This window comes from Homo sapiens, chromosome 10, assembly GCF_000001405.40.
Source record: "Homo sapiens chromosome 10, GRCh38.p14 Primary Assembly".
NCBI lineage: Eukaryota > Metazoa > Chordata > Mammalia > Primates > Hominidae > Homo > Homo sapiens.
This window is the reverse complement of record NC_000010.11, coordinates 122,716,766-122,929,987: the sequence shown is the minus strand read 5'-3', so window position 1 is coordinate 122,929,987 and position 213,222 is coordinate 122,716,766. Positions and strand designations below refer to the sequence as shown.

Below are 213,222 nucleotides of genomic sequence, written 5' to 3'. Positions count from 1 at the left end.
ATCCACCCACCTCAGCCCCCAAAAGTGCTGGGGTTACAGGCGTGAACCACTGCGCCCGGCCCCTAAAAGTATTTCTATTTCAAGTGGCTAATTTAGTTTGGCTTCCCAGTGTGAGGTAGAAAACTTGTGAAATTAAAGTATCATAGTCTGGCTGGACATGGTGGCTCACGCTTATAATCTTAACACTTTGGGAGGCTGAGGCAGAAAGATCACTTGAGGCAGGGAGTTTGAGTCCAGCCTGGGTAAACATAGTGAGGCCCTGTCTTTACAGAAAAAAAGGTGTTAGAGTTAAGGAGCCATGCAGGGTCATTTATTAAGGGTCAGTATTTTTCATAGTTGTCAAAACATTTGATTAACAGGGAAATTAGTGTCCTTCTTTGAAACTGGAAAACAGTATTTTACTAGGATGTTTGCATATTGACATTCACAAATGTTCAACTGTTTTCAAACTTAAAGATGCATTATGCAAGTCTTTGTAGTGAATGTGTTTATAGAAGTTAATACGTTTAATTTCTTGATTTAAGACTTAAAAAGCCATTTTAGGTTCATAGCAAAATTGAGAGAAGTTACAGAGATTTCTCATATATTCCCTATCCTTACGTGTGCATAACCTCCTCTACTATCAACATCCTCACTAGAGTGGTACATTTGTTACAATTGACGAGCCTACATTGACATCTTTATCACCTGAAGTCTATAGTTCATATTAGGATTCACTCTTGGTGTTGTACAGTCTATGGATTTGGACAAATGTATAATGACATGTATCCACCATTATCGTATCATATAGACTAGTTTCACTGCCCTAAAAATCCTCTATGCTCCACTTATTCATCCCTCTGGCAGCCACTGCTCTCTTTACCATCTCCATGTTTTTCCTGTTTCCTGAATTCCATATAGTTGGAATCATGGTCTGTAGCCTTTTCAGTTTGGCCTTTTACTTAGCAATATGCATTTAAGTTTCCTCCATGTCTTCTCATGGCTTTTTTCTTTTTGTTTTGTTTTGACATAAAAATAGTTGGTTATAAACCAGAATTATAATTCTTCGTAGTCCATATAAATAATGATATAAAGCTAGGCATCACAGGACTTCTTGTATACCAGGATCATTTTCACCTAAGATAAATTATTAAACAGTTTCTATTTAATTGTGACTTATCCTTAAAAACAAAACATCTATCAAGCTCAGTACATTCAGTATCAGATATTAAGTAATGTGGAGAAAATGACTCAATGTAGCCAACATACAGTTATCACTGAGTGCATTTGCCATTCCCTCTGTCCCATGCAATGTCAGAATTCAGATTCCTGACCTTTAAAACTAAGGATTCTTCTGTGTTAAGATAGTATTTCTCCATTTAAAAAAACCCCATGTCTCATTTGCTGGCTCTGGGTCTCTTAGGCCTCTTGAACCTGGTACCATCTCCACAGGAGTCTATAGGGGTTTGGCACAACAGACCACCATCATATATGCAGTCCGTCATTGACTGGAGCATCCTTATGTGGTGCATAACTAGTTTTGAAACAATACCATGGGAAGACTTTGAAAGCTGCTTCTCCTGGTGCCAGGGAATCACTGAAGAACTACGCATGATGTTTAAGAAAGAGAGTGACATCATCGGCTCTGGGCCTTGGAAAGAAAACTGGAGTGGAAGTCTCCTCATCATCCTGATACAGGTGAAATCCCAAATGGGGGCTTAGCTTGGGAGGGTTCTTGGCTTCAGCTGAAAGAATTCACACACTGGGGCCTGTTGTGGGGTGGGGGTAGGGGGGAGGGATAGCATTAGGAGATATACCTAATGCTAAATGATGAGTTAATGGGTGCAGCACACCAACATGGCACATGTATACATATGTAAATAACCTGCATGTTGTGCACATGTACCCTAAAACTTAAAGTATAATAAAAAATTCAAGAGTGAGCCAACAGTGAAAGACAGCACATTTATGGGAGCAACAATGTACAGTGAAATGGCTGCTCCATAGACCCAGCAGAGCTATCCCATAGGCAGAGTGGCACTTGTGGACTGCTGGCTAGCTATATTAATGCCTGTGCCTAATTATATGCTAAGTAAGGGGTGAGTTATTCTTGAACTTTCTGAAGAAGTGGCAGCCGACTCTGGTGGATGAAGTCAGTCCAGGGCAGGGCGTGGTTGGCCTGAGCTTGAGCATCCCTCTCTGCTCCCAGGCTGGGAATCAGGAAGCTCTGGCTCTTGCAGCCCATGTGTAAGTCCTAGGTATTTTATTTGTAGCTATTATAAATCAGATTACTTTCTTGATTTCTTTTTCAGACTGTTTACTATTGGCATATAGAAATGCCACTGATTTTTGTATGTTGATATTGTATCCTAAAACTTAACTTGTTTTTCAGTTCTAGTAGTTTTTTGGTGATGTCTTTAGGTTTTTTCCAAATATAAGATCGTATCATCTGCAAACAAGGATAATTTCATTTCTTCCTCTCCAACTTGAATGCCCTTTATTTCTTTCTCTTGTCTGATTACTCTAGTTAGGACTTATAGTACCTATTCTAGTACCTCTTCAATAGTACTTCTATTCAATTATTGTTGAATAACAGTAGTGATAGTAGGCACCCTTGTTGTGTTCCAGATCTTAGAGGAAAGGCATTCTGTTTTTCCCCATTCAGTATGATAACTAGCTGTGGGTCTGTCATATTTGGCTTTTATTGTGTCAAAGTATTTTCCTTCTATACTCAGTTTTTTAAAGTGTTTTTATCATGAAGGAATGTTGAATTTTATCAAATGCCTTTTCAGCATCAATTGAAATGATTATATGATTTTTGTCTTTTATTTTGTTGATATGATGTATCACATTGATTGATTTAAGTGCATGGAGCCATCCTTGTATTCGTAGGATAAATCCCACTTGGTCATGATGAATAATCTTTTTAATGTGTTGTTGAAGTCAGTTTGCTAGTATTTCGTTGAGAATTTTTGCATCAATATTCATCAGTGATACTGGCCTGTAGTTTGTTCGTTCTCTTTCTCTTTCTTTCCTTCTTTCCTTCTTTCTTTCTTTCTTTCTTTCTTTCTTTCTTTCTTTCTTTCTTTCTTTCTTTCTTTCTTTCTTTCTTTCTTTCTGTGTCTTTGTCTGGTTTTGGTATCAGGGTATTACTGGCCTCATAGAAAGAGTTTGGAAGTATTCCTTCCTCCTTTATCTTTTGAAATAGTTCAAGTAAGATTGGTATTAGTTCTTCTTTAAATGTTTGGTAAAATTCAGCAGTGAAACCATCATATCCTGGAATTTGTTTTGCTAGGAGACCTTTTAGTACAGCTTTGATCTCATTACTTTTACCAGTCTGTTCAGACATTTTCAGGTTTTGGATTTCTTTCAAGTTTAATCTTGGTAGGTTGTATGTGTCTAGGAATTTATCCATTTCTTCTAGGCTTTCCAATTTATTGGTGTATATTTGCTCATAGTAGCCCCTAATAATCCTTTGAATTTTTGCAGTGCCAGTTGTAATATTTCCTTTTTCATATCTGATTTTATTTATCTGTTCTTCTCTCTTTTTTTCGGTTAATCTGGCTAAAGTTTTGGTGATTTTGTTTATCTTTTAAAAAAACCAGCTTTTCATTTTGTTGATTTTTTTTGTTTTCCTCATTTCAAGTTCATTAATTTTTGCTCTTATCTTAATTATTTCTTTTCTTCTAATTTTGGGTTTGGTTTACTCTTGCTTGTCTAATTCTTTAACTTGCATGGTTAGGTTGTCTATTTGAAGATTTTCTACTTTTTTGATGTAGGCTTAAAGATATACGCTTTCCTCTTAGTACTGCTTTTACTATATTCCATAGGCTTTAATATGTTGTGTTTTCATTATTTGTTTGAAGAAAATTTTCACTTTCCTTCTTAATCTCTTCATTGACCCACTGGTCATTTAGAAGCATATTGTTTAATTTCCATGTGTTTGTATAGTTTCCCAAAATCCCCTTGTTATTGACTTATAGTTTTATTCCATTGTGGTCAGAGAAGTTACTTTGATATTATTTCAAGTGTTTTGAATTTTTAAAGACTTGCTTTGTAGTATAACATAAGGTCTATCCTTGAGAATTATCTATGTGTTGAGGAGAAGAATGTATATTCTGAAGCCATTGGATGAAATGTTTTGTAAATATCTATTATGTCCATTTGGTCTATAGTGCAGATTAAGTCCAATGTTCATTGATTTTTTTTTTTTTTTTTTGGTCTGGGTGATCTGTTCAGTGCTGAAACTGGGATGTTGAAGTCTCTAGCTATTATTCCGTATTGGGGTCTATCTCTCTCTTTACCTCTAATAATATTTGCTTTGTATATCTCAGTGGTCCAGTGTGAGGTGCATTTACAGTAGTTATAGCCTCTTGCTGAATGTATCCATGTATAATTATATAATGACCTTCTTTGTCTCTTTTTATAGTTTTTGTCTTGAAATATATTTTTTGCATCAATCTATTCTGCTCTTTTTTGTTTCCATTTGCATGGAATATCTTTTTCCATCCCTGTATTTTCAGTCTATGTTGTGTCTTTATAGGTGAAGTGTGTTTCATGTAGGCAACAGATCATTTGGTCTTGTTTTTGTTTTTGTTTTTGTTTTTTAATCCATCAGCCACTCTATGTTTTTTGATTGGAGAGTTTAGTCCATTTACATTCAATGTTATTATTGGTAAGTAAGGACTTACTCCTGCCATTTTATTTGTTTTTGGGTTGTTTTGTGGTCTTCTCTTCCTTCTTTTCTTACTAATGTCTTCATTTTAATGAAGGTGATTTTCTCTGGTGGCACATTTTAATTCTTTGCTTTTTATTTTTTGTGTATCTGTTGTGTGTTCTTTGATTTGAGGTTACCATGAGGCTTTCAAATAATATAATATCTCGTTATTTTAAACTGATGTCAACACTGATTGCATAAACAAAGAGAAAACTAATAAAACTCTACACTTTAACATTGTTCCCTGCTTTTAAATTTTTTGTTGTTTCTATTTTTATCTTATTGTACTGCCTGTCTTGAAAACTTGTTGTAATTATTATTTTTGATCAGTTCATATTTTAGCATTTCTACTCTAGATATGAGTAGTTTACATGTCACAGTTATGGTGTTGTAATATTCTGTGTTTTTCTATGTATTCACTATTGCCAGTGAGTTTTGTACTTTCACATGACTTTTTATTGCTCATTAATGTTCTTTTCTTTCAGACTGAAGAACTCCCTTTAGCATTTTTTATAGGACAGGTTTCATGTTTAAATTTCTCAGCTTTTTTTCTTGTCTGGGAAAGTCTTTCTCCTTCATGTTTGAAGGATATTTTTGCTTGATATACTATTCTGGAATAAAAGTTTTTTTTTCCTTCAGCATTTTAAATACACTGTCTCCTGGCCTGTAATATTTTTACGGAGAAGCTTGCTGCCAGATATACTGGAAGTCCATTGTATGTTGTTTCTTTTCTTTTGCTGCTTTTTAGGATCCTTTCTTTATCCTTGACCTTTGGGAATTTGATTATTAAATTCCTTGAGGTAGTCTTATTTGTGTTAAATATGCTTGATGTTCTGTAACCTTCTTCTACTTGAATATTGATATCTTTCTCTAGGTTTGGGAAGTTCTTTTTTATTATCCCTTTGAATACACTTTCTATCCCTGTCTGTCTACCTGTTCTTTAAGGCCAATAACTCTTGGATTTTCCCTTTTGAAGCTATTTTCAAGATTTTGTAGGCATGCTTCATTCTTTTTGCTTTTGTCTCCTCTCTCTTTGTATTTTCAAACAGCCTGTCTTTAAGCTCACTAATTCTTTATTTTGCTTGATCAATTCTGTTGTTAAGAAACTCTGATGCATTCTTCAGTATGTCAATTGAATTTTTCAACTACAGAATTTCTTCTTGATTCTTTAAAATAATTTCAATCTCTTTGCTAAATTTATCAATAGGATTCTGAATTCCTTCTCTGTGTTATATTGAATTTCATTGTATTTCCTCAAAACAGCTATTTTGGATTCTCTGTCTGAAAGTCACATATCTCTGTCTCTCCATGATTGATTCCTTGTGCCTTACTTAGTTCATTTGCTGAGGTCATGTTTTCCTGGATGGTCTTGATGCTTGTGGATGTTTGTTTGTGTCTGAGTATTCAAGAGTTAGGTATTGATTGTAGTCTTCACAGTCTGGTCTTGTTTGTGTCTGTCCTTCTTGGGAAGGCTTTCTAGATGCTTGAAGGCAAGTGCCTATTGTGATCTAAGTTTTTGGTCACTGCAACCGTATCTGCATTAGGAGATACCCCAAGCGCATTAAGGCTATGGCTCTTGCAGACTCATAGAGGTACTGCCTTGGTGGTCTTTGACAAGATCCAGAAGAATGAAATGGATTACCAGGTAGAGACTCTTAGTCTCTTTCCCTACTTCCACCCAAACAAATGGAGTCTCTCTCTCTCTCTGCTGAGCTGTCTGGAGTTGGGATGAAGTGACACAAGCACCCCCGTGGCCACCAGCAGTGGGACTGTGCTCAGTAAGAACTAAAGCCAGCATAGTATTGGATCTCACCCAAGGCCCACAGTAGCCACTGTCTGGCTACTGTCCATGTTTGCTCAAGACCCTAGGGCTCTACCAACAGGTGGTAAAGCCAGCCAGGATGGCATCCTTCTTTTCAGAGCAACAACTTCCCCCAAGTCCTCAGCAGGTTCAGAGATGCTGTCTGGGAGCCAGGGCCTAGAGTCAGAAATCTTAGGAATTTACTTGGTATTCTATTCTACTGCAGCTGATCTGGCACCCAAGCCACGAAACAAATATCTCTTCTTTTCATAAGCAGAGGAATCTCTCTCTATGGCCACCACTGCCCTAGGCCAATGGTAGTCAGTCAGACTACTGCCAATGTTCATTCAAGGCCCAAGGGCTCCTAAGTCATCTTGTAGTGACTGCTGCCAGGCCTGGGACTCTCTCTACAGAGCAGCAGGCTCCCCTCTGGCCCAGGGCAGGCACAGAAATGCCATCCAAGAGGCAAGCCCTAGAACTGGGGACCCCAAGATCCCACTTAATGCTCTACCCCACTGTGGCCGAGCTCGTACCTAAGCTGCAAGACAAAGTCCCCCTACTCTTCTTTCTCCTTTTCTCAAGCAGAAGGAGTCCATCCCCATAGCCACCACAGCTGGGAATGTGCTGGGTCACACCTGAAGCCAGCATGTCTCTTGAGTTTCACCCAAGGCCCATGGCAAGTACTGCTTTGGTACCACGGGCTCTTTAGTCAGTAAGTGATGAATTTTTCTGGGACTAGGTCCTATCCGTCAAAGCAGCAGACTCCTTTGTGGCCCAGATTGTGTCTAGAAATGTCATCTTGGAGTTAGGGCCTGGATTGGGTGCCTCAGGACTCTCCCTGGTACCTTATCCTATTGTGGCTGAGCTAGTATCCAACATGCAAGACAAAGTCCTCTACACTCTTCCCTCTCCTCTACTCAAACAAAGGGAAGGAGTCTCTCCCAGAGCTGTGAGCTGTGCTGCCTGGGGTTGGGGGAGGCATGGTGCAAGCAGATCACCCCAGCTGGTATCTTACTGGGTCACATGCCCCCCAAGACCACTGGCTGCAAACCCAGCACAGCACCAGGACTTGCCCAGGAATTGCAGTCATTGTGGTTTAGACACCCATTCAAGTTTATTTAGGACCCAGAGCACTTTAGCCTGCAGTGTCCAGGCTTGCCAGAACCCAGGTTCCAATCACTGGGAGGGGTGATTCCCCTCTGGCTGTGGCTGGTCTAAATGCTCCCTCCATGGGCACCGGCTGAACTCTGCCTGGTGTTGCTTCCTGCTGTGACAGAGAAGCACTGAGTTTCAATGCAAAGTCCCACAATCACTGCACTCTCCCTCCCACCAAGTGCACAGATTTTTTTTCTCCATACCATGTAGCCACTGCAAGGGGATAGGGGAGGGAGTGGTGTTGGCAATTCAAGACTGTCTTTCCCATCCTCTTCGGTGCCTCTTTCAGTGATATGAAGTTAAAAACAGGTACTGTGATTACTCACCTGATTTTTGGTTTTTCTTAAGGTGCTTTTTTGGTGTAGCTATTTACTCAGTTTAGTGTTCCTGTTGGGAGGATGATTGATGGAGGCTTCTATTCTGCCATCTTTCTCTGTTTCCTCCTCCTGGATCAGTGTCCTTTAAAAACTAAAATCCACGCAGTGTTCTTTGTATGTATTTACCATAAGATTCATAATAAATGGAGATTTTTGTTGTTTCTTACATTTATTAATATAGTATAATGAACATGCTTGTACATACATCTTTGGACACTATTATAGTTGTTTCCTAAAGCTAAGTGTTTAGAAATAAAATTATCTGGTTAAATTCCCTGTGCTTTTTATATTTTATATGTATTGCAGTATCACCATGAATGAACCTGATACTAACTTAATCTCCCACCAATAATATTTAAGAGTAATTTTTTTCCACACTGGGGCCAGCAGAGGAATCAAAAAGTTCTAAAATCTCTGGCAGGGACCTTTTGAATGACAGTATTTTGACTAAAAAAAAAAATGTATTTTACGTTCAGCCTCCATCAACATCAACTCTGCCAATCAGGAGACAATTAAAAAGGCCAGAGGCATGAGCCTCCTTACAAGCTCCATCTTCGCCAGGGGCTGCGCAGCCTTAAGGACCGACAGCTTTTATAGGCTCTCTGTTTCATCAGCTGTCTGGACACCTCCAGGGAAACGTCAGTTCCATCCATACAAGAGGTAGATTTGTGTGAGAGCAGCTGTGTGACTGTTTTTTGTTGTTGTTGTTTTTTAATTTTATTATTATTATACTTTAAGTTTTAGGGTACATGTGCACAATGTGCAGGTTTGTTACATATGTATACATGTGCCATGTTGGTGTGCTGCACGCATTAACTCGTCATTTGGCATTAGGTATATCTCCTAATGCTATCCCTCCCCTCTCACCCCACCCCACAACAGTCCCCGGTGTGTGATGTTCCCCTTCCTGTGTCCATATATTCTCATTGTTCAATTCCCACCTATGAGTGAGAACATGTGGTGTTTGGTTTTTTGTCCTTGCGATAGTTTGCTGAGAATGACAGTTGCCAGTTTCATCCATGTCTCTACAAAGGACATGAACTCATCCTTTTTTATGACTGCATAGTATTCCATGGTGTATATGTGCCATATTTTCTTAATCCAGTCTATGGTTGTTGGACATTTAGGTTGGTTCCAAGTCCTTGCTATTGTGAATAGTGCCACAATAAACATACGTGTGCATGTGTCTTTATACCAGCATGATTTATAATCCTTCGAGTATATACCCAGTAATGGGATGGCTGGGTCAAATGATATTTCTAGTTCTAGATCCCTGAGGAATCGCCACACTGTCTTCCACAATGGTTGAACTAGTTTACAGTCCCACCAACAGTGTAAAAGTGTTCCTATTTCTCCACATCCTCTCCAGCACCTGTTGTTTCCTGACTTTTTAATGATTGCCATTCTAACTGGTGTGAGATGGTATCTCATTGTGGTTTTGATTTGCATTTCTCTGATGGCCAGTAACGATGAGCATTTTTTCATGTGTTTTTTAGCTGCATAAATATCTTCTTTTGAGAAGTGTCTGTTCATATCCTTTGCCTACTTTTTGATGGGGTTGTTTGTTTTTTTCTTGTAAATTTGTTTGAGTTCATTATAGATTCCGGATATTAGCCCTTTGTCAGATGAGTAGGTTGCAAAAATTTTCTCCCATTCTGTAGGTTGCCTGTTCACTCTGATGGTGGTTTCTTTTGCTGTGCAGAAGCTGTTTAGTTTAATTAGATCCCATTTGTCAATTTTGGCTTTTGTTGCCATTGCTTTTGGTGTTTTAGACATGAAGTCCTTGCCCATGCCTGTGTCCTAAATGGTATTGCCTAGGTTTTTTTCTAGGGTTTTTATGATTTTAGGTCTAACATTTAAGTCTTTAATCCATCTTGAATTAATTTTTGTATAAGGTATAAGGAAGGGATCCAGTTTCAGCTTTCTACATATGGCTAGCCAGTTTTCCCAGCACCATTTATTAAATAGGGAATCCTTTCCCCATTTCTTCTTTTTGTCAGGTTTGTCAAACATCAGATAGTTGTAGATATGCGGCATTATTTCTGAGGGCTCTGTTCTGTTCCATTGGTCTATATCTCTGTTTTGGTACCAGTACCATGCTGTTTTGGTTACTGTAGCCTTGTAGTATAGTTTGAAGTCAGGTAGCATGATGCCTCCAGCTTTGTTCTTTTGGCTTAGGATTGACTTGGAAATGCGGGCTCTTTTTTGGTTCCATATGAACTTTAAAGTAGTTTTTTCCAATTCTGTAAAGAAAGTCATTGGTAGCTTGATGGGGATGGCATTGAATCTATAAATTACCTTGGGCAGTATGGCCATTTTCACGATATTGATTCTTCCTACCCATGAGCATGGAATGTTCTTCCATTTGTTTGTATCCTCTTTTATTTAAAGCACTCCTCAGCAAATGTAAAAGAACAGAAATTATAACAAACTGTCTCTCAGACCACAGTGCAATCAAACTAGAACTCAGGATTAAGAAACTCACTCAAAACCGCTCAACTACATGGAAACTGAACAACCTGCTCCTGAATGACTACTGGGTACATAACGAAATGAAGGCAGAAATAAAGAGGTTCTTTGAAACCAACCAGAACAAAGACGCAACATACAAGAATCTCTGGGACACATTCAAAGCAGTGTGTAGAGGGAAATTTATAGCACTAAATGCCCACAAGAGAAAGCAGGAAAGATCTAAAATTGACACCCTAACATCACAATTAAAAGAACTAGAAAAGCAAGAGCAAACACATTCAAAGCTAGCAGAAGGAGAGAAATAACTAAGATCAGAGCAGAACTGAAGGAAATAGAGACAGAAAAAACCCTTCAAAAAATTAATGAATCCAGGAGCTGTTTTTTTGAAAAGATCAACAAAATTGATAGACCGCTAGCAAGACTAATAAAGAAGAAAAGAGAGAAGAATCAAATAGACTCAATAAAAAATGATAAAGGAGTTATCACCACTGATCCCACAGAAATACAAACTACCATCAGAGAATACTATAAACACCTCTACGCAAATAAACTAGAAAATCTAGAAGAAATGGATAAATTCCTCGACACATACACTCTCCCAAGACTAAACCAGGAAGAAGTTGAATCTCTGAATAGACCAATAACAGGCTCTGAAATTGAGGCTATAATCAATAGCTTACCAACCAAAAAAAGTCCAGGACCAGATGGATTCACAGCTGAATTCTACCAGAGGTACAAGGAGGAGCTGGTACCATTCCTTCTGAAACTGTTCCAATCAATAGAAAAAGAGGGAATCCTCCCTAACTCATTTTATGAGGCCTGCATCATTCTGATACCAAAGCCTGGCAGAGACACAACCAAAAAAGAGAATTTTAGACCAATATCCTTGATGAACATTGATGCAAAAATCTTCAATAAAATACTGGCACACTGAATCCAGCAGCACATCAAATAGCTTATCCACCATGATCAAGTGGGCTTCATCCCTAGGATGCAAGGCTGGTTCAACATACGCAAATCAATAAATGTAATCCAGCATATAAACAGAACCAAAGACAAAAACCACACGATTATCTCCATAGATGCAGAAAAGGCCTTTGACAAAATTCAACAACACTTCATGCTAAAAACTCAATAAATTAGGTATTGATGGGACGTATCTCAAAATAATAAGAGCTATCTATGACAAACCCACAGCCAATATCATACTGAATGTGCAAAAACTGGAAGCATTCCCTTTGAAAACTGGCACAAGAGAGGGATGCCCTCTCTCACCACTCCTATTCAACATAGTGTTGGAAGTTCTGGCCAGGGCAATCAGGCAGGAGAAGTAAATAAAGGGTATTCAGTTAGGAAAAGGGGAAGTCTAATTGTCCCTGTTTGCAGAGGACATGATTGTGTATCTAGAAAACCCCATTGTCTCAGCCCAAAATCTCCTTAAGCTGATAAGCAACTTCAACAAAGTCTCAGGATTCAAAATCAATGTGCAAAAATCACATTCTTATACACCAATAACAAACAGAGAGCCAAATCATGAGTGAACTCCCATTCACAATTGCTTCAAAGAGAATAAAATACCTAGGAATCCAACTTACAAGGGATGTGAAGGACCTCTTCAAGGAGAACTACAAACCACTGCTCAGTGACTGGTTTTTTATCAGCAGTCCCCACAGTGAGGGTTCTCTCTCCCCAACTCCTTTCTGGAAGGGTTGCCCCCCAGTGGAAGATCTTCGTGGGGATCTCTAGCAGCTGGCACCCAGGAGTCAATGAGAAACTTGCTGTGGAGATGACAGGAAGCTGGACCTTTACACTGTTCCTGCAAATCATGAACTGGCATTTGAGGCCTTTGACATTTGAGGCCTCAGTGACATCTGAGGCCTTAGGGGCTCTGGCCTGGGAAGGGAAGCCTGTGGGAGGCCAGAGGATCAGTAGGGCAAGGTGGGGGTGTGGCACCTGGGCACACTCTGGGTCCAGCTGGGTCACTGTCCTGCCGAACACCTATCAACTCCAATGGAGATGACACTAGGTTCAAGAGGCCAAAGAAGAGACTCAGCCAGAAAATGAGACATGGGATTTTATTAGGGGCTACATACAGGGGACAGAGTTCAGCATGGGCTGGACAGAATAATTGCATGGCTCAGTGGAGATGGGCTGGGAAGGAAAATCGCAGCTGCTGGCAAAGAGCATGCAGTTTATATGGCATTTTCACTTAACACCCTCCCCCTAACAGTCTCCACCTGGCAACCTTCACTTAACCCAAAACTCAGGGCCTTGGACTCCTGGTTGGCCTGCAATTCCATGGGATGGGATGGGGGCTCAGATGTTCCCGACAGACAAGAAATGAATCTCAGGGCTGACCACTCCTAGATTCGCCATCTCTGAACATACATTCAGTTGCATCTGCCACACAGGGTCATTCTCAGGGTATGCTTCAATTATTGATGTCAGGTGTGTTTACCTTACAGTCACTCAGATGCCCTGCCAGACAACTGAGGGGTGGAAAGAGGGGGCAGAGCATTGTGAGGAAAAGGGACAGCAGATCCAGGTTCCCCTGCAAGGATTTCTAACAGGTTATGTCTGGAGAGGCTGCAGCAGTTAGCTTAGTCCCTTGGGCACTGTGTTTTGCGGCCAAGAGAAGGAAATCCTGGTGTCCATGAAGAGACTAGGAATGGCAAATGTGTGTGTACTAGGGAGGGTGGGGGCTGCCCTCTTTTCATTTTCATTCATTTATTCATTTATTTAGCAAATATTATGTAACGTTCTAGGTCCTGAGCAATACAGAATTGAACATGAGAGACACAGTCCTGCCCTCATGGAACTTGAATTCTAGGCGGGGAATTAAACAAAAATAAATGAAGAATTCAAATAGTGAGAGGAGCTCTGACTGCAATGAAACAGGGTGACCCGTTTTATTAATAGACAGTGGCTCCCTTGGGGTGGGGAGGACATATGAGGGTGGGAGGGAAGGTGTCTTGAGAGATGAAATCTGAGCAAAGACAGAAAGATAAGAGGGAGGCATTCATGTGTGATCTGAGCTTGGGGGTTGCATTTTAGGCAAAAGAGAGGGCAAGTGCAAAGGCCCTGAGGCAGGGACCAGATGGGCACACCTACAATAGTAGAGATGAAAGAACAGCTTGGCTGGACATGAGTGGGAGGAGCGAGCTGGGAGGGAAGGATAGAGAGGAGCAGGTAAAGGTCAGATGTGGAAAGGACCTGTAGGGCAAATGAAGAGTCTGAGTTTCACTCTAAGTTCAGGTGGAATATTTTGAGTGGACAATGCCAGAACTGGCTACTTTTTGAAGAAACTCTGTACAGCTCTGTGGAGGTCTGATGCTGGTATAGGCTGCGTCTCCTGGGGTGAAACCTTCTGGCTACCGCCAACTCCTCTTTATTGTTCTGACTGTACTGCAGCCCAGGATGCCTCCCTGGGGAGGCATGCTGTGACCCAGGGGATCCATTCCTTGTTGGGCCCACACCTATTGCTGCAGGGGAAAAGCAGCACCTGAGATGCTGGGATGTGGTGCTCAGGAGGAGCTTAGACACTCTCCAAGGCCCCTGCCCAGCTCTGCTCCATTCCTGTCTGCTCAGGCTGGCTGCGGATGAGGTGGGACTGGGTGTCCTGGGGTGAGTGAGCAGGGTGCAGGCATTTGAGAGGGGACCCTTCTGGTTACTAAGTGCTGCTCACTCACAGCTGTGTCCATTAACGCCCACCCCCACCCTGGGCTCTCCCTCTGAACCCCTCTCTCTCTTCCATGGCCAGGATCTCAAACATCCCTGATCCATCCCCACTGAGCACAAGAGTTTCGTGACCACACTCTGTTGTGGGGTAGGTTGCCTGATAAATGATCCAGGCTTCCGGGTTCAGTCAGGAGGGAAGCCACCTTCAGGCCCTTGGCAACTTTCTGTGGATCATGGGGTGCTGTGAGGTCACCTGGCCTCATCTCACTGCCTCTTCCCTGTCACCTGTGCTAGTCCCCACTTCACATCAAGGACACAGAGGCTCAGATGGGTCAAGGGACTTCCCCTAGTGAAGGCCGAATTGGGATGGGAACCGAGTCCATAGGGCTCCAAAGCCCATGTGTGGTGTTCTGCCCTCCTGCTAATGGGGGCATCCTGAAGACCCTTGTCCCACCTGCCTCCCTCATGGCCCCTGCGATGCCTGCACCAGGCATAGTTGCCCATATAGGGAGGCCCTGGCACAGGCCTTCTGGATCCAGGCACTGGGCTGCCCACTGGGTGGGGTAAGAGAGGACTCGTGGGTGCTCTGTCAGCTCAGAGCTTGCTGGTGACAAGAGTAAATCGGTGTCAAAGGATGGAAACAGTGCCCAGAAACTCGAGGGTGAGAGATCACTTCCAGGACGAGGGTCTCAGGGCAGCCTCCAGGGAGTTGCTCGGCTCCAACGGCAGCCCCTCCAGAGCTGCTAGGCCTGCCTGCCTCTGGCCTGTTTCCCCAGCACTAAGGTTGGGGGAATCCTGAATATTCCCAAGACTCCCACACACTCTGCCCAGATCCCTGGAGTTCAGCCAGCAGGCAGCCCCCCAGATGCTTATTTCCACCCTTGTTCACCCATCACCTGGAAGCCACAGCTGTTTCTTTCATTTGCTATTCCTGTTTTCCTGTTTACCCCTTTAGTAGGTAACCAACTGTTACTAGTTAATAATTATTATTTATTATTTTTATTTTTTGGAGACAGAGTCTTACTCTGTTACTCAGACTGGAGTGCAGTGGTGAGACCACGGCTCACTGAAGCCTCCACCCCAGGGCTCAGATTATCCACCTCAATGCCTGCGGAGCTGGGACTACAGGTGTGGGACACCACATCCAGCTAATTTTTTTATTTTTATTTTTGGTGGAGACGGGGCCTCACTGTGTTACCCAGGCTAGAATAATTCTTTATATTGTCTACATGTGATGTTCACAAGCAAGGGTTTAGTTCATGAGAGGAGTATACATGACGGTTATGCCTTTCTCGTGCTCGAAAGCAGTTCCAGGAGGCTTAGGGGAAGGAGCCGGAACAGAAGGCAACTGGGAGCAGAAGAAGCGAGGGAGGGCTTCCTGCTACCTGTTGCTGTCCTTGACCTAAGGAAAGAAACTGAAACAAAATTAACATAGAGAGGTTATTTGGCCCAAGGTTGAGGACCGTGGCCGGGACGCACTTCCAGGTTGCTTTGGGAAGTGCTCTGCTTGGCCTGTTAGTAGTAGGTTCTTAAAGGCAAAGGGGGCAGGCACAGTGGTTCATGCCTGTAATCCCAGCACTTTGGGAGGCCGAGGTGGGTGGATCATTTGAGGTCAGGAGTCTGAGACCAGCCTGGCCAACATGGTGAAACCCTGTCTCTACTAAAAATACAGAATTTAGCCGGGCATGGTGGCACATGCCTATAACCCCAGCTACTCAGGAGGCTGAGGCAGGAGAATAGCTTGAACCCAGGAGGTGGAGGTTGCAGTGAGCCAAGGTCACGCCACCGCACACCAGCCTGGGGGACAGAGCAAGACTGTGTCTCAAAAAAAAAAAAAAAAAGGCAAAGGTGATCAGGAGTGGCTAATACAGGAATTCTCACTGGTTTACAGAGATGACATTGGTTAGTGATTGGTTCTACAGGGTTGGATTATAAGGTATGAGTTTTGGTGTCCAGCGTATGGATTTTTATGGCTTCTTGGCATCAGTTAGTCCAGAGCCCATATAGCAAGTGGCTTCAGGAGGTAATTATTTAGCTCAAGGGGGCAGTGAGACATGACTGCTGTTTCATTTCAGTTCCTCTCTGGGAATGATAATTAAAGGGGGCTCACATTCCTCATGTTTACCTGCTATCCTCAGATAAAATTTCTTTGCTTTCTCACTGTGGTCCAGAAAGTCTGGGCTTTGGTGGAAGTCCCTATTATAGTTGAAGCTGGATCAACGCACATCAGTGTTATCGTGATCCACAAAGGAGGCACCTGCTCTGACGATCTGGGGGTGGCAGCAGGAGAAATCTGGTTTTCCAAATGTGCCCCTTGAGGCCACTGAGCTCAGGACTTCTTTTACACAGATCAGATGACTTTAATGCAAGGGAGGTCCTGCCTGGCTCCTCTCACTGTCTTAGATGAATGGACCATTATCCGTGGTGGAGGAACTAGGTGCCAGCGACCACAGCTCTCAGGAGAGCCGAACGAGCTACTCCAGCTGGGTGAGGTCAGCTGGGACTGACATTGGAAATGTCCTAATATCAATGTGTGTTTTCCTTGTAGGGTGGGAGATGTGCTGGACACTTTGATTTTCTAACTTTCTTTTACCGCAATGTAATATTACCAGCTAGTGACCCCAAATCCCAAAGTAGGTAATACACATATTTAAATAAGCGATGTTTATAACTAACAAAAATACTGGAGGCAGAGGATTATTTCCAATATTGCACATTTATTCAGAAGTACAGAAAATAACACTGTACATTATATAATAGTATGTAAACACTCTAGAACTTGACTTGAATAATAAAACATTCTATTAAGAAAGAAATATTGCTCATGAAGATTTTTGTGCCCAGCTTTCCCAAGTCAGAGGCCCTCATTTATGTCACAACAGCAAGGTGGCAGGGAATCAGAACTGGCATGCATTCTACAACCTTCACAGCACTGGAGAGATGGACAAGACTCCATGGTGGTGGCTTTGGCCTGGCTGTTCGTGGCCCAACACACCTTGTCTGGGTTGTGATTTTTTACAGCCACAGCATCAGGGTCCTTTGCAGCTCTTAAGAAAAGACACACAAAGCTCAGGCTTAGAATTTTTCTTCTCAGTCCATTTGTTAGAATTGTTGGGGGTATCTGGGAAGTTTAGTGCTGAAGCCAATCAAACATGAACACCAGCCCTACATTAAGGCTCTCTCCCTTGTCTCAAATTCCTCTTGAATCCCTTCCTCTCCTACGACTGCTATAAATGTAAACTCAGGTTACAAAAGTAAGGGTAAGTGAATTGCAAGCAATCACCCAGCTGGTGACTGCAGGCCCCCGAGATGCAGGAATGATGGGAAGGTGCTGCATTCAGCTGTGCCCCAGGCTCCGGGATGTGTCTCTGTGAACCCCTTAGAATGGACTGTGTCTGACAACCAACCTCTCTGGTACTTGAAGAGTCTTCTCCCCAAACTGTAATTGTCTTTTGTTCAACCTACATTCCCTTTTCTTTCTGCTGTCTCCCAGGATATTCACACATGTCAGCTGTCCCAGAGTCCTAAAGATCCACCTCTTTGTTCTCAAGGCCACCAGAAATAAATGAAGGAACACTCTGAGAGCTCCCAACTCAGGCAAGAGGAGATCAATCCAGCCCATCCTCCGCATGAGCACAAGGCAGAGGCTCATTAATGCAGTCTCCCTACGGAGTCTTCAGCCTACGGTGCCCAGGGGAGGTACTGGCCAAGGTGCTGAACAGAGTGGGGCACTGGCCAAGGTGCTGAACAAAGGGAGGCTTGGCCAAGGTGCTGAATTAAACACCTGATGGTAAACTCATTGAGGTCCAGTGACAGCCAAGCACCACTGACACTCACAGCCTTAAACTGAGAACATTCTACAAACCCCCGGCAGAAGGGTAAAAGATTTTACACTCAGCTGCCATTTCTGCCTTTTCAAAACTGCTTCTTGTTCTTGTCCTCACTCACTCAGGGGTATGGCCACAGCAGAAAGGAATGACCTTGCTCAAATAGGGAGTCCAGGTATCCCATTTGAGGAGGTGTAATTCATTTTCCCCCACATGACTCACTTTAGTGCCTTAGCTACTTTGAAGTAAAGACAGAACACAACACTTAGGAGCACCATCGCGGCAACCAGTAAGCTGCTTCCGATGCCGATCATGATCTTCGTCCTGAGATCAAACATCTTTGCCATGCCTAAGGAGAAAGTGCAGGGAAGCAGAACGTGGCCTTCCTCCCCACACAGCCACTAAACAACCTTCCGTTAGTAGAGGAAGAGTGAACCCCAGACACATGTAAACTGCAAGCAAATCTTTCCAGAGAGTCCTAGGATCCTAAGCTGGTCCAGGGGCAGACAAAAGGACTTATTTATGGGTAAAAATGGACTTAAATGCAAACTCCAGAGGGAAGGAAATCATAATGACAGACAGTGGGAAGAATCTTTCCCTCTCACAGGCATGATGTGCAGCTGGAAATGACCACAGGCCTGCCTTGGAGCTGATGACTTCACTCCCCACCACCTGGGCCCTGAAATATGTTCACTCAGAGGGTCAGAAGTCACCCCTCACTGTATATTAGGTTTAAAATTATTTTATGAAACTAAGAGAATTAGTTTAAAAAGTATTGTCCAACAATACTGAGAATATGAAAATCTATTTTGTAAGTGATAAGTATTTTGGGAAAAACAGTTTTCAATTTTCCCACCAACAACTGGGTTATCTCAGGGTTTAAGGAGATTCCTGACACTTCCAGCCAAACCTTTGCCAGGGCTCAGAAATGGGACGTGGTCTGCAGAGACCAGGAGCCAGCTTATTCAGGAGCCCCTGTCCCTCATTCTGTCTTCCTAGTAGACCATAGGCCTACCTCTGCCATTTTTCCTAGTAAATACTAAATTCTCCCAGGAAACCCAATTTGTTTGGAATAAGTAATTTGCTTAATCTAACACTGTGAAACTGAGGAACAGTGAGCCAGGAGAGAAGAATAACCAATCTGATAGCTAAGCATACTTACTACAGTTCAACCATCCAGAGCTAGATGAAGGCCAATTGTAACAATAAAATTAAGGGAAAAAAACCTCTAGGGCATCGGATATTTGGAACTTCTCAAACCTGTAATCTGAGAAAGAGGGACCTAATTATCCCTGCTAGGAGTAATTAAGATCCAAGGTTGAACAGCTCAGCTCACTTTTGGAAGCTCAGGCTCAGCCAGAGCTGGTAGAATGGGCCTATTCTGACATTCATGCCACAGGCTGTGTGACATCAGCTCTCGGGACACCAGCTGTCTTTCATGGAGTTCTGAATTCTATTCCATAGGTATATTTTTGCTTTTGTGAAATATAAATACTATTTTGAATCACTTAATTCTAAGTCTTTCACCTTTTCAGGTCTTATTTCCCTTCCATTAATTTTTGGAGTTTGACTGCTAATCAAAATCAAGTTTGAGATTTCAATTTAGCAAATAAAAGAAAAAGAAATGTGGGAAGGGTAAAATAACCTCACATTTAAATTTCAATTATAGAAGACTGGTTAGACTTTAGATTTTAGTTGCACAATGAAATAATATGGAGCCGTTTACTAGGATTCAAGCACACTTCCATTGACATGGGAAGATTTTAATGCTTTATAGTTAAAAAAAGTACAAAAATGAAAGTTGAACAGGATATCTGTTCTAGTCTGGTTTGTATGATTTTAAGGTACTTATATCCAGCCAGTGTAGTAAAATTAAATGAAGAGACACCAGGTTCAAGGAAGATTGTGTAGACATGTTTCTCCCTGCTAAGCATAACTATTATTCCTGGAAATAACACAAATCAAACAAAGGAGAACTCTGAAATTGGAAAGGAGAAAGCAAACTACTAGGGACCCCAGGCCTGGGTAAGCTCCATAGCAGTAGAACAGGGGAGGTAGACAGGCCTGGTGTTTTCCAATGCTCAATCTAGCTTATTCCATTCCCGGATTTAATGTGAGTCCTGCTGACAACCCCAGGCTTTCCCAGCAGCAGTGGCAAGTTGGGTGGATTGTGAACCCCATTGGCAATAAGCCTGCAGGGGAAGTGCTCATCTTCCTTGCTAGTCATGAGACTCCCCTCCTCAGACCCTGCAGGGATCTGACCACATTCAGTGACCTAGCCCAGGAAGCACTCTGTTCCCATGTGCTAGAGACCCCCCTGGACTCCAGGTGGCTCCAGCTTGGGGACCCTCCTTCTGTCCCTCAGGCAGCACTTTCGGGGACCTAGAAGCCCCAGTGACACCAGATAAATGAAGTAGACCAAAATATCACCACGAAACCTCTGAAAATTAAATTGGAATTGGAATCTAATCCCACAAAAGTAAGCCAGGATCTGCATGCTAAACCTAGTCAGTGACTAACTAATAAAATAAAATATTTAAATAGGACCTAGAGTCTCCTAGCATAAAGTCAAAATGTCCATGATTCAATGAAAATGGTATTACGGGTATTATCGCCCGTAATACCAATAACCAGAAAAGTCACGCCCGAATGAGAAGAGACAATGAATTGATGTCCTGAGCATGGAATAAGTTTGGTGTGGTCAAGGAACAAGAAAAAGGCCATTTGACTGGAGATGCATAAAAGCGAAGATGGCAGGAGAGGACTTGGAAAAAATTGGCCAAGGATACCAACATGCAGGGCTTCGAGCTCTAGTATAATCTTAGATTTTTTTTCTGCCTGTTACAGAACATCCTTGGAAGATGTTGATTGGGATTTTAGTAAGAAACTCATGCAACCTGGCTGGGGAGGCTGTGCTTTTAAACATAGACCAGTGGTTACAGAAGAGAAAACTGAGGTCAAGTAAGGTCAAATACTTTCTCCAAAGTTACATAACAAGTAAGTGACTAAGGTGGAAGGAGAATTCAGGTTTCTTTACCTAGTGTTTTTTCCTATAAGCCATCTTGAGCATGTATCTTCTGAGGGTATTTGGAGAGATGATCTCAGAATGGGCAGAAAACTAAAATCCTAGGCTTCCTTGCTTGATGAAGGCATGGGACTGTCTTTCAGTATGAGGAAGTAGGGACATGGGAAAAGGAAGGGGCAACTGGGCAGATGCTAACATTTGCTTTACCTTGAGAGGCAGCCATGGAGGAAGAGTTGCTTCACCTTTCCATAGATTTCAAATGTGAAAGAGAATCAATTCTAAATAAGAAGGTTCTACACCAAAACCCAAATGGGCATGGGGAACAGGAGAGATGAAAATAGGGAGAAGGAAAGGGGTCCTGGATTTCAAGCCCATCCTCACCATCTATTGATACCAAGACTAATAAAGCAATTCACCTCCCTAAGCCTGCTGCTGCTTTTCTGAAGTGAAGGGATAATGAATGGTGTGAGGTTTGACAATGATGGCGGTGGCAGCCTTTAGTGTCTCAGAGGTTTCTACAAGGACACATGTGTCACAGTTTGGAAAATTGTGATGCCAATGTGAGTAATTAACTCTTCTGCTGTGGCTCTTCTCCAGCCACAGGTGTGTTCTGCCCACAGGCTGGATCCAGGCAAAAGGTGTGAAAGTGAGGACAAGATTTTGAGGGAATCTTTACCAATGGGTCTCTGCTAGAAAAAGTCTGCAAATGACTGTTTAATTGGAATCATCACTTGGTTTCATCAGGTTTTAAGATTTCTGACTCCTCAACAAGTCAAAGAGCTTTACTACTTCTCTTCTGGATCCCACAGTTCTCATTTAAACAGCAACTTTCAGGAGCATCTCCTGAACACACAGGTTGCACAGACACCGACTCTGAGTTTTTGGAATCTTGAGTCTACTTCTTCTGAGACTTATCCATTTATTGAAGCAGCGTTTCTCTAACTTGCGTGTGCGTAAGAATCATCTAGAGAGCTTGTTAAATCACAGATTCTGGGCCTAACCATAGAGATCCGATTCATTGGTTTGGTGGGGGGAGCCCATGAACTTGCCTTTCTAAGCATCTCCCAGGGGAGACAGAGGCACAGGTTGAGGGGGACTGTGTTAGAGCCTGTGTTGGTCAGGGTTCTCTAACAGGACAGAACTAATAGGATAGATGAATACATAAAGGGGAGTTCATTAGGAGAATTGACTCACACAATCACCAGGTGAAGTCCCACAATAGGCGATCTGCAAGGTGAGAAGCCAGGAAGCCAGTCTGAGTCCCAAAACCTCAAATGTAGGGAAGCCAATAGTGCAGACTTCAGACTCCAGTCTGTATCGAAGGTCCAAGAGTCCAAAATCTGAAGAACTTGGAGTATGATGTTGGAAGGCAGAAAGCATCCCACACAGGAAAAAGATGTAGGCTGGAAGACTCAGCCAGTCTAGTCCTTCCAAGTTCCTCTGCCTGCTTTTATTCTGGATGCTATGGCAGCTGATTACATGGTGCACACCCAGATTGAGGGTAGGTCTGCTTCTCCCAGTCCACTGACTCAACTGTTAATCTCTTTTGGCAACACCTTCACAGACATGCCCAGGAACAATATTTTGCATCCTTTAATCGAATCAAGTTGACACTCAATATTAACCATCACAGAGCCCAAAACAGGGACTCCATGTTCAGCCTGTTGAATAATAGCCCTGGAATCTCCTGCAATGGTTCTTCAGGGACCACACCTCATTCTGCTCTGATTCCTTAGATCTGGGTTAGGGCTGTGGAACCTTCATGTTTAACAAGTCCCCCAGGTGATTCTGACAAAGAAGACTGTCTGGGGAGTGCGTGCTGGGAGTCTCTGGCCTCATTTCTGAAATTTAAGGCTGTCAGGCAGTTGGTCAGAGGCTACATGTACAGGGTTCTGCATTCACAGCACCTACATTCCATTATGACCAATAACTTCTGCAAGTGGGTTCATGAGGAGAGCTCCAGTCTGTTTTTTTTTTCCTTTAACGTTTATTTTTTTAATAATTTCTCAAAGTTTTTTTATTATTTTTTATTTTTAAAAAATGATGAGTTCATGTCCTTTGTAGGGACATGGATGAAATTGGAAATCATCATTCTCAGTAAACTATCGCAAGAACAAAAAACCAAACACCGCATATTCTCACTCATAGGTGGGAATTGAACAATGAGAACACATGGACACAGGAAGGGGAACATCACACTCTGGGGACTGTTGTGAGGTGGGGGGAGGGGGGAGGGATAGCATTAGGAGATACACCTAATGCTAAATGACGAGTTAATGGGTGCAGCACACCAGCATGGCACATGTATACATATGTAACTAACCTGCACATTGTGCACATGTACCCTAAAACTTAAAGTATAATAATAATAAAATAAAATTAAAAAATAATTTCTGAAAGTTTTCATCACATGGTTTATCTTTTTATTAACAAAGTATTTTAATTTTTCTCAATAGGTTTTTGGGGAACAGGTGGTGTTTGGTTACATGGGTAAGTTCTTTAGTGGTGATTTCTGAGATTTTGGTGCAGCCATCACCCAAGTAGTGTACACTGTACCCAATGTGTAGTCTTTTATCCCTCATCCCCCTACCACCCTTCTCCCTGCGTCCCCAAACTCCATTGTATCATTCTTATGCCTTGGTGCCCTCATGGCTTAGCTCCCACTTATAAGTGAGAATATAAGATGTTTGGTTTTCCATTCCTGGGTTACTTCACTAAGAATTATGGTCTCCACCTCCATCCAGGTTGCTGCCAATGCCATTATTTCGTTCCTTTTTATGGGTGAGTAGTATGAATAAACCACATTTTCTTTATCCACTCGTTGACTGAAGGGCATTTGGGCTCATTCCATATTTTTGCAATTGTGAACTGGGTACTGTAAACATGCATGTGCAAGTATCTTTTTCATATATTCCTCTGGGTAGATACCTAGTAGTGGGATTGCTGGATCAAATGGTGGATCTGCTTTTCATTATTTAAGGAATCTCTATACTGTTTTCCATCCCACCAGCAGGGTAGAAGCATTCCCCTTTTCACCACATCCATGCCAACATCTATTATTTTTCAATTTTTTCATTATGGTCATTCTTGTAGGAGTAAGGTGTAATCACATTGTGATTTTGATTTGCATTTCCCTGATAATTAGTGATGTTGAGCATTTTTTCATATGTTTGTTGGCCATTTGTATATCTTCTTTTGAGAATTGTCTGTTCATGTCCCTAGCCCACTTTTTGATGGGATTATGTTTTTTTTCTTTTGTTTCAGTTCCTTGTAGATTCTGGATATTAGTGCTTTGATGGATGCATAGTTTGCAAATACTTTTTCCCACGCTGTGGGTTGCGTGTTTACTCTGCTGATAATTTCTTTTGCTATGCAGCAACTTTTTAGTTTAAGTCCTATTCTATTTATCTTTGTTTTTGTTACATTTGCTTTTGGGTTCTTGGTCTTGAAGTCTTTGCCTAAGCCAATGTCTAGAAGGGTTTTTCCGATATTATCTTCTAGAATTTTTATGGTTTCAAATCTTAAAGTTTTTGATCCATCTTGAGTTGATTAGTTGATTTTTATATAGAGTGAGAGATAAGAATTCAGTCTCATTCTTCTACATGTGGCTTGCCAATGATCCCAGCATCATTTGTTGAATAGGGTGTCCTTTCCCCACTTGAAATTTTTGTTTGCTTTGTTGAAGATGAGTTGGCTATAAGTATTTGGCTTTATTTCTGGGTTCTCTATTCTGTTCCATTGGTTTATGTGACTATTTTTGTACCAGTATCATATTATACCAGTACCATATTTTGGTGACTATGGCTTTATAGAAGTTTGAAGTTGGGTAATGTGATGCCTCCAGATTTGTTCTTTTTGCTTAGTCTTGCTTTGGCTATGTGGGCTCTTTTTTTGGTTCCTTATTAATTTTAGGATTGTTTTTGCTAATTCTGTGAAGAATGGTGATGGTATTTTGATGGGAATTGCATTAAATTTGTAGACTGCTTTTGGCAGTATGGTCATTTACACAATATTGATTCTACCCATCTATGAGCATGGAATGGGTTTCCATTTGTTTATGTTGTTTATTATTTCTTTCAGCAGTGTTTTGTAGTTTTCCTTGTAGAGGTCTTTCACTTTCTTGGTCATGTATATTCCTAAGTATGTGTGTATGTATGTGTGTGTGTGTGTGCGTGTGTGTGTGTATATATATACGTATATATATACATATATATACACATATATATACACACGTATATATATACACATATATGCGTATATATACGTATATATATACACGTGTGTATATATGTACATATATATGTGTATATATACGTATATATATATACGTGTATATATATATGTGTGTGTATATATATATATACACACACACACACATATATATATTTCCAGCTATTGTAAAAGGTGTCGAGTTCTTGATTTCATTTTTGGCTTGGCCACTGTTGGTGTATAGCAGTGTTACTAATTTGTGTACATTGATTTTGTATCCTGAAACTTTATTAATTCATTTATCTGATATAGGAGCTTTTTGGATGAATCTTTAGGGTTTTCTAGGTATGCAATCATATCATCAGCACACAACAACAGTTTGACTTCCTCTTTACCGGTTAGTATGCCCTTAATTTATTTCTCTTGTCTGCTTGCTCTGGCTAGGACTTCCAGTACTATGTTGAATAAAAGTGGTGAAAGTAGGCATCCTTGTCTTGTTCCAGTTCTCAAAGGGAATACTTTCAACTTTTCCCCGTTCAGTATAATGTTGGCTGTGGGTTTGTCATAGATGGCTTTTACTACCTTAAGGTGTTTCCCTTCTATGCCAATTTTGCTGAGGGTTTTAATCATAAAGGGATGCTGGATTTTTGTCAAATGCTTTTTCTCCATCTATTGAGATGATCACGTGATTTGCAACAGACGACGTGGTGAGTGATTATCCATTCTGCCATTCTGTATCTTTTAAGTGGTGCATTTAGGCCATTTACCTTGATTTTACATTTTGTTTTTAATTCTGTTTATGTGGTGTATCACATTTATTGACTTTTTATGTTAAACCATCCCTGCATCCTTGGTATGAAACTCATCTGATCATGGTAGATTATGTTTGATATGCTGTTGGATTTGGTTCGCTAGTATTTTGTTGAATATTTTTGCATCTATGTTCATCAGGGTTATTGGTCTGTAGTTTTCTTTTACTGTTATGTTCTTTCCTGGTTTTGGTATTAGGGTGATACTGGCTTCATAGAATGATTTAGGGAGGATTCCCTCTCTCTCTACCTTTTGCAATCGTTTCAATAAAATTGGTACCAATTCTTCATTGAATGTCTGATAGAATTCAGCTCTGAATCCATCTGTTCCTGGACCTTTTTCTGTTGGCAATTTTTAAATTAAAATTTCAATCTCACCACTTGCTATTGGTCTGCTCAGAGTTTCTATTTCTTCCTGGTTTAATCTAGGAGGGTTGTATATTTCTAGGAATTTATCCATCCCCACTAGGTTTTCTAGTTCGTGCACATGAAGGTGTTTATAGTAGCCTTGAATGCTCTTTTGTATTTCTGTGGTATTTGTTGTAATATCCCGTTTTGTTTCTACTTGAGCTTACTTGGGTCTTCTCTCTTCTTTTCTTGGCACTCTAGCTAATGGTCTATCAATTTTGTTTATGTTTTCAAAGAACCAACTTTTTGTTTCACTTACCTTTTTTGATTGTTTTTTGTTTGTTTCAATTTCATTTAATTCTGCTCTGATCTTTGTTATTTGTTTTCTTCTGCTGGATTTGGGTTTGATTTGTTCTTGTTTCTCTAGTTCTTGAGGTGTGGCCTTAGATTGTCTATTTGGGCTCTTTCAGACTTTTTGATATAGGCATTTAATGCTATGAACTTTCCTCTTAGCACTGCTTTTGCTGTACCCCAGAAGTGTTGACAGGTTGTGTCACTATTATCATTCAGATCAAAGCATTTTTAAATTTCCATCCTGATTTCACTGTTGACCCAAAGATTGTTCAGGAGCAGATTATTTAATTTCTATGTATTTGCATGGTTTTGTGGATTCCTTTTGGAGTTGATTTCCAACTTTATTCCACTGTGGTCTGAAAGAGTACTTGACATAATTTCGATTTTCTTAAATTTATTGAGGCTTGTTTTGTGGCCTGTTATCTGGTCTGTCTTGGAGAATGTTCCATGTGCTGATGAACAGAATGTATATTCTGAAGTTGTTGGGTAGAATGTTCTGTAAATATCTGTTAAGTCCATTTGTTCTAGGGTATAGTTTAAGTCCATTGTTTCTTTGTTGACTTTCTGTCTTGATGACCTGTTTAGTGCTGTCAGTAGGGTGTTGAAATCTTCTACTATTATTGTGTTGCTGTCTATCTCATTTTTTAGGTCTAGTAATAATCGTTTTATAAGTTTGGGACTTCCAGTGTTAGGCACATATATATTTAGGATTGTGATATTTACCTGTTGGACTAATCCTTTTATTATATAATGTCTCTGTTTGTCTTTTATAACTGTTGTTGCTTTAAAGCCTGTTTTGTCTGATGTAAGAATAGCTACTCTGGCTTGCTTTTGGTGTCCACTTGCATGGAACATCTTTCTCCATCCCTTTACCTCAAGGTTATGTGAGTCCTTATGTGTTAGGTGAGTCTCTTGAAGACATAAGATACTTGGTTGATGAATTCTCATCCCTTCTGCCATTCTGTATCTTTTACATGGAACATTTAGGCCATTTACATTCAATGTTAGTATTGAGATGTGAGGTAGTAGTCTATTCATCATGCTAGTTGTTACCCGAATACCTTTTTTTTCACTGTGTAATTGCTTTATAGGCCCTGTGAGATTTTATGCTTTAAGGAGGTTCTATTTTGGTGCATTTCGAGGTTTTGTTTCAAGATTTAGAACTCCTTTTAGCAGTTTTTGTAGTGCTGGCTTGGCAGTGGCAAATTCTCTCAGCATTTGTTTGTCTGAAAAAGACCTTATCTTTCCCTCATTTATGAAGCTTAGTTTTGCTGGATACAAAATTCTTTGCTGATAGTTGTCTTGTTTAAGGAGACTAAAGGTAGAACCCCAATCCCTTGCAGGGTTTCTGCTGAGAAATCTGCTGTTAATGGGTTTTCTTTTATAGGTTACCTGATGCTTTTGCCTCGTAGCTCTTAAGCTTCTTTCCTTCTTGACTTTAGATAACGTGATGACTATATGCCTAGGTGATAGTCTTTTCGTGATGACTTTCCTGGGTGTTCTTTGAGCTTTTTGTATTTGGATGTCTAGATCTCCAGCAAGGCCAATGAAATTTTTCTTGATTATTCCCTCAAATAAGTTTTCCAAACTTTTAGATTTCTCTTCTTCCTTGGGAGCACAAATTATTCTTAGGTTTGGTCATTTAACATAATCCCAAACTTCTTGGAGGTTTTGTTCATTTTTTAAAAGAATTCGTTCTTCTCTGTTTTTGTCAAACTGGGTTAATTTGAAAGCCTTTTCTTTGAGCTCTGAAGTTCTTTCTTCTACTTGTTCGATTTTATTATTGAAACTTTACAGTGTATTTTGCATTTCTCTAAGTGTGTCTTTCATTTGCAGAAGTTATGATTGTTTTAATTTATGCTATTTCTTTGGGGATTCTTTTTGGTCCATATCCTATATTATTATTATTTTTTAATTTCTTTAAGTTGGTTTTCACCTTTCTCTGGTGCCCCTTTGAGTCGTTTAATAATCAACCTTCTGAATTCTTTTTCTGGCAATTCAGATTTCTTCTTGGTTTGGACCCATTGCTGGTGGGCTAGTGTGATCTTCTGGGAGTGTTAAAGAACCTTGCTTTGTCATATTACCAGAATTGTTTTTCTGTTTCCTTCTCATTTAGGTAGACTATGTCAGAGGAAAAATCTGGGGCTCAAGCGCTGCTGTTCAGATTCTTTTGTCCCCTGGGGTGATCCCTTGAGGTAGTACTCTCCTCCTTCTCCTAGAGAGGCGGCTTCCTGAGAGCTGAACTGGAGTGATTGTTATTGCTCATCTGGGTCTAGCCACACAACATGAAACCCCGGTAGGGCTCCAGGCTGGTACTGGGGAGTGTTCTACTCTGGTTTTCTTTCCAAGGCCCAGAGCTGACCATGTCACTCTCCTGCTTAAACCACTTACTTCTTGGTGCCAGCAAATCTCTAGAGTGCAGCCATCAAGATTTTCCCAAGCTGGACCCAGGCAACCTTTTCAAGCCTTGCCCCAGGTGCTGCCCAATGTGCATCTTATGCTTCAGTCAATTTAAACTGTTTTACATCTCCAAAAAGAGCTCTAGGTATTGTTTCTCCATGTTTCATCTGTCCAGCTGCTTGCTCATGTACTTACTGGGGAAGGGAGGGACCAACGGTTACCTCATGAAAGTTGCATCTGAGCTGAGCTTTAGTGTGACAAGGGTAGGGAATTAGGGGAGGAGGAGTCACCTCTGCTGGAGCCAAGAGCCCAAGGAGACATGGGGAAAAAGGGCGAGTGAAACAGCAGGCCATGCGGTAATGATGATGAGACTGGAAAGCCAGGCAGGAGCTCAGTGATGAAGAGCCTCAAATTATAGTCTCTACAGTTGGGACAGATCTTATCAGCCATACTTTAAGATGAGTTATATGGCAGCAGCATGCAAACTCAATCTCTGCCCTGTATCAAGTAGACTGAAAATCCAGTGGTGAAAGCCTCAGTATGACACTTGTGGGGAAGAGGAAGATAGAATCATACTCAAGGGGGAGGCAATGCAGAAATTAAAATCATACACTGTGTCTTGATTTAATTTCTTGATCACCCACACATCCTTTTCAGCCATTTCAAACTGCAGTGGTTACCTTGACACTTTTGAAGGTGCATTTGTCAGTCCTAACTTCCCAGCATCCAGACTTGGCTTATTGGGTGTGGCACACACAAATAGAGAAAAGTTATAAGAAAAAAAGACTGAATAAAAATTTTTAAGTGCTGTGCTCTACTTTGCCTAGTTGAGCAAATTCAGGCAGAGTTTTCTTAGGACTAATAATTTTAGCAAAGCAATTACATATAAATATGTATAGCACTTATATAAACACAAGAAAATCAACATCTATGAATTTCTAATATAAATAAAATATAATTTAGGTCTTCATTAACCTGTAAAAATCAAGAAATTGAAGATCAGGAATTAAAACTCATTGGAATTATTTTTAGTACTACAACCATGACTATTTTAATTATTTTATAAAATATAGCTTATGTGTTCTAGTTATAATTATATTGGAGCATTTTGTGAATCAAAAAACAGACTGCAACTATCAGACACTAAAGAGTTCATTCATCCTTAACTGAGACACATTTCTCCCAAATGCTGAAGGAACTGCTTCCTCATGGCTACATATGTTATAAGAAAATTAGGATGCCATCCTGGCTAACACAGTGAAACCCCATCTGTACTAAAAATACAAAAAATTAGGCGGGTGTGGTGGCACGTGCCTGTAGTCCCAGTTACTCAGGAGGCTGAGGCAGGAGAATCGCTTGAACCCGGAAGGCGGAGGTTGCAGTGAGCCAAGATCACACCACTGCATTCCAGCCTGGACAACAGAGCGAGACTCAGTCTCAAAAAAAAAAAAAAAAAATTAGGATGAGTCTGATAAAAATAACATACACTTTCTCACATCACTGAGGTCCGAGTGAGAGTCATAAATGAACAAACATTATATGTTAGTTCTCATGTAAAAGAAGTAAATTCACCAAAATACTAAATGAGAGTAAGACATCCTTTTACACAAAAATAAATATCTTCACAAAGATGCGAACAGTAAACACTAGGGATTCCAAAAGGGGGAGGATGGGAGAGAGGGGAGGGTTGAAAAAACTACCTATCAGGTCCTATGTTCACTACTTGGGTGATGGGATCACTAGAAGCCAGTCTCAGTATCATGTAGTATACCCATGTAACAAACCTGCATATGTACCCCCTGAATCTAAAAAACCCCAAAACGTAACAAATATTAGATAAAAAGACAATGTTTCTATTTATTTCAGACAAGTAGTTTCCAGGGTGGATGCATTTATTTTTTGGATGCAAATATATCACTCTTCAACACACACAAAACAGTTACAATCTCTGAAAATGAAGTCTGCCAGAGAGAACTGCAATCTCCTTGATTCATATACCTTAATCCTTCAGTGGGGAGCCTCGGCATTTCACACTTTAAATGTGTCAGGAAAGGGTTTGGAAAGAAGAATCTACATCAGCTCAAAAAAATTAAAAAAACCCAACAACAAACAAAACAGACTTCCTTACACTTTCTGGGTTTATTGAGATAAAATGAGATCAGTTCTCCCATTTTACATCATACACTAAATCCAAAGTAACAATCCTAACAAGGAATAGACCAGTTCTGATAATCACTTTCTTATCTACTGTTACAATGTGACAGAATGTACAATTAATGGCCCCAATGTGAACTGATTTTACACATGCCAAACATCACATCTAATTTTTTATCTGAAATAAACAATATAAAATTCAAGTTGGTGATCTAAAATAAAGGTTCCAGGTTAAGTACCCAGTTTTCTAAGAGTCAATTAGGAAAAAAAAATCAAATACTCTAAGCATTCCTTTTATATCCCTGAAACTATAAAATAAGGTCTTCATATAAATTAAAACAGTACTTCAATCAAACATATACTATATCAACTAATGAATTATATTAGAACTCCTTAAACATTTAGAACATATAACACAGAAGTACATATACACTTATGAGTGAAAAATATTACTAGCAAAAATAAAATACTGTATCATGTTAAGTCTTAGTATACAGTACAAGTGTAGTAATAATGAACACTGAGGTCACTTCAGTAAGTAAGATGATGATCCTTAAAAGGACATTAAATCCTTGCTTTTTATAAATATTTTTGGGTTTTGGCTTTGTAATAAATATGTAACAAATATCTGCAGTACACTGTTTATGTTGAGAGCTCATCTTTCTCCATTTGAAAGTCCTTCTCCAGAGTCATAATGTCTTAGAGGCAGCCTACTGGGCGGGGAGTTGGGATTTTGCAGCAAATCAATCAACAAAGCAATCTTATCATCAATGTGCTCCTGGAGTTTATATATTCGCTGATCAATGTAGTCTATAAGTTTCTTTTCTATCAGTTCCATATTTTTAGAAAGAATCTATTCCAAGTAGGAGCAAACAGGCTGCTCTTCCATTCTGGAAATACATTTTAAAAATATATCAATTTTCTTTAATATTTTAACAAAACAACTGAACTATACAACAAGCAGCCAACATATATTGCTGAAATGTGTCTTTATAAACTGTGCTGTCTTCTTACAGTGTATTTCCAGGTTCTAATATACATCCACAACAGATGACCGCAGTCATGAACACATACTTATTTCTTTAAACATTTACTAAATATACAATTGAAATGGGAATATAAAAGTGAAGATGATTCCTTAAAGACCAAGTCCTTAGAAAGGGTCTTTTTGATATGGAGCTCCAAATCAAAACTGATCTTGCCGAATTTATTTTAAGGTCAACATGTATATTTTCCAAGTACTTCCCCAAGCAACCCTACAATTTAAACAGTTTTGTCTTCTTTCTTTCATACAAACCTTACTAAAGTACTAGAAAGTTCTTTGCTAACCTAATGTGAAACTGAGGAAGAATTTAACTGGAATGGGCAAATTAAAGATTAAAAAAAAAAAGCACACCAGTTTCTAAAACAAAACTCATATTGCACTCTAGGGCAGTGATTCTTAGAGTATGGTTCATAGAACACTATAGAATCCTTTTAAAGGTTCCAGGAGGACAAAGTGTTTTTGTAGTAACAAGGAGGTAATATATGCCTTTTTCACCCTCATTCTCTCATGAATGCACTGTGGTATTTTCCAGAGGCTAAACAACCTGTTATTGATATAATGATTAATCAAATGTGTGACAGTATATTTTTGTGTTTTCTAGAATTTCCTAAGGTACTAGGTTTAGGGTATAAATATTTGCTTTTTAAAAGATAATTCAGTTTGTTTTGAGTAGTTATACTGTGCTTTTATGCTATATTGGACTATATGTACTATAATGCAGAAGCAGACATGAGCAAGTTAATACAGATTTGTGTAAATTTAATACAATGTCATTCTTTTCACTGATTTTTTGAAAACAAGATTGTTTTTAATAAAAGCTACTGTTTATATGTATATGCAAATAATTACTATTTAAAAATAAATACAAATTTTAATATAGTCTATATAAACAGATATTCTTTGAGTTCTTCATTTTTGAGATTAGAGATCCTGAGATGAAAACATTTGAGAACTACAACTCTAGAAATTGCCAAGCAGGTTAAAAATTATTAAATTAAAAAAATTGAAATACAAAATTATAGATTCACCAAAAGTTGCAAAGATACTGTGGAGAGTTATCCAGTACCCTTCACCAATGATCTCAATGGTTACATCTTACATAGCTATGGTACAATATTAAAACTAGGAATTGACATTGGTACAATGTATGCATATAGTTCTACTTCACATGTGTAGATTCATGTAACTACCATTACAATCAAGACAGAGAACTATTCCTTAGCCACAAAGATTATCCTTGTGCTAACCCTTTACCATCACAGTCACCCCTCTTTTCCCTATCATCCTTATTCCACGGCAGCCATGATGTTCTCCATTTCTATTTTATTTTGAGAATGTCATATATGTTGGATACTATAGTATGTAATCTTTTGATTTGTTTTCCACTTGTCATAGTTCACTTGAGATTCATCCAAGTTGTTGGATGTTTCAATAGTTCACATTTTTTTATGAGTGTATTCCATGTTCTTACATTCACACAGAAATCTCATGTATGTAATTGTTCATAGCAGCTTTAACGTAAAGCCCAAAACTGGAAATAAGTAAAATGCCCTATATTAGCTGTGTGTTAAAGGGTGATACATCCATAAGTTTCCATTTCTGTGGGATACCATGCTAAGGAGTATGATTGCTGGCTTGTATGGTAAGTGTATGTTTAGTTTTTTGAGAAACTGGCACTGTTTTCCAGAGTGGCTGTACATTTTACATTCTCACTAGCAATGTATGAAAGATCTAGTTTCTCTGCATCTTTGCTAGCATTGGGCATTCTCAGATTTTTTTTCTTTCATAATGGAGATTGTATTGGTTGTGTTGAGGATCACTACACAGACATTTCAATTTCTGCACATCTCAAATGTACGTACTGAAAACCTAAAAAGCCATGCATCGTCATTCTTTTTTGAAGTTATTTCAGTGACTTTTTAGCTTAAAATTTAGAGACAAAATTTCCTTGAGGATATTAAGTGCCCATATTGTTAAATGTTGTAAGCTGTTATAAAGTCCCACCAATTCACAATTTAATATTATATATATAACATAGTCAGATTTTCAGTCTTTCACAACACATTAACAAAGTTATTAAGAAAACTGGACTACTACATGACCAAAGACACTACAGAGTACACATGATTCTGACAGGGACAGGCAAGATCGAGGAGTAGTTTTTAGTAAACAATTCTGCTAAAAAACATAGGAATAGAAGTTAAAATGATCAAGACATATTAAATACACAACTGTGATTCAAATTGTCAATTATGCCTTGTATTATAAGATACAACCTACACCCTCATGGAATGTTAAGCTAACACTCAAAAAAGTCAAATCTTCCCATAATTCAATATCCCACTATTTTCTGGTTTTACCAAAAATACAACCAGAAAGTGATTTCTCCTCTTAAAAAGAGCATTTAGGCCAGGCACAGTGGTTCATGCTTGTAATCCCAGCACTTTGGGAGGCTGAGGCAGGGGGGTCACTTGAGCTCAGGAGTTCGAGACCAGCCTGGCCAACATGATGAAACCCCATCTCTACTAAAAATACAAAAACTAGCTGGATGTGGTGGCAGGTGTCTGTAATCCCAGCTACAAGAATCCCTTGAACCTGAGAGGCAGAAGTTGCAGGGAGCCGAGATTGCCCCACTGCACTCCAACCTGGGCCAACACAGTGAGACTCTGTCTCAAAAAAAAAAAAAAAAAAAAAAAAAGAGCATTTACACTTTAAAAAGTGGGATAAGGTGGTATTCCCTCCTTTTCAATGTTTCCTAGAGCTACTAAAAAAAGTGTAGTTACAAACTAGTAACTTGAAAAAAAAAAAGTGTAGTTACAAACTAGTAACAAGAAGGGAGACAGGGACCACTGATAAGACATGGTACCGGACATGAATCAGACGTGGCTTCTTTCTTTCCTGCTTCATCAGATGCTGGACTCTTCTCATTTTCGGTCTGTCTGTTTTCTGCAGGTAAATCTTTAAATCTTTAGTTTCTTGTTTATCCACTTTGAATCTGCTTTCCCTTTGCTCCCCTTTTCCCTTTTATTTGCACTTTTTTTGTCTGAGGATGATTCTTCCTTGCTGCCTCTTTTGGTTTTGTTTTCACTTTTGCTGGAGCAGGTTTATCTGACAACCTCATGGGCCTCCTCTTGGGCCCTTCCTTCACTGCCCCTTCAGCTGGGCTGAGCTTCCTCTGGTGCCTGAGGGCTGAAGTGCACCATGAGCCTTCATGAAGCTGGGCTGCTGGACTGCCTGCACACTGCCACTTGTCCTGCCACCTGAGCTTTTATTTTAGCTGTTCAAATAGGTGTGCTGCGATATCTCATCACGGTCTTATTTTGAATTTCCTAATGGATAGTAATGTTGAATATCTTTTCATGTTCATATGCTGTTTGCATATTCTCTTTGGTGAAATATCTCCTGTCTCGCCCATGTTCTAAATTGATTTTTTTTTAACTGTTGAGTTTTGAGAGTTCTTAATATATCCTAGGTATGAGTCATCTGTCATACCTAGGTTTGCAAATAATATATTCTCCCATCTGTAGCTTGTATTTTCATCCTCTTAACTGAGTCAGAGGGCAGAATTTTTTATCTTTAATGAAGTCAAATTTATTAATTTTATTTTATCGATTGTACTTTTGGTGTCATGTTTAAGTACTTTTCTGCAATTCTTAGTTGCTAAAGATTTTCTCCAGTTTCCATCCAAAAGATCATTTAAATCTATGACCCATGTTGAGTTAATTTTTGTGTTGGATGTGAAGTTTAGGTGAAAGAATTTGGATATCTAATTGCTCTAGCACCATTTTTGGAAAGTGCTATCCTTTCTGCACCACCCCCCCACTCCTTTTTTTTGTAACAGACTCTCACTCTGTTGCTGAGGCTGAAGGGCAGTGGTACGATCTCAGCTCACCACAGCCTCGACTTCTTGGGCTCAAGTGATCCTCCCACCTCAGCTTCCCAAATAGCTGGGACTACAGGCATGCGCCGCCATGCCTGGCTAATTTTCATATTTTTTTGTAGAGACAGGGCTTTGCCATGTTGCCCAGAGTAGTCTTGAAATGCTAGGCTCAAGTGATCTGCCCGCCTTGGCCTCCCAAAGTGCTGGGATTATAGGTGTGAGCCACCACCCCTGGCCAGTTTTGCACCTTTATCAAAAATCAATTGAGCATATTTGTGAGGGTCTATTTCTGGCCCTCTATTATGTTCCATTGATTTATATTTCAATCCCCACATAATACTAAACAGTATTGGATACTCTACACTGGGAAGAGTGATTCCCAATCATTTAATTCTTTTTTTGAAAGTTGTTTTAGGCTGAGCGTTTAATCCCAGTACTTTGGGAGGCCAAGGCAGGCGGATTACTTGAGGCCAGGAATTCAAGACCAGCCTGGCCAACATGGTGAAACCCCATCTCTACAAAAAATGCAAAAAATAGTCAGGCGTTGTGGCGGGCGCCTATAGTCCCAGCTACTCGGGAGGCTAAGGCATGAGAATTGCTTGAACCCAGGAGGTGGAGGTTGCAGGAAGCCGAGATTGCACCATTGCACTCCAGTCTGGGTGACAGAGCAAGACTCCATCTCAAAAAAAAAAAAAAAAAGAAAAGAAAAAAGAAAAACAAGTTGTTTTAGCCATTCTACTACTTTTGCCTTCTCATATAATTTTAAAAAGCCTTGTTTTTGTCTACAAAAAGTCTTGGTGGGATTTTGATACAAATTACATTAAGCCTGCATATCAATAGGGAGAACTAACAATTTTACTATGTTGAGTCACCAAGCCATAAACAGGGTATGTCCCTCAATTAGATCTTCTCCGATTTCTTTCATCAGCATTTTACAATTTTCAGCATATATATCCTGTACATGTTTTGTTAGATTCATACCTAAGTATTTAGTTTTCTTTGGAGCAACTATAAATAGTATAGTGAGTGTGTCTCTTTTAAGTTGAAAAGCTTACTTTTATTCTTACAATTTTCTACTAGGAAGCCAACATTTAATTTAATAATTCATTGTTGACAGGTGAGTTATAAAAAGAAATTGTTTTTAATTTTGGTTTCCACACATCATCATTTGTACAGTTAAGCCTCAGTATTTGTGGGAGACTGGTTCCAGGACCTCCCTCCCCAAACCCACCCTTGTGGATACCAAAATCTGCAGATGCTTAAGTCCCTTATATAAGATGACAATACTTAATAAAAGTAAATTCTATGTAAATACTTGTTATACTGTATTACTTAGACAATAAGGACAGGAAAAAAGTCTACATGTTCAGCACAGACACAATTATTTTTTCTCTATTTCTGATCCACAGTGGGTTTAATCCATGATGCAAAAGCCATGGATATGGAGGGCCAACTGAATATAGATAAGCAACTAATTTTGATCTTTCATCCTGTGACTTTTGCTGAACTCATTTATCAGTTCTAAACCTTTTTTAAAAAAATATTCCTTGGGATATTCTACATAGACCATCTTGTCATCTGTAAATAAGGACAGTTTTCTTTCATTGCAATCTATATTTAATTTTTGTTGTCTTACTGCAGTGGCTATAACTTCCAGTACTATGTTGAGTAAGAGTGGTGACGGCTGGGTACGGTGGCTCATGACTGTAATTCCAGCAATTTGGGAGGCTGAGGCAGGTGGATCACGAGGTCAGGAGATCAAGACCATCCTGCCTAACATGGTGAAACCCTGTCTCTACTAAAAATACAAAAAAATTAGCCAGGCATGGTGGCGGGCACCTGTAGTCCCAGCTACTCAGGAGACTGAGGCAGGAAAATGGCATGAACCCAGGAGGCAGAGCTTGCAGTGAGCCGAGATCATGCCATCGCACTCCAGCCTGGGCGACAGAGCAAGACTCTGTCTCAAAAAAAAAACAAAAACAAAAACAAAAACAAAATAAACCCAGTGGTGGGAAAGGACATCCTTGCCTTATTTTTCACTTAGGAGGGACGCATTCAGTCTTTCACCATTAAGTATTATGTTAGCTATAGGTTTCTTGTAGATATCCTTTATGAAGTTGAGGCAGCTCCTCTCAATTTCTAGTTTTCTGAGTTTCTTTCATCATAGATTGGTGTTAGAATTTTAAAAATACTTTTCTGTGTTAATTTATATAGTCATATGAATTTTCTTCTAGTCCGCTGAAATGGTAGATTACATTAACTTTCGAAATGGCTGAAATGGAGTGTTTTACAAATGTCAAATAGATCCTGATGACTGATAGTGTGCTATTCAGTTCTATATCTTTCCTATAATTTTGTCTAACAGTTCTATCAATAACTGAGCGTGGGGTGTTAGGTATTCAACTATAATTATGGTTATGTCCATTGATCCTTTTGTATCTATCAGTTTTCTGCTTCATGTAGTTTGAACCTCTGTTTACTGCATACCCATTTAGGATCACTATGTCATTGTCTTTTTATTATTATGTAATGTCCCTCTTTTTATCTAGTGAATTTCTTTGCTCTGAAGCCTGCTTCACCTGATACTAATATACGACTTCTGCTTTTTAAAAAATTAATGTTTTCATGGCATATCTTCCTACTTTTGACCTACCTACGTCATTATATTTGAAAAGTGTGTTTTGTCAACTGCATATAGTTGGGTTGTATTTTATAACCCATTCTATACATTTCTTTTAATTGGTGAATCTAGCCATTTATATTTATAGTAATTATTAAAATATAATTATCTTAGATACTTCCTCTACATATATTAAGTACCACATCATATGGTGTTATAACTTTTACTTCAACCATCAAATATGATTTAAGAGACTTATGAGAAGGATAGCCTGTCATATTTACCTCTGTTTTTATCCATTCCATTGATCTTTCTTCCTTTCTGAAGTTCTAAGCATTCTTTTGTCATCATTTCCTTGGATAACTTGCTTTATCCATTCTTTAAGGGTAGGCCTGCCAGTGCAAAATAATCTGTTTTCATTTATTTGAGACTGTCTTTACTTGCTGTTTGTTCCTAACGGATATTTTTGCTGGATATACAATTTGTGACTCACAGTTCTTTTACAGCACTTGAAAAATGTGCCTCTTCTTATTGGCCACCATAATTTCAGATGAGAAATCAGCTGTCAACAAACTTGGTATTTCTCTATGAGAATATGTTGTTTCTCTCCAGCTTTCTTTTAGAATTTATTTTTTATTTTTTCATTTTCAAAAAATTATGATATGACTTGGCATAGACGTATTTGAATTTATCCTGTGTAGGACTTACTCAGCTTCTTGAATCTGTGAGTTCACGCCTTTCCCCATTTCAGCTTTGGGGAAACTTCAACCATTATTTCTTCAGATATTTTTTCAGCTCCAAACTCTCCCTTCCTCTCCTTATAACACCCCAGCTAGAAAATTAAAGTATCGTCTGATTTTGTGGGGCAGTGGTGACATCACCCTGGTAGAACTGAAGTACTGCTTGTTTCAGCTGAGCAGGGGCTGGAAGTTTAGCTTCTACTCGGCTCTGTTGATACCACCCAGTAGCAGAATTGGAATGCTGCCCACTTCTTCTGACTGAGAGATGGAAGAACAGCTCACCATTTAGCTTGCTGATACCACCCCAGTAGAGAAACCAGAGTACAACTGCCTCATTCAACAGGGCAGGCAGGAGGGCAGTATTTCCATTGGTGTTTGACTGGAGTAGACAAGTATTATTGAAAGGTTTTGTTTTGTTAGGACTCCCTTTTCCTGGTCCTTTGGTTAGAAGGAATAGGCTTTTCTTGAAGCTCTTAATTTTTGTCCCCACTGGTTGTCCCAGGTTGCAGACTTCTTTGGCACCCCATCCAAGATATATGGAAGGCAGAAAAACTCAACATTGCATTGCTCCTCAAATCCCACAGTCCCTAAGAGTCTGACTTCTTTCTACCTTTAACAGTCCTTGTATGTTTCTTCGTTGTGCTATGTCCAAGGATTTTTATTTGTAAAATGAGGATCTGAGAGGAATGGCAATGTTCTATCTCAGCTGGACCCAGAAGTGTCCCAAGCAGTTTTTGAATCCCTGTATACTGTATAGTCTTTTGATTTTTTTTTTGCCATTACACATAACAACTAGTTATCATTGATACAGACTATCAACAATTGAAGACTATGCCATCTCATATAACAAGTAATTATCATTGATGTAGACCGCCAATTATTGAACACTAATGTTATCTTTCTATATCCTAAGAACCACCTTTATTTAAATAAATTAAATTCTTAAAACTTTAACACTGTTGGAAACCTTAAACAAATCTCAACCAATACAAATATCTAACTTTACACATTGAAAAAAAAAATCAAAAGATTTAACCAGTAAGGCAAAATAGTTAAGCCAGGTCTCTGACTGAGTCCTGAATTCTAGCCTAGTGCAATATTTCAGCACGCTATATCTATGTAAAGAATGGGGAACATACTAAATACTCAGCCATTCCTCAATCAAATCAGGACTGTCACAAACTTGGAATTATGAGACCAGGGTATAAGGGCCTATATGCTATAAATAATTAGAATGTTAATACATTTTTTGATGACTTCAAAATTAGCCTAGGTCAAATGTGATTTACAAAGAAAATCTGTTATGATGGCTCATTTGGTACCATCAGGAAAAAAAATATACATATTATGGTTCCCACAGCTGCTCTCCATTCGTATGGATCACTTTCAACTTCAACCATTAGCTATGCTTGTAACTCACAAAATGCCTGGCAAGTGTGCAACACCTCCAGTTACAGGCACAGGCACTTCTTTCAAAACAATCTATTCTCTGTAGAATAGTTATTACCTACGAGTATATTAATAGTAAGCTGTAAAAAAAAAAAAAGCTGCTAGAATTTTCTATTGAAACAGATTTTAGGCAGTACTCATTGAGACAAATCTGCTTCTTTTTCTCTTCATCTAATTCTCCCACCTACCAAATCAAAACTACATCTGTGTTAAAACAATACTTACCCAACACCAAGAATGCCTTCATCAGGCTTGGTGGTGTTTTCCTGTCACTCGGCCTTACGTCCCACAAGGAGATAGTTAACTTGACTACATAAATTCTGGAGAAAAGGCAGCAACTCAGAGTTAGGTATATTTGAGTTGTCATTTGCTTTCTTTGGTAAGAAAGGGGATGTTGCATTTTTAAGATCATTTTCAAGAAGGGAATGGTTTTGTGGCACAATTTTACACTCATCAAGCTTTGTAGAATTCTCTCCACTAGATGCCTGTGTGCTTTTATCAATGTACGCTTGTAAGTTTTCAGTCACGTTTCCAGATGTCAATCCAGTTCTAAAAGGGAAAGGTGTGGAGGATGACTTGTCTAAGGCTCCTAAGGCAGATGAGCATTGTAGTCCAGTCATTTGCTTGTATCCAGCATTGCCCAACACCAACTGAAGCTGCTCTTCAATAGGAATACAATTCTAAACAAGATAAATAAGTAAATGTTAATATTAGTAATCTTGTCAGCTACCTTTTAGAGTAATTAACAGCTAACTTTTGGAGTATGAGTCAGGCACTGTGCACTATTTCATCTAATCCACAAAACATCCTTATGAAGTAGGGTAATATTACTATCACTTTATATTAAATTAAATTGAGGAGACCAAGGCTAAAGGTGGCCTGGCCAAAGTAACACACCCAGTAAGTGGCAGAACTGCAACATGAACTCAGGCCACTTAACCCCACAGTTGGGGCTTTTAATCATTTAACTGTAGTTTTTTCTAAAAATATATTAAAATAAATATAGAATGGTTAGTAAAATGGCATTGGCGTATTTCAATGTTTCCACTACAAAGACTTCTTTAATTTGCAGTAATAAAATGCAGTACTCTCAACTGAGTCACAAGAATTGACAATTTTCTTAGAAGTTTCTGCTTAGCAGTGCTAATCATAATACCAAAAAATTTGAGGAGCCTAAATACTCACTAATCTAGCAGTGATTAAATAAGTACAAAATACTCATAAAGTGACATAGTATATAGTCATTAAAAATGACATAGGGATATACTTCTTGCTTAGAATGTGGCCCATCTCATGTTAGAGGAAAATGACTATAGAGCAGCATAAAGGAACATGAAAAATATTTATGCAGAATTGTGTCAATATATATGAACATGTAAAGAACTATATATGTGTGTATACATAACTTCATATATTGCATACATGTAATTTCATATAAGTGACATTTCTGAAAAATCAAGTGTTTTATCTCTGAATATCTTATGGGATTTATGAAATAAGTTTTACTTATAAAACATTCATATATCATTTTGAAAAAACAAGAAAAAGTTATTTTTATTTGGAAGGGGAAAAAGTAAACAGTATAAATCATAATGGAATATATTTTGAGAAAATGGGGTGCACCATTCTTTCATTCAGATAATATTAAATGACAACAGTATACTACACACTTTGATATGGAATTCCTACTCAATATTCTAAATTGTGAAGCAAAAACAAAGCCAGCAATCTAAACTTCAAACACAAGGAAATAAGAACCTTTATATTTATCAAGATATCACACAGATGACCATTTCAGACTTACATGACTCAGAGTACTAAACTTTAGTAAAACTTTCAAGAAAGCAAGTAATCTCAATTCAGAAGTAAAGCTGAGGGGCTGAGACTTCCAACACAGGTCCCCAGGTGCTTCCTTTCTCCAGGACAGACCCTGCCTAGACAATGTGTATGGTTACACCATTACACAGGAGTTGTTTTAGTCATGAAACATCCCCATTTTATGCTCAGATAGTTACAAAGCTTATATGACATTTTCTAGGGAGACAATATATAGATGTCTGGTTTGTTAACTCCATAAATAAGAACTTTCTTACTAGGAAGTAAGTCTTTTATTAGCATGTTTAAAGGAAGAATTAACTTTATTTCTTCTCCAGGGTGTTCCCCAAATGTCTCCAGATGTAATGATTTAGAGTGTGTGCTGGGGGGAACAGGGGGTGGGAATTGGTTACAACACAATCTACTGACTGGAAGGAACTTGCTTCTATATGCGTAGAAAACTCTAGACAGATAGAGTTTATATTCGTAATACACTATGCATAAGACTCATCTGGAGATGCTTGTTTAAAATACTGATTCCTGGATCCCACTCCCTAGGATTCAGGGCACTGGTGAGGGCCAAGAATCTGCATTTTATAAACATTTCAAGAGATTCTTGAAGTTCCTTATCTCTTTCTTGAAATAAACCCATGTTACCCTGGGTACCTCCACATTCCAAAAACCCATTTACTATCAAATCCCTGAAAATCTGATTTCCACCTCATCACTATTCAAACTGACCCCCCGAAGATCTCCAAGGAGTCCTTAATTGATAATCCAAAGGGCACATTTATCGTACATATATTCCATACCATAAACAAGAAAGACCAGGTGTCTATTGCATAAAGCTTATTTTAATGAGATAAACAGACCAATACATAAACAACAGTAAAAATAGTCAAGAGGGCTCCGAAGAAAACATGATATAGATTTGGAGGGAAAGCCTACTTAAAACTGGGTGGTTAGGGAAGATCTCATTAAGGCTGTAACATTTAAGCCAAAATCTGATAGGACAAAGTCAGTTATGCCAAGATTTAGGGAAAGAAAACAGTTGTAAGTGTAAAGGTCCTGAGGTAGAAACACATTTGGATATTTATAGAATGCATACATCAGAATGTCTGGAGCAAGCTGCCCAAGGAAACATGGCAGGAGATGAGGTTGAGGAGGCAAGAAGGGCCTACACCTTAGAGATCAGGGTCAGGAATCAAGATTAATTCTAAGTGTGATGGGAAGCAGTGAGAAAGTCTTATACAGGATGAGAACTTTGAGGCCATTCTGAGTGCACTGTGGAGAATGGATTTTAGCAGAGCTGGAGGACCAGTTAGGAACCTCCTGAGGTATCCAGGTGAGATCACGGTGTGGGAGGAAGAAAAGTACACATTTCCATCTTTTTTGGAACTCTTCCGTCTTTTCCATAACTTCAGCTCTCCTTGTTCTCTTAACTCAGCCCACATGGTAATAGCGGCACTACATTAATATCTGTAGGCCACACATCTACAAGGAGTTCTTTACTTGCGTTATTTATTTTAAATTTTTACATCAATCCTGTGATTGTTACAGTGTTACCACTTAGATTTAGATTTTGCACATGAAGAATTTGTGTTAAAAAAAAAAAATGAATCAACTTGCCCAAAGGATGCAGAACTAAGAGGAGACAGGACAAGAGCTTGAGGTAATTTTACCTGACATCAAATCCTTTCTCTTGCTACTCTATCCCTCTGCTACCTTCTACATTTCTGGTTCCTTTTTCCTCTCCCTGTATCTGTACAAATGCAGCTATTCTCCAAGGATCTTTCTTCCTTGCTTCAGTCCCTCTCTTCACCACACTCCATCAGCTACTGTGGATACACCTCTAAACTTCCCTTCCAGCCACTTAAGGTTCATTCCATTTCTCCTAATCCTCTGTTTTCAGATGTTTGCAACATCCTCCCAGGGAATGTTTTATTCACAGCTAAAACTCAATATTCCAAAAACTAAACTTTTCTTCCCCCCAAGCATCCTCCTTCCTTGGGTTGAATTTAGATTATTTGTATTGCCATCCTTAAAGCCTCAATTTCACATTTGACTCTATTTTTCTCCCACAACACCAATATTAAGTTAGTTGTAAAGTCCCAACAGCTCCATTGTTTTAGCATTTCACCATACAGCATCATGTTACTATGTTCAATCTTAGACCCTCATTCTCGCTCATCTGGATGAGGGGAATAACGTGTAGCTGGTCTTCTCCTTGTAGTCTCACTTTCTTTTGATTTACCTTACACATGACAGTGGAAATACTTACAAATTTAAAGTAGCACTCAGACAGGGTGTGGTGGCTCATGCTGTAATCTTAGCACTTTGGGAGGCCAATGCGGGTGGATCACTTGAAGTCTGGAGTTTGAGACCAGCCTGGCCAACATGGTGAAACCCCGTCTTTACTAAAAATACAAAAAAAATTAGCCAGGTGTGGTGGCAGGCACCTGTAATCCCAACTACTAGGGAGGCTGAGGTGGGAGAATCGCTTGAACTTGGGAGGCAGAGGTTTCAGTGAGCCGTGGTCGTGCCACTGCACTCCAGCCTGAGCAACAGAGCGAGATTCCATCTCAAAAAATAAGTGAAGTAGCATTCAAAGCTCTCACTATGACCTAGCTGAAATCTACTTTAAACTTCCCCTATTCCCCTTCTGCTTCAGAGAAATGAACTACTACTCATTTCTCAGCTACATCCAATTCTTTTAGCATTGAAGATTTTATTCAGCCTATTTTTTGTCTGAATTGGCCTTCTTCCAAATTTACTTGCCTAATCCTGTCCTTTAAAGGCCTAGATAAAAATACCACTTCCTTTAGTGAGCCTTTCCTAATCTTCTTCATCCCTCCCCATTTATATGTCCTAGAATGTAAATCCTTAAAGACAAATTATAAACTGATATCTTTGCATCATGAAATGTACCCAAACTAGTGCCTTGTTCACTAAGAAGGTGCTTAATAAATACTTGCTGAATGAATGTGTGAATGAATTCATGAAAAAGTGTGAAGATTTGTAGTCAAAATATTTTGTAGGAGGGCAAGTCTATGAAATGTTATTTTTTACACAAGTAAATAAAGATAACAGTTAAATCAATTACAAAATTTCAAAGAAAAAATTTACATCACTACATGTATTTATAAAAAGCCATTACTTATAATTTTTAATGGTATCTGGAAAGTCATCCATTTCTACTTACCCACTGCTGAAACCTAACCATATTAATCAATTGCTGAGCTCCAGGAGATAACTTTGACCCCATGGACTCCATTATGGTTTGGATCCTGTCTAGTTCTATTCTTGATTTTACAGCAGGAGAGCCTGTTGAATAATTTGCTGAAACTGCTCTCATGTGTATCACAACTTTACTGATGAACACACACTGTCTTTCACCAAAGGAGCGCAACTATTACAATACAAAGTTCAGGAAAATAAATAATAATATTAAACAATATTCACTATTTAAGGTCACTCCTTTGTATTATCAACAAGAGTAAAGTATTCAGGAAAACAAATATAAACTTTAAATATATTTTCAAGTTTTCCCTAATACAGTAATGGTCAGAGGTTTCAATTTATTATGAAACTCAGAAGAACAATTTATATAAGACAATGTCATTTTCAAACTAAAAAAATATACTAAATATATGAAAGAAGGTAAAATTAAAGTTTCATTTATTTAAGCAACTCAGAATAGACTATGCCAATCTGAGACTTTAACACACAGCTGCTTACTATAATATTCTTTAATACAAAATAAGGGTGTTCAGAAGCCCATCCAAAGTGTTTACTGAATTACTAAATATAAATGAGCCATTTAGAATTATAAGGCAGGGTCAAGATGGTCTCACGTAACCCACTGGTTTACACATTTAAAAAGATGAAGTTAGAGGTAATTTTCTAACTTGTCAAAGGATTACCCAATTAGTAAAAGTCAGGCTTAGAACCTAGCTCTCCTGGCTGTTATAACAGTGCCCTCTCCAATGCTTTATGCTGCCTCTCTTCATTCATGTTTATGAACCAAAAGACATTTCATGTGTGGCACCAAAAACAGTATCAAAATGGAAAGGAAACAGGATTTAGAATGAGATAAACCAGAGTTCAGTTATGAGTCTGCTCTGTATAGCCTGTATGATCCTGGACAAATGCCAAAACACAAATCAGAATTAACATGAGGGAGGATCATATCAGTGATTTCACATGGTGGTTGGGATTATGTGCTAAAATTTCCAATGAGTAAGTATTTGAAAATATTCATCAGTAACTATTTTTGTAACTTTCATATTCTGCTGCCTCAGAATAAGCTTTAGTAGGCTTGGGATTTTCCTAAATGAAATGACCCTTTGCACTCACATATACTTCCATAGAATAGTTACAAAAAATACTCATCTTCAGAGAGACACACAGAACCATATGTAACCCAAAGACACAGGTCAATTCAGACCCATGGCACCAAAGATGTGACCATCCTTCACAATTAAGAAAACACTGTTAAATTTAAACAGTCGCCTCTCATCCTCTCTCTTATCCCCTTTCTGCTTCTTAATCCTTATAGCCTTTCTCACCACCAAACAAAACACAATTTTATTCAGAGTGTGCTCATTACCTGTCTCATCCCATTTGAATATAAGCAACACAAGGGTAGTTGCTCCATTTTATTACTGCTGCTTCCTAAATGCCTACTACAGTCTGTATCTGGTATCAGTAGGCACTCAAATATTTGTTGAATAAATCACTTTATTTAAATGACTTTGGAAGCGATTAATATATACTACCTAAAACAATGTCTTGGAACAATCTGATCTGTAAGTTTGTTACTTGCCTGCTATAAAAATCATTAACTTTTTCCTTATTCTTTTTATTTTTTTCTCTTTTTTGAGACAGAGTCTCCTTATGCCACCCAGGCTGGTCTCAAACTCCTGGGCTCAAGGGATCACCCTGCCTCGGCCTCCCAAAGTGCTAGGATTACAGGCATGAGCCACCATGCCCGGCCAACTTTTTCCTTAAAGTAAGTCTCACAACCCTGTATAATGTGGAGACAAAAAGAATACAATGCTTTATTTTCTTTAGTCTTCTAATTTACCCATGAGGTAGGTCCAAAGAAATGTAGAGATTTTCCCAAGGTCACTCAGGCAGTAACTAACAGAACTGCATTAATACCTTGGGCTATTTGTAGCTCAGTACTCTTAACTCTGATGACATCACTAAAGTTCACCTCAACAATATTTTTCATATTCAGGGTACCAGTCCAAATAGCTTTTAGGTGCTTTTCTCTGCAACTTCTCTAATTCTTGTCTTTTTAAACATAATGGGGACAAAACGTGGTTTTCTTGGCACCATAGTTTCATATAAAGATAAACAAGGACTAAGTTGGACTAACTGTATGAACAAACCAACAGTACATAAGTATATTATACATACATTTGCAATTGTCAAATTAGTTAAAATTTAGTGATGACCTACCTTTATTTTACAGGCATGAGTGGAGGATGCCAATATTAAGTAATTTTTGTAGAAAATAATTTCGCGTTTACTGAAAATAGAATAAAAATTATTTTTTCACTTATATAAATTATCAGTTTAAACAGCTGCAGTAAAAAAAAATTGTTTCCAGGCCATTACTTAAATCCTGAGATTCAGTTTGCCTGGTAGGGGACAAACAGTTGAGATCCCTTCTCAAGTGACCTGGTCAATAACCCTGTGTCGTGTATTTATTATTTCCAATATGCACAATATGTAAAATAGTTGACGTTTTGATTTATATTAAGGCGCGATTAGTGTAGAATGTTCCTATAAGGGACTAGGGAAAAGATCAAACTATAACACATTGAATATGGACTAAATAGGCTGGTGTGGCACCACCTTGGGCTTGTAGGTTCCTTAAAAAATATGTGATCAAAGTTTCAGACTGACTGTCAAATTAATTTCTGGAAAACAGACCATTGTGAGTTTATGGAGAGAGTCAAGAAGCAGCAATAAGGACTGCACTCTTGCCTGGACACTTTAACTAGTATGACCCTCTCCAGGCTCACCTCTCCTTTATTAGCTCTAAATTTCTGCATTCCTAAAAATGAGGAAGCTGAACTAGATTGCCTAGAAGATGCTTTAATGGTCTAACCTTCTATGCCATAGTAGGTTTTTATCTTCTCTTCTCTAATGTAAACATCAATGTCAGAGAGTCAATCAATATTGCAAAAGGTGAACAGAATAAAGACACCAATTCAGGAGAACACTTTCCCGTGTACAAGTCACACAACTGTCATCCAAGACAGTACAAACATTCTTGCCCCTACTGGTTCCACAGTACTCCTCTCCTAAGTACACTTCCATATTTCTTGCTGAACTTAAAATGCCAATAGAAGCGATTTCTTCACCTCCATCAGGGCCACACCTCAGGTAAAGGAAGCAGGGGTTTTCATCTTGGTTGTTCAATCTTCTCTTCTAAATCACCAGATTCTGGCTGAGAAGAAAACAGGTGAAAACATCACACAGTATAGTTTCTGAACATGGCTCAAAACCCACTTGTTAGGCCATGAGGTTTATTCTAACAAATGCTCAACACAGAATTCATAAGGAAATGGAGGCATCACACATCAGGGCTTCCCCCTCTATTTTTTCCTCAATCATCAACGTTCTACTCAGTCCCCTGCAATTGATTCTCGGATACATTACTGGACACCTACTGTGTGCACAGGAGTAGGAGCAGAACACAATAGAAGACAAAGTGTATCTTTTTCGAAATTAAGTCGACGGCGGTCGTCTATAGCTGGACTTTTTACACAGCCTGTTTTGGTGGAGAGGAGGTGGCTTGTTTGAGGGTAGATGGGCGGACTGACTTTGATAGCAGCCCTGACGACCCGTCACGCCTGACGGGGACGTTTATGAAATTCCAAGTCCTGGTCACCTTCCCCCGCTCATGCCTCGGGGCCTCGGGTACTTCCCGGCCAGACCTACCCCGCCTCCGCCCACCCCGGTCCTCGCCTCCACCTCGCAGCCCCGCTCCCCCGCAGAGACCCGACACCAACTGCTCTCCTGGATCCCGGACTCAGACCCTCACGTTCCCCGAGGAGCGCGGCAGTCGCCGAGCGCAGCGACCCGGTCGCCGGCGGCCCGGCGCACCGTGGCGCAGGTGGCGCCAGAAGCTCCTCCCAGTCGAAGTCGCGGGCGCAGACACGAGCCCGGGTGAGGAGGCTGTGAGTTAGGGCCCCGCCTGCGGCATCCCAGGAAGAGGCAAGCGTGGGGCGGCGGGTGAGGCCCCCGTCCTCGGACCGCGTGTCCACTGCGCCGCCTCCTGCCAGGCCTCTCTTCCAGTGCTTAAGTGTCGGCCAGTGCAGCGCAGAAACGGGCAGGCAGAGCGACTCCCGGCTTACATCATTTCAAATGCCCGCCGCTTCTGGATTTGGTGAGAACCTGCACCAGAGAAACGCATGCGCATAAGCCAACTGGACTCGAGAGGCGTTCAAACTTTGCTCAGGAAGCGCTAAAGAGCGGAGCATGCGCACTGGCAGGCCCTCGCTCAGCCTTTGGAGACCATGCGCAGGCGCGGTGCACTGTGCGCGGGCACCACGGCGGTTTTTCGACGCTGGCGGTGGACGCAGGCAGCATGGACCACGGTTGCTGGGCGGATGGGGAGCGTCTATGGTCAGGTAGGTGTCGTCTCTTCGCTCTACGCGATGTGCAGGACCGACTCCTGACCTCGTTCTTTCCCGAGTGGACGCCAGGGCCTTTTCTGCCTCCACTCCGTCGGGTCTGCAGCATTTGTGGCAGCGAACGCGGCGGAAGCGCTGTCCATTCGGGTTAATTTTACTCCGAACTCTCCCTGCCTCTCTCATACACATTCTCGCGTTAGAGGGGAGTTGAGGTAGATATTGAACGGCGTTAGTGGTGGACGCTGGGCCACACGGGCCTTCCCCAGGTGCCATCTCATTTGATGCTCCCTGATCCTACGGCGTTGCCAGGACTATGCTGGATGCCCTCGTGACAGAAATCAGAAGGTTGAGAAAGATCCCAGGTGTTTGGATGGAGCGGTCGCCTGAGGGAGTTTTCCAGATGCCCCATGGAATAGGAAGTAGATCTTGCCTCTTTCTTCCTTTTGTACTCCAGATGCATTCTAAGTTGTGTACACCAGACTTCCTGTTCTTTATGCCCAGCCCATTGTAGTCATAAGTTAACTTTGATACATGTCATCATAATTGGACAGTCTAAAGGAAAATAGGCTTTTTAGAATTACCTATCTGAAACTTCATGAGCAAGATCAATACTATAAGCTGGATTTTGACTTCCTTAAATAAGGCAGAAAGCCTACAGCATTTTGTCGTCTCCCCTTTCTTTCAATCTCGTATGTTCAGTATTATCACCCAGTCTTGTTTTATTTTTGGTTTTTAAAGAAAAACTTCCCTGTCTTTCTCCATCTCTGCCTCTCTGTTTTGAAATACTAGCTTTCATCGGAACAATTCCAGGAGTTTCTTTACTGGTTGATAGTCATTATCTCCTCACCTGCGTTTCATTTTCTGCACTGCCCTCTAATCTTTTATCAATTGTCCTGATGCTTGATGCTTTCTGACTGAATCACCATCACCATTACTTTTTTTTTTCTTTTGAGATGGAGTTTCAGTCTGTCACCCAGGCTGGAGTACAGTGGTGTGATCTCGGCTCCTGCAACTTCCGCCTCTTGGGTTCAAGCGATTCTCCTGCCTCAGCCTTCTGAGTAGCTGGGACTACAGGCGTGCACCACCAGGCCCAGCTAATTTTTGTATTTTTAGGAGAGACAGGGTTTTGCCATGTTGGCCAGGCTGGTCTCAAACTCCTGGCTTCAAGTGATCCGCCCGCCTCGGCTCCCAAAAGTGCTGGGATTACAAGCGTGAGCCACCGCACCTGGCCACCATTACTTCTTAACAGGCATACAAAGCCCTTTATCCTTGACTTCTGCCTGCCTCCTAGACCCCCCAGCTTTTGTACATGCTTTTCCCTCTACCTAGAATGCCCCTTCTTTTGGATAGGAAAAATCCTGTTCATCATTTAGTGCCAAGCACAGCCCTCCACACTGTGAGAGAATTTGTCAGTAATTTCTCTCTGCTACACTTAGAGTTTTTAGATACTATAATTCTCTTCTGGTATGGAGCTTTACCAAATAATTCTCACATTTGTTTTCCCAACCATCTGTACAGTTGTTGAAAATAGGAATTGTTTTGTGCCTAGTAGAGATTGAGTATAGGTTTGTTGTATGGAATTGATAGAGATAGCAATAGGGGTTGTTTGGGAACTCTATCACAGTATAACAGGAGTAGAAAGAGGTGAAACTGGCAAATTCAATCTTATTTTCAAAGCTGAAAAAACTTTGCAAAAGTTAGTGAGAAAATTATGACAGTGAAAGAGATCTGAGCTAATCCATCCCCAGTCTTGCCTTGATTATTCTTGGGCTTTTGGGACATTTAGGCTATAGTTTAAATTATCATAGGCCTTCCCCCAAACTCAACTGCTTTTGCATCAGGCTGGCAGGAGGAGAGGAGCCTGGGTCCTGCTAAGGTGCAGACATGAACTATTATCAGTTATTATTCAGAAGGTTATAAGATATGCAACTTCCCCAATTATTCCTGCAGATAACACCACTATTGTAGACTGGCCTTTTGAGATATCTTTTCAGGGTTTTTTTGCATGTCTGACACCCACCATTCCTACAGCCCCACCCAGAAGTGACTCAATGTGCAAGAGGACAGCTTCACCCCTTGTGATTTCATCTCTGCCCCAACTAATCAGCAGCAAGCCTAGCGACCTCCACCACTTCCCCCAAACTGCCTCTGAAAAATCCCTAACCTATAAGCTTTGGATGAGAATTGTGGCTGGCCTTATGTCTATTAAACTCTTTCTTTACTACAATGCCATGATCTTTGTGTAGCAGGCAGGAAGAACCCTTCAGATGGTTACAAAGCCAGGGTGTTGTGCTGGTGCCTAGGTGACCTCAATTTTAATGTAAATTACTCTTGTCGTGAATGGCAAATGGTATTTTTTGCTTTATTTTTATTTTTTCACTTGAAATAAAGAATAAGGCATATCTTTGAAATCTTTCCACCAATATCACAATGTATTTTTTTGGCTTGACTGTTTTAAAGAGAAGTTTATTATATATAACTTGTAGAATTTAGAGTAGAATCATATATGTATCTACTGTTGCTAACAGAGTGCCTTTGCATAGTGGCAATCAAACACTTTAGTCCCAGGACCTTTTACCCTCAAAATATTGAATATTCTAGAAAGCTTTTGTTTTTGTGTGCTCTTTTCTTATTTTTTAACACTTCTGGTTTCATCTGTGACACGTAAACCACTTAGAAGTCAATCACAACTGTCCTCACAAGAAAAAAGCTGAACAAATGGAACATTAACAGCCTTTAAAATATCCATCAGATAATGGAGGTCACAAAGCAAATGGCCACCCCCAAACTGGGTAGGCAAATACAGAAAATCACAACTGATATCAGCATGCTAGGAACAGAAATCCTCATGAGGCAGCAAATGGTAGGAACACTTAAAATGGTCATTGATGACTTGCTGGATGCTGAGTGTGAGTTAGCTTGACAGTTAGAAACTCCTGGGAGACCACTCATATGGTGCCCTTACACTTTTGGGAGTTTTACTTTTCAGAGCTGCAGCAGATTCTTAGGACAAGGATTGGATTAAAACTCCCTCCTGCTTTGTGCAGAAGGAGGGGGCAAAGTAACCTTTTTGAAAACTGCCCTCAGCATTTCCCTAACAAAAGCCTTCTCTCAAGGGAAAGTACTTTACCAGAGCCTTATCTGTTCTAGGGAAAGGGCAATTAGAAGATTCCAGCCCCCTCTAGCCTTCCCGTTGTTAGTGGTAGTGAATCTGCAGGGGGCTGCAGCAACCTCAATTCTTGTCAGAAGAAAGAATTCGACCAAGGGTCATAAGGAAGAGTGAGAGACCAAGGCAAGTTTTAGGGCAAAAGGAAAAATTTATTTAAAAGCTTTAGAGGTGGAACAAAAGGAAGTAAAAGTACACTTGGAAGAGGGCCAAGCAAGCGCCTTGAGAGATCAAGTGCGTGGTTGGACCTTTGATTTTGGGTCTTACATGTTGACATGCTTCCAGGGTTGCATTATTTCTTGCTAATTCTTCCCTCAGGGTGGGCTGTCTGCATGCTCAGTGGCGTGCCAGCACTAGGGCGGGGCTGTATGCATAGTGTGTTTACTGGAGTTGTATGCATGCTCACTTGAAGCATTCTTCTCTTACCCATCAAATGTTCTTAGAAGGTCATATACCAGTTAAACTCTGCCATTTTGCCTCTTAGTGCACATGCTTGAACCCACTTGTCCAACTCCTGAGATCTTATCGGCAAGCCGTTGATCACCAGTTTCAGGGTTTTTTTTTTTAATTAGGAGACTGCCTTTCCCTAGTGCCAGCTGTGACCAATTATTATCAGACTACATTTTATTTAAAAGGAGTCTCTGGGGATACCCAAAGACAATGACAATGTGGAAACTCAAAGCAAGAATAGTAGATTGAAGCCTCTGACACTGATAACTACAGCAAACATTAAACACAGCCTAACTTCTAGTCAGATTGACATGAATCAAGTAGCCTGATTACCTCAGTTTCTATATATTCTTCCAGATATATTATGTCTGGCTTTCAACAAAGATTTACAAAGCACGGTAAAAGGCAAGAAAGAACAAGAAACAAAGGAAATATCAGAACCATTCTTACATATGATGCAGATTTTGTAATTCTCAAGTAGGGAATTTAAGGTAGCTATGATTGATATATAAGGGCTCTAATGGAAAAAGCAGATAGCATACAAGAGTGAATGGGTAATGTAAGCAGAGATATGGAAACTCTAAGGAAGATATAAAAGGAAATGATAGAAGTCAAAAAACAATGTGACAAATGAATGCCTTTGATGGGTTTATCAGGAGACTGGACAGGCCAAAGAATAAATGAGCTTGAAGAACTGTTAATAAAAACTGAAAAGCAAAGAAAATAGAGATGAAAAAGTAGACTATCCAAGAACTGCTGGACAGTTATAAAACTTGTAATAACATGTATAATGGTAATACCAGAAGTAGAAGAAAGAGAAGAGAGTAGAAGAAATATGTGAGAAATAATGGTTGGGAATTATCCAAAATTAATGACACCAAACCCGTTCTTAGAGCAGGAAGCTTGGAGAACACCAAGCAAGATAAATACTAAAAGGTCTGTACCAGGGGTGCCCCTGGGCTACCCTGGGAAAAGAAGAATTGTCTTGGGCCACACATAAAATGCAGTAACGCTAACAATGGCTGATGAGCTTAAAAATTGCAAAAAAAACCTCATGCTGTTTTAAGAAAGTTTACAAATTTGTGTTGGGTTGCATTCAAAGCCGTCCAGGGCCGTATACAGCCCGCAGGCTGTAGGTTGGACAAGCTTAGTCTGTACCTAGGCATATTATATTCAAGATGGGAAAACCAAAGTCAAAGAGTCATTGAAAGGAGCCAGAGGAAAAAATACATGCTATAGAGGAACAAGAAAAGAATTATATTTCTGATTAGAAACCAAGCAAGAAGGGACTGGAGTGAAATATTTACAATGTTGAAAGAGAAATCACACCAACCTAGAATGTATCCACAAGAATTACCTTTCAGAAGTGAAGGAGACTTAAAGATTTTCTTAAACAAAAGCTAAGGAAATTTGTCAGTGATAAACCTGTGTTGCAAAAAATATTAAAATAAGTTCTCCAGAGGGAAGGAAAATGATCCAAGGTCATGAACTTGGATCTATATAAAGGAAGAGCATCAGAGAAGGAATAAATGAAGGCAAAATAAAATCCTTAATGTATATGTACCTAACAACAGAGCATCAAATATGTGAAGCAAAAATTGATAGAACTGCAAAGAGAAATAGACAAATTCACTATTACTCTTGGAGACTTCAACAACCCTGGATCAGTAATTGACAGTTTCAGCATGCAGAAAATCAGTAAGAATATAGTTGAACTGAATTGTACCATCTGTCCACTGGATCTAATTGGTATTAATAGGACACGTCAACAATAGCAGAATACACATTTTTCTGAAACACTCCTAGAACATTTACCAAGATAGAGCACATTCTAGGCCATAAAACACCCCTTAACAAATGTAAAAGAATAGAAATTATACAAAGTATGTTCCTAGATCACAATGGTATTTAATTAGAAATTTGTAACAGGAAAATACTTGAAAAATCCTAAAATATTTGGAGATTAACAGACATATTTCTAAAATAACACTTGGCTCGAAGTTTCAAGAGAAATTTAAAAATATTTCAAACTAAATGAAAGTGAAAATACAATTCATCAGAATTTGTAGAATTCAACAAGAGCAGTGCTTACAGGGAAACGGAGAGTACTGAGTACATGTTGGAAAAGAATGATCTAAAATCTATTATGTAAGCTTTCACCTTAAGAAACTAGAGAAAGAAGAGCAATATATAGGCACACCTAAGAGATACTGTGAGAAATTGCTATCTATGGCTACTAAAGCCTTATGAAATGTATTTCTTATACAATAAGACTTGAAAGTTGAAATTACTCCTTGATCCATGGGCTGCGGAATGGATGTTGTGTTGGTAGACATGAAAACATTAATCTCCTTGTACATCACCATCCGAGCTCTTGGGTGGCCCTGGCCAAGCATCAGTTAGCACTAATGTATTGAAAGGAACTTTTTTCTGAGCAGGAGGTCACAGCAGGGAGCTTAAAATATTCAGTAAACCAATGTGTTGTCATCCTGGTTTTGTTGTTCCATTTATAAAGCAAAGACAGAGCAGATTTAGCATAATTCTTAAGAGCCCTAGGATTTTCAGAATGGTAAATGAGCGTTGGCTTAAACTTGAAATCATCAGCTATATTAGTCCCCAGCAACAAAGTCAGCCTGACTTTTGAGTCAGAATCAGCTTTGAAGCCAGGCGTTGACCTCTCTAGCTGTGCAAGTCCTAGAGGGCATCTTTGTCCTATAGAAGTCTGTTTTCATCTATACTGAAAATCCATTGTTAAATGTGGCCACCTTCATGAATTATCCTAGCTAGAGCAGCTTCTAGATAACTTGCTGTACCTTCCTGTTACACCTTGCACTTTTATGTTATGGAGATGGTTTATTTTTTAAACCTCATGAACTGACCTCTATTAGCTTCAACCTGTTCTTTTTTTATTTTATTTTATTTTTGTATTGTTATACTTTAAGTTTTAGGGTACATGTGCACAACATGCAGGTTTGTTACATACGTATACATGTGCCATGTTGGTGTGCTGCACCCATTAACTCGTCATTTAACATTAGGTATATCTCCTAATGCTATCCGTCCCCCCTCCTCCCACCCCACCACAGTCCCCAGAGTGTGATGTTCCCCTTCCTGTGTCCATGTGTTCTCATTGTTCAATTCCCACCTATGAGTGAGAACATGCGGTGTTTGGTTTTCTGTCCTTGCGATAGTTTGCTGAGAATGATGGTTTCCAGCTTCATCCATGTCCCTACAAAGGACATGAACTCATCATTTTTTATGGCTGCATAGTATTCCATGGTGTATATGTGCCACATTTTCTTAATCCAGTCTATCATTGTTGGACATTTGGGTTGGTTCCAAGTCTTTGCTATTGTGAATAATGCCACAATAAATATATGTGTGCATGTGTCTTTATAGCAGCATGATTTATAATCCTTTGGGCATATACCCAGTAATGGGATGGCTGGGTCAAATGGTATTTCTACTTCTAGATCCTTGAGGAATCGCCACACTGACTTCCACAATGGTTGAACTAGTTTACAGTCCCACCAACAGTGTAAAAGTGTTCCTGTTTCTCCACATCCTCTCCAGCACCTGTTGTTTCCTGACTTTTTACTGATTGCCATTCTAACTGGTATGAGGTGGTATCTCATTGTGGTTTTGATTTGCATTTCTCTGATGGCCAGTGATGATGAGCATTTTTTCATGTGTTTTTTGGCTGCATAAATATCTTCTTTTGAGAAGTGTCTGTTCATATCCTTCGCCCACTTTTTGATAGGGTTGTTTTTTTCTTGTAAATTTGTTTTGAGTTCATTGCAGATTCTGGATATTAGCCCTTTGTCAGATGAGTAGGTTGCAAAAATTTTCTCCCATTCTGTAGGTTGCCTGTTCACTCTGACGGTGGTTTCTTTTGCTGTGCAGAAGCTCTTTAGTTTAATTAGATCCCGTTTGTCAATTTTGGCTTTTGTTGCCATTGCTTTTGGTGTTTTAGACATGAAGTCCTTGCCCCATGCCTATGTCCTGAATGGTATTGCCTAGGTTTTCTTCTAGGGTTTTTATGGTTTTAGGTCTAACATGTAAGTCTTTAATCCATCTTGAATTAATTTTTGTATAAGGTGTAAGGAAGGGATCCAGTTTCAGCTTTCTACATATGGCTAGCCAGTTTTCCCAGCACCATTTATTAAATAGGGAATCCTTTCCCCATTTCTTCTTTTTGTCAGGTTTGTCAAAGATCAGATAGTTGTAGATACGCGGCATTATTTCTGAGGGCTCTGTTCTGTTCCATCGGTCTATATCTCTGTTTTGGTACCAGTACCATGCTGTTTTGGTTACTGTAGCCCTGTAGTATAGTTTGAAGTCAGGTAGCGTGATGCCTCCAGCTTTGTTCTTTTGGCTTAGGATTGACTTGGCGATGCGGGCTCTTTTTTGGTTCCATATGAACTTTTAAGTAGTTTTTTCCAATTCTGTGAAGAAAGTCATTGGTAGCTTGATGGGGATGGCATTAAATCTATAAATTACCTTGGGTAGTATGGCCATTTGCACAATATTGATTCTTCCTACCCATGAGCATGGAATGTTCTTCCATTTGTTTGTATCCTCTTTTATTTCATTGAGCAGTGGTTTGTAGTTCTCCTTGAAGAGGTCCTTCACATCCCTTGTAAGTTGGATTCCTAGGTATTTTATTCTCTTTGAAGCAATTGTGAATGGGAGTTCACTCATGATTTGGCTCTCTGTTTGTCTGTTGTTGGTGTATAAGAATGCTTGTGATTTTTGTACATTGATTTTGTATCCTGAGACTTTGCTGAAGTTGCCTATCAGCTTAAGGAGATTTTGAGCTGAGACGATGGGGTTTTCTAGATTTACAATCATGTCCTCTGCAAACAGGGACAATTTGACTTCCTCTTTTCCTAATTGAATGCCCTTTATTTCCTTCTTCTGCCTGATTGCCCTGGCCAAAGCTTCCAACACTATGTTGAATAGGAGTGGTGAGAGAGGGCATCCCTGTCTTGTGCCAGTTTTCAAAGGGAATGCTTCCAGTTTTTGTCCATTCAGTATGATATTGGCTATGGGTTTGTCATAGATAGCTCTTATTATTTTGAGATACGTCCCGTCAATACCTAATTTATTGAGAGTTTTTAGCATGAAGGTTGTTGAATTTTGTCAAAGGCCTTTTCTGCATCTATTGAGATAATCTTGTGGTTTTTGTCTTTGTTTCTGTTTATATGCTGGATTACGTTTATTGATTTGCATATGTTGAACCAGCCTTGCATCCCAGGGATGAAGCCCACTGGATCATGGTGGATAAGCTTTTTGATGTGCTGCTGGATTCAGTTTGCCAGTATTTTATTGAGGATTTTTGCATCAATGTTCATCAAGGATATTGGTCTAAAATTCTCTTTTTTGGTTGTGTCTCTGCCGGGCTTTGGTATCAGAATGATGCTGGCCTCATAAAATGAGTTAGGGAGGATTCCCTCTTTTTCTATTGATTGGAATAGTTTCAGAAGGAATGGTACCAGCTCCTCCTTGTACCTCTGGTAGAATTCGGCTGTGAATCCATCTGGTCCTGGACTTTTTTTGGTTGGTAAGCTATTAATTATTGCCTCAATTTCAGCACCTGTTATTGGTCTATTCAGAGATTCAACTTCTTTCTGGTTTAGTCTTGGGAGAGTGTATGTGTCGAGGAATTTTTCCATTTCTTCTAGATTTTCTAGTTTATTTGCATAGAGGTGTTTATAGTATTCTCTGATGGTAGTTTGTATTTCTGTGGGATCAGTGGTGATATCCCGTTTGTCATTTTTTATTGGGTCTATGTGATTCTTCTCTCTTTTCTTCTTTATTAGTCTTACTAGCGGTCTATCAATTTTGTTGATCTTTTCAAAAAACCAGCTCCTGGATTCATTGATTTTTTTGAAGGGCTTTTTGTGTCTCTATTTCCTTCAGTTCTGCTCTGATCTTAGTTGTTTCTTGCCTTCTGCTAGCTTTTGAATGTGTTTGCTTTTGCTTCTCTAGTTCTTTTAATTGTGATGTTAGGGTGTCAATTTTAGATCTTCCCTCCTTTCTCTTGTGGGCATTTAGTGCTATAAATTTCCCTCTACACACTGCTTTGAATGTGTCCCAGAGATTCTGGTATGCTGTGTCTTTGTTCTCGTTGGTTTCAAAGAACCTCTTTATTTCTGCCTTCATTTCGTTATGTACCCAGTAGTCATTCAGGAGCAGGTTGTTCAGTTTCCATGTAGTTGAGCGCTTTTGAGTGAGTTTCTTAATCCTGAGTTCTAGTTTGATTGCACTGTGGTCTGAGAGACAGTTTGTTATAATTTCTGTTCTTTTACATTTGCTGAGGAGTGCTTTACTTCCAAGTATGTGGTCAATTTTGGAATAGGTGTGGTGTGGTGCTTAAAAGAATGTGTATTCTGTTGATTTGGGGTGGAGAGTTCTGTAGATGTCTGTTAGGTCCACTTGGTGCAGAGTTGAGTTCAATTCCTGGATATCCTTGTTAACTTTCTGTCTGGTTGATCTGCCTAATGTTGACAGTGGGGTGTTAAAGTCTCCCATTATTATTGTGTGGGAGTCTAAGTCTCTTTGTAGGTCACTCAGGACTTGCTTTATGAATCTGGGTGCTCCTGTACTGGGTGCATATATATTTAGGATAGTTAGTTCTTCTTGTTGAATTGATCCCTTTACCATTATGTAATGGCCTTCTTTGTCTCTTTTGATCTTTGTTGGTTTAAAGTCTGTTTTATCAGAGACTAGGATTGCAACCCCTGCCTTTTTTTGTTTTCCATTTGCTTGGTAGATCTTCCTCCATCCCTTTATTTTGAGCCTATGTGTGTCTCTGCACGTGAGATGGGTTTCCTGAATACAGCACACTGATGGGTCTTGACTCTTTATCCAGTTTGCCAGTCTGTGCCTTTTAATTGGAGCATTTAGCCCATTTACCTTTAAGGTTAGTGTTGTTATGTGTGAATTTTATCCTGTCATTATGATGTTAGCTGGTTATTTTGCTCGATAGTTGATGCAGCTTCTTCCTAGCCTTGATGGTCTTTACAGTTTGGCATGTTTTTGTAATGGCTGGTACCAGTTGTTCCTTTCCATGTTTAGTGCTTCCTTCAGGAGGTCTTTTAGGGCAGGCCTGGTGGTGACAAAATCTCTCAGCATTTGCTTATCTGTAAAGGATTTTATTTCTCCTTCACTTATGAAGCTTAGTTTGGCTGGATATGAAATTCTGGGTTGAAAATTCTTTTCTTTAAGAATGTTGAATATTGGCCCCCACTCTCTTCTGGCTTGTAGAGTTTCTGCCGAGAGATCAGCTGTTAGTCTGATGGGCTTCCCTTTGTGGGTAACCCGACCTTTCTCTCTGGCTGCCCTTAACATTTTTTCCTTCATTTCAACTTTGGTGAATCTGACAATTATGTGTCTTGGAGTTGCTCTTCTCCAGGAGTATCTTTGTGGCGTTCTCTATATTTCCTGAATTTGAATGTTGGCCTGCCTTGCTAGATTGGGGAAGTTCTCCTGGATAATATCCTGCAGAGTGTTTTCCAACTTGGTTCCATTCTCCTCATCACTTTCAGGTACACCAATTAGACGTAGATTTGGTCTTTTCACATAGTCCCATATTTCTTGGAGGCTTTGTTCGTTTCTTTTTATTCTTTTTTCTCTAAAATTCTCTTCACGCTTCATTTCATCTTCCATCGCTGATACCCTTTCTTCCAGTTGATTGCATCAGTTACTGAGGCTTGTGCATTTATCACGTAGTTCTCGTGCCATGGTTTTCATCTCCATCAGGTCCTTTAAGGACTTCTCTGCATTGATTATTCTAGTTATATCCATTCATCTAATTTTTTTCAAAGTTTTTAACTTCTTTGCCATTGGTTTGAACTTCCTCCTTTAGCTCGGAGTAGTTTGATCTTCTGAAGCCTTCCTCTCTCAACTCGTCAAAGTCATTCTCCATCCAGCTTTGTTCCATTGCTAGTGAGGAGCTGCGTTCCTTTGGAGGAGGAGAGGCGCTCTGATTTTTAGAGTTTCCGGTTTTTCGGCTCTGTTTTTTCCCCATCTTTGTGGTTTTATCTACCTTTGGTCTTTGATGTTGGTGACGTACAGATGGGTTTTTGGTGTGGATGTCCTTTCTGTTTGTTAGTTTTCCTTCTAACTCTCAGGACCCTCAGCTGCAAGTCTGTTGGAGTTTACTGGAGGTCCACTCCAGACCCTGTTTGCCTGGGTATCAGCAGCGGTGGCTGCAGAACAGCGGATATTGGTGAACCGCAAATGCTGCTGCCTGTTCGTTTCTCTGGATGTTTTGTCTCAGAGGAGTACCCGGCCATGTGAGGTGTCAGTCCGCTCCTACTAGGGGGTGCCTCCCAGTTAGGCTACTCAGGGGTCAGGGACCCACTTGAGGAGGCAGTCTGCCTGTTCTCAGATCTCAAGCTGTGTGCTGGGAGAACCACTACTCTCTTCAAAGCTGTCAGACAGGGACATTTAAGTCTGCAGAGGTTATTGCTGTCTTTTGTTTGTCTGTGCCCTGCCCCCAGAGGTGGAGCCTACAGAGGCAGGCAGGCCTCCTTGAGCTGTGGTGGACTCCACCCAGTTCAATCTTCCCAGCTGCTTTGTTTACCTACTTAAGCCTGAGCAATGGTGGGCGTCCCTCCCCCAGCCTGGCTGCCACCTTCAATCTGTTCTTATGCAGCTTCCTTACCTTTCTTAGCTTTCACAGAATTGAAGAGAGTTAGGGCATTGCTCTGGATTAGGTTTTGGCTTGAGGGAATGTTGTGGCTGGTTTGATTTTCTATCCAGACCACTAAAACTTTATTCATATCAGCAATAAAGCTATTTTGTATCCTTATCTGTGTGTTCACTGGAGTAGCACTTTTAATTTCCTTTGAGAACTTTTCATTTGCATTCCAACTTGGTAACTGTTTCATGCAAGAGGCCTAGTTGTCAGCCTATCTGGGTTTTCAACATGCCTTACTCACTAAGCTTAATCATTTCTAGCTTTTGATTTAAAATATGACGTACATGACTCTTCCTTTCATTTGAACACTTAGAGACCATTGTAGGGGTATTAATTGTTATCATTTCGATATTTTTGTGTCTCAGGGAATAGGGAGGCCTGAGAATAGGGAGAGAGATGAGGGAATGGCAGTCAGTGGAGTACTCAGAACACAATTTGTTGATTAAGTCTGCCATGTTATAGGGTCATGATTCATGGTGGACCAAAACAATGGCAATAGTAACATCAAAGATTGCTGATCACAGATCACCATAACATATATAATAATAAAGCAAAAGTTTGAAATATTGTAAGAATTACCAAAATGTGACAGCAGAGACACAAGTAAGCACATGCTGTTGGAAAAATGGCACTGATAGACCTTCTTAATACAGGGTTGCCAGAAATCTTCAGTTTGCAAAAAATGCGGTATCTATGAGGCACAGTACAGTGAAGCACAGTAAAACAAGGTATGCCTGTATACCTAAAACAAGCAGAAGAGAAGACGTAATAAAAATCAGCAAAAATCAATGAAATTGACAAAGAAAAAACCAATGAAATCAAAAGCTGGTTCTTTGAAAAGATAGATAAAGTTGATAGGCCTCTGGTCAGACTAAAAAAGACACAAATTATTAATATTAGAAATGAAAGCAGGACCATTAGTATTGATTCCACAGGCATTAAAAGGATAAAAAAGGAGGTCGGGTGCAGTGGCTCATGCCTGTAATATCAGCACTTTGGGAGGCTGAGCTGGGCAGGTGACCTGAGGTCAGGAGTTAGAGACCAGCCTGGCCAACATGGTGAAACCCCATCTCTACTAAAAATAAAAAACTAACGAGGTGTGGTGGCATGCACCTGTAGTTCCAGCTACTCGGGAGGCTAGGGCAGGAGAATCGCTTGAACCCGGGAGGCAGAGGTTGCAGTGAGCCAAGATTGCACCACTGCACTCCAGCTGGGCAACAGAGACTCCATCTCAAAAAAAAAAAAAAGAATAATACAAACAGCTGTCTCCGAATTTGATAACAGATGAAATGGATCAATTTCCTGAAAGATACAATGTACCCAAACTTAGAAAGGAGAAATAGATAATCTAAATAGGCCTATATCTAGTAAAAAAAAAAATTAATAATTACTCTTCCAAAAAAATAAAGCACCAGGACCAGATGAGTTCACTTGTGAATTTTCCCAAACATTTGTGGCAAAAATAATACAAATTTTATGCAGTTTTATCCAGAAAATAGAAGCACAGAAACACTTCCTAATTCATTATATGAGGCCAGCATTACCCTAACACCAAAGCAAAATAAAATCATTAGGAGAATGGAAACATACAGACCAATACCTCTCATGAACACAGATGCAAAAATCCTCAACAAAATATCAAACAGAATCCAACAAGTAGAAAAAGTATTATATATCAACACCAAGTGGGAGTTACTCCAGGTGTGTAAGGTATTCTAGTATGTTTCTGGTTGAATATTGAAAACCAATTAGTGTAACCTATCACATAAAGAATAAAAGAATAAAAATCATATCAATAGATGCAGAAAAGAGGATTTGAGAAAATTCAACACCCCTTCATCATAAAAAAAATTCAGCAAACTAGAAATAGATGGAAACTTCTTCAGGTTAATAAAGAACATGTACAAACAACCTACAGCTAACATCATACTTAACAAGTATGTATTAGAATGGCTAAAATAAAAAAACAAAACCTGACAATCCAAATGATGCTGGTGGGTATGCACAGCACCAGGAATTCTTATTCACTGCTGGTTGGAATTTTAAATGGTACATAATGACTCAGCAGTTGGACTCCTAGTTATTTATCCAGCTGAGCTGAAAATCTATGGGTACACAAAAACCTGCATATGAATTTTTATAGTGGCTTTATTCATAATTGGCAAAAGCTGGAAGCAACTAAGATGTCCTTCAGTAGGTAACTAAAGAAACTGGTATTTTCATATAATGGAATATTATTCCGTGATAAAAATAAATGAGCTAGCAAGTAACAAAATGACATGGAGAAACCTTAAGTGTACATTGCCAGTTGAAACCAGTTAGCCTTAAAAGGCTACATACTATATGGTTCCAACTATGTGACATTCTGGATAAGGCAACACTACAGGGACAATTAAAAGAATGGTTGCCAGGGTCTGGCAGGGGGAAAGGAGAAGGGTAATGTTGAATAAGTGAAGCATGGGATTTTGGGGGCAAAATTAATCTGCATGTGATACTATAATGGTGGATATGTGCATTTGTCCAGACCTATAGGACTGTACACACAGAGTGAGAAAACTGAATATAAATTACCGAACTTAGTTAATATATTAATATTGTCCCATTAATTGTAACAAATGCACCACAGTAATACAAGATGTTTTTTCTTGTCAAAGTTACTTTTATTAGTAAAAGTGTAGTACCTAAATATGTATACAAAAGTTACTCAAAAAATCCATCATTTTTCCTTTGCTTGTGAAAAGTAGTACACGCAACAGACCTCAGTGATATTATGCAACAGTGACCCATGCTGGTGTAGAATTCTCACAGCTTTTTAGGAGAACTTTTAAAAAAGCAAGTGAAATATGTAATACCTGATTGTTTTAACTCCAGTAACTGTGGAAGTATGAAGAAGCTAAGGTTCTTCATTATTCATCAATGCCAAAAATAAAGGTGAAAACTTGAATTCCTATTTGGCTTTCTTGTATTAAATGGTCAGAATAAAATTACTGTAATGCTAAATTTTTTCAACAACTTCATGTTTTTCACTCTTGCTTTATACAGTGAACATGTGTTGTTTCAGTTTGCTCTGAAACAACACATGTTTTTCATGTGTTGTTTTGGGATGAGCTTCACCACTTATCCATTGTGATTGTGGCAGGAGTTATCAGTGACAGTGCATGTGACCCTGACCTGAACAAGATCATGGGCCCTTGTCCCTTTTTCCACAGGGACTGGTACAATTCAAGGGCAGGTGATCCAGGGAAGACCAAAGTCCTTTTGTAGGATTTGTGCCTGCTGGAAAAGGACATTATCTCTCTCCTTTTTAGATCATAGATCTTAAGGATGTGGGCTTGTAGCCGACACTGGCCCAGTATGTGGAGGGGGCCAGCCTGAAAATGGAAAAACAGTCAGGAGATGTTGGTAAAGAGCCCTGGCAACATCATCTGAGGCTACGCCTATGGATGGTAATGAAGTTTTGAGGTTGTTACTTCAGTGAATCAGTGTAAATGAAGTATTCACTAAGGAATTAAACAGAACTAAACAGGACAGATTGAATAAAATAAAATAACAGTGTATGTGAGCAGGGGAGAGGGACATATGGGAATTCTGTCCTATCTACTCAATTTAAAAATAAATAGAAAACTGTTCTAAAAAGACTTTTGAAAGCTCTGTAGCTGATTTGAATGCACATACAGTTTGCTAGCCACTAGTCTTGAGGTTTATAGCCTGCCTCTGGAACCAGATTTGCTGAGTTCAATTCCTGGCCCTTTTCCCTGCTAGCTGTATGGCCTTGGACAAATTCCTAACCTCCATATGTCCATGTTTTCCCATTTGTTATTGCCTCCATTAAGAAAATGGGGATGATAATAGTATTACCTACCTCATAGGGTCTCTTAAGAGAATGAAATATCTAAGAGCTAGTGCCAGGCATGAAGTCATCAATCAGTGTAATATCAGCTATTACTTTGTGATTGTGGATGTTACTGTTACCTGTAGGTAGGAGCAGCTGAATTCTTTCCACAGAGATTCTTCAACATGGCCAAAAAGCTACATGTCCTGGTGATAAGACCAAATGCCTTGGCTTAATGGAAGTGGGAAAGATGGTTCTGATGTCTCTGGTCTTTCCACTGTTCAGGAATGGTTCTCATTGAAATTGAGCTCAGATTCAATGCTTCATGGGTTTCCTTTAGCCTGTCCCCTCCCAAGCTGGCCCTTCTGCTTGATTTGCTTGATAGAGACTGCACTTGGTACTAAGAAGAGTTGGCCACACAGTGAGTGGGAATATACCTTCCACAGGTGATTCTTACACAGTCATTTAGCTAAATACCATCAGCAATTGGTTTCTCCCATTTGGACACCTGGAGAGAAAAGTAGTTATGATGTCTTTGTGTATAGTCCTTAAAAGAGCAAAGAAAATATAAGGCAGAAGGAACATTGTTATATTAGAAGAATTATTATTTGCATTTGTGTTAAAAAACCCAGTTTGTAATGAACCTGACTTATTCTTTATAATCTCCATATATAATGCAGGAACCATTTTGCTTATTATTGGCTGAAAAGTCCCTGAAAACAAAGGCCTTTTATTCATTTATTTTTCCTTAAAAATAACTCATTTGAAGAACAGTACATGTTTATTATAGAAAAATAAGAAATACACTGAAAAGAAAAATAATAAAATTCCACAATCCCAACCACGTATAGACAATCACTGTTAATAACTTCATGTATTTACTTTTCTTTTTTCTCTTCTTTCTCCTCCAGATTTCTAAAATGTGTATACTTACTGAGTCTTATTCTAGGGAATGTGAACATTGAAATGAACATGAGAGACGGTCCATGTTGTCATGGCATTTATATTCTAAATAGGAGAGACACACAGTAAATAAACCAAAATTAAATTATAATTGCTGTTTAGAATCTAATTAAACAAGGTGATAAGATAGAGGGTGTCTTGTAGGTGGGGGTTCAATAATATGGCCAAGGAATGCCATTTTGAGAAGGGGAAATTTTAGCAAAGACATAAAGAGGAATGCACTCAGGTGTGACATGTCTTGGGGAGGGGCTGGTGCATGTTAGGCAAAGAAACAGACAAGGGCTAAGGCCTTGAGGCAGGAAGCAACTGGGCATGTCTGCACAGTAAGGGAAGGAGGGCCATTGTGGCTTGAATGTCAGTGAAAGAAAGCAAGATGGGAGGTGGTGACAGAAAAGAGAGGCAGGTAAATGGTCAGATTATGAAGGTCCGTGTAGGTCAGATTATGAAGGTCTGTGTAGGTCAGATAAGGAGTTTGGATTTTACCCTAAGGTCAGTGGGTACTGTTAGAGCAGGAAAAATGATATGGCTGACTAGTTTTTAAAGAATGTCCCAGTGGCTCAGGATGTGAGCTCAGCAATGATGTCAATATATAAAAATTCACTGCTCATGTGTACCAGCAATGAACAATTGGAATTTGAAATTTGAAAATAATACTGTTTACAATAGCACTAAAAGTTAAAGAAGCATTTAGGTATAAATCTAATAAACTTTAGGTAGGATCTGTATTCTGAGTATTATAAAACATTGATGGAAATTAATCAAAGAATATCTAAATAAATGGCGATAGTCCATGTTTATGGATAGGAAAATCCACTATGAAGATGTCAATTCTCCCCAATTTGATCTACAGATTCAATGTAGAAAGTTTTTGTAGATAGCTACAAGTTTATTCTAAAATGTATACAAAGAGGCAAAGGAATTAGAATAGCCAAAACAAACTGAAAAATAACAAAGTTTAAGGACTCACACTATTAATTTTAAGACTTATTTTGAAGCTACAGTGATCAATGCAGTTTGACATAGATCAGTGGAACAGAATGGAGAGCCCAGAAATAGATCCACAAAAATAAGATGATTTTTGAAAAATTTTCAAAGGCAAAGTTTTTGTAAACCAGTTGGATGTTCGTGCACCAAAAAATGAACCTCAACATATACCTCATTTACAAAAACTAAAGCAATATGAATTGTAGACCTAAATGTAAAATATAAAACTATAAAACATACAGAAGAAAATAGGAGAAAATCTGTATGACAGTGGGTTTGGCAATGACATTTTAGATATGACAACAAAAATGTAATCAATGAATAAAAGGATAAATTGGAATTTATCTAATTAAAAATTTGCTTTATTGAAGACACACTTAAAAGAATGAAAAGAAAAGCCATAGACTAGGAGAAAATATTTGCAAATCACATATTTCATAAAGGGCTTAGATCCAGAGCATATAAAGAAGGAACTCTAAAAACTGAATAATAAAGTAAATACCTAATTTCAGGAAATAAGCAAAAGAGCTAAAAAGATACTTTATCAAGGAAGTTATCTACCAATAAGCATATGGATGGCAAATAAGCATATGAAAAGATGCTCAAAATTATTAGTAATAAATCAAATAATAACAGCCAGATACCACTTCAGATGTGTTAGAATGACAAGCAAGCAAACAAAAAAGTCCTCTGACATTATCAAATGCTGACAAATTAACATAGCTGCTAGAATTCAACTTCATTGCTAGTGAGAATAAAAAATGATACAAGCACTCTGTAAAACAGTTTGGCAGTTTTTTATAAAGTCAGACATACACTGAATACACAACCCAGCAATTCTACCCTTAGGTATTTACCAAATGAACTGAAAACTTACATTCACACAAAAACTGGTATGGGATGTATTATAGCAGCTTTTTTATAATTGTCAAAACCTGGAAATAAATCCACATGTCCTTCAATGTATGAATGGATAAACTGTGGTCCAGTCAAACAACAGAATAGTACTTCACCCTAAAAAACTATCGATATACAAATATTAAATGCATTTTCTTAAGTGCACAACGCCAGGTCCAAAAGGCTAAGTATAATATGATTTAGTTTATATGACAATCTGCAAACCCAAAACAAAAGGATGGAAAATTGATCCATGGTTGCCAAGTGGTGGCATATAGGGGAGAAGCTGACTGTAGGGGCCACAGAAGGGAACTTTTTAAGGTGATGGAACTGTTCTTTATGGTATTGTTGTGGACAAATACCTGATTCTGTGCATTTGTCAAAACCCATACTACTGTACATCACAAAGAGCGAACTTTACTGTGTGCAAGTTAAAAAAAAAAAGTCAGACCAAAATGTTGGTGGAAGGGGCTGTGCCAGGACAAAATACAAGCTGCCGGGAGTGTTGGCAGCTGATGGCTCTCAGTGCCACTGCTCTCCAGGAATTCAAGACAGTTGTCTTGAACAACTTCACAGGCCCTCCTTGAACAACTCCTCATCCAGTGACTAGTCAATATAGGCATATAAAGGTCTGAGCACACTGCCTCAATGGGGCATCTCGGAAGGGCCAGCCTAGCCTTAAACTCTCCAGGGAATTGGTGGGAACCTTTTATTGCAGCTGCTTCATAGTTCATTGACCCTTCAGTCCTGCTTCCCTCACCCCTCACAGGGGTGGATTTTGAATACACTCCCCAGGGAGCCTCCTGTACACAAGCCTCTGTGTCAGAGTTTGTTTTCTAGGTTCCTGACCTATGACAGTTGGTACAAGAGTATGTAAGGGAATGGCTCTGCCATTGCACCCTGGCAACCTTGCACCTTTCCACCTTTCTGGCCATGCAAGACAAGGTCTGAACCCTAGTTAATCTGAGGCTTGGTGGAATGCCTTTGATCCTCCAGGATCAAGAAGGATTTGAGAGGCTTGTAAGGAGCTGCAACAAGGCCATCTCTCACTCACCATCTTCTCTTCTCTGGGAGGCTCTCATGAGTCAGTTCGTAATGGCTGCCTCTGTTCTGATAAGGTATAAAGCTTTCTGCCATGCTTCCATCAGAATACAACTTTAGAATATTAAACCACTTAGCTTCAATATAGAATTGGCTCCTTAGCAACAGATTATCCCACAACTCACATCGCAGTCATCCAACGTGTTTTGTTTGGTGTCATCCTATTTGGAGTGTGGAACAGGGATTGGGGTGCCTTTGGCTAATCTCTCTTTCAGTGTCTGAGTACTAAACCATCTGAATCAAGAAGTGGATTACTGTGTCTTTACCAGTAGAATCAGTCAGTTCTTGCCTTGTCTTATGTGTGCTGTCCACTTCCATCCAAAAGATGCAGAGAGACCAAGGATGGGCAATTCTGTGGGAGCCTAGTTTCCTGAGTCCTGGAAGAGGAACCGCTGATGGAAACCTGAAGTCTGCAAGAAGAAAAAAGCATCTTTCCTAAGGAAATTTAATATATTGTCAGATCCCTAGAGGAACCGTGTTCAGATTTTGCTCACAGAAGTCTGTTGCATAACTGCCAGGGAGGGTGGGGTGCCCTGAAGCCTTAGCATGCTCCCTCTGTAGTCTCTGGGGAGCACCAGCCCAAGGGGTACTTCTCGCTGGTACTGGGACACCATGTTTAGAAGGATTCAGAGGCTCTGTGTGCCCCACAGACAGTGAGGGCTACCTGGGTAACCACTCTCTGTGGTCTTTCCCCAGTTCCTAGAACTTTCCTGCTTCAGGACCCGAAGGTGCACATTCAAGAATGCAGGAGGAGTGATCTCCTGCTGTGGGCACAGGTGTGTATGGGGAGGGATGCGCAGGGGCACAGTGACACTCTTTTTTTTTTATTATTACACTTTAAGTTCTAGGGTACATATGCACAACATGCAGGTTTGTTACATATGTATACATGTGCCATGTTGGTGTGCTGCACCCATTAACTCGTCATTTACATTAGGTATATCTCCTAATGCTATCCCTCCCCCCTCCCCTCACCCAACGATAGGCCCCGGTGTGTGATGTTCCCCTTCCTGTGTCCAAGTGTTCTCATCGTTCAGTTCCCGCCTATGAGTGAGAACATGAGGTGTTTGGTTTTTTGTCCTTGCGATAGTTTGCTGAGAATGATGGTTTCCAGCTTCATCCATGTCCCTACAAAGGACATGAATTCATCATTTTTTATGGCTGCATAGTATTCCATGGTGTATATGTGCCACATTTTCTTAATCCAGTCTATCATTGATGGACATTTGGGTTGGTTCCAAGTCTTTGCTATTGTGAATAGTGCCTCAATAAACCTATGTGTGTATGTGTCTTTATAGCAGCATGATTTATAATCCTTTGGGTATATACCCAGTAATGGGATGGCTGGGTCAAATGGTATTTCTAGCTCTAGATCCTTGAGGAAAGTTACACTCTTAAGTAGTCACCACATGTGAATCGTCAGAGCATTCAGAGCCAGCCTTGCCAGTGCCTGAGTAGTTGTCAGGTGGTCAGCAGGCACTGACACGCACTTCCAGCCCATTTGGGGGACATAAAAGTAAACTGATAATGTTTTCTTTTGTTCCTTTTCAAAGCTTCAGTTTGACAGTTTAAGGCCTAGAAATGTGAGTTTGAAGGGTTTGTACTTCCTCAAGAGTTTATAACATTCTTCTTGTCATTAAAGCCTCAAAACTTGACTGGAGGCAAGTTTGAATGATGAGTGCTTTGGAGAAAATGACAAAACTAGAGAAATACAAGGAAACAGATACATAAGTACCATAAATACACAAGTACAGCAAAACTGCCTTTGTGGAGCAGAGGTAAAGTTTCCCAGTGTTGTATTGATAATTTGAGTTTTATAAACGTATTTGAATGTAGTAAGAGAAATGACCAGTTGTGAAGTGTAAATGGATTAGACAGCAATTCAATATTTATTGCTTTAAAGACTGACTTATGTAATAGCAAGAAAGAATAGTGAAAATTGAATTGCAGCAAAGCTCGTTGGCTTCATGTTTTGGACCAAAATGGTTCCCTTTTATAAGTGGAACATAGTAACCTCATGGTAGGCAAAGTTCTCTGATGACCCCCAAGATTCCAGCTCCCCCATGCAGATATCCTGTATATTCTTATCCCCTAGAGGGTAGGCTGGACCAGCGAATATGATGGAATGTCACTCTTGTGTCTAGGTTACTAAACAGCTGACTTTGAGCTAATCAAAATAGAGATTATCTGGGTAGATCTGACCTTATTAGTTGAGCCCTTTTAAAGGTGGGTGGAGCATCAGAGAGAGGCTTTACTCCTAGCCTGGGAAGGAGAAGTAAACTGCTTTGGAGTGAGAGGGCCTGTGAGTGGGTGGCCTGTAGGAGCTGAGAGTGGCTTTGGGCCATTAGCCAGCAAGAAATAGGAACCTCATTCCTACAATCACAAACAACCAAATTCTGTTTGTCTCCATCCAATGAAATGTAAATGCAGGGCTGGGCCTGGCTCTGGGGGGCTGGCAGCTTAGGGACATCATGAGGCCACTGGTGTTTAAAGGTGGGAAGTGGAGGGAGGGATATAGTGGCTGAGGGAAGCAGCAGTAACCCAGGGTGATTTTTCTCAGTCCAAGTGAAATGAAGATCAATCTGTAATCACTGTCTACATCTCTTTGCAACATGCAATGGGTCTGTCCAGGGGAGAGGGGGCTGGAGAAGGAACCTTTGAGGCCAGTGAGGATGCTCTGCAGTCCTGATTTAGGCCCAGGGAAAGAAGAAGAGACCCCTGCAGACTCCCCAGCATGGCTAGACTGAGACTGAGGCCTCAGCACACTGGAAGTGGGAAAGATATTCAGATGCTTTTGCTGTCTGGTCGTTCCAGTGTCAAAGGCCGTTCTCATTGGGATTGAGCTGCAGAATCAGGGCTTTATGACCTCCCCCAGGCTGCCCCTTGAAGGCAGGCACCGCTGACTCCCCGCACTGACACTCTGCTTCAGCAGGGTCACTCCTTGCTGCAGCAGCCACAGATGGTTCAGGTCAAGAACAGCAGGACAGGTTGCTTGTTTGCTACACGGGGAACATAATTGGCACTGTCTGCTTAGCTCCTCATAGATGATATTTGGCTTTTCACAAAGTAAGCCACCACAAGTTGGGTGAGACTGCTGGTCTTGGGACAGAGATCGTAGTTGGTTTTGGTCTCTTCCTGGGTGCTGCCCCTGTGCTGATTGTGTCTCCTTGTAATGTGCCATGGCAAAGATGTGAGTCACTTAACAATGAGGGACATCCCTTCAAATGGGATACCTGGACACTCTCTGCTTCAGCAGGGGCATTCTTTGCTGTGGCAGCCACATATGGTTCAGGTCAAGAACAGCAGGAGAGGTTGAAAGGCAAAGGCATGTTTATGTACACTCTTGGCTTTTTTACCTTCTGTTTTGGGGCTGTGAGCTTGTAAATAAAATGTTCTCAGCCTGGTGGCTCTGTGCGTCAGCGCTGCCTTGTTGTCACTTTAAATAATTGAGTTTACTATCGGGTGTTTAACTCAGCATGTTAGCTGAGCTCTCCCTCTGTCTGAGGCACTGTAGACTGAAGAAACTGACAAGCTGAATGATCTCCCCTTTCCTGAGCTAGAGAGTACTTGAGCTGTTCTCTTTTCCCCTCTCCAGTTGCCTTAGAAGTGGTGAGATGGGAAGCTGCAGTTGGAAGACCCTGGAGGATGCCTGACAAGGGGATGTCTGACACATGATTGGAGCTCTTTTTGAAATGTTTCTTGCCCTTCCTGGAGCAGAGGAGCCATTATTTATGCAGGTAAAATAAGATGAACTGTTACTTCTCTTGAATCATGTGAGTATGAGAAGAATGCCTCCCAAGAAATGAGAGGTTGATTTGACAGACTCAGTCTTGTCACATTTTGTGGAAGTTAAGCCTGTGAGTTAGAGGGCAAATCCCAGAGCCCAGTGCGTGGCAGATTGTGATCTTCCTCATCGTGCCTGCACCGCCGGGGGATCTGCATGGATCACCTAGACAGGCACTGATAAGGTAGAACATGGTAATTCATCACTAAGTTTGCAGTTTTTTCTCTTTGGTTCTTTTAAAACTGATTTTACAGTCATAAAGTTTGGTGAGGGAAAGACTGGATGGGAATTTCGGAGATGGGAAGAGAGGTGTAATCTGGTTCTGGGACGTATAGTAAAATGTGCCATTTGGATTTTACAAAGACACAGAAACTGTCTTCAAACCTTGGCAGTTCATAAAATCCGATTGCATATTGTTCACCACAATCTTTATTTCTCTGAGAATAAAAGATTCAGTTAAGGAGATCCTCTCTCTGGGGCAAAACCCAACTCTTCTCATGGCATTTGCCAGGGCCATAGCAAGGTCCCCATCTGCACCAAGAGTCTGAAGGTAAAGATAAGTTTCCCGGGAGCGGAGCAGAAGGAGCTGTGGAGGAGGCACAGAGATGGGAACTGGGTCAAGTAGGGAGCTCACAGGCTTATGTAGTTTTGGATCCAGGATGCTTCTGTCACCAGAGATGCAATTTAGCAGGCATCGGGGTGTTTGCACCATTTGTTAGTGGTTAGTCACAGGTGTTAGTCACAGGATGGGCAGTTCGCAAATAACTGACTTGGGTGAAAGTCCTTGTGGATGTGTATTACAGAGAATTTCCATAGAGAAAAGGCCAGCCCCTGTATTGGGAATCGCATTTTGCAAAGTTGAACTCACTGATTCTGAGCACAGTTGCTGCCTACCTTTTGCCATCTGGAACACATGGCCCCATCCCTCTCAATACTCTTAAGCAGTCACCACATGTGAATCATCAGTGAGATATTGCTTCGAATGAAAACATCAACACAAAAATCAGCCCCTTCCTTAAATGAAATGCAACGGGATTTATTTGCAGATCTTTCAGCTGACAGCCAAAATCATGGCCTTTGAATAATAGAGTTGGGGGACTGGGAATGGGGAACAACACATCATTTCAGAAGGTTCAGGAAGGCTGGGGGTGGAAGAGCATTGGACTTGGGAAGCAGGAGATGGAGGGAAGGATTATAGAACTAGGTCCTAGTTTCTTTGCTGCCAGTGACTTGCTGTGTGACCCAAGGGAGTCACTTCCACTCTCTGAGCTTTAGTTTCCTCATCTTTCAAACAGAGGTTTTAGTTGTTGCCTCCTGGTTGCCTTCATTGCAACTCAGAAAGATATTACTAAAACACATTGGAAGTAGTTAAATGTTGGTGACTTACAAGCAATGTAGAAAGTATGCATTCTTTTTAATAAATGAAATAATATTGGTCAGGGTTTAACTGCTATGTCTGAGTCACTGCACTGTCTAAATTTAGAGGCTCAGTCAGAAAAAGTGAGTACCAGACTGACAAAATTCAGATTTCAGTCATTGATCATAACATGTGCCAGCACCTAATAGGTTCTAGGTTCTCTGATACCTAGGGTTGCAGAGCTCCTGCCCCCACAGAGCTCACAGACACCTTGAAAAAGCAAACTTTAAATGCACAAGCCCACAGACTATCAAACAGCAATCAGGTAACCACAGAAATAGAGGGAAACCGAGAGATGAAGTAGTCACCCCCATGGGGAGGGTCCACAGGGCCTAGCTCCTTAATGATGACTAAGCTTATTTAGGGTTATATCCCTCTGAACCCAAGTAGGGACTACAGACATCTGCTACCACACCTGGCTAATTTATTTTCACTTTCATTTTTAAAATTTTTTGTAGAGATGGGGTCTCACCATATTGCCAAGGCTGATCTCAAACTCCTGAGCTCAATCCAATCCTCTTGCCCTACCCTTCCAAAGTGCTGGGATTACAGGCATGAACCACTACACCTAGTCAACAATTCAAATTTCCATATAGGCACAAACAAAGGGCATGGATACATAGGGAGAGGAGCAATTAACACGGGAGGGAGAGAGGTGGAAATCAGTGAAGGTTTTATAAGGACATGGCATTTTATTGAAGTCTTGCAGGATTGGTGTTTCAGCAGATAGAGGAGGCGAGGGACAGGGAGGGCCATCTAACCAGGTCACAGGCATGAAAATACATGGGGTGTGGGATAATGGAGAGGGAGATGAGGCTGGAAAGATGTTATGTTGAGATATGGGCTGGATAACACATGCGAAGGGCCCAGGGTACAAAATGTAAGGAAACACTCATTTTCAGGATTGAGCAAGTGTAGGGTTGGTGCAGAGGCTGTGGCTTTTAAGCAGAGGACTGATTTAAAAATTTCCCATATAGGGGACTTCCACTTATGGGAAGAGATACTTTTTCTTATTCTTCCTAAGTACAACTAAAATCCATGGACATTATATATAAAACAAACATAAGACTTGAATAGGTGGAGAGAAGAAGGAAGGCTAGCTAGGGACCTTGGGATCAAAGTAATAGCATGGTAGTGAGTTCCCTAAGTTTTGCTTTTTGTCTCGGATTCCTAAACTTGGAGCTGAAGAAGTGAGCAACTTGGAAACACCAATGGGTTCAGACAAAAGAGCCCCACCAAGAAACTGGTTTTTCTGGCCAAAAGACCAGGAAATGGGCAACTCAACAAGACAGAAAACTTTTAGACAATAGCTTCTGCATTCTAGGCAAACACCATAGAAAAAGCTATGGCCCTATCCCAACTCCACCAGCGAAGACTGAGTAGAGAGCCTAGATGTCTACTGTTACCAAGCTGTAAAGAAGTGTCCCAAAGCACCCCTCCACCAGGGTGGTGTCAGAGAAGGCTGAATAAAGAGCAGAGACTCACCTCTGACCCCTGTGGTATCAGTGGAGACCCCTTGGGGAGTCTGGATTTCTTCTCTGACTCAATAGATAATGGGGCAACTTTCCACTTAACTTCTGGGGTGGCATCAGAGGAGGCCTGGTGAAATTTCATGACTTTTATTATCTCGCAGTGGTAATAAGGCCACCTCCACTGCAGTGTCAGTGGAGACTAAAACAGAAAGGAATTTTCCTGTTGTCTTCATTATAAGAACCTGGTGAGTTCCTGGAGATATGACTCATGAATGTGTGCCCCCACCCAACAAAACAAAACAAAACAAAATTGGGCCCTCAGGAGTTTTTAAATATTCCGCTAGTCCCTATTCATCATCCAGGAAGACATCAGTTACCATGTAAGTGTTCTTACCAGTTGCTGGCTCTGGCAATGGCTTCTGCTCCTAAGCTGGGATTCTCTGTATTCACCTCTCTCTTTAGTTTTGGGGGTGGCTGTTTGCCCTGTGACTTCAATTTTCTGGTTGACTTAAGAGTTGTTGATTCAGCTTTTATTCAGCCACTTTATTCAGCTTTTTACTTGTTGTGAGGATGGGAATGATGACTCCCAAGCCCTTCACATGTTTGTGCAGAAACCAGAAGTCCTGTGTTCACTTTTACCCATTTTTTTTTCTTTCTGTATTGCAGTTTGGATAATCTCAACTATCTTCAAGTTCACTGATTCTTCTGTCAATCCCAATCTGCTATGAAAGCCCTTCTAGTGAATTTTTCATTTCAGTTATTGTAGTTTCCAATGACATAATTTCTATTTGGTTATTTTGATAATTTTTATCTTTATTGGTATTTTTTATGATGAGACATTATTCTCATATTTTCCTTTAGTTTTTTGGACATGGATTCCTTTGAACATATTTAAAAGACTTTAAAAGTATTTTCTAGTAGGGCCAATGTCTGGGCTTCTTCCAGAAACAGTTTTTATTTATTGCTCCCCCACTCCTTTATGGGCCATACTTTCTTATAGGCTTTTTTGAAAACTGGACATTTAAAATAATATAACATAGCATCTCTGGGAATCAGACTCTTAACTAAAACTTTTCTCTGAGGGAAACAAAGCCTGAAAAGGGGAGATTGAGTATTCCATGGCTTAAGAGAGTATTTAGGCATATCTACTTCCATTGGTGCTAAAATATATCTGGAAGTGGAATGGAATTCAGAACTCCATGAAAGAGAGCTGGTGTCCAGAGCGTTGATGTCACACAGCGTGTGTCCTGATTGGCACAGAAGTTGGAACTAGATTGTGGATATCCATTCTGCTAGCTCTGCTGGAAGACTGCTTCTAAAAGCAAGCTCTTCAACTTTGGATGTTAATCATTAGAATTTTCTTTCTCAAATTAAAGGTTTGAGAAATTCGTGATGAGATGTCCTGTTCCCTAAAGTTTACTTTGATTGTAATTTTTTTTTACTGTTGGCTTTCATCCAGCCATGAGGAGTTAGAAGGTGGTAAGTATGCTTTGGCAATCAGATTGTTTATTCTTCTCCCCTGACTCACTTTTTCCCAGTTTCAGAAAGTTAAACTAATTTATTATCTCAAATTGGATTTCTTGGGAGAATTTAAGATTTAGGAGGAAAAATGCCAGTTGTCAGAGGAAGAATTGTAAAGTTCTTTTCCTAAAACATGCATCATTTACAAAATGGATTTGCATATTCTCAGTATTGTTGGGACAGTAACATTTGGAAACAGTCATTTCCACAGAAGAGCTTTGAGCCTGATATCCAGTGGGGGGTCATTTCTGACTCTGAAAATGAGTATAGCTCAGGAGGCCCAGGTGCTGGGGAGTGACGCCATCAGCTCCACTGCAGGCCTGCTTGTTATTTCCAGCCGCATATCACACCTGTGAAAGGGAAAGATTCTTCCCACTGTTTGTCCTTCTGATAGCCTTCTCTCTGGACTTTGCATTTCCATTCCTTTTCATTGACAAACTGACTTTTTTTATTTCTTTTTTTCCATCTCTGGGCCAGCTTGGGATCCTAGGCCGCCCTGGGAAGACATTTGTGTTTTACACACATAAGGATCTGTGTTTGGGGTTTCTTCTTCCTCCCCTGACATTGGCATTGCTTAGTGGTTGTGTGGGGAGGGAGACCACGTGGGCTCAGTGCTTGCTTGCACTTATCTGCCTAGGTACATCGAAGTCTTTTGACCTCCATACAGTGATTATGCCTGTCATCGCTGGTGGTATCCTGGCGGCCTTGCTCCTGCTGATAGTTGTCGTGCTCTGTCTTTACTTCAAAATACACAACGCGCTAAAGTGAGTCACAAGTTCAAAATAAACAACGTACTAAAGTGAGTCACATGGGGAAAAGGGGATAGCACTTCCTCAGTGGGATACCTGGGCTTCCTGTTGGAGCAAGGTCATTCCTTGCTGCTGTGGCCATACCCTGGGTGAAGTCAAGAAGAACAGGCAGCTTTGTAAAAGCAAAGACAGCTGAGTGTAGAATCTTATTTTTTTTCTTCCTGGCTGGGGTTGGTAGAATGTTCTCAGCTTTGGCCTGTGAGTGTCAGCGCTGCTTGGCTGTCACTGGACCTCACTAAGTTTACCATCAGGTGTTTAATTCAGCACCTTGGCCAAGACTCCCTCTGTCCTGGGCACTGTAGGCTGCAGATTCTGTGGGGGAGGCTGCATGAACGAGCTCTGCCTTGTGCTCATGTGGAGGACGGGCTGGATTGATCTCTTCTTGCCTGAATTGGGAGCTCTCAGGATATTCCTCCATTTGTTTCTGGAGGCCTTGGGGAAAATGACTGGGGCTCTAGATCTCAGGGACAGCTGAACCGTGTGAAAAACCTGGGGAACAGTGGACAAGGGAGGGTAGGTCAGATAAGATTGCATTTTGGGGAGAAGACCCTTTAAGTACCAGAGAGATTGGTTGTCAGATGCAATTGTGTCCCCATTCTAAGGAGTTCACAATGGCACATCCCGGAGCCTGGGACACAGCCAAATGCAGCACCTTCCCATCATTCCTGCATCTCGGGGGCCTGCAGTGACCAGTTGGGTGACCTTGCTTGCAAAATCACTCACTCTTGCTTTTGTAACCTCAGTTTACATTTATAGCAATCATAGAAGAGGAAAGGATTCGAGAGGAACTTGGGATGGGGGAGAGAGCTTTAATGTAGGGCTGGTGTTCATGTTTGACTGGCTTCAGCACTAAACTCCCCAGATACCCCCCAACAGTTCTAACAAAAGGGCTGAGAAGAAAAATTCTAAGCCTGTGCTTTGTGTGTGTCTTTTCTCAAGAGCTGCAAAGGAACCTGAAGCTGTGGCTGTAAAAAATCACAACCCAGACAAGGTGTGGTGGGCCAAGAACAGCCAGGCCAAAACCATTGCCACGGAGTCTTGTCCTGCCCTGCAGTGCTGTGAAGGATATAGAATGTGTGCCAGTTTTGATTCCCTGCCACCTTGCTGTTGCGACATAAATGAGGGCCTCTGAGTTAGGAAAGGTGGGCACAAAAATCTTCATGAGCAATACTTCTTAGTAGATTGTTTTGTTATTCAAATCAAGTTCTAGTGTTTTTATGTGAGATTATATAATTTACAGTGTTGTTTTATATACTTTTGAATAAATGTACACTATTAAAAATAATCCTCTTTGCTGCCAATATTTTTTGATTGTTGATTATAAACATCCTTTGTTTAAATATATTTATTACTCACTTTGGAATGTGGGGGGGGATTAGCTTGTAGCATTGCAATAGAAGAAAGAGAATTGGAATAAAAGTGTCCAGCACATCTCCCACCCGAGAAGGAAAATGCACACTGTTCTTAGGACACTTCCAATTTCAGCCCAGCTGATCTTGTCCAGCTGGAGTCGCTCGTTTAGCTCTCGTGAGGGCTTGGATGGTTGACATCCACCGCAGAAAATGGTGTCATGTCCTGATACCTGTCCTGTTGTCCTGTCCATTTATCCAAGACAGTGAGAGGAGCCAGGCAGGACCTCCCTGTGTTAAAGTTGTCTGACCTGTGTAAGATAGGCCTGAGCTCAGTGACCTCAAAAGGACCTTTTGAAAACCAGTTTCTTCCTACTGCAATCCCCAAATCTCCAGAGCATGTGGCTCCTGCGTGGATTACGGTAACAGTGATGTGTGTTGATCCAGCCATCAACATCTTCAACTGTAACACGAACCACCAGCCAAAGGCCAAAGCCCAGACTCCCTGACCACAACAGCAGGTGGCAGGAAGCACTCCTCCCCACTTTACTCCCAGCTGCCTTCTGTTCCAGCTCCTGCCCCTGAGCCTCCTGGAACCCCTTTCTAAGCATGATTCCCTATCTGTAACCGCCATGTCCACTCCTCTCATGAACTAAACCCTTGCTTGTGACCATCACATGTATACTGAATGTAAAGAATTATTAGCTAGTAACAGGTGGTAATCTACTAAAAGGGGGTAAAAAGGAAAACAGAAGTCGCAAATGAAGGAAACAGCTGTGACAGCTAGGCACAGAAACAGGCCAGATGTGGGTGGAGGAGCTGCCTGTAGACGCCGAGCACCTCCTGGAGGCTGAGCCTCCAGCCCCAGCATGCTTGGGAAGAGGCCAAGTCAGGGCAGCCTCCAGCTGGAGGTCACCTGTCCCCCTTAAGTTTCCGGGCACTGTCTCTGTCCCCTGCCTTTGATTTTCTCTTGTCACCAGCCAGCTCTGACAGATGGAGCACATACAAATCCCCTCTTACCCCACCCAGTGGGTGGCCCAGTGCCTGGATCCAGGACGCCTGTGCCAGGGCCTCCCCATGTGGGTGACTATACCTGGTGCAGGTATTGCGGGGGCCGTGAGGGAGGTGGGACAAAGGTCTTCAGGACACCCCCATTAGCAGGAGGACAGAGCACCGCACATGGGCTTTAGAGCCCTATGGAGCCGGTTCCCATCCCAATTCGGCCTTCACCAGGGGAAGTCCCTTGACTCATCTGAGCCTCTGTGTCCTTGATGTGAAGTGCGGACTTGCACAGGTGACAGAGAAGAAGCAATGAGATGATGCAGGGTGACCCCACAGCACCCCGTGGTCCCCAGGAAGTTGCCAGAGGCCTGAAGGGGGCTTCTCTCCTGACTGGATCTGGAAGCCTGGGTCCTTTGCCAGGGCCACCTAACAGAGTGTGGCCATGAAACTCTCGCACTCAGTGGAGATGGATTAGGGATGTTGGAGATCCCAGCCATGGGTGACAAAGAGGGGTTCAGAGGGAAAGCCCAGGGTGGGAGTGGGTATCCATGGACACAGCTGCAAGCGCTTAGTAACCAGAAGGGTCCCCCATCTCAAACACCTGTGGCCTGCTAACTCACCCCAGGACACCCAGTCCTGCCTCATCCACAGCCAGCCCGGGCAGATAGGAATGGAGCAGAGCAAGGCAGGGGCCTTGGGGTATGTCCAAGCTCCTCCTGAGCATCCCAGGTGCTGCCTTTCCCCTGCAAGGGTCCAACGAGGAATGGATCCCCTGGGTCACAACGTAGGACTGTGCTCTCCCTAGGGAGGCCTCCTGGGCTGCAGCACAGTCAGAACAACACAGAGGGGCTGACGGTAGCCAGAGGGTTTCACCCTAGGAGACTTAGCCTACACGAGCGTCAGACCTCCCCAGAGCTGCACAAAGGTTCTTCAGAAAGTAGCCAGTCCTGGCATTGTCCACTCAATATGTTCCACCTGAACTTAGAGTGAAAACCAGACTCATTTGCCCTATGGGTCCTTCCCCATCTGACCTTCACCTGCTCCTCTCCATCCTCCCCTCCCAGCTCACTCCTCCCACTCATGACCAGCCAGGCTGTTCTTTATTCCCTACTATTGTAGGTGTGCCCACCTGGTCTCTGCCTCGGGGCCTGTGCACTTGCCCTCTCTTTTGCCTAAGATGCAGCCCCCAAGCTCAGATCACCCATGAATGCCTCCCTCTTGTCTTTCTGCCTTTGTTCAGATTTCATCTCTCAAGATGCCCTCCTTCTCACTGTCATATTTCCTCCCCACCCCAAGGCAACCACCATCTATGCAGTCATCCTGTTTATTGTATCCTTAGCTCCTCTCACCAGTTGAATTCTTCATTTATTTTTGTTGTTTAACTCTCCACTTAGAATACAAGTTTCATGAGGGCAGGACTGTGTCTCTCACATTCAATTCTATATTGCTTAGGCCCTAGATCAATAAGTAATGTTTACTGACTGAATGAATGAAAAGAGGGCAGCCCCCACCCACCACCACTTGCTCCTCCCAATCTCAATGTGGACACTAGGATTTCTTTCTCTCAACTGCAAAACACCGTGCCCGAGAGACTAATTCACCTGCTTCAGTCTCTCCAGACATAACTGGTTAGAAATCGCTGTGGGGGAATCTGGATCTGCACTCTTTTTCTCTTCATCCTCTACCCTCTTCCCCTCCCCCACAGGGTCAGCCACCTGGCAGGGCATCTGAATGTCCCAGCTGGACCCAGATTTTGCCCAGGTGCTGCACCCCCTGCCTTGCCCCACAGGCCTTTGTTCTCCCACAGGCTCCCTTCTCAAAGCAGAGCCCTGAAGACTTCAATGATGTCAATGAGGCCACCTGTTTGTGATGTGCAGGCACAGAAGAAAGGCACAGCTCCCCATCAGTTTCATGGAAAATAACTCAGTGCCTGCTGGGAACCAGCTGCTGGAGATCCCTACAGAGAGCTTCCACTGGGGGCAACCCTTCCAGGAAGGAGTTGGGGAGAGAGAACCCTCACTGTGGGGAATGCTGATAAACCAGTCACACAGCTGCTCTATTCTCACACAAATCTACCCCTTGCGTGGCTGGAACTGACGTTTCCCTGGAGGTGTCCAGAAAGCTGATGTAACACAGAGCCTATAAAAGCTGTCGGTCCTTAAGGCTGCCCAGCGCCTTGCCAAAATGGAGCTTGTAAGAAGGCTCATGCCATTGACCCTCTTAATTCTCTCCTGTTTGGCGGAGCTGACAATGGCGGAGGCTGAAGGTAAGAAAATTGAACCAGATTTATTCACCAAAACAGAGAAGTTCTTCTCTTAAGAGGCCTCTTTCAAAATTTTTCAAAGTGTTTATATCTGTTGGCCCCAGTTCAGAGAAAAATGTACTCTAATGCTCTTGGAGGGGATTTTAAATTAGTTCTAATTTTATTTGGCTCATCTGACAATGTCCATAAAAATATCAAAAGTGTATAGAATTTTACTGAGTAATTTACTGCTAAGAGTTTATGTTTTGGAAATAAGCATAAAAGTGTCCAAAGATATATGTATAAATATGTGCACTTACATAATTGTAAACTACAACATGAATTTTCATTATTTCTTACGGTAAATCCATAAAATGGAACACTCTTTTTTGCAACTTAAAAAAAAATGATGGCTGGGGGCGGTGGCTCACGCCTGTAATCCCAGCACTTTGGGAGGCCAAGGTGGGTGGATCACGAGGTCAGGAGTTCGAGACCAGCCTGGCCAACATGGTGAAACCCCATCTCTACTAAAAATACAAAAATTAGCCAGGTGTGGTGATGCGTGCCTGTAGTCCCAGCTACTCGGGAGGCTGAGGCAGGAGAATCGCTTGAACCCGAGAGGTGGAGGTTGCAGTTAGCTGCGATCATGCCACTGCACTCCAGCCTGGGTGACAGAGCAAGACTCCGTCTCATAAAAAAAAAAAAAAAAGACTCTGATCTATAATGTGTCCATAGACCACATTAAGAGAAAAAAGAGATCTGAAGTTTGTGTACAATATGATGGTTCTTATGTTTGAAATATATACATTCAAGCATTTTAAATGTCTAGAAATAGAAGAGGAAAGGAAAAGGAGTGGAAGAATTTACACCAAGGTTTTAGTGATGATTGTTTCTGGATGGATGGGGTTATGGGAGTATATGGGAGAATAAATAAAAATAAAGCTTTGTTCCTATGTAGGTGGGGTTTTTGACCATTAGTCAAAATCTTGGTGGGATTTTGAATTAGTACTAATTTTATTTGGGCCCATCTGACAACATACATAAAAATATAAGAATTTACCAAATAATTTTTAAAAATTTTATAGAAAAAAATTTTCACTATGTTGCCCAGGCTGGTCTCGAACTCCTGAGCTCAAGTGATCCACCCGCTTTGGCCTCCCAAAGTGCTGGGATTACAGGTGTGAGTCACCACGCCCAGCCCCTTACCGGGTAATTTCACTGCTAACAGCTTATCTTTAGGATCCAGTTATTTTTCCTCTTCCCCTTTTCTCTTTCTTCTCTTCTTTCTCCTTTTTAATAACAGCTTTATTAAGATATGATTAACATACCATAAAATCCACCATTTTAAAGTATACAATTTAGTGTTTTTTAGTATATACACAGAATTGTGCAACAATCACCACTATCTAATTCCAGAACATATTCTTCACCCCCAAAAGAAACTGTCTCAGGCTCAGCATGATGGCTCAAGCCTACAATCCCAGCACTTTGGGGGGCTGACATGGGAGCATTGCTTGAGGCTGAGAGTTTGAGACCACCCTGAACGACGTAGTGAGACCTCGACTCTACAAAATTAAAAAAAAAATTTTTTTAGCCAGGCATGGTGGTACATGACTGTAGTCCCAGCTACTCTGGCGGCTGAGGTGGGAGGATCACTTGAGCCCAGTAGTTTGAGGCTGCAGTAAGCTATGATTGTGCCATCTCAATCCAGTATAGGTAACAGAGTGAGACTCTGTCTGTCCCTCTCTCTATATATATATATATTTATATATAGTCTCTCTATATATATAGTCTCTCTATAGTCTATATATAGTCTTTATATAGTCTATATATATAGTCTCTATATATAGACCAATGTTTTATATATATATAAATATATCTAACAATATATATAACTGTATATTATATATAGACTAATGTGATGAATATTAGTGTACAAGTTTCTGTGTGGACATATATATATATATATATATATGTATGTATATATATGTATGAAGAAAGTCTGTATTCACTACCATTCACTCTCCATTTCTCCTGATGTCTCCAGCACAAGGAAACCACTACTCTACTTTCTGTCTCTATAAATTTACTTATTCTGGATATTTCACATAAATGAAATCATGTAATATGTGGTATTTCACTTAGCATAATATTTTCAAGGTTCGTATGTATTGTAGCATGTATCAGTACAATCAGCCCTCAGTACCTGTGGGTTCAGCATTCATGGATTCAACCAACCATGAATTGAAAACATTTGAAAAAATAAGGGTTGGTTACAGAACATGTACAAACTTTTTTCCTTGCTGTTATTTCCTAAATAATATAGTAAACAACTATTTACACATCATTTACACTGTATTATAAATAATCTAGAGATGTTTTGAAGTGTACAGGATGTGTGTAGGTCACATGCAAACACTGTCATTTTACATAAGGGACTCCAACATCCATGGATTTTGGTATCCACAGGGGGTCCTGGAACCAATCATTCGTGGACACCAAGGGATGACTGTACCTCATTTCTTTTTATTGCTGAATAATATTCCAATGTATGGATAGACCATGTTTTATTTATTCATCAATTGATGAACATTTGGCTTATTATGACTAATGTTGCGATGAATATAGTATACAAGTTTTTATGTGGACATTTGTTTTTATTTCTTTTGGGGATATGCCTAGCAATAGAATTGCTGGGTTATGATAACTGTATGTTTACTCTTTTGAGGAACTGCCAGACTGTTTTCCATGGCAGCTGTACCACTTTACAATCCCATAAGCAGTGTATAAGCATTCCAGTTTCTCCATGTCCTTGTCAACACTTGCTGTTTTCTGTGTTTGACTCTAGCCATCCTAATGCATGTGAAGTGATATCTCGTTGTGGTTTTCATTTGTATTTCCCTGATGACTAATGATGCTGAATATATCTTTACATGCATATTGGCCATTTATAGATCTTCTTTGGAAAAATGTCTATTCTGGTTCTTTGTCCATTTTAAATTGGATTATTTGCCTTTTAGTTATTGAATTGTAAGAATTCTTTATACATTCTAGAAATCAAGTGTCTTTTAAAAACCATCCTTTTTTTCCCAGGTTGATCTATAAATTCAGTGCAATTCCAATACAAATCCCAGTAAGAATGTTAAATAGATACAGACATGCTGACTCTAAAATTTATTGAAAAAGCAAAGGAACTGGAATAGCCAAAAAAATTTTGCAAAAGAACAGTAAAGTTGGAACAGTCATGTTACCTACAGTAATAACATAAACTACAGTAATCAAGCAGGTGTGGTTTGCCAAAAGGATAGACAGAGAAAATTGAAATAGAATAGAGTTCAGAAATAGATCCACACAAATATGGTCCTTTGATTTTTGACAAAGGTGCAAAGGCAATTTAATGGAGAAAGGACAGCCTTTTCATCAAATGGTCTTGGAACAATTGGACACCCATATGCAAAAAATGAACTCAACCTAAGCCTCATTTCTTACACATAAATTAGTTCAAAATGGATCATAGATCTAAATGTAAAATGTAAAACTATAGTATTTTTAAAAAGAAAACATGGGAGAAATCTTTGTAACCTGGGGTTGAGCAAAGAGTTCTTAGACAAGACACCAAAAGCACAACCCATAAAAGAAACTATTACTAAATTGGACTTTATAAAAGATTTAAAACTTTTGTTTTGGGAAAGACACTGTTAAGAGGATGAAAAGACAAGATACAGATTGGGAGAAAATATTTTCAAATTGCAGATGCAACAAAGGACTTGTATTCAGCATATATAAAAAACTCTCAAAACCCAATCATGAAAACAAAAAGCCAAGTTAAAAAAAAAAGGGCAAAAGACTGAGAGATACTTACCAAAAAGGATATATAGAAGGCAAATAAGAACATGAAATGATGTTCAATGTCATTAGCCATTAGGGAAATGTAAGTTAAAACCATGATGGGATGCTGCTACACATCTGTTAGAATGGCTATACAAAGCAATACAAAAACCTGACAATAGTGTGTGTTGACAAGAATGTGGTGCAACTGGAACTCTCATACATCATTGGTTGGATTGTGAAATAGAACAGCTACTCTGGCAAATGGTTTGGCAGTTTCTTATGCAGTTAAATATACACTTAACATATGACCTGGTGATATCACTCCTAGGTATTTATGCTAGAGAAATAAAGACACATGTTCATATGGAAACCTATTAAAAATACAAACCATCCTTCTTCGGGTCCTAATATAGTCTCTATATGTAGAGAAGTTAAAAATACTTCTCCTCAAAGGGTTCAAGACGGAGAAATCAACTGCTTTTGACTTACTTTGGAGAAAGCTAAGTACCATCCACAATTAGCTGCCTACTTGTATGTATATTACATGTGAGAGGTAGATTCCTAATCTCTCAGGGAGGGGAAAGGGCCTGTTGACTTTCCTGAGTGCCATCTGTGATCTCTAACAGGCAATGCAAGCTGCACAGTCAGTCTAGGGGGTGCCAATATGGCAGAGACCCACAAAGCCATGATCCTGCAACTCAATCCCAGTGAGAACTGCACCTGGACAATAGAAAGACCAGAAAACAAAAGCATCAGAATTATCTTTTCCTATGTCCAGTAAGTAGAAGCTTTAGTTTCCTAATAAGGGATATCGAACTCTGACCACATTGGGGTGGGTAGGGGGACTCTCTGTAGAAAGAATTCAGCTGCTGCTAGAGGTGGTAGTGACACTGACAACCATCGTGATGATGATGGTGATGAGGATGATGGCTGATAGTCACTGATGATGGCTGTGTGCCCGGCACTGGCTCACAGAGGTCCTTCAAGGTCAGCACTATAATAGTACTACAAACACAACAAGGTTGAGAACTTGTCTGAGGTCACACAAATAGTGAATAGCATGACCAGAGTTAGAACCTAGCTGGTCTAGTTCCAGTTTCTTGGCCTTAAAACACTAAACTTTGGTTCCAAATTTTTCTATGCATTTGAATCAGTGGAGGAGCTTTCACACATCCAGACTCCCAGGCTGTACACCATATGATTAGATTATAATCTCTGGGGGTAGACTCCAGGCATCAATATTTTTTATTTTATAGATTTTATTTTGAAATAAGTATACATTTATAAGTGCTTTTTATAAGTGCCCAGGTGACCCCAGTGTGAGGCCAAGCTGAGAACATGACTCCGCCCTGCAGAGACGCTCAGTGTTTCCTATCTGCCTCTAGTTAATCCTCTCAACAACGCTCTGGGCAGATGCAGTCTAATCCCCATTCTATAGATAAGAAAACACAGAGAAGTCACCAGGTCCAAGACTAAAAAATAATAAAAATGGGATAGGAACTGAATCCAAGCAGCCTGGCTCCAGAGCCCCCCTCTTACGCCTGTCCCAGTGGTTCTTACACTTGACCATACATCAGAAGCCTGTGGCAAGCTTATTAAAACACAACTGCTGGGCCCCACCACCAAAGTCTCTATTGTCTTATTCAAATGGAGTGTGTGGGACCTGAGAATCTGCATAGCTAACAAATGCCCAGGTGATGTTGATGCTGCAGGTCCAAGTACCACACTTTTGAGAACCATAGCCCTGTACCACTGAAGTTGGAATTTACTTTATCCTTCAAAGAAGCAAAAGAGGCCTCAAATTTCCTGGAATGGTTGCTGAGAAACATATATGCTATTCTTGCTGTGTAAGAAGAGAGGGGAAGAGAAATTGTGGGAAGAGCAAGGGAGGCGAGAAATTAACATTTAACATCTATTGAACACCTATGTGCCAGGCCTGTGGCAGGTGCTTCATATTCAGAATATTATAAACTTCACACAGTAATGAGAAGTAGGCTGTGATATCCCCATTTTACAGATGAGAAAACTGAAGCCAAGAAAGGTTAAATCACTTATCTAAAGTTATACAGCAGGTAAGTGACTAAAGTGGAAAGAGAACCCAGATTTCTCTACCCTTGTCTTACTTCCTATAATTTTGGACATATGTCCTCTGAGGATATTTGGAGAGACCCTGTCAGAATGTGCAGCAAACTACAACCCTGGGCTGTCCTGTCCAGTGCAGGGCATGGGACTGTCCTTCAGAATGAGGAAGTGGTGATACAAGGGAAGGAAGGAGCAACTAGGGAGGTGCTAAGGTTTGCTTTTCCTTGGGAAAGGTGGCTATGGAAGAAGAAGAGTTGCTTCACCTTTCAACAGCCTTGGATATCAAGTGTCAATGGGAAACAATTCTAAATAAGAAGGTTCATCAAAGAGTTACATGGACATGGGGAACAGGAGAGATGGAAACAGGTAGAAGGAAAGGAATTCTGATTCCAGGCGCATCCTCATCATTTACTTGATACAAGACATAGGCAAAGCAGTTCATCTCCCTGAGCCCATTAAAGTTGACAGTTTGTGGTTTGATGTTGAGGATGGTGGGGTTGGTGATTGGTCTTGGAGAGGTTTAAATGAAAACAGATGTGCCACCACTTTGTAAATTTACATGCCTAGGTGAGCAATTGACTGCTCTGCAAACCCCCTTTGCTTGTGACACTTCTTCAGCCACAGTTGTGTTTTTTCCACAGGCTTGATCCAGATGGAAGCTGTGAAAGTGAAAACATTAAAGTCTTTGACGGAACCTCCAGCAATGGGCCTCTGCTAGGGCAAGTCTGCAGTAAAAACGACTATGTTCCTGTATTTGAATCATCATCCAGTACATTGACGTTTCAAATAGTTACTGACTCAGCAAGAATTCAAAGAACTGTCTTTGTCTTCTACTACTTCTTCTCTCCTAACATCTGTAAGTCCTCATTTACACAACCTTCACCCACATCTCCTACAAGCACAGGTTACACACTCTTCTGTCCGGGTTCTTATAATCTTCAGTCTGAGTATATTCCCTCAGAGTCTTCTCTATCTGAGAGAGCAGTAGTTCTCTAACTTACATGTGCATAAGAATCATCTGGAGAGCTTGTTAAATCACAGATCCTGGACCCCATCACAGATATTGTGATTCATTGGTTCTGGATGGAGCACATGATCTTGACTTTCTAACTAGCTCCCAGATGAGGCAGAGACAAGGGGCTGATCAGATGGCTACATATTGAGGGGTACTGTGTTAGAGCCCAAAGCGGAGATTCTGCATTCAGCCTGTTTAATAGTAACCCTGGTATCTTCTGCAATGCCTCTTCAGGGACTGCACCTCCCTATGCTCTGATTCCTTAGATCTTGGTTCGGGTTGTTGAACCTTCCTGTTTAACAAGTCCCCCGGATGATTCTGACAAAGAAGACTGGAGAGTGCATGCTGGGAATCTCTGGGCTCACCATTGAAATTTAAGACTGTCAGGTGATTGGAGGCTACATTTACAGGGCTCTGCATTCACAGCACCTACATTCCACTGTGATCCGAAGCAGAATGCCAAGAACATCTGCGAGTGGGTTCATGAGGAGAGCTCCACTGTGGATTTCTTTCCAAGGCCCAGAGCTGACCATGTCACTCTCCTGCTAAAACCACTGACTTCTTGGTACCAGCAGATCTCCAGAGTGCAGCAGTCAAGGTTTTCCCACGCTGGACCCAGGCCACCTTTTCAAGCCTTGCCTCTAGCTGCTGCCTGGCGTGCACCCTATGCTTCAGCCAATCTAAACCATTTTACAGCTCCAAAAAGAGCTCTCTGCATTGTTTCTCCACATTTCATCTGTCCAGCTGCTTCCTTATGTACTTACTGGGGAAAGGAGAGACCAAGGGCTGCTTCATGAAGGCTGTTTCTGAGCTGAGCTTTGAACAATAGCATGACGAGGGTAGGTGGAGGTGGGAGTCAGGGAAGAGGACTCACCTCTGCTGGAGCTGACAGCTGAGGAGTCATGGGAAGAAAGGGAGGATAGAACAGAAGGCCATGAAGTAGTGGCGGATGAGACTGGAAAGCTGAGCTGGTGAGAGTGAGGAAGAGCCTTCAAGGGAGGGTGTGACTTTATTTTCTATGGCGCAATTCAGGTAATGGGAGTCTCTCCAGATGCAACACATGTTACAGCACAACTTTAATATGATTCGTTTGGCAATAGTATAAAGATTCCCTCTCTGCCCTGCACCAGTGGACAGAAATTTCAATGATAAAAAAGGATGAAAACCTCAATATGTGACCCATGGGAAAGATAGAGATGGAATCATACTCAGGAGAGATGTGTTAAGCTCAATGCACAACACAGAAATTAAAAGCAGTCTCTATTTTGATGTTCATTCTTGACCACCTTCACATCCATTTCAGCTATTCCAAACTGTGGCGGTTACCTGGATACCTTGGAAGGATCCTTCACCAGCCCCAATTACCCAAAGCCGCATCCTGAGCTGGCTTATTGTGTGTGGCACATACAAGTGGAGAAAGATTACAAGATAAAACTAAACTTCAAAGAGATTTTGTAAGTACTGCTGCCCAATTCTGTTGGAACAAATGCAGTAAACCCACCTGGCAACTGGGGGATTTGGGGAAGAGAAATTATCATACGTAATTCTCATATATGGGCACTTTTCAAAGAATTGATGTAGAAAGGAAAACAGTGATACTATTCCATTGAACTAAGTTGACTATTTTTCTGAAGATTCTGAGGTCCTTGTCAGAGACTATCAAAACCCCAGGTTTGTCTTCGTAAACCTGAGATACCATTGAAGGAAAAAAAAAATCCATAATCACTTAAGAGTAGGATTGTTGGGATGTTAGAAAATAGAATTGAATTGGTTTGAAACTCTTTTTCACCAGAGGCCCTCATTCTCTAGCCTAGAAATAGACAAACAGTGCAAATTTGATTTTCTTGCCATCTATGATGGCCCCTCCACCAACTCTGGCCTGATTGGACAAGTCTGTGGCCGTGTGACTCCCACCTTCGAATCGTCATCAAACTCTCTGACTGTCGTGTTGTCTACAGATTATGCCAATTCTTACCGGGGATTTTCTGCTTCCTACACCTCAATTTATGCAGAAAACATCAACACTAGTAAGTCATGTTTTATATTCTTAGCTATTTTGAGCTCTTCGAAGATTGCATATGTAGAAATTGTTAATTTTTAGCCTACCTGTGGCTATTCCTATTTGCAAGCATGTCACATGTAGTTGGGAACATATTCATAATCTTAAGCTTGACAATCATTTCTGTGCATTGCTTAATGCAAGAGGAAATTAATGATTTTATTAACCTGAAAAAGATTTATGCAGATAATATGGACTGTTTCCCTTAATTCCTTCTGCAAAGACACAATTAAAAACATCAGGTTTGCAGATTCTAGCTCTAAACAAGGTCACAATGAACACAGTAAAAGGTGAATCAATTGCTTGGCTATCTCAAATTTATGATTACTGTTTAGGGCAAAATGGTTTTGACTTTTTATATATTTACTTGCACACGTAGCTCTTCAAGATCCAACATTCCTAGCTGGCATAAACATGACCATTCTTTTTTTTTTTTTTTTCCTGACAGCATCTTTAACTTGCTCTTCTGACAGGATGAGAGTTATTATAAGCAAATCCTACCTAGAGGCTTTTAACTCTAATGGGAATAACTTGCAACTAAAAGACCCAACTTGCAGACCAAAATTATCAAATGTTGTGGAATTTTCTGTCCCTCTTAATGGATGTGGTACAATCAGAAAGGTAAAGTGAAATACTGATAGCTGGATTTTGTCAAATGCTGAGTGCATGTTGAGCAATGCAGTCAGGGTAATGCTTGCTAGCTGCTGTAACAAACGACCCCCAAATTTTAGTGGCTTAACCACATGATAAGCATGTGAAGACATATAAGTGCACATACCCATTCATACATAGCTGCCAAATTGCTGCATTCATTTTCAGGATAAGTGGGGGATAGTTATCTTTCCCAGAAGGTAAAGAACTCTGAAAACTCACTAAAGAGAGTTCGAACATCTATATGCAGTTGGCTTAATAGCCTACCAGTAACACTTATGCAGAAAATGTTTACACCTTGTATTTAGTGAAAATCTAGCTAAATTTTTAGGATCTTCTTCTTTTCCTTTTAAAGACAGGAAAAAAAAACATTTAAAAAAACCCATTTAAACATGAAGGATATTACTGGAAGTTTGTGATTTGTTCTCCATTTTCTAGAAGTCCCATTCAAGATTTCAAACATTTTCAACCTTTGGTCTCTTTAGGATACATACTATAAAGTTTTCACTCAGACATTAAACAGTAACCTAATTGAAAAGAATGGGGGTTAATCCAGAGGAATTGATAAAGACAGAAGTAAATCATCGTATCTTGCCAAAAATGAACGCACAGTCTTTATTACACTGTGAACCCCCAGGGAAGGCAGCTAAGGGCCTTCCTCTTGCAGACCCTTGGTCTACATATATTTTGGAAACTGCCCAGTTAGCCACACTAACTTAAAGCTCTTTAAGGAAAGCAATATATAGTAAGGTGTAATGTCTTTTTAAGACTGGAAATTTGCAATCAAAATGGATTTTACTGTAACTGAAAAAAATTGTCTGATTCTATCTTCAGGTCTTTCTAATACAAGCTGTATTTCTCATCTCATACTTTCTTTCCTAGAATATTTCTTCAATGAAATACATTTAAGGTTTATAGTATTCTGACATGAAAGCTGTTACCTCGTGATTTAAGAAAATTATGTCTGTACCTGCAAATGTTATCCACATCTATGCTCTAAAATATTACTGGACTTAAAATATAAAAATTGAATTCTATCTCGTTCTGCAGGTAGAAGATCAGTCAATTACTTACACCAATATAATCACCTTTTCTGCATCCTCAACTTCTGAAGTGATCACCCGTCAGAAACAACTCCAGATTATTGTGAAGTGTGAAATGGGACATAATTCTACAGTGGAGATAATATACATAACAGAAGATGATGTAATACAAAGTCAAAATGCACTGGGCAAATATAACACCAGCATGGCTCTTTTTGAATCCAATTCATTTGAAAAGACTATACTTGAATCACCATATTATGTGGATTTGAACCAAACTCTTTTTGTTCAAGTTAGTCTGCACACCTCAGATCCAAATTTGGTGGTGTTTCTTGATACCTGTAGAGCCTCTCCCACCTCTGACTTTGCATCTCCAACCTACGACCTAATCAAGAGTGGGTATGTATTAATGTAACTGATGTATGTATGATATTCCTTCCTGTGGAATAATAATTTCAATAAAGTAATTTTTTGTGTTGTGTATATATACATTTTTCCTAGCACTACATGAAATTTCATTACATTTATTCTAATCATTTTATAAAATAGTTACTATGTACTAATTATGAATAATTTAAATTTAAACATTTATGCAGACACAGCTTATATCTAGAATTTTAAGTGTATTCACAAAATATTTGCTGGTAGAAACAAATTTATTTTCTGTTATAAAAGCTCTATTTGCGTTTTGGTTTTTGTACGTTTTGGTTATTTTCAACAAAAATCTAGAAGATTATTTCATGTGCGTTATCTTTAAAATATAACGCCATCAGTAAAACATATGTAGCATTCTTAAGAGAAAAAGTATAACGTTCTTATTTGAAAGGAACAATTTCCTTTTTTCCTTACAATTTGTTGGATTTTAACTACGTCATTCGTACTGATACATTAATGATAAGCACGTAAGGAAAGAAGTTTGACTTCCAATACGTAAGTATTGGTTTTCTGATTAAGTTATATGGACCAGGAATTTTAGAGCTAGAAAGAACCTTGCTATCTCACCCAGGAATCAGGTCTATAGTCTTAACTCACTGTAGTGTGAACTAGAGACAGTCTTTTGAGAGAGATTTTTGGATTCACAACTTAGTTGAGAGAAAACTTTTTAGTATGGAAAAGACTGAATTTGTCTGTATCTTCTAAACATGTTCATAAATTCTGTTCCAGATGTAGTCGAGATGAAACTTGTAAGGTGTATCCCTTATTTGGACACTATGGGAGATTCCAGTTTAATGCCTTTAAATTCTTGAGAAGTATGAGCTCTGTGTATCTGCAGTGTAAAGTTTTGATATGTGATAGCAGTGACCACCAGTCTCGCTGCAATCAAGGTTGTGTCTCCAGAAGCAAACGAGACATTTCTTCATATAAATGGAAAACAGATTCCATCATAGGACCCATTCGTCTGAAAAGGGATCGAAGTGCAAGTGGCAATTCAGGTAAGAAAAAAGCTATTCCATGATCCAAAAGCACATCATGGCTCATAAAATGCTGCTCAAATCCAGTAACTCTTAAGCATGTACAGTTTAGAGATTTATAATAGTAGCTTTAGCAAATAAGTTGAATTTTAAGTATATAGGATTAGTATTTATTTCCATCAGTTGATAATATGCATACCATGTACAGTGTAAGCAGATGATACACTGATAGTTTGCCATTATTCATTTGGATTTTGAGTATAAGTGTAATGTCCTCATCTCTAAAAACAAGTTTCTTTTAGTTTTCTGACTCCTTATTATAGATGGCATAGCAGATAATTGAATCAAAAGCAATGTGTTTTAACTCCTAAATGAGTAAAACAAAATGAACCAGCATTCCACATAATAGCCTATTTGAAAAAAAGTTATTAAAAAAAAAGACAAAGAATCTATTATATTAACATAGGCTAACCCTGCTTCTTTTGAAAGGCTTGAAACCTGAGATCTGCCCAGATGCATGAAAGGAATGATGGTAAATACTCAAGGAAGGTTCATAATTAAATGGCTTAAGATAAGCCTTAATGAAAGAAAAACTATAAGAAGTTATTTTAGTTGTAAATGGCATTAAAGGACCTTATGATCTCTGTATTTATTCATTTTTGTTAGCACTATAAAGGAGTATGGTTCTGGTTTGTAGCAAAATATTTCTATGGCAAAAACAGAAAAACAAAAGTTAAATTCAGTAATTTTATAAACGCATTCACTAGTGGCTTACATAGTGTATCTATAGACGCTGGTTTGAAATTAGTTGAAAATTTATAAATGGAAGTCATTATGGAAATACCATCAATATGAGAAAAGTATCTTTTTCCTATTTCAAGGGAATGAACAAATTTTTTTTTTCTGTTGACAAAATGTATTTTGGCAACAATGAGCAACAGTGACCATTAGTAAGTGAACCTGCATTTCCATTTGACTGTTATGCTTGAGTGTTACACGTTTTTCATGTGATACCGAGAAATCAAACCAAGTCAACAATTTGAAACAAGTTCAAAATTAAATATAAATATAAATAAATTCAACTATTTGATAATGGTTCCTCTATATTGTGTTGGCATTATGCATTATACATTAATTCATATATAAGATTCATAGGATATGTACAGGTATTATAAAAGCTACCAACATTTTATAATGTGAACACTTCTTAAAAAGTGATTTTCATCTTGTTTCCAATTTTAGGATTTCAGCATGAAACACATGCGGAAGAAACTCCAAACCAGCCTTTCAACAGTGTGCATCTGTTTTCCTTCATGGTTCTAGCTCTGAATGTGGTGACTGTAGCGACAATCACAGTGAGGCATTTTGTAAATCAACGGGCAGACTACAAATACCAGAAGCTGCAGAACTATTAACTAACAGGTCCAACCCTAAGTGAGACATGTTTCTCCAGGATGCCAAAGGAAATGCTACCTCGTGGCTACACATATTATGAATAAATGAGGAAGGGCCTGAAAGTGACACACAGGCCTGCATGTCACTGTGTCGGTGTGTTTCATTACAAGACGATGGAAATAAATACCACGTCAATTGGCTCTCATTTTACGAACTAAAGATACAAAAATATTACATGAGGCCAAGCGCAGTGGCTCATGCCTATAATCTCAGCACTTTGGGAGGCCAAGGTGGGTGGATCACCTGATGTCAGGAGTTGGAGACCAGCCTGACCAACATGGAGAAACCCCGTTTCTACTAAAAATACAGAAATTAGCTGGGTGTGGTGACACATGCCTGTAATCCCAGCTACTTGGTAGGCTGAGGCAGGAGAATCACTTGAACCTGGGAGGCAGAGGTTGCAGTGAGCCAAGATCACGCCATTGCACTCTGGCCTGGGCAACAAGAGTGAAACTCTGTAAAAAAAAAAAACAAAAAAAAAACAAAAAATTACACGAATTAACACCTCCTTTTATAAATACAAAACATTTTAACCAAATATTAGGTGAAAAGAAAAAGGTTATTTTTACTTAAGAAAAGTAGCCTTCAAAGATAGATGTGTTTACTTTTTAGATGCAAATATGCTACTCTTTGAAACATCAAAAGTTAGAATTTCTGAAACTAAAGTGTGAGAAGGAGAACCGCAGTCTCCTTGATTCACATGCCTTCCTGCTTTCATGCAGAGCCTCAGCATTTCTCACTGTAAGCATTTCAGGAAAGGGCTTTGGATAGACAAATGTGACTATAAAACGAGAGACTTCATACCGTTTCTGGGTTAATGAGATAAAAACATTTTTTTTCCCCCTTCACCATCAAGCACCTAAGCCAAAGGTTCATTGTCCTCAAGGAGTAGCCAGTTTGGGTTTACACTTTCCCATTTACTGTGACTGAACAAATACAATGAAAGACCCCAGTGTGCACTGATTTTACACATGAAAACATAGAATCTAATCACCCTAGATGATCAATCAACACAACTCTTTCTCATCATCTAACAACACACATAGTTTCAGGTTGTAACATGCATCCCAACAGGTAACCACATTCCCAAATGCCCAAAGGCATTTTTCCTTCTGAACATGCATTGCATCTACAGGATGCTGAAGAGAATACACGGGAGATGTGATAGAATCTCTGCCCTCACAGAACATGCCCTTAGGACACTGATTTTCCAGCTCCAAATCACAGCAGATCTTCCCCATTTTCTTTTCAATATCTCCATGTCAATCTCCTAAATATTAATACTTTGTCAGGCAGCCACACAGTGACTCTCTTCTATGTTCATCCAGGTAGCCTAAGTTGAACGACTGTAAAGTTATTTTTTAACCTAACGTGAAAACCCCTAAACATTTAATTAGAATGGGCAAATCAGGTTAAGTGCTTAAAAACAGTCTGGTCTGGTCACAGCCCTTCAGCCATCTCTCTATCCAGAACTGACTGGACATTCCCTGCTGGCCAACATGGTAGGGATTCCGATGCAGATCAGGCACAAAAGTGTAACACTACGAAAATGATCAAATATTGTGACTCACTAGATGGTGTAAAATCATATTACCATGAATCATAAGATCACTTGTAGTGGAGCTATTGAGGTATATCTGCAATATCAGTGCATATGCATTATCAATATGTATGCTACTATTTAAGTTTTCTTTGTTTAGAAAGGACTCCAGAGAAGTGATAAAAGTTCCTAGGTCTGGAGTGGGTGGCCCGGGTTCTAGTTCTTCTCACTTACCTGGTGGGTTACATGAGCTAGGTCACCTTCAGCCTTGGTCTCCATAATTTAAAACGGGTTGGTAAAATGTGGCACATATACACCATGGAATACTATGCAGCCATAAAAAATGATGAGTTCATGTCCTTTGTAGGGACATGGATGAAATTGGAAATCATCATTCTCAGTAAACTATCGCAAGAACAAAAAACCAAACACCGCATATTCTCACTCATAGGTGGGAATTGAACAATGAGATCACATGGTCACAGGAAGGGGAATATCACACTCTGGGGACTGTGGTGGGGTGGGGGGAGGGGGGAGGGATAGCACTGGGAGATATACCGAATGCTAGATGACGAGTTAGTGGGTGCAGCGCACCAGCATGGCACATGTATACATATGTAACTAACCTGCACAATGTGCACATGTACCCTAAAACTTAAAGTATAATAAAAAAAAATAAAAATAAAAAAATAAAAAAAATAAATAAAAATAAAATAAACGGGTTGGTAGCAGCTACCACCCCCCGGGGCTGTGGTGAGGATTAAAAAAGAGAGAATGTGTTTGTAGTCAGGAGCCATCCATGTTCCACTTACCATCAGTGAGAAGTTCTCACTGCCAGCTCCAAAATCCCGTTCTAGAATCTGCTTCTAATATGCTTGGGCCACACCTGGCATAGATTGGGTTCCTGAGAAACAGACTCTGACGCAGAGGCTGATGTACAGGAGGCTTCCTCAGGCGTGTGCTCGGGATCAGCCCCCGTGTCCTAGGAGGGAAGCAGAACCAAGCAGGGGAGTTGGCCCACAAAGAAGCAGCTGCAGCAGCAGCAGGGTCCAGCCACTCCCCCAGGGTGTCCTGGGGCCGCTCTGCCCTTCAGAGGTGCCCCACTGAGGCAAGGTGCTCAGACCTGTCTATGCTTCTGTGGATCAGTCGTTGCCTGAGGGCTGCCTGAGGACTGAGGGGCTGTGAACTTGGATTAGACAAAGCCTTGAGCTGAGGGAAATTCCTGGTGAGCGGTGGCACTGAGAGCCGCCAGCCGCCAACACTCCCAGCAGTCTGGATATGAGTGACTTTCTCTGAGGGGACATCTGGGTGTCACCCCTAGAGTGGTCATTCTACTCAACTCCTAAAAGGGATGGCTTTTCAGAATATTTTACAAAGTAACTGTACGTCGTATTCAAAAGACTTACCTAACAAAGTGTTTTGGAGAGGCTAAAAACGAAGGGATACGCAATGGAATACCAGGCACATGCAAACTAGAGGGGCGGGGTGGGGTGGAATCCAGGCTACCTCTGCTTTCCCAAGGCAGGGGGGGTCACCTCATTACTGCTGGGTTGGGGTGAAAGTCCTGGCTCTCCACTGGGCCTCCTCTAACCAGGATAGAATAAAAGGGTGCCTCATCTCTTCCAAGTAGGGGTAAAAATGGAAGTCTAGCCTCACTACCTGCTCTGCACCTGACATGAGGGCTGGAGGTGAGGGTCTCATTACTACCTGGAGGTGATGAGCATCCCAGTGCCCGCTTTGCCTTCTCTGACATCACTCAGGATGAGGGAGGGGAAGAGAAGGAGTGCTGGGGGAGGTCAGAAGTCTAGGCTCTCCACTCAACATTTGCTGGCTGGGATGAAGGTGGGGCCACAGTGTTTCCCATGGCAGTTAGCTAGAGTCGGACAGTTTTCATCTAAGTGTTTTCTGTCTTGCTAAGTTGCTCCTTTGCTGGTCCTTTGGCTAGAGAGAGCAGGCTTTTCTTGGTTCTTTTTGGTCTGTACCATTGGTGTTTCCTGATTGCAGGCTTTTCCCTGTGAAGTGCATTTTGATCCATGAGGTGTGGAAAACTGAACGGTGGCCATGGCTTTCAAACTTCAGCCTTTCTGAGAATCACCTGGAATGCTTTTGGAGAAGGTTGCTTCCTGGATCCCATCCTTTGAACCACACACCAAGAGGAACTGATCTGGAAGTTCGTTTGGACCCTTGTTTATTAAAATGTTAGTTCTTTCATTGTCAACACGTTTCATATTAGGGATTTATTAAAAGTCATAAAATGCTAGGTTTTGGTAGCTGTTATCTTCTACTTCCTCAACATGCTATGGGCTATGAATATATACAGTTAATAGGGAGATGACTTTGAAAGTAGAAACTCTAGCAGCCTACAATTACTTGGAAAAGCTCCTTTATTCATTTGAAGCACTTGCATGAAATACACATCAGATACTAAAATCATTGTTTCATGTGACTAAAGTTGGAGCTACTCAGGGACAAATAATTGACTCTGATTTAAAGATAGTATTTTCACCAAACTGGCCAGTAATCACATTTCATCAATTTCTGTGTATAAGCAGGGAACTTCATTAAAATAAATACCAGTATATTTTACCAAGACAGTTGTTGATGAAGGGAAAATTTGTAATGAAACAGATGTTCAGCTCACAGGCTACACACCTCCTTGGGTCATTTATCAGATTTTTAACCTTGAGGACCTCAGGGTTAGCTCCTAGGCTCTACCCAAAACTGCCCTCCTCCATGGGGGACTTGAAAATACTGTAGTCCCATCCTGTGCAGGTCATTTGTTGACAAAGAGGGGAACTAGTCCTTGGAGATGGGGACCTATCTTTTAAATATTGCTACTGAATATTTCTTGACAAGCAAAAATAAAAATCTGACTATGTTCAAGTCTGTTTTTTTAAAGACACCTTCAAGGATAGTGAGTCTAGCACAGGTCTCTTCCTGTTAAGGTAGAAAGTGAGATGAGAGTGGATGCTGCTCTCCTTCTCTGGGAGGATGCAGGAATAAGCTAAGCTTTCCTTGTTTGCTTTTCAGGTTTTATGTGTACTTTTCAAGTTTCCCAAATGCTTTGAGGATTTGGGAAACAGACTGAGAACATGGCCACACAAACACCTGGTAGTGAAGTAGGAGGCGGGTTTCAACTCTAGAGGAAGAGCTCAGGCACCGGACCAAATTGAGGACTAACTAAAACAGGGCTGGGGTGGAAGCAGCTTTCAATCAGACATGCCCACCAGTGTGCCATGTCAATTTACTGTTGCCACGGCAGCACCTGGGAGTTACTGCCCCTTTCCATGTCAATGACCCACTAACTCAAAAGTTACTACCCCTTGCCTAGAAATTTCTGCATAAACCAACCCTTAATCTGCATGCAATTAAAAGTAAGTATTAATATTAATATGACTGCAAAACTGCCCTGAGCTGCTACTTTTTGCCTACAGGGTAGCCCTGCTCTGCAGGAGCAGTCATAGAGCTGTAACACCGCTGGAGCTGTAACATTGCCTCTTTGATAAAGCTATTTTCTTCTACCTCCAGCTTGCTCTTGAATTCTTTCGTGGGCAAAGCCAAGAATCCTCGCAGGCTAAGCTCCACTTTGGGGCTCGCCTGCCCTGCATCAGCAGCTCAGACAGCAGATACATGGTTCCTGTGATTGCATTTCAGCCTTTCATTTGCAAGCTATAACCCAAACCCAACAAAGCCTAGGTCCAATTTATTCCCATCAAAACAAAATGATCAAAGCTTGTTGTGATGAGTGAATGACATGCTTGATTCAAGCAACCAGTTAGAGTTTTAAAAAATGAGTAGAGTTTAAAAAAATGAGTGGAGTTAAAAAAAATGAGTGACAGACACTTATTTTATTTTACCTAAGACTCTTGGCAAGAGTTGAAAATAAATCCTCGTACCGTCAGAGGATAAAAACAGAGATCCACTTAATAGCATCTGATGATTAAACAGTCAACTTAAAAAGACAATCTTTAAATTGACAATGCGGTATAGAGAGATAACCCTGCTCTTTGTAACATTTTGTACACTTTAAGACAAGAATTAGAAAATGTAGCATTTGTGGCAGCAAAGAGAGTAATTGCCTTAGAAGTTTAGTAATCAGAGAAGATTTGTTTAGTAACAAACCTCAGAGAAGCAATCCCCTCTGGCTGTTTCTTTGACCTGTCTCTATGCGGATAGCGTCTGATTGGTCAAACATTACTGAAGAGAAATAGACTTTGCTTTCTACAGATTTACATGAAAATTGCAGAAATCACTCAAGAGTCCTCCTCTGAGCAGTGACTTTGTGGATCTCCAGTGGCCCCACCATTTGGAAATGCTCAGTCTGCTTTTCCTTGGCCTCCATGGGGCCTGCACCTCTCCTACTCTGTCCTGTACAGCCCCAGGAGCAGAGAGAGGCATAATCCCCCACCTTGCACACTGCAACCTTACACTGCAGATATACCACATCATAGCTGTCAAGAAAGCTGAAGACATTGAACTTGAACTGAGCCATGTTCTTCTGGCGGGGATGGAGGTTGATGTAGGTATTGTCTTTGATGCACCTGATGGGGAGAAAAACCCCAGGACAAAAAGATTAACTTAAAGCACGATATGAGTTTACTGCAACCCAGATAATCAGGCATGGACCCAGATCTCTGATTTGCAAATAGAGTTCTTCCCACTACCCACTCTTTCTTTCATAAAGAAACTTTTTAACACTGCTATGAGTGGAAAAACCACTATTCCTGGACATAAATAGAAAGGAACTAGAAAATAAACACAATAAAACCAAAAAAAAAGTAATTAAATTCTAGGTAGAACTCTTGTCTTCAAAAGGCCTACTCTGTTTTGTCCAAAGAGAGATGAAAAGTGTTGGTGGTTTTATTTGAAGGCAAACTTGGATTATTTAAAAATGTACATCAGTAAACCCTAGGGAAACCACCAAAAAAAAAAAATTAAGAAGTGATGCATTCAGAGGAGAAAAAATGAGTCACATAAAATGCTCAATTAAAACTGGAGAAGGCAGCAAAAAGAGTGTGAGGAGACAAACAAGGAACAAATGCAACTAATAGAAAACAGTTACTGAGATGGTAGATTTTAATCCAATGATATCAAGAATCACTTTAAATATAAATGGTCTAAATATAGCAATTTAGAAGCAGAGTAGATTAAAAAACAAGTCCCAACTATTTATTGTCTACAAGGAACCCACTTTAAATATAAAGACACAGGTAAGTTAAAAGTAAAGAGATGAAGAAAGATATACCGTGCAAATACTAATCAAAAGAAAGGTGGAGTAGCTACATCAATTTCAGAAGAAAATAAACTTCAGAGCCAGGGTAATTATCAGGAAGCAAGAGGGGTATTATATGAAAACAAAGTGATCAGTCCTCCAAGAAGACACAATAATTTTTCTTATGTAAGCACGTAACACAGTTTTAGATAGAACTGCAAAGAAAATCAACAAATCCACTATAATAGCCAGATACTTCAAAACTCCTCCAACAGTAGTTGACAGATCCAGCATGAAGAAAATCAGTGAGGATATAGATGACCTAAACAGCACTCCCAATCCACTAGATCAAATTGACATTTATAGAGCCCTCCATCCAGCAACAGCAGAACACACATTCTTCTCGAGCCCACATGGAATATTCATCAGGACAGACCACATTCTGGGCCATAAAAGACACCTTAACAAATTTAAAAGAACAAAAATCACACAAAATACATTATCAGAATCGTGGAATTAAACTCAAAATTGAATAAGAACAATTCCTGGAAAATTCCCAAATGTTTGGAAATTAAACAAAACATTTCTAAATAACCCATGGGTCAAATAAATCTCAAAAGAGAAATTAAAAAATATTTTGAGCTAAGTGATAATGAATATACAAGTTATCAAAAATTTGTGGAATGCAGCTAAAGCAGTGCTTAGAGGGAAATTTATAAAACACATATTTTAGAAAAGAAGAAATATCTAAAATCTATAGTCTAAGCTTTGAAAACTAGAGGAAGAAGCACAAATTAAGGCTGAAGAAAGCAGAAGAAAAAAATGTCCGTTGTTAAATTCTGGCACCAAACAGAGCCTCTTGCCTGATATATTTATAAGTGGGGTTGAAAGGGAAGAGCTTTCTCACTCTGTGGCTCAATGCAGTTTAGTGCCACCTCTGTGCACCTCTCACACCATGGCTCACACTGCCTGTGGAAGATGCTGTGTCCTGTCCGTCCCCTGGCTTTTGGAAACAGGTACCACAGTGCTCTCCATGGACTTTAGGGTGCCGTGGTCCTCACCACTCTAAAACTGCCATTGAGTAGTAAGTGATGGATTTTTGTTGTTTTCAAACTTGTTGCGAACTGCCCATCTATAAGCACTTTGCCTCTGTTAGGGGACAAGAGAGCTATAAACGCAAACAACTGGCCGAAGTTCTAACTTGGCAAATCTTTTGGTTAACCAAAGGAGCCAGAATAAGTCTCACAAGTATAACTAAGATCTTAGCTTGGGATAACCTATTAGTTCATCAGTGTAGGCCAATGCCCCGAGGGCCTGCACTATGAATGGGGAGTCCAGTGAAGTCATACGGCTGGAAGGGGCTGGAAGGAAAGGAGGCATGGACATGAAAGGGTGAAGTGAGGCAGCAGAGCCCAGGGCAGCAAGAGCCCTCCCTAGGACTGTGGGGAGTTAAGGGAAGGTGTCTATAACTGCCTGCCTATAACTATTTGTCCCCACTTGTGATCAGATGATGTTGAGGGCCCCCACTGTGCCTGAGACACAGTGAGGAGTCTGCACAAAGTTCTGATGTAGGAATACCACTTGAGAAGCCACAGGTTCCCTAAAGGCACAGCAGGTGAATATAACAGTCCACCCCAGAGGGCCTTCCATCTTCCTTACCCCTGCCGGATCAAATCATACTTGATGGCTGTAAAATCATGGGGATCAGGAGAAGCCACACAGGTATCCACGAAGAGCATCAGGTTGGGATTGGGGCTGTGGAGGGTGGCTTGGAGGAAGACCTCTTTCCTCTGGCTGTCATAGTAGGGCACCATGCCTCCCACATGCTGGGACTCAGGGGACTGGAGGAAGGATATAGACACGGTGTAGCCAGCACCCTCTGTTGGGGCGTCATCCCCATGAATGATTTCAACTGTGGATGGGCCGTCCGCCCTACAGGTGAACTTCAGCTTGGGCACCTTGTGCCGCACAATGACTCGGCCAGGGTGGCCCCGTTTCCGGCCTCTGATGGAGTTAGAGTAGCTGAGGGAGCCAAGGTGCTCCTGTGAGGATGAGAGAAGAGTTGTGGGCAGCACTCTTGGCTCCCTGACAAGCACCTGCCTCCATGAGCTGAGACCTCTCCTTCCCACCCCACTTGGCACCAGCTTGCTGACCTGCAGGAGGGAAGACCTCCCGGGGCCAGACCTCTGTGATACTTAACACCACAAAGGGGTGACATGACATGTGGGGTGCACGCAGGGAGCCCCCAGTGGGCAAGTCTGGACTGTCCCTGCCATCCTGTGAGGATTAAGCTGTTGTGCTAGCTGTGAGCTGGGGTGGCAGGTCCAGCTGCTCTGAGCTCCCCTTCTGCTGAATTCCCCCACAAGCTCGATTCCTGCAGGCTCCCAAAGGCCAACCCCACCATCCCCAGAGCTCTTGTCCTCTCTTTGGTCTCTTCCTTGCCCTTGACTCCAGACCAGTACTGGCTCCATGTGAGCTGTGGGCCTGGCCCTGCTGAACTTCACTCCCAGCCTTCAAATCCAACAGGACTTGCAGGAGGTAAGGTTGTGCTGGGGCCAACAGGCAGGGGTCCCTGCCTCTCATGCCCTGTGTAGATGCCTAGAGGCTTAGCCTGCCCGGGAACATTTGTTCAAAGAAGCCTCAGCTTGTGGGACTCAGATCCTGTGACATTCTGCTTGGAAACTCCAAGAACTGCCCTGTCAGCTTAGACCAATGTTTGTCAACTTTCTTCCACCATGGTCCCACTAAGGAGCCTTTGTAGACATCTTACTCATCCTGGCCTCTCTCAAACCCTGACTATGAGTTGTAATACAAGTATAGTGTTTATATACCAGATGTGTATCTGTGCTTGAGCTAGAAAGAAAGATATTATAATTTTTGCCTCTAAGAACCAATATCTATCTTCCCTGCTGCCCATAAGGGTGACATTACCCTCCTTGAGAATCTCTGACTTAGAATAAAAGTCAAACTCCTCACCCACATGGTCCTGCCCTTCTTCCACTCTGATCTTGGGCTTCCTGGCCTCCAGTCTCTTCTTGAAAGCCCCAAGGCTGCGGCTGCCTCAGGACCTCAGCCCTGGCTGATCCCCACATCCTCTGCCTGGCTGCCCCACCCCAGGGCAGGCTCAGCTTCCCAGCCACCAGCCTATTCAACACGGCTTCCCTTCCACCCCAAATGACTCTTCTACCCCTCCCTTGTTTTACTGTCTTCGTAACCTCTTTTGGTATAAAAAGGACCCTGGTTTGGGTGTTTGGTCTGATCCTGTCCCCCTTTTCGTGAATGTAAGGGCCATGGACCAGGGGCTCTGTCAGTCTTGCGGCTGCTGTGTCCCCAGCACCTAGAAGGTGACCCATCCACTGACTCTGAAAGCAGACATGGACCTCTGTGCAGCAGTGTTTTCCTTATCAGTGCTCTCTGATCCTGCTGACTGCTACCCCAGCACCCTGGTCAGCTCATGGGGTTTTCAGGGGAAGCTGAGCCAGCCAGGCGAAAGAGAACATTTGCAGGGTCTTCCCTGATGGCCCAGAGGCTTCCCTGAGGGTGCCCACTTCCCAGACACAGGGGGCATGGATCCTGGGGCAGAAACTTCTGAGGTTAAAAAGTAGAATTGTCAAAGCAAAAAGGATAGGAATGACTACGATCTGTACAATGAAATAGATAAAATGTGAATGACTTCAACCTCTAACAATGCCAAGGGTTTCCTGGCCTCATGTTTGTGTCTAATCAGGGGATGTACAAGAATGGAGAAGCAGTATGGGGATCTTGCTTGGGAACAGGTTATCCTGTTTAAATACTGAGAAAAAAATATTCTGTGGTTATACACTCTCCCTATATCTCTCGTGTACTTGTTTCCTTAATTTCAATACCATTGTTTTGTGAAATAAACCAGTAGTCAAGGAAAACTAAATAAACATATATATGTCATGATTTATAAATGTCCTAAAGGTTTGCTTTCTTGATCATGGAATGCAGTTACCTGCTTAGAAACCTAGCAGTCAGATGGGCAAGTGGACAATCTGTCTTCCCTCATGCCTGTCACCATAGCTTGCACATGGTAGGTGTACACCAATGCTCAATCAAGAGGCATGTGTGGAAAATACATTGCCTCTGGAGTGAAAAGAATATACCATCCATCCATCCATCCATCCATCCACACATCCATCAGCCCATCAGCACTCAATACTTGTTATTGTGTATCCCAAATTCCCCAAAGGAAGGAAAGTTTCAGACAAACTAATGAGCTGCTCTCTGTCTTACCAAACTCAGAAATGAAGTTATGGTTTGCACTTTTCCTCTGTCCTTACACAGATTTTTAATAGGTGGTTGAATTTCCCAAATTTTTCACCTGGGCCTCATCTGCAGAAGGGTAGCACCACCTGGGAAGTGTCCTACCTGCTGGATAGTGCCACAGTGGCCATAGGGAATGTTGAAGATCAGGCAGCGTCCCATGACTTTGGGGCGACATAGCTCATCATTTAAGTGGATGTCCCAGGAGGAGTAGCCCAGCCTCCGGAGATAGCCTCGGTCAATGACGGCTTGGAAGAGGTGAGGCAAGCAGGATAGCTGGGCTGCAGGAGGGGAAGATGAAGAAATCCTCACAAAGAGAAACTGGTTCACTGGTCATGTAGGTCCTGGGTGCGTGTATATCTTTACTTCATTAAACTACCATGAACAATGCCCTGAGCTGGAGCTGGCTCAGCTCTCCTCATATCCCACCCTTGACTTGACTTTCATTAATTTTACTTATACCAACCCTTTTCCAAGAAGGCTTTGAGGTCACCCCACACCCATGGGGAATCCTACCCATAGCCCACATTCCATGCATGGCTCATTTCTCATGTTGAGAACTGTGCACCTGAACACGATCTATCTGGGTCTTTGTATGGAGGTAAGTTGAAGAAAGGGAGCCTGGGTGCAAAGGGGCTTTTTCCCAACCTCCTAAAACCCAGCGAGTGGGTGGAAATCCAGAGATCTCAGTGTAAACACAGAAGCGGGTCCCCATCACAGCCTGTTCTTTCTCCCCTGCTTGGCTGTTCTCTCAGCTCCCCCATCAGCATCCTTAGCCTCAGACGCTAGAGGGAAGACTTTACCATTGTCCTTAGGTACAAGAGAGTCAGCCAGACCTGGTGAGAGAAGGATGAAAACAAATGTCAACTGTGTTGGAACACTGCAAGAGGATAATGTAGCTGGTAGTAGACATGAAGTGTAGGGGAATGGGCTCATTTGATTTCGCTACTAAAGCTGGGGTACAGTGGCATGAGAATTTTCCAGAGCATGCAAAGGAAAGGAGGGCCCAGGGCCTCCTGAGGGAGCTGGAGCCTGGCATGTGTGAACTAGAGTTGAGAATACATATATCATCAATTCCAAGATTTATTGGAGCAAGAGAATAGTAGACACATGGCTTCTAAGGTTATAATGCTATCCTGTGTATGAACACTGATTGGTGTCCTTTCCCAAGCACGTGACACGCTTGGAGCCTCAAGCTGGGAAAGATGTAATTTGCAGATATCAAAGTCTTCTCCAGCTCAGAAGCAAGGCAGGACAGTACCCCAGAGCCAACACCCAGCCCAGGAAGCATGGCCAGCTAAGTTCACTTAACCCCTCAGTGAATGTCCAAAGGATCCACTTGGTATATAATCCAAGAATGGAAAATGGATCGTCATTTAGAATCGGTCCCCTGACAGCATCAGGAATAGCTGGAACCAGGAACTGACATAATCAAAACAAGGATCTGGAAGGTGAGGGCCCCATGACCCTAGCACACATTCATACTCCTTGGCTGGGTGTGATTCATGTCTGTCTTCAGGGGCCTCTGACAGCTTTTCTAGTTGGGTCCCATGTCTATGCAAAACAAGGCACCATCTACAAAGGCAAAAGCAATGGCAACAATTCCTTTGATTTACCCATAAAAAACTAAGAATGGAATAGACAAGTTGAGCTCAGACTTGTGTTTCAAATCTTAGAATTCCATAACTCCTTGACGTTTAGGGTAAGTTTAGGGCACATATAAAGAAGCACTGCTCCATACAGAAGGTAGTCAACCTCTTGAAGTCAGAATGCCCAGACAGATATTGGGTGACAAAATACATTCCAGGAAAGGTATAGGCCAAATCTTGGATGAAAGGGACATCAGAGGAGCCAGGGACACCCTGGGGTGTCTTTCTGACTTCTGAGGGTTAGGGCCAGGTGAGGAGGAGTGTCTAACCAGGACTATGCTCTTGAAGCCCTCCTCCGAGATGGAAAGAGGGACTGGACAAATCGTAGACAAACAGCAGCAAGTTCGACGGCCTTAGTCATTTTGTTACACCGCCACTCCTTCCTTTGACCCCATCATCGTTTAACTGTATTTCAGAACCAATACTGAGCTGAAGTGGAGTTGGACAAAAGTGACGAGTGCGCCCCCAAGCCTGGATGATTAAAACGTTTACCAGCAAGTGTACCTAACCAACATGCCCTCGGTACCATAGGATCTGGGACCCTGGCCGCACCTGATATCCCCAGGATGGTGAATTTGGACCCCAGGAATGTGAGGAGAGGAAAGGCAGGGTGGGCAGAGGACGCGATACCTGCGCACACCACGCCCGCGTCCTCGCGGTGCTGGCAGTTGTGCCGGGCCCAGCCCGAGTGGGTGCAGCGCTCCAGCGCGTTCTCGTGGCCGGTGCAGCGCACGTCGTCCAGCAGGATGGGCCCGGTGCCCTGGCCAAAGCGGCCGCGGCCCGGGGCGCCCAGAGCACGGCCGCAACCCAGGAGGCGGCACACCACACGGGCGTTCCTGATGTTCCAGTGGTCGTCGCACACCGTGCCCCACACGCCCTGGTGCCGCAGCTCTACCCGGCCCTCACAGCGGCTCCGCCCGCCCGCCAGGCGCAGGGGCGGCTCTGCATGGTGAGAGAAGCGGTCAGGTGGGAAGAAACTCGAGGTCAGGTTTCCATCCTGGACAGGATCGCAGGGTGCCACTTGCTATTTGCAATACGAACTGTTTCTGGTTTTGTTGTTCTCCAACACACACACACACACACACACACACACACACACACACACACACACACACACTTTCTCTCATACAGTAAAGCCTTAATTATCTGAAGCCCTCAAGGAATGGTCCTTGTGGGCAAGCCTAGTTTTCCAGGTACCTAAGAACTTAGTCTTCAAGCAAAAATATAAAAACCCAAAGAAAACAAAGCAAACAGGCAAAACAAAAAACCAAAACACTTCCAAATATTTAGGAGACAGTTGTTCTAAAATGAGGCACTGCCTTGACTCATCAAACATGTATCCAGTGAAATTACTTTTACTCTTGATGGTGAAGAGCTCATACGTTCGCTCTAAAAACCATATTGTACAACCCAGCTCTTCCATTTGGTATTTACTCAAGATGAACGAATGTGCATGTCCACAGAAAGATTTGGACACAGCAGAAGCCTCCACAACAGCCCAAATCCAGAAACCATCCAGGTGCCCATCTGCAGGAGAAGGGGTAAATCATAGTATAGGCACACAGTGGAATAACACTGCGCAGTAAAAAAAAGTCACAAATGACCAATACATTTGTTCCTTTATGGATCTGAAAAACATTTGAAGTGAAAGGAGTTAGAAACACGACAGCACATGTTATTTGATTCCATTTATATGACATTCTAGAAAAACAAACCTATTCTATAGTGACAGAAGGCAGATCAGTGTTTGCCTGGAGAAGGTGGGAGAGATTTACTGAGAAAGGGCATGAGGGAACTTCCTGGGATGATGGAAATGCTCTCTATCCTGATGGTGGTGGTCGCTACACAGTTGTGTATGTTAGACAAAACTCATGGATGCATGCAGTTTATTGTATAGAAATTATACTTCAAAAAGGTTGATTTGAAAAATAAAAAGAATAAAAAATAAAATCTATATTCTGTTGGTGGTATCATGCCCACAGACATGTGTAGAATGATTTGCCTTTATATCAGCCTGTGGTGACTGCATCTTTCAATTTTCTGCTCTGTTTGACACATAGAAGATGCTTAGTGAATGTTAAACACCACAGGCTTCTGTTTCTCTGTGACTGTAGTATGCTGGTCTAGGCTGGTCACTCTCCTCATCATATTTATTGCTGTAATATTGGAAGCAAGATAACCATGCTTGTTTGAACTATGAATAAGGGTAAATATCTTCTGGGTAAGGTTTTGGAAAGTGAATTTTGGGATTTCAACCCACAAAGTGCATGTGTATCCACACACACACCTGTGTCTGCACATACACACCTACAAGCTCATAAAATTTTCCTGTAAAGAGTAAGGAAGTTAAATGAAAAATAAATATGATCCTAACAGTATTAATAGAGTTATGATCATTTTAGTGTTTAGAGACAAAAATTACCAAGTACAGGGACCATCTTTTCATCAACTGAAATTTTAACTGTAAATAAGAAAAAAAATAAACTTCAAAAATATGTGTTCATATTTATATTCAAACCTGAAAAAGAACCAAACATTTTCTGTAATTTCAGATAGCAATACATTGTTTAAGTTCCTACTTTAGTTTGGGTGCAGAAATATTATCCATTAAGTTTTACTTTTTTTGCCATCAAAATGTATTAAATGGCTAGGTGCCTGCGCTCACACCTGTAATCCCAGCACTTTGGGAGGCTGAGGTGGGAGAATCACTTGCATCCGGGAGCTCAAGACCAGCCTGGGCGATATGGCGAGATCCAGTATGTATTAAAAAAATGTAAAAAAATAGCTACAGGGTGGTGCACACCTGTGTTCCTAGCTACTCGGGAGGCTGAGGTGGGAGGATCACTTGAGCACAAGAGGTCAAGGCTGCAGTGATTGCACCACCGCACTCCAGCCTTGGCAACAGAGCAAGACCCTATCCCAAAATAAATAAATAAATAAATAAATAAATAAATAAATAAATAAATAAATGTAATAAGCAGTGCTGTATCCTGTTTATTCTCCAGATATAAAATAATGTATTCAATGGTCAGAAAAAAGCTTTATAAATATATTGAATTTTGAAAGGAAGAATTAAAAAAACATATTTTGTAGAAAACATTTTTATAGGGGCTGAAAATGAAGCCAAGAAAATCAAGTTAGTTTCCTCTGAAATATTTTTAGATAAGAAAAAGGTCATATCTGAGAGATGTAATTCCATAGTAACATATACAGAGGAAAGCCTGGTAGAAAAATTAGCAATGGATTTTATGAAAGAATATAGTAGTGCAAATAATAAAATGAAGCATTAATCTAGCAACAGACATAAGATCGTTACAGAGTGATGGTGTCACTTTGGTCGAAATTAGATCTGTGGCTTCAAAAAAAATATTCTCTTGAAAAGAAAGCATTAAAATTTGGCTTCATTGAAATTTTACACTGTAGACTATAAATGTATGAAAACGAGCCTATTTCATCTGTGATATGCAGTAGAAATCCACCGCGTGCACTGATCTTGTGGATTTACACATTCAGGCATAAACTGGAGTACGAGAGGCTGGCATTTTGTGAGGGAGACTGACAATTCTTATTTTGAACATCTACAATGTGTCAGATAATTTGCATCTCTGGTCCTCATGACAATTATTTTAGAGATGAGGAAATGGAGACTCAGGGGTTTTATAGCATGCTCAGGTTATCCACAATTCAAGCCCATGAGGCTCCAAAGCATGTATTCTAAGCACTTTGCCTTTCAGGAGTATAACATGTGGGAGTCGCATTCACCCGGGCTCCATGTGGTTAATCAGGGATGAAGGGGAAGGAAGGTAAGGGTTTAATGGCCACCACACCTTTTCTCCCACTCCAAGGTGGCCCTTCCCGAGCAAACAGGAAGTGATTTCGCTGTCATGCCTTCACAAAGGAAGTAAAACCCTCTGAGTGTCACCTAATCTGTGACCAAAGCAACCCAATTACCGTCAACCAGATCCACAGAGAAAAGGTTGCCTCATGTGATGTCAAGAGCCAGTGAGAATTACAAGCAAAGGAATCTTCTGGCAAAAGTGGAGTCATGGTGTGGGTGAGAAGGAAGGAAGTGAGGAAATGAGGGATGGAGGTAGGAGGAAAGCGAAGGAGGGAGGGAGAAAGAAAGGAAGGAAAAGGAAGGAAGGAAGGAGGGAAGGAAGGAAGGAAGGAAGGAGGGAGGGAGGGAGGGAGGGCAGGCAGGCAGGCAAGAAGGCAGGCCGGCCATACTTAAACATAGGTGAAAAGAAAGTGCTGAACTTTGGTTTCATTGAATTTTACCCCCATATGTCTTCAAAGTACCCAGGACTTGGGGGAAAAAAGAAAATAAATAAAAGAGAAGAAAGCAGCAGAGCCTTGTTACTGAAGACGTCAATGTCATAGGGATTTGGGAGAATCACACAGATGGATTCATCAGCAGAGCATGAGAGCAGAAAGGACTTTGGATAGGAGTCAGGACACCTGGCTCTGCCTTGCCCTAGCTCTGTGACTTTAGGCAAATCTTTTCCTTCTTTGGGCCTCATTTTCCTCCAAAATGAGGGTGGTGGTTCAACACCTTACTCCCCCAACCGGGTCCATGACCGGCAGCAGCGGCATCACCTGGGAGCCTCTTAGAAAAGCTCCACCCAGAGCCACTGAATTTGCATTTCACAAGTTCCACATGAGGCTCACACACATATAAGCATTTGGGAATCCCTACTCTAGACTTGAGATTTTAAGCTATTTTATCCTATTTATCCTGTCCCCAGCATCCACCTTCACTGCGTGCAGTTTCATGACTAGTGATAGGGGAGTGGCCTGGAATCCTCTGGGGAGTTGAGTGGCCTCCCCTGACTTCTCCTCTCTTCTCCCCTGACCTCACCTGGAGAAACAGAAGTGTTTATTCTGGGTGTGTAAACTCTTGCTGGGCTGAGCATTCTGAGAAAGCCACTCATGAGGGCTGTTGCAAGGAGCAGAGAGCATACCTGGTGAAGAAGGGGCTTCAGCTGCAGTGGGAGTCGTATCTGCAAATGCAGAGGAATGTTTTGGTTTGACCAACTACATGGTGGAAAACAGAAGGGCAGATGGATAGAACTAACACTATCACAACCCAGTTTTTTCATGTTTGTGTTCAGGTGTGCTTGCTGGGTCAAAGCATCACCTGAAACATGACACATATGGCCAAGCAGGAGAGGTGCAGACCCCCAGCCCTGGCCTCCATGAGCACATCTGATCAAGACCAGTGCATGATACACACAGGCCAAGCAGGAGAGATGGGGACCCCCGGCCCTGGCCTCCCATGGGCACATCTGATCAAGACCAGTGCATGACACACAGGCCAAGCAGGAGAGATGTGGACCCCCGGCCCTGGCCTCCCATGGACACATCTGATCAAGACCAGGGCATGACACACACAGGCCAAGCAGGAGAGGTGCGGGCCCCCAGCCCTGGCCTCCCATGGGCACATCTGATCAAGACCAGTGCATGACACACACAGGCCAAGCAGGAGAGGTGCGGGCCCCCAGCCCTGGCCTCCCATGGGCACATCTGATCAAGACCAGTGCATGACACACACAGGCCAAGCAGGAGAGGTGCGGACCCCCAGCCCTGGCCTCCCGTGGGCACATCTGATCAAGACCAGTGCATGACACACACAGGCCAAGCAGGAGAAGTGTGAACCCCTAGCCCTGGCCTCCCATGGGCACATCTGATCAAAACCAGTACAGCAAGCAGAAGGTGTGCCCTGGTGCGGGGGCCACTTTTGTGTCTATGGATGAAGAGAACATGAACCTCAGTTTCTGTGAAAAGGATGCTGGGGTTTCTGTTTACACTGAGGCTCATACCATAGACAGAATAGCCAGTACCTATATATGTTGATTTGCCACAGAGAAAGGGAAAAAGTTGATCATATTGAACTTTGGAAATATGACAGGCAGAAAACATTACCAGAGGGCGTGTCCGCTTCTGCTGAGATTGAAGATGCATCTGTGTATTAACAAAGAGAGCAGGATACAAACATGAGTGGAAGAAGGCCAGCTGTGTCTTTTCATTGAGTTTTACTCTGCAGTAAAAATGATCATAACTGAGGCTTATTTTCTGAATAGAACATGACACATACGAAGCCAGTCTCATTAACTTAAACAGTACCACAAAGGAGACTTTACCAGGTGGAAAGGTCACTTCTGCTGAGGTTGAAGAGATCTCTAGAGATAAAAGGAAGAAGAGACATACACCAGTGGAGGGGACTCCTGGGTTTCTGTTTTTACTGAGGCTATGTTGGGGACAAAATTTTTGAGTTTCATTTTGATAAACAGATCTCCAAGAAGAGGCACTGATGGGATAGCAGACAGAGTGTTCTACCTGGTGTGGAGGTCACGGGAGTGGAGATGGAAGCTGCAGGTGAACACAAAGGACAAGGGAGCAATAAGACCGTCTCGTCAGGCACACATGCCTCTACAAGATGCAGGAGACAGGAAGGTGGTGTCCTGGATCAGTGACTGCCAGGCTTGTCCTCCTGCTCTGCAGCCAGGAGCCGTGGCAAGGCATCTCCAGACCCCCCACTGCCTCCAAGCCAGCCCTCCATTCCTTCTTGTGGGTCTCCATTCCTCTTGCCAACATGTTACTTCTTCCCATGGAGGTAGAGGTGACTGTCTGGGGGGGGCCACAGCCATGGGCCAGGTTTCTCAGTGGCATGGAGTTAATCTAACAAAGATTCTGTGAGTGGGTACTTGCTTTCCCGGCCTTTCTCCTCCTTTCAAATGATTGGTGGCAGTGACCCAGGAAAGGGTCAGCTCTGCAGACTGGAACTTTCCCTAGTGGGCTGTCCTAAGATCTAGCTGAGAGTGGGGAGGGGTGGCAGGTCCATTTGTCTTTTGTACTGTTTCCCGCCAATCCAGCTTTATCAGTAATAAAGGCTTCATTTTGCTGCTGAATCTGATGTTTTATACCTCATTTGCTTCAACACCTAGAGCAGGGAAGACCACCCTCTTATTATCCCCCTTCCCTCACAAAAAAAAAAAAAACCCACAAATCCCTCTACACTCTACTTGTGAAGTTCTCGAACCCAGAGTCACATTAGAAACTCCTCAGATAATTCCAACCAGCATCACTCCAAATCTGTTGTATAAGAGGCAAGTTACTTGCTGTCTTGGTCAACTCTGCATCTCTTACTGCCTTGGCCATCCTCACTGAATGCTGGCAAACGTCAAGGAGGATCAGGGAAAACCATGGCTTGACTTCTTTCCATTCTGGAAACACCACTTGGTGGCTGGTCTCCAGGAGAAGTTCTCTCCACAGACTCAAGTAGGTGATTACCTTAGACCAGTGGTCCCCAACCTTTTTGACACCAGGGATTGTTTTGTGGAAGACAAATTTTCCACAGATGGCGGGGAGGATGGTGGATGGTTTCAAGATCAAACTGTTCTACCTCAGATCATCAGGCATTAGTCAGATTCTCATAAGGTACACTCAACCTAGATCCCTCACACGTGCAGTTCACAACAGGGTTGTGCTCCTGTGAGAATCTAATGCTGCCACTGATCTGGCAGGAGGCAGAGCTCAGGTGGTAATGCTCACTTGCTCATCATTCACCTCTTGCTGTGTGGCCCAGTTCCTAACAGGCTATAGAGCCCTACTGGTCTGTGACCTGGGGGTTGAGGATCCCTGCCTTAGACTACCAGTCAGTGAATGTCTTCATGGATTCAACTTGGCCTAATGGGTTGAACAAATTTTTCCCTTGGCTTATGCATTGAGCTGAGTTGCCCAGAATTCACTGATCATCATCAGGGGATCAGAGATGGCCTTTAAGAGTAAGGTTAATATAAACATATTTTAAAACTCAAAAGATGACTAAAAATGAAAGAATTTGACCAGGACATAAAAAGTTGTTTAATCAATTCACTGGAAAACCAAACAAAAAAAATTATAGCAAGCCAGATGGAACCCAAAATAACACTTAAATTACCTTTTGAGGTGGTTAGAGCAGTATTCAAAGACACTGGAAATGAGAAAAGGTAATTGGTCAAAACCTACCAAATGGCAAACAAATTTTGTTTCATAGTTAATTTGTTTTCTTCTCTGTGTCCCTAGAACACGGAAATCATGGTCTTCATTGATTTAATTAACAAATATTGACTGCCCACTCCTCTGTGCCAGGGACTGTGCCAGGGCTGGAGTAAAACAGCCAACAAAACTACATAGGTTCTTTCTGTCCTCAAAGACAGGACTGTGTCATGGGAAATTCAGATGAGGTCAAGTGATTATACAAATAAATGTAAAATTGCAATTGTAGCAAGTGCTATGAAGGAGAGAGGCACGATGGTACCAGAGCCCATGGCAGGTGATCGAACCTAGCCAGGAAAGTCCTCTCTCTATCTTACCATCCTCCAACCACCACCTCATGCCAGGCAGAGGGTCTGGCCTGGATGAGGCACCCTGCTCAAAGACGATGATAACTTGATACCACACCGCCCCCAAGCCTGCCTAGTCTTGGCCCCAGTGGTGGACAGAGGTGATCCTGGTGTCCCATTTGCATACATTTGTAGTGCAGTGGGCAGAGGGCATTACCAGGTGAAGGAGTTACTTCTTCTGAAGTGGAAATTATGCCTGAATATGAAACATGAGCAGAAATGTTAGTCAATTGATCAGAAAATTTTTATTCATTTTCTGATTATACACAGTTCTGCCTTTACTTTGGTCTCATTTACTAGGAGGCTTTGTTGTCAGAAAAATTCACCTATGATGACTAGTTGTTTTCCACCCTCTCAAATTCCCATCTTCCTGAATTAAAAACATATGCACGTTATAAATTAAATCCTTCCTGAACTGAAACATGCTTTCCTGTTCTTTTAAATAAAAGATGCTTTAGTTCTGCTCTGATTTTAGTTATTTCTTGCCTTCTGCTAGCTTTTGAATGTGTTTGCTCTTGCTTTTCTAGTTCTTTTAATTGTGATGTTAGGGTGTCAATTTTGGATCTTTCCTGCTTTCTCTTGTGGGCATTAAGTGCTGTAAATTTCCCTCTACACACTGCTCTGAATGTGTCCCAGAGATTCTGGTATGTTGTGTCTTTGTTCTCGTTGGTTTCAAAGAACATCTTTATTTCTGCCTTCATTTCATTATGTACCCAGTAGTCATTCAGGAGCAGGTTGTTCAGTTTCCATGTAGTTGAGTGGTTTTGAGTGAGTTTCTTAATCCTGAGTTCTAGTTTGATTGCACTGTGGTCTGAGAGACAGTTTGTTATAATTTCTGTTCTTTTACATTTGCTGAGGAGAGCTTTACTTCCAACTATGTTGTCAATTTTGGAATAGGTGTGGTGTGGTGCTGAAAAAAATGTATATTCTGTTGATTTGGGGTGGAGAGTTCTGCAGATGTCTATTAGATCCGCTTGGTGCAGAGCTGAGTTCAATTCCTGGGTATCCTTGTTAACTTTCTGTCTCGTTGATCTGTCTAATGTTGACAGTGGGGTGTTAAAGCCTCCCATTATTATTGTGTGGGAGTCTAAGTCTCTTTGTAGGTCACTAAGGACTTGCTTTATGAATCTGGGTGCTCCTGTATTGGGTGCATATATATTTAGGATAGTTAGCTCTTCTTGTTGAATTGATCCCTTTACCATTATGCAATGGCCTTCTTTGTCTCTTTTGATCTTTGTTGGTTTAAAGTCTGTTTTATCCGAGACTAGGATTGCAACTCCTGCCTTTTTTTGTTTTCCATTTGCTTGGTAGATCTTCCTCCATCCTTTTATTTTGAGCTTATGTGTGTCTCTGCACGTGAGATGTGTTTCCTGAATACAGCACACTGATGGGTCTTGACTCTTTATCCAATTTGCCAGTCTGTGTCTTTTGATTGGAGCATTTAGTCCATTTACATTTAAAGTTAATATTGTTATGTGTGAATTTGATCCTGTGATTAGAGACACAAAAAACCCTTCAAAAAATTAATGAATCCAGGAGCTGGTTTTTTGAAAGGATCAACAAAATTGATAGACCGCTAGCAAGACTAATAAAGAAGAAAAGAGAGAAGAATCAAATAGACACAATAAAAAATGATAAAGGGGATATCACCACCGATCCCACAGAAATACAAACTACCATCACAGAATACTACAAACACCTCTACGCAAATAAACTAGAAAATCTAGAAGAAATGGATAAATTCCTCGACACATACATCCTCCCAAGACTAAACCAGGAAGAAGTTGAATCTCTGAATAGACCAATAACAGGCTCTGAAATTGTGGCAATAATCAATAGCTTACCAACCAAAAAGAGTCCAGGACCAGATGGATTCACAGCCGAATTCTACCAGAGGTACAAGGAGGAACTGGTACCATTCCTTCTGAAACTATTCCAATCAATAGAAAAAGAGGGAATCCTCCCTAACTCATTTTATGAGGCCAGCATCATTCTGATACCAAAGCCGGGCAGAGACACAACCAAAAAAGAGAATTTTAGACCAATATCCTTGATGAACATTGATGCAAAAATCCTCAATAAAATACTGGCAAACCAAATGCAGCAGCACATCAAAAAGCTTATCCACCATGATCAAGTGGGCTTCATCCCTGGGATTCAAGGCTGGTTCAATATAAGCAAATCAATAAATGTAATCCAGCATATAAATAGAACCAATGACAAAAACCACATGATTATCTCCATAGATGCAGAAAAGGCCTTTGACAAAATTCAACAACCCTTCATGCTAAAAACTCTCAATAAATTACGTATTGATGGGATGTATCTCAAAATAATAAGAACTATTTATGACAAACCCACAGCCAATATCATACTGAATGGGCAAAAACTGGAAGCATTCCCTTTGAAAACTGGCACAAGACAGGGATGCCCTCTCTCACCACTCCTATTCAACATAGTGTTGGAAGTTCTGGCCAGGGCAATCAGGCAGGAGAAGGAAATAAAGGGCATTCAATTAGGAAAAGAGGAAGTCAAATTGTCCCTGTTTGCAGATGACATGATTGTATATCTAGAAAACCCCATTGTCTCAGCCCAAAATCTCCTTAAGCTGATAAACAACTTCAGCAAAGTCTCAGGATACCAAATCAATGTACAAAAATCACAAGCATTCTTATACACCAATAACAGACAAACAGAGAGCCAAATCATGAGTGAACTCCCATTCACAATTGCTTCAAAGAGAATAAAATACCTAGGAATCCACCTTACAAGGGACTTGAAGGACCTATTCAAGGAGAACTACAAACCACTGCTCAAGGAAATAAAAGAGGATACAAACAAATGGAAGAACATTCCATGCTCATGGGTAGGAAGAATCAATATCGTGAAAATGACCATACTGCCCAAGGTAATTTACAGATTCAATGCCATCCCCATCAAGCTACCAATGACTTTCTTCACAGAACTGGAAAAAACTACTTTAAAGTTCATATGGAACCAAAAAAGAGCCCGCATTGCCAAGTCAATCCTAAGCCAAAAGAACAAAGCTGGAGGCATCACACTACCTGACTTCAAACTATACTACAAGGCTACAGTAACCAAAACAGCATGGTACTGGTACCAAAACAGAGATATACATCAATGGAACAGAACAGAGCCCTCAGAAATAATGCCACATATCTACAACTGTCTGATCTTTGACAAACCTGAGAAAAACAAGCAATGGGGAAAGGATTCCCTATTTAATAAATGGTGCTGGGAAAACTGGCTAGCCATATGTAGAAAGCTGAAACTGGATCCCTTCCTTACACCTTATACAAAAATCAATTCAAGATGGATTAAAGATTTAAACGTTAGACCTAAAACCATAAAAACCCTAGAAGAAAACCCAGGCATTACCATTCAGGACATAGGCATGGGCAAGGACTTCATGTCCAAAACACCAAAAGCAATGGCAACAAAAGCCAAAATTGACAAATGGGATCTAATTAAACTAAAGAGCTTCTGCACAGCAAAAGAAACCACCATCAGAGTGAACAGGCAACCTACAAAATGGGAGAAAATTTTTGCAACCTACTCATCTGACAAAGGGCTAATATCCAGAATCTACAATGAACTCAAACAAATTTACAAGAAAAAAACAAACAACCCCATCAAAAAGTGGGTGAAGGACATGAACAGACACTTCTCAAAAGAAGACATTTATGCAGCCAAAAAACACATGAAAAAATGCTCATCATCACTGGCCATCAGAGAAATGCAAATCAAAACCACAATGAGATACCACCTCACACCAGTTAGAATGGCAATCATTAAAAAGTCAGGAAACAACAGGTGCTGGAGAGGATGTGGAGAAATAGGAACACTTTTACACTGTTGGTGGGACTGTAAACTAGTTCAACCATTGTGGAAGTCAGTGTGGCGATTCCTCAGGGATCTAGAACTAGAAATACCATTTGACCCAGCCATCCCATTACTGGGTATATACCCCAATGACCATAAATCATGCTGCTCTAAAGACACATGCACACTTATGTTTATTGCGGCATTATTCACAATAGCAAAGACTTGGAACCAACCCAAATGTCCAACAATGATAGACTGGATTAAGAAAATGTGGCACATATACACCATGGAATACTATGCAGCCATAAAAAAGGATGAGTTCATGTCCTTTGTAGGGACATGGATGAAATTGGAAATCATCATTCTCAGTAAACTATCGCAAGGACAAAAAACCAAACACCGCATGTTCTCACTCATAGGTGGGAATTGAACAATGAGAACACATGGACACAGGAAGGGGAACATCACACTCTGGGGACTGTTGTGGGGTGGGGGGAGTGGGGAGGGATAGCATTAGGGGATATACCTAATGCTAAATGACAACTTAACGGGTGCAGCACACCAGCATGGCACATGTATACATATGTAACTAATCAGCACATTGTGCACATGTACCCTAAAACTTAAAGTATAATAATAATAAAATAAAAATTAAAAAAAGAAAAAAAAAGATACTGATCATACTTGAACTTGCATGAACTTGGACTCATTAGGAAGAGTATCATTGTTGTTCCAGGATTCAATACAGAGCTCTCTCAAAGGATGCTGAGATAAGTGGGCATTTTTGCTCCATTTAGAAAGTGACACTGAATGCTTTTTTTTTTTTTTGAACCCTTCTATGGCTATCAGAGCATCTGCTAGCATTTCCTGCCATTGCCAATGTAGCTTCTCTATTAGGTCTATACCTCCTAGCACCCTGCACTCCCTCCCCAGCCTGTTGTCTCTACTAATATATAGTCAGCAGGGAGACCAGATAGCCAGATGTTATGAGTGTGTAGAAAGTAAGAACAAGCTCTCAGTAACAGGCTCTGTGGTATACCTCTGTAGGTATTCAAACACTTGAGCTTGAATGCTAGGATCTCAGTTTGGGCGCATGAGGCACTCTGTCTATTTCTGGGTTCTAGTCTATTTTCCAGGGGATTAATTTAGCCAAGTGACTCCTGGACAAATAGTGGTATAATTGTACTAGCTAGGTAAATTTCAACATAGCAATATCCCTAATATAGGTAATAAAGGACATACTAGGAAAAAACTTGTTACCAGGTGTAAGGGCAAAATCTGTGGCTGAAATTGAAGCAGGAACTGTCAAGACAAGCAAAAGTTAAGAGAAAATTATAGTTAAATGCCATCCTTGTCAATCAAGTTTATTGGTAAAGATTTTTTTTAAATCACACTGTTTACAAATTATGCCCCAGCCATGTTCCTGTTTCATTCTCCTATTCTCTGTTTATTAAGCTAAGGGGATTAATAATGGGGCAGGTGGGTCGTGGGGCTAGGACTCAAGAGACTTGGGTTCTAGTCTCTAGTCTTTGTGGAACAGAGTATGTGACCTTGGACAAGCTCCTTTGCATCTCTGAGCTTCAGCTACTACATCTGAAGGGCTAGTCCGTGGAGGAGTAGCATCTGTATCACCTTGTTAGAAATATGGGCTCTCAGGATCCACTAGAACCAGAATCTGTATTTTAACAAGATCTCCATGACAGCTATGTACACATTAAGGTTTGAGAAGCACCAAGCGTGCAAACGGAGATGTCTATAGGCTTAGACATGCACGGCGGCCAGGAAGAAATGGGAGAAAGAGCATGTGCCATATAAAGGAGGCAGTCATTTCCTGCTCAGCCCCAACCAATTGGTGCCCTGCTGAAATTCACGTTGACCATTCTCAGATTTTTCAATCAAAGCTGAAAATCTGGATTTTTGTAGGATATATTCCATTATTAAGAGGTGGGATTAAAAATAATGTAAACATGCATAGGTAAAACTGAGTTGTCTGCATCCAAACACATGGCAGGCCAAAACTGCCCACTTGTGACTTGCAGTATGAGCAACCTCTAAGCTTTCTTCCAACTTTTAGAAAAATGTTACACTGTGATGGTGCCATATGACTTGTTCTTGCCTGAAAGAACTGGTGGACAATTTTCACAGATCCAATCACCAAAAGAGCAGCATGTTTCCTTGTTTGATTTTCCTTAGAGGTTAGTGTGTATCAATTCTGGCAGAAGGCTTTGAGATTTTTGGAAATAAGGACCATGGAAATATGGACAGTTCAGAGAAAACTTGAGTTGAGCTGACTTGAATTGATTTGGTATTTCACTCACTTATTTAGCCAAACAGTGGTTAACTTAAGCCTTAGGATGATCCCCAAAGTGTCCAGAGGAAGGAATTTTATAAAAGGACACATGGGTTGCTTACATTAGGGAGCCAAGCCGGAACTCAGCAGGCGGCAGCACACACATCCCTAAGGAGGTGACTGTGAAGCTCCCATCACCGTGTTCTTACACAAGTGTGACCTGACCACTCAGTCCCCAGGACAAGCTTCCGAGGTGGCTGTTTTCATCCTCTTGTTCTACACATGAAGAAACTGAGGCTCTGAAAGGTGAGGAGATTTGACTGCTGTGACCTAATTGGTTAAGGCTGGAGCCAGAACGTAATCCCAGGTTCTCTGGCTCCAAATCCTGCGAGGAGGCTGCATTGCCACTCGAAAGTCTTCAGTGGTCAAAGAAGTTTGAGAATCATTGGATTAAACCAAGTTTTTTTTTGTTTTTTTTAAAGATCCCTTACTACAGGTCTTGTCAGAGACTTTAATGTGTTAATAGGCAGTGAATCTTCAAGAGAGGGATATGGCATTTCCCTAACTTACTTAGCTGTGTGAATCCTTCTTTAAAATTTGCATATCAATAGATTAATGTACTGTAATGTGGAACACACGAGAGATGTGGTACTCCATTATTTTCTGAAAATGCAGATTAAGGTAGTTTTGCCTGAGATATCTGAAGTCCTGTGGTTTGGGGGTTAAAAAAAACCCAGACTCACTGGACACCCAAATGTATGGACACTGATGAGGATGTAAGTGAAGCCAGTCACTAAAACTTGATTTCAAAGACCAGCTGTTGCACCAAAGAGGGAGGAAACAAACTAGACATATTATGTGCTATGTATGGAAGGCACACAATCTCTGTCAATGTACTCCTTCATTTAATGAATATATAAGCAACTTATACATTGACATGAGCTGATATTTAATTTTATATGAGATATAAACTCCAACCCTAACCATATGCAAAACAATCTACACATATCTGATTTATAGAAAGCAAGAAAGAAACTAAAATTACCAGGTGAAGTGGTTATTTCTGTAGCTGATGCTGAAATTGCAAAACAAACAGGAATTTAGGTTTGTTTAATTTTAAAAATTTATATCTCAGATACATTAAAATTAGATACAGAACAACTTTTGAGATGTAAAATTAAAAATGACAAAGGTTTCTTTGTTAAGACTGAAAGAGTGACAGGGATGCAAAAGGCAGAAAGTGAGAAACACCTATTGGTTGTGAGAACCCCCTGGGATGGATCAGAGAGGCTGTTTCACTGAAGCACTGAAGAGGACATCATTTCTAGAATGGCAAAGTACTAGGAGCCTTCCTAATTCTGACTTTAGGTTTCTAATGTTGATTTCCCATTTTCACCAAATTATAACACAATACTAAGTTGTCTGAGCACTAAAGGAAAGTGATTCCTTAACATAATAAAGCATATTATGACCCTTGATTCAGTATTCATTTACTTTTGTTAATTATCCATTACAGTTTAAATGCACAAATGACTCTAACCCTCCCACTGGAATGCAAGCTCCATGAGGGCAGGATTGTCTGTTGTGTTCATTGCTACATTCTCAGCACCTAGAATTGTGCCTGGCACATATGAAGTGCTCAATAAATATTTGTTAAATAAATGGATGAATTCAATCCTTTTAGTGTAGTCTTTGTCCTATAAAATTAAGATAAGCTAAGCAGTGAATATTACATTTCATTTCCTTTTCTATTTTGCTTTTTTGGCAAGAGAAAGAAACATAGATAATGCACAAACTGGGCTGATTTTTTTTTTAAAGGAAACTATCTCAAACCAGAGAGGCCAAAAGAAGATAGTGTTGAAGCTTTCACACAGTATGTAGATGGGAAGATCTGGGTTTTGTTCATGGAATTTCCTGGAGCAGCACTGCAAAGTCAGCTTTAAAGCTCAAAACAGACAACTTTGGGACAAAGTCTAGGAAGTGCCATTACCCTAGTGAATAGTTCACAGAAAGGATCTGGTAATTCCTTGAAGACTGCAGAGACAGAGGGACCTAAGGTGAACTCATTAGGCCTTGAGTCAAACACTGGGTAGATCAACAAATTAAGGGAAGCTGAGAATAGCCAAGAGGCCTCCGGAACCAAGATCAGGGCAGGATGTGGGGCTGAGGGACTTGGGGCTGACCCAGGGTTGTATTATATGTCATTATGTATCCTTTGCCCCAGGGAGCTCAGTGTTGAGAGTGGACCTTGGGCATTTGTTTAGAGGATGCCAGTGAGACCCAAACTTCCTCACATTGGTTTCCAGGTCCCCCACTGAGAGTCATGGCTCTGGCAGCCTCAGGAGAAAGCTGGAAGTCAGTATCTGTGCAGATGAGCCCAGCATCCTCATGGTGGCCACAGTTGTGGATGGACAGACCCAGATAGCCACGCTGGCCTAGTGTGGTCTCCATGCCTTGACACTGCCCATCGTCCAGGAGGATGTGTCCCACGCCGCCACCCCCCACCCCTGCAACCAAGTGGCCATTCCCTGGGGTGGCCAACACCCTTCCCACAACCCAGCTGCTGGCACACCATGTGGGCAGCGTTGACGCCCCAGAGGTTGTCGCACACAGTCCCCCATGTGCCATTGTGGTAGACTTCAATGTGCCCTTTGCATTGGCTCCTCTCATCTGCCAACTTGACAATGGGCAAGGCTGGGGGAGACCCAGAGGTTATCACTGGAATGTGATCAGCTCTTCTGGCAGACACTAGTGGGACTTTTCTTTAGTTCTTAAAATAATACACACTCTAAATTCCAAAACTCTAGACACTCTTGCTTCCTGCTTCTGGGTCCCATAGGACTAAGTCAAACTAGTGCTTGCAAATTCCTTAACTGACTTTTTGAGGCTATTTGTGATTTCCAATATTTTGTTCCCTCATTCTCATCTTTGGATTAGAAACATGGCAATTACACGGATAAGGATAAATATCTGTTTTGAAGCTGAGCCATCAAACTGATAGGCAATAGCATGGGGATATGTCAAACTCAACCTTTCATTATTTCATTATTACTGGGGCCCAGGTTCACAGTTAAAAACATTTTTCAGGATCCAGAGATTAGACAAGTGGCAGTCACCTCTGTAACCTCTCCCTCTGTATCAGCTCTGTATTTTCTCAGTCCTGGAGAGACATGAATCTGGGTGGGCACTGACATTACAGGGAGTCCCCTAGACAGATTCAATAATTAGGAAGTTTGAGGGAAGCAATCAAAGGATTACCAATGCTGGGGCCCATTTCTGTCAATGCTGGGGCAACTTCAACAGCTGAAAGGGAAAACCAAGCCATCATCACAAGCACATCAGCACTTTAAAAGATTAACCCCACACTACACAATGTCTCTGCACCACTTTTCCCTCCCATGGTGGTGACCCTCACTGTCTGACAGTAATTGGAAGCATCTGTCTGAACTTTGTCAGGGTAGCATCACTGATGGTCACCTGGGGGATTTGAAGCTACAAGGATGGATGATGAACATTTGATGCCACTTTAACTCAGAGTTGTTTTGCTGACACACCATGACTTGTTTGAAACACTGAACACTAAGTCTTCAGATTAAAAAAAAAAAAAGCGTCATTTTCCAGGTGGTTTTTCTAAAAATTCCAAGAAATAGAGTTGAATGCTTGGAGCTCAGATTTTGCATTCCTAACTCAGGTCTCTCCAAGAACATTATGAAATTCTTGGTACAAAATTAATTTTGCTTTACTTGAATTTAGAAAATTGTAAAGTATGGATTGAGAAATGATGAAGGTGGTTGGGATTGGAAAATCAAGCAGCAGAAGATAGAACATCACTGTGACAAGCAAGTAAAAAATTGACCAAGTGAAACGGACCCCTGCGCCCAAAGCAGATGAAGCTGACTCTCAGGATCTGCATCCCCAGGAACTGGGGCTGGTTCCCGAGGCCCCTGTAGAAGGACCTGCAGGAGCAGTAGCCTGCTGCTGCTGTTGCTGCAGAGGGCGGTGGCTGAGTGGGCTCTCTTCTTGGAAAGACACCTACTCCACGAGAATCCTCCATGTCACCAGCTTGCCTCTCATGAGCACAGTTCTTATTGCACACAGCACCAGGGCCAGGGAAATCGCATTTGCTACATTTCCATTAGTCACAAATGGTCAGACCCTCAGCCTCAGAAAAACTGTTACAAAATATAAGAATGGGGAAAGTACCTCTTAGATGAAAATCGCTTGGGTGCTCCCCAGGAGTTGAAGAAGCTATGGCGTAAAAAAGAAAAATAGTTAGCATAATTACATTCCAAACACACACAATGATATTTAATACTCTTCTCAAATATCATCTAAATCACATGTATGAGTCTGCCTTTAAACAACCCTATCCAGGCTCTTATCTAATAGCTACCACTTAAAATTTGATAGCACCCTGTACATGGGTGTGTATTATTCTGATTAAGAATAAGAAAATAAAAGAAATAACATTCATGTTGGGATTGTGAACATTTGGCCCCATAGACAGGGGTGCCTTGTCAGAATCACAGAGTTCAGCAGCTGCTGCTGGGACCCAGGTGGGGCTGCAGGTAGAGGAGCAGCTCCTGTCCCCAGCCCTTCCTGCCCCCAGGCTCCCCTGCCCCCAGGCTCTACTGCCCCCAGGCTCTCCTACCCCCAGGCCTTCCTGCCCCCAGGCCCTCCTGCCCCCAGGGTCTCCTGCTCCCAGCCCTTCCTGCCCCCAGGCTCTCCTGCCCCCAGGCCCTCCTGCCCCCAAGCCCTTCCTGCCCCCAGGCCCTCCTGCCCCCAGCCCTTCCTGCCCCCAGGCTCTCCTGCCCCCAGGGTCTCCTGCCCCCAGGGTCTCCTGCCCCCAGTCCCTCCTGCCCCCAGTCCCTCCTGCCCCCAGCCCTTTTGCCCACAGGGTCTCCTGCCCCCAGGCCTTCCTGCCCCCAGGCTCTCCTGCCCCAGGCTCTCCTGCCCCCAGGCCCTTCTGCCCCAGGTCTCCTTCCCCTATGGCCGCCTGCCTTCTCTGGATTGTCATGGCGTCTGTTGCATGAACCAACCCTTTGGTTCAAGTATCTTAGAGTCCTGTTGAAATGCTCTCATCTGTGGAAGGGATGACACATCAACCTGCTGACATCCAGCCAAGGGAATGGGAAACAGCCCTGGGTCTTCACCTTCTGGGAGGGTGAAAGGGTCTGGAGCTCAGAGCATTGTCAAGGAAAGTTAAAGCTCATAAGGGAGACCCAGCATAGGCTGGGGTTGGGAGACCAATTAGAGGTGACGGCTAGCCACCAGTCAGCAAATAAAATGGACACAAACTCATAGATACCTGGATGTCCAGCAGCTGCAGAATCTGCAGAGATAAAGGAAATGAGGGTGGTTTAATAATAGAAATTGGAATGGCAGAGTGGTTTAAAGATCATTGTTTCAGTTTAAATGTGACTCAAGGAAGCTGGGTATAAACAACCAGTCTTAAGCATCCAGGCCTCTCCCCTCTGGGTTTATACAGCCAGGTGTAGGTTGTGGGATGTCTAACCTGGCTACAAACTTTGAGGTAGTGATGCTGATAGAATTTGCCTTAGTAACTAAAACACCAACAAAATGGTAATATTTTTGTGTATTTATGGTTTGTCTGATGCTTGACTAAATGTTCTACATGGGTTGCCTCAATTAATCCTCCCAATAACTCCGTGGAATAAATGCCATGATTTTCTTTCTTTTACAATTAATTGAACTTTGCAGGTACTCAAGTTGAATGGGACCTTACCATGTATTGAACAGCTGGTCATATTTTCCAGAGTCTGAGCAGAAATCCACTGTTCTGCATGTGGGGAAAGGTTTAAGGCACAGAGGCATTTTCAGACTCTATCTGAGGATCTCGGGCTTGGTCCAGGCAGCTGCAAGACTGGCCCAGGGCGGACCTTCACTCACCTAAGCAGATGACGCCAGCATCTTCATGGTGCCCACAGTTGTGGGTGTACCAACCTCTGTGAGGGCACTGCCCCAGGGAGGACTCCCTTCCCGTGCAGTTGACGTCATCAAGGAGGATGCTGCCTGATCCAGGGCTGAAGCTGGCTCCTGGGAGGGCAGACACGGCCAGGCCACAGCCCAGCTGCCTGCAGACCACGTGGGCATCCTCTATAGACCAGCTGTCATCACACACGGTGCCCCAGGCATTGGCATGGTAGACCTCGACTCGGCCCTCACATCTGCTGGACCCGTTCACCAGCCGCAGTCCCAGACCTTGCAGACATTCCAAAGAACAACCTCATGAAGTCACATCCACAAAGGCCACCAGAGAAGCCACAATTTCCTGGGAATTGTGCACTGATAATTGAGGATAATGAATCCCACTCCCTCCTTTATTTCATTTTGTTCATGTTTGCCTTGGTACTACTCTGTGTATTTTTTGTGATTGGTTAAGAAATGGTTGTTCCTCGCCATTGGCTGGACCTGGCCTGCCCAAAGGCATAACTGTTCTTTCCCTGTGTGTGGTGAAGTCTTGGTTTCTGACATTCACAGGGTGTGTTGGATTTTTCACAAGAAGCTGTCGTGCATACACTGTGTGTGTGTGTATGTGTGTGTGTATATGTGTGTGGGTGTGAGTTTCTATGTGCCCTTGCACACGTTGATCAAGAGACGGTAACAATACCTCCCATCTCTGTTATTCCTGGGATCAGGCATAACCTATGTGTGAAGACATTCCAGGGATTGGAAAGAGCCATCATTGCAGGCTGCCTCCTATGTTCAAAGGACAATGTTATAAAAGGGAGCAGAAGCTGGTTGTGCTTGCAACACAGATAAGGTGAGCCCACAGGTGGGGATGTGTGGAGATTTGGGGTGAGCAGGCAACCTGGCCTTCCTGGGGGCCTCTTCCAAACCAGCCCCCAAGAGCCATTCTTACATCTCACAGCCTCTTCTTTCCTGTCACTTTCCAATCACAGATTTTCCAGGTGAACCTGGACATTGCCAGCAGTTCCTCCGGCAGCCTGAGGCCATGGAGGAGGGTGGAAGTCAGGACGCTTCCTCCCCGGTGCTGGGATGTTTGTGAATTCAAACTGCATAGAGGGAGGGCCAGAGAAGTGAGAAGAAACGGTTACCTGTCCATGTGGGCACCTCTGTTGGCTTTGGAAAAGATGCTGCAAAAGGGGAAAATTATACATCTTAGGTAAACGTCAAACATCGAACTTTCAGTCCATCGTGGGTGGGCTGTCCGCTCTGTGGATTATCTACAGACACCTTCTGGTTCTGAATGGGATTTCCTTCTCATGGCCTTTCTCTGTGGGCAGTACTCCTTCCATCACCCAACTGGCATGTTAGGAAATATAAGCTCAGGAAAACCGTGGCTTGGTGGCTGATCTTTTTTTTTTAATACATATATTTTAATTTTATTTTTATTTTTTTTGAGATGAAATCTTGCTCTGCTGCTCAGGCTGGAGTGCAGTGGCATGATCTCAGCTCACTGCAACCTCCATCTCCCGGGTTCAAGCAATTTTCCTGCCTCAGCCTCCTGAGTAGCTGGGATTACAGACATGCCCCACCAAGCCCAGCTAATTTTTGTATTTTTAGTAGAGACGGGGTTTCACCATGTTGGCCAGGCTGGTCTCAAACTCCTGACCTCAGGTGATCAGCCCACCTCAGCTTCCGAAAGTGCTGGGATTACAGGCGTGAGTCACTGCACCTGGCCAATAGATATGTTTTAAATTCAAGAAAACATCCTTTGGGGGCCTGTGTTGTTCAGTATAAGCTACCCTGGTGCTACTTCTAAGTGCTTGGGGTCATTTCTCTCTTTCCTAGCTCCTCTCTGCATATTGTACTTTACTCTTCTAAGGGCCTGTCGTGGAAGAGCTGCTGGCTGAATTGAATTGGAAGTGTAAAGACTACTGGCCAAATAGAGCTGGGAGCAAACTATAACTTGATGCTTTCAGCTTCTCCATTCTTAACAATTCTGTCAAGAAGAAGGCAGTACCCAGAGATAAACCCCTGCCAGGCTTTGACATTGGATGAGGTGAGGGTCAGAGATAGTGGCTGACTCTGCGAGTAGTATGCCCCGCCCACTACTGGGCAAGGGCTGCCCTGGATATTCACACAGTGAAACCCCCTGGATTTCCTCATCCTCATCCAGGGGAGAAAATGTAGGCAGGAAGCAGCTCAGAGATTTGCTAGAGGCCTCACAGACAGTAAATGAAGAGGCTGGGAAGATAAGCCCAGGGCATTTGGACCCTAAATAACTACCCTACTGCCTAGGGGGCTTTGCTGGGGCAAGTTATAGCTCATCAATTCAAAACAACACAAATTACCTGAGGTTGGGTAACTCACAGCAGCAGATGCTCCTAGGTAAGGCAGAGAGGCAGTGGAAGACATAGAAGGTGTGGGTAGCTCATCTCTCTTCAGTTCTCCTAAGCCTGAGAGAGAGGTAGACTTGCTTACTTCAGTCAGAAAGGTACCACGTCTTGTTTGGCGGAGAACCTGCACACAATCTGGCATCTAAAAATGGCCCTGAGTTACTTTGGTTACAACTACTAGATGCCCTGGATCACCATGCTTGTGTCTGTTCTGTTGCCAGACGTGATGTCATCTCTTTTCTTCCTTCTTATTCTTTCTTCTTCCTTCTCTCTCCTCCTTCTCTTTTCCTTCTCTCTCTCTTCCTCTCCCTCTCTCTCCTTCCTTCCTCTCCCTCTCTCTCCTTCCTTCCTCTCCCTCACTCTCCTTCCTTCCTCTCCCTCACTCTCCTTCCTTCTTTCCCTTCCTTCCTTCCTTCCCTTCCCTCCCTTTCCCTCCTTCCTATCTTTTTTGTTTTTGGCAAACTGTGGCTCCAGGGACGGCCCCTGGCATGGAGCAGTTGGTTTGGTTTTCTAATTCTTCCTGGGTGTATGTGTGAGTCTCGCCTCTGAGTAAGTGTCAGCTCATAAAGGGCAGAACCGCATTTATCTCAAGGACATACACCAGTCACCTCAGTGCAAGGAGGGAGCCAAAAGGCCCCTGAATGGGCCGTGGAGCTGGGCCAGGAGCTGAGGGCCAGGATGAAAAAAGGCTCAGAGCTTCTGCTTGGTGGTCCATCCGGGCACCTGTGACCCACTGCCATGCTCTGCCCAGGGCCCTGGTTCCAAACCTCACAGCCCTTATAGCCCCAGCCCTGTCCTCTGATGTCACTCGGCATGTGGCACACAGCTTCTAAGTGTTATAGGTGGTTTTTGTATTAAATTCAGCTTGAAGCAGGTGGCTAGTTGAGATAGTTTTGTCCCAGAATGATTTTTCTATTGCATTTTCCTTTACTTCTTTGGAGAAGAAGGGGGCTGTCTTTTGGATCCATCTACACACACAGTCGATGCAAACTATGAGATTTCAGGCCATCTGTTTCTTCAGCCAGGATGCTTTGGTGGAGAAAAGTGACAGGGAGTGGCAGAGCAGGGTTAGAGTGAGGTGGGGAGCTTTTAGTGTCTGCATGGATGTCACTCCAGATGTCATTAATGAGGGCCAGATTTAGAAAGCATCTTCTCTCTTAAAAGGAAAGATCATATATCAGATCTAACTTCCTCCCATGGTATGTGTTAGAGTACCTACCGTTCTCCCTTTCATCTTGCTGAACGGTGTTGTACAGAGCATAAAACCCTGTGTTGGTGATCATGGCGTTGCTTCTGAACACTGTGGTCATGATGTTTGAAGAAGAAAGGAACGTGAGCTCTGTCCCAGCACAAAACCTGCCCATGGAGAGTGAGGCAGCCTGTTGTCCATCGAACACTTCGATAAAGTCGTAAGGACACCCATAGATGTCCTCTAATCTGAGGACATGAAGACAAAATTAATATCTCCAAGGAAATCTGCAAGATGTTTTAGAGTCATCTTTTGCATAGCATCCCGCCAAAAACTGCAGTCATCACTGCTACACCCCCTACTCATCATTTGACCTATTGAATCTGCCCTCCTGTCCTTTCCTACTGGGACTGCCCCAGGTCTGTTGGGTTCTCATCTTCTACCCAGTCTATTTCAGTAACTTCTGGTATTCTGGCCTTCAGTCTCTCCTATCCTCTTCCTCTCTACCTCGAGTGTCTCCTCAAGTGTCCCCCAACTCTTTAATTCAAATCTTGCCACTCTCTGGGGTGGTGGCAAATATCTAACAGTGCCTCATTGAGTTAAACTCTCCAGGAGACCCAGAGCAGGCAGAAATGGTGACAGTTGTAAGAGCTCCAAGGGTCTGTTGACTCCTCCCACCAATGCTCCGACCTGCCCTGTTCAAACCAAGTGTTTCGTGAATGTTTCATCCAACCTGGATGATCAGAGAAGCTGACCCTGGCCATCCTACCTGTTGCTGTCTTCTCCTTCTTTATTTTCTATCCTATTATCATGTATGTATATTTTTTTCTTCATAGCATTTTTCAATTTATCACTAGTTGAAATTGTCCATTGAGTCATTGGTTTATCTGAGTACCATTTGTCTCATCATCTAGAATATAAACTCTGTGAGGGTAGAGATCTCGTCTTTCTTGGTTGGCACTATGAGTCTGATTCTAGTCCAGGGCCTGCTCAATAAATTGAGTAGAGGCTTAATAAATACATGTTGAAAGAACATCAACATTGATCTAACATGATACAAGTATGAGAGATACATATTTGGATTTAAACAATAGTAAGCAGCCTTTGATGCCTATATGATACATTCTCATTGCATGATATATACAAGATAGACATAATTACAGTTGTACACAAACTAAATACTGCATTTGAAAACCTGCTTATTGCAGAACACATCTGTTCCAGTGAAGTAAAAGCCAAGTACCTTAAAATAACCCATTTTTATTTTTGTTTTCTTAAAGTAAGTGATCACATTTGTGTGTAAGGTGACAACAGTGTGGCAGTAACAGCTGACACTGCAACCTGAGAAATCATTTCATCAGAAAACAGGACATGCTTTAATTAGCAAGAATAAAACAGCATTAAGAGTAACGTCAAAACCTGCAGTTACTTTTGCCCCTACCTAATAGTTTAAATATGGATATAATTTTTACAAATTGAGCGTGAAGCAAGGTCCTGTAGGTGCTGAACTATTTTAAAAAATGAAAGTAAGAGTCAGGGTAAGTCGGGGTTTTTCAATCTCAGCAGTATTGATATTTGGTGCTGGATAATTCTTTTCTGGACAAGGAGTTGGGGGAGCTGTCTTGTTCACTGCAGGACACTTAGCTGCATCTCTGGCCTCCACCCACTAGCTGACAGTGGTGCCTTCTAATTGTAACAGTAAAAAATGTCTCCAGACCTAGCCAAATGTCTTGTAAGGGTATATAATCACTTCCAGTTGAGAACTGGAATAACAATAAATAGTAAATGATAACCAACTTTATCTTCTGAGTAACAAAAAAGCAAATTTCAATAAATCTAGGCTTTTAACATCAAAATTCAGAAATCAGCCACTATGGTCTGGTTTTGGGCAACACCTTAAAAACTCCTTAATTTGTGCACTCCAAAATTATAGTACGAAACTTATGTTAGAACAATAACTTTGACATTACAGGGGATGTGGGCCATTACAACTGTTTGGAATCACCATTTCCCAGAAGTGATAAAATTAAACTATGCCCTAAAACATTAGAACTGTGAATTTCATAGATCTGAAATACATGGTACCAACTCTTCTCACATTGCTTTCAACAGATAAATGTATGTTGAACAAAGGAATAAATGTATGTTGAATCAATGAATGATAAATGCATTTTGCTCCTACTGCATAATGTCCCCTGACATTAGCTTATGTCTTTTCTATCAAAAAATATGTAGCTACCAAGTAAAGCCAATGAAGTTCGCCCCTCCGCCACCGAGTACCATTTTACATTTTTAAAAGCAGCATTTAACCATTCAGATTCTCAAATGCTGTGGTCAATGACGACAGATGGAAAGCAGTGGCAGAGGTCTGGGGCATACTGTGGGACAAAGTAAGGAAGAGAGAATGACCTAGGTGCAGTAGAGCAAGATGAAACCGGGGTTAAACATTATCAGGAAAAGTAATATTTTTGTTTAAATGTTCCTCATGTATATGTATGCATATATGAAAATGTGTGTGTGTGTATATACACCTACATGCATATAAATGTACATTAAAATAGGATACATTCCTTAAAAATGAGTGACAGTTAAAGAAAGAAGTAGGAAGAACAAGGTGCATAATGGGGGAATGAATTAACTGTTTAATCTGTACAAGAAAATTCTTGGTAAGGACGTGATAGAAATTCTTGAAGAGAACAGGAAGCAGATTTGTGTAGCATCAGAGGGAAGAATGAAGATCAGACCATGAGGATGAAGAAGAACAGATCTGGGTTCAGATGGAGGAGGAAGCCTGTGTCTCAAACGGAACTGGTTAAAAGTGATGGGGTGAGGTCTTCATGTGTGGGTTGCCCCAGCTACAGCTCAACGGGCTGGTGTCAGGGAGGCCCATGGAGTGTTCTCTTATTGCACAGGAAGTTGAGCTAACTGATTAAATAACTCTCCACAGCTCAGATGATCAGAGCAATTCTCGCCTAAAATGTGAAAGGATTTATCCCACAAAAGCCTACCTCATTGAGGAAAGTATGGATTCAAATCTAAACTGGCCTTAAAAGTAAAGAAAGAAAATGTTGCTTACTTCAGGCTTGGGATCATCAGTTCTATGTGGAATTTCTCAGCCACGTGTATCACCCAGACGCACTCCAAGTTGGTGGGGTAGTTTGTAGGGTACCAAGGGCTGGAGAAGGAACCTGAGAGACTTGAAATCACTCCTCCACAAGAGTTACTTCCTCCTGTAAAAGCAGATGAGAGACCCATGGTTGGTTTCACTAGGCTTGCACGTTGCATTTTTCCAGATGTAGAATCCAGAATTCCATCAAGCTCAGCAGTGGAGTCACTAAATGGGGAGTGATCATGCTGGTGTAGACACAGTTGTGGTTTGGCTGGTGTGAGTGACTGTGCCACTGAGAGGGCATGAGGGAGGATGGAAGATGCATGACAGACAGGCACGACCCTACAATTGATTGTAAGCGATATTGGAAATGGGATTTGACACATGCATGTAGCATGTGTATAGTGAGGGCAGCCTGTATTTCTTTGATGCTCTCCCCAAGTCTCCTGCCATGCAAACCAGCTCAGCTCAGATGTGGATAACCCACCCATTTGTGAGGGCTCCATCCCACCCATTGCCCCTGTGGTAGCCAGTGCGCACAGAAGTCCATTCTGCTTTTATGAATTACAAAAATAATTCTCTGCAACTTAATACTGTATAGGTTACACTTTCAATGAAAGAGAGTTACCTTGTGGTATAGGGGCTGGAGGAATGATATCTGCAAAAACCAAAACCAAAGAAAATCAGGAGAGAGCTTAGCATCATAAACCATCTTATACTTAAGCACAAATGAATGAGCCTATTATTACCCTTGAGTTTTAATAAATGGTGTAGATGCTCATTTGTCTTTTCTCCCTGATCTGGAATGGAGCCTCTGCCCTTCTTTCAGCTGATTCATGAGGAAATCACCAACCACACACAGTTACATGACTTGTTTTCTCTCATATGCTAGGTTCCACACTCCACAGGTTATACTTGGGTTGACCAGTTACTAGGAATTACAGTGACATCACTGGGCTTATGACCATACCACTAAGCCTATAGAAATTTACTAAGCACTGAAATTCAGAAAACTAAAAACCAGAAATCTGAGAGCCAGGGTGGAGAAAGGCAGGTTGGATAAGTGTTCCATTGGAGAAATACGGACCTTAATGGGGAGGTCCAATGAGTGTTTAAGGTCCCTTCTTTTTCCTTTATTGTTTCCTCTTGGCTTTGATTTCTATGTGGCATACACAGTTGTCCCTCAATGTCTATGGGGGATTGGTTCCAAGACTCCCCAAGGATATCAAAATCTGCGGATCCTCAAGTCTCATATACAACATAGGAGTATTTGCATAGAACCTATGCTCATCCTCCATTATACTTTAAATAATCTCTGGATGACTTATAATACCTAATACAATGTATTATAACACTATGTAAATAGTAGTTACACTGTATTGTCCAGGGAATAAAGACAAGAAAAAAAGTCTGTACATGTTCAATACAGATGTAACTATTGATTCTTCTTCCTGAATATTTTTGATCCACAGTTGGTTGAATCCACAGATGTGGGATCATGGATACAGAAGGCCTGCTGCACGTCTATATTCTATGTGTGTCCTCAATACCCCCTGCATAGCAGGTGCTGAGGGGAGGGCAGCTATGAAAGCCTGATCATGAGAATGCTGTTAAATGTTTGGATTTTACACCAAGGGTTTATTGGGGGAGGAATTTGAAGCAAACATGTCAGATGTACTTGAGAATTCCTTTATCCCCATTGTTTTGCTCCTTGGCCAGCACTGCAGCAATGTGCAGAGCAGTGAAAGTGATGGACACGGTCAACTTAACCTGTCATCAGTCCTTTGCCTGAAGAAGTGCACTATATCACTGGAATACATTTTCACTAACTTAAAGTGGCTCAGAAGCAATTTTCTTTTGTTAAAATGCTTGATATGTGATATTTATCTCAGAGTATTAAATGGCAAAAGCCTTATATTTTTGTGTCTTGGTAGGTATATAATGTTCTATCAATAAGAATTTTTTTTGATTCATGCTTACAGTGGGATACTATTTAGACATAAGTGGTTGTATTTCCCTCCATAGTTTCCTTAATCCCATGACCCCTTCTTTTTTCCAGCCAGCTATGCACCTCTGCCTCAGAAAATGGATATTACAGCAGAAAGAAGACAGAAAGGCTTTCTGAGGTTTGAAACCCCAGGCTCCAAGGGGACTTGGGCCTAGAGCTGTTGATGAACTGAAAACCATCCCCTCTCCTCCTGCTGTCTTTTCCTCCTTCCAGGGCCCAGGCCAGAACAGACTCCTCACTGGGGAAGAGGAAGAAAGCCAGAGGGAATCAAAGAGAGTGTAGCTGCTTGTTAAACCCGAGAAGGGGTTCTGTGCACTCTGCCTCCCCTCCAGAGCAGCTACATAATTTGTGAGTCTCAGTGCAAAATGAAAATGTGGGGCCCTGGCCAGGGGTGGGGAAACCACTTTCCCCTTCCTACAGGTTACTGCCCTGACCCATGGCAGCTGGGCAACCCACAAGGAATGGAGGTCTCCATCTTGGGACGTACTTGGGACCTGGACTGGAATGGGCAAGAGACCTCCACAGAGTGTCCTGGCAAATGTGCCATGGTTCTGCCAGCCCAGGGTACGGACAGCTGCCATCTACCTTGTTGGGCCCCGAAATGCCACAAAATGCACCCCTGATCCCAATAGCTTCCTAGTGTCCAGGCCCCTGCTGGGGACAGAGTGTGGCATCAGTCACTGGGCAGGGTTAGGGAAGAGGCTGGGCAGGGCCCAGGGGCCCAGGGAGCAGAGAAGGGGGCAGCTGAGAACCCATCCCTGGGAAGCAGGAGGCTGCAGGAGGCAGGACCCCACATACTTCAGAATCTTGAGTTCGGGAGAAGGTCACTGCTGCACACTGACTTTGAGTAGTTTACCAGTAAGTCCACTCTGTTGTGTTGGCTAAGCCAGGAGGGCCACGGAAGAGCCCTAAATGGTTTACTTCTCATCAGCAGTCTGCTCTTGACTCACTGGGAGACAGTTTGACACTCGATGTATCTTTTCTTTCCTGCATACTTTCATTTTCTAACCCATGTACCTAAGAGACAACCTTTCCAGGGTCTCTCTTCTCCCTATCGACCTTCTTCTCAGCCATAGTGACTCAGTCTTTCTCCTCCTGCCCTCCCTTGCTCTGCCACCAGAAGAGAGTTTTGAATGTGATTCCATTTGGGAAATATGGCTCTTAGCTCCTTGCCTAAGCACTAGTTCTCAACCTTGGCTGCACATTGGAATGACACAGGGAGCTTCAAATATCACTGATGTCTGGGAGTGACCTCAGAGACTCTAAGGTGACAGGTCAGGGATGCAGCCTGGGCACCAGGAATTTCAAAAGCTTGCTGAGTGATTCTGGTGTGCAGCCAGAATTGGGAATCACCAGCCTAGTCATTGTTGACCAGTGTCTAGGTCAGGAGAGAGGTTACTTTTTTTTTAACTTTGCCAAGATAGTGCAAATTTAGTGTTGGACTTACCTGGGGGTGGAGGAATCACATCTGGAGCCCAGTCCCCAGCATCTGCATGCATACAAGAAAAATTTAGAAAAATCTAAATTACATTCTATGAAGACAAAGAAATGGTGGCTTTCTAGTGTGGGCAGTTCTCAAGCAGGCAGGTCGTATGTTACATAAACAAAAACGAGGGCATGGTTAGACCTGGAAAAGCAGTTCCAGAAATGGGAGAGGTGCAGAGAACAGAAGCAGCCAATTGTGTGGCTCTGCTGTGTTTGTCCTCAGAATGGAGCCAGGCTCACAGCATTCTCTGTCTACCTGGCCAAAGGGACATTCATCTGTTGGGCCACTGTCCCAAAATTCCCTGGCCCCACTTCATGCATGGCCTTCATCCATCACTAGGATGTCTTTGGGTGAAAGATCAGAAGGAATCTATCATGGAAGGAGAGGCCACCTGAGCAGACAACATTGGCATCCTCATGGTGGCCACGGTTGTGGTCTGACCAGCCGGAGCTGGGCCACTGGCCAAGGTGGTTCTCACTTCCTGAACACTGAATGTTGTCTAGAAGGATGTCTCCAGAACCTGGGCCAAAGTGGGCCTTTCCAGGAGCAGCAATGGCCTTACCACACCCGAGCTGCTGGCACACAACCTCAGCTTCATTCAGATCCCACAGGTCATCACACACAGTGCCCCAGGAGCCCTTGTGTAGGACCTCCCCATGTCCTGAGCACTGGCCAGAGCCACCCACCAGCCGCAACTCTGGTCCATCTTCTAAACAGAGCAAAATTTTATTTTTGAGTTTGATAAGTTTTAAGTAGCAAGTGATTTCTGGCTTCTGTGTTTGTGGCTAAGGCAACCACAAGAGCAAAACCTTAAAGCCAACTGATTTAATCAGGCTTAAGGGATTCAGAGTGAGATAGGAAGTGGGTTTGAATCCTTGTTCTATGGCTTCCTAGTTGTGTAAATTTTGATAAGTGACTGTCTCCCTGACCCTCAGTTTTATCACCTGTAAAATAAGGACTCTAGCAGCATCTGGAGGAGATGCTACCAATGAGAGTGTGCTCAGCACCCAGCACGTCAGGGTTACTGCAGAACTTGACATATGGTTTTTGTGTCACAATGCTGGGTTACAGGAGAGCAGGTTCCCAGCTGCTTTTTTATATGTGTCTTGAATAAGGGTAGATTTAATCCCCTGAAACGCACCTGGACCACAAGGGTGACTGTGACTTCATAGAACACAGTGGCAATGCTCTATCTGGACTGAAGGGCTGTGGCCGATTAGAATTATCTGCTATCTTGGCCGGGCGCGGTGGCTCACGCCTGTAATCCCAGCACTTTGGGAGGCCGAGACGGGCGGATCACGAGGTCAGGAGATCGAGACCATCCTGGCTAACACGGTGAAACCCCGTCTCTACTAAAAATACAAAAATTAGCCGGGCATGGTGGCGCGCGCCTGTAGTCCCAGCTACACGGGAGGCTGAGGCAGGAGAATGGCGTGAACCCGGGAGGCGGAGCTTGCAGTGAGTCGAGATCGCGCCACTGCACTCCAGCCTGGGCGACAGAGCGAAACTCCGTCTCAAAAAAAAAAAAAAAAAAAAAAAAGAATTATCTGCTATCTCTGGAGGCACTGTAAGGACAGCCTTCCCTTACTGTGTCCACTGGCTCTGTCACTTTGGCCTTCTTTCTGTTGCTTCAACATGCCCAAGTCTTTCCTCCACCTGTAATGCTTTTCTTTGTCATTCATCACATGCCACGTCTTCAGAGATACCATCCATTCTCATCCAGCCCATAGTAGCACCTACTCTACTCAGGCACCCTCTATTCTCCCACCTGACTCCTTATTCCCAGCCTTCACCTCTGTCCTTTATCATCCTTACCCCAAAACCAGTTTGTTTATTTCCTTGTTTCTTGTGTTTTGATCCTCTCTCACTTACCCACGTCCACACTAGAGTATAAACTCCATGAGGGCACGGAGCTGTACCATGCTCCCACACTTACAACTGGACCTGGTATATAATAGGACCTCTGTAACTATTGTTAAATGGCTAAATGGTGGTCTTGAGTTAATGAGTGTCTGGATTTCAAATGTTGGAGCTTACCTTGCTTTGCCAGGGCAGAGTTTCGAACATTGCTTTAGGGGTGAAATATACAAGAAATTCCCTTACTCCGATACAAGCAAACCCCAAACCACATCCAGGGACTTACTATCTGGCTTTCTGGTGGCCTAAAAGAATTTCTGGGGTTTCTGTAGGGGCCTCTCAGCATCAGAAGTCTCACACTTGGCAGGCAGTGTGCTTGCAGGGTGCAAATTGGACCTGGCTTTGGAATGACTGCCTGCAGGGTCATGACTGCCTGCAGGGTCATGGCTAACAGGAATCCCCAAGGCTCTCATTTGGGTGAGACTAGGTTTCAATGTATGCAAGGTATAAAATGGGCCAGCTCGTGGAGGAAGTGGAGTCTTGTCATACGAGTGTTGAACTTCCACATTTCAGCACTCTGGACAGTTACCAAGAGGCTGTGGAGGGTGGATGCAGCCCCAGGACGGTTCATAGCACCCAGCTTTTCCCTGCAGGCAGTAGCAGCCTGGCCACTCACACACAGAATGCACATGACTGCCTCATTGTAGCTTCCCATGTGGCCTTCATGGTGGGAAAATCTAGCAGCTATGGAGCAGGGTTAATGAAGCTAGTGTGGGGGTCTTAAAAGACTGAATCCTAGGGCTCTACTGGCAAAGGAGACTCTGAAGTTAGAATCTGTTCTGTCTTTTAACCACCAAAAACTACTTGAAGTTTCCTACCTGACTCCCTTTCACCCTGAGGAATGGCATTGAAAAGAGCATAAAAGCCAGTGTTGGTTTTCATAGAATCACTTTGGAACACCACTGTCATGATGTGTGAGGAGGAGAAGAATATCACAGTTTCAGGGGCACAGAACTTCCCCATGGAGAGCGAGGCAATCCTGGGACCATTGAAGATTTCAACGGAGTCATAGGGACATCCAAGGATATCTTCCAACCTGGGGTGAATAGACATGGAGGGGTAGTGGCAGATTAGAAACTTCCTAAAATTTAATGCTAAAAAAGTGTGACAATCATAGAGATTACATATTTGGATTATATTTAAATTGCACACTGAAATGTAAAATACTAATTAATTTTTTCAGATGACCTATCACAACTCTATTTTCTTTGGCTAAGGAATGTGTGGGGCTTTCAGCTACAATCTCATAACAGAAGTTTAAAAATTATAATGGTTTTGGCCAATCACAACCTACATAGGACATTAGGAAATACTAATTTACTCTGCAACTAAATTCATAACAGTCAGATCACCCCAAAGATCAGCATGTAACAGACATCACGGCCAGATTTTTCCTACTTCTGTGTTTCACAATAATTGCCATACTCGAATTCTTGGGTAGGAAAAAACTTGATTTTAAAATAAAAGTGGTGGCAGGATATAGAAGAATAGTATGGCAATTATTCACGAGAAAGGTAAGGGGAAGCAATTTTGAAGGAACAGACAATGGATAACATAATAGAATTTGGAGGTGTGGGTTCAAGGTCCTTACCTCATTGTGGCTAATTGTGTCCCTAAAGTTTTAGTCAACAAATATATCCTGAGGCATTTTTGGCTTAGTGCATGTCTGAATCCATGGTTGTGGTACAGTCATGATGGAACGCAATTCAGTGCATGCCTGGAGCTAATGATCATGGAATTCTACAGTCTTGCTGTGTTTGTAACACGATGTGTGTCATGCACAAGAAGAAGGGCTTCATGCAGACTCTTTTACAGACCCACATATTGGTGAACAGATGGGTCATTGACATCAGACAGATCTAGATGGGTTGGCCTTGGGCAAATTAGTTATCCTCTCTGAGCCTCAGACTCCTCATCTCTAATGGAGATGACAAAGACGTCTATCTTTGGACTGTATAACCCTGGAATATGACAAAGCATACAAAGTCTGGGCTAGCATTAAAACATCAGCTGTTATTTTATGTCATAGAGATAAAAATGTCAGTGACTTTCGAACATTTATTCTCTTTATGTCAGAGATAAGGCAATGACATTAATGTCTCCTCTTACTTTGCAAAACATTTAGAAGATGCAGGACCCAAAGCTGGAGTAGTTGGCTAATGTGTGTATGAAAATTCTCTTACCGTTTAAAATTTGGATTCAAATAAGAAAGTCTAAGAGGACAAATATTGATACCCAGTGTACAATAAGGGCAAAACTGTTGAGGATTTTTGTGACATTTTTAGAAAAAAAAGAAACACTATCAAAATATGTTAATAAATCACTTACTGAATTTTTCAACTAAGAAGTAACTCATTGGATAGTGCTACAAAGCTAACCCAAAATTTGACTTGGAAAAACTATAGAATGTTGGGTGCTTCTGCTTTCACTCTTAAATGTTTCCCACTAAAAGAAATACCTTTAATATGATTTCACAAATCAATATTCTTATTTACATAGAACGTTCTCTTTAAAAGTTTTCTTACTTCAAACTTGGAATTATGAGTTCTATGTGAAATTTTGCACCCATGTGGATCTCCCAAACACACTGGATATCTGTTGGGTAGTTTTCTGGATACTGTGGACTAGAAAATGAGCCAGAGAGACTAGAAATGACCCCTCCACAAGAGTTACTTCCTCCTGAAACAACAGGAAAAATGGTGTCAGAATGTGTCCATTTGGCATCATTGTGTAATCCTAATAAAGACCAGTTTACATGCAGTGGTCTGGTAGAATTGGGCGCCAATCGGCCTGGGTGGGCATGCACAGGCTGTCTGAGCAGACCTTTAGCTTAAATGTTTCTTGGGAAGGAGAGTCTATTAAATCTAATTCTGATGAAGCAAAAAGTATTAATGTGTGAATGTTCCCTGCTTTTCCCTCTCTCTCAGCACCTGATAAAGAAAATGTGCAATTTGTCCTTTCTGCTTACAGTTTTCTCCCCCTCTCTAAAGTAGGGGTTCTGCTTGCTGGGGAGGGACAGAGTAATGAGAGACTGGAAGGAGAGATGAAGAAACAGAGGCCACATGTGCTTGGGAAAGGGGAGAGTTTGGGGAGGTTTGGGGAGCAAGAGGTTCTAGAACAACTTTGGGTTCTGATGAATTGTAGGTAAAGGGAAAAGGACACTGATCTGTCAGGGGATGTTATGACCAGCACCTTCTTTAAGTACTCTGCCTCACTTTTGCTGGGTAGATTATGTTTCCTTTAACTCAGATATTTAGTCTGAGACTGGAACTTGCAGGATTTTGGATTTATAAGGGTTAAACAAGGTAACAGTGAAATCTAATAGTTTCATGTATGTTGTCATATTAGCATAGATAGATACACACACATACATGTATGTATTTAAAACAGGATTTCACACAAAGAAAGCAGATTTCACACAAAATTATTTTGGAGGAAATGTGAAAGTACAATATTCTTTATTGACCTTGTCCCTAAAATATGAAGTTGCTTAATTTTTCTACTTTCTGTTCCTCTTGGACAACTTGTGATCCTCCCAGAATCCCACAGATTCCTCGTCTTTCCTGAGATGGACAGCAGGAAGCGATGATGCTCCTGGTCATCTGGTAGTTTTATCACTGACCACATTTATAAGCTACAATAATGAGGCCAGGTCAGGCTGACACTGAAACCTCTGGGAGTTGGACCTTCTGAAATCTCTACACGTGGCAAGGGATAATGGGCTGGTTCCTTCTATAGGACTGTACCCAAAGAGGGAAGGCTGAGTATGGGCCAGATGTCTGACCTGGGCAGATACACATCCCCCTTCCCAGTCTGATCCTTTTGTTGTAAAGTCAGTATTTTTTACAGACTATATTACACAGAGTGGCAGCAGAGAAGCAGACCCCTTGCCCACACTGTGCCAGGCTCTGTTGTGCTATGTCCTGGGCATACTGCCCAGCATTTGCCACAATAGTTCTCTTGACATGGAATGAGCATTTCAATTTAAAATAAAAGGCTACCTTTTATGTGATCCTGAGAAGCTGTAGAAGAATCTGAAAGGGAAAAAAGGCAGAAAATGATGACATCCAGATGAAAATATTTAGTCTTATCTATAAGTCAGTAAAATGTAAAGGGTTTCCTTAGAAACATCAATGTACTTAGTGCAAACTGAGAAGAGTCTGCACTGAAGGTGCTGAGTCAATATTTTCTATGGTTCTGTGGCAGGTTAGAGAAGGCCACAAATTCTTAGACATGCCTCCTGTCACAAGGTGGGGTCTAGGTAACCTCCCTTGAACCTGGGTGGGTTCTGTGACTGCTCTGACCAACAGAATATGGTGGCAGTGGCTCTGCACCTTAAGAGACTGGTGGCTTCCACCTCCCATCTCTGGGAACACTGGCTCGCTCATGGAGCCCTAACCCACCTTACAAGAAGTCTGAGTGTGGCCAGGTGCAGTGGTTCACGCCTGTATTCCTAGCACTTTGGGAGGCTGAGGCAGGTGGATCACCTGAGACCAGCCTGGCCAACATGGTGAAACCCTGTCTCTACTAAAAATACAAAAATTAGCAGGGCATGGTGCCTATAATCCCAGCTACTCTGGAAGCTGAGGCATGAGAATTGCTTGAACCTGGGGGGCGGAGGTTGCAGTAAGCAGAGATAGCACCACTCCACTCCAGCCTTGGCGAAAGAGTGAAACTCTGTCTCAAAAACAAACAAACAAACAAACAAAAAGAAGTCTGAGTGTGCATGGTCTCTCAGCATGGTAGTCAGACTTCTTGTAACCTGAGACCACCTAAAAAGGAAGAGGGCTGTGGCTGAGCCTTTCCTTCCAGCTGATCCCACCAAGGCACCAACTATATGAGTGAAGCTGTCTTGAATTCTCCAGACCAGTCATCAGATGAAATCCATTGAGCAACCCTGCTCAATGCTCTGTGGAGCAGAAGGGTCTCCCAGCTGAGCCCTGCCTGAATTCCTGACCCTCAAAGACATAACATACATCTAAATGGTGGTTACTTTATATTGCTAAGTTTCGGTGAGCAATAGATAACCAGAATGGCTCCTTTCACTCAATCTCATTTTTCTCATTTCCCTGCTGTCCATAAAATGAGAAAACTACAGATGATCTTCATTGGAATATCCACTGCCCTTGACCCTAACCATGGCCCTTTAACTTTAGGCAGTCCCTCCCTTCTCACTCATGGTACCAATGGGTAAAGCTGGCCTTCCTTCAAGAACACCAGGACACATCGAGGTCTTCTCCAGGCAAGTGCCCAAGAGAGATGCTTCTGCCAATGGATGATGGCTTATCTGTGTTCACTGAGGCTGTGTAGGGGACAGCCAGGTGCATTCAAAGGGTGAGAGATGGCTTTGTAAATTCCAGTCCTGCCACTTTCTAATCAAGTTATCTTCGGTAGGTTTTTTGATCTCCCTAATCCTCAGCTGTGAAATCACCTTTCAATCACCTTCAGCATCATTTCAGAATTCACAGTGCATGTAGTTGGTCTGATTTTTCTAATATTTGGTTTTTATTACAGATGAATATTAGTCAATAATTCATTTGTAAGATCTTTGAAAAGAGGTAAAAGTCATAAGATCCCTAAGAGCATGACTTTGGGGCCAGACTGATCAGTGTCAAAATTTGGGTCATTAACTTACTGAGTGATCCTGAGAAAGTTACTTAACCTTTCTGTGTCTCAATTTTCTCTTCTGTAAAATATAATAGATAATGCCTTTTGGCAGGATTGTCCTGATGATTAGCAATGATCTGAGCAAAACGTCTCCCCACATTTACTCGAGTTTTCCCTGGTCTTTGTGTAGCTGAGCCAAGGAATGGGTAAATAAGGCTAATGGCCAAGAGCATCGACAGCTTGGGTTCAGATACCCTGGCTAGCCCTGGGCACCTTGCTAACTTTCAATGTCTCAGGTTATCTGGAAAATATGAATAATCCAAGAACCTGTCTCAAGGGGCTATTGAGGGGATTGAAAGAGTTATATATGTGAAGGGCTCAGAACAGTGCCTGGTTCTTACTTATTACTTATTACAGCAAATACTTATAAGTATTTGCTGCTTTTATGAGTAGTAGTAGTAGTAGTAAGTTGCCTGAATTAGAAAAACATATGGACATACCTGGAGGTGTGGGTGGAGGTAGGTCTTCCGCATCTGAATGCATAAAGGTGACAGGTTACTCTATTTGGGGTGACAAGGTATAGGAAACCAGAATACTGGAATTACCCCTTGGGCTACTTCAACCCTCCTCTGGCAGGGTCCTTGGCCTAGGAGGCTGGGGGACAGCAGCTGGGTCAACTCTGTCCCATAGCAGCCAGGGCTGGATTGCCTTTGTCCCTTCTTATGCAGAATCCCTGAACCACTTGTTAAGATGCAGATTCCAGAGACTTTTTCCTACTTAGTCATAATCTCTGGAGGTGGGACCCTAGAATCTACATTGTAATGCCCAGATGGTGCTCATGCCAAGTAATTAGTAATTTCCTGTGCAACCAGAGCTGCCCATGGCGTCTCAAGGAGATGCTTCAGAAACGGGCAGACACATGGATGGATGGATGAAAATGCCACCCAGGATGCAGAATTTCAAAATGTCACAATTGCAGCATCAGAAATCACTGGCTGAGAGGGGATATGTTACCTGAGCAGATGACACTGGCATCCTCGTGGTGGCCACAGTTGTGCTCTGACCAGCCCAAGTGGGTACACTGGCCCAGGTAGTGCTCTACCCGAGTGCACTGGAGGTTGTCCAGGAAGATGTCTCCTGAGCCTGGGCCAAAGTGGGCCTCGCCAGGGCCAGAAACAGCCTGCCCACACCCCAACTGCCGGCACACAACCTTGGCTTCATTCAGGTCCCACAGGTCGTCGCACACGGTGCCCCAGGCACCCTGGTGGAGAATCTCCACGCGCCCCAAGCACCGGCCTGAGCCGCCCATCAGCCTCAGCTCCGGCCAGCCCTCTGCAGACAGAGACACAGCATGTGATTTCCCAAAAGACCCCGCCTGGGTCCACCAGTGCCAGCTCAGAGAGGGTTAGGGAGGGACATTCCCCAGTCTTGAGCCTTGGGGCTTTTTCCTCAGATTTCTCACGTGTTCCTGAGTTGCAGGTTGTGGGGTCTTCAGACAATTTAATTTCATTTTAAGTACTTATTGATTGTCTTTTATGTTAGGCACTGATGATACAGCTCTAAACCAGGGATGTGATTTCTGTCCTCAGGGAGCCTGGAGTCTATTTATTAGTCAAATGCAGGCACTGCCACAGTGCATCATTGCATACTGTGATAAATGGGCCAAAGAGGGGAAAAACAGGATGCTATGAAGGGGACAATAGAGAGGAAAGGGCTGGAGGACACCTCTTTAAAAACTGAGAAGGAGCTAGTCAGGGGAAGAGCTGAAAAAGTGCCCTGAGCCAGAGGAATAGTGTATGCGAAAAGGCCATGAAACACCGTTTCACTCTGCATGCATCTCCAAAAAATATAGACTTCACACACACACACACACACACACACACACATCATCATCATCATCACATGTAAAAAATCAAAAGTATTTTTAAATAAGACTTTCTAATAGAATATCAGTGGTGTGAAAAACCCTGCAGTTTAGATAAAGAGTGAACTTAAAACTGAAAAAACAAATAGCTTAAGGACAAAATCAAGAACAGCTGATATTTAACTCCCGTCAACAAAAGGTGTGACTGACCTGGACTGTTAGCAAGTGATTCTTCAGCATCTGTTTGTAGAGAGAATAAGTATATCAGTATTTTTTGGAAATCCTGACTTTAATAACTGAAGATGAAGGTTTTAGTTCCATCGTTATACGCATTTATTAATCTGATGTGGGAAAAATTAGTCCTTTTAAAAAACATAGTACTGGGAGAAGCAGATTCATCTGTAGATAATGAAAGTAAGTTTCTCTCTGGTTGTTGGTTTGTACCAAGTTATGTAAAAATGGCCGGATGCAAAGGTACATTTGGGATGATCTGACTTAAACCATCAATTTTGCAGCAGGTGTTTCACTTTTGGTGTCTCTGGGGGGACCTCAGATTTAGACAATCATCCTCTGGAAGATTGAGACGTGGGAATAACATATACCCAGGAGGCTGTCACTAGGATACATGTCACCCATGATAAGATGTCACAAGGTAAATAGACAAATGAATGCACCAACACATAAGACAATGTCTTTAAGTATGCACTTCAAATTACAGGTCACGGTTAGCAGGTACTGACATGCAATTGAGTTGCTTCTCATGTGGGCAACTCTGTGCAACAAACCCTCCTCCTTTGAGTTATGATTACTGATTTTTTCAAATCACATCAGCTATTACAGCTGTTAGTTTACCAAAAGGCATCTCATTATCAGAAAGGATTATTGATAGACATTCCAGAGGTGGCTAACTTACTCGTAGCTGTTTATACACAAGAAAATTCAGAAAATATTTTAAAAATTGTCACAAGCCAATTGAAATAAGTCAGGTTAGTGCACAGATTTCCTTGGTGTGGTGATTGAGTGAGGACATGGCAATAAGAGTTACCAATATGTTTAAGAGAGAGTTTAAGTGTTGCTCACATACAGTCTGTGTGTCAGCACAGGCTCTGGAAGCCAGATTCAAGTCTTCCTAGCTCTAAAGTCTCCCCTAGCCTGGCTACTGCAGGCTGCCTCTTTCAATGAGCTCCTTATTCCCATCATTAAAAAATTCTCACCATTAAACATGTTATTTGCATATTTCAGTAAAGCACACACACCTTTGGTAATACTTGCTACCAAATTAGAAAACGAGGTTTTATATTGGAGGCTAGCGGATAAAACCTCATCTATTTAACCAAGTTAGAAAAGCTACAGCAAAAATCAAATGCTAAATGTTTGAGGATTCTGTTTTTGTTCCAGGCTGACTCTGAACACTGGCAGGGAGATTTTGAAGCACTCTAGGACTGGCAGTGCCCATATTAGAGGGGAGAAGATACCTGAGCAGATGACACTGGCATCCTCGTGGTGGCCAGTTGTGCTCTGACCAGCCCGAGTGGGTGCACTGGCCCAGGTAGCGCTCCACACCAGCGCACTGGAGGTTGTCCAGGAAGATGTCTCCTGAGCCGGGGCCAAAGTGGGCCTTTCCAAGGGCAGACATGGCTCGACCACACCCAAGCTGCCGGCACACAACCTCAGCTTCGTTCAGGTCCCACAGGTCATCACACACGGTGCCCCAGGCGCCCTGGTGGAGAATCTCCACGCGTCCTGAGCACCGGCCAGAGCCACCCACCAGCTGCAGCTCCGGCCAGTCCCCTGCAGAGAGAGATCTGGTGACTGTTGTCCTCTGGGGGCACTGCACCCTTCCCATGAGTGTTGAGCTCCCCACCCCATACTACTACTAGTGGAGAACCTTGTACTTGGTCAACTATTCAACCTCTTAGTTGGAAGTTGCAAAGCCATTAGGATTGTCTGTAGCACTAAAAGTCCATTAATTGAGTATCTATTTTTCCAGAGGTATGTGCCCATTTGTTTTGGCTAAGTGCAGAAAAACAAATAATTTGCACAGTGATTTGTGATTTTAGAAAGTGTGGTGTGTGTGTGTGTGTGTGTGTTCACCTCCACCTTTATCATAACTCAGGAAGGTAAACAGAAGAGTATTGGTGTACCAATTTTATCTATGAGGAAACTGAAAGTTGGAGAAGCAAAGTGATTCACTCCCAATCCCACAACTGGTAAGCAGCAGATCTAAAGTCCGGTCTCCTGGTTCCAAAGTTCACAATTTTTTCTCTGCTATTCTATCTCACTGCCTCTGAAATGGCTCTGACACTCCACTTACTTTGCTAAAGTCTATTGGTGATGAGGATGGGGAGCTAACCATGATCAGTACTGGTCATAAGGTGGAAAGATAGAACCCCACTAGAAAGTACTTGTAAGCTGCTCAAGCTTTGATGACTCTGAAAGGTACCAAAAAATGAAGTTTACTCATCCTGGGATGCTAGAGCCAAAAGATCCCAAAAGTTTTGAATGTCTCTAAAAGTTTGGGCAGAATCAAATGTCCCATTTGCAAATAGATGCACTATTTGCAGTTGGTCCAGTTTCTGTGCATGAAGCAGATACAGGTGAGGATACAAATGCAGGTGCTGAGAGGAAAGGACACAGTCAGTAAATGAATAAATGCATTTCAGGGCTTACCTGCTCTTGCTGTTACTGTTCTGGGTGTTGCTGTCGGGATGGCTGTGGATACAAGAAGACTCCCATAATTAAGAAGGGACGACTTGGGCAAGTCAAGAGGGCAGCATTCTGGGATCAGTCTTCAGTAAATGCCAAGATTCTGGCTGATTCTTTTTCCCTGTAATCTTTGTAACATGTGATCTCCCAAATCAAACTCTGTTTTCACGTGTGTCTTTATGTTTCTCAGGTATGTGGGGTCAAAAAAAAAATTCTCTTTTTCTGCTCAGTTACCATAAATATAACAATATTTAGATTGTGCTATTCTATGCAAAAATGCAAACATTCACTATCAGTGTCCTGGGGAAAACAGCTGTTTCTTCTGCTTGCTTCTGCTTTGTTAACTTTCCCTAAAAGTGAGTATCTGATTAAGTGAGTCACTGGCTTTGATAAACACAAAAAAGGAGATCAAATAAAAAATTATCAATATGCAAAGACTCAATCGTTGATAGGCATAACTTGGTTCCAGTGTAAATGGGCATCATATTTGTGCAGAAACTGTGCAGACAGAATCTCTCATCTACAGAAGATTTATACAGGGAATTTGGAATCATCTATGAGAGACAGAGCAAATAATGAGAGTAAAAGCACTGGGAGAGGGGACACAAGAAGAAATTAGGGGTGAAATTTGAGTAACAGCATGAACGTGACTCACTGATTAGATGTGGGGTCTGCAACACTGCCTCTGCAAGTACAAGGAAATACATCGTCAATAGCCATTTAACATCAATTACGGTGATTTTTCATGATCTACTTTGGTGCACAGAGCATCTCCTTTGTGTTTTATAGCATGTTTCCAAAGCTTGCTTAGTGAGTCAACCTGGCACTTGGTAAAATACAAGAGACTGTTTTGAACAATGTCTTGGAAAAAGTGGATACTAGTTATTTGCAGTTTCATGAGCTCTGCCCGTTTTCTTTTAGTGGTGAATAATGTAGAACCTTGGATAATTACTGAACCTCATAAGTCTCAGTTTCCTCATCTGTAAAAGGGGAAGAACCATGGGTCTGTGTGAGGATAGCATATGTGAAGTGCTTAAAATGCTGCCTGGCATGTAATAGGGACTCAGTAAATGTTAGCTGATATTTTGAGCATTTTGATCACTGTTGTTGTTATTATTGCCTAACCCTGAGTACCCAGCACTTCAACAGGCACCTTTGGCTTAGTCCATCTGCCTTCTTGCCACACACTTTATATATCCTATCTCTAGGCCATGCTGTTACCTCACCTGATGTGCTATCTCGCTTTCTCTACCTATAGCCTAGCCAGCTTTAGAAGCCGTTTCCCCTCAATGTTTCCTTAATACTTGTAACCTATATAGCACTCTCTCTCTTTCCTAATGTCTTTTGCACAGGTGCATGCATATGTCAATTTAGTATATTCTCGTATATTTATCTGTTCTATTGTTTGCCTTCTTCTAGTGTTTCTATTTGTCCTCTATGCATACCCCTTGTGTTTGCCTTAAACTTCCTCTTGGTTGTACATGAGCCTCTCTCAGGCTGAGACTATGATTTCTTCTGCAGGTCCTAAAACACCTACCTAGTACTAGATTCAGAATAACTTCAGAAATGACTTTCTAATGGGCTGACTGTGATGAGATGTTCATGTAAAAGGAAAAAGCTCATGATAAAGCAGCCCATTATCAAGCATTTATGACGTGCCATCACTTTGCAAAGTGTTTTACTTACCTCATTGCATGTAACCCTTACAATAAACCTAGAAAGTAAGGGTTCCTTGTTGTCCCCATTATGCAGGAAAGGAATTGAGGCTGGGAGAGGTCAAGTTGCTTGCCCAAGGTCACAGAGTAAGTGATAGGACTGTGACTCGCTCCTAGCCAGAGAGTCCAGCTCTGGAACTGTTGCTCTTTACCACTATTCTTACCTTTGGGTGCAGAGTAATAATAAGCAATGAAGTTTTATCCTAGGTTGTTGAAGCTTCGGAAATACACGAGGGTCATTGAGCTGGAGGAGGAGATGTAGGTGTGTTGGAAGCCAGAGCAGGTCCTCCCCAATGACTTTACTGAGGATGGTGGACCGTCCAGGATTTCAAAATATTCATTGGTGCAGTCAAGGCTGGGGAAGCAAACACCATGGATGCCTCTCAGTTTCCTCATTAGAAGACATTTGAGGCATGCTGTGAGACAGATACTTCACTTTGTTACTACAAAGATGTTGGCGATAGAGTAAAAGCGTGGCAGTCATTTAAACATAGCATGGGTTCCTTTGATCCTACTTTTTCTAAGAGACATTGCTTTAAGGGAATGGGATTTTAATTGGAAGAGGAAAGAGGAGGCTGGCACGAAATGTGCTCCTGGAAGCAGCCCAAGATGGCAGAGTACTTCACAGCCTAGGGCCAAGGGAAGGGCCTGGGAAATCAAGGCAGTTTCACCATGTGGTGATTGAGGGGCCCGGGAAAAGGGAGAGGCTGCTTGCTTCTCATGGGCCTGCCAGTAGGATGTGGTTCCAAGTTGTAAATAATGCATTTACAAGTGTTTGGCAGTAGACCCACCCAGAGGAAAGTGGGTACCACTTGCTCTGTGGAAGTTATCTGATTTTGTCAGCTACTGTTTTTTACTCTGATGTTTTGTTCAGATGTTCCCAGTGCTAGAATCCAAAAACCACTTTCATGCTTCAATCTGATGAGCCATCTGTTCCAAGCCATATTTCGATTAAACAAAATTCAAGCATAATAAATAATTTAACTTGTTCGTAGGGGCTGATTTCCACAAAAAATTCACCATGAATTTGTCATCAGTGAATTACCATTTAAAACATTAAAATCTAAAATTTCCTGATTTATTACGTCTGGGGTACCCTAGAATTTATATCTGTAACCAGCAGTCCAGAATACACACACACACACACTCTCTCTCTCTTTCTCTATCTCTCTTTCTCTGCTCTTTTTCTCTCTCATGCACACACACTTATCCGAAGAATAAAAGGTCAATTTCATTTTAATTAAAAATTCATGAAAACTCATAAAAATCATTGTATTTCTCTATACTAGCAACAAACATGTGGACACTAAAATGGAAAACACAGTGTCATTTATAATCACCCCAAAAAATAAAAAATAAAAGAAATACCTAAGTATAAATTCATAAAAGATACATAGGATTTGAATGATGCAAATTACAAATAGCTAAAATATAATACCCCATACTAGCTATCAAAGATGTGGAGAAACTGGATCTCTCATATGTTGTTGGTGAGAATTTGTAATGGTCGTCACTCAGGAAAATAGTTTGGTATGTTCTTAAAAAGCTAAATGTGTACTTACTGTACAACCTAGCAATTGTACTCTTGGGATTTATCCTAGAGAAACAAAAGCTTATATTCACACAAAAAACTGTGTATGAACATTCATAGAAGACTGATTTGTAAAAGTGAAAGACTATAAACAACACAAGTGTCCTTCAGTGGGGAAATGATCAAACTAACCCTGGTACATCCACACAAATGGAATACTTCTCAATAACAAAAAGGAACAAGCTGTTGATACAACAGTTGTTGGAACAACAACAACAACAACAAACCAAATAACTCTATTACAAAATGGGCAAAGGACATGAATGGACATTTCTCAAAAGGAGACATAGAAATGGCTAATGAGTATATGAAAAAAATGCCCAACATTACTAATCATGAGTGAAATGCAAATTAAAACCAAAATGAGATATCACCACAGCTGTCAGAATGGCTATTATAAAAAGAGAAGAAAGATAAATGTTGTCAATGATGTGGAGAAAAGGGAATCTTTACACACTGCTGATGGAAACGTCAATTAGTATAGCCATTATGGAAAACAGCTTGGACGTTCCTCAAAAAACTAAAAATAGACCTACCACATCATTCAGCAATCCCAGTTCTGGGTACAAATCCAAAGGAATTAAAATCGGTATGTCAAAAAGGTATCTGTACTCCCAAGCTTACTGCAGTATTACTCACAATAGCCAAGATATGGGAACAATCTATGTGTTCATCAATGGATGAATGGATAAAGGAAATGTGGTGTATATGCCTGTGGAATACTATTCAGCCTCAAAAAAGAAGGATGTTCTGTCATTTGCAACATGGGTGAATCTAGAGGACATTATGTTAAGTGAAATATGCCAGGCATGGAAAGACAAACACTGCATGATCTCACTTTTAGGCAGAATCTAGAAAGCTAAACTCATAAAAATAGAGGGTAGAATGATGGTTAACAGAGCCTGGGGGTAAGGGTGGAGGTGCATGGAGAGACAGAATTTGGTCAAAGGGTACAAAGTTTCAGTTAGATAGGAGGAATAAGTTTAACAGATACATTGCATGTCATGGTGACTGTAGTTAGCAATGGTAATGTATTGTATGTTCCAAAATTGCTAGAAAAGTAGAATTTAACTGTTCTTTTCACAAAGAAATGGTAAGTATGTGAGGCAATGGGTATGTTAATTAGACTGACTTAATCATTCTGCAATGTATACATGTGTCACAACACACATCCTACCCTATACATATATATAATTATTATCTGTCAAAAACAAAATAAGAAAGTTAAAAAGCTACACAAAGTACATTAGTAACAGCTTATGACTTACTCAAGATGTGGAAATGCCAGCAGTATATGATCAGATGCATTTGCCTTGATTTCCCACACACAAGTGATGTTGTCATGCATTTCATTCTGTGGGGGATTCCTAATCGCTCCAGATGAGTTGGTAATAATGCCACCACACCGAGATTTTTCTAAATGCAGAAATATATTTTAGAATTTCGATTGTTTGATTGTTCAGTTTACTAATTTTGTAATTCACATCTTTTTTTAAAAAAACTCTTTTTCCAAAAAGGATTTTACTGGTCATTACTTTGTGATTATGTCTTAGGACATATCAGAAGTTATCAACTAGTCTAAAAAGCCTTGCAAACTTAGAAATTAAGGGATAAATGCATCTGAATTTTGAAACATTTCTCATCTCTTTTGAGAATTCTGCCATCTACATGGGCTTGCTGGAAAGAGCTCTTTTTTTTCCTTTTTTTTTTTAGACACAGTCTCACTCTGTCACCAGGCTAAAGTGCAATCACATGATCTTGGCTCCGCCTCCTGGGTTCAAGTTATTCTCCTGCCTCAGCCTTCTGAGTAGCTGGAACTACAGGCACGCGCCACCATGCCCAGCCAATTTTTGTATTTTGAGTAGAGACGGGGTTTCACCATGTTGGCCATGATGGTCTTGCTCTCTTGACCTCATGATCCACCCACCGCGGCCTCCCAAGTGCTGGGATTACAGGCGTGAGCCACCGCGCCTGGCCTGGAAAGAGCTCTTACGCGATATCAGCCAGAACGTTTTTCTCTGGCTAGTTGTGGGCTCTGTAGCTTTGACTTTTGCCCAGTCACTAGTAGTAATGAGTAAAGTACTGCTTCAGTTTTCCCAATTAATCTGAGCCAACGTGGAGCTTCTGTGTATATGAAGATGACAGAGTCCATCCACTATCAGTTGTAATTTATTCAAATTGCATTCTTAAAAACTCACTGTTAAGTACAAAGAAGTTGCCATTAGTCATCCACTCCTGGAATACCCCTAATACTGATAAGATTTTGTATCTACCTGTCTGCCTACCTGTCCGTTTGTTTCTCAACCCGCTTGTCTGTCTGTTCTGCCTCTCTGTCTATCCATCATTGTCAAATGAATGAAGTTTTTCAGAAGGCATAATACAAAAAGACACAGCTCTACCTGGTGGTGCAGAAGACGGTGGGTGTTGAGCCACTGATATCACCAATGATGTGGGGAGCAGGTTCTCATGGGCTAGTGGTGGGCAAAAAGGAAGGACTGTCATCAGGGAACATCACAACATGGGGAGAGGATACAGTTGCTTCAAGGGGATGCCCATCCCCTCCCAGGATTCAGCAGGAATAATGGTGAGGGGGCATTCTGAGGCCCATGAGCTCAGATCCCTGAGGTCTCCTTTTAGGGCAGAACATGACATTGCTACTGTGGATGAACTAATGTGCACCCTGTGGCAATCAGCAAAAGCGAAGCTCATAGGCCGTTGGCCCCAGGGGGCTGGCTGTCTAGAGGCCATCCATTGGCCAGCACCTCTCTCTCTGTTGCCTCCTCCCTACATATGCCACTGTCATGACTTGGAATCTGCTCTGAATTGGCATGAGGAAGCCTTGCACGGCATGGGAACTGTTTTTGACTGTGGTAGTAGTTACACAACTGGATACAATTACCACAATTCACCAAACTGGACCTTAAAATGGGCACATTTTATGGTATATAATCAAACTTTAATAAAAAATGAGATGGATCGATGTATGAATGCAGAAATGAAAGATGAATTTATAGACTCATCATGGAATCTAGGTAGGAGTTCCTTGTTAAATTCTTCAAACTTTGTTGTATATTTAAAAATTTCCATAATAAAATGTTGTAGGGGAGGAAGTCTCCCTTAATTCCTATTACAAATCCTATGTCTCTGGTTTTTGGCAACAATTTCTTGCTTTCCACAGTGGCACAGGCATTATGTAGCTAGACCATGTAGCTGCTTACTCTCTCCTTATTAGTCACAGAAAGCCAAAGGATTAGAATTTTAGGGAACATAGAATCCAACAAGCCTGTTCTAATGATGAGGAGACTGAAGGCTAAGGTCATTCATCCAGTGAGAGGCCAGCCTGGATCAAATTCCTGCAGGCCAGACCCTTACCATCCCTCACACCTACTTCCTTAGGTCCACATGTGCCCAAAACAAGCAGCCATTGCTGCATAAGTGCTGCTGGGTAACAGGTACCCTTAGGCATTGCCCTATTCATGCCCTTATTCAAAGCTCTTTACTGTCCCTACTTCCATGAAGAGGAAAATAGGATGAGAGATAACATAACTTGGCTGAGGTTATGTAACTGAGGGTGATTATATATCACATGTATCTCTCCTGTTGGAGTATAAACCCCATTAAAAAAATAAACAGGGGGCCAGGCGTGGTGGCTCATGCCTATAATCCCAGCATTTTGGGAGGCCAAGGTGGGCAGATCAGGAGGCCCGACGTCAGGAGTTTGAAAGCAGCCTGGCCAACGCTGAAACTCCATCTCTACTAAAAACACGAAAATTTGCCAGGCGTGGTCGTGGGCACCTGTAATCCCAGCTACTTGGGAGGCTGAGGCAGGGAGAATTGCTTGAACCCGGGAGAGAAAGGTTGCAGTAAGCTGAGATAGTACTGCTGTACTCCAGCCTGGGCAACAGAGCAAGACTCTATCTCAAAATAAAAAAAAAAAAAAAGAAGAGAAGAAGAAGAAACAGGGCAGTTTTGACCACCGCTGTATCCCCATCCCCAGTGCTTGGCACAGAAGTTGGCACAGGGTAGACACCCAGCCAATATCTGTTGCATGAATAAATGATGCTGGGAATCAAATAAAGATCTGATTCTAAACCTCACAGTCTTTTTTACATCAGGGTAAGTCTAGTATTTGACACTGAATGTGACATGCAGTCCTACCTGTAGGCAGAGCAGCTGTGGAATCAGCACCTGTCAACATAAAGAAGAATTGTGCATGTTATCTTGTCTTCATTGGCAAAGGTTTATTGGGAACTTCCTACATTTAGGGAGCTTAGGGCAATGGAAAGGAGAAAGAGGCAGAGGCTTTGCTCTTGAGGATTTTGGCATTTCCTGAGGATTTGAGACAGGACATTGGGCAGCAAATGTTGACTGTCCCAGGATAGCCAGTACTTCCCCAGGGGCCTCAGGTGCTGAGGAAGGCCCCATACTCCACAGAGGGGATGTGGCTCAGGATGAGCCAGATTCAACCTGCAGAGCTTGTCATTCATAGAGACATTATTCCAGCTGCAAGCAGGAGAGGACCAGAAAAGACTAGGGAGGACCAGGGGGACAGATTGGTGTGGGAACCTTGGTAGGCTAGGAACATGGAGGTCCTGAACACCAGCTGATTGTTTTGGCTTGTTACCTGGATGCCACAAGCTCAAAAGTTTCTGAGGATCATGCAGGTAAGCTAAATAGAGTGGCGGGGAGGTGTGTGCTGTGAAAACTGCAAAGATATTCCATGTCCAAAGGAACAGCTCTTTCTCAGATCCAGCCAGTTAATGTAGTGAAAGGATGCATTGTTCTGTGCCTGAAATTCTGCTTTCACTTATTTATTGTTACAACATGTAAGAATTTGAATTTTTACGTCAAATGTTTTGATTTTTAAATTCATGTTCATCCTGATTTTCAAACTGAAGAGGTTTACCTCTGAGCCTGGGTGCAGCCTGTGAGTCATACTTACAGATCATTGCAGTCAAGGAGATGGTCAGGCTTATGTAGAACTTTGAAAGGCTGTAGGCAGTACCAGTTACCTGCCTGGCTCCACTATGTTCCTGGACTAAGCTGTGGGGTGTGGTTTGTGTGTGTAGAGGAGAGAGGAGTGAAGGAACTAGAAGCAGCCCTCCAAATGAAGATTGACAACCAGACCCTCACCTGCACAGATGACACTGGCATCCTCCAGGTGCCCACAGTTGTGCCTGGCCCAGCCCCTGTGCACGCACCGCCCCAGGTGGCTCTTGCTGCCCACACACTGCATGTCATCCAGCAGGACTTTCCCAGAGCTTGCCCCGAAGTGGGCTGCCATGGCCTGGCCACATTGCAGCTGGCGGCACACAACGGCGGCCTCGGCCAGGTTCCAGAAGTGGTCACACACCGTCCCCCACGTGCCCTGGATGAGAACCTCCACGCGGCCTAAGCACCTCCCTGTGCCATTCAGCAGCCTCACCTCCATGCAGGCTCCTGCAGCTGGTAACTGATGGTGGAATTTTAGAAGATGTTGGTGCCTTTGATATAAAAACGCTTTCTCCCTGAGGTTATCCAAGTTGCTGGGCTGCCTGTTTCCCTGAAATGGCAGCAGCTGCCCACCAGAGTGAAATGCTGGTGGGCAGAAATTCTCCTCTTTTCTCCTCCCATAGGGAATCAGTTCAGCTTAGACATGACTCCCTGGACTCTGGAGTCAGACTGCCTGCATTTGCATTCCACACCCATTGCTTTCTAACTGTGTGGTGTGGTCCTGGGCAAGTTCCTCTTCCTGCCTGATTTCTCCTCTGCAAACATGGTGATAGCAATAATGCTCATTTAGTAGAGTTGCTCTGAGGACTAAATGGGGTAATGCATATAAAATGCTAACATAGCATAGCATGTGCATAATCAGTGTTTAATGAATATTACCACTCTTGTTCTCTGGGACAAGTGAGAAAACATGGTAGGAATTGAGTTATAGTCAGACCAATGATACCTGTGGAACGAACTCAAGACTTAAGGCTCAGGGGCCCTCCCTGTGCTCATATGTCCTTTAAGATCTGAGGAATATGGGTAAAATGAGAGTGTCCAACAGATAATCAACGCAGCAAAGTCAAATCCTAGATTACCTCTTTCCTGCCTATTCAGAGGAAGACACGGAATAACCAATGAGCTGTGGGGTCTCCTGTGAGTGTGATGGGATGCATGCACCTCAAGCACCCTCACAAGGTACTTACAGGACCCCTGGCTGTAAATCGTTCCTTCAAGCATTGTCCTTCTCTTTGCTCCTAGAAGCTGTTGCTATCCCCAGGACCACAGGCTAAAATTCTATCCATCCTACAGCTCTCCTCCCCTTGCCACCTCCATCGACCCTTCCTGGAATCCCCCAGTTGTAATCCTCTCCCTTCTATGTTCTGTATACCTTTCATGGCACTTCCCATCATCTACATTGATGGTGGTGGCCTAGTGTGTGTCTGACATCCTTACTGGATAATAGACACATTTGGGGCAGGGACCAACAGATGGAGTGGGTAAGAGCATCAGTTTTAGAGTTAGAACAGGACAAGTTATGCAAGCTCCCTAAGCCTCAGGTGCCTAGCTTGTAAAACAGGAATAATAACCAAGAGGAACAAATAAGATAATGCATGATATAAGCTTGACATAGGGCCTGGTGCATAGTAAGTACTCAGTTAATGTTAGGTGCCATTGCTGCTGCTGCTGTCCCTGTGTCTGACTTCTTTCTGTGCTCTCTCACCACGCCTGGCACATGTGTAAGTGCTCACTAAATGGCCATGGTAAAAATCTGACTACCTCAGTGAATGGAATAATTAAGTTTGTCTCTGTGCGCACGTGTGTGTGTGTATGTGTGTGTGAATATGCACACACGCGCCAGGATAGTCAGGGGACTGGTTGCTAAGAACTTTACATATAGTAACCTATGTAATCCCTAACTACTCTTTTAGGTATTTCACTTAGCTAAGTGATAACATTCAAGTGCAATATACAGATGTCTCACAGTCTATGACTTGGGCAGATATTGCAGAGAGGACTCAGACACTCAATGGGTTCAGGCTGATGTTGGGGACATGGGGGTAGGGTGAGGTCAGAAGAGGTAGACCAGATGTTCATGAAAGTCCTCTCCAGCCCAATGCTCTAGCACTTTAAGTCCAGGTGTTTGTGTGCCTTGTGGTAGGGGCTTACCATAAATTGTGGGTTTTGTTGCCCCAGGAGCAGCAAATGACTCAGGAGCTGTAACGGAGACAAAACAAGACGGTAGCTAGGATCGCATTTATCATATGCTATCTCTTTGCCAGACACTAGGTCAAATGCTCTGCCTGGGTGACCTTGTTTTAACTTCTTGACCACCAAGTAAGGGATGGACTATTTCCTCCTATTTTACAAATGCAGAAACCAAGACTCAGGGAGAGTGAGTTGCTTGCCCAGAAGCTCAGTGCTTGGAAGTGTCTGAACTGGGATATGAAGCCAGGTCTACTTGTTTTCAAAGATCCTAACCCTAACCAGCTCATTTCTTACTGAAACAAGATTCAGGTAAAATAAGGTAACTGTATGAAGTCTACATTTTTATTGCTCATTTTGTCTTCTTTTCTGATGTAAAAATATGGGAATAAGGAGGAAATTAAACTCAGAATTTTTGCTGTACGTTCTTAAGTATCCATCCAAATTTAAACTTTATATGTCTTTGATTCTGTACAAAGACACACATCAGGGACCACCATGATTGGTGTTTATTAGCCAAATTATCTCAGGAGTGAAGTACTATGGACAGAAAGTGTCCCCAGGTGAAAAATATGAAAGTACTGACTTTATTATCTGTGTGACATTTCTCAGAAGACTGATATCACACTTATTTGAACATGTGGTTTAGAATCTGGCAGCAATCAGCCTGATGATTTATTACCAAGCATAAATGTTGCATGGCTTGTATCGACTTCCCATTTTTCAATTCCATGTCAGGTAGTTGGATGTTTGAAATACCGGGATAAACATTGGCACCATTTACTGAACAACTACTATGTGTCAATATGTTTTCTAAAGGAGTACAGCAGATAAGATGTAAGAAAAACAAATAAAGCTCTTTTGCTTCTTTGAGCCTTAGTTTTATCATCTGAGAAATGGAGATAGTCTCTGTGTTGGCAACTTCACTGGATATTGTGAGGATCAAATTAAATCACGTGTATGGTGGCAGTTTGTAAATATCAAGTGTCCTGAATCACAGAGTATTATTTTCTTAAATTGACTAACTAGGTTCAATCACGTGTTAATGATGTGGTTTCATTGCCTGGAAGCTAGCAATTCAGGTGTTACAGATGCCAAAGAAAGGTGATGTTGATCATTCTTCTATACCTTTCAACTCACATATGCAGTAAAGGGCAAGAAAATGGAACTAGTCCTAACACAGACGAGGACTAATATATTCAAGGTGACTTTTATTTTCTTTCCTGATGTACAGAGGTTCCTGCAGGCTTGTACCACTTAGGGAGCTTGGATGCTGCTCTTTGTTCGTAAGAAGCTGTGCATGCCAGTCCCTGCAGTTTGAGCCTGCAGGTTAAGAAGGCTCTGTGGAGGCAATCGCAGAGTACATTGCTTTCCTCAGGGAGGTCAGCTGGATATCTTGCAAGATGAACTAGAAAGAAGACTTGTAAGATGAGGTAGGAGGTGATCTTTGGCTCTTGGTTAAGATCAGTAGAAAATATCCACAAGTGTTTCATCTAGTTAACAAAGGGAAGTTGGTCCTACCTGTTGGAGAAGTGATTGAAGACTTGGCACCTACCAGTAAAGAGAGAACATCTATCATCTATATACTCTCATGTGTGAGCTATCTGCAGCACTGCCAATTCTGTAGAAAGATCCTGGGGAATAATATTTTACATCTAAGTGAGGACTGAGAGCCATTCCTTCACTTGTGCAGATGATGCTGGCATTCTCCAGGTGCCCACAATTGTGCCTGGTCCAGCTCCTGTTCACACACTGCCCCAGGTGGCTCTCACTGCCCACATGCTGAAAGTCATCTAGCAGGATCTTCCTGGAGCCTGACCAAAAGTGGGCCCTTATGCGGGCTGCCATAGCCTGGCCATATTGCAGCTGGTGGCACACAATGGTGGCCTCAGCCAGATCTCAGAGATCACCACATGCGGTCCCCTGTGTGCCCTAAATGAGAGCCTCCACAAGGCTTGAGCATCTCCTCATGCCATTCAGCAGCCTCACCTCCCTCCAGGTTCTTTGTGGGGGCACAAGGGGAAGGGGACTGGGGACTGGGCTCCTTGTGTCAGGATATTGCCTTGATCCTGTTATATTGAGCTCTTATACTACTAGTTATATATATATTAATATCTTTCATATACCACAAAATAGTCATGATAATGATAATAACAATACTAATATTTCATAGGGTTTACCACCTTATAGACACCATAAGAGTGCTTTACAAGTTTAATCTTACTTGACCCTCACAATGAGTCTTTGATATTGCTTTAATTATTTTTTCCTTTTTGCTAATAAAGAAACTGCAACTCAGGGAGTTCAAGTAATCTGCTCAAGGTCATACATTTCTATGTGGCCTTCTCAAATTTGAACACAAGCATTCCAATATGGAACTTTAAATTTTAAATTAAGAAAATGAGACTTTACTTGCTACTGAGGAATGAAACATGTTGGTAGAAGAGCTGAGGCAGGACTGGCTTGTCTGTCATAATATAAGAGTCTTAGAAGATGTCCAGGGTCCAGGGTCTAAAACTCCTTGTGGCCTTTGGAACACCAAGCTCTGTGCCAAAGGGTGGAAGGCTGCCCTGCCACACCACAAATCTAAGCCCAGGGCATAAAACCCCTCGTGGCTTGGATGGAATCCAGGGCTCAGGGCATAAAACCCCTCATGGCCTCTGGAATGTGCACAGACTTATTGGTTGCTCTCCCAGGCTCGTAAACATGTTCTCCATCATCTCAAGCAGCTATATGCATCAAAGAAAATGCGAAACCGACACAGCTACACTTGATGCACCACTACCTTTCTACCCCCACATCCGCACGTCCTCACCATCTGTTTCTTTGTTGATCACCAGTAAATAGTGTAGGCTCCCAGAGCTTGGGGGCCTTTGCAGCCTCCATACCAGCACTGGCCCCCTGGACCCACCTTATGTACTCTTAACCTGTCTTTTCTCATTCCTTTGACTCTGCTGGACTCTGTAGCCCCCACGGCCTGGTGTCAGGTCTGATCACCCCAACAGAAACAGGCACCATAATTTGCAGAATGAAGTAAACTAATTTGTAAAACAGATAAGTTGTATTATACAAAACTACAACATGCAAGACAAATGATCTAAACAGCTTTATAGTCCCATCTATTCCATGATAAAACTATAAACAAGCTGCTTTTAAATAGTATCTTTGCATGGATTTGTGTTTTAAGGACACGACCACTGACTCTTCTAATAACTCACCTGGTTTCCAATACTGGTCAATCACTACCATGCTAAAAAGGGTTGTTGGTTGAAAATCTGTAGAAGGGTTTTTTATTTTTTTCCCCGCTCACAGCCAGGGAATTTATTCTCTGGAGAAATTAAATCCCGAAGGTCCATTCTTGCAGACATCAGGTGAACTGAGGGTAGAGCTGAGATCTGGACGTGTTAGCTGTCTTTCCCCATTCTGCTGCTGGAAAACCAGCAGAGAGACATCACCTAACTTGCATCAGCTCCTTAGTGCCTCATTCTTAAATGCAAACAGATAGCCAGGAATGCCTGGATCTTTAAGAAAAGTATCCAGCCTAAGAGGCATAAATTAGAACAACTAGAAAAACAGAGAAAAGAAACAGGGACAACAAAAGGAGAAAAAAGTTTTGAGTAGAGTTATAATACGTATACTGAGACAGTTAGAAAAGGTACTGCATCTGTGAAACAAGAACAGAAAGTTATGAAAAAGGAAAAGCCAGGCAATAAGAAAATGCACTTGGAAATTAAAAAATACAATGGCTGAATTTTCTTTAAAAACCAAACACTTAAAGGATAATGTTGAATAAAACTTTAATACACAGCAAAAGATCTTAAAATGCAAAATTAAAAACAAATAAATTACAAAATTTAGCTGATCAATATAGGAAATCCAACATCTGTCTAAGGGATTTCAAGGCGGAAAACAGACAAGAGGAAATTATCAAACAAATAATTCAAGAAAATTTGCGAGAACTGAGGAATATGCATCTCTAGACTAAAAGCTTAAATGGAGTATGTAGAATAATGTGTGAAAAAAGACTCAGACCAAGGTAAAACATCATGGAAGCTCAAGACACAAGAACAGAGAAAGGTCCTAAAAGGTTTCAGAGAAAACAAAAGACAACACACAGACGATCTGAAAGACATCAGACTTTACAATTTCTGAATTAAGGTCTTGATGTATCTGGGTCTTAGCAATTAGGTCTGCCGGAAGTTTCTGTCCCTCTAGCATTGTCTCCCTCAGAAGCTTTGGCCAAGTAGAGGTATATGGGATTGGGACCTGAGAGTATGTGCTCAAATCCTTACTCTACCATTTTCTAGTCAATTAATCCTAGGTAAATTAATTTTCCTCTGTCTTTCTATGTAAAAAAATGAGGGTGGGTCAGGAGTAACTTTACTTGTAGGTTTGTGTGAGCATAAAATGAGATGTTAGTTAAGTGAAAGCATCTACTTCTCTGCTTATCACATCATGGTTGTTTCATAAATGTTAGCTACTTCACCCATTTTCCAAAAGACTTACCTGCTGGGGGCATGGGTGTGGATGGCAGGGTCATGGCTGTCGTGGCTATGGTTGCAGATAATCCATCACCTGTCATAAGGACAAACAGAAGCATCCCTAATAGTTAGAACATCCTCTAAACCCAACTTTAGAAAGATGAAGATTTGAAAATAGACACAGCCTGAAGGTCACCGTCAAATAGGCAGCATCAGCTCCTGAGTTAGCTTCTCAGAGGCAAGGAGAATTTGCAGGAGTATGATCACACCCAGTGTGGCTTTAGATCTGGGAAGGGACAAGCCTAGGGCTTGGAACACGGTTCCCTTTCCCCATTCCCCACAGAACAAATGCCAACTGACCTGTTGGAAAGGGGGTTGAGGGAAGCACAGCAGGCTTTGTGGTGGGCACAGCTAATAACAGTGCTTGACCTGTGAGTATAAAACAAAGAGAGGCCTTGTTCACTGCTAGATACCTCCTAGCTACACACAGAAGGGAAAACTTCTGACAACAAGCCCAAAGAGAATGACTGGGCTCAAATGTGTCCAGTCAGTGTTTTGGTTGGCTCCCCAAGAGGCAGATTCAGGTAGGGAGGATCATCCACTCTCCCTTCTCTACCACATTCATCTATCGCTAGTTAGAGCATAATGGGATGGAAAATCCAGTACGTTTAGAACTCTCACCTAGTTAGCACATTCTAACCCTTTAAACACCCATAAAATAAATTCTGAAAGGAAAAATTCCTTTTAGGAACAAACCAGATATATTTAGTTAAATGGCTAAAGCTTTTGGTTTATTTCTAGATGTTTGCTGAATTTATTTGAACTCTTAGTAGCTTAAACCATGGGAGGCTCACATAACAAAATAAGCCTCCATTTGTATCCTATTAACTCATAAAATATCATTTAATTACTGTATTGTTTTATTAAAAATCTAAAATAATTATAATAAATATTAATATTTGATAGAATCTACTAGTGAGTATTCAATTGTTCATTACACTATTCTTGACGTATTCATTGGTTTTAATACATTTTATAATAAAATAAACTGACTTCGATTTCCATCTCAGATGTAGTAACTGGTGTGGGAGGTTAAATATTGACTTCCTTAAGCTGTCTATGTTTTACTCCCTGGAATCTGCAAATAGGTTACATGATATGGCAGAAGAGACTTTGCAGATGTGATTAAGGTGACAGGTCACAAAATGGGAGATTATCTTGGATTTTCTGGGTGCATCCAATCTAATTCTCTCTTACAAGCAGAGAATCTTTTCTGGCTGAAATAGAGAGGTATGGCAGAAGAAGAGGCAGGAGATATTTAAAAAGCATGAAAATGACTTGACTCACTGATGCAAGCTTTAAGATGAAGGGGTCATGAGCTAGGGAATGTGAGTGGTTTCTAAAATCTGAGAACAACCCCCACCCAGCAGTCAGCAGGGAAACAGGGACCTCAGTTGTACAACTGCATGTAACTGAATTCTGCCAACAACCCCAATAAGCCTGGAAATAGATTCTCCTTCAGATTTCTACTGGCATCTTAATTTTTCCTTTCAAGACTTGAAACAGAACAGCTAAGCCCGCTGGACTTATGACTTACAGAATTATAAAAATGACGCATTGATAATGTTTAGAGCTGCTAAGTTTGTAGCAGTTTGTTATGGCAGCAACAGAAAACTACCATAATTGGGTACAGATTTACCATTCTACAACTAAGAAATCAGAAAAAATACATTAAATTATGGCTTTCTGATCTTGGACAACAGGCAGCACAGGAGAGCAATCACTAAGAGAGAGTGAATGAGCATGGGGAGTCCTATAATTACCCTAGGTTATTAATTAGAGTTCCAGAGCACAACAGAGTGAAGAGGAACCCAGGTGGATCCTGGCAGACTCCTTCAAAAGATAGATCTGAAAATTCAGGGAAAACAAAGTGGCTAGAGTTCACTGGGAAGTACTGGAGGTTGCTCACCTCTCTGCCTACAGAGAGAGCTCCAGAGATTTTCAGAGAGTCTCTCTCAAGTTTTTATCTAAGTACTAATCAGCAGACGTGTGTGGAGCAAATATCTAAGACCAAGGTAAGAACTGCCTAAAAGGAGTAGAGGGAACAATCTTTGGTGATTGCACAGGGATGGGAATAGTTCCTTTTCCTACCAGCCAGAGTGAAACCAGGCAATACATGAGGCATTCGGTATGGTAATCAGAAGGGTATTTCCCAGTAGTGGGGAAAATTAGCTCCATACTAAAGTTCTCTCTACTCTTGCCTGACAAAACTTAATCACAAGGCTTAAATGGACCAAACTGTTTCCAAGTAACTTGAGTGATTTAAAGTAAGATTGAAAATAAACAATAACTCATACTCAAAATGGTAAATGGCAACATCTGGCATCCAATAGAAAATTGCCAAGGCTGTAAAGAAACAGAAAACTATGACCCATGATGGGAAGAATAAATCAGTGGAAACAGACCAATAAATGGTAAAAATAATATAATTTTTACACTAGAGAATGAAAACAATAATTATATCATACAATCAAGAAGGTAGAGGAAAGATGGAACATGAAAAGTATAGATATGGAAGATATAAAAAAGACCCAAATTAAACTTCTCAAGAAGAAAACAATAATGCCTGAGATGAAAAATACACTGGATATGATTAACAGCAGATTAGATACTGCAGAGAAAAAAGTAAGTGAACTTGAAGACATATCCAAAGCTAAATGCCATGGGGAAAAAAAAAAACTAAAAAAAAAATGAGCAGAGCACCAGGGAATTGTGAGACAACTTCAAGTAACCTAATGTATGTTTAATTGGAGTTCATAAAGGAGAGAAGAAAAGATGGGAACAAAATATTTGAAGAGATAAACTTCTAAATTTGATTCAAAAAAACCCTGTGAACCACAGATTCATGAACGTCAATGACCTCTAACCAGAAGAAACATGAAGAAAACTATCCCAAGGTACGTTATAACCAAATAGATTAGAATTCATATAAATAGAATATCTTAAAAGCAGCCAGAAATGAAACATTGTATACAGAGAAAAAAGGTGATAATGACAATAGACTTCTTGACAGAAAGAATGAAATTCTGACAACAGTGAAATAACATATTTAAAGCATTGAAACAAAAAGGTCAACCTAGATTTCTATACCCAGGAAAATTATCTTTAAAAAAATGAAGATGACATAAAGATGCTTTCAGGCACAGAAAAGGTGAAATAATTTGTCACCAGTAGACCCTCACTACAGGATGTATTAAAGGTAGTCTTTCAGGCAGAAGAAACAGGATGCCACATAGAAAAGATGTTTATTATAAATCCTAAAGTAACCACTTAAAATGCAATTATACCTAGCAGACAAAAAAGTAGACAAAATGGAACAATAAATTCCAAAAAAAGAAGACAAAAACGTGGTAAAAAAGAACAGGTAGAATGAATAGAAAACAACTGGCAAAATGGTAAATTTAAACAAATATCACAATGGTAGATTTAAACTTAACAGTGGTGATTTTTAAAATATACTCATAAATTATTTGATATTCCTTCCTTCAAGAGCTAGGGTTTGATTTCCCTCCCTGTGTTTTGGATTGGACTTAATAACTTACTTTTGATCAATAGTATAGAGCAAAAATTATGACTTGTCACTTCTGAGATTGAATTATAAGACTGTGGGTCCTGTCTTGAGCTCTCTCTCTGTCTCTCTCTCATCACTTGCTATGGTGGAAGTCAGCCTCTATTTTGTTCATGGCCCTATGGACAGGCCCATGGGGCAAGGAATTCAGAGAAGCCTACAGTTAGAAGCCATCAAGAAACTCAAGTCCTAAGTAAAAGAGCACATGAGGAATAGAAGACACCAATAAACCATGTGAGTGAGCTCAGAAAAAAGCCTATTCTTAACTGTACCGCTGGCCGACTGCTTGACTATAACCTCATGAAAGACCCTGAGCCAGGACCACCCAGCTAAGCTAATAAGATATGTGACCCACAGGAACTGAGCTAATAAATATCTGTCATTCTAAAATAAAAATTTTGTGTAATTTGTTATACAACAATGGATAATTAGTAAGCTGTATCTGCCAGTCATCATATTAAATATAAATGGTCTAAACACCACAAATAAAAGGCAGAGATTTCAAATAGGGTTTTTAATAAGCAAAACCCAAGTATATCCTACCTAAAAGAACTCTACTTTAAATTTAAAGATATGGCTGGGTGCAGTGGCTCATGCCTGTAATCCCAGCAATTTGGGAGGCTGAAATGAGTGGATCACTTGAGGCCAGGACTTCGAGACCAGCTAGCTAAATGGCAAAACCCCATCTCTACTAACAATACAAAAAATTAGCCAGGCGTTGTGGTGTGCACCTGTAGTCCCAGCTGCTCGGGAGGCTGAAGCAAGAGAACTGCTTGAACCCGGGAGGCAGAGGTTGCAGTGAGCTGAGTTCACGCTGCTGCACTCCAGTCTGGACAACAGAGCAAGACTCCATCTCAATAAATAAATAAATAAATTTAAAGACACAGATAGGTTAAAAGTAACACCATGCTCTATCAGGCCGTGCTATCCTGGCTTATGCAAGAGACAGAAATCTTTGCTTGGTTCTTTTGCTTTGGCAAAGATTGAACCAACCTGATGGTGTGTATGATGAAGTGACAGCTTCAGGCTCTGTGGTTGGAGCGAGACCTGGTGAATTGCCAGCACCTGATGATCAAAAGAAAAATCAACATGCTAACATTTACAGTGCCATTTATAATATAATGCTTAGTAAAATCAATCATTAAGTATTATTCGAAGGGAAAACAAAGAAGTGACTTCTTGTTAAGAAAACAGCCCCTTACCTGTGCAGATGACACTGGCATCCTCCAGGTGCCCACAGTTGTGCCTGGCCTGGTCCCCACGCATGCATTGACCCAGATGGCTCTCACTGCCCACACACTGCATGTCATCCAGTAAGATCTTCCCAGAGCCTGCCCGAAAGTGGGCCCCTGTGGGGGCTGCCACAGCCTGGCCACACTGCAGCTGGCGGCACACGACAGTGGCCTCAGCCAGGTCCCAGAGATCATCACACACGGTCCCCCACGTGCCCTGGACGAGAACTTCCACACGGCCTGAGCACCTTCCTGTGCCGTTCAGCAGCCTCACCTCCATCCAGGCTCCTGGGGAGGCACAAGAAGTAGGGACACTGGGGAGTGGCCTTTGGTGTCAGGACATTGCCTTAGTCTTATTATGTTGTGCTGATATATTGCTGATGTCATAATACTTATATCTTCCATATGATATTATTTCATAGGAAGAATAATAGTAAGAATAATAATCATAAATTCTACCACTCACATTTCATGGGTGATTACCAATAGCAGGTGCCATCCTAGGTTCTTTATAAGCTTGATCTTATTTGACCATTACATCTCTCTTTTGGGTCTATTATTACCTCTGTTTTTCACATGAAGAAAGTGAGACTCAGAAAGTCCAAGTTAGCTTTCTCAGGGCCAAAGTGGCAATGTGAATTGGAACTGGGTAGTTTGATTAGTATTTTGTACAGCTTTCTAAGGCCAGTGAACTTTTTTATATGTATTTCCCTCCCTGAAGTTACCCTTCTCCTTCCTTCTCTCAAGCTGAGCCCTGTGCCTCAGGTTACATACAGAGTAGAGAGCTGATATAGCCTGTAGGATGTTCTGGCTTTGGTTTCAAAGACCTGAGATCAAGGAAGAGAATAAGGTTTGAGGGAGAGAAGTGCTTATTCTACCTTTATGTGTAACTAAAAGGGTATTTCCTCTGGGTTAGGCAGACAGAAATTTCTATGGGTCTTGGAAAATCTGGGCTGGAACTCCTACTCCCTGGAAGTGCCTCAAGGAGGCCAGAAGACCCTGGTGAGCAGTTGCATTAGACATCTAGAGAGGTAATGCTAGATCCCTGGGCTCCCAACTTACACATGTCGCCTAAGCCTACACATGGCACAAGAACTCCAGAGGACCCCTGACCTGGGGGGGGAGTCCTCTCAGCCATGCCCCAGTGGACGCTTGCTAGTCTTTCTGTGGAAGTCGCCTTGCTATGGGGGAATGTCCCAGACTGGAGATTACAGCGCATTCTTTCTAGCACTAAAGACATTTCTTTTCTTTGCTGCCAACACAGTTATACTTTAAACCACAGAATATTCACTTAATGCCTATTATGTGCAAGGCTCTATAAGGAAGAGTTTACACCTTAAGGGCTTTAATCAGTGATAGGATGGAGAAAACAAAGGAGAAATCATCTCAGATTATTTCTATGTCTAGTGAAAGTAATTGTTAAACCTCTCAAAAATCTGGAATTCTGATGGTTGTTTTATTTAGTAATTCAGTGCCCTGATCATGATATTTATATTGACATTCTGTGTTCTAGAATTTTCTAGAAACACTGGTGAGGCTTTTTTCTTAAGCCAACAGGAGAAGTAAAAAATAGAACCTACTACTCCATTAGATTTCTTAAACAAAAAGTTTGAGAGTCTGTGTCTCATTATATTAACAGTGCTCTAGCTTACAAAATAGGAGTGGTAGTACAATACAATACAATATTACATAACGTCAATAATCCAATGCAGAAATATTTTTCATATCTAACATATGGGTTGTTTTGAGACCAAGTTAGAAAATATATGTGAGGAAAAATGTAGTGGAAATGTGAGTCGTTATGATAATCATAAGTAGATTATGCTCAGAAGGGAAGGGAAGGTTTTCCGAGAGATTCTAGGTCAATCCCCCCTTTACAGGCTCCAGTTCTTCTGAGCCAGCAGCCTCCATTTCATAAACAACCCACTCCTACTTGCATTATTCAGTGTGACCATTAACTACTGTTCTCAACTCAACCCTGCCAGGAACTATGCATAAAAAATGAACCTCTTTTCTCAACAAAGCTCCTGCGAGCAACCTGTGTCTGAAAATGGGGCCAGCTCTCTGTGCAGCACTATCGACAGGGCAGACTGCCTATGGCTTAGCCCTAAGGAGGGCATAAGGTTAGGACAGCTCTTACCACAGTCCATCGGTTCTACCCCGAGGAGGTTATGAAATAAATCAGAATCCTCCCCCACACCCTGATTTGAAGCAGTCTCAAATCAGGGGAAATGCATCGTATTCTTCCTCCCGAAATGTCCTTGTGGTGCTGGAGTCTAGCGGGTCTGCACGTGTTCATTACTTGGAAGAACACAGAAGAGCAGGACAGATGCCTCAATCAGATGTGGCAGGCACAGTGACTGGGGTCCACGTGACTTTTAAGGGCTCCCAAACCTGCCTTCATTTGTTTTAAAATCAGAAGAAATGACTACAATATAGTCTTTATACCAACACAACCATAAAATAGAAGATACACATACATATCTGTGTGTATATAAATATACTTTTTTTTTAACGGAGGTAGGGGTCCCTGAAGGCAAAAGTTCCTAGGGGCCCAGAATGTCAAAAAGTGGCCCAAGTGAAGGCCTGAAACAGAGGAGAGACCTCTGCCTGCTGTGTAGTGTTTTTTGAGGAGGTAGCAGAATGACTGTAAGGCTAGCTTAGTACATCTACACAGCCTTAAACTTCCACCATAGTATTTATTCAAAACACAGACATGCACACACACCATTAGGCTTGGCCTAGACAAATTGAGTTACTACTGATGTGAGTTACTGCAGAACCAGGCTTAAAGTGTCAGAATGCTACAACAAACTTTCTTTCTTTGTAAAGCAGATGTATAGATGTTTCCTGCCCACCTAGAAGGAAAGAACTGGGATTTGGGTTTACACCTGATATACAGTATCAGGTAAACTAAAAGGATAAGTCTTGCCTAATTATCACAGTGGAAAATATAAATTAGGAATTTTATATTAAAAGCTATAGAGTAGGTGACAACTCGCAGCCGACTCCCTGATTTCCTAGTTATAGTCTTGATGTACCTGGGACATAGCAATTAGGCTTGCAAGCATGTTCTCTTCCCATTAGCCCAAAGGTAGCTTTGGAGAATACTGTCCCACCATGAAAGGTAACTGGCTAAGCAGAGTCATATGGGTTTGGAGTCAGACATATTTGTGCCCAAATCTTGGCTCTACCACATTCTAGTCGGGTGACACTAGGAAAATTTTCTGTGTCTCATTTTATGAAACAGTGAGGTGAGGTGGGGGGAAGGGTAACACTTGTAGGTGGTTTGAGCATAGACTAGTGACAGCGTCTGATTCTTTGCTTATCATATTATGGTTGTTTCATAAGTGTGAGCTCCTTCCCCCATTTTCCCAAGCACTTACCTGCCAGGGGCATGGGTGTGGATGGCAGGGACACAGGCTCTGTTGTGGCTATGGTTGCAGATAACCCAGCACCTGTCACAGGGACAAACAGAAGCAGACCTAATTGTTAGGACATCCCCTAAAACCAACTTTAGAAAGACAAAAGTTTGAAGATACACACGGCCTGGGCCAGCTGTGGTGGCTCACGCCTGTAATCCCAGGACTTTGGGAGGCCGAGGCGGGTGGATCATGAGGTCAGGAGATCGACACCAACCTGGCTAACATGGTGAAACCCAGTCTTTACTAAAAATACAAAAAAAAAAAAAAAAATTAGCTGGGTGTGGTGGCAGGTGCCTGTAGTCCCAGCTACTCAGGAGGCTGAGGCAGGAGAATGGTGTGAACCTGGGAGGCGGAGCTTGCAGTGAGTCGAGATCACACCGCTGCACTCTAGCCTGGGTGACAGAGCGAGACTCCGTCTCAAAAAAAAAAAATTAAAAAAAGAAAATACACATGGCCTGAAGGTCACAGTCAAATATGCAGCATCAGTTCCTGACTCAGCTCCTCCAGAGGCAAGGAGAATTTGCAGGAGTATGGTTAGCACTTAGCGTGGCTTCAGCTCTGGGAAGGCACCAGGCCAGTGCTGGGCACATGGTTCCCTTTCTCCATAAAACAAATGCCAACTGACCTGTTGGAGGAGTTGGGGGAAGCACAGTGGGCTCTGTGGTAGTTAATGACAGTGCTTGACCTGTGAATGCAAAACAAAGAGAGCCCTTGTTCACTGCTAGACACCTCCTGGCTATACATGGGAGTGTGAACTTCTGACTATAAGCCCAAAGAGAACTTCTTGTTCCAAAGGTGTCCCATCAGGGTTCTGGTGGCCCCTGTATCTCCTTCCTGCCACCTCATTCAACACTAGATATCAGATGCCACAGTGAAATGAAAAGTGCTAATACTTTGAGGACACACCATTGGTTTGTACACTGTAGCTTGTGAAGTGCCCACAAAACCATTTGTGGATGGTTTCCTCTTTTTCTTTTTGGAGCAATCCATGGACATGGCAGTCAATGAAATGGCCGAATGTTTTGGTTTCCATCTAGATCTTTGGTGGCTGTATCTGGACTCTGAGTAGCTAAGCCACGTGAGGCTTTCACGGAGCATTAAGACACCTCTTTTCATCTTATTAACTCCTAAATAGCAGTCAGGTATTGTGTTGTTTCTTTTTAAAAAGGATCTCAAACAATTAGGGCAAATATTAGGATTTCATAAAACTCAGTAGTTGATACACTGGGGCTCATTGTACTATTTTCAGCATCTGTCAGTGAGTTTGATACTTTTCATAATAGTCTTTATATATGTATGTAAATCAAAACGATTGAATACCCTCTCTATTATTGTGATCATTTAAAATAGTTTGGGAGTAGACTGTCCAGAAGTGGTTAAATCATCAAACTGGTTGTTTAAAGTGGGTTGGAGTAGAAAAAGAAATAATCATGTAATTTATTTTTTTCAGTTGGTCATATAATACAATGTAAAATCAATCTTAATATGTCAGAAATGTACAGAGTTGACGGGGTGCGGTGGATCACGCCTGTAATCTCAGCACTATGGGAGGCCAAGGTGGGTGGATCACCTGAGGTCAGGAGTTTGAGACCAGCCTGGCCAACATGGGGAAGGCCTGTCGCTACTAAACATACAAAAATTAGCCAAGCATGGTGGCAGGCGCCTGTAGTCCCAGCCACTTGAGAAACTGAGGCAGGAGAATCATTTGAACCCAGGAGGTGGATGTTGCAGTGAGCCGAGATCACACCACTGCACTCCAACCTGGGTGACAGAGTGAGACTCTGTCTCAAAAAAAAAAAAAAAAAAAAGAAAGAAATGTACAGAGTTTTTTCCTGAAAGTGAAGCAGCTGGCAGTCAGCTCTGGTCTGGGCCAAGAAGGTACTACTGTGAGTGTGTGGCCCCCACCGTGGGAATTTCACTAACCATCGTTCTGTTCTGTTGTCCATGTTATCGTGTGCTGGAGGGAATGGGCTTCATTGCTCTCCTATCAAATACCTACAGAGGGAGGAACGATGTGTTTTTGTTTCCTGCATCCTCTTCTAACCACTTATTTCTGCTTTTTTCAGATTCTCAAAATTAAGAGGATGCTACATAATAATGATGCAAATATTTACCAATTTGGGAATCTATAAGCAGTTTTTTAATACCTGGTCTGAACACTATATGTATCTCTTGGGGGATATTAATCCAATCCTAACTTATTTTGTTTCAATTGACTGAGCTCCTAAACCATTTGGAGACAACTAAAATTTCCAATGCACAGGCATAGTTTGGGCAAGTTCAGGAATTATTTAAGAAATCTAGGTGATGGAATGAATGAGAAACTTGTTTCCCTTCTGCTCTGTGCCCCTCTGTATGGTGTGCTGTGATGTGGAATGATTGTTAACTATCTTAACCCTAGAGTGACTCAACCATGTAGGACCACCTAGCTCCATGACCCCAGGGACCACCATTCCCTCATGGCATGTGACCATGTGCATGAGGATGCAATGCGCAATGCGTTCTAGCAAGGTGGAGCCCTGGAAGTTGTGCAGTACAAAGGCCCTGCCATCTTGGCTTAAGAAAGAGACATTCTATGGAGGAAAAGCTACAATGCGAAAGAACCAAGCAAAGATTGGACCAACCTGATGGTGTGTATGATGGCGTGGCAGCTTCAGAATCTGTGGTTGGAGTGGGACCTGATGAATTGCCAGCACCTGATGATCAAAGAAATCAACATGCTATGGTTTACAGTGCTATTACAATATTATGCTAAATGACTTCCGAGAATATGAGTTGAATATTTCTGAAAAGACACAGAAGCGGTGACATCCAGGAGAGGTAACAGCCTCACACCAGTGCAGACAATCCTAGGGTTTCATGAATTAGATTAGAGCTCATGAATTATTTGGGAACAATTGATATTTTCTAACAATAACTCTTGGCAAAAAATCATTGAGAAATTCTAATGGGATTTATTTGATGCAACAAATATTCCACTGCCTAAATATCTCCATTATTTGTTTATTCTTATCTCCAGACTTGTCATGAACAGGTCCCTCCGACTGTGAAGTGGAAGAGGACTAGAGGACTCTAGCCCTGGAGGAGCTCTACCATGACTTAATAAAACGACTTTTAGAAAGAAAAGTATACTCAAAGCAAACTACCCAAAGATTAGACCTATCTGGGAGCATGTCCAATATAGAAGCTGCTTCAGCCCCTGTGGTGCGGGTGGGGGCTGGAGAACCATCAGCATCTAATCAAGAGATCAAAATCTATGAGGTTATTTATAATGTATTGTCCAGTAGTTTCTATTAGTGTTGGCTGCCTGTGACAATAGTGAAGTCCTGGGAGGTGACAGCCCTCACCTGAACAGATGACACTGGCATCCTCCAGGTGCCCACAGTTGTGCCTGGCCCGGCCCCCATGCACGCACTGCCCCAGGTGGCTCTCGCTCCCCACACACTGCACGTCATCCAGCAGGATTTTCCCAGAGCCTGCCCCGAAGTGAGCCCCTGTTGGGGCTGCCACAGCCCGTCCACACTGTAGCTGGCGGCACACGACAGTGGCCTTGGCCAGATTCCAGAGGTCGTCACGCAACACACGGTCCTCCATGTGCCCTGGACAAGAACCTCCACGCGGCCTGAGCACCTCCCTGTGCCATTCAGCAGCCTCACCTCCATCCAGGCTACTGGGAAGGCACAAAGAGGAGAAGTACTGGGACTGGCCTCTGGTGACAGAGATATTTCTCTCATCCTTTTTGGATCTAAGTCTGTTTATCACATAAGCTTGTGTTGCACATGTGGCCAGGACAGCAAGACATAATCACCTTCAGTTTCAAATGACCAATCTTTGTTATAAGCCTCCCCTCAGAAAAAGGTGGTTTTATCTTGAATTCTATATTAGAAGTTTCTGGAAGGATCCATGGGTTTGTAAGGATCCATTCTATATTAGAAGTTTCTGGAAGGATCCCATACAAGGCCATATTATTCATAAAGTAATTTTATTCTACGAAACTCATGGACAGAGATACGTAAAATATAAAGAGATTTATGGCAACGCATACAAGGCTTAACTGCACGTTTACAGGTAATAGTTACTTCCTGATATCCAGAATGTTCATAACCATATTGGCGTTAAGATTTTCTAATACATCGACTCTCAGAACTATAATTTGTGAATTTATGATATTGGAGAGAGCTAAACATAAACATGTGCCTAGAATTCAACCATTCACTTCTTGTATATTAGTTCTCTCATTTTTTAAGGTATTCAACCACCATGCTGAAAAGGGGTACTGCACCTGATTTAGAAAAGGAAACTGACTCAGGTAGAACACCTAAATTGCTCAAGATCACACACCTTGAAACTGAAAGAATTTACAGCTCTTTCTATTATACAGAGCTACCTCCCAAAGTGACCCTATGCCTTTTCACCTAGCTTGGACTGATGCTGGGGACCTCAGCATCCATATCTCCTGGTTTCCCAGGCAAGTCTTTACCTGTTGATGGAAGTGTGGAGGACACAGGGGTTATGGCCAGTGAAGTCTCCGAAGTGACCCCAACTATATGGAACAACAAAAAAGTCATTATAAATAACAATGTAACATTAAAAAATATAAATAAAAAATAGTGAAAATTTCTTCAAGAATTCAACCCACAGCTTAATAGCCATCTTATTTGGAAAATTATGTTTTCATCTAAGTCTCCATCATCTCTGTTACCTTGAGGATTCTGTATTCAGGGCATTTCTTACCATAAAAGAAACTGGTCCTACAGAGCTGTCCTGATTTCATGCCAGGGCCAACTGCAGAAGAACAAGTCCTTAATGGCCTTGGCCAGCCCAGGTCTTCACCCCTCCTGCTATAGTTCTCAGAATAACTGCAGAATGTGCTGAGACTGCAATATCCTGGGACAAGAAGGAACTGTCTGGGACAGCTTGGGCTTTGTCCTCATCCTAGAGCCGGATGCTCCTCCTAGAACAGTATGCTCTGCAACATGAGCCAAGTGGCCCCCAGCAATATCAAACCCTGAGTGGAATGCTTTCAGGGTCCCTCGCTGTGTTGTGAAGTGGAGCACATGCAGATGAGACTCCATCCACCCTGGGCAGCTTTCCTTATCCTTGGGGGACCACCTCCCCATGGTCCTAGGCTTCTGAGGATCCCTGCTGCCTGTCTGTGAGTAATCGAGTTGTTTAGTTGACTTGTGCCAGTGCTCGTCTCACTGCACTAAACCTAGGAATTCAAGTGTAGAGGCGGGACTGCTGTGGTGACTGAGTCTTCTTTCAGCTCCTGCCACAGTCGAGAACCCTTGCACCAACCAGCTAATGTTAAGTTGAATTGTTTATCAAACTAAGACATTAAAAAACCACAAAGTTAAGTTTCTCAAACCCACTACTGTGTAGTAAGCTATCTACCCAACATTAATAATGTTTTGCATCACTTCTGTTAGTAAGGATGTTTAGTCAATCAAATAGGACCTGTAGAATATGCAATTTGTTTACTGAAATAAGAGTCCCTGCAAACAATAGGTTTGTAATTAAGTTGGGGACTAGTAGAAACATCCAGATAGCTCTGCTATTAATAACAGAAGAGGTAAAATGCTAGAAAAGTATGCAAATGATACTCTGAGGCAGAGAAAAGACTCCGCTGATGGTGGAGCTCAGGAAAGTCCTTCTACAACCGGGCCCAGAAGCAAGCATAGGATTTCACAGGGAGACACAATCTGGACATGATGGAAATGGGGGCATTTCAGGCAGAGGGAGGGAGAAAGAAAAGTTCTTACCCTTAGGATGTATTGTTTAACAGAATCATCAGGATGAGAGTCGGGGCCCAAAGGTCATAAGGAAACTTAATTACTCAAGGGGATAAGGTCACTTAAAACAGTTTGATTAGGTATTTAACAACTATTAATGGCATGTTCTAAGCACTTGGAGTTCAGCATTATTTAAACTCATTTTTGTAGACACTAGTCCCAATCTCAGTGAGCAGTAGGAGCTTTGCAGTCAGGTAAAGCTAGGAAAACCTGGTATAACATAGTCCCCTCTTACAGAATGCTCGTGTCCACTAGTAGAGAAAGGGCTCTGATAAGTCCTGCAGTGTTTCAGTGTGTGTAAAATACCTGTGAACATCATAAAGCATGCACAAGGGGAGCATTACTAATACTTAACAGCCCTTTCCTGGAATAAAGGTTGTCAAATATAGTCATTTAATTAACTCATAAAGCAGATTATTATACTTTTCTTTTAAGTCTTATTTTTAGTATATTTAAACATAAAAATATGTAAGATATAAAGACAAGTCTTACGAATATTTACTTTTAGAATTATTATCATTATATGGATATGGATGATGAAAATACTAACTCAATAGCTGGTGTCAAAGGAAACACACTCAACATTGATAAAAAGCTACCTTTAACAGGTTAAAAATAGGTTACAACAAAAAGATATCTAATTCTTAAGGTGGATGCTTAGTCTTGCTTGGTGGCACAAGCACATAGGTTAGGATATACACAAAATTTAAGAGTGTTTGTGAGGAAGGACAGAGAAAAGACTGAGACTGAGGACTATTGGGAGCTTCAAATTTAACCATGTTTTATTTCTTGATTGATAGGACAGGAAAACCAATATAACCAAATGCAAGCATCGGTCATATTTAGATAAGACAGGCATGGTTATTCGCTTTCTTATTCTCTGTATTTTCTGAACTTTAAAATGTTTCCCTGGAACAGCAGCAAGTGAGGATGCTGTCTGGGAGGCCCAATGAATCGGCCCCAGTCCTGGAGGTCGAGGTCCTCTCAGGATTGTGCTTCCCCTTTACGCCAAAGAGGCTGCAAACGGTGCTGCTCCCCCAGGCTCCTCCCTCATTGGGATGAGCCCACCTTCACTCTGTGGTTTGGAGAGCAAAAAGGTATCCTCAGGAAGGTTGCTCACCTGAAGGGCTGGGCCCAGGCACGTTGGCCCTACGGCTGGCAGATGCTGAGTCAGCCACAGGTAGCACTGGAACAACATGGAAATGGGGGTTAGGACCGGCTGAACACAGAATAGATCAGATAAGAACTCAACTAGCAGCTGGTGAAGCACCCCCAGCCATGCCACACCTTAACCAAAGCATTTGGACTAGCCACAAGCTGCCAATGAGCTGCCAGATTTCTTCTGATGAGGTTGGAGTCAAGTTCAGGTTAAGCTCCTCAGTGTGACCCTGCTGTCCCCAAATACCCATATGACTCCCCCCTTTAACTCTGCATCAGCCCCAGGTTCTGCAGGAGGCACTCAGCAGTAGTAAAATAAGTCATTGATGAATTGGGAAAAGTTTGTAAAAATCATTGCATTCATAAGGATGCTGATTATCTTAGATGACCCCATGGAAGACATCACACAACCTAGTGATCCACCTGCCTGGATGTCCCCTCTGGATGGTAAGGCCTCCCATCCACAGGATGAATGATAGAATCATTGCTTACCTGCTAGGGTAGTTGGTAACTTTTCATTATCTGCTGACACTGAAAAATATAAATATTTGTTAGATCTGACTTCACTAGTTTGCTATGATACTAACTTCTCTTTGAGGCAGGATATTTGTACAAATAGGGGCTGCTGGTGTTTCTCAGAGTGATACCTGTGTCTCTTGAGTGGAGAGATTTGCCTCCACTATACACTGTCTACCAGGATTGTTCTTGGCTGAGGCCAAAGCTGCCTCAAGAGGGGTCCAACAGCCTGCCCACCATGCAACACCTGCACATTTGTTTATTCTTTCAATAAACATTTATTGTGTGTCTATAATATATTAAGCATTGGGATAGGGGCTAGGGATACAGTAACAAGCAAGACAGATAAAAGCCTTGCCTCATGGAGCTTCAAATGTGGTGCTGCAAGTGACATTGGGCATTACACACATGGTCCTTAGATTCCTTGGTAGTATATCTCCCCTGGCCCTAAACAACAATTCAACCTTTCATCAATGCATCACACCCATTTTTGTTGTTTTAACTAGCAGCTCATTGACCTACCTGATGATATGGTTGGGTGGTTAACATCTTCCGGGGTGGTGGAAGCTGACAGAACTGCTGGAAAAAACAATACAAAGAAAATGACCAGGCTGGGCATGGTGGCTTACGCCTGCAATCCCAGCACTTTGGGAGGCCAAGGAAGGCAGATCACTTGAGGTCAGGAGTTCTAGACCAGCCTGGACAACATGGTGAAACCCCATCTCTACTAAAAGAAAAAAAATATATAAAAATTACCTGGGCATGGTGGCATGCACCTGTAATCCCAGCTACTTGGGAGGCTGAGGCAGGAGAATCACTTGAATCCAGGAGGTGGATGTTGCAGTGAGCCGAGATTGTGACACTGCACTTCAGCCTGGGCAACAGAGTGAGACTCCTTCTCAAAAAAGAAAATAAAAATTAAAAATAAACAAGAAAATGATCCCTGATATTTAACGTTGAATAGAAAGAGGGACCCTTTATTTCAACTACCTTTATACAAGCTCATTCAAAATGGATAATTTTTAAAGGAACCAGCAGCCTCAAAAACATTATGCTGGCCAGGCGCGGTGGCTCACGCCTGTAATCCCAGCACTTTGGGAGGTCAAGGCGGGCGGATCACGAGATCAGAAGATTGAGAAACATCCTGGCTAATACGGTGAAACCCCGTCTCTACTAAAAAATACAAAAAATTAGCCGGGTGTGGTAGCAGGCGCCTGTAGTCCCAGCTACTCGGGAGGCTGAGGCAGGAGAATGGCATGAACCTGGGAGGTGGAGCTTGCAGTGAGCCGAGATGGCCCCACTGCACTCCAGCTTGGGCAACAGAGCGAGACTCCGTCTCAAAACAAAGAGAAAAAAAAAAAGAAACATTATGCTAGGCAGGAAAGGCCACATGTGGTATGATGCCATTTATATGAAATATCCAGGATAGGTAAATCCGTAGCGACAGACAGCAGACTGGTGGTTTCCAGGGGCTGGAGGAGGAACTATGATAAAATGACCTGGCTACAGCAGAGAGCAGAAATGCCATGCCCTTTTCACCTGGCCTAGCCACTACAGGGCAGAAGCCCCTCCTTGTGAAAAACAGCATCCCACAGGACATTCCTCCAGGCACGGAAGGAGGGCACACTCCCTGTGTACCTACCATGCTCCAGGCTGCCTGCTAAGTGCTTTACACCGATTCAGTGACTTAATCCTCAGAACTCTTTGAAATCAGTGGCTATTGTTTCCACTTCTCAGATGAGGTAACAGAAGCACAAAGGGGTAAAGAAACATCATGAGGGTCTCATAAATGGCAGGTAGAAGAGAGTAGATCCTAATCCAGTAGGTGGCTGTGAGCACTGCACTGTCAAGTAAGTGGAATATGCCACTTAACGTGCAAAAATGTCCGTATTTAGTCATGTAGACACTAGAGCTAGGAATTTAACGTGTTTTTTCTCTTTGTTGTTCATGTTTAGAAGTGGACATAAATATGCAAACTGGCAAAAGCCAAATGACATTCATTTATTCAAGCATTTATTCATTTATTTATTTAACCACCACTGAATGCCTGCCCATCAGAGAGCAGACATGCTGACATTGTCCTCAAGATATCTGTGTGTATGTGTGCACATGCACGTGCTGCGGGCAATGTTGAAAATGAGAAAGATGGATTCTGCCCTCATGTCACTGGGGAAGCAAGTGGATACATATGCAACTGGATGAGAGAGGAATAAGAGCTAAAGTGAGGACAGATAAAAAGCTGTGAGAATCTAGAAGAGGGAGCCACTCCCGCCAGGGCAGCTTGGAGAGGGATGGGGAGGATTGGACCAGGCAGGGCAGGGGACTGGCACTGGTGTTGCAGTGGCCACCCAATGCGCAATGGATATGTGAGTTTGGGAGAGGCAAGGGTAAAAGTACAAAAATTAAACGCAGACCCAGCTCAGAGATGAACTCTTCAGTCTCAGCTTTTGTCATCTCAAATAGACTCCTTGTTTCTGAATAGGCAATGTGCCTTGTCAATATTTTTTAGAATAGGATTTTAATGTGGTTTAGAGAGTTTAGAATAGTTCAGAGATTAAGCTTTAGGGCTCTGAAGTCAGATTGTGTTATCTTTCCACCAACCTTGAGGACAATATTTAACCTATCCGAACATAAGTTTCTTCATTTTGAAAATTGAGGTGTTAGAAGTCCCCTCATCCAGCTCTTGGAAGGATTAGACAAGAAAATCCATATAAGACGTTCAACATATGTGATTGTCTCAGTGGAAGGCAATGCTGTTTATTATAAATTAAGTGCAAACTACATATGAAATTTCAGATTTTCTGGTTGCTGATGGAATTAGTTTTAATAATATATCTTATTTAATCTGATGTATCCAAAATATTATCATTTCAATGTAATAGTTTAAAATATAAATACAAAATGTAATCCATATAAAAAAGTCAATGAGCAATTTTGCTTTTTTTTTTTTTGGTGGGGGGGATAGAGTCTTGCTCTGTCACCAGCAATCTTGGCTCACTGCAACCTCCGCCTCCTGGGTTCAAGTGATTCCCCTGCCTCAGCCTCCTGAGTAGCTGGGATTACAGGCATGCGCCATGGCCCCCAGCTAATTTTTATAGTTTTTAGTAGAGATGAGGTTTCACCATATTGGCCAGGCTGGTCTCAATCTCCTGACCTTGTGATCCACTCCCCTCAGCCTCCCAAAGTGCTGGGATTACAGGCGTGAGCCACCGTGCCTGGCCTGCATTCTTTTAATAGTATTGTCTTTCTTAAAACAATTTTTGAGGTATAATTGATAGACCAAAACACTGTGCATGTTTAATGTGTATAGCTTGATGTGTTTGGATACAAGCACACACCTGTGATACTATCACTACAGCCAAGGTAATAAACAAATCCATCACCTCCAAAAGTTTCCTTATGTCTCTTTCGGGTGTGTGGTAAGAACGCTTGACATGAAATCTACCCACAACAAATTTTGAAGTGCACAGTACGGTGTGTTAACTATAGGCATGATGTTGCACAGCAGATCTCTAGAACCTATTCATGTTGCATAACTGAAAGCTTATACCCATTGAACAACAAGTACCCATTTTCCTGATTCTTTGAAAGATCCAGTGTGTATTTAACAGACACAGCACATCTCAGTAAGCACATGGATAGTACAGGCTTAAGGACTTACTAAAGATGATTATTAGCATTGTCAGAATGTGAATTATATGATGGTGTAATTGAAATATCAGCAGTTACAGGTGATGCAGAAGTGGAGACAGAATCAACTAGCATGGTCAAGTGAAAATGGATTATAATGGTGATCACTGAGATGTAATTTGGACATCTCTAAGTTGGATAATTCCCAGACATAAGGCCAAGTGCTGTAGTTTATTTCTTAAAATCAAAAGATATGAGGAGACTCTTTAATAATCTTTTTCTCTAACACACACTTCCCCCATCTCTTTTCTTCTTACTCTGCATTTGTGAAAGCATGTGAAATGAGAAGACTTGCGTTATCATGTTTTTTGTTGGTAAAATTATAGGTGATCAAACACAAAGTGAAATTCAGACCATCTCAGGGTCCTCTTGTTCCTTTCCTCTCAAATCATTTGATCTCAAGTGATCTTTTAGCAATACCTAGTGAGGGTGCAGAACCACCGACTATCATTCATGCAACTTAGAAGCTATGGTGAATTTACCATGGCAGAGGAGCTGGTAGTGTCCTACCTGACGATGCCGAATGTGCAGCAGTTGTAGGAGAGAGTTGAGTTGAGATGGCAGCAGGTAGAACTGTAATAAAGAAGCACCTGTGAACAATAAGTAACTTGAGGGAGGGGTGTTTGGCCAGGGGCTCCCTGTGATTTCACAAGGTGTGGTTCTGCCTCAACTCTGAAGTGACCTCTGAGTAAGTGACAGAAATGCTAAATCACCTCTTAGCCATCTGATCTTCAATCCCATTAGGCTCAATCATCCCCGGCCTGTCTCTCTCCCAGATTCGATGTCCAAGTGCAGTTATTTGGTGTTTTGTGATGATAGTTTTGTGTTCTGGGTCTTAATATTCCTCCTAAGAGTTGGCCTGTGGTCTAGATCATGAGGACGCTCTGGTAATTTTATGTGCGTGTTCTGCATGTTTTATTCCTAAGCCTGTTTTGTTCCCAACATTTCTGTTGCCGTTGTGCTAGCAAAAAACCTCTCTATGGCTCCACGGTCCCCTATTCTCTCCTGCTCTACAGACCTAACTTCATGCCATGTCTGGCCGTGGGAATTACTTACAATGTCCATAAGGAACATTGACAGAGGCAACTGCAGGAGATGGAGAACAATTGCTTCTCTTTTTGGATTGACTTGGGTAGATGCTCCCCCTCTTCTGTCGTACCTTTCTTCTCTCTACTTCCTGTTTGGTCACCATATTTTAATGTATGTTCTGAATAACGTGTCCATTTCTGCGCCACTGAGCAGCAGTAACTACAAAATTGATTTCATAAACAAGTACAGAAGGCTGAGTATTGGCCCCCCCAAAGATATCCACATTCTAATCGCTGGAACCTGAGCATATGTTAGGTCACGCAGCAAAGGGGTGAATTAAGATTGCTGGTGAAACTACGGTTGTTAATCAGTTGCCTTAACATTAGGAGATTATCCTGCATTATCAGGTGGGCCCAATGGCATCACAAGGGTCCTTAAAAGTGGAAGCAGAAGGCAAAAGAGAGTCAGAGAGAGATTGGAAAATGCTAATCTCTCTGCTGGCTTTAAAGATGGAGGCCTGGCCACCAGCCAAGGAATGCAGGTCACCACTAAAAACTGGAAAAGACAGGAAATGGATCCTCTTTTTCCAGAGCTTCTAGAATGAACACAGCCTACCTGATACTACTCTTAGCTGAGACCCATTTTGGATTTCTGACCCCTAGAACTACAAGATCATAAATTTGTGTTGTTTAAGCCACTAAGTTATGGCACTTTGTTAGAGCAGCGATGGGGAAATTATACAATAAGTAAACATTACATGCAATCAGATGATTATTCCTCCAAAAAATGAAACATTTCCTTTATAAAAATTAAGAGAGTTTGGATACTCCCAGAGAAGCTGGCCAAACTGAAAAATTAAATACTTACAAAACCTATGTTCCAAATGTTTCCAGTATTTTTTAAATAGTATTGTTAGCTCTCTTTTTTTAAGAGGTTAGTGAATCTTTTGGAGTGATGTCCTGAAAATCATCTCCATCCAAGCTCAGTTATAAGGGGCAGGTTATAATAAGTCACTGAGTAAAATAACTCAATAGCCACGCTTCCACATACTTCCCTCCTGTATCGGGTGGGAAAACAGAAAAGTCCCAGGGGAAAACAGCACAAACAAGTTATCTTACCTGATAATATGATTGCTGAATTTCTGTCACCTATTGGTAAGAATAAATTGACATAGTTCTTATTCTATTAAATTGAATAACTTTTACTTGACCTACTTACTGGTTTTCAACAAATCTTTAATGTGACAGGTCTAAAATACAAAATGTAAAATATCATGAATTCCTGGTGAAATCAGCCCCTGGGACTCAACAGGCTTTCAGAAGTCCTGTATTTGCTGATTTGATTGCTTTTAACACAGCCTAGAAAGAAAAGCCTTAACATATAATACTGGCTCTTCAGAATGCCCACACACTGACAGCAAGCCAGTCACCAGTGGCACTCTGGGCCACCTGCCTGTCCTGGGCAGTGGTTACCCGCTAGCAGCAAAGTAAGATGGCCATGGCATGTCCACATATGAGCTGTCTTCTCAGCTTGTGCCTCCGTCAGAGCCCAGGGGCCATCATCTGGTTCCTCCTGGACCCTTTGCGGACATTTCTATTAATCCTATATATGTCATTAATTATTATACATACTATTATTATATATTACACATTATAATATGTAATATACAACACAATATTATAATAATATCTTTATATACTATAATACATCACAATTATATATTACATTAGATTATTTTATTTTGTTGAATATTGTGTTATAATTATTGATATAATTTAATATGTAATAATTATATATGTATATGTTCTGCTACAAATTTCAAGTGACAGTAAAATACATATATCTGCATAGCAAGACCAGAAAAATAGAAATATAAGATTAACAAGCATACGAATGAAAGGAAAATACATGGAAAAATTACCAACCAACCAAAAAAAATCCTTGGCTATTGCTAGTATTGATCATTCAATTAAGCTCTGAACTTCCTGGAGTTTGAAGGCAGATGAAAATCCTGGTGCATAATGGAATTCTCACTGCCTGATAAGTGGTATCCTCCTAAAAAAGTCATTGTCTTTGTTCATTGAGTATTTTAATACCTAGTATAATGTTTTCAACAGCAATTTATGGAAGTGGCAGAATGTTATATATGTCTATTTTTTCACTCAAATATTTATTTAGAACCTATTATGTATCAGGAACTCTCCTTGGCTCTGAGATAAACAAGATTGCCAAAGTTCCTACTCTCACAAAACCCACACTCTGGGGAGTGGTGCAGGAGGACACAGATGAGCAGGACAACGACAAAAGAGTACAAAGACTATCTTGGGCTGGCTGTGGTGGCTCATGCCTGTAATCCTAGCACTTTGGGAGGCTGAGGTGGGCAGATCACTTGAGCTCAGGAGTTCAAAGACCAGCCTGGCCAACATGGTGAAACCCATCTCTACTAAAACTACAAAAAATTAGCCAGGTGTGGTGGCACACGCCTGTAATTCCAGCTACTCGGGAGGCTGAGGCAGGAGAATTGCTTGAACCTGAGAATTGGAGGTTGCAGTGAGCAGAGATGGCACCACTGCACTCCAGCCTGGGTGACAGAGCAAGACTCCATTTCAGAAAAAAATAAGAAAAAAAAGAGGCTATCTTGAATGGTGTGAGTACTATGAAGAGAAAAACAACAGGCTGATCAAATAGAATGTGATTGAGAGGAAGTCTTTCTGGATTGTGTATTCAGGGGAAACCTCTCTGAGGGACTGACATTTTACCTGAGGCCTGATTACGAGGAATGAGCTGAAGAAAAGTCTGGGAGAAGAGCATTTCAGGCAGAGGGAAGTACCCCCTACAAAGGCCCTAAGGTGGAAGCTACCTTGTGAGTTTGAAGGGATGGAAAAAAGACTCGGGGAACACAGTGCAAGAGGTGTGTTCTCAAGGATCAGAGACATGAGCAAGGCATAGGTCATGCAGGGTCTGAAAGACCATGGTACCAGATTTGGATGTTATTTTAAATACAACGGAAAGCTTTTGGAGAATTTTGAGTGAAAAGGAATGATCTAATTTACAATTACCAGCCTGCTCTAGTTTCTGTGATGAGAATAGATTGTGTATATGTTGGGGGAGGAAAGGGAGGAGGTAGAGGACTATTTGGAAAATTGTTGCTATAGTGACGATGAACAATGATGGGGCTTTGGATGACTGCAGTATTAGTGGAGTTGGGAGATGCTAATGGGTTTAGCATATATTTTAGAAGTAGACAGAATTTTCTGATGCATTGGTTGGGTGAAGTGAGTAGAGAGAGGAGGAATAAGATTTGGCTCTATATTTTTCATGATTTGAGAAACTAAACAGGAGAAATATATCTATTTTTAACATCAACTCTCCGTAAAAGTCAAGCAAGGTATCATAATAAAAGTTGATTAATTTTTCTATGCTTCAGTTTCATCCTCAGTAAAATAGGGATTACAGTCATACCTACCTCATCAGGTCATTGTAAAAACTAAATGTCATTCATGCAGTGTTTAGAATTAATTAATTTATTAGAGCAAGGTTCAGGAAACTAGGGCCTGTGGTTCAACCCTAGCTGAGTGCCTGTTTTTGCAAATGAAATGTTACTAAAACATAGACATGTTCATGAGTTTATGAATTGTCTGTGGCCGCTTTCATGCCACCGAAGCAGAGTCTAATAAATGCAACGAGACCACCTGGCCTCTGAAGCCTAAAATATTTGCTATGTGGCCCTTTACAGAAAAAGTTTGCCAGTCCTTAAGGGACTTACCTGTGTAATTACCCATTATTTAACTATTTAACTTATTAATTAAATAACTTATTAAATAATGGGTAATTATGCAGGAAAAGTCCTTAGAAAAGTACCTGGGACATGGTAAACACTCTATAAAAGTTGGCTCTAGTTACCATTCCATCTATATGATCTCGTTTAACTTAGATGGAGCACTGCAAAGTTGGTGTTTTTATCCCCCCTTTATAAAGGTGTTAGTGAGTTGCCCAAGGTTACACTAAATAAGTGGCTGAGATGGAACTTACACTCAGAACTTCTGCTGCCAAACCCATGCCTTTCCCTCATCTCCAAGCTCAGCCTTGGCTAGTGCACAAGCCTGTCTTGAACATGCTCCCGTTGCATTTTCTAGTTGTAGGACACATCAGTTTCCTTACATACTAGGAAATTGATCCAAATATGGTATGCATAGAATATGTAGTGTATTCTCCTCTCCAAATTCAGCTGAGCAGGTGCAATGAAAATTTTTTGGTTTTTAAACCAAAAGAAAACTGTACCAAGTAAGGACTAACTGCAAATGCAGCATGAAAATACCTACTACCCCTAATGCTAAATGACTAGTTAATGGGTGCAGCACACCAACATGGCACATGTATACATATGTAACAAACCTGCACGTTGTGCACATGTACCCTAAAACTTGAAGTATAATAATAATAAAATAAATAAATAAATAAATAAAAAGAAAAAGAAAGAAAAAGAAAAAAGAAAATACCTCCTACCTTAGGGCATTTGCAGTGAGTCTTCAGCATTCTCTGCAGGGAGACAGGTTGGGAATTTGGTGGCATTAGAACATAAGAGTGAAGTACAGGCAGGGACTTCCCTTCCCCAGCCACACTGAGCCCCACATGACAGGAAAGAACATATGCTAAACGGTAACGAAAGAAACACAATTTACCAAGCTTTTTCCTTAAAAATCTTGGTGATAGGAATCATGCTTTTAACTGCTATTCCACTGGAAAAATGAAAATAGCAATGCTAGAGAATAACCAAAACCCTCATGACTGAAGTGAAAATAAAGCTCATTCTTGCGGAACAAAGAAAGCAGTCCAATGACATTTTCAACTTAATGAAAGGATTATCTTAATGGCCCAGGAATGCAGAAATAAAAAATAATGACTGTCAAAATATGGCAAGCTGATCCCTCCCACCTTTTATTCCATTTGTCTCTTTATTATCTGTCTATTACCTGCCCAGGTAGCTTCTAGAATAAAAAAATGTCAAGTTGGTAAAACAAAAGCATGAACTTACCTGATGTGGGCTTTAAGTACTCAGCCTCTGTTAACATACAGGAAAAGATCTACCTTAGAAAAGGGTTGCTGCCTCTAGAGATGCTTTAAATAAACATTAATTTTAAAATGAAGAAGAAATAAAAGCATTGACCCTCCCTGCCTTAGTTCAGGTGACTTTAATTAACCATGAAATGTATTAATTTTTTAGCATAGTGTGTCTAATAACACATATTCAATTCAACTGTGGCTCTACTGTGTCCACTGTGCAAACCCTATAATGCCTCCAAAGAGGAGAGAACACTAATTATACACACGAAACTGTTAGGTGGAACGCAGTAGCTTTATAGACTAGATTGCTTTGATGGAATTCTATGCCAAAACTCCAAATAATTTTTAAAAATAAAAAAGATGGAAAAAAAAAACTAAAGCTAAATGAAAAAACAAACCAAAACTTACACACACACACGCGCACACACACACACACACACACATACACATACACACACTATTTGAGCTGTTTGAATGGACTTAAGAGGCTAGTTAATGACATTAGTATCAATTAGATAAAGTCTTTCTGGTTTAATACAATTAGAAATGTTGGCAAGTGACAAGTTTACTGCTTGGTCAGACCTGCTAAATTATTTGCTTTTTGGCTGGGTGCAGTGGCTCACGCCTGTGATCCCAGCACTTTGGGAGGCCGAGGTGGGCAGATCACGAGGTGAGGAGATCAAGACCATCCTGGCTAACATGGTGAAACCCCGTCTCTACTAAAAATACAAAAAATTAGCCTGGCGTGGTGGCGGGCGCCTGTAGTCCGAGCTACTCAGGAGGCTGAGGCAGGAGAATGGTGTGAACCCAGGAGGCAGACCTTGCAGTGAGCCGAGATCGCGCCACTGCACTCCAGCCTGGGTGACAGAGGGAGACTCCATCTCAAAAAAAAAATATATATATTTGCTTTTTTCCCCACTGGCACATAAATTTATGCCGTTAGCACTGGTAGTATGCTAAATTAGCCACATGTTTGGTGGAAATTTGTTTGTATATCCAGACCAGTGGTTCTCAGGGACAATTTACTCCCCCAAAGGACACTTAGCAATAGTGTCAGGAGTAGGAGTGCTACTGTTATTAGTGGGTAGAGGTCAGGGATACTGCAAAATAGCCTACAATGCACAGGACAGTCCACCTACAACAGAGAGTGATCTAAACCCTGTCCTAGACTGATCATGATGATGACTATTTGGTTAAAGACTTGTGATTGGCAGTCATGGCCTGAGCTCCCAATCAAGACAAGCTATTGCTATTCTAATTTACAAACTCCTTGTTTTGTCACCCTCAGTTGACTGCAAATTTTTAGTGGGAAAAACCTTTGTCTCTTAGTTCACCACAGTGACCTGAAGAAAGAAAGAACACACCCAGAAAGTGAGTCACATCACTGTTGACTCCTGTTGTCTTTCACCATTCATTTTGACATCTAGGCTTTGACATGGAACCACCAATATCTTCCACTATTTTTCTCTGTGAAAAATCCATTTCAACATCTTGTGGCTAATAAATTCCTGAGCTCAAGTTGAAGTTCTCAAATTACCACTGTGCCTTTACTTTTGGCTCACCCAAGTGGCAGATGGTCAATTACATAGGTGGAAGCACTGCCAGTGGGGTGAGTGGAGATGTAGTGAGCGGCATTGTGGAGGGAGAGGTGGCCATTACCTGCGCAGATGATGCTGGCATCTTCTCTGGGGCCACAGTTATGCAGGCCCCAGCCGGCATGAGGACATTGTCCCAAAAAACTCTCTTTCCCAGTACAGTCCACATCATCCAGTAGAAATTCGCCTCTGCCTTCGCCAAATTGGGCCTCAGCAGGGGCTGCGAGGGCACACCCACAGTGCAGCTGCCGGCACACCACGTCAGCTTCATTCATGTCCCGCTGGTCGTCGCAAACCCTGCCCCACTGGCCATGGTGGAAAACTTCCACATGCCCCGAACACCTACCTGAGCCATTCACTAGTTGCAATTGTGGCCAGTCTTTTGGGGAAATACAAAAATACTGCATGTTAGCAGAAGGCACATATTCTTCATTAACCCATTTGTTTCACCTTGCAACAAGCATTTATTGAGCACACACCAGGGCCGAATAGATAGCACTGTGGATACTGTGGTTAAACTAACAGATCCAACTCTGGCTGTCACAGAGTTTGGAGTCTAGTTTGCAAGTCTGGAGGAGGCAGTCATGTTAATCTAAAATTACACGGAGATTTGCAACTATGCCAAGTGCTAGGAAGCAGTATAATCTCTTGATGTTTTGAGAGTATATAATGGAGTGGGGTGGGATTTGGGGATGTCTTCCCTAAGAGATGACAATGGATCTGAGGCTTGAAAGAGGAGTAGGAAGAAGTTACATAGACAAAGAAGGATGGGGAGAAGGACAGAGCCTTATTCTGTGCATTAACACAAAACAAAAAACAAAAAAACCTGTAGAGATTTATGAGTGAAGCGAAAGCACTGGGATCCTGAGATGAAACCATTCTGTTTGGTAGTGTTTGTAGGGTTGGAGATACAACCATCACTTTAGCAGCAAATGACCCACCAAGATGTATCAGCCAGGAAGTTAGAAAATCTTGACTTACCACCAGGAAATGGCGTTAGGATCTCAGCATCTAAGAGCAGAGAGAAATAAATGAGGTATCATTGTCATGCAAAATAGTCTACCCAAGTTTACTGGGCAAGCGTCAGCATGTATGTGATTCCAGGAGCAGATGTTGAGCTAATGGCATGCTTTGAGAAATAAATCCAGTAGGTTCTGATCAGTGACAAGTGAGAAATTTATTGTGCATCTGAGTCATGTACAGATTGATCTTTTAAATTGGATTATTTGTGCAAATGCATCTTCTGCCAGAAAGATAAAATACTTATGGAACTATATTCCTGAGGCACTCATAAAGGAGAATGCTGAAGGACTCAGGTTAACAATAAAGGCTGTGCTTTTCTCATTAATCTCTGAATTTGCCAAACAGAGATGGAAAGGGACTCTGTTCTGAGGCCATAGTCACTGCCTTTCCAACCTTAGAGGCATTATTTGGGTGTCCAAAGTTAGGATTTTCTTTAGTCTGAGTTTAATAACATTTTTGCATGATAATTTACTAAACCATATTCATGTCCTCACTCCAGGATTTTCTAAAATACATTTAGACAACAGTTTGGGGAGCAAAGATTTCTGCATGGTTAAAGGCAAGGAAGCTACCTGTTTTTTCTCTTTCCTTGTTGAGTCTTTTTGATTAAATTCAGTTTTGTTTTGTTTTTTTCTGCCACTCCCCAACCTCTTGTAAGGCATTATGCTGGTAAATACAATCAAAGGATTAGGGGCATTAGTGGACATTCTGTTAAAGACATAGTAAAGTGTGATTCTTACCAAAAGATTGCAAGCGCTCATTTTCATACTCTATGAGAAAAAAAGAAAGTTAAATGTAAACTGAGTCTATTAGAGATGATAAAAATTCTGGAATGCCCTGTACTTGCTAGAAGGATCTGCTGTTGCCCCATTACTAAGACCCCAGTCAAAAACTTCAGCCTGGAATTTTCCTTATATGTGATTACTTCAAAAAGGCTTAGGGCATATCTGGGAAGGAAAGATCTTTTGACTCTTTTCAGTATTCATTGAAATGCACACATTTTAGTGTAAACTCCACTCAGGAAGAGCCCACTATCTGCAACTAGGGTTGGGTTTCTTAGTTTCTCACCATGAGATGGGGTAGAAGACCCCACAGGATAAATAGGTGCATCTTCCTAAGGGACTGAGGGTACCTGATGTTGTTGAGTGTTTACAACTTTGTTTTTGTATTAAAATAAATATGGCTTAATTGTAACTTGTAAGTAAAACTGGGTGACTTTTTAAAGTAAGTAAAGGATTTCAAAGAGAGTCTGCTTAGGGCATGGAAACCTGGGCCATGCTGTTTGGGGGTATTTGAAAAACAGCAGAACTGACTAATGCATTCACATCCAGTCCTCTCACTCACGTAGTTAATTACTTATTTCCCCAATTAACATTCATTGACTTTCTCTCAACATCACTGGAGGTGGAGGGGAAGAGCACTTAAGGAAATGGAACTGGGGGAAGTGTGATCCTCAAGGATGGAAGAAGGTGGGTCCCAGCTCCTGTTTAAGTAAATTAGGGCAGTTCAGCACAGAGGTTCCCTGCACCTGGGGAGCTTGACAGGATTTAGGGGGTGTGAGTGTGTTGCGGAGGCCTGACGTAGGTAAGGAGGGTGAGGCTACTGGCAGAGCATCAAAGACAACTCTGAACATTTGAACATTTTTGCCTAGGTGCAGGGCAATTTTTCCAGAGTGTCGACATTTGGCGCAGGAGACTGAGGACTGGATTTGGAATCCAGAGACCTAAATATTTGCTGTGGGACTTTGGTCAAGGCATTTAACTTTGACCTTGCTTAACCTTGTCTCTGAACCCCAGTTTCCCTATTTGCAATGCAAGGCTCATAAAACAAGCCCCCCGAATTGCTGTAAGGGTGGAATGGGATAATGAACAGGAGGTACTCAGGAAACACGACAGTGCTCAGTGGCTGACATCAGGGTTATGCTTTGAGACAGTCTCTTAGGCGACACCACTCGGAGACCTGTCATGCTTGGAGCACATGACCTGTGAAGGCTACAATAATGATTCAGTGAATCTGCTCAAGATTCACTTGGGATGAGATTATCCCCCTCAAAAATGACAGGATACATTTAATTAACTGTAATCAGTAGAGGGGACAATCAGAGGAAATGACTGGAAAAGAAACTAGACTAAGGCTAACGCTTGGGGAAGAAACAATAGATAACTTTGCTTTCATTACTGATGCAACTGTTAATTAATCAATGATCAGTTAATTAATAAATAGTTATTACAATCAGTAAATTCAACTGCACATGCTTGATTCTGAAGCAGGGTTTCTTAACCTCACACTATTGACATTTGGGCTGGAAAGTTCTGCGGTGGGAACTGTCCTGTGCATTGCAGGATATTTAGTAGCATCTCTGGCTTTTGCCCACACAGGCTAGTAGCACCTTAGTTGTAACAATCAAGAATGTCTCCAGACATTGCCAAATATCCCCTGGAGGGCAAAATCATGGAAAGTGTTTTTAAATTGCCTGAAGCAAGATTTATACTTACAATACTTTGCTAACTAGATTGTTCTCAGCCCCTGTCTCCCACCTTCCCTCCCAAGGGGCCTGGTGCAGGACTTGCTGCCCAAGAGAGTGGCAGAGTCCTCTTTCTGCCCACCCAGGCGGCCTGGAGCACCCCCATGAGGCAAAGGTAAATTCCACACAGGCCTGCTGAGGACTCACCTGAAGGGCTTTGGACAGTGTCCCACTTGGTTCAATCATAAGGCAGGACCTAGTGGTCTAGGAGGTAGGAGGGCCTGGGGCCACCTTTGCCCTGCAGGCTGGTGAGAGGCCTTGGGAATGATGGTTTAATGGACTGGAGTTCTCCTCTGACCCCTTAACTGCTGTCGAGATGAAGCTGCCTGCAGTGGGAAAGGTCCCAGCCACAACAGGCCCTTGTCTTTGCAGTCGGCAGGAGAGGCGAGGTACCTGCTAGCTGGCAGTCACCTATAAGTCCATCCCACGGAATGGGGACGTTGTATTCACTGCTGCATCTCTACAGCCTTTGGCAGTAAATATTGTTGAATGCTTAGCTCCTGGCCACTTGGTGATGGAGCTAATCCTGCTTCCTAGCATGTTGGGTTTGGGAGGAATTGGCAGGGGAGTAGGGGAGAGAAAGACACCCCCTCTGACTCCACGATTGTCTGCAGCTGAGCAGCAAGGAGGAGCCTTCCTGTTCCCCCTCCTCCTGATTCTACACCTTGCCCCATCACCCATAGTCGGTTTATCAGAGACACAGCTGCTCACTCTCTAGAGGGTTGATTTCCTCAAAAAGCAGAAGTATCAACACAGCCTTGTGGGCAGCCTGCTTTTCAGGCTGTGGAATGACAAGACAGTGGATCAGAACTGACAGACGCCTCGTCCTCACAGCAGTACAGTAAAAGGCATTGTCATGATTGTCGTGATGATCATTCTCAACTTGTTAGGTAAGGAGAAAATGATGTGCAAAATGCCACGTTAAACTCAAGGGGGCAGGAGGTTTGGGGAGAGGGAATCATAGAGGAATATTCATTGGGGTAAGCCTCAACCAGGTCCCATGGGCCCTGCCCTTCCATTGACGCTCTGCTGTCTCTGTCTTGAAATTCTTAACACTTTTTGAAAAGGGGGCCCACATTTTTGTTTTGTATCAGGATCCACAAACCATGTACCTTTCCTGCAGCTGGACTAAGCCTTTTCATTTCAAATCTAGCATTCTTCCCGATATGATTATCTTTGACTTCTCAAATAGACACAGACGATTGGGGTTAGAGTTAGAGTGTTCAGCTGTTTTATAAATATCATAGAGGAGTCAGCTTCAGAGTGAGTGTCTTTCTTGGGAAGAATGGTTGAGGACCTGGGTGGACAGGGAGTTTCATACTAATGAAATGATATGTTACAAAGGCATTCTCTCATGTCAGGGAGAAACGAGGAGCCTCAGGGATTGATCAGAAAAAAATGAAAAATCAACTTTCAGAAAAGATAGAAATTTACCTGAGCAGATGACACCAGCGTCTTCCCCGTGCCCACAGTTGTGGGTGGACCAGCCAGCATGGGAGCACTCCTCCAGGTAGTCCTCAATCCCGGAACACTGCACATCGTCCAGAAGAATGGGGCCGGAGCCCTGGCCAAAGTGGGCCTCTCCAGGGGCAGAGATGGCTGCCCCACAGCCCAGCTGCCGGCACACCACCTGCACTTCCTTCTCATCCCACAGGTCATCGCACACCATGCCCCACACGCCTTCAAAATACACCTCGACTCGTCCTGAACACCTTCCAGAACCTTCCACGAGTTGCACAGCAATCCAGTCTTTGGAAGAAAGGCAGCCCCCCAACCCCCACTTAAGTGTTGGTGAAGGGAGTCATCTTCCCCACCATCTCCTCATGGTCGCAGTAACAACTGCTATTTACTGAGCACCATCTGTGCTCCTGGCACTGGGCTCAGCCCTGTAGAGCTGACATCTTTTTAAGGCTCACGACTCCCTTGTAGGGTGTTATTGTCCCCATGTTACCAGGGAGGAGATAGGATACTGACAATGGCAGCAGCTTGCCGAAGGTCATGCTGTTAGTTAGGGGGCAGAAGGGGAACACTGTCGGATCTCCTAGGGCCCTCCTGTTCTGGGTGGGGTCATCCATGGGACCATGTTAGGTTTGCCCTGTGATGAGATGTCAGGCTTGGCTTTGCTCTTTTTAGAAGTGCCCACCCTGGCAAGAATATCTGCACCTAAGAAGATAGAAGCCCTCGGGCTCTGGGCTTCTTGATATTTCAGCTTAGAAAGTCTCTCTTGGATTCTTGGATAATTTCTACCATGTCATTGTCAGTGTTGAGTGTTGAGTGTGGGTGAAGTGCAAGTGCACAGCAGATACTAGCATTGTATTTTTTTTTTCCAAAGATGCTGCTGCCCTCTCCTGTCACCTGGCACCTGCAGTTCCCCTCTCTTAGTACTTTGATGGGCATGATCCAACTGGCTACCCACAGGAGTCTCCGGGGATAGCGAGGCACCTAGGATGGTCGGGCTTCAGAGTGTGAGTGCCACAGCCGGCCTCTGGGTTTGCGTCTCAGCTCTCCCACATGCTAGCTATGCAATTCGCATGGGCCACTTGAGCCCTCACTTTCCTCATCTGTCAGAGATCACTGTACCTGCCTCAAAGGGGATTCATGAAACAAATACAGGTAAAATGCCTGGCACAGAGGGAACACTTTGGAGCTGGCAATTTTTATTACCTTCATGTTAAGAGCCAGTAATAAGGGAGACAGAAGCAAATGCCCAAGGCTTACTGCTGAGGGACAGCAGGGGACTGGTGGATCTCCTGCTGTCTCTCCCTTCCCAGTGGCCACAGGGCAGTGCTTCTCAAAGTGTGACCCTCACACAAGCTGCAGAGACATTTGAATCTCTAGGAGGGCTTGCTAATTATCCAGATTCCTGGAGTGCATCCCATGTCTGGGAATGGGGGCCAGGATTTTGCATGTTCAATAAGCTCTTGGGGTGGTTATCATACATCCATCATTTAAGAACTCCTGAAATAGAGACCCTTAAGTCAGGTATTTTTGTTTGTTTGTTTGTTTGTTTTTGAGACAGAGTCTCACTCTGTCACCCAGGCTGGAGTGTAGTGGCGCAATCTCGGCTCATTGCAACCTCTCCTTCCGGGGTTCAAGTGATTTTCCTTCCTGAGACTCTCAAGTAGCTGGGATTATAAGCACGCACCACCACACCAGGCAAATTTTTTTTTTCTTGTATTTTTAGTAGAGATGGGGTTTCACCATGTTGGCCAGGCTGGTCTTGAACTCCTGACCTCAAGTGATTCGCCAGCCTCGGCCTACCAAAGTGTTGGGATTACAGATGTGAGCCATGATGCCCGGCCAAAGTCAGTCTTTAATGTATAAGAACCATGAAGTTAAACAAAGATCTGAGGGCATCCTTGTCTTGTTAAGCAGAAATAAAACTGGGATGTCATTCTTTGTGGAGATGTGTGACTTGCCTGGCTGGGTGGGGACTGTCCATTCCTGGGGACAGTCACACCCTCTGCCCTTCAGGTCCCACCTGCCCGCGGCCCCTCCTCCTCAAGGCCAAGGGGAATGTCTGGCTGTGACTCACCTTCTTGCTGAGTCGCAGGTGTACCTTGGACAGTGCTTCTCTCAGAGCATGGGTTCCACAGCCTTCCTCTGGATCCTCCCACATTTTTCCTGTAGCAAACTGAGATGCATCAGACACGTTACAACCCAGCAGGGATCCTGAGTGTGGCCTAAGACAGTGGCCTCACGGGCCCCACCCCAAACCCACTGGCTCACAGCTGCAGCAGAGGGGGCCTGGGAATCTGAATGGTCGACAGTCCACGGGATTCTGTTGTGCAGCTGAGCTTGGAAACCCATGTCCTGCAATCACTTCTTCTTAAGATCTTGCCTTGGTGTGTAGTTGGTTTTATGACTCTTCCTTTTAATCAAGTATATGTTTGTACCAGTTTTTCCAATTTTATGTCAGCCTGTATACTTTATTACACATCTTTAGCTATCTGTACTTAATCATGGCATTTGCTTTAAGTAAGCTACAATTTACACATAAATTCAACCATGCTTTTTAGTTCATTTGATGTGTTCTAATATCGCATGGGTTTGTCCTTTTTCAGGCATTTTTCCCTTTTTGTGTTTTTTCCTGTTTTTATTTTTATTATGTATTTTTTTCTTTTGGGGGGTTATTTAAGTAAAATTAATTAATTTTACATTTTTGGATTTGTGCTTTAGAGGTAACTTTGGTGAGAGAGGAGGTATTTGGCTAGTGCACATAAACACAGCATAAACATAACCACTTTTAAAAACTGGTTTCCAACTCTTTCTGGTTAGATACAAGAGCTTTCATCTGACCATTGTCACTGCCACAGGGCCAAGGGAGAGTGAGGGTCTGGGCACAGGGACAGCTGTCAGTGTGGCCTGCTGTGGGGGAGCTGACAAGACAGAGGCTGCTGATGCCACTGGATTGGCAATCAAAGGCCAGTACCATTGTGTCTTAAAAAGAGCAGCTTCAGGCTGGGTGTGATGGCTCACACCTGTAATCCCAGCACTTTGGGAGGCCGAGACAGGCGGATCACGAGGTCAGGAAATTGAGACCATCCTGGCTAACATGGTGAAACCCCATCTCCACTAAAAATACAAAAAAATTAGCCAGGCGTGGTGGTGGGCGCATGTAGTCCCAGCTACTCGGGAGGCTGAGGCAGGAGAATGACGTGAACCTGGGAGGCAGAACTTACAGTGAGCCGAGATCGCACCACTGCACTCCAGCCTGGGTGACAGAGCAAGACTCAGTCTCAAAAAAAAAGAGCAGCTTCAGAAAGGAGTTGAAGTGAAACCAGGGTGACTGGGTTAGGAAGTAAGGGGTGAGAATAAGAAGTCAGGACCAACTCCGCTAGAAATCTTGGATGTGAAGCAAGCGGAATTTCCATGAGGGGCTTGGCAGGGTGACTGAAACCCAACTCCTGGTCTTTGATGTAGAAAGTCAACCTCTTCTCAATCTGGAGTAAGCTGAGATGCAGACACACTGCCCATGTATCCCCCAGGGCTGAAGTCACTCTCCCTCCCAGGCTGCTGCAGTGCACCCTGCGGAATGTCCAGGGTGGCCTCAGGTAGGGAGGTGGTGTCGGGTGCTGGGCAGGTGGTCTGAGGGAGCGTTTGGTCTGTTTTGTAGTGTTCAGGGGAATATTTACAATAAGAGATAAGGAGCCAGGAATTAGGGAAGATTTAAGACTAGGCAAGGAGATAACTGGTAGCTCAGTCAGGAGAGGGCAGCACTGAGGGCAGGGGCTGAGGAGGGCAGGGCTTTGGGATAGGATCAAGGAGGCGGAGTGAATGAAACAGGTTGGTCGTATGTGGTGAGTGTGTGTGTGTGTGTGAGACATTGTGAATAAATGTGTGAGAGTGTATGTGAATGAATGTGAGTGGTGAGTGTGTGTGAGTGGTGAGTGTAAGTGTGTATGTGAATGAATGTGACTGGTGAGTGTGATGGGTGTGTGTGTATGTGAATGAATGTGAGTGGTATGAAAGACAGTGTGTGTGTGTGCGTGCGAATAAATGTGAGTGATGTGTGTGAGTGTGTGTGAATGGTGTATGTGTATGTGAATGAATGTGAGTGGTGGGTGTGAGTGTGAGTGAGTGGTGTGTGTATGTGAATGAATGTGAGTGGTGAGTGTGTGAGTGGTGTGTGTGAATGTGAGTGGTAGGTGTGAGTGTGAGTGCTGTGTGTGTGAATGAATGTGAGTGGTGGGTGCGAATGTGAGTGGTGTGTGTGTATGTGAATGAATGTGAGTGGTGAGTGTGTGAGTGGTGTGTGTGTATGTGAATGAATGTGAGTGGTGAGTGTGAGTGTGAGTGGTGGGTGTGTGAATGAATGTGAGTGGTAGGTGCGAGTGTGTGTGAATGGTGTGTATGTGAATGAATGTGAGTGATGGGTGTGAGTGTGAGTGGTGTGTGTGTATGTGAATGAATGTGAGTGGTGAGTGTGTGAGTGGTGTGTGTGAATGTGAATGAATGTGAATGGTGAGTGTGAGTGGTGCATGTGTGAATAAATGTGAGTGGTAGGTGTGAGTGTGAGTGGTGTGTGTGAATGAATGTGAGTTGTAGGTGTGAGTGTGTGTGAATGGTGTGTATGTGAATGAAAGTGAGTGGTGGGTGTGAGTGTGAGTGGTGTGTGTGTATATGAATGAATATGAGTGGTGTGAGTGTGTGGTGTGTGTATGTGAATGAGAGTGGTGAGTGTGTGAGTGGTGGGTGTGTGAGTGAGTGGTGTGTGTATGTGAATGAATGTGAGTGGTGTGTGTGGTGTGTGTGTATGTGAATGAATGTGAGTGGTGAGTGTGAGTGTGAGTGGTGTGTGCGTGAATGAATGTGAGTGGTGGGTGTGAGTGTGAGTGAGTGGTGTGTGTGTATGTGAATGAATGTGAGTGGTGGGTGTGAGTGTGAGTGAATGGTGTGTGTGTATGTGAATGAATGTGAGTGGTGGGTGTGAGTGAGAGGTGTATTTGTGTGAGTGTGTGTATGTGAACGAATGTGAGTGGTGGGTGTGAGTGTGCATGTGTACAGAGTGGCTCTCAGGGCTGCAGGCCTTGCAACAGGGCTAGGCGGTGTGCTTTCTGCTGAGCATTTGGCCAGAGGTGCTTGGGATCACAGGGCAGTTCTGCAGATCCAGCTGTGATCTGACACCTGGAATTTCCAGCTGACCTTGGTGCCAGGGCTGGGAGTCCCTGTCTGAGGAGGCAGCGGCAGGGCTGAGAGCCTGGGTGGGGTCTGTGGGGGTGAGAAAAGGAGGGGTTGTGGTCAGTGTGGGGTCCAGGCAGAGCAGTGCACACAGCTGAATGGATTGTAAATTGATCATAATGGGGTTTATAGAGACTTTTTAATGATTTCACTAGGATTGTGTTGATTAGATAAATTCTGTGCCAGGGAACAATTGCGTTATCAGAAATTGTCTTTCTCTCTCTGGTGGTCAACAAGTTCCCCCTTTGTCCTCACTTTTCATGTGAATCACCCTAATATCAACTGCACTCCAATAGTCTGCCAGTTCCACAAATCTCTTCTAGTATCAAAGTGACCTGCATGGAACTGCAGTGGTGTCCCTGGGTGGTTGTTTCCAGATGGTCTCACTGGCCCCATTGTCTGTAAGACTCTTGTGCAATCAGCACCAGGAGCCTAGAAAAGCCTATTGGGTCATATCGTATCACTAATCCATGAGTTCCTGGAAGCTGAAGAGCACCCCCTCCATAAACTCTGGGGCAATGTCCGCATCTTGGGGGAGAGGTGCAGTGACAGTACAGGTGGGCACAAAAGGGTTGGAAAAGGGGCAAAGATGAAGGAGGCACCAGGAAGCTGGCAAGAAAATGGCCCCACTGATAACTGAGACTTGCCAATGGTGTCTGTAAGATTACCTGAGCCTCTCAAATATCCCTAGATTTGCAGCCACTCGGGGGAAAAAGCCTCATAATCCTGTTGTTGTTATTTTGAAAAGGATCTCACAAGTGGAGATCAGCTAACGGTGTGATGTTCTCGCTCATTGTGTTTTGTTCATTTTTTCAAACTAGTGATGGAGCGTTCTCTACTCTGCCAACCACTGTGCTAAGTAATGGGCCCAGAGCAGAGCAGCATGTGCCCTCAGCCTGGGAAATGCTCTGGTATTTGGTGGTAAGCTTGCAAATTTCAAAGAAAGCAGAATAAGGCAGGGAAGAGGAGAGCTGAATATTGTTGGAACTGGATTATGAAAGTGCCCAGTGTAATAGCAGTCCTCATTTGGACCCTTTTTCCATTGGGAATTGGATTTTCACAGTGATGTGAGGGAGAAGGGATTCGGGACAGCTGGGACCAGAATGAGGCTGATGTTTGCTTCAAGGGACCCTTTCTCTGCTGTTCCCAATAGATTAGTAGTTATCAGGGTGTAGCCTTAAGAGAAACACTGAATTTGGGGGTGGTTTTCTTTCCGGCTCCCAGAAATCATTAAACTCATTGCAGATTGAGAATTGTCTATTTTGGGTCCTTCCGTCTGTCTAAAATCCTCTGGGAACTTGATTCCAAAGAAATTAAATCATAGACTGATTCCACTTCCCAAGAGTAGCAATACATTTCAGGTAAGGGAAGGAGCCTGGGAGAGCGGGGCAGAGATGACCGAGGTTCATTCTGAATTGGTCCAGGGTCACTTTCTCCCATGGCCTACAATTACATCCCCAAAGCTGACACTTTGTCACTCTGAGCACCATCAAACTAGAATCATCTTTGCCACAAGTGGCACAAATATGATGAATGTGAATTTTGAATTCTCTCAGAAATTTCCAAATTTTTGCTATGCTTCAGAAAACGATCAATTTCCATACATGTTTGGTATAGCCCACACATCCCCAAGTACTAACCTGCATAGTGTTGATCTACTGGAAGACAAGAACTTCTTTCCTGCTATATGTTTTTAAAATATTGAATCCATTACTCAAAACCTGTTACTGAAACGTCGAAAGGGGAAAATATCTTGGTTTCCCGAGGAATTGATGTATCATGGTAAAATGTCATATTCTGAATCTGATAATCTGTATTTTCATCTCTTCTCCGTTTAAAATATCTATAGTTTATAATTTACAGTGTCTATAATAACAGTTAACATTGACTGAACATTTTCTATGCCTGAAGCAGTCTTCCAAGTATTTTACAAACATTTCATTAAATCCCCCAAACAATCCTGTGAATTATATTCTTTTTACTTGAGAGAAATAGCAGCACAGAGAGATTTAAAAACTTGTCCAAGTTCACTGGGCCAAAAAGTGCCCAGTTAGCACTTGAATGTTCCAGATCTTTCTGCCCTAAACCCCATATTCCCAAGCCGAAACTTCATTGGACAAATGGATAAGAAACAAGGCTTAGAAACTCAAAAGATTAAAAAAAATTATTGAAATCCTTCCTAACAACCTAGTATGTTTTAATAAATGTTTAAATGTTGGGTATAAACATACTCATACAATTACGTGCAGAACAAAAAAAAAGAGTTTGAGCATATTACAAACTTTAAAGTCAATTGCTATTGTGTGGTGGGTGAGTTATGTTTTTCCTTTATAGTTAATAAGAATTATATTCAAACTACTTGCTGGTCAAGGGTATTTCCAAATTTTCGTTTGTTAGTACAAGTAAGACAGTAATGTTTTCCCCCAAAGTCACAAAATAATGATAAAAATAATTGAAGTTATGTAGATATTTTAAATTAGTTTAGTTCCAAGTTAAATTTAAAATTTCCTTAAGAGGACTAGATGTAGAATACACATTAAAAGCAATAATATCAAATCAATCTATCTATTTTTATAGAAAGGTACAGTTTTTCAGATTAGAAGGCATCATGAATCAAGCCCAGATAATTTTATGTCATGTCAAGTATTTCAAGCTAAGATTTTTTAATAGTAGGTTTTATACCTCCATTCAGCAACAATAAAAAAAATCATGACTGTCATTCAATACTCCTAGTGCTGAATATCAATACATAAGCCAAAGAACATTTTAAGAACCCGTATTGGATTATACCATAGCCAAGTATTCTTTCTTTGTCTATTTCTATCCAGAATCTCACAATAGAGGTATGATTTTAAAGAGCAATAAATTGGCTAATGCTTTGCTCACAGAAAACAAATCTTACAGAAAATATTCAATCAAACTTTCCTAAAATTAGTTATGATTATGCATTCAGCTATAATCACAGCAATATCTCATCAGTGGCTGGATTACATTAAGCGGAGTAAAAGCTCTATCTGCATTTAATTTTAAGCTGTTGTGCTGGTGGCCTATGTGCAAATAACCATACTTTGCCTTTCAAGCTTGTGACAAGGCATGAGAAAAATGAACCTGTGCATCAGCTGTAGTACCTGCTTCAGGTAGAATAACGGCATGGAAGAACAGCAGCCAAAGCGGGAGGGCTTGGCAGCCCATGTTGGGAGAGCTTCTAGCTACAGCAAAACCTGGAGTTTCAGCTTTATATACTCTCCAAGTTCCCCTGCTGGAGGTGGGTCAGTGCAGCTTACCCTCTTCTCAGGCTTGGATTGGCAGGCACTCAGACCAGCAGACTCATTTGCTTTGGCATATTGTGTGTATTTGATATGGGAGAAAGGGTGATTCTACCTGTGAGAGGCATTCCATGGAATAGTTGGAAGTTAAAATCATAGAGAAGAAAAGTCAAACCATGTGCTAGTACCTGGCTAAGCAGCTGGGGCCCTCCTGACCCTTCTGTCCTGGGGAAAGAGGTCACCAGGAGCCCTGGATCTCATGGAGGGCATCACTTCTTTTTGCATGTGGCTGTTCCCAGTAGACGCTGCTGAAATTCTACTCGTCTTTCAATGCCCACACACTGCCCCTCCTCCTTTCTTGAAGTCTTCCTCTTCTTTCCCAACTACATGTGTTTGCACCCTTCTCTAATTCTACGACGTCCACTTGGCACGGCTTTTATATTCTGCCTTGATTGTAATTAATACCTTAATACATTCTTAATCACTCTTAATAAATTCTGCCTTGATCGTCATTACTAGGGTTTTAGTCTGATTCCTTCCATTATCTTGTAAACTTTGAGGGCAAAACTTCTCTTTATATTGTTTATAGCCTCACTTATAATATTGCTTACTTATGGCAGGCTTAGCGTGATGCCTTTCTACTTAAATCTTTGTTGAATTGAACTTTGCAGTACACAGGGATATCTGACGTTCTACAAATTATTACTTCCCTAACACATATTTTTCTCTTGACTTAGATTATTGTTTTATATAACAAACTATCCCATAATCTCAAATAATTCTTAGTCTTCTAATAGAGGAACCCACCTTCTCTAGCATATGTCTAACTCCATATTCCTGTGAATGAAATGAAAATACAAGGTTTTTTAGACCCAGTGGGTTCCGGGTTGTGAGGAGGAGTTGCAAAAAAATATTTTTCCAATCTGAATACTCTAATTTTGTTTATCAGGATCACTTGGCAATTTGGGTAAATCCAATGTGTTGGTCACTACATCCAGCAGGAATGGCTTCCTGGCTTCTCCTGTGTGTGGAATATCAAAGATTGGAAAGGTCCACACTTGGTCACGATCGCAAAAACAGGGTCATGGGTGAAGTAGAAGAGGGGTGAGAGTTGGGGCTTGGGTTTGAAGGGCCTGCATCTTGTTCCCTCCATTGTGATTTGGGGCAATCCACTAAGCTTCACTGAGCCTTAGTTTCCTCATCTAAAAAGTGAGATAATACTATCTGCTCTGCTTACTTTAGCGGGTTCCTTGGAAAATAAAATTAGGCATATATAGGAGATTTATACATTATACGACCAAGAGGACTTCTCAATAGATATCTTTATGACAGAGATTTTGAGCTTTTCTGACAGTCCCAATATTAAGTTGTAAAGTAAATTCAGCCAAATTTAGCCAACGTAGGAAAAAAAAGGCATAGAAGGAGAGAGGGTATGACACAGACAAAAATAACTGTAGCTGATACATCTCACAGACCAAAAGTGAATATTTTCCCATAACTTAACCTTTCCTTGGAAATCCCATTCAGCTAGAGGCACACTATAGAATGACAAGTCAAAATGAGTCCCAACCATTTCAGGTTTATTCTTGGTAAATCCACATGTTCCCTTTCCTCCTTGTGCCTAAAAGCATAAAGTACGTTGTGGCCCTTGGCAGAGGAGAATGCTGGTTGCTGCATGTTGGCTTCCTTCACGTTGCTGTCCTCTGAGATAGATGCTAGTTTTGTTGCATCCTCAGACATGGTCATCCCTCCACCCTGGTACTTGCTGAGGTGTCAGTGGCTCTATCTGGTCTCAGGTTGCAGGGTCCTCACTGCTTTGTTCAGCATTATCTCCAGCTCCCTTGCTTACACATCTTCCTTCTCTCTCCTCTAACTTCTGCAACCCTTTTGGGGAGATGAGCCACTCCAGGGGCTACCTTTAGCCTTTTGTCTTTGACAAGCCACCCAGCCCTCTCTCCTCTCACCATCCAGAGGATGGGAGGGATGTAAATCTCTTTCTTCAGATCCCACAGTCCCCCAAATTATCTGAGCATTCTGTTGTCCTCTGGGCATCAGAGACCCACCAGTAACCTCCTGCTTCACTTCTGTCCCCTTGAGACTTCAGAGGACTTCTAATGGGGTACAGCTTCTTCCAGATATTCCCTAGTTTACATCTTTTGACTAAAATATCAATAACATGACCTTTTTTACCTTCTAGTGCCATTGTTCTGGGAAGTGATGGGGGACAGAGGGAGGTGGGAGAAAGACCATAGACAAATACTCCACAATATTGTCTCATCATACAATGGAGCAGCTGAATCCTCCACTCAGAAACCCCCCTGCTGTGAAATGGACTGAGCTTTGAAGCCAGAGCAGAGGCTGATTGCAGTTTCTCCTAGCTGTACTGTTTCAGCTCTCGGCAACTTTGCTGTCTTATGTAGGAATAGACATGTAGCTCACAGGGTTGCTGTAAATAATCAAGAATAAATCCCAGCACTTTGGGAGGCCAAGGCAGGCAGATCATGAGGTCAGGAGATCAAGACCATCCTGGCTAACACAGTGAAACTCCATCTCTACTAAAAATACAAAAAAAAAAATTAGCCGGGCGTGGTGGCAGGCACCTGTAGTCCCAGCTACTCGGGAGGCTGAGGCAGGAGAATGGCGTGAACCCGGGAGGCGGAGCTTGCAGTGAGCTGAGATTGTGCCACTGCACTCGAGCCTGGGGAACTGAGCAAGACTCCATCTCCAAAACAAAAAAAAACAAAACAACAAAAAAAAGATGTCTGAAGACCGCCCAGGAGAAAGCCTGGAACATTAATGATAGGTGCTGTTCCTAATTGTTATTGTTAAGAACTATTGTCTCTAACTTCCCGTGGAGTTGATATAAAACTACTGGAGATATGTGTGCAAGGGATTTGGGGTATTTTTATTATAGTAAGTATTGAGAAGTTGAATTGTATAAATAATAAAGCGACCTGAGTCTTGGACGTTTCAACCACTAATATTAGCATTTTGGATAACTTGGATCAGAACAAAAGCTTATTAGAGGTGGCACTCTACCACACTGAATATTCACATACTGTGGTGAGTAGTAAATTGTTTTATTAAGACCCAGTTTCAAATGGGCTTCTGTGAAAGGCAGGCAGCTTTCCCTTCAGAAACTCTAAAGGCACTCAGCTGACATCGGCCTGCAAATACAGTATCTACGTGCCTGCATGTTCACATGCCACTGCTGTAGTGTGCTAGTTTGGCCTGGTTTCTCAGAACTTAACCTAGGAAAGCACAGACTTAGAGAAGGGCAGGAAGGACGCACCTTCCAAGCCTTCTGGGAAGGCTCAGCAGTTTCCTGGAAGTGGCTCTAGGATGGCAACGGTGAGCAGTGAGCCGTGATGATGACATGCTGCTATTTATTGCTGGGGTAATGGAGGTAAGGCGGGGGAATCCTACCCATACCTTCCTCCTTCCTTCACTTCAATAAATACCTACTGAGCAACTGCTATGTGCCAGGCCCCATTCTAGGCACGAGGATGTATCAGTGAACAAGACAGAACACGTCCCCTGTCCCTGGAAGCAATGTGTTCTAGTTGGCCAAGACGGAGAATACAAACCAGGCAAATATACAGCATCTTTATGCTTGGAGAACGATCGAACAGGAAAGTGGGGAGAGAATATGGGGAGGGGAGAAAGCTCCTGGAAGCTGGATAATCCAGGCAGCCTCCTTGAGAAGGCAACATTTGAGCAGAGATATTTGGACAAGGTGGCTGAGGGAACCTTCTCAACATGAGAGATGAGCAGCGGAGCAGTTGCAGCCTGGACCACCCCGGTGCCTGTGTTCTAAATGCCCTCCTGGGGCCAGGTCAGGCCGGGGGCTAAGATGCAGCTGAACCAGCTTGGGATCGCAAACCAAAGAATGGCATAGAGCAAGGAGACATGAAATCACAGTGGGTGTCCAGGGGCCTGGAAATTCAGGATCTAGTATTCTTTGTAATACTGACATTGAACTGTCCATTTTAATGAAATGTCAAAAGACTTGCAATTTTCTCCTTTTCAATATTGCATTAGCCCAGGGAGAATATAAATTTTAGCTTTAGTAAGTTGTCGAAAATACTAACATAACATAACATAACATAACATAGCATAGAACACTATCATCATAGTAAGAAAATCTGAGTCCTAGTCTACTAGTCTGCTATTTGTTGCTTGTGTGACCTTGGGCAAGTGCCTTACTCTCTCTCAGGTGCAACTTTTGTAGAATAGTGATGATAATAGTGTAGCTGCCTGAGGCAGAAGGAGGGCCACATAAATAACTCTTGGGATCCTCTCCAGGACTAAACTGGGCCTTACCTTTTTTACCAACACAATATAACGTTGCAAAGGAACACAGTTTAAAAAAATCAGGATTGAATTCCATCAAAAGCTGATCATCTATTTTGTAACTTTTATTCGTTAACATGATGAAAGTAATATTCACTAAAGAAAATTATAA

The 213,222-nt window shown here is 41.9% G+C and overlaps 4 protein-coding genes, 1 long non-coding RNA gene and 2 pseudogenes across 12 annotated transcripts, besides 13 other annotated features; 3 read left to right on the top strand and 4 right to left on the bottom strand.

Moving 5' to 3' along the window:
- Positions 1–16,876: 16,876 nt before the first annotated feature.
- On the bottom strand, positions 16,877–19,378 carry FAM24A (family with sequence similarity 24 member A). 3 transcript variants are annotated; one of them, NM_001029888.3, is made up of 3 exons: positions 19,169–19,378; positions 18,229–18,355; positions 16,877–17,226 (listed from the first exon to the last, which is right to left on the bottom strand). In NM_001029888.3, the coding sequence occupies exons 2-3, from the start codon at positions 18,351–18,353 to the stop codon at positions 17,034–17,036; spliced, it is 318 nt and encodes a 105-aa protein (NP_001025059.1). In that variant the 5' UTR covers positions 18,354–18,355; positions 19,169–19,378; the 3' UTR covers positions 16,877–17,033. The 3 variants fall into 3 exon arrangements, with proteins under 3 accessions (NP_001025059.1, XP_016871128.1, XP_016871127.1); XM_017015639.2 differs by having other exon boundaries at positions 19,267–19,378; XM_017015638.2 differs by having other exon boundaries at positions 19,172–19,257.
- Positions 17,801–18,095: a silencer, noted in NCBI's record as "tiled region #13232; HepG2 Repressive non-DNase unmatched - State 9:DNaseU, and K562 Repressive DNase matched - State 9:DNaseU". NCBI's record gives its function as "represses a minimal TATA promoter and a strong SV40 promoter by Sharpr-MPRA in HepG2 and K562 cells {active_cell/tissue: HepG2 | K562}" and the evidence as "EXISTENCE:reporter gene assay evidence [ECO:0000049][PMID:27701403]".
- An 11,895-nt stretch (positions 19,379–31,273) lies between the features above and the next one.
- On the bottom strand, positions 31,274–50,355 carry C10orf88B (C10orf88B (pseudogene); annotated as a pseudogene). Its single transcript, NR_027282.1, has 6 exons — positions 49,909–50,355; positions 49,232–49,313; positions 48,321–48,390; positions 45,136–45,271; positions 41,265–41,719; positions 31,274–32,195 (listed from the first exon to the last, which is right to left on the bottom strand). The product of NR_027282.1 is annotated as a C10orf88B (pseudogene) (transcript).
- Positions 45,065–45,195: a silencer, noted in NCBI's record as "fragment chr10:124644309-124644439 (GRCh37/hg19 assembly coordinates)". NCBI's record gives its function as "represses an EF-1alpha promoter that drives an FKBP-Casp9 reporter gene in an ReSE screen in phorbol 12-myristate 13-acetate-treated (for megakaryocytic differentiation) K562 erythroleukemia cells {active_cell/tissue: K562(+PMA)}" and the evidence as "EXISTENCE:reporter gene assay evidence [ECO:0000049][PMID:32094911]".
- Positions 50,347–80,910, top strand: FAM24B (family with sequence similarity 24 member B). 3 transcript variants are annotated; one of them, NM_001204364.1, is made up of 4 exons: positions 50,347–50,503; positions 74,202–74,343; positions 79,468–79,564; positions 80,549–80,894. In NM_001204364.1, exons 3-4 carry the CDS (start codon positions 79,473–79,475, stop codon positions 80,739–80,741), a joined length of 285 nt encoding a protein of 94 aa, NP_001191293.1. In that variant the 5' UTR covers positions 50,347–50,503; positions 74,202–74,343; positions 79,468–79,472; the 3' UTR covers positions 80,742–80,894. The 3 variants fall into 3 exon arrangements, 2 of the variants coding, with proteins under 2 accessions (NP_001191293.1, NP_689857.2); NM_152644.3 differs by having other exon boundaries at positions 50,407–50,503; positions 79,438–79,564; positions 80,549–80,910; NR_037911.1 differs by lacking the exon at positions 79,468–79,564.
- FAM24B-CUZD1 (FAM24B-CUZD1 readthrough) lies at positions 50,347–97,833 on the top strand. The gene is made up of 11 exons (NR_037915.1): positions 50,347–50,503; positions 74,202–74,343; positions 83,768–84,226; positions 88,660–88,810; positions 90,757–90,971; positions 92,434–92,584; positions 92,940–93,157; positions 93,638–93,810; positions 94,891–95,282; positions 96,048–96,316; positions 97,538–97,833. It is a non-coding gene; the product is annotated as an FAM24B-CUZD1 readthrough (long non-coding RNA).
- Positions 53,158–53,677: an enhancer, noted in NCBI's record as "OCT4-NANOG hESC enhancer chr10:124635827-124636346 (GRCh37/hg19 assembly coordinates)". NCBI's record gives its function as "activates a minimal SCP1, AML or CMV promoter by ChIP-STARR-seq in primed H9 embryonic stem cells {active_cell/tissue: H9 hESC(primed)}" and the evidence as "EXISTENCE:reporter gene assay evidence [ECO:0000049][PMID:30033119]".
- Positions 53,678–54,198: an enhancer, noted in NCBI's record as "OCT4-NANOG hESC enhancer chr10:124635306-124635826 (GRCh37/hg19 assembly coordinates)". NCBI's record gives its function as "activates a minimal SCP1, AML or CMV promoter by ChIP-STARR-seq in primed H9 embryonic stem cells {active_cell/tissue: H9 hESC(primed)}" and the evidence as "EXISTENCE:reporter gene assay evidence [ECO:0000049][PMID:30033119]".
- Positions 75,001–75,295: a silencer, noted in NCBI's record as "tiled region #14360; K562 Repressive non-DNase unmatched - State 15:Elon". NCBI's record gives its function as "represses a minimal TATA promoter and a strong SV40 promoter by Sharpr-MPRA in K562 cells {active_cell/tissue: K562}" and the evidence as "EXISTENCE:reporter gene assay evidence [ECO:0000049][PMID:27701403]".
- Positions 75,001–75,295: an enhancer, noted in NCBI's record as "tiled region #14360; HepG2 Activating non-DNase unmatched - State 23:Low". NCBI's record gives its function as "activates a minimal TATA promoter and a strong SV40 promoter by Sharpr-MPRA in HepG2 cells {active_cell/tissue: HepG2}" and the evidence as "EXISTENCE:reporter gene assay evidence [ECO:0000049][PMID:27701403]".
- Positions 82,394–83,275: an enhancer, noted in NCBI's record as "H3K27ac-H3K4me1 hESC enhancer chr10:124606229-124607110 (GRCh37/hg19 assembly coordinates)". NCBI's record gives its function as "activates a minimal SCP1, AML or CMV promoter by ChIP-STARR-seq in primed H9 embryonic stem cells {active_cell/tissue: H9 hESC(primed)}" and the evidence as "EXISTENCE:reporter gene assay evidence [ECO:0000049][PMID:30033119]".
- Positions 83,342–83,841: an enhancer, noted in NCBI's record as "OCT4-NANOG-H3K27ac hESC enhancer chr10:124605663-124606162 (GRCh37/hg19 assembly coordinates)". NCBI's record gives its function as "activates a minimal SCP1, AML or CMV promoter by ChIP-STARR-seq in primed H9 embryonic stem cells {active_cell/tissue: H9 hESC(primed)}" and the evidence as "EXISTENCE:reporter gene assay evidence [ECO:0000049][PMID:30033119]".
- Positions 83,842–84,343: an enhancer, noted in NCBI's record as "OCT4-NANOG-H3K27ac hESC enhancer chr10:124605161-124605662 (GRCh37/hg19 assembly coordinates)". NCBI's record gives its function as "activates a minimal SCP1, AML or CMV promoter by ChIP-STARR-seq in primed H9 embryonic stem cells {active_cell/tissue: H9 hESC(primed)}" and the evidence as "EXISTENCE:reporter gene assay evidence [ECO:0000049][PMID:30033119]".
- On the top strand, positions 84,131–97,830 carry CUZD1 (CUB and zona pellucida like domains 1). 2 transcript variants are annotated; one of them, NM_022034.6, is made up of 9 exons: positions 84,131–84,226; positions 88,660–88,810; positions 90,757–90,971; positions 92,434–92,584; positions 92,940–93,157; positions 93,638–93,810; positions 94,891–95,282; positions 96,048–96,316; positions 97,538–97,830. In NM_022034.6, the coding sequence occupies exons 1-9, from the start codon at positions 84,145–84,147 to the stop codon at positions 97,708–97,710; spliced, it is 1,824 nt and encodes a 607-aa protein (NP_071317.2). In that variant the 5' UTR covers positions 84,131–84,144; the 3' UTR covers positions 97,711–97,830. The 2 variants fall into 2 exon arrangements, 1 of the variants encoding a protein (NP_071317.2); NR_037912.2 differs by lacking the exon at positions 88,660–88,810.
- Positions 97,834–103,119: 5,286 nt separating the features above from the next.
- LOC124900290 (deleted in malignant brain tumors 1 protein-like) lies at positions 103,120–129,012 on the bottom strand. Its single transcript, XM_047426130.1, has 8 exons — positions 128,829–129,012; positions 127,512–127,652; positions 123,929–123,970; positions 111,069–111,380; positions 109,593–109,625; positions 108,895–109,070; positions 106,162–106,544; positions 103,120–103,831 (listed from the first exon to the last, which is right to left on the bottom strand). The coding sequence occupies exons 1-8, from the start codon at positions 129,010–129,012 to the stop codon at positions 103,540–103,542; spliced, it is 1,563 nt and encodes a 520-aa protein (XP_047282086.1). The 3' UTR covers positions 103,120–103,539.
- Positions 131,911–133,110: an enhancer, noted in NCBI's record as "CDK7 strongly-dependent group 2 enhancer chr10:124556394-124557593 (GRCh37/hg19 assembly coordinates)". NCBI's record gives its function as "activates an origin of replication core promoter dependent on BRD2, BRD4, P300/CBP, MED14 and CDK7 cofactors, with strong dependence on CDK7, by STARR-seq in HCT116 cells {active_cell/tissue: HCT116}" and the evidence as "EXISTENCE:reporter gene assay evidence [ECO:0000049][PMID:35650434]".
- Positions 132,343–173,294, bottom strand: DMBT1L1 (deleted in malignant brain tumors 1 like 1 (pseudogene); annotated as a pseudogene). Its single transcript, NR_003570.2, has 28 exons — positions 172,965–173,294; positions 172,756–172,827; positions 172,494–172,591; positions 168,495–168,563; positions 168,160–168,228; positions 165,175–165,204; positions 163,618–163,665; positions 160,633–160,662; positions 158,874–158,945; positions 157,743–157,890; positions 155,048–155,238; positions 153,824–153,853; positions 153,133–153,174; positions 151,938–152,253; positions 150,673–150,702; positions 149,613–149,930; positions 149,099–149,131; positions 146,993–147,025; positions 145,517–145,670; positions 144,583–144,952; positions 143,810–144,027; positions 141,036–141,077; positions 138,209–138,238; positions 137,548–137,701; positions 135,241–135,457; positions 134,502–134,719; positions 133,238–133,342; positions 132,343–132,618 (listed from the first exon to the last, which is right to left on the bottom strand). The product of NR_003570.2 is annotated as a deleted in malignant brain tumors 1 like 1 (pseudogene) (transcript).
- Positions 149,853–150,361: an enhancer, noted in NCBI's record as "H3K4me1 hESC enhancer chr10:124539143-124539651 (GRCh37/hg19 assembly coordinates)". NCBI's record gives its function as "activates a minimal SCP1, AML or CMV promoter by ChIP-STARR-seq in primed H9 embryonic stem cells {active_cell/tissue: H9 hESC(primed)}" and the evidence as "EXISTENCE:reporter gene assay evidence [ECO:0000049][PMID:30033119]".
- Positions 161,282–161,781: an enhancer, noted in NCBI's record as "H3K4me1 hESC enhancer chr10:124527723-124528222 (GRCh37/hg19 assembly coordinates)". NCBI's record gives its function as "activates a minimal SCP1, AML or CMV promoter by ChIP-STARR-seq in naive H9 embryonic stem cells {active_cell/tissue: H9 hESC(naive)}" and the evidence as "EXISTENCE:reporter gene assay evidence [ECO:0000049][PMID:30033119]".
- Positions 161,782–162,283: an enhancer, noted in NCBI's record as "H3K4me1 hESC enhancer chr10:124527221-124527722 (GRCh37/hg19 assembly coordinates)". NCBI's record gives its function as "activates a minimal SCP1, AML or CMV promoter by ChIP-STARR-seq in naive H9 embryonic stem cells {active_cell/tissue: H9 hESC(naive)}" and the evidence as "EXISTENCE:reporter gene assay evidence [ECO:0000049][PMID:30033119]".
- Positions 173,295–213,222: the final 39,928 nt, after the last annotated feature.

What these genes read in the sequence shown, in the direction of transcription:
- LOC124900290 (XM_047426130.1), bottom strand. Translation starts at nt 129,012, where the DNA reads ATGGAGGATTCTCGTGGAGTAGGTGTCTTTCCAAGAAGAGAGCCCACT. An exon ending in CATCTGCTTTGGGCGCAGGG is followed by an intron (nt 127,653 to 128,828) that starts GTCCGTTTCACT and finishes GGTCTCCCCCAG; the next exon opens with CCTTGCCCATTGTCAAGTTG. An exon ending in TCTTGTACCTAAGGACAATG is followed by an intron (nt 109,071 to 109,592) that starts GTAAAGTCTTCC and finishes CCCCTCCTGCAG; the next exon opens with CCCAGCTATCCTGCTTGCCT.
- CUZD1 (NM_022034.6), top strand. Translation starts at nt 84,145, where the DNA reads ATGGAGCTTGTAAGAAGGCTCATGCCATTGACCCTCTTAATTCTCTCC. An exon ending in ATTATCTTTTCCTATGTCCA is followed by an intron (nt 88,811 to 90,756) that starts GTAAGTAGAAGC and finishes TTTTTTCCACAG; the next exon opens with GCTTGATCCAGATGGAAGCT. An exon ending in TACGACCTAATCAAGAGTGG is followed by an intron (nt 95,283 to 96,047) that starts GTATGTATTAAT and finishes ATTCTGTTCCAG; the next exon opens with ATGTAGTCGAGATGAAACTT.
- FAM24B (NM_152644.3), top strand. Translation starts at nt 79,473, where the DNA reads ATGCCTGTCATCGCTGGTGGTATCCTGGCGGCCTTGCTCCTGCTGATA. An exon ending in AAAATACACAACGCGCTAAA is followed by an intron (nt 79,565 to 80,548) that starts GTGAGTCACAAG and finishes TCTTTTCTCAAG; the next exon opens with AGCTGCAAAGGAACCTGAAG.
- FAM24A (NM_001029888.3), bottom strand. Translation starts at nt 18,353, where the DNA reads ATGGCAAAGATGTTTGATCTCAGGACGAAGATCATGATCGGCATCGGA. An exon ending in AAAGTAGCTAAGGCACTAAA is followed by an intron (nt 17,227 to 18,228) that starts GTGAGTCATGTG and finishes TCTTTTCTTAAG; the next exon opens with AGCTGCAAAGGACCCTGATG.